Here is a 226,593-nt window from a genome sequence, read left to right on the forward strand (position 1 = left end):
ACTTTTATTTGATTCACTGATAATGAATGTATCCCAGTACCGCACAAACTGAGACTGAAACTGGACAACTCGCTTTTCGAGGTTCAAGTTCATTATCTTCAGATGTTATGGTATGATAAGCATTTAATGTTCAAAGAAAATGGTCAGCGTTAGCAGTGCTAGGCGGGTATTATGAGCTTTCAGTTATTTCAATATCATTTCAGGCTATTATTCTTGTGGTATCTCCTGTCAATTTCACGCGGAACATATAGTATTATCTTATACAATCGCGGTAACTACATATTTTCTGCCGGTTACTGTTATTATCATTGATTCGTAATATTTCGCTATGAGCGTGGCTCTATTCACATTGTTATTATATTGGCATTCAAGATTTAAGAATAAAAATCTGTTAATGCATTCCAATTCCATCAAAATGTCAATATGCAAAAAAAAAGTTCTAAAAATTGCAACAGTTTTGTGAATCAAAAATAGCTGTAAAATAGGCCTGTATAACTTCAACAACAGTGCGCCGAGAAACGTCTAAAAACGCGTAAACAAAAACTAAGATGTAAAAAAATAACTGCACCCGCAATTGGCTACCAAACGAGATGTCATCTGTTCAGGGCATAGCATAGGTTTACTTTCATAGACCACATGAAAGTAGCTCATGAAACTCATCACCAATCAGCGCGACGGATTTCAAGATTCGATTGCGGATGTTCATCCGCCGGCCGATTGCCAGAACAGACAACGAAAAATAACGCAACTGCTCGTGGTCTGCTCGCTAGTACAGGGATCCGTGCCTGATCAGTACTGCTGCAAGCTGATTGGTTAAAAACCAAAGCCTCGCCGCGGGTGGCTGTATTGTCGGATAAGAACGCATTCCTGGGATAAGAACGCATTCCTGGCATATTTTCTTTTAAAATTGCCGATAACTACGAATGGAGGCCGAAATCGGCCGTAAGGAGGTAGACAGACAGGTTTTCGGACACGGGCTACAAGATGGCTATCTCAGTTTCAATCCCCATGTTAAAGGTGGCCCTTTTCCTTTAAAGGAAACAGTTCACTTTCCTGAAATCAGTATTTTGCTATTGATTGATGATTTTTTATGCTCAAAATAATCATGAAATAAAATAAAACCTTTTTGTAAAAACAATTATTTTCTATATTTCAATATAGGACGAACTATATTCTATGTAAAATAATGTTTGACGCGGAAGCTTATTACGCATTGACCAATCATATTGCGTAGCTCAAACCTACGCATACTGCATTGGCTGTAAGCCGCACGCTGATTGGCTGACGATGACGTGGCTGCATTCCTGTGCAAGGCACGCATTCCTCTACAAGGCACTCTTTTCGGAACGAGAAATGGAATATCTTCGTCTAGGGTGATCGTTGAGCCGTAAAAGCTCCTGATTTGTGCTAGTCTCAGCTCAAGCTACAAAACTGCTATTCCAGCTCAAAACCCCATGTTAAAAGTGAACTATTTCCTCATGAGCGTGGTTTTGATGACAAATGCAAGCGAAGAGCGTCATGAGCGTGGTTTTTGCCTTCGGTATTTTGGGGGTACGATCGTTTTGGGGGAATTTCTTTTATGCAGGTCGCCCTATGTGCCTTATTTATAATTTTCATGCTAATTTTGATCATTTCTCGTGCCCATCCTACCAGGCCTTTTGCCACTTACACTCATTAAGAAAGGAAAAAAGTAGATTTATATTGGGACTAGGTGTTTTGAGAGTGAAACATTTCAGCGTTCCCATTTTTGGATACTTACTTGTGCTCGTCAACTATCGGTGATAAACAGACAGGTGCTTGACATGTCTCCACCCTCGGCGCGGACGTTGGATATAGGCATGGAAGACCTTGTTGAACATCGCTGAGCGTTGTGAATTACGTAATCCTGCAGAGGGGGGCGTGCCCGCTGCGAGATCGACGGGAATAAAAGCGCAGAAGACCGGGCGAAACATGCGACGGTCTTGCCGGAAAGGTCATCTGATGATTGTTGCGTTAACAATAATTTGCGGCGTTGGACGTGATGCTTGTTAATGAAAAGAGCCCCTGAAAGGCGTCGGTGAAATCGTTCCCAATTTTGGGTACGCCGTTCCCATAATAAGGAACGCTTGCAGCGCCAGTGTACGAGAGCGTTCCCAAATTTGGGCTCGCGGCCCGGATGATGGACTGCTTTAGAAATAGGCGAACGATTTGAAACTACGATGGGCCTTACAATATCAAACTCTTTCCCAACAATATTGAGACAAATATCAGGCGGTTCACGATCGTTTTATATTTTTTGGACGTCATTTAACGGTTCTTTTTCTTGTTTTAAATAATGCCTACATGGCGTTCCCATATTTGGGTTTATCGTTCCCAAATATGGGAACGAAAATGCGTTCCCGAAAATGGGTACGCTTGACCATAGTTCCGCCTACTGACATGACGGCTCAGTGGAGCAGCTATCTGACCCACAATCGGCAGTCAGATGATACTTACGATCTCCAGATCACCGGGAAAGGCCTGCTCCAGTTCCGCTTTGATCTTGCGGAACTTTGGAGCGTACCCTCATGCCCCGCTGAAAGACACCAAAACCGCAGTCAAATGGCTGATCTGTGCCGACAGGCTGCTGCTGGGGAGACGCGGGCACCCGTCCCATTTCGAAGCAGCGATCAGTGCGGCGATAAAGCGATCGTCAGGGTCGTCATCGTCGGGAGGGAAGCCAGATCGTCAGGGCTGGAGATCGCTCCATCGAATAATATCCATCGGAGTTCGTTGACGATATTTTCGCGATTTGGCATAGTTATCGGGAAGCGTTCGAGAATGAGAGCCGATATCTGGCAAACCTGACCTTTGCTGCAAGCCAGACCTTTTGACTTAGACCACATTTTCAGGTCCGGTCCGGTCCGGTCCGGTCCGGTCCGGTCCGGTCAGGCCAGGCCAGGCCAGGTCAGGTCAGGTCAGGTCAGGTCAGGTACGGTCCAAGTCTCAAACGTAGGTATGAATCGTAATACCATCCCCTTTATGCGAGACCAGTGTTTTTTTTTTTCATTTTCGACCTTACGTAACGTCATGTGTCGCTATTGCTAATGGTCAATCTGTAGGGGTTTCATGCATCGGAACCTGCAAACCTTTAAACGGTTCCCCCCATATAGACATTACGTTAATCAAAGCTACTCTACAATGCCCGCCTGCCACCCGGGTGTATTAAACTAAGCGGCCCGTATGATTGTTCGTTCACGTTCACCGTGGATCAGCCCGGCATCTGCCTTTTACTCCCAAGAAAGATTTCGCTCACATTCCGAACTCTATGTATTTTAGATTTGCGGGATAAAATGATCACTCCTCTACTTCCATCGCTCACGCACACAGCACACATCACACTTTCAACCGCTCACTCATTTACCCTACGCGCCGCGCCGATGAATATAATTTAGACGGGACGGCCCTGGATATGAACGGGAGAGCCCACCGCTATTTGCGGCGGGTCGGAAAGCCAAATAAAATCCAGGACATATGTCGGGGACTTCCGCAGCGCCTGGGCGCTGCGGCGTTAATTTAGGGGGGATGGAAAAGATCGCTTACCGAAAGATGTTGCCCCGACGAAACCGCACTGGCAAATGCCTCGAGAGACGGGCCCGCGAGTCCCAGGTGCCGGCCAGCCGCTGCCTTTCACCCGGCGGGCACGCCTTTCCCGCCGGAGGCAAACATACGGCGGACTGGCCTAACGCGCACTCTGGTTCTCCGGCCCGCCGCTCCACACACTCTCTGACGCGCTCAATTTTGCCCTTACATAATAATTCTCCCTCCCACGGACGGTGAAAAAGGGTCCCCTTACTCCCCCAGGTGAGAACCTTTCCACTATCTCATTCGCGCTTGACAATCATTATACCTACACAACACATGCGACATACATTCTACAGACATCCTACATACATTCTACAGACATCCCACATACATTCCACAGACTCCCGCCCCACGCCTTACATGCACAGTCGCCCTGCCCACGCTCCCGCTCATCGCCCCATTGTTCATTCCGCCTGCCACCCTCCTGCCAAGCCCTTCTCCTGCTGCTCGCATTTTTCGCAGCGCCGATCCGTCGCCAGCTCTTCCTTCCCACGCTCGCTCGTATCGCCTCGCTCTTCTGGCCCTCGACCCCCCGCCATGAACTGGTCCTTGGTTGGAGGTCGCCTGGATTGGTAGCACACGCGCGCGATGCTCAGCCGGTAGCGCACGCTACCGCCCATAGCCGGTGTTCGCGGACGGTGGACACCTTGGTGGGCGGCCGCCTCCCTGGGCGACCGCACTCTATCTCAGCGCCACCGCCGCAATCCGGGGCTTCTTGGGCGGCAGTCGGTGCCCCCGCTTGTAGGATGCGTGCTCGCGCGCCGCTAGGTGTCGTTGCGACCGTCTCCTTCTGCCAAGCCCGCCTCAGAGTTGGACGGCTCCCGCCAGGCGTCCCGGGGTCGCGCCACCAGGTGGCGGTGGCGGCGGCGGCGGCGGCGGTTCATGGGCGCGGGTGGTGCGCCGTGCCCGCCGCCTGTCACGCTGCCGCCAGCTTGGTGCGCCACCGGTAGAGGGCGTCGACCTTCAAATCCGGCATCCACCAGGTGGCGGTGGCGGCGGCGACGGCGGCGGCTCATGTGCGCGGGTGGTGCGCCGTGCCCGCCGCCTGTCACGCTGCCGCCAGCTTGGTGCGCCACCGGTGTAGGGCGTCGACCTACCACCAGGTGGCGGTGGCGGCGGCGACGGCGGCGGCTCATGTGCGCGGGTGGTGCGCCGTGCCCGCCGCCTGTCACGCTGCCGCCAGCTGGGTACGCCACCGGTGGAGGGCGTCGACCCCCGGGAGCTGTCATGTGGCGCCTCTGCACGGCCGGCATCTGAAGCTGCCGCCCGACCCTATGCTGCCGCGGATACCCGGGCCGCTGGTGCCGGATCGGGCGGCTGTCGACAGGTGGTTCAGCTGTATCCCAGCCCGTGCAGAACCGGCGGGGCCGTCAGGTCGGCCGGCCCGGCCGCCGTTACACACTATACCGCCGCGGCCATTGGCACCGCGGTTTCCAGTGGGGCGGCCGCAGGCTGCTGACCGGCGCGTGGTGAGACGGGCCGAGCTCCACCGTCTAACGCACTGCCGCGGGCTGGATGGGACTGCTAGCAGATGGCGCGACGGGGCAGCGACCGAGCGCAGCCGCCCGTACTGCCGCGGCTTTTGAACGCCGCGGGGTCCGGGCAGCTGGGAAGACGGCTGGAACGGCGGGGCGGCGACCGAGCGCAGCCGCCCGTACTGCCGCAGCTCTTGAACGCCGCGGGGTCCGGGCAGCTGGGCAGACTGCTGGAACCTGCTGGAACGGCGGGGTCGGCGACCGAGCACAGCCGCCCGTACTGCCGCAGCTCTTGAACGCCGCGGGGTCCGGGCAGCTGGGCAGGCGGCTGGAAAGGCGGGGCGGCGACCGAGCGCAGCCGCCCGTACTGCCGCAGCTCTTGAACGCCGCGGGGTCCGGGCAGCTGGGCAGACTGCTGGAACCTGCTGGAACGGCGGGGCGGCGACCGAGCGCAGCCGCCCGTACTGCCGCAGCTCTTGAACGCTGCGGGGTCCGGGCAGCTGGGCAGACGGCGGGAACCGCGAGGTCGGCGGCTGCGCGCGCCCGCCCGTACTGCCGCAGCTCTGGTTCGCTGCGGTGTCCGGGCAGGCGGGCGAGCGGCCGGAGCGGCTAGGTTGGTGGCCCAGAGCCGCCGCCCCCTACTTGTCGCGGCCTTCGTCGCCGCAGGGTGCGGCGGGGCGTCTGGTGGGCCGTACGGCTAGATGATCAGCGAAGCGCCGCCGCCCGGCCCGTACCGCCGAGGTCCTGGTTGCCGGTGGCTCCAGGCTGGCGGCTGGTCGCTGGCGGATTGGGTGACGTGCCTGTGGGAGGGCAGGGTCCTTCCCTCCCCTCATCATTCCGCCCTTACGATACACATACGTACACAATACACATACATCGCGGCATACACACACATACATCGCGGCACTCAGCAGCACACATGGTTACGATAATCGACAAATTTAACTCCCAGGTGCTCATGAAACATGATTATTTAACCTTTTTATACTCGTAACATCACGATACTGTGGGAAACTTTCATAACTTAATCACCGTCCGATAAATTTTGAATGGAATGTGGGTTTTTTATTAGTGATAGCGAAACCTCGAACCAGTCCGCCACCTTGTAGGAACTGATCTACCCATAGTCGAAAGAACAGGCATAACCCAAATCGGGCCCAATGCCCGACTATCCACCACTTAGGTATGTTAATTGGTGGTCTCTCTCTCTCTCTCTCTCTCTCTCTCTCTCTCTCTCTCTCTCTCTCTCTCTCTCTCTCTCTCTCTCTCTCTCTCTCTCTCTCTCTCTCTCTCCATCTCACTCATTCACTCATTCTGCTCCTCCATTTCCCGGCTCCTCCACCTTGCCTCTCCACTCTCATGCATATGTCCGTCCATGCGTCAAAGACATTGACCGAGGATACCTGAGGGTACGGGGCAAATGCGTTAATGTCTAGGTTGGGTGGTTGGAAAGTCCGCTCCTGACACGCCCTTGCTCGCTCAGGAATTCGAGGTCAATGTCTTCTTGTCCCTTCCCCTTTGTTGCATTTGTTTTCCCAACACATCTCTCTATTCTATTCCACTCAGGCAATTCGCTTCTGTCGTTCCCTCGGCCATGTCCCCCCATTCATTCACTCACTCACAATCCATTGCTCCTTCACCTCAATCATGTCTCCTCATCCCCATATGCTCATTCACCCCAGTCATGGTCTCGTCAGTCCATTCGCTCCCCTCACGTCCTCCTTCCCACGCGTCCGCCGCTCGTCGGTTCTCCCTAGTCATTTAAGTGTCCTCCCCCAGTCATTACCCGGCCCCATGCCCGCACAAACACATTCCCTCCCCAGCCCGAGACCCATCCCTCCCCAGTGCCCGGACAAACACAATCAGACACCTGCCTTGCCCTCCCAACGACCCACGGCGCGACAGGCGGTCCACCTCTCGCGTGCCGACCAGCGCTCTCGGGCGCTTCATCGCACGACTCTCTCTCTCTCTTTCTCGCGCGACTCTGTCTCGCGCGACTCCCTGTCTCGCACGACTCTCTCGTGCGACTCTCTCTCTCTCTCTCTTTCTCGCGCGACTCTGTCTCGCGCGACTCTCTCGTGCGACCCTCTCTCTCTCTCTCTCTCTTTCTCGCGCGACTCTCTGTCTCGCGCGACTCTCTCGCACGACTCTCTCGTGCGTCCCTCTCTCTCTCTCTTTCTCGCGCGACTCTTTCTCGCGCGACTCTCTGTCTCGCACGACTCTCTCGTGCGACTCTCTCTCTCTCTTTCTCGCGCGACTCTGTCTCGCGCGACTCTCTCGCACGACTCTCTCGTGCGACCCTCTCTCTCTCTCTTTCTCGCACGACTGCGCGACTCCTTCGCGCAATTTCCTCGCGGCGCACGCGGCGTATACTAATAACTACATGACATGTGCATATGAAGTTTGAACACATAACAAAAACACTACTTCAACACTCATTCATCCACACTCGGCTGATCAATCCAACATTCATTTCTCGGTGGTCAGGTACCATTGCGCCATCCTCCCCTCGGGGGAGGATAACCAAAGGCAGCACTCCCACGTTGCCTCAACGATCAGGGGCGAGGTGCCTCTCTCGCTCCCAGCGCCTCAGAGGCCGCCCCTCCGACGGGTGATTAGATCAGCCGACCGGCGGAGGGAAGGGCTGTTTGGCACTGGCAGGCTGAGTTAGGGACCCACCCGGATCCCAGACGGCCAAGCCGCGCGGAGGCTCCATTCACTCCCGTGTCCATGCGCGAAAAGATCGGAATAATTTAAATTAGCGGTTGAAATTAAAAAGGGGCGCCAAACACCCGCGGCGAAAGCTATCAATCTGAAGGAAGACGTCCCCTAATAGTTTTCTCCCAACAGTTAAATTGCCTTAGTCATCTCCATCCAATGTATACGGTTATATGATATATTTGCTCGCGTCGCAGAGCGCTCCTAAATAAACGTACGCAAATATAGGTCGAGCCGGCTGTGGCCCGCCCAGCCTTCAAATCTCCCCTCTACCGGCTGGCGCGGCCGGCCAAACGGCGGAGGGTCGACTTGTTTTGACGCTCTGGTCAGGAGGGTCAGTAACCTGGCCGAACTCCAACCAGGCCGGGGTGATGGCACCCTCAGCCCCTTGCTCAGGTGCGCAGTCTAGTCGGCCCATGTGACGGTCCGACCGACCCAGGTATCCGGTCCAATCGGCCCAGGGGCCGGTCCAGTCGGACCAGGTACCGGTGGCCGAAGGGTTCGGCGGTGATATCGCACAGTGCGGCGCCGCGCGGCACGCACTTCACTCGGCTAGTCACCGAGTGATTGGAACGGCGCAGCGACGACGCCCGAGGCGCGGCGCGCCGGCCCATCCTGCCGACCGACTCATGGGGACGGCGGCACCTGTGGTGCGGGTGATGGGGCTGTTGAACCCCTTCATGTCCGAGACACAACACCGAGGTAACTGGCGACTGTGCTCCGGCCTGGAGCTTCTCCGAAGGCTTTAAGACGAAATTCATGCTGAGTACATGAGAACATTAGTGACCGTTCTCCTGAAACATCACCAGAACCGCTGATGCTAAATTTTGATTGGCAGACGATAGGTACGCTAATTGTGCCGCACTGAGTTCTTTCGCCTCATCTCTGATGCTGCCGTTACAACAAATAAGTTCACTGATATAACCCGTTAAAACTATACATTACGACGTCCGAAACTTATTAAGACGGCATGCGCAGTACTGTTAAAGATATGCGAATCATTCTCGTATGGATGGATTTGTCTCGAAGTGAAACAGATAAATAAAAAAACATATACCTATACCGGACACGAATTTCCCAAAACTGCATGCCTATTTGGCGTGCCGCTCATTCTGCCTACCAATATGGTCAAGATATTGATTGAAAACCTAGAAGCGAACAATTTTGGATAATCAAGGTCCCTCTCTAATACGTTGATTTGTGCTGTATGAGGCGCCTTTTATCGCAATAATCTTTCCAGAAGGAATGATGGCGGCCATTGCGCCGTATATCGATTAATCAGAAGGTTTCGGTGCCGTACTGAGTGATTATGGGGTTAATTGTCTCATTTGGTCCGTTTCGGAACGATAACTCTATCTTCCAAAATTATAGATGTTATGGAGTAAAGACGCAAGATGATGCACTAGTCAAAATAAAAGAGCGTTCAGACATCAAAATGACCGCGTTGGTTTTGAATCACATCGGCAACACAAAGCCACCGTCGTCTGGGGTGTGCTCGGCAGCAGGCGGCCAGCGACGGGCGAGTCCAATGACTCCGGTGTTGTTATTGCGGACCGGCCCGGTTCGCCGCTGCTCCTTGGCGGCCCTCCGCTGCCCTGCGTTCTGCGGGTTCAGGTTGTCCCGCCCCGAGGCGTTTGGGATCGGCCGTGCATGTGGCGGCTCTCGCCTTCGGTCGGGTGGGTGGCCTACCCGTGGCGACCGGCTCGATCCCATGGCCGGCGGCGCGATCCCATCACGATGGGAATGCGTCCCTTCTCTGGGACGGTCGGGGAGGGCCCTGCCGCGGACCTGCCACCCCCTTGCGCGGGCGGCGCGGTGGCTTGACCATAATTGCTCGGTCCGGCGCCGGCCCGGGCGCTGACAGGTGCGCGTGGTGTGGGAGCACGGGGGTCGGATCCAACCCGTCTGCTTGAGCAGGTGGATATCGGCAATCTGGCGGATCCGATTTGCCCTCGGGCCAATGATAGTGAAGCCTAAACCGGGCACTCACACACCGCTCAGGAATACATATGATATGATATGAAATACAACACGTGCTTCACAGTAAATTAACCCGTACTGCACAACAACATGCATTGTACAACACGCGAGAACTGACAATGTGGCACATGCTATATTATACATCATATGAAATCACCCGTTACTGGTGTGGCAGCGCACGGCAGCGCCAAGCCCATAACCGTCCAGGAAAGTCACTGGATGGGCCCGTGCTGCTGAATTTGCTGGAGCGCAGTCACGAACGGAGTCGGCTCAGCAACTAGGGCTTTGTGTCACCTCCCGCCGCGTCAGCTTCGGTTGGAGGCTCGAATATGACGTGTGCGGTCGCGACGGATAGAATCCGCGCCACGTGGATTCAAATGTATTTGCCTCGAGTGTGCATTTTAAAGTCCAATAAACACATGTTTTGCTCTTCTATACAGAACAAATTAAATTTCCTACTTTACGAAATGATTTAGGCTCCATTTGACGGCAAGGTGACGATTAGTGCCTGGCAACACTTTAGAGAGGATTGAAAATCCTACAAGATTAATTCCGGATTATCTGTCAATTCGAAGCCGAAAATGGTCCAAGAGATACCGTCCTACTGAGTCACCATGAAATGGTTGAGGGGCGCTGGGTTCATCGATATTACTCAATGCATTTAATCATAAACTGTAATTCTATATAACGAAGATACGAACTTATGCAGCATGGAATTTAAATAAGGGCACATTTGACTGAGCACTCAGCGCTCCATTTGAAGAATTTCTGGTTAATAAATGTTGCCATTAAACCTGGAATCAAAGCTGTTTAGAACTTGTTTCTGGTTCGTGACTGAACTTAGTTGAGTATCGCTACCACATTTTGAGCAAAATTACAACGCAAAAACTGAACTTAGTTGAGTATCGCTACCACATTTTGAGCAAAATTACAACGCAAAAAATGCATGGAATGAACGAACTAATGAACTACTTTGAACATAACATTGAAGATTTGACAAGACATTTTACGTTTGCATCAGAAGAAATTGCAATGAACCGTAAGCGTTAATCCATTCCCTGGATTAAAAAAGAGGAGAATGTGCTCGGCGTGCACCGCCTTGCGCCAGACCTTGACATCGGGTTCCGGATATAAAAGGTGCAGCTGCCAGAATGTGCGGCTCATGTTGGTGTAACGTGGGGTAATAATTAATCAGGGCTTTGCTGCCGAGCTAAGCTTGCCCGCTTTAAACACGCACAACCTCGATGCCGTCCTAATGGCAACTCGTCAGCGCCACAAGGTGCACTGAGTGCACGGCTTTACGGGAGGGATCGTCATCCCCGCTTAAAAACTCCGCTTAAAAACACCCAACCATAATTTCCCCGATCCACTGCACCGATTATGCCTATATATCCCGTAAAACCATGGACATTCCAGTTAATATCTTAAGATGCAATTAATATGCACAGCAAAGATGCACTGCACTTAAGACTATAGATATAATGCCCTGTGGTCTAAACGATTGTTCAAGCAATCGCAGGAAATGTCTAAAGCCTCTATGGTCTCATTATGAGGCGTGAATGACAGGCGACACATGAAGCAATTTGCTACATAGTTAAATCAGGTGTATGAATGGAAGCAAATTGATTACTAATCATGAAAGCAAATTGATTACTAATCATGAAAGCAAATTGATGACAAATAAGTAAAATTCAATTTTCCGCATCTTTTCGTGACCACACATGACCTTGTTCGCACTAACTCAATCACACCAACCGTAACATACCTGTACACCAAACGATCCAATCATGCGCCCACACATGTAACACTGAAATACCGGGGTATTTCGCGGCCCTCGGTACTCACCGGTGACGACCTTCTCGTCGCCATCACTCCCAGCGGTGACGGCTCGTCACCGGACTCTATGATTCCGCCGACCGGGCGAACCTGCACGCTCGCGCGCGACCGACGACGGCGACGCGAGCACTCTTCTCGCGTACATGCGGACTCCATTCCGCCCGAGCGAACTCTTCCGCACCGCCGAACGCCGTCGATCTCATCCCCGATCTCCGACGGTCTCGCGCGAACCGACTGCCCTCATCTCTCATCTCTCATTATTGCGGTGGCAAATTGTCCCCCCATGCCCCCCTTTAATTGGACTGATTCACGCGTGTGAACGTGACGAAAAGTACGGAAGCAATAATTTACACAAGATATTGAAGCCAAAAGTAAGAACAGCACGACCGATAAAGCTTTCCAAGGGAGCGGAAATAGCCGCCCACCTCGTTGCCCTTTGACCCCGCGCCTCTGCAATACCGGGTATTGTCCAGACCTCCCATCGACCTACACTACGACAAAGGAGGAGGGATGCGGCGGGTTCCCCCGGGGAGCCAGGCCCTCCGTTGTGCTGAACACCGGCAATGGAAGCCCGGAGGCGGCAATTACCACCCGGGCGCCGATGTACACCAATGTCGGGAGCGGAATTATTACCATCGAGTATCACAGATTGCGGCGGGAGGTGCACTTCGGGCGTCCGGACCTCCGATGGGAAAGATTTCCCGGCCGATGCACCATTTTTATGTAGGGGTTTCATGCATCGGAACCTGCAAACCTTTAAACGGTTCCCCCCATATAGACATTACGTTAATCAAAGCTACTCTACAATGCCCGCCTGCCACCCGGGTGTATTAAACTAAGCGGCCCGTATGATTGTTCGTTCACGTTCACCGTGGATCAGCCCGGCATCTGCCTTTTACTCCCAAGAAAGATTTCGCTCACATTCCGAACTCTATGTATTTTAGATTTGCGGGATAAAATGATCACTCCTCTACTTCCATCGCTCACGCACACAGCACACATCACACTTTCAACCGCTCACTCATTTACCCTACGCGCCGCGCCGATGAATATAATTTAGACGGGACGGCCCTGGATATGAACGGGAGAGCCCACCGCTATTTGCGGCGGGTCGGAAAGCCAAATAAAATCCAGGACATATGTCGGGGACTTCCGCAGCGCCTGGGCGCTGCGGCGTTAATTTAGGGGGGATGGAAAAGATCGCTTACCGAAAGATGTTGCCCCGACGAAACCGCACTGGCAAATGCCTCGAGAGACGGGCCCGCGAGTCCCAGGTGCCGGCCAGCCGCTGCCTTTCACCCGGCGGGCACGCCTTTCCCGCCGGAGGCAAACATACGGCGGACTGGCCTAACGCGCACTCTGGTTCTCCGGCCCGCCGCTCCACACACTCTCTGACGCGCTCAATTTTGCCCTTACAAATCGAGGTCATCAGAGTTAAATCAATAACTCTCGCCCCAATTGAGCTAGCGAGTCGAGAAAGGCACCAGTGAACTTGAATGAGCAGCCTAATCGTATGCTATCAAACATGACCTCCCTCGATCAGCTTTCTGACCTGACTGGTTTTGACCTGCCCTTGACATACCTGACATTTGACCTGACCTTGGGTCAACACCCCAGCAGACCTTGAGCAGTTCGGCTTTCGCTTTCCTACCTAGCGCAGGGGCAAACATCTAAGCCGGCTGGCGGCTGCATTACTTCTTTCAAAATAGTACGGGAGTCAGCATTGTGAAAACAGAAACATAATAACGAAGGGTTATGTTCCCCGTTCGACTCTTTATGCACAAGGTCAAGGTCACATGTACCTACTCAATTGGCGGCTAAGGCCACTTAGGCGCTCTACTCCCCCTTCACCGTCTAAAAATCAAAATATAACTCACCAGTAAACGATGTGGATCTTCAGCTTTCCTCCCATATCTGGTTGAGCGCGGTTGAACGTAACCTTCGCCGCCCACGACACCAACGAGCACTGACTCGCCGACCGCGACTCCACGCCGACTATCGACTCTCGGGCGCCCTCCGTTAGCCAGGGGCGATGCCAGCGGTGAGCCACTCCCCATCCGCGGCCCACGGTCACCGTCGGCCGCCCCTCCCGCATCGCAGGTCCGCCGACCGAGGACAGCGGCGCAGTGGCGTACCCAGGGGGCGACCGGATCACCCTGCCAACTGCCAACGAGTGTTAACGTTCTGTCAGCCTCGCAAAACCGACACATTTGGATTGAAGTACTAAATTACATACAATGTACATGTACCTTTTCAAATGGGATAGATACTTACATTTCCTGGCTGCGGCCAGTGGCCCAGAAAATGCACCGCTTCTTACGTCCCTGCCAGAGGCCAGTGATGGCCAAGTCAATCCTTTCGTCCAATGAAGGGATCCCTTCATGGAAAAATCGAGTGCCAAATAGATGGCAGCAATAGCATGTGTGGTTTGTGGTGCGGCTTTGACGAAATTAGCGCAGGCGGCCGGACGTGCCTAATCACAAAAATCAACACAGCAGGCCGGTGCTAGCAGACGCCGGACGTGAGATTGCGGCCGACTGATTCAGACACCGGCAAATAACCGACTCGAGAGAGTGTCGGCTGAAACGGCTCCAATGGAATAATTGTGGGTCTACTGCAGAGGAAGGTGGCCAGTTTCGTCAACATCTCCATCAAGCAAGGTGGGTTGGTACTGGGTTGGTACAGGATCAAAATCACAGCCTAAAATCGCTACGATTCAATAATCAAAGAGGGTTCCCATTGTGCCAATATTTGTTATATTATATTTATTTAATCTGGATGTTTCATATTTTTCCCTTTTTGATTATCGGTACACAAACACCATGACCACAACCCAAACCAGTCACCATAACACCATTCATGCATCAGTATCAGTATGGAACCACAGGGCGCAGGAACGGGTGATTTTTTGTAACTCTAACATTAATGCTGTAGACTTGGTAAGTGCAGTCAATCAGGACTCGTGTCCACATAAATGTTTGATGAAGACTTGACAAGTCTTAGCCTACTGTATTTTTCATGAACAGTGGTCGCTGGTCAGCGTGACTCTTCCTTCTTGTTTAGTCCTACCTAACGTTATTTTATTCTACAAAATGCTTGCAATTTCAACCTCATTTGACCTGAAAACTGAAAATGCTAGAATGTTCTTTCCATGATAGATGATATACTGCTCTTTTCATGATAGAATGCTCTCTCAATTCAGGCCATCCAGGGATACTCTTTAAATACTCTTTAAAATACTCTTATATTAAAGTTGATACTCTTTCTTTTGAGGAGTATCAACTTTAAAGCCACTATTTACTACTTCATAGCCAGGAATGGTGGACAAAGCATGGTTTGATGTAGGTAGCCCTGTTGCTCTCCAACCTTTCAATTTCAATATTCATTTGGCATAGTGTCCTTATTACTTATTAGCTCCTGTTCCACAGTATATATTGCATACAGATAAATATGACCTATTTACATGTGTACCTGCATGTAAAAATGTGATGCTGCATTGATAATCTTCCTGATCTCTTTTGTGACCTATTGAAAAGTGGCATATTTTTCCATTCAGGAGGTATGCTTGTCACTAAGTTTACATCTTATGGAGATTTTAGGATGTGCCAACTGTCATGTGGTACATTAGTGTACGGCTACCGCCTTGCCGGCTACCGCCACGGGCACGGACCCGGCGCCGGCGAGTGCCGCCGCGGTCGGCGACGCCTGACGGTGGCGTGATGTGACGTCACAGCCGCCAGCGGCGCGGCGGTGGGGTCGGCCGGCCCGCATCGTGGCCTTGGTCGTGTCGCATCAGTATGGGAAGGGGTGGCCAGGGGCGCCGTGGGGGAACGCGACCCTCTTCCACCGGACAGCTCATGGCCAGAATAAAAACGTGACAAAAAGGCTCCAGTGATGACTGACGAGTGACCTCTCTGGACTTTTCATGAGTTTTCTTGTTTACCGGCTTTTGGAAACTTCTTGGTTGTGATAAATAGTTGTGATTTTAAATGTTGTAGCGTGCCATCATCATGAGTAGGTAACGAATAAAACCAGGTAGGGGAAGGTTAGGTCGGTTAGGTCCCCAGTTCCCGCACCTTCCGAAACCCTCCCTCTTCCTGCATGACTTGCCCGTTAGTGTTCCCTGCACGACGCACCGGTGTTACATACCGCTCGGATTCGAGCGGGCCGCTGCTCGATGTATACATGATACAGGTTGCGGCTCGTTTTCGGTGAGAACTTTGGAAATTGGTGAATCTGTCCAGTGGCCCAGCTTACATGTTATTGGTGCTGCTGTGGTGGATATTTTATGCGTGTCTCCGGACTGCCAATTCCCATTCATAATGTTCCAATCACATTGTTTACGATCGAGTCTGGAATGCAGTGCGTAGGTAGATGCATTTGACCGGATGGGTAGGTCAAATTATGTAGCGGAAACGGTGCGAACACCGGGCAACTGAAGGAGAAAGGCCGCCCAGACCCCGGCGCTGTTCGGTGTCGTTTTTTTATGTCAGTAATGCTGCCGACTTTTCCATATATGGACCCCTCCGGGCATGTTTTGACCTGTCATTGCTGAACCGCACAGACCACGTATATTCGACCCGAGCTGAGAAGCGCCAGAAAGCTGGCACCCTGGTGGTGAAAACAACGACCGCACGGCGCCCCGGTTGGGCTGTCGCCGGACGTTGTTTATTGCTGTCAGGGCCGAGTGGCGAGCGCCCGAGATATAGTTGCGGTTATGAAACTACATAATCGCATCTGAATTACCGATCAGTAGCCTTCTTTTCTATTCTAATGGGCTGTTCAATCACACGAAATTGTGTCATGACCAAATATGAGGATGAGCGTGGATCCGAGTGATAATTGAGATCTCGGTGGATCTTGAAGCAAACTGCGTGATAGGAACGATCCCATTGGATCTCACGTAGAAACCATAGGTATCCCGGATATGATCACATTGGATTTGACGATAAACCACTGGCAGGGGCCTATGACACGATCGTGATTTTGATGTGATCGACAAGGATACGAAATTTGGACTGCAGGCCTCTAGAGTCGAGATAAGTCCCTATGAATACACGTTGCATGGCTTTCCATGTGTCAGGGTCCTCCGAGGTCATCCAAGGTCACCTGGGGTCAACTCTGATCTTACCCTTTTCAATAAAACATTGCCTTCATGATGTGAAGCGTCAAGCGGCCGTACCGTACAAGTGTGTTATTTTTGTATCACTTTTTAGTTTTTAATATTTTTTGCGTCCATTTTTTTCTGAGCTGCGTGGTTGTTAGCTGAAACAAACTGTTTGCCGATTACTGTAATTGAATTACAGCTGAAACCTGTAACGAGCCGTGTCATTTTTCGTTTACAGATGACGGAGGACATTCTGGCCAGCCGCCGGTCAAAAGGCGACCTCTGCTGGGTCCTCAAGTCCTGGAACCAGGACGCCGGAGATTTCTCTCCAAAACTACTGCCAATGTCGCTCTTAGACTGCGTCAAAAGTGATGCCGGAGTCGTGACAGCACTCGCTCAGGTATGGTTTTCCATATTATGGACTATGGATACTATGTCTTGCCCACTCATTTCCTGTTTTTCATCCCTCAGTTTCCGCTTTACTGCTTGTTTACAGTTACCTATTCCGCCTTTCGACATCGGGCTGTTCCGACTGGAGCACCTCATGATCGAGTTGGGACTTGGGAGCACAAACCATTTTAGGCATGACTTCGATCCCCAGATCTCCAACACCCATGGCTCATAATGACCTCATGATTCATTGACCATATGAACCCTTGAATTGTCTTACCCTGACAACTCGGTCGTAGAGGTGGATCTGAATAAGTCGCATGTCAGGGTGGCTCATTTCCTGTTTCCGGTGTTAAGAACGAATAACTCGGAACATAACTCCCACCCTTAGTGATCCGCCGGGTCCATTCACTGAAACAATGTTGGATTGCTGGTGTAGCGGAAGCCGGAAACGCCCGCCGAGTGATTGTGATTCCTTGTGACTGACGTGTACCAGGTCCAGGTGCGGTGTGTTTACTATCACCGGTCTGACGTTTAACGAGGAGCCGATTGTAGTCACAGTATATCACGCATCGTTCAAAGTGAGAACGAGTTGATAGGCCGAATAGGTTTTACGATACCGCTGCTGACGAAGATATATAAATACATACGTATCGAAAGCTCCATTGAACTAACGAACTCTGTCGGGAAAATTTTCTTTATTTCGAACTCCACAATATAATATGTCTTTACTTTGAGCTTAGTCTGACCAGCTGACCCGTTCTGACCGCCGACCCCCACCCCCGTCAGCTGCCGGCGGCCGAGCAGTGCCAAGCGCGGGACCAGATCGACGCCATATTCACCGAGATGCACCACAACTTCAGCGTCGGGTCGGTGCGCCGAGTCGGCTACTCGCTGGCCAAGATATTCAAACAGCTCTACGACAGAATTTGTGTGGAGCGGGCTGGCATCGAACAGGTAGGCGAGCGTGTATTCGCACCGGTTGAGAGCGGGGGCCGGTGTTAATCGTTAGCTTCTCCCGTATTGTTTTACGTCTTCCTCCCCTGCTCGATCTATCATTACCCCCTCTCCGGCTTGTGTCTTTTAGTGTCTTTTAGTATTTCTAGTGTGCTCGCTCATATGCTTTGGCACAGATCATCAACGTATTTTCTGCACCCTAAAACATTTTTTCATGACCAGCCGCCGAAGCTACGTCCCAAGTAACCGCAACTGGCTTCGAGCTCTGCCGCTGAGCCACAGACGCCGTGTCCAAACTGGTGTATGTGTGCTGTTTCCCAACTAAATATGTAGTGTCGTTCAGCTACAGGCGCCATGTCCCGACTGCATGTCTAATTACTCTGCATCCCTTTCTGTCAAGGTTCGCGCCCTGCCGGCCGGCATTCCCACTCTCTACCTGCCCACCCACCGGAGTTACGTGGACTTTCTGCTGGTCTCCTACATCTGCTTCCACTACGGGCTCCCGCTGCCCGTCATAGCCGCCGGAATGGGTGAGTGTCCGTAATACTCTTTGGAATGGGTGAGTGTTAGGTATAGCGGCCGAAATGAGTGTGTGCTGGTAATATCCGATGGAGTGAGTCATAGCCGTCAGTCATAGCCACGTCACCTTGTAGCCTCCAGAATTGGCGAGTGCTCCTCTCCAGTCTCAAACTCGCTGCCACCAAATTTATAAACGGAAACCTTACCTACTCGGCCACACGGACTCAGCTTTATTATAGGCATGAAACAGCTGGCAAATGCAGCATAAATCAAGATAACCATTTCATTGAACAAGCACCATAAACACGCACAAGTTCGGTGATACCACATCGGCGCCGATGTACCGACTCGGTCTGTCTGCCGGCTGCGGCAGGCGTGCTGTACTGGGTCAGTCCTCAGCCAGGTCTAGGTAGTTTCTGAGTGGCTGGGGCAGCGGCAGGTGGCGCAGACCGCCTGGCAGCCGTCCCAGCTCCGCCAGCCGGCGACGAAGCACACAGCGCGTCATATGACGCAGCGGCGGCACGCCAGCGTACTGCGCCAGCCCGCCCTCCTGCGCCACGACTGTGTAGTGCAGCGCAGCGCCGCGCCACTCGGTGCCCTCCTCTCCGAGTCCGCTGATCAGCCGGAGCGCGGTGGGTGGCGCGGCGCGCAGTAGGAGGCGCAGACACAGCACCACCTCAGAGCTGTACGGCCGACCGGTGAGCACGTGCGACTCTACCTCTGAGTTCAATCGGTGACAGAGGTGCTCCATCGGCGAGTGGCGCGAGTCGCTCCACAGCGGGGCGCCGAGCGGCAGGAAGGAGAGCCGGGCGCCGAGCCGCAGCAGCGCCAGCACGGCGTCCGGCCGACACTGCGCCACGGCCGCGTGCAGCGGCGGCAGCGACTCGTACGAGAGCAGCGGCAGGTCGATGGCGCGGTAGGAGCGGTCCCAGCCGCGCCGGCCGCACGGCAGCGTGTTGACGGTGATACGGAGGTCGGCGGCGACCGCGTGCCTCAGCAGGTACTCGGCGAACCTCAGACACTCGGCGCGGTCACTGAGATCAGCCTTAGAGCCGCTCACCAGGTAGGTGACGCAGGGACCGAATATGGCGCCGGCCAGCAGCCGCTCCAGAGTGCTCTCACAGCCGGCCACAGCGGTCAGCAGTCGGCAGACCAGCGGCGTGTCGTCCAGCCGCCAGCGGAACGCCACCAGCGCGGCCACGGCCAGCAGCTGATGGAAACCGCCCAGCCGACACACGCCGCCGTTGGCGCAGCGCGCCTGCTCGTGCCGCTCCAGCAGGGCGGCGGTGACGTCGGCGGCCGCCCGCTGCCGGTCGCCGCTGAGCTCGATGATGCGGTCGGCGGCGGCGGCCGCGCGGCGCCGCTCGGCGCGGTCCTGCAGTTTGGCCGTGCCGATCAGACGCAGCAGAGCCTGGCCGGGCAACAGCTGCTCGGTAGGCGAGGCCATGTCGCTGCCGGTGGTGTTGTCAGTCACAGCACTCCAGCTGGTGTCCACAGAGTGTCTCCAGAAACCCGCCGATCACAGCACTCGTGGCACTCAAATAATTGTCACGAGAAGCCCATCGATTGTAACACTCCACCTTTCATGAGGGCTGTCAGGAACTGCCGATCACAGCGCTCCCGACACTCACGAGGCCTGTCGGTATCCCTCCAGTTTATGCACTCCTGACACTCGATGATGCCTTCAGAAACTGATAGCTTGCAAACCTAGCTGGAAACCAAGAGATGCTCGTCCAGCTCGACTCGTGAGAATAGTTCGACTGCAGAAAATCAGCTGACCACGAGCTGTATCGGTCAGTTCTTCGTAGGGGTTTCCTAATCCGGAAACCTTACCGTTCTGAGCTGGGTCGCTCATCGATTGCACGTATACAACTTCACCAGGAGCCAATGGGGAGCGCATCCTATCACCCAGCCTGCCCTTCTCTTGCTCTCCCCTCTCGCTTTTTCACTCTCCATTTTTCTTTCACTCTTTTTTTTTATCCATGTCCTATAATTTTCTTTGCATTTCCTTTCTTCTTCTTTTTCTCACACTCTGCTCCTCTCCCCAAGAATCATCCATTCATGCTGCTTTTCTCTTTGCTATGTTTACTAACAGACACGTTTGTTACCGATGCTTATATTGCAGCCTGTTTATTTGCAATGGTTCAGTGCCCTGTCAATCCGACTGTTCGAATAGTTATTTGACAGAACCGTTTTGTCATATTTCCGCGCTACGTTGAGCTCTCAGTCCAAAATCTTATCGTTGAACAGGACTGGCAAGTGGCTGCGCAACAAGCTCTTTTTGTGCTTTACTCCCCGGAAACTTCCCATTCAACCGTTTGTATCAAATTTCTGAAGGGCTGTTTTTTCAATAATTATTCTCTATTGCATTTTATGCGTTGTTTGCGATATTGGATCATCCACCAGCATTTCGCCCACACACTGACCCCACGAGCGGCTGTTTCCGTTGACCGTTTCTCCTTGTTGGCCCTCCCTGACTCCCTGATCACTAACTGTCCCGCAGACTTCAAGTCGATGCTGTGCGTGGGCGACATCCTGCGCAGCTGCGGCGCCTTCTTCATCCGCCGCCGGCTGAACGGAGACCGTCTGTACGCGGCCGTGCTGCGTGCCTACGTCCAGGCACTGGCACTCAACAGCCCGCAGCCCTCAGAGTTCTTCATCGAGGGCACACGCAGCCGCAGCGGCAAACCGCTGCCGCCGCGCACAGGTCAGTTGTAACTCGTAAGCTAACTTTAAAACCCAGCTGCAAACCCTGCCGCTGCACGTAGGTAAGTCGTACCTCGTAATGTAAATTAAAACATCACAGAGGTCAGTGATTACGTATGTCACAGCCGCAGTGACAAAACCCCTGCCACCGCGCACAGGTCTGTCGTGCCCCCCCCCCCCCTCTCCTCAACGTCTGGTCAGCTGCACACAAGTCAATCGTATCTCTTTCTACGCTGATTCCATCCTCAATGGACAGCTGCGCTTGCGCCAGAGAACGCAGGTCAATCACACTACGAGAAACAAAATAAACCATTGTTTTCGATAATCAAACTTAAACCGACAGGGAGCAATGCTAGCCTCGATCATCGTGGAAAGCTGTATAGGAATGTTTATGTTATAAGAATGTTTACTACCAGTAAAACGCCTTTTGGGCGACCAACGGAGCGAGCGAGAGGATGGGCCTTGCACGTGCGAAATTGCGAGGGGGTACCTCCAACTAACTTGTGCACTGCACCCTACTAACCGGTCTTAAGCGATGTGCCAAATTTCAGCGCAATCGGCCTAGCCGTTCTCGAGATCTGGAAGCGGCACACTGCACGTGCGCACGTGCAAGCGGGGTCCAAACTGACATTTGCACGGCACCCTACTAACTGGTCCCCAACCGTGTACCAAATTTGAGCGCAATCGGCCCAACCGTTCTCGAGATCTGGGAGCGCCCCCTGCACGTGCGCACGTGCTGTAGCACCCCAACCTTAACACATGCAGATGAATTATCTGATGGAGACCTAACTGTGTACCGAGTTTCAATTCAATCGGCCCAACCGTTGTGCCGTTATTGAGGTTGCAATTTTGGGGGTTCTTAAAAAATGTCCAACTTTACCACGCGCCACGTGCGGTGGTTGGCAAGAACGCATGGTGGCCATCACACCACAGAACTTTTACGTCCAAGTGACATTCAGTAAAGAAGACCGCTTGTCAATCGGATGTCCCGGTCCTAAGATATTAGCTTTTGAAGAGCGTCCCCACGGCCGGCCGGCCGGCCGGCCGGCCGGCCGGCCGCTCATACTCAGGATTTTCCCTTAATTCAGTATGAGACTCCGCTCGCTTCGCTCGCTCCGTAACAACACAACAGTGCCTACATTCTGCACAAGTGAGACCCTGATCAGACGTATCAATTCAGTGATGCTGCAACTTTGTCATGGGCTCTCATCCAAACACATTCTTGAGGTTTTAGACTTTATTTGATAAGATACCCCTAGAAATGGAAGACTGGTGGTTTGATCATAGTCTTTTCGCTCATCAAATTGAATATCAATGGTCACGCATTTTGTCGGAGAGTATTAAATAACACTGGATTCCACATTGCTGGCTAACAAATGGTGCTATCTTTCCGGTTACATGCACCGTTTCCGAACTGTCGACATGTCAGAAGCTCAACAGGAACTCTTTTGTGAGGTGCGCGGTGTCCCTGTTAGACGAACACATCTGAAGATCATTATATCAGTACTCAGTAGTAGCTCAGCTGCAGATACCCCTGTCCGAGCCGGGCGTTCTACCGGCTGGAGAGACAGGTCAGTATATCAGTAGTAGCTCAGCTGCAGATACCCCTGTCCGGGTCGGGCGTTCTCCCGGCTAGAGAGACAGGTCAGTTTATCAGTAGTAGCTGAGCTGCAGATACCCCTGTCCGGGCCGGGCGTTCTCCCGGCTGGAGAGACAGGTCAGTATATCAGTAGTAGCTCAGCAGATACCCCTGTCCGGGCCGGGCGTTCTCCCGGCTGGAGAGACGGGTCAGTTTATCAGTAGTAGCTCAGCAGGTACCCCTGCTCGGGCCTGGCGTTCTCGCTGGTGGTCGGACAGGTGACGTTGAAGCAGCCCAGCTGACTGATGCTGTTCTGGGTGACGGCGCCCGCCGGATCGTCCGTCTGCTGACCGTGCTCATCCACACAGTAGCAGTAGAGGCCGCGGCACTGGTAGGCCCGGAACGCGCCGTTCTCACAGCACTGCGGCAGGTCGGTGCGCTGGCCGGCCATCTGCATGTGGTACGAGGAGCGCGCGCAGTTGCACGTGGTGTCGGCGGCGTCACTGCGCCGCGGTACCCGGTACCCCAGGTCGGTACCGTCCGGCGCCACGCAGTACCGCTCCGTACGCGTTTCCTGGGGAATGGGAGACGGCGTTAGCCCCGATGCCTCAGGGGAAGGTGCATCGTACCGCAGGCTTCTCTATGGGAGGTATAGTGGATTTTGAACTTAATGACGTCTTTTCACTCAATAAAATCCCGTTGCACTTGCAACTCAACAAACTCTACTCAACAGACATTTCCAGTTGCATGGATATGGGTTTTGGCTTCGTGATTCCACGTGGGATCTATTATTTTACATAATCCGACTGGAAACCAAAGATGATGATTGAGAATATACGATCTCCTTGGATCTCACAGCATACAATCAATTTCACTGCCATGCTGTCGTCTCCAATTGACATCTGCCGTCTCTACTAACCTGGACCTTGTCGAAGTACCCTCCGATGTCACAGCGCGGCGGGTCCAGGCCCAGTGGTGTGAACCCCTGCGCGGCCCACTCGGCCGTCTCGTTGGCCAGTCGCTCGGCCGCCAGCTCACAGGGCTTGAGGTAGTCGGACCGGTGCAGACTCGAGTTAAAGCACGGCAGCAGATCCTGGGAAGACAGGGCACGCGTAGGAGGGACATGGCTATCAGAGGCTTTGGTGGTTGATGTTATCAGACAGCCCACCTAGAGTGTATCATAGTTACGACACTAATGGCTCGACGTCGGTCAAAAAGTTTATCGGCCAACTTGCAAAATTCAGAAAAGAATCCAGCGAACCTTATTTGCTGCTAAACACAACGACCACTAATATAGTGAAGGACAGACAATTGTAGGGAGTCCAAATTCACTGGATCAACACTACCCCGAGGTGGCGGGATTGTGTTTCAAAAGGGGGAGGGGGAGTGGGGTTGCTAGTGATGGCATTTAGGAAAGTCTGCGTGCCCGCTAACTGACCAGGAAGTGCCGGTCGGCGATCACCGATAAAATTGTTCCGTTCGTCTTGTCCACGCAGAAACACGTCCTGTTGCTGCACTGCAGCGGGTCGAAGTTGCCGTTAGTGAGACAGTGCGGTCGCGGCTGGAGGCCCTCCACCGACAGCTCGCCTTGGTGGAGTCGCGAGCACAGACAGCCCATATCGCCGGCCTGAGTGGTACCACTCTCGCCGTACAGCCGCTCGCCGGTCTTACTGTAGCAGCTGGTGGTCAGACCGGGCATCGCCTGCGCCGCCCGATACGCCCCCTCTGAGTCGCACGCGGGGTCCAGCTGTCCCGGGTTGAGGATGGTCTTTTCGGCCTCGGCGAACGCCTGTCGCGCCGCGGCACACTCGGTGTCGGCTATGGCCGCGCAGTAGGCACCAGTGTCGTTCCGGGTGCACCTCAGGCCGGGCCCGCAGATCTGCGAGGGCAGCTGACCGATGTGGTACACGTTACTAGTGGCGCAGGCGTCTCCGGCCGCCTGGGTGAGGGAGAGGGAGAGAGAGAGAGAGCGAAGACCATTGTCAGCGAGAGCAACCACAGTTAGTGAAACACTGACCGCTTGAGATAGGATAGAGACCAACGTTAGCGAGAGCGATCACGAACAGTAATACCATAGCCGGTGGTACGAGATGTTTGTGACGTTCGGAAGCTTAGAAATATGTATAATAAAAGACATATTGACTTCAACATAGCATGTTTGGAGGCACGAATTACGACAGCGTCATCTGTCTCTTGAGTGGACTTCGAGTTCGATCAGTTGATATTGACCGTCAGCTACGCTGAGTCTTTCTGCTATCATCGGAATGGTTATTGCTTCGACTGTCAGATATGCTCGATCTACCACTACTATCTATTGGTTTGGACGGTCGGATCGCTCGGTCTCGCTACTCACCAGGTAGTCGATGCAGCTGTGGCAGCAGCCACACTGTGAGTACGGACTAACCACGCGCAGCTGGGAGGCACTGCACTCGTCACCCGGACACCCGTTGTCAGGATCATCACAGCACGGGGTGATCACCGGGTCACACACGTTGCCCGAACAGTTGAAATTCTCCCCGGTGGCAGCGACGGGTGGGGTTCGGGCGGCTAGAGTCGCCACGAGAAACACTCCTAGAGCGAGTGGCGGCGCCATGTCGGCGACTGGAGCTCCCTCCGGATGGTCAGACGGGAGCAGACAGCACTGCGATCACAGGCACGCAGACAGCGGTCCGCTAATACCCAGCCGTCTCTGTTCGCCACCGCGGCTGAGACAGTATCGGGCGCTATCGCAGGACGATCAGCTATCAGCGGCGCGATACCGGGTCGTAGCAAGCGGCGTTAACGTCATACCTCGGCCGAGGGATCTGCAGGTGAACCCGGCGGGGCCGAATTATCGATAGCTCTAATCTCATCAGAGATTCATTCATCCTGTTAGCTGATGACGCTCCAATCAGACACTCCAGTGCACTTTTTTGCTGACCTACGACGCCTGTTGGTGTGTTTCAGGTCTGTTGTCGGCTTATCTGGAACTGTTCCACACTGGCCGAATACCGGATTTACACATCGTACCAATATCCATCAGTTACGAGCGTGTTCTCGAAGAAAACCTGTATGCCTATGAGATGTTGGGCATCCCCAAACCACCAGAATCTACTGGGGTAAGTGATGTCGCGTTGCTTGGGGCTGGGTCGTGTTTGTAACTATTTTTATTCAAATAGTTGGCAGTTTAACAAGTCGACAAAATGAAGAGGTAGCGGAATTGATCTAACCTCAGCTAATGCTACCGGAAATCTGAGTTACTGGTTGTTTGCATTCTAACATCCTCACAAGTCGTCACGCCGCGGGACAGGCAAGGCGTCTAATCGATCGCGTATGATCAAAGCTAATGATTTTAGCCCAGTAGCTGGCCTCCATCTAACGCCGGCTGTTCTGCGTCTGTCTCCGCTCCCCAGCGCCTGGTGGCCGCCGTCAGCGTGCTCGCCGAGAACTACGGCGCCGTCCACGTCCGCCTGCTGGGCGTGCACTCCCTCCGCTCCGCCAGCGGTCCGGACCTCCGCAGCTGCCGGCTGGCCACCGAGGTGCTGCGGCACCAGCTGGCCGGCGCGCGGCTGCCCGCCAGCTGCCTGCTCATGGCCGCCCTGCAGCTGGCCGGCGGCCGGCAGCAGCTGCCCGAGCTGCTACAGCTGGCGGGGTTCGTGGGAAAGCAGCTGGCGGCGGCGCTGCCCCAGCTCAGCGTGGAAGGTCAGTGGTTAAAAACGCGGTGGGCTAGGCAACCTGTCGATTGTAGGTGACTTCCCGTCTCCTACCTGGTTCTGTATATATGTTACAGGGAGTATGCGATTTCAGTTAGTTTGCAACGACCCTAGGGTGGTTGTAACCTCCCTGAACGATCAGTTTGTTTGCAACGACCCTAGGGACGTTACAAAATAACTGCTCGTTCCGGGACGTTGTAACGAAACTAGGGTCGTTGCAACCTCCCTAGTTAGTATGCAACGAACCTAGGGTTGTTACAAAATAACTAGGGAGTTTAAGAATTCATCGAGTCTCGTTTCACAGGAGGGCCGTCAACAATCTTGACCAATGAAAATCTTGTTCAATCTAATCTACATAGTTCAGTCTAAAAGAAAAAGAGAACAAAATTTAAACATTCAGCTTAGGAGTATTTCACGACGGCCATCTAGTGCACATTTTGTGCAGATTAGGTGCACAGTTGGTGCAGTTTTGTGCAAATTAGATGGACATTCGCCAGGAAGCCCTTCGTAAAAACGGCCATTATCCGCTCGTTTCCAGTCTTTTTGTGATTATAAACGTTCAAACATGTGAAATGATGGTGGTCCCATGCATTATGGTGGGTGTCAAGGTCACGTGAAGGTCAGGTCAATGTCATTGACCTTTGATGACCTTAGTTTACTTTTTCTGGGTTCATATATTTTTAGGCTAGTTTTTGGTGCTGATTTCGAATTTAGCACCCATTTGAACATTAAAGAAGTAATTTTGGCGCCTTCGTACCATGTCACGAAGCTGCCAGTGATGATTGACACCTACTATGGACAGCTAGCAAGACACCTACTGGTTGACCTGACCTGACCTGACCCGACCTGGCCTAAAAACATCAAGACATCATCGGTGATCAAAGCTAATATGAAATTCGTGATCAGCGCCCCGAAAAAAAAACTCGTAACAACCTAACTCTCCAAAGTTTTAACAGGTCCCGATTTTCCCGACTTTTGAGTCACTGACCTGACCTGGAAGGTCAACCCATAACCTATCCCCGCCCTGTGCGTTTGCGGCTAGCAAAACACCAATAAGGGCGAGAGTTAACACCGCAGGACCTGGTTTTCTACATACGCGCCGGCCGGGGGGAGGTTTGGTACGACCCTCTCGTCGTTTTTCACCCCTGATGGAGTTAGAGCGTCGCGGAAAAAACGAGCGTGTGTGCCGTTAGGAGACACAGCAACTAGTACCCGAGTTTAAGGTCTCAGGTCAACCGGTGACCGTCAGGTCAAGTGACCCAAGACACGGGTTCGGTTTTTGATTAATAACTTCTTAAAAAACAGTCGCTGAGCGCGATTTTAGCATCAACGTGCTCGCCTTGCTTACGCACATCGAATGGTATACTTTTTGTTCGGGTGAGGTCAACTTGAGGTGTTGACCTCGGGTCAAGGTCAGGTCAAAGACCCCTAGGTCGCGAAATTGGAAGTCCGGAAACGCAATTTTATGTGCGCTAACATATATGGCAAATAATTTCGGTCTGCCATGGTCTCAGAAATCAGATCAAAGATCAAATGCCATTGGTTTCAGGATCATGAACTGTATAGGGAATGTGTAACCAGTAACGTAGATAAGTTCGAGGACACTCAAAGTTTCGTCACGATTGGCCGCTTTTAGCGCGAGATAATCGCGAAATAAAACGAGGGGTTTTATCCGACCCGCACCCCTAAAAGTGTGAGGGATAACCCGCAAACGGATAGCGACGGATATCCATCACACCTACCCCAGTAACTATATTTTCTACATGTAAGCATATGCTGGCGATATAATGCAGCCAAAATTATCACAGTTACGTGCTTTGTCCCGGGCACCACATATACTCCTTGGCTGAATGTTCAAATTTTGTTCTCCTTTTCTTTTATACTGAACTATGTAGATTGAACAAGATTTTCATTGGTCAAGATTGTTGACGGCCCTCCTGTGAAACAAGACTCGATGAATTCTTAAACTCCCTAGTTATTTTGTAACAACCCTAGGTTCGTTGCATACTAACTAGGGAGGTTGCAACGACCCTAGTTTCGTTACAACGTCCCGGAACGAGCAGTTATTTTGTAACGTCCCTAGGGTCGTTGCAAACAAACTGATCGTTCATGGAGGTTACATCCACCCTAGGGTCGTTGCAAACTAACTGAAATCGCATACTCCCTGTAACATATATTTTATTTGTCCATTGCCTTAAAATATCGACCTTCAGACCTCAATCTGTGCCACATCTGTGTTTTCAGACGTGACGGTGGACGCTGCGAGGCGGCTGTTTCACGTGCACCACAGTCTGCTCAGAGTGAGCGCCGGCCGGGTGGTGGAGCTCCAGTCGCCGGCCCGACCAGCCGCCAGGGCTCGACGACCAGCTGACGGTTAGTAATGACGGCACATGGGGAGGGGGGGAGGGTAAGATTGACCGGAAGCTCGCACTTGTGTTAGTATGAGTGTGGAATAGTGGGATGGTGACGCCGGTGGAAGGAAAGTATACTAACTACTGAGAAATGATAGGTCTGGTGTAAACATGAGTGTGCCGTGGGATGGTGAGACCAGTGTGACAGGTGCGAGTCTCTCGATGTTGATCGCTCCCCTCTGCCCACTACAGGACCGCGTCTGAAGGAGTCGACTCTGGCGGCCGTGGTGTCGCGCATTCAGCTGCAGTTCTACGTGAACCCGCTGCTGCCGCATATAGCGGCGGAGGCGCTCCGGGGACTCGCCCGCCAGTCAGGTGAGATATTCATATTTGTTACGCTATAACACCTGGTCTGTATACCGGTATACAAAAGTCTACGGTTACGCGAATACAAAATCTTTTCTAGCGTTCACTTGGAGCCGCCATTACAACGACTATCAGGACACGTCATTTGGCCAGTGTTTTTGGGTGTTTCTTTGTGCTAGATTTATGTCCACGTCCAGCGTTTCAGCACTCGGCAGTGCGCTGCTCCAGCAGGACGCTGCTTTTTTTTGCAACGTATGTACCTTTTTTGCGGCCTTTTGGGTGGTCAGTGGCCAGTGCAGTCGTGGGGCACAACACAACATAATTTCGCAGCGTGTGAGTCATGTGTTTCGGTCTTAGTAACGCTCGCTCCGTCGACAAGTCTGTCCTAGGCCCGCTGTATATTTCGGCTGTCACAATTTGTAACTCTGTTGTTCCACCGACAGGTCGGCCCGAGGCCCGCCGCACCCTATTCGAGCTTATGTCCGTCGAATTCCCCACGCTGGAGCGGTGGGACGCCGAACCAGAGTCTCCGTCAACAGACGCTAGATGGCAGGACGTGCAGGCTCGGCTGCTCCGACCATTCCTGGAGGCCTACAGGGCGACCATCGGCGCCCTCCTGGTCAGTGTTTGTTACCATTGTCCTACTTATCGCCAACGCAGGCAATGCCATCACTATAACGGTAGTCAATTATTTGTTTGTTTGATTAGATGTCATTTCGTCGCTGTACTTGCCTATCTTATCGCGTTAAGTAGCAGTGCCGCAGTTAAGTAGCAGATAAGCGATATTCTCGATCACCTGACGTCATGCTAATGGTTTTTCTTATACCCTGTGTCATCTGCACAGTCACAACTCACTACAACGTCACGACTCATGCTGTGCGATGGCCGACAGAGCAACTTACGTTTGCTACGTCCCTGTAGTCTCATGACGCGCCGTTTATCCTCCCCCAGGCTTCCCTGCCGTCTTCGGCGTCCCCGGCGGAGGTCCAGCTGTGGGCAGAACAGCACGTGGACGAACGCCGGCCGGCCGCCCACCTCTGCCTCTGCCGAGACGTGATCTCCAACTGCTGCTCGGCACTGGTTCGGCTGGGCGCCGGCACACGCGCAAATCGGTAAGCTGCAGCACATCTGTTGGTCATCTGGCGTCCCGAACTATAAGTGTATGTGTGGTTATCTGTGATGGAAGTCAATGCTATAGAGTGACGTCAGACGTGGTTTGTACTTTGTGTATGCAACATAGCCTTTTGCGAGATTTCGGAGATAAATATGGTTGAGTAACATGAGTATATTCTGAGCGACGCTAAAAGCTATGATGAAAAATGTCACTGATAACTAAAAAAATGAGTACCGTCTGTCTGTTCGTGGATCGTTTTCTTTGGCGAATCGATCTCGGGCACTGTTGTGAAGTGCAATGTGCACTGTAGCGGCATCTACCTGATCGAGGGGCGGCGCCTATCTGGCCGGGGGCGGCCTACGTGATCTAGGGATGCTGTTGGTGTCTGTTGACCGCTGTGTCCTTCTTGCATTAATTTGTCGCTTTGTTTGTTTCTTGCCGTTATACTGTTCCACTGTTAATCACTGATTGCTCGCCGTTTCAGGTCAGGGAACGGAGGAAACGGAGGTAACGGAGGCAACGGGGGAAACGGGGGCAACGGCTCTTCTACGGTGCAGTGGCGGCGGGAGCGACTGGAGGCGGTGGCAGCCCTGCTGGACGAGGCATGTCGGACGACAACCGCTCGGCTCTGACGGCCCAGACCAGCAGCGGCTCATAACACTGCAGCTAAGCGGCCGTATAGCCCCAGCACTTCAGTCAGGGACACTGCCTAACGTGGCGCGCACATTCTTCATTTTGTGTTTGCGAGGGGTATATGATAGTTCTGCGTACAGGGACCCGCAGTTGCTTCTGTACACACTAGTATTTCAGCGTATTCTTTGCCTGTGACACCGTTGGAGGCGAATTGGGAAATGATTGTGTGCTTATTAAAACCACCATCTGAAGGGCTTTAAACTGATGTGCTGCTCTCCTAATTCAGTGAACTTTTTATGGCTATATCAGCAAAACATTGTTTTCAGCGCTTTTTCCTGCCCCATTCCTTCTGAAACCTGGAACCGCTTATTCCATTTACTCCTGCCATCTGACGATGGTCGTGCTGACTACTAGTTCCGGCGCTAGTTACTGCTCCAGTTTTGCACCCGGCACAAACTCAGGCGGCACCGGGCCGTGGCTCGACCATGGGGAGGGTCGGACCGAGCCGACTGCCTGGGGCGCGGTTAGATCGGACGCCCTGCTGGGGAAGGGGACGGGAGTGAGGGGGAGTGGAGGAGGTGGTCACGTGGTCCGTCCAAGCTCGCAGACGACCTGTCCTGCGCCCAGCCATGTTCCGTGATCCAAAATGGCACGAGAGCTGTGGAATGCCTGGAGGAGACGCTTCGAAAGCGAACTTCAGCAGCACTAATTTACCATATTCTGTGGAGATAAATTAATATTATCTTAATGCAGAAAAATTGTATGCCCAAGCTGTATAAGCTGTATCTTTTTAAAAATTGTAAATAGAATTATTTTAGGGACTTATAGGTTTCGTATACACAGTGAATTGTGTTACAATAAGCCGTTTCGCTGTTATGGTTACTAACTGAAGAGTTATCCTTTTTTCTCACAGGGAATGACAATACAATAACAATACGAATAAAACCAGACGTTTCGCACAAAAAAGTGCCTCCGTCAGTGGCAAGAAATAAGTAATTAGGCATACATGTTTTCTTTCGATAACATCGATGAAGTAGTTATCTTTTTTTAAGATATATTTTGAGCAGTTTTTTAAACACATCATGGAAGCTTATAAACATTTGTGTATTTTATCGGCAACCCGGCTGGCCAGACCGAGACGGTGCCGCATTTAGTTCTCATCGATGTTAAACCTATACACTCATTTTTCTCCACTGACGTTGTTGTCCGAAACGTTTGGTTTTATTCGTATTGTTTTTATATTGTCATTGTCCGTGAGAAAAACATGATCATATGGACTGGTCTCAGTTCATATAGAAATTGTTGCACATTCGTCAACACAGATAAAATGAATATTAGCCCTCACCACACATAGAAGTAGAGGTAAGTAGACCGCGCCCGCTGTTTTACACCAATAAATCGCGGCAAAGCGAAGGATTGCGACGATTCTTTGGTGCCCTGGAGTTAATCAATTTTACAACTTCCCGGAAAATTAACCCTCGCCCGCACATGGGGGGGGGGGGTGGTTGCCACCCCCCCCCCCCCCAGGCAGTCTTTCTGCTCTGCACTCAACATTTTTAGAGCTAGAAGGCTGATTTTTCGTATAGCTGCTCGTCTATCCTTTCTTGATGTCCACTGAAAATTTCAAGTTTCTGTGATTTTTGGTTTCGGAGATATGACCTTGTTTTTCAGGTCATGTCATGACCCAAATGGCCAATTCTCAACATCTTGCGTTTGCCATGGGCCTTGTGAGCTTTTGACACCCTGATTTCGGCCTTTTTTGCCAGTCTTACCTCCCACCTATCATGGAACATGTTGTTCGACGATGTACAGGGGTCAAGGTCAGGGTCAAGGTCAACCTAGGTCATCTAAGATAATTGCGTTTTAGGCAAGCTGAATTTACTTTTTGTGAAGTTTTTTGACTGCATTTTTGGTAAAAGCTTCTCAGATCATGATTTCATGTGATATGGACCCAAAAACAATCGGTGCACACATCAGTATACACACAGACACACACAGACATACAAACACATATAACTGACCTTGACCTAACTTGACCTGAAATGACCTCAGCAGCAAAATTCTGGTCGGATAGTGTGACAAAGAGGTTCTAGCTGGCTTGGCACCAGAAAACAGCATCGTCATCGGTATTTGATAAGCAGCGCACTTGATATCCAACGGTGACCCAAAACAGCAACATTTTTTAGTTTGACCTGACCTGGAAGGTCAATGACTGACCTGAGAAGGTAAAACTGGGTATCATTGGATTCGTCTCTTCCCAAAGAATCTTTTTGGTCTTTACTGCTAAGCTCTATCTCCAACAGGAACGAAATGGCGCGGGGGGGTGGCAACCACCCCCCCCCATGTGCGTTCTAGGATGGGAAAATGGCATGTGCGGGCGAGGGTTAAATAGCCCTTATCATTTTTGCATCTTGTCTGAGAATTTTAAATCCCTGAACCAAATTACCTTTAACCTGTGATTATTTTTCTCAAGATCATGTCAGGCCAGAATAACAATTGAAAGTCAGCGCACATCTTCTGTGTGTTTCCATAGTCGTTTCGTGATTAGCAACGTGACAACATGTGAAATATACTATCTAATGTTAGTCTCATTAATTGTTGTGGGTGCCAAGGTCACGTGAAACTCAGGTTAAGGGCATTTACTTGAAATGATCTCGGTTAACTTCCTTAAATTTACACCTTTTTACTGTGGTTTTTAGGAAGTGTTGGTTTGAAATTTAGCACCCATTTTAGCATTTGAAAACTAGGCATACTTAGGTATCAGTTATAGTGCCTATGCAATATGCTGCAAGGCTGTAAGTGCTGGTTAACATTCTATATAGCCGGCAGAACGCCTAATGGGTGATCTGGCGTGACCCGTCCTACCCCAAATGCTTTGATACATCATTTTTGATCAAAGCAAGTGCAAATTCGGAGTCAGAAGCAAGCCAAGTCCCAGCAAACTTCACTTGTAGAAATTCTAGCAGGACCCAAGTTTCCGTGCTTTTGGGTTATTAACCTGATCTGGGAGGTCAACCAGTGACCTAGGATCTCAGCATTGACCAGGACATAAAAATAATTGGCTTTTTCTCGTCAGCGATGACCAGGGCCCTCAAATCATCGGATTTCTCTCGTCACGAGCAGCACGCTCTTTTTTATTTTTCAGCGAAGCTCTGGCTCTTTTTATCAAGGGCCGAATGGCTGAGGGTTTCTACGCCCCTCCGCTACATGTAAGACGCTGAAAAGAAATGCCTAAATAGGTGAGGGTTAAATATCGATTGCTTTTTAAGTGCCGAAGCCCGAAACACTTTAATTTACTTCGATAGCAGTTTTTAAGACCAACGAGCTCGAATAATATAACTTCTTGAACAATGTAAGCACCACATAAAATGAATCGTGAGAGAAGCGGCTCAAGATTAAGGAACTATGAGACACTTAATAAAAACGGCATAGATTAGAAACTGCACCTAACTTGCACTGGTTTTTAAACCTTTTCGTTGCAGACTGGTAGATTAAATTTTAGGATTGATTTCAGCTGATGCTCAAATGAAGCTATTCATTCGTTCATTCATGCGACCATCCAATTCCATTCATAAAAGAAGCCAGTGACAAAATTGTTCATTTTAGATAAGTGTGAAATACAAACTGAATAAAAGTTTAATGATACGGCAAATTTGACAGCTTTTATAATGAACAGACAAATAGCTTTAACGAATCAAGGTTGCGAGCCCCAAATAGGGGAGAGTGAGGTATAGATGAGCCAAGGGGCAAGTTTAGCCACCCCATGTTTCTCAGCTCCTATGGCGCTGATTGACTTGAGCTTCCATGTGCCGTTCGCTTACGATGCTGCAGTCTTTCACGTGAGACGGCAACGTTCTCACGCTCAGCACCCGGTAACATGTGGTATCGCCCCTGATAACTAAGACATGTTTTGCCTTTAAAATGAGATGGTTGTTATCTGCGGTGCATGGTTATTTTCCTTAGCGGGTGTCATTAATCGAAAATGGCCACGGGTGGGGCAAGATGAGCCATTTTCACCTGGGGGAAGGTGAGCCGGATAAGCCATTGTTGTCTCCGCTGTCGAAAACCAAACTGAGCTGCGCTTGTTTCTGCTGAATAAAAATGGTAGGAAATTGTTTTCCTTTGTTGATTACACAAGTTGTAAGTGATTTGCAGATTATCTGAAGGATAAAATGATTTCTTCCGTGATAGAAAACTTGACGAGTTATTGGAAGGCTTAAAACAGTCACTTTTTGATGGAGGAAAAAAATTGCCATAAGTATGTATGCCATGGAGTAAATAAAAGAGCCCACTCTTCGCCGCGCCCGGGAAAAGAAGAGATTCGCTTTTTCCATCCATGCTAAACTTTCCCCACGACGTGTCTCAACTTACCCCGCCCATGGGGTAAGATGAGCAACGTGCAAGATGATTTTTGACGTAGCCTTTCAGTACAAAAATAAGCGGTATGAAACATTTCTGGCCACCATGACATGCGCAATGACCACTCTGTCCGTCCAACCCGTAAACGCAGAAAAATGATCAGTAAGTTAGCCTGTAGCTTACGAAAAACAAAAGCGGCTCAACTTACCTCATTCTTCCCTACGTTACACAATTGAGGGCATTTTTTAGGCCATCACAGTATTTGTCAACAATTTTTGTTTGGGAGGCTGGGGAGGGTGGTTACTGGCTCATAAACTGTCCCCCCCCCCCCCAAATAAAAGAAAACGAAACCGATCATCCGCGAAAACAACTATTGAGCTCGAACCAAGGTGACGAATCGATTTATAGGTATGCAGGATGACTAACGATGCCACTTTTTGACTTCTTGTGTCAAATAAATTCCATCATCTGGATAGCACGTCAACACTCTATTTGACATTTTACAACAAACGTATACTACACCTTTTTGCACTCAAAATAGGCATCTTTTCATTCAATTTCGGCGAATTGCATTCAATTTCAGCGATCTCTCTATTCGAAGCAAATGAGAGATCGCTAAAATTGAATGCAATTCGCCGAAATTGAATGAAAAGATGCCTATTTTGAGTGCAAAAAGGTGTATTTGGCGCGACTAGCCTCATAAATGCTCTGAAGCTAAAACCGTTTCTTCGCAATTAACTTGGACCACGTCATCCCAGCTTATGCACGACAAAAATAAAATAATGCTTCAGGATCACTGGCCTGAATTCGAATGCTTAAAGTTTACTCAAAACCGGTGTGGCTGAGGCACTCTTCGCTACATCTCGTGACGGCCACCATTGTGTTGCATTTTTCGGTAAGCTATAAGTTAATAAGGAAAGGATTGGTGAGTGGGTTGAAAATAGCCCCCCCCCTCCACCCCCCCCCCTCCTTCTTCTGGAAACATAAATAATCGAAAGATCTGGCGATGGTTTATCCACCTCCTCTGCCGCCGCGCTGCGAGGCCTCGATTCGTTCGGTATGTGGCTTCCTGAGCGGTCCTCCCCGGAGGCAAGGTGAAAGGTCATGGCCTGTATCAGAAATTTATACGTTGCTGAATATGTTTTGTAGTTCTTCCAAGGCCTTGGACACCGTTTTGTTATATCGGATAAACATTGCACTTTCTTGTCAATCAATACATTTAAAGAAAACTTGATCATAATCTTATACTGCGGCAATTGTAGTTCTGCTTACGGTTGCCTCTTTATGATACGGGCCACCACCACCTCCACTGCGCTGGAGCTCAGGCGTTCTACCCCTCCCCGCTACGGACCGGCCCTCGGGCAAGGTGTGTTAGTACTGAGCGCAAACCTGTAGTAGTCACGTGACTTTCATTCACGTAGCGGGAACGGAAGCTATAGGCGATACCAAGGACGGGCTCTGGGGAGGCAACCGGCGCGGAAAAATAGCACGATTGTAGTTTTGGAAGAATATCTGTTGCGGTAAGAGGAATTATACAAAACATACGTGCTAGGAGAAAACATGTGTTCTTCCTCCATACTTTGCGCTACATTTCCTTTCTCCAATGGCCAGCACTTAGCAAATAATAGCGCAATTCTAAATTGGTAATATATGTGTACAGTAGCAACTGCGGGTCCCTGTACCAGTATGCAGAGGCTTATGCGAGGGGCTTTAGGGAAGGGTTGTGACGCAAGTTTGTGAGGGATGAAAAAGGCATCAGCAGTCCAAAAGACTCTGGGAGATCGGCATGGGAGTTGTCTTAGTCAGTGTCGGCATGAGAAACTTGAGTGGCATTTACACTCAATAGTCAAAAGTCTTTTGGAGAGTTGCTGGGGAGTTGTGTTAGTCATTGTAAGTCTGCGAGAGACTATAGAAGCATCAACAGTCAAAAGACTCTGGGAGACTCATGGCTGAAGAGTTGTCTTAGTCAGTGTTAGTCTACGAGAGACTATAGAACCGTCAACTGTCAAAAGACTCGGGAGACTGGCTGAAAGTTCTCTTAGTGATAATCTGCGAGCGACTATAGATGCGTTAAAAGTCAAGAGGCTCGGGGAGGTTGCCCAGGACTGTTGTCCTGGGCGATTGTTAGTCAGTGTGTGACCTTACTAGTCTGTCTGCCATTGTGACGCTCCAGAGTAATTCCGGGCTAGTCAGCCATCTGTGATTTATCGCCCGAACAGAGTAAAACCCACTGTCTTACCCCATAGACACAGCCCTGCATGCGATTTGGAGTGCATACCGCCAACTTGACATGGGCAATGGGGAAGTTGTATCTGGATTACCGGGCGGTTTTAAATGTGAGGCACATGATTTCATGTGGGAATTCGCGCAGCAAACGAATCACAATTATTTAATATTTAAACTAGGGCATTTTCACTCTTACATTCAAGTGTGTGAAATATTGTTCAGATTTTCGTTTGTTAGATCTGCTTTTTCTACTTTTTTCGCTTGGTGTTTAGTTTTCTATCTTTTCTTTTCGACACATTTTTATGAACGGTTTATCCTTTATATGGGTTTTTCCCGCGTTTTTGATGGATCACTCGTGGCTATTTATTTGGATGCATTTTGTGTGTGCGATCATGGGCACCTACCTATTGCAAATACATTCTGTATTATATATTTAGTTTGTGAATTTTTACCTTACTCCCTCTTCTATCTTATTCTATGCCAGAACTACGCAAAGAATAGTGAGACAACGTCGAATCATCGTCAAAATAGTTGGATGTGTCTAATAGGTCAGCCAAGACAGAGGAACACCGAGCAATAATAGGTATCGCCATTTTGCTAAGTCACAGTCGTTGATCACTCGGCGGTCTGCACGGCTGTCGTTCACAAACTGTCCAAAGTCTGACGAGTTATATTCATAAAACAACGCACATACATGAATATATATGTAACAACAATGATAAGAGCGGAGATATGCGATCGATCGGCGGCCGCGCGCCGGTGGCGCCTCTGGCGGCTCACGGAGTAAACACCCGCAGCGTGCGCATCAGCGCCGTCAGAACGGCCGCCAGCTGAGTGGCCTGTTTCATGAGAGCGGCCATGCTGGGGTGGTGCAGCGGCCGGCCACCGGCCTCGGCCGCCGCCTGAACGGTCAGCAGGTAGGCGTCACAGACGGCCCGCACCTTCAGCACTAGGTTCTGGGTCTGGAGCGGCGCCGTGGTGTGGCTGGCCGCCAGCTGAGTGACGGCCGTGGCCCGCTCCATCAGACCCATACAGGCGTGCAGACAGTCCACCAGCCGGTCGGCGCTCTCCGTGGCACCCTTCACAAACAGCTTGCTGGCCGTGACAAACTGGCGCGCTTCATTAGTGAGTTCATCGCGCGCCAACTGAAATTTGGCCTCGTTCATGCCCTCAGGGCCTCCGGCCTGGTGCGCCAGCGCGCACGCGCTGGCGATCTCGTCCAGTCGGTGGGACATGACGCCCAGCCGGTCACACGCCTGAAAAAACACTGTTCGGTCCTCCTCGTCACCCTCGACACTGGTCTCTAGCGAGTCCTCCTCAAAGCTCGAGTCCGCCGGCCGGCCGCGAGGCGGCAGGCGCGGCGAGCTCGTCTCCAGCGGCGGCTCGGGCGGCGGCGGGGGCGGCTCGGCGGCGGCCGGCCGGGGCGGCGGCGGCAGCGGCAGCCGGCGCGGCGACCGGTCGGGCGGCGGCGGCGGCGGCGGTTTTCGGCCGCCCGGGGAATTGTGGGGCGGCGGCGGCGCGGCCGGCCGGCCGACAACCCGCTGCGGGGAGGTGGGACCGGTCTGCCGCCGCACGCGGGACGGCAGCGCCGGAGGGAACTCGGCCGCCGTCGGCCCGGTCGACTCCTGAAACACGAGTAACGTTTGTCACCTGAGTGTCACCAATCATCCACTGCAGCGAACAGTCTAAACATCACACTTGCCAAAAACCGATTAGGGCTGCCTCTGAGCACCAGTTTCCAACAAGAACACCAAATAATTTTGCTTTTGATCGCACATGTAAGTATTTAGCAACAGAAACTGAATCAACTCGTCAGGCCCACACATCGACTCTAAGGAATTGACGTGGTGACCTGACCGCGTTACCTAGCGATTGGGGCGACAGAGGTACTCTGTTAGCGATTGGGGCGACAGAGGTACTGACCTGTTGACCTGACCGGGTGACCACGGGCGGTTTGGGCGGCAGATATACTGACCTGTTGACCTGACCGGGTGACCACGGGCGGTTTGGGCGGCAGATGACTGGGCACTAGATACTAACCTGTTGACCTGACCGGGTGACCACGGGTGGTTTGGGCGGCAGATGACTGGGCACTAGATACTGACCTGTTGACCTGACCGGGTGACCACGGGTGGTTTGGGCGGCAGATGACTGGGCACTAGATACTGACCTGTTGACCTGACCGGGTGACCACGGGCGGTTTGGGCGGCAGCGGCGGCAGCTGACTGCCGGCCCCGTGTCGCAGCACGGGCCGCGGCGGCGGCTGGGGCGGCCCGCCGGCCCCGCCCGGCTTCTCTCGCCGCCTCTCGAGGGTGCGGAACACGCGGGCGTTCTCCTCCAGCGCCCGCTCCAGATTCTGGTCGGAGGCAAACGCCTCGGTCACCTGGCAACGAAAAACGGCGAGAATAGTCAGTATGTGAAGCGATCGGCATTAACCCGGTTTACATAGCATATTTGACGAGGCTCTAGCTCGTTAATTTGGCGATAATTTCGATGCAGTGGTCTACAAATATTTAGAGGGGATCATTTTGTAAATTGTTAAGCACCATTGGCATCTTTTGCAACATCACGGACGGAGATATAAGCTTGCAACAAACCCTATGTAAACCGGGTTATTGAAAACGCCACGGTTGACAGAATCGGACTGCAGCATAGAAACATCGAAAAAGCTGCAAACTGAACATTTAGTGCAAATACATTTTGTGTAGGTGATATGTACATTGGACATGCGGTGCAGTGACCAAACATACACAGAACAACGATAATGAATCGCGACTTTCCGTCTGGGGTAGGTCCTTGACTGACTTGTTTCATGTCGTATGGTCAGGGCACCGTGCTCACCATTGCATTACACCAGCCCTGGGAGGCATCTCTGTACTTTTTGTAGGTGGTATCCTGTTTATCTTTACCATCAGTCCTTTATCCTCTCCACGTTACCTGACTAGTTCCGTTGGCCTGCGCGGCTCTCAGCTGGTGCTGTAGGGAGGCGATCTTTGCACCGACCCGAGGCCGGCCGGCCACCGGCGGTCGCCGCGGCGGCGGCGGGCCGTTGGTCACCCGCAGCTCCTCGGAGCCGGCCACCGGGTTAGCGTCGTAGTGGCCCTCCTCCGACTGGCAGTGGCCGCGAGTCAGCTCAGGTCAGGGCGGGACCGGAGGAGCGGGCAGCCCGAACATAGAGGACAGCAACGACCAGTGCACAGCGGTACTTCCATAATTAGCTAACACATATACTCGAACAGAATCGGTGTAGGTGCGGTGCAGACGTGAATGGTGATACAGTAGGTATACGGCCAACACTATGTGCTCAACAAAAAGCGTGCTGCGCACTGATATTTAACACATGAGCAACGAAGACAATCATACCTATAAGCCAGCTACGTGCAGTGGTAAACAGGACACAAATGCGCATAAAGTTGTGCAACAGTGAACACTGAACAGTGAAGTCAATAAATACATAAACCAGGCGATGGCCAGGGGCACACACCTGGACGGCTCTCTCTCTCTCCCCCTCTCTCTCTCTCTCTCTCTCTCTCTCTCTCTCTCTCTCTCCCCCATCTCTCACCTGTGAAGTCTGCCCAGCGACCCCCGCCGGCGGCGGCGGGATGATGAACGACGCGATCTGGTCTCTGGTCAGCTCCACGACCGGTGACCCGTCCTGACGTACCCGTGGCGCCGCCTGAAACGCAGGTCACGGCAGGTCAGATCAGGTCACGATACGATTGGTTCACAGAGACGCTATAGACATCTACAAAACATACAATGAATAAGGGACGGTACCTTATGTTATGTCACTACCAAATCATCAGGCGTAAGCATCCTGGTCCATTCTGTCCCAATCCTTTCTGATTTAGTTAGAGTCCAGGGCACTGCCATCGTTTCCTATCTTCCCACCATGTGACCTAAGACGTGCAATGTAATTGCGACCTTTCCACCACTGTAATATAGATGACGATATATTTCCTGTGCTGTCACAGTCGCCAAAAAGATGGTCCAGTGGGAACCGCAGCCCAGCCAGAATGTCTCGAATGTCTGAACTCGATCATTTACACTGTTCTCGATATCACAAGGTCCCATGAGACCGGCCACAAGACACACGCCCTTCATCAGAAATATGACGGCACGACAATGAAAGAACGAAATAAATGAAGGCAGAAACTGCGCCGAGCAATATCGTCAATTCCCGCGGGGCACAGAAGCGGAAATGAAAGATGTTCATTGAATATGAGAAGCTGACGCTCCTGGCGAGCCGTAATTCAATACGACACCTAGTTATGTTGGACCGAGCGTGGTTGCTGCAATAAAAATACGGCAGTGGAATGAAGTTTGGAATATCCATGCATCATGTGCGTAAAAGTATCTTGTTGGTTTTCTTTGCTAGAGCGATCGCCGATCGTAGAATCAATTGTAAAAGCTCGGAATTGCTCATCGATCAAGCAAGTTCCCTGCGCAAATAGATAAGTGATGCACAATTCTGAGCAAACCAAATGAAAATTCTAAGAGCAGTCATTCACGCGGGCAGTCATTGTGGCAAGGCATTGTATGCTAATATAGCCTTCCCATTGTCTGCCTATGGCCGTCTGTTTTACTGTTCATGGTAAAATCGGTAGTTCGTCTGGGGCGTCAGATGCTTGTGATCCGTGGGCTTCCCGACGGGGTGCATGAACCCGTGACTCACCTGATGGGGATAAAGGACCCTTGGCTTACCTGACTGGAGTACGTTACCTGATGAGGATCTGTCATCATCAGGTACTGACCTGTATCTGTTACTGCCTGCTCTGTTACTGATCAGGTCATCTGTTACTGACCTGCTGTGAGTCGGAGGGCGGCGGCGGCAGCGTCAGGTTGGCGATCAGACTGTCGATGTCGGAGCCGGTCGGCTGCGAGCTGAACCCGCTGCTCGGGGAGTCCTCCGGAGAGTGGAGAGCTGCCGCTGGGGGCGCAGGGCAGAGACATTGAGTCAGGTGCGCGGTCAGAGGCAGAGCAGAGGAACTCGGGTACAGAGCCAGTCAGAGATAGTTAGTGTCAACAGGTCGTAACGTTTATGAAACGTTAAGCTATAAGCACATGTTTACCTATTGCTTACGCTAAGGACGAATTTAGGTCAAATTAATCCAAAACCTAAAAGTAGACTAATAATACGGATTATGTGACTCAAAAATAACAAAAGCAGTTAACTGATGGAATCATTCACACAACACGTTCATTCGTTGAAGCTTAGTTCATCTGTCATTCACAGTCACACCATCCCTTCATCATCCATCATTTCCGATAACTGACCAGCTTTGGTCAGCAATCTATTCCAGCGTTCATTCACTCCCGTCACCATTTCCCTCCCGTCTCCACCCCTGACTCGTTCACTGACTGACCTCTGACCATCTCGCCGACCCTGTCCAGGTCACCGAGGTCGCGCTCCAGCGCCTGAAGCTCGGCCTCCAGCGTCTCCCGGTCAGCGAACGGAGTCGGCGGAGTAGACAGCTCCGGCGGGATCCTCGGTGGACCGTCCTGGAGTGACACAGTCGTTTGTGGCGGTTAAAAGGAGGGTTGACATGGGTTCATACCTATCGAGTCGCAGGTGCTTTTGACCCGGTGACTTTATACGAGGTGGTGAGCGAGCGAGAGGCATACGGCAACAAAGCATGCACACGGGTGCAATATGAGATAGATCTAATTGCAAGCATCATCAGTTAATAGACAAAACATTTGAGGATTAAAAGTTCTACGATTGCCATTTCTATCGTTCGATTGTAGCGCGCTTCTACAATCGAACCATAACTTTGCTTCAATGAGCGTCACTATATGTCCGAACAGAACGAGCTATGCTTGTGCGAAGCACGGTTACCTCGTCCGGTGTCATGGGCGGCGGTATCATGGTCAGGTCGATGATGTCTGGGTCGGCGTATATCGCCCCCGTCTGCAGTCCCGCCTCGGTCGCGCCGTCCGTGCTCTGAAGGACCTCCTGGGACAGCCAACCAACAGAGATTTATAGTCGGTACCGCGCGCGGCACACCGGTACAACTTCAACTGAATCCGCCAACCAAGTTTGTAACTAGAGAACGAACATCCGGGCCAATTATATCAAACTTCAAACTTCAGTAAATGGGACACAACGAAGCTGGTCTTATGTAACATGGGCTCCGGAGAGCTTGATGTGAATATGAAAATGTAATGGAGGTAGAAACACGAGTATAACGTTCAATATGCAACGCCGCCGTCAGATAATCTAGCACTGGCGTTGCATGATGATTGGCTCCAAAGATCAGCGAACAGATGGTCAAAATTCCATTAATTTTGGGTGATGAAACAAACCTACAGGAATTATGAAAAACAACACAAATACCTATCAAACGGGCATATTTATAGGAGCAAGGTAACCTCACACAATGTGATTGTCAATTTGCATGCCGCAAACACTACCACGTTAAGCCTGCGTCATGGACGGTCTCGCTAACATGATAGTCACATAAACACATCCCCGCACCCCACAATCGGCGGCAATCACCGAGACAAACCTTTAGCTGGTCCTCCGAGGCATTATCCGGACTGAGCAGGCCGAAACTGGCGCCGCCGGCGGCCGGCTTCTGAGACGCAGCTTGCAGCGGTCGCCGGTAGGGGGACCCGGTCGGTGTGGAGAGGGAATCCGTGTCACTCTCTGAGTGGTCGACGTCGGGCAGTTTGATGCCCTTCACACCATCCAGACGGTCCTTAGACGTCTGTGAATAGAGGGACGATAGTTACATAACAATCAATGGATGGATGGTGGCATGCTATTGTGCAGACCATTTTACTTCACTGCCATCACACGACAGAACGTTTCATTTGAACGGTACAGCATTAAATCGACGCGTATGCATCTTCCTACTGCGAAGCAGAGAATTGAACACGGCCTCATCGATCAGACATACCAGAGCACTGACTAATACGTCTCGACCAAATCAGCGTGCGTCTCTGAACAGCTCTCACCCATCCACTCGTCTTCGTCGGCCGTTCGAACGGGATTGTTATTAGTGAGCGCTGCTTCATTAGCGACGTTAATCAACGATGTAATGATTTGAAAACCGAATATCAAACGGATTTTTAAAACACAAATAGGTATTCACTTTTGCCATAGCATAACGAGAATAGGTACTTCTGCTTATTATGTTTAACGTAATGATGCAAAATTGACAAGAAACATGTCAGAAGTCATACAAGCGCAGTCCCGCTAGCCATCATTGCACTTCCCGCGCCTCTTTCATTCCTGCCCATCCGCCGTCCATTCACCAACCTATCTCCTACAAACCTAACACCCGCCCAGCTCACCTGCGAAATCAGCAGCAGGCTGTCACTGTGTTTGAGCGGTCCGAACGCTGCCTCAGACTCTGATCGGGAGAGTGCCGAACGCAGGGACTCGGCGTCCTCCACGTCTTCGTCCGGGACGCGGGATGACGATGTGGTCAGGTAGTTCTCGGCGTCAGCTACTAGTTGGCGCATACCGGCCAGCCGCTCAATCACCTGTGGGTGTTGAACGCGGGGTCAGGCTGGGGTTGGTCGGGTAAGGTGGTCAGCGGAGAAGTAGGTGGTAGGGGAGGTTAGGCGGTGGAAAGGGGATCATTGTTTCCATTAGGTTTGATCATGTCAGATAGGGGCGTGGGTGACGATTAGGGATTCGGGGTTAGGGTTTTGGATGTGGTGTGGACACGAATTGCTAGCTACACGATTTGTCAGATTGGAGAGAAAAACAGTGCAACTTTAAGTCGATAAGTTCAGTAAGTTGAAAGTTGCCATAAAATCGACAAGAACAAGATCAATGCATTGACAACAAGATCGGCCAGAAAGTTGCCAAACCACTACGAGCTAGCGACCTTATTCAAACCCACCACGACTTTCACGCATCGAGTCATAAAACATTCAACAAGTTTAAATGTCACCGCGGAGAGTTACGGATGAGCTAGGCAGCTGCGACTGCAACACGCTTAGGGCTCAACAATCCCTCCTGGCTCTTACCTCGCTATTTTTCGCTTCGGCAAAACTTTCCTCCTCCTCCTCATCTCGGTCGGTGGCGGCCGGGATGAAGTCGGGCTTGCCATTGATCGCCGTGAATCTTGCCAAGTTGGCGTTTGTCTCCGTTCTGCCGGCCGAGGTTAAGTTTAGCGCGGAGAGGGGTCGCCATCCGTCACCCGAAGGCCCTAACGGAACCTCGTTCGAAGAGCGGCGGATCTCGAGCGTCACTGAGATGGAACTCTTCCTAACTGGCTCCGCTGGGCCGGGTAAGCCCTTCCAGCCTTTACCTAAATACCCTTCTCTATGTAAATGGGCCATGCAAAACGTCTGGTGTCTCGGCTGTCTGGAAATGAAATGAAGGAATGGGAGACAGAGCACAATAGCATTATGGCCGGCCGTCGTCTGGCGCCGGGCCGGAATAGGGTGGGCGGAGGCTATTAATATGAAAAGTTGTGCGCCGCCGCGCTGATGATGATAGATTTCTGCGGCGAGGCAGCTGCCATCGCCGCCGGTTAGGACTCAGAGGGGCGTGGCGAGAGGAAGAACGGAAGCGGGAGTAGAATTCGGATAAAAATATCCCCAGCGAGGACCGATGCTAATATAAACGAGATATGGCTACCAAGGTCCATCGGTGACATAAGCAGGACGCCAGCCACAGTGTAAGCATTTGAGAACATAACGTAACTTCAATGCTCTTAATTCATAAATCAGCCCAACCACAATCACCCACTGCAGTGTTCACCCACCCCTCACTCACGTTTTGTTCATGTTCTTATCGACGGCCGGCGCTCGGCGCTGCTCCTCGGGGCTGCTGCCGGCGCCGTCCCTCCTCTCGGCCGAGGAGAGTCCGTTCAGCCGCGGCGAGCCGTCCGCCGCCGGGCCGTTGGGGAGCTCCGACGGGGCGGCGCCGGCTGACCGGTCAGCGGCCGGCCGCGGTGACCGATCGGCGGTCGGCGGGTGACCGTTGGTCATGCCCGCGGCGGCGCCGGGCTCAGCGGACGCCCGGTACGGGGGAGGCAGGGAGAAGTCGGCCCGCATGGTGCTGGCCACCCCGGCGCCGCCCGTGTAACTCCAGCTGTCCGGTGTCACTACGTGGGTGGTGTGGTACGGAGGCGCTGTCGGGAGAGCGGGCCAGGTCAGCAGTGCAGGGAAAGAACGCCGAGATTGAGTAAAATAATGATATAATGCACATTACACAAGTTGGCTGCGGGCTTTGCGGCAACTAACTAGTGGCGGCGCAGTTTTGAAATGTTTACTACGTAGTTCAAAGCTAAGTTTGTTTCCACAAGTTCCTGATCGCATTTGGCTTTAGTTGGCAAGGTTACTTCGCAACTGGAATGTTATGTCCATAAGGTACTTGTATATTCAGTGAATATATTACCAATCGCTCACATAGACGTCATTCATCCTTTTTACATCAACATATTGCGACCTAGTATCGCTCAAAGTCGCCCGCATTATACAAAGATGACAGATTAATTCATCTTCTTGTATAGCAAGTTTCTCCATTCTACGCGAAACCACTGCCGATATTCATTCCGCCACCTCTCAGTTTGAAGTAATTCCGCGGCAGCAGACCCGTCGACTCCCCCGCTCCTCTCTTCCCGGCAACCCTCTCCACCACTTCACTAATGCACCTCCCCTCCTCCCACGAACCCCATCCACTCGACAGCGACTCCACATTGCTCTCCGCGGGCCGGCCCAAACCATTCCCGTATTGGTGTCCCTCTCCTGCGACAATACTGGCGCGTCAATACACCCCCGGGCGATACTCGGGGCTGTTAGACTAGCTGGCAACACCTGCATCCTCACTCAGCCGGTCTGGCAACACCTGAGCCATCCGCGGCCGCCAGCACGGCACCCAAGGCGGGCCGAGCGGGCGGGAGAGTCACTTACGGCGCTACCGATAGATGGCAGCACCAACAGCGCCTGAAGGTAGACTGTGCCGCACGACAGGGAACGGAAAATCGACGGCGCCGCGCGGCAGGGGGTGCAGTGCAAGGCGTGCCGTTTGCGAGTGTGCTTTTGTTGCCATTATTGTTGTTAGCTAGACTAATGGCTAAGCACAGATAAAGGTTCAGTGTCGAATGCGCTTTAGTTGAAGCCAATGTCAATATATTATGCTCGATAAATTGCGATAGAGCAAGGATTATAACGTGGTTAAAAGTCAGCGAACAGAAAATGCTTTAACTACCAAAGCAAAAAGAGACGTTTAAAACAATGCTGATTGATCTTTTTGCCTACAATACGAAACCGTCACCAAGGGAGACGGCCAGTGAGTACCTACCATTGCGTGACAAATAAGACCAATGTATAACCGTTCTTTGTTTGCCTGACAGTCTAATATTGGACCGGAAAACTAACCATAACCGGTCGGAGAGCGTCTCTCATACAGATGGCGTGCAGCATACCATGGTGGTCAGCGGCACACATTCGACACGCAATGTCACGTGGTAATGACTCGTGACTCGTGAGACCACCCGCTTGGGAGAGAATGCAGGTAATTTGATACGAAAGTCCACAATAAAGTAAGTCCATGTGGTCGAATGCGTGCTCGAAACTCTTACACAGAATTGCTGCTGCGTAACCGTCTCGATCACAAAGCCTAAAAAAGGTGTACTGATTCGAGGCGTTGTTTAGCGGTAAATAAAAAGCAAGCGGCACCTTAGTATAACCTGTAGTATTTTGCTGATGAAGCGACACATCGGTTTAGTGTCCTGCCGCTCCAGCCGCTGTCTCAGCAGGCACCGGAACCTACCAGCGTCGCCTGCTGTACGGACGCATCCTGTCGCAGTCTGGCCGGCACCGGAACCTACCAGCGTCGCCTGCTGTACGGACGCATCCTGTCGCAGTCTGGCCGGCACCGGAACCTACCTGCGTCGCCTGCTGAACGGACGCATCCTGTCGCAGTCTGGCCGGCACCAGAACTCACCTGCGTCATCCTGCTGTACGGACGCGTCCTGTCGCACCGGCAGGGTCCGGCCGGTGGCCAGTAGGTAATAACCTCCGATGGCCAGCACCAGTTCCGATGCGTCCCGTTCGTCCAGGTTCAGCACGATCGACTGTTCGGGTCAGAGGTCACAGGTCAGACGGCTCGCTGTCCCGGCGGGAAGACCCGGGCTTACACTTAAGTCGACAGGGTTATTGCCTATGATCTTTGCTTAAAGGTTAGGCCGTGTGTTTTGACCGACGTTTAGTTGGCGATATACGGAAGCAGGTCGAAGTTAAGGTTACATTACCGTACATCAGACGAAGCAAAAATAATCAATGCTATTCTTGCGCTGGTTTTCTACATCGAAGTTATCATGAACCAGAGACGGAAGTGAATTCGTTCTCAGACGCCAGCTAAGATAAATGCAAATGATGGGACGTTTCCGCAAACCTGGCAAGTACCTACTTAAGCATCGTTTGAATTTTCAGCTTGAATTACAAAACCACTGTCTCAGTTTGAAGCTAAAGCGGTTGAATGTTCCCTCTAAGACTCTTAGATATCAGTATGAATAGTATTTGGCATTGCATAATATACCTATAAGTTGGTTCATAAGGCGAGGTTTTATGTCATATGTCAACACACCTATCAAACTGAACAATTAAATAAAACACATAAATGTCGGGAAGTAACTGCATACAAAGAGCTACATAAGACAAACGTAGATTCCACAGAAGCGTCCCGGACAGCTTTGAACCGAGAGAATCTGCACTGGACGCGGTGATAGAAAACCGGCACGCGGCGCATGCAAAGTGCGGCCACAATGATTGAGATTCCAGCCAACAAAAGGTCCCGGAAAACCACTTTACCGGGGAAGCTGGGGCCAGATGTGTTTTGCATAAGGCAGATCGACGCTTCGACGCTGATAATAGCCACGGCCAGACAAAAGGACAGGATGCGCTGAGTACCATGAGGTGAAGCTTGTTAGGAATGACATGCTCCACACTACACATACCTACCTACATATGTGGTGAGAATACACTAAGAAAACGAATAAATTTACATGCAAAATATATGATCGTTATAATAGACAAACATCTAAACACATGAAACCATGCGTTAACCTTTTTCTGTCGGTTTACCAGCTAGCTCCCCAGCAGCTTGGTTCTGCCCTGTGCGCTCCACCCGAACCATGCTCCCCTGCTCTTTCCCCAGCGGTTCTTCCCATCACCCAAGCCCCCACCTCTATCCCCACTCGCCTGTTTATCCGGGTCCTTCAGCACCAGGTGTACGCGGTGCGAGAGCTCGTGCTCCCTGGTCACCTCCAGTTCGGCCAGCTCGCTCACTTCACACAGAGCCTCCGGCTGAAAATGGACCAGTCATGTCAGCAATGGCTAATGGTTCCTTGTGGTGGTACCGAAATAGCAAGCACGAGGCATGAAGCTACCAGGGTATCCAATATCAGATACGATTGAACGTGATATTCCATCGATCCACAGCACTACAATAGTGTCCGATGGGTAACTACCTACTATTATATAGGCACTAGCACAAACTTCTCTATCTCTAACTATCTCTATCTCTAACTTATTGATAACATAATAATATTTGTAAAATGACAATAGCTATCAGCTATGCATTACCCAATTCAATATCATTCTAACTGGACCTCAGCTGCCCCCGGCACCCCCTCCCCCGCCCCCTCTCCCCGAGTCCGGGCAACTCGCACCGTATCAGTCTATTTATGGCGGCCCACTCTGAGACTAGCGGACGCAATAACGGTCACATAAGCGGCTCGCAAAGTCGGCAATCATTTCCGATGGCCAGCGTACCGACGTCACTGCACACTGCACAGGTCACGTGTGAGGCTGAGCAGTGGCGTCAGCACTGGGTCATGGGCTGCGGTATCGGACATCGGGCTATGGACGCCAGCAACAGTCAACAGACGTCAGTATCAACACATCAGGTCAGTATCATATCATGGACGTCAGCATCGCATAATCATGGACATCAGTATCGGAAAGTGAATGTCTGTACGGGACCATTAACATCAGCGTCAGAAAACGAACACCAGTGTCGGGCCGTGGGCATGGAAATAAGAGTCTAACCATTGCCGAAAGCTTTCAAACAATAAACGTCAGTATCAGACTATTAATCATTAACGGTTAATGAGTGCCAATATTCCTGCAACAGCGGCATAACGCCACCATATCGTTAACTGAACTCTCTATAGCACGACCACTCGCGATAGCCTTTCCTTCCACTCCCACCTCCATCTCCTTCCTGTCCAGTATACGAGTACGCCGGTGTGTGCGCTGTTTACATCTGCGGCCTCCGCCGTATGTACTCATCTGACCGGCGCGGTCGGCCAGACGAGGGGCCGACTCCCCTGAGTCCGGCGGATAATACCCGTCGGAACAGCACACATGCATGCCGCGCGCCGCGCGATCAATCGACCGACGGAGGAGAGGGAGGATCGCGGATGATGCGGAGGTGGCGACCCAGGATCATATCATGGAGGTATTGTGTCTGTCTCCAACACGGTGCAGCATCTCTGACATGTGTTAGTGACCAAAATTTAAATACCTGAGCTACTCAGGGGAGCTAGCTTCTCAGCTGACGTTAGCTGAAAATAAAACAAACTGACATGACTCACTACACAAACACGCAATGTGGGCTTGTGAAGCAACTCTTCGGCACAATAGTGATCACTTCTTACTTCGTTCTTGATTTCATAGTTGTTGACTGGTTTCTGATTTCGAGATTCATGGCAACACTTCGAATGTCACTAGCCTGCACCACGACTAATCCATACCGATACGTCAGGTTGAACGCCTCAAGCCACTGAGATTTTGTCTAGCAGCCCACGGCACGAGGTAACCCATTTAAGCCGACGACAGGGGACACCTGGGACATCCAAGTAACCCATTTAACGACAGCTCACCCGTCCAGCACCGATATCACGTGCGGTGTGGTGGTAAAACGACGAGCCCGTCCGATCTTAGTGACCCAGGACGACGCTCGATTGGTTCGACGACGATAAGAACGAATTTCGTAGCACGCACTACGGGTTTATCGTCATTAATGAGTTAAAACAGATGAAGATTGCAACAGAAGTTCTGCGACCGACAGCCATGCGTCTACCAGTCGACTTCTTGATCGACATAAAGACAAAGACATAAAACACAAGCATGATACCAGACACACGCAAACGCGCACACAGTGGCCCAAACACACCGAACTTTCATGACACGAACACATCTCGAACATAACACGAACACACAAGTACATCACCTCAGACACAAAAACACACACCACACACTTACGTACGCACACTTCGTGTGCACGACAGGACATTGCAACAGGACGTTGCATCACCCCCCTCTGGTCTCCGGACGCCCTAATTGAAAAAGCGGATCCGGCTGTCTTGTGATACCGTTTTCTTCAGCTCTGCCGACTGCCGGCGGCGATGTAAACAGGTGTTCCGTATCCCTGTGGGCCGATGCTGACAGCCCGCGCGGCGGGGCCCGGCTGCCGACGGGGCTGACAGCCTACCTCCCCGCGTACCTCCCGTGTTGCAATATTAGCCGCTTGTGCAGAGAGCTACCATTAGTTGGACTGCGCCGCGTGCCCTGATGAATGCGACGCATTAAAACGGCGTGCCTGGAGGGCAGAAGATAGTGTAGCAACACAGAACGTTTGCGTGTAGTGTGCAGTGAACTCACCGAACTGCTTTTGAGGCTGTTGATCTGGCTGATACCGAACTTGGGACTGACTAGGATCACTGTCTCCAGATTGGACTCCTGTGGAAAGCAAAAGACACACAATCAGCGGACAATTTTGGAGTTTTGTAAGAGACTGTGGTAGCGAAACAGTTTTATTGGACCAAGAGAGACTCAAAATTGTCTTGTCGATGAAGTTTCGTCTCGTCATTTACCGGCCATGTATCCTTTTGTGCTCAGCTTCAAATAATTCAAACGACTAAACGTCAACCCCAAACGAAATGTTATCAGTTCCTCTCCCACCTATGAATCAGTAGCAACTGACGATAGATACCCATCATCTACTGATGACAGTAACCATCAGCAGCCAACTGTCATCTGTCCGCTGTCACCACCGACCGCCTGTGTCTCTGACAGCGATCGCCACTGCCGCCCGCCGGCCGTCTCTCTCGTCGCATTACACCGCAGCGCTCTTAGCAAACAGGCTCAGCGCACGTCCCCGGGGCGGTGGGACGATCCCCGTACGCTCGGTGCTCCCCCCGATGGGACCGCCGCGCGATCATGTGTATTCACGGGATCTCCGGGGATCTCGTGTTTTGGCGATTGCTCCAGGGACCGCGGACTGTTTTGGAGACCCAGTTCTGGGCGGTAATGATCTCGGCGTTTCGGTCGCGCTAGTGGTGTTCGGATCTTATTGAGGTCGGAATTGATTTCAATGATGGCCTTTGATCCTTGTTGATATAAGGATGGAAAGAAACGTTGCAAAATTGATCTGTTTCAGGGGACAGCAAGATCATTAGTGAGATGTTGTAAAGAAAAAAGTGATACTAAAAACTGTCATATTGTTGCGAAATACTTACATTTGAAACAAATAATATGAATAAATTTTCTACTAAAAATGTGAATATTATAGGCATAAAAATGGCGCAGCGACGATGAGACAGCATTCTGGTTTATCTATCTATATCATTCCCAGATATCTCCTCACATGCATCTATTGTGGCTTATTCTCGGGTACTGGGATATAGCGCCGTGGCCTTTATAACCTCTGGGAATATACCGCTGCCCTGCGGCCACCAATGGATAACGCCGCGGCAGCTGCTCCCATGGATACCGCGGCGCCCGAGGCCTCGGCGGTCCCCCCTCCAACCAGCCCCATCGATACATCCTCCATCGCGTGAGGCAATTTATGGATGGTCCGCCACTGGACTATCGCATGGCCACAGGTATTTTAATTTTCCTTTATCCCGCCTGTCGCGCTATATCAAACGGACACAATGTTATTGTGGAGAGCGTTATTTCGGGCCAGCTCGCTTGTTGCGGAACTGCTACCTTTTTATATAACCTGTCAAGGCTTTTAATGAGAACATCAATCTCGTCACGTCTGTTCGACAAGCATTTTTCAGAAACGTTACTGTTTACGATGTTGATCTTGCAGCTTGAAGACATGGGCAAAGCTAATCTAGGTAACATTCAATTATCAACGCAACTTATGAAAAACGACGATGATGCCAAAAGAAAAAGTCGAACATAAAGATAGATAACATAAAGATACACACATAATAACCTACGCACAATATGATAGCGTCTCCGAAAACCACCAAGCACTTGTCAAACAGATGTGGCCACTGGTGCCTCTTACCCCGATACTGGTGTTGAAGCACTTGGCGCCGTAGCTGGGCAGGTGGCTGATAATGTTGAGGTAGTGCAGCTTCGCCTGCAGCGCGGTCAGCTGCTTCTGACCAGCAGCGACCAGACTTTGGTTCTGCTTCAGGAAGTGCGCCAACAGCTTCCGCAGCTCCTTCCGCTTCATGGATTCCACCAGCGAGATGGGCAGGAAGCGCTCCAGGCCGAATTCCCGTCTGTAACGGAACCAAAGGTCAGATGGGCGGAATTGAGCAGTGGGTTCAGCTAACCACGAGTCGGACGGTAAACATGAGTGGGACTAGAAGACGACGGTGTGATCACTTGTGTCCAGCAAATAGTTAACAAGATGCAGACCCAGCAAAGAAATCACGCATTTCATTTTCCAATCATTAGTCACTTCTCTATCCCGTACGCGAATTCAGGTCAAGCAGTGAAGGGCTCAAGAGAATGAAAGGCTCAGTGAGATGAAATGTCTGCCAATGACCGATTCAGCTGCACTGATAAACGTGTCCATTCATAAGGATCAGCTAGCGCGCATCACTTCAATAAATCGGCGTCAGGGCGAGACGCTCTGCAGAACCGGATGAATATTTCAGGCCTCATAATTCCGTCAGAATGAATTCACTCCATTAATCATGCTCATGGCTCCGGATATGAAATCCATATGGGGTGGCGGGTTCGGGCTAAATCTGACACAGCCGGGCAGCTGCACCGACCCGACCACCTGATCCAATCACCTTCGGACGGCCGGCGTCCGACGGCAGCCGAATCCATCTTTTTCACGTCAAGTTCGTCTGTTTTTCTGTGGATCTCACTCTCTCTCCCTGCCTCCCTGCCTCCCTCCCTCCCTCCCTCCCTCTCTCTCTCTCTCTCTCTCTCTCTCTCTCTCTCTCTCTCTCTCTCTCTCTCTCTCTCTCTCTCTCTCTCTCTGTCCCTCCTCCCTTTACTTCCCTTTCTCTCGCTCTCTCTTCTATGCCCTCTATCTCTTGCCCACCCATTTTCGCAGCCTCATAAAACCGTCCGTTGTTCCCCTTTGGCAGGACACCGGCGGTCTGATGGGATCCCCCAGCTGATCGGACAATAAATATCCACCGCCGTCTCCACCGCGGCCGTCCGGCCATCCCTGCTATCCTCCCTCTCTCCTTCTCCCTTTCTCTGCCACCGCACCAGCTCAGGAGAGCCGCGACCGTGCGGACCCGCGAGAGCGCACCGAACTCTCCAATCGATCGACTCAGTGGCCGCCGACCCACCGCTCTAAACACACGGCCGGCGGGCGCGGCAGGCCGACCGAGCACGGCGGCACAGTCTAAACGACAGGCGGCAGTGTTCGGCGGGACAGTCTAGGCGCCAGGCGGTGGTGTGCGGCGGAACAGTCTACCTACACGCTAGGCGGCGGTGTTTGACGGAACAGCCTACGGGCCAGGCGGTGGTGTGCGGCGGGACAGTCTATACGCAAGGCGGCACACTGACTGACGCATTTTTTACTAAGGTAACTAGCTTCAAGTCCAGGGGTGTAACTTTTGCTTTTGAGATGGGGGTGCACTTGGTGATGGGGGCGACCTTCAGTGAGGATAGGGGCGCTTCCAAGGAGCATACATGGTGCATATCTCTCAACAGGCGCGCACACAGGATTTTTTAACAGGGGGGGGGGCACGACCTGCAAACTGGGGCCCTTCATGCCGAAGGACCACAGACCCCAGCCAAAAAAGTTCCCCAACGTGATTATATTTCGGTTGACTTGAAACTTAGCTTCTGTCGATACATGATAAAACAATTACTTCAGTTCCCGTTCAATTTTCAAAGCAATAAATGCTCCATTTTTGTTTACGCAGCATGTTTCATTCAAATACGATCCAGTGAGTCGTTATCACCATTTTAATGTCTCTCAATTTTGGTAAAATGCTTTGTTGGTATATTTCGAAATTCAGACTTAAGAGTGATCACCATTTTGTGTTGCTCCAATTTAGTTTGAACACAGTCTGATGCTGCAAATGGGATTGCAGTTCATTTATATTAACCCAAGGCCCTCTAACCGGCGCACCGATAAACGGGTGTCAAGGCTTCTACTTATAGGTACAAGAACTTTTCAAGTAAAATGAATATTTTTCATGTGCAGTTTTAATTGTAAGAGCACTAAACACCCCAATGTTAGAGTCCAATGGTACAAAATTGGGTATTACGAAATGACATTAAATTCGTTTACACGAATATCAATCAATCAAATTTATAACGAAATTGCATTTAGCTTTTTCATTCCGAAATTTTATAGAATCGGGGTGCCCTTTTTACGCTCGGCGACTGGTGACACCCACTTTTGCTGGAATCACCTTTTTATTGGGCGCCTTTCTTCTGCTGGGGTCGCCTCTCTCTCTTGCTGAGGTCACCCCTCTTCTGCTCGGCGGGACTTGCTTCTGATGGGCGCTCCTCCTCTGCTGGGGTCTCACACTTTTCTGCTGGAGACTGACACTTCCCTTCCCGGGTATGCCCTATTTTTGCTAGAGGCGTCCCTCTTCTGCCGGGCGAGCCCAACTTCTGCTTAAGTCGCTCGACCTTTCTACTGAGGGCGCCCTTCTTACTCGGCGAGCCCAACTGCCGCTTGAGGTGTCCCATTTTTATTGTATGCACCCCCTTCTGCGGGCAGCGCCCCTCTTTTGCGGGGCTGCCTCTCTTCTGCTGGAGGCGCCCTCGCCCATCTTCTGGTGGCGGCGCCCCTCTTCTGGTCACTGGCGGATCCAGGCTTGCGTTTTGGGGGGGGGGCCAACTCATGCAGGAGCCAAACCTAGGGTACCCCCAAATCCTGTTTTCTCATCGGATTTAGGCCACTTATTTTTCGTCACAGCCCTGACACTATGAATATTTTTTTTTTTAACTAAAAGTAAAAATATATAAATGGTAGCCCATCCGACCCATGCCTTTATATTACTTTGTAAACACTTACCATTGCTTTTGTCGACCAGTTAACCCGCTTCGAGTCAGTGCTTGGGTCCCTTTGCGGGCCGGGAGGTGGTAAAACACCCCCTGTCTAACTCGGTTCCTGGGCCAGGCACTGATTGAACTATGTTTCATTATCGCTTGGGGGAGGGGGCAAACGGGCCACTTTAGGCCTCTGGGAAGGGGGCATGGCCGTAAATGCCCCCTCCCTGGATCCGCCAGTATAAGAGACCATTGGAGCTGCAGTTGGGTACCTCAGACGTCAGGGTACGCCCTCAGATGTATAGGACTCGCATGGAGACCTCTTATGCTATAGTGGACTGAAAGGACCCAAAGGAGCCTGTCTAGGGCTCCCGGAGATAGACGTGGGCCCTCAGGAGCCCGCCAGAGCCCCCAATGAGGGATAAGTAAGGGATACCAAGTGCCTGCCATTGCATATTGCATAAGCCATAACGCCATTATTAATCAGTATGATATGTATCAGTGGCAGATCCAAGGGGGGCCACATGGGTCATGACCCCCCCCCCCTTGGTGCCCGGGGGCACCACAGGCCTGTCAGGGGCACCACCGGTCTAGCAGGGGCACCACCAGCCCGCCAGGGGCACCACAGGCCTAGCAAGGGCACCACGGGCCTGTGAGGGGCACCCCAGGTCTGTCAGGGACACCAGAGACCTGCCAGGGGCGCCGCCAGCCTCGCAGGGGCACCATGGGCCTGTCAGGGGCACCAGAGGCCTAGCAGGGGTACCAGTACCACAGGCCTTACAGGGGCACCACCGGCCTTGCAGGGGCACCTTGGGCCTGTCAGGGGCACCACAGTCCTGTCAGGGCCCAGGGGCACCAGCGGCCTAGCAGGGGCACCACAGGCCTGCCAGGGGCACCACCGGTCTAGCAGGGGCACCACCGGCCTCGCAGGGGCACCATCGGCCTCGCAGACAACACGGCATCACGCAGGGGCACCTTGGGCCTGTCGGGGGCATCACGGGTCTGTTAGGGGCACTTTAGGCTTGTTAGGGGCACCACAGTCCTGTCAGGTCCCAGGGGCATCAGCAGCCTAGCAGGGGCACCCTAGGCCCGCCAGAGGCACCACAGGCCTGCCAGGGTCCAGGGGCACCACAGACCTAGCAAGGGCACCACGGGCCTGTCAGGGACACCTCAGGCTCCCGTGCCCCCCCCCCGGATCCGCCAGTGATGCCTCACCACGCGAAACACCGCCAACTCCCAGCTACCGCTCCATAAACACGTGCCAACAACAGTCTTTTTTGAAGGTCGACTCCACTCGCGCAACTTTTGACTGACCCTCACTGCTACCATATTGCTTCCATATTATGCTGTGGAAAGCTTTACTTCACCAAGTGTGCTAAAAACCTCCATCAAGGTATATTTTCTTAGCAATTTTTCTGACGTTTTGGGGGGGCCAAACAGGCCACTTTAGGCCTTTGGGGGGGGGGGCCATGGCCCCCGTGCCCCCCCCTGGATCCGCCAGTGCTTCTGGTGAAACCGCCCCTCTTCTGCAGGTGCGTACTCTTCTGCTGAAGGTGCTCGGCAATATCTGTTGGGGGCATTGCTCTTTTGCTGGGGAGCCCCTGTTCTGCTGGGGATGCCCCACTTCCGCCGAGGCCGCTGGGTCCCCACTGCTGCTGGACGAACCCAACTTTTGCTCCAGGTGCCCCTTTTGTATTGGGGCGCCTCTATTCTTTAGGCATCCCTCTCCTGGTAGGGCGCCCCTTTCTGCTGGGGTGGCCCTATGCTGGGGGTACTCTTCCGCTGGGGGCGCCCCACTACTACTGGACGAGCCCAACTTTTGCTTGAGGTGCCCCATTTATATTTGAGTGCCTCTCTTCTTCTGGAAGCATCCCTCTTCTGGTGGGGCGCCCCTTTCTGCTGGGTAGCCATTCCTGTGTTGAGGGCGCTCCTTTTCTGCTGGAGGCATCTCTCTTCTGGTTGGGCGCCCCCTTTCTGCTGGGGTGCCCTTCTTCTGGTAGGGCGCCCTTCTGCTGGTGAGGCGCCCCTTTCTGCTGGGGTCGCCCGTGTTCTACTGAGGGCGCTCTTCTACTGGGCGAATTCAAGTTCTGCTTGAGGGGCCTCATTCCTACTGGGGGCGCCTCTCCTCCGCTGGGGCGCCAGTCTTATGCTTGACGATCCCAACCTACGTTAGAGGTGCCCCACTTCTGCCTCGGGCGCTCCACTTTTGCTGAGAAAGTCCCGTTCTTGCCAGGGTGCCCCTTTCACCCATTTTTGGGGAACGATACGACTGGACGCTTTCCAAGCCCGCAGGCAGCACGACGCCGGTCACGAGACGGAATGTAGCCGGGATATCACCCTCACCATCTGCTGTTCAAGAGCTTATCGGTGTCGGGCAGCGTGTGGGGCGCCGCTTAGCCTATGGGGGTGCACTTTGACGTGATGGGGGTGCACTTTCAGGGGATGGGGGTGCACCTGCACCCCCATACATATAGAAAGTTACACCGCTGTTCAAGTCCCAGAACTTTATTCCAGGCGGCAAAGTGAGGTTTTAAGTCCCATAATCAAGAAGCAGATATGCACAACATGAGCACAACCAATTGAGTAAGCCAGCAATGGAACAATAACTAAGTTTGTCTCGACGACTTCACGTGAATACAGGAGCTGGAGCAGAGCGGTAAAAATATGCGCTACTAACAATATGCACATCAACGATTCCAGAAGGTCGTCGTAGAAATATGCAGGCGGATTTTCGTCCAATAGACTATCGCAAATGAGCCATAATCAAATCATAATTCACTCAAGGGAGTGGTCAATATCTACGGAGACTGAATGATTGAAGGCAACTATTGAGCAAATCTATAGCCTGAAGAAATACGATCGCAGTTCAGCGTCGATCTTTTTCTTTGATAGCCAAGTTGAAGACTGAATACCCAACAGCAGCATGTCCTGCAAATAAGGATCTAGTTCGTGAAATCCTGCATTCGCGCAAAAAAAGACAAATGAAATGATTAAGATTCAATTCTATTCCTTTCCAAAGTTACCGATTATTGTGACTGAGGAGCGCTAGTTAAGATAAAGTTTTGCTAAGTAGCCTATTGTCTTCTTGTCTTTCAGACGAACACTATTTCCGTCGACGCCCCGCTTAACGTAACAGGAGTATGCTAATGGGATGATAAACAAACTGCACGCCGCATAACACAATAACCAAATTCCCAGCACAGCTCCGAAACTCGCCGCGCTAACTCTCCGTCAGGCTTTGGCCGGTGCAATCACAATCTTGACGGGTTTGGCGGCCACTTCACAACAGCGGCGCGTCAGCCGCTGCAGCCGCCGACCGACAGCTCATTTGTGACGCTAACGATCCGTGTCGCAGTGATAACAAACGCCAGATTACGGCCTCCCCATACACGCTGGCTGGGCGGGCCACGCTCGCTTATCGGTGGGCTCTGCTCAGTTTGCACCGCGAGACCCGGGGGTGATCCAAATTTGACGATTGCTCTCCTGTCAACCATCAGTCCCATTGACAAACTTTCATTCGTGAAAAGCTCTTTGATTTCGATGTGCATATGCAATTCGTTTGAGATAAATATCAAGGATATTCTGCGCCAAAAGGGCGACAGCAGACGAAAGATGCACATCAATCGCCATCAAACATTTCAATTCCATTGCATCTTTGTATTGTATTGGACCTCCGCGTTTACTTTGATGGATGAAAACTAAGGAAATGAAATATCTTTCAATCCTTTTACCCAAAATACCCTGACTCAGCCATCACTTTATAGCAATTTCCATAAACACACAGAAACAGAATTTTTGACTATTGACTATTTGAGCTTCGCCAATTCACAATTTCCCTTTTTCGGCTAGCTCCTCACACCCGGACTTCCCTCCGCCCGAGCCGGCCGGGGTCGCGGAGAGCGCCGATCGACGCTTCTGAGGCGCCGCGGCCGTCTATCCCCGAATGGATGGGACGCAGCGCTCACCCAAAGCCGACGCTGGCGGCTCGTCGCGACCCGGACCGACCGGCAAAGCCCTGTCTTATCTGCATGGCTGGCAGCCGCGGCCGGGCTCCGGACAGGGAGCTGCGGGGACCGGCGGGCGACGAGTGGTCGAGCGGACGGACGGATGGACAGATAGGTAGACGGACGAATAGGCGACTATGCGGACTGGCTGATGAGAAACTGTGCATATCAAGCAGAAGTCACCGTGCGTTTAATTGTAGTCATGCGTTTGATAGTGCTATGCATAATAATAGCTGAAGGTATGTAAATCAGACAATTTCCCAACAACGATTCATGGAATCCATAGCGCTTTTCGCATCGAGAATATCGTTGATAAGAATGACGTGTAATGTGTATGTGCCGACGTGATGTTAGCTATCGAAAGAAAAGAAAAGCAAAACCATCTGAAAGCTGTGACGCAACGCAATCCTCAGCGCCATAGCCTCATCGAACCTTCAACTACCACCAGAAATTCAACCCTTATCGCGTCCACGCGGCCAGCCGGCCAACACGACGGTGCATCCGACCAATCATCCGCTCCAGCCTCCGCCCACGCCGCCCCCGGGCACTCTTCCGGCCGCTCCCCCTCCCCCCGACACTCAGCTCGCCGCCCCGGGCACTCAGACCGCCGCCCCGGACACTCGCTCGACCGCGTTCACGCATCTGGAGCCCACCTACGGCTCGGAGCGCCAGGTGGGCCCGGCCGGCGGATTGATCTGTCTCAGAGTGCTGATTGATCTGTCTCAGAACGCTGATTGATCAGTCTCTCGGGGCGCTCTGCTTCTACGAACGGAGCATGGCGGACAGCCGGCGTCTGACGGATCCGACACGATATAGCCGTCATGATTGTGGCAACGCACCGCTAATCGCTGTCTGTCGCTGGCCGTTTGCTGTCCGTCGTCCGTAGCCACAGGCAATCGCAAACAGCCGGCAACGCCCACCGTTCATCACCTACATACAGGCTACAGCACATAACCCATGCCCCATAGCCTATCGCTTGCCACCCACCGTCCACCGCCCACAGCCTAAATTGTCGACTACTGACCGGCCGTCCACCGCCCGCAATCCACTATCTTTCATCCGGCGCCTGCACCGCACGCCTGCCTGTCCACGGGCCACCCTACGCCCACTGCCCAACGCTCAGCCGACGATCGTCTAAAGCCCGTCATCGTCCACCCTACACAGCCCAGTCCCACCGTCCTGCCGTCCAACCGTTCGCCGTCCCCTGTCCCATCGTCGACCTCCCACCGATCTCACCGTCCCACCGTTCCCCGTCCACTGTCCTCTGCCCACTCAACACCACCCACTGCCCTCCACCCCTCAACCGTCCGCCCTACATAGCCCACAGCCTATAGCCCACCGCCTGACCGCCCGACCGCCCATCGCCGCTAGCCCGCACGGCCGCCCGACCATCCGCCCGTCCTGCCGTCCGCCGTCCACCGCCCCCCAGTTCCGAGCGTCGGCTGGCAGCTAGCCGTCGAGGATCTGCCGTTTCTCTAATGAGCCGGATTAGGTCGAGATGGTCCGACACTAATTCTCAGCCGACTATCGAGCTGCGACGAGCCGGCAGGCTGTCGAGCCCGCCGGAATGGACAGCGGCGGGGGAGGGGAGGGGGGAGGGGGGAGTGGGGATGGGGCTGGGCTCAGGCCAGGGCTGAGCTGGGGCTGGCACTGGGACTGGGCTGGGGATGGGAATGGGGCTGGGCTGGGACAGAGGATGAGCTGAGGTGAAGCTTGGGCTGAACAGGGGCTGAGTTGGGCTGGGCCGAGGCTGGGGCTATAGAAATGGTTGAGGCCGGGGCTGGGCAAGGCTGGAGCTGGGGCTCGGGCCAGGGCTTGGGCTCAGCTAGGGTTGGGGATGAGGTAGGGCTGGGCAAGGCTGGACTTGGGCTGGGGCTGAATTTGATACTGAGACTGAGGAAATCATAGCAAGCAACAACAAAACACAGGGGTGAATGCACTTGCACAATCAGGAACAGCGCACACCTTGGAAGCATGGATTATCCTAAATCTGACTGTTGCAAATGTTGCACGGAACTGTTGCAAATGAAGCTTACTGCCTGTCATTTTTGGGATAATAAGTAAAAGTAAGTGTCTAGATAATATCAATGGGAAGTCGATAGCGTGCCCTGTGGTCGGCGGATTAGCGTTCTAAGCGTCAACAATGAGTCGGATTTTCCTATCCATTAGACGTGATGAAGGTTCATCATCGTCATGACATTTTCATGGTGAAATAGTGACGATTTTTTTAAAGTCCACCTTGAATGGTGACTTTTCTGTTTCTACGCAAGGCAATTTCTATGCCAAAAACATCATGAAACCCATTGAACTGTAAATAAAAACCCATTCATATTTTTAATATAGCAGAGAGCCAACACCAATCTAACCTACAAAAAACTGTAAATACGTCGCGATCGCCTAGCGCGTCGGGACCGCCCCCGCGCGCCGTAATCGTCGCTGCTCAGGTGGCGTGCCTGTGGAGCGATGTGGCGACGTGCGGCAGAAATATCGCCCCGGGGCGATAGATGAGGGCGATCAGCAGCCGCCCGGCGCCGCCGCACGCCACAGAGAGGACGAGTGGGCGGCGGCGGCGGGCAGTTGTGGGTGGCGTTCGGATAAATCGAGCGGCAGCCGACACGCTCAGAGGCCGCAGAGAAAGCCGCGAACCCCGTGCTCAGAAAACTTCCAAATTGGAGGAATGAGTTAGCATGCAGAGATAACGCACGAATAGCTAAAACTTCGGAACTGTACGCTCAAGTCCGCCCGGGTCGGTCAGCCTGATAACTCCGAGCCCCGACCTGGCACGCCTCCTGACCACGTGTCGTTGGAGGTAGTTTGTGGCTGCCGGGACAGCCCGGGGCCGGAGACATGGCCTCTAGCAGTACCGCTTGGGTTCCATCGTGTCCAGCGGTGTCGGCCGTTCCGCCGGCGGCCGGCCATAGCCACCAGCCACCGCCCTCCATCGCCAGCTATCGTCCACCATAGACGGCCATTGGCGGCCAGTCTGCCAGCCGCTGTGCCATTACTTCAGACAGGGTCTGCCACGTCCAGCCTCTCCACCAGGGGTTCCCGACAAAATCCTCCTCCAGTCATCCAGCCATGGTTTTTATCCAAGTGAACCGCGAGAATATTTCACATCTCAAGTGAATAATATTTTCATTATCGGGACAGCTCAGTTTTATGAAAATAATTGACGTTGACCGAAAAACTTAACTCATCGCTCCAAGAGAAAGGGTGTGATGCATCGCTTTCTGATCTATCATGTTCACTTACTCAATGTTTTTCACGGTGATCTTGCCCTGGAGGTTGTTAGAGAGCGCGTGCTGATGAACGTGAAGAGCCGCCAGCTGTAGCGCCACGTCGTACTTCAGTTCCGGAGCGAACCGCTCCTGTACCACGTCCGTGCAACACTGCAGGGCGAGAGGTCGAGGTCAGAAAAGGTCAGGCCGAATCGAGATGATACAGATCACAGTGAGCACTTAGTACCTACCTAAATAAAATGTCTGGTGCTGCACTGCAGTATGTTATATGGGATGGCCGATGACGGTAACTCTGCTGTTCAGTTCATATTTAACAGAGATCGCCGCAATTTTGTGCAAATAAACTGATGTAAGTGCTGCTAAAACAATGCACTAGTAACAAATATGATCGAATTCGCATCACATCGGGTCTATTTCGCTCCATGTTGTATGACCTAAGTTCGTGTACCTGCAAACGATGTAAACAAATATCCCAACTCCCCATATGTGAGACAAACGCAACAGCCGATACTTTTGTGACCTTCCATTGCAGTTCGAGTCAGACCATACGCAGTAAAGACCCCGGGTAAGGCACGACCTGGCTGGACAGTTGAGATAAAGAAATCGCCTGAGCCCGAAATAAAACTGAAATGAGAATGAAATCCCTATCGGATGAACGACCAATTCTCGGAAGTAAAGTCACAAGTTGAAGGCGAACTTGACCTTCAGACAGCTAGCTGCAGCCTTAGCCACAGTAGTTTGGGGGAGAGGGCAGTGGGCATCTTTGTTGGCAGCTGGAATTTCTTTAATAAAATATAAAAAACTTTATGGAGCAAAGCATACACAGTTTCAAGTAATGATGAGTACCAATATATTTAATAAGCTTTCCTTTTTCTGAGTAGTTTTCTTCATCTAAGAAGCATAGTTAATATTATCATAGAAGTCGTAAATTATTGTGCCTTATAATTTGTTTTGTTGATGAAAATGTCAAATATTTCCAGGAATCAAACTATTTCCGTTCCTAAGACAGTCATCTCCGAAAAACTAAGCGGGATAAAACAAATTGCAATTTGCATGATCATCTCATTACGAAGCACAGTGATAGTGCAGTGCAGAACAATGACAATAAAATAAAAATAGGTCTACTGGGCTAGCTAGCCACAACTGAAATATATTTAAGTCCTATGTGACATGTTATAAATCCTCCAAAGACAATCAGCAGTCGTAAAGTCACTCGGCATTGGCAGGGCGGCCAGAACTGGAATCGCACTTCAAACGACCCTTTGAAAATCGTAAATTGAGACGAACTCATTGTTCTTAAAACGGGGCGCAGTGTAGGCACAGCTTTGATGTGCCCATTGCTTTGTCTTTTGCAATCAAGCGTACTAGCGCAGCGCAAAAAGAAACGAACAGTTCAACATGACAGGTCGGACACATTGTTCCAGAGAGCTGTTGGATCAACACTCTCTTTCATCTCGTCAGGATGTTGTGTCCGTGAGCAAACACAGCTTGTGTTTAATCCCATCGGGGGTCAGGTGATGCGACCAGTCAGCGCGGGCCGAGACCGAGTATCAGGTCATTGCAATGAGCAAGGCAGAAGGCAGTGAGGTTGGGTGCAATAAAATTTCAAAATAACTTTTAAAATCTCGTTATGGCGGCCATCCCATTCCCTAGAAACACTAGCGCCCACAACGCGACGGTTCAACATAAGCACAGTAAACGGCCACATATAACCCACACATGCCATCCCGCTAGCCATCTGAGCAGTAGGCATCAACACAGTGAGTCGATAAGACGGTCCCAGCGAGGAGCCGCCGGGGACGAATACAGCGGGCGCCAAGTCACCGCCGCTAACGGCATGTGACGGATGACGTCACACGTTTGGTCGAAAGTCGAGGAAATTCCAAAGAATCCGCGGAATTATTGATCATGAGCCATTGGTTAGTCCAGACGGGACGACTTAGACCAGAAGTGTTTGAGTTCACGACGAGGTGAACGTCGTTCGTACTCGTAGTGTTAGGGGAAATGGAAAGAGGCTCCGGTTCTACACATGGCTCGTTTAAGCTGTACCGAATATAGTTTGTATCAATAAAAAATGACAAAAAGAGTGCTCATTTAAGAATGGACAGAGCTTGAACAACATAGATAAAGTTTCTAGAAAGGTCATTTCTACGTCACAGAATAAGACCAACACGATATCCAGGCACACCCTTGCTGATGTGTCGGACAGCTTTTGACAGTCATTTCGAACTGCTCACATTGCCGTTGCGCTGTTTGTATTGGGCACGAATGGTAAATATCCCCAAGATAATTTCAATTCATTATAGAGCTTAATGTCTAAAAATGCCTACATCCACTCACCTGAACGTAAAGGTACTCGAAGGCCACCGGGTCCTTCCTGAGCAGCTCGTATGCATCCCGGGGCACGAAGGTCACCCGAAACAGACAGCGGAGGTGGCGGGCGCCGGGCCGGGCGGCGATCTGTCGACGAAACAACCAACACACACGTCAGCGAGAGGGGAACTAGTGGCATTCGTGTAGCATACAACCAGTGAATACAGCTAGTCTGAGAAGTGGTTCGGGTCAGCTGTTCAGAGCAGCCAAAGCGAACAATCTCACATTTACTAACCAACCACATCTCGAGTCGGACAAATACCGACAAACGGCCGCCGAGTTATGTTTGCGGCGGGATAGAATCAGTTCACCGGCCCAAAGCGGCGCTCTGGCGCACACAACGGTCAAATAAACGCCCCCGGCTCGGCCGGCACACAATCACAACATCCCTTCGGTAGCTCAGAATCGAATGCAGCGTGGCCTCTCAAAGAATAACAGCAACACGGCCCGACCATTTCGCCGCCAACGAGGCGTGCCAACTGGGCCTGCCGGGCGCCGGCGTAAAAACGGCCGCAAATGTGGGACGGACAACTTGTCAGCATCACAATACGGACGTGAAAAACACCCCGAGCTGAAGAAATTCGGAAACCGGAGAGACTTCGACGGGTCGGGTTACACTCGCTCCACTAGCCCAAATTAGAGCTATGTATGTTCGAGCGACCCAGATAGCGGCGAGTGCTATTTGCTGACGTTTCTACTCTGAGACCCTCACTTTTGTCATGTCATGAATTGGCACGGATTGTTGACTGGTGTTTCTTCGGCAATGCCTACTTTTGATAAAATAATGTATTCTAACTTTTGACTGCTTGTAAGATTAACGTCTAGTAAAAAAAATCAAACAGAAAAATATTCTTTCTTACTCTCACTTGCAACATGGCTTAAGTCGCATGAGTTTTCAGTTTCGGGTTACCGATTTGAGCGATTAATCAGACATGCAGATGAAAATCGGCAACAATCATTTCTGACCCACACGTCTTTCAATCCATTTCAGCTGCACTAACTGGTACGCCAAGGCCTACAGCAACACTTTGTTCCTGTTTCCACGCTGCCTGCCCCCTGAGCTGCTTTATTGGCCCCGAATCCATAATCTGAATGTTTGGCCTGAATTGGCTGGCAGACTCGTTCGCTCGTTTTGGCACGGAAGCGATGGTTCGCGCCGCCGATTCAGCCTGTTTTCCTTAGGCAGAGCCATCAAAGAAAACAGACCGGCCGGCAGCAATCACTCAGCCTTTAGAGGCCGGCGGACCGGCGCCGGCGCGTGCTCTCAGGTAGCCGAGCGTAGACGGACTCGTGGCGAGCAACAGTTTAATTCGCCCACCGGCGCCGGCCCCGCCACCGGAGCCGCCTTTGAAAGGCCTTTCAATGCCGCGCCCGCCGCGGCCCAATACAATTCGGCCCCAATCCGGCCCGAGCGGATCAGACAGAGCGCTTTCCTGCAGCCCGGCGGTGGGAGAGGGACGTGGGACGTAAATATAGGACGGGAGGAGACGGGAGGTGGGGCACTCTGCACCTTGCGCGGTATAATTGACAGCTCTGTGTTCAATGATCGAGCCGAAGATGCAAGTGTGATGATTTACCGCCGTGTCACGTTCATATGGTAAGTGGCTGATTCGAGTAACAACTGGTGACAGGCCTATCAGTAATGAGTAAGCGATTAGGACAAATGCGCTGAGTGACGTCGTTCAACTGCTGATGGCCGGGGGGGTGAAAGATGATATATGGTAGATGACAGATAAGAACATACAGATGATAGCACAAGACAGAATGTCGACGGCTGTTGTCCGAACGGGTTGAGTTAGTTAGTTAGGGGTAGCATAATGGGCGGCCGCTTCAAGGGAGGATGTGACAAGGGAAGCTGAGTGAGCGACTGAATACCTTTGAAGGTACGCTACTTAAGATAAGCGATAAAATAATTCCAAGTTGAATTAATACCGCACTTGGATCATCCCTGACCCCACCGGCGTCACCTACGCTGGTGCCCAAAGGGCACTCACCCACCCGTCTACCACCACCATGGTACCCACCTAGGCAAATCACCAACATCAAGCGCTGGCTACACGCCTGCAGTACCTATTCTGCAACCAGCGTCTGTAGTACTCACCCTGGCGAGGGTCTCCTTATTGTCCAGCAGCGTGAGCCGGCTGCGGCGCACGCTGTTGACGTGCTCAGCCACGATGCTGAAGTGCTCCACGCAGCTGATGCCTAGCTTGGCCTGTAGTGACTCCAGCACATCCTCGACGGTGGTGGACGAGTCGTACTTGAACGACTTGGTCTGGCCGTTCTCCAGGAACACTTTGAGCACGTTCGGCATGAACGGGATGCACGACTCGTCCGAGGAGAAGGGCGACAGCTGACAAAGGCACGACAGAGATAGGGTCAGAACACTGAGGGAGGCGGTCACAATGGCGAGGAGACAGACAAAAGTCTGCCGAACAACTGACGTTATGTCGAAGTTACGTATACTCACAAATGAATAGCTACTATTTACACTTGTACGATAGAAGTCTGTGAATAAATTTAGTCACTTAATGCCTCACTAATTAAACATTTTGATAACTGCTTATCCATCTTCGTTCAATACGATATTGTTACGCTTGTTTTAGTATGGCGCTGATAGTGTGTTTCACCGATATTTGCGATCAAGAAATGGTTTTATTGGTGTTCGGGTTGAAAGACAAAGAGATGTTAAATGATCAGCACCGCTGTGATTTACATAAATAGGTATGTATCGTATGTGCAGACTGTCGTGCATTTTGAACTGTGCCCTGGTAAAAGCACCTTCGTATGGCTTATCGTAACTAAATGATGCCCACCAATCACCATCATTTCTATAGTTATCATTTTCTCACTTCATTCCAGTGGCTACAAAGTACTCAACAGACCAAGCGGTCGAATTTCAATTCTTGGCTTTATCTTTGAAAGAGGAAAAGGCATACAATTTCAACGAAAAAATGGTTTAACAAATGCAAATTAATGTTACGTACAATACACAACTCGTATTTATAGCTTGTCAGCTTGTCAGTTGCCACCTCCAGAGATTCGTCACTTAGGTTCAGAAGCACGTTATAGTTGGTGAGGACGAAGCACGTCCTTAGAAATGCAGAATGCAGATGCTACAAAATAGTGTTAAATTGAAATAAGTGGTGCTCAATGCTTATCGCGTTGCATGCTAAAATATCAGTAAAAATAACTCATTTCAATCAAATATTAGTTGAAGAATGCATATAAATTAAATTCTGGTAAATCCAGCGTTAAATATAATCAAGCACCAAAAACATTCACATATTTCTCAGACGCATATACGTTATCGTGCCAATAAAAGTGCTCGGTGCGGACTTGCGAATATTTACCGTCGCCATTGGCTTCCTGAAGCAGCCTACGACGCGGCGCTGCAAGAAGTTATAAAAGGAAGCCTATTAGGGACTAGAGCGTAATTGAGCGGAAAAGTTCCCAAGCCACATGTGGAGCTCAAACTTATCGCCAAATTACATGGCTGAGGAGCACAGTCAGCTTTATTGTAACTGCTTGACAGGAAAAGCCAAGCTGTTATTCGTTTAGGTATCGAATAACTGTTTAATTGATAAGGCAACAATGGGAAATAAAGCATTGATTTTACACGCAAATGCTGTTATAAAATGCAGTACTATAATCATTTTTTGATTTTTTTAAACCCAAATATCTAATCGACTACACAAATCAGCTTCAGTCAGAAAAAAAGGAACAACAGAACGCCACATTAAGGAGCAGAGCCCTTTTCTTTTATCATATTAGAGCCCATTTAATGAAATAATAACATTCAATGAAAAGCTTGTTCATCTGCTGTAAGTGGCACTTGAAATAGAAATGCAAATTAAAATCAGCGTGAAATTAAAACGCGCCTAATCAGTAATGGGAGAAAGAAATGGCGGATTCTGAACAAGTTTTGAAAAGCATATTTATTTATTGATTCAACTATTTCTATTAGCTGACAAACAAACTCTGCATCACATACCACCTACTTATAATAAACATTCAATTAAATACAAATTCATAATCGAGCCCAATATTCCCCAATACCACTAACTCAACCAATACTTACGTTGGACTGGCCGTTGACGACCACGCCCTCAGCGAACCGCACTCGCGAGGGGTTACTCTTCAGCCGGAGCTTCTTAGCAGCACTGAGCAGCGCCGACTTTCGCGCCGTCTGGGAACAGGGGTCACAGGTCAGGTCAAAAGCTATATGCTGAGGTCACAACAGTTTGAAGTGGGGCACACGTCATGCTGCGCAGTTACAACGGCATGGACTGGGTTGAGGGTCGAGCGATGGGGATGGATCACTGATCAGACATAGAAATTTGAGCTGTATCACATCCATAGTCATGTGAGATCGGTCAAAAATAACATCTTGCAGTAGCAATGATGATGGCTGTCCTCGGCACCAGGGCTGCGGAGTCGGAGTCGGAGTCGGAGTCGGAGTCGGTCGGAGTCGACAGTTGTGACCGGAGTCGGAGTCGGAGTCGGAGTCGATTTTAGAAACCCGCGCCGGAGTCGGAGTCGGAGTCACCGAAAATCTGTCGACTCCGCAGCCCTGCTAGGTCTGCGGAGTCGGAGTCGGGAGTTGGAGTCGGTCGGAGTCGACAATTCTGCCCGGAGTCGGAGTCGGAGTCGGAGCTGGTTTTTGAAAGCCGGAGTCGGAGTCGGAGTCGGAGTCGCCGAAAATCCATCGACTCCGCAGCCCTGCTCGGCACCACCTGACTTCCTTTTCACTTTCCTCCCCACCTTCTCCTAAGCACTCCTCACCCCCAACTCCGCCCCACCCGCCTCAGAACATCAAAGTCCCGCCGACAGGCATCTAACAGCTGTCGCGGTTCACCCTCAGTCACACGACGAGCCTCCGCCCCGCCATCGGAAGCAGGGCCGCCCAAAATAGACCCCCCCCCCCCCGCCTCCCCTGAGTCAGTGACGTGAATCACTGCGCGCTTGATCACGCGTGCAGCGTTTTTGACGAGCGCTTCGAGAGGTCGTGACCTGATTTCCGGCGTCCTTGAGCCGAGGCCAGCTCGGTCATTCAACAAGCCGAGTGTCACTAGTGGGAGCCGTGATTGAATGACCAACAACAGTCGAGCTGCTGCACGGGTGTAAAATATGCCGTGGTCTGATCGGTACCTACATAACATGCCAGTTCGGCAGTCGAGCGCAGACTGCGGGACACTCATCAGTGCCAGATGAGCCCGAGATGACGCACGTTTCCGGACCGGAACGCACGCTCCTTTTTGGAGGACGTGCGTCAAAACTGACCTCTCAATGGTTCAATGCATTTCAAGCAGGTACCACCTTAGTGAAAGATGGTCTGGGTGGCGATTACGAGGAGGTTATATCAATATATCATCAGGATCAGACCGCTAAGGACACGCCAAGGCAAATTCACGCAGCTTTCCATACTCTCACACAAACACGCAAGCATCTCAAACCATCGACTCAGATTCATCCCTTTCATCACATTTGTGGGGTGACAGCCGAGCGCCGACTCACATTGTCCAGCGGTGGCTGACAGACGACCAGTGTGACCTGCTGCTGACACGACCTGACCCTCTGGATGACCTGGTCCCGCGGCGACATCTTCACATCCTCGCCGTTGATCTGCCAGATCTGGTCACCCGGCTGCAGCTTGTCGACGCTGGGGCCGCCATCCGTCACAAACCTGTCAACGTAACCGGACAGTCTGTCACCCGTCTGTCACAGAGCTGTCATCAATTCGTCACGACAGTCTCATCCTGAAAACACAGGGAGGTATTTTAACAGCAACAACATTATTGTGGACAGCATCTACGGTTCAACTCTTCGAAGGACAGATAGCCGGTCGCCGCTCGCTACTCGCCACAATTCATTCGCCCATGACCCCGTCTCATTTCACACAACGGTTTGGAGACCATAATGATAATTGAATGATACCAAAATGGTTATTGTGGTTACCGTGGTCTGTGAACAGCGACCAAATGGTTATCAAATCACGCATTTGTAAATGACAAGTCATCGAACCAATCAATACCAAGAGCTCAGCAGAAACATCGACTTCTCTACTGAATTTCGTACAAAATACATACAAGTTTAAGGAAACAGCATATGACACATCGCTTGAAGTGAGCCTCTGATATAGTGTTCATTTAACCACAAATGAAGCATCGCACTCAAGGCTAAATAATCCTGAAAGCATCTAACACAGCCTACGAGGGTAAAAAGAACCCATCGCCTTTCCTGCTTCTCTCTCGCAATGAACTCTCCGCAGCCGCCCACCACTAACGCTCTCACTGCCTCAGAAGCACAAATGGCGACTGTTCTAAATGGGTGGGTGTGGAACATAAACATCCCAAACAGCGTCCAAGTTGTGCAGTGACAGCAGGTGCTGCCAGCTCCGCCCTGGGCTAAATGTCCGGATGTGCGCTAAAATTCACCACCCGAGGCCCGCTCCAGCTTGGCATGAAGTGCACTTCTTGGCAAGACTTGGCCACATAATGGTTGAATAACTATCCAGGTTTTCAGCTTGCATACTAATGTCTCTGTCTCTCCGGGCTGCTTTCAGCGAATGACAGTCAAAACTAAAAAGAAGGGTTCTTATTATACATGGACAATACAAATGTATAGGTACTCAAAGGCTTTATAAAAGTGAAATAGAATTTTCATAATAACTAAATAACTTATTGGATAACTTAAAAGTCAATGGTATTGAGTAGCAACTTTGACGAATATGGTTACCGTTCACCTCCAGATCGCCGTTCACCGAAATAAAAATAAATCTCTCTCTGTCCCTCTCCGTGTCGCTCTGCTGGCGTTTTTCCGAGGACAGTCGATCGGTTGCCCTTGAGGGCCGCCCGCCATCCCAGAGATGAAACGTTGGTAACCGCAGCGCTGCCACGCCGGCCGCCGCCTCAAATTCGCCGCGTCAAGCGTGGTCTGGTCGACAAGCGGAGTCTGACTCAGCGCTCACCGTTCGACGGCTGAGCTGCTCAACTCGCCGAGAGGGAGAGCTTCCCAATGCCGCGCCGGCCCCACCGCCGTCACTACCACCGCCGCCCCACCACCCACCAGCAGACGAGACGGGCCGAGATTGTCTTTTGATTATGACCGGATTTGACTAGGAAGCTGGAGACGGAAGCTAAGCGATATGAGACATTAGGCGTTATTACAAACTGAAACTGGGTGAAATGAAGCCTCGGAGGATGCTACAAAACACAAACGCATATGCAGGAAATATCAGAGTCCGATTTAGTGCATGTAAGCTTCCACCTACTCCACCACTCTACGGTTCAGCCTCCCTCAATCGGTCTAGGAAGGTCGCGAGGGAGGGAGGGAGGGAGGGGGATGGGTCGAGCCGTTTTTAATCACAGCCGACGTGTAACCGTCTGCCGGGGCCGAGATACGACGCCACCCCGGCCGCGGCGCTCCTCACAGGAGAAATAACTGGACGATTCGTTACCGGCCCGTCAGCGGCTTGTGATTGTTTGCCCACTCGTGCGGTATCTGCTCTGAGCTCGGCTGGCCGCCGTGGCCGCCGTGGCCGCCGCACCGTACCCGTCGTGTTAGAGCACGGCCGGGCGACGAGCACGACGGGGTATGGAAAACTTCGGTGGACTTGAAGTAAGGAATGGTCGATTGCCGCGAGTGCTGAATAGTTGTCGACATTTGACCACACGTGACAAGCACGCAAGTGTCCAGTTAAAGAGAACTTGTTTAATTTTATGCCTCATGAGTTGCAAAGTAGCTAGTCAAAATCGTTGCCTACGTCCATGAGGTATTTTCAAGAACAGGCATATGTGCCTATAGTTATATAGCACAGAGCCATGAACCAGCAAATAAACCGCTTGGATAGCTTCCATAATCGCGAGAAATATCGGGAAGACAATAGACTCCACCCTACAGATGCGACGGACTTCAACCAACAAACCGCCCGACACCCACTTCAACACAAAAATTCCCAGCTGACACGAAACTGTACCAGCCAGCACTGGCATACCTACCAGCTGACACCAAACTGCCACCTAACACGCTCGCAGAAATAAGCGCGTCGCAGCGGCCAATGTCCGGGGTGCGATCGGGAGCTTTGGTTGGACCAACGGACGGCTTAATATCGGGCAGGATAGAACATCCGATTACCTTTATATGGCTCTGGTCGAGTAAAGTGGCGCAGTTGGCTCCGCTGCGCCATCGTCACATCTGCGCCAAGATGGGCACCGGGTGGTACCCCGTGAACGGAAGGTCCGAAGTCACGTCACGCTTAGCAGCTCAACCAAACAGCCGTAACCCGAAGAGTTACATATTTAGCTGGCGCTAAAAATAGCCAAATGCGGCTCACAGACTTCGTCGCGGTTTACGGGCCACGCCAGCGTGTTTGAGGGTGGCTGCCGCAGCAGGAGCTTCTTGTCCAATGACGTGGCTTGCAGTGAGGAGAAGTAAATTCTTGTCTCTTGCAACAAGGCTGTGCAGAGGAACCTCGGATACGATAGGCACCAACGCAAAATGTTGGCTCTTTACGGAGATTTGTATTTTTTTTTCTCACAAAAGTTACTTCTCCTTACCCTACCGATCGTTTTCCAAGTTTAGACCAAGTACCTGAAAGATATAGGAATTATCTCGGGAATTTAGGGCAAAAAAGTATTAAATTTATGTCCACAAAACGTAATGCTAAAAGCTGGAATAATTCAAATGGACAATTTTAATCGTGATTACCGTATGTCACTCGTCTGCATTTTTTTGTCATTGTTTACCTACAGCAGCAGACATTATTTTTCTAATGTCTCCGACATACCTACCGTTGATCGTTTGTTTTCAACTTCAAGCGGATTGTACCGAATTCGAACTGAAATCATTCCGTACCTCATGCTCACTGCATATTCACTGCGGAGTGCAGAGGGACGCGAAACGACGAAACGGAGGGACTAGAAGGTCAAACGAATAGTTATAGGTCCTCGAAGAGAATCGTACAATGCATTTGAGAATCCAAATAACACTTCAACCTTTTGTCAGAATCGAACAAAAGACAATGAGTTGTGATCCGACCGAGCCAGCCAGATCAGTCTATGGAGACGAGTGTCTTGTTACCGTCTTTCAGTCCTAAGATCTGCGGCTTCTGCCTAAGCAGGGGCTCACTCATCACGCATTCTTTTCTGAAGGAGGAGCCTTTCCGTTGTGGAGCAGAGTCTTCGATATGAGCCGCGCTTCAGCGCTGCTCGGTGGCACAAATCCAGGCCCCTAATCCGGTGCCGTCCTATCAATAATGCACAGTTCAGCCGCCCAGAGTCGATGGCTGCCCGGAAGTGAAGCGTGGGGTTGGGGGGGGGGGGTGTTGACACGCGCTGGAACAGGGTGCCAGAGTCATTGAGGTCGTGCTCTGAAAACGAAAATGCACCTACCGAAACGGCGTGAGAAGCGAAACAGCGAACACTTAAATTCCCCTTGAATGAAAAATATAACAGTTCATTTAAGTGGGACTTTAAAGTCATTTTATCTTTTACTCAGGTTGATAAGTTAATGGTATTACTTTTCAGAGTCTCAAGAGTAAATTTACTCTTGAGACTCTGAAAAGTAATACCAATAACAGTTCATTCTACGCATCTAAGGATGATAAACCAAAGTGTTCAAGCTCAAAGTTCCTATCTATACTCTACAAAGTCGAGCAGAAAGGGACTCGATCTTTCGTTCTAAATTTCGGCCATAAATCCTCCAGCTAGGAGGCGGCTGGTGGCCGGCCGTCACACGTCACCACAGAGGCCGCATTACTCTCAATCGCAGAATCAACAGTGCCGAACAAACAATTAGCCGCCGGCCGGGCCGAGTCATTCCAAGGCAAACACCGAACGCTGCCAGGCCGCAGTCACCTAACGACAGCTCGTCATATGGCAGCACGCCGGGGCGGATTTGGCAGCGCCCGGAACGGCCCAGTCGCGGAAAAGTGCGTTTACAGGGCGGATGATGAACAGCCCACGAGCCCAAGGCCCTTTCTCGGAATAACACCACCAACTCCAAACAGTAGCCTGGGAGCTAAACAACGCAGCTTATAAGCGCCAGTAAACGCGTAAATTAGTGTTCAGGAGGCAAAGGCAGTCTCAGAGGGTGAGGTCGAGACTCGAGACCGAGTAGTAGTAGTAAAAGAGTCTTGGTCAAGACATTGATCAAGCTGTTACTTCCCGAGTACGCTTACCTGAAAAAATAGGACGTAATTTGGCAGGTCCCCGACCCAACAGCGGCACAGTTTGGTGCGTCGTAAACTCATCCTGTCGAGTGTTTGAAATCGTTTAAGGGTAAATTTGGTGTCGAAACGAGCGTTCGTTGGTCCATCAAAGCAACATTTTTTTTATTTTTTTTTTAAAGAAATACACCGCCACCCATGAACAGGTGACCAGGAGTGCCCCCGCCCTCGAACCCAGCGACAACAGAGCCCTTACGTTAACACCAGAAAAACTGAGGAGATAAATGTCGCGGCACTCCCTGCTAAGAGGTGGAAATAAACCAAATATAAGCACAAAAGAGGGGCCAGGGATGTTAGTATGGTGTAAGAAGAAGGCAGAAAGAAGTCAATGGACTAATGAGTCATTGACTGAACCTCCCACTACGATCCCGAAAAGAACACTCATACTTTTCATTCATACATTGGGTTAGAGGGGTCTCATTCATGCAGTTGAAAATAAGGCTGGTCATGCATTAGTGTGATATCACGGATCACATAACGGATCGGCAACTCCCCCCCGCGACCTGTCTCCCCTGCCACCTGGTGGGCATTTAGGTGAACTATCTTCACTAAGGAAGCGGCCGGCCTCGTGCGTGTTGAGGGCGTCGTGTCGGAGCTAATTAAGTGATTTTTCTGCGGAACATGGTTTCTCAGCTAGCTTAGAAGATACCTATGGTATAAATGAGAATGGCAAGAATCGTTAGAGACAGGTTAAGTATTTGAGATTGTATCCTTTGTCATGAAAATCGTTGTTTTCATACCCACGTGGGCGACCTAGCGTCCATCGTGAAATGGGTAATTTTCCGATCGCTGTCATCTCTTACATATATTTCATGAGTATATTTTTGATAAATATTCATCTGCCGATTAAATTAAACCTGTAACTTTCACAAATATACTTGCATAAAGTAAAAACCCACGCCGGGCCGGTACACGGTACCAACCGCGCCGGGCCGAGGGTGTATGAAACCCCCGCCCGTCCCCCCCCCCCTAACTCGGCTTCTGGGCCACGTAGCCACACGGGGTAAGCGGCATTCCAAAGAGCGTAAAAATAATGGCGGAAATACTTCAGTCATTTTTTAGGTCAGGTCAAAGGTCAGGTTACCAGAGGTCATTAAAGGCAAATTTTGTCTATTTCAACAGTTTTCGAAACACCCGACGCATAACTTGAGAACCAATAGAACTACAGCGCCGCGGAAAAGCGCATTCGATAGCTCTTTCACAGGTCTTTCTGAGTTTTATTCATAGATTTGACCTCAGGTCAACGGTGTAGCCTCCAGAGGGCAAAAACTCCAAAAATAGGCGTGTTTACGAAAAACGTTTTTTTTTTCGGTAATAACTTTTGACTTAAACGAGCCACGACCTTACTTTTGCCAGCATCGTGTTCCTCTCGTCGAGACGCGTCGAATGAACTATACTCGTAGGTTGACCTTGAAAGGCCATTTTGAAAATTTTACGGCAGGCCAAGGTCATGACCTGACCGGAAAGGGTCATGCTGCATATCAGTCGATCCGTATCGTCGAGCTGAACACATCTGACGTGTTTTCATCGCTCTAGCACGTCTATCAAAAGTTATAGTAAAAGAAACTGCTGTTGATCGTTTTCATGCCACTGTTAACATGTAACCCGATGTTTGAGGGTGTTAAGAATGACCCGCCCAGACCAAATGAGACGCCTTTCAATTTGCTCTTATTGACTTATCATTAGTATTATATATATTATTAGCGGCGGGGAGGGTCGTATCGTGAAACAGGGGCCAAGGTCCACCTATAGTCTCGTTAATGGCCAGCTCGTTGGATTTGCTCCGATGTTATCTACTCCAACTGGTAGCCGGTGACCGTCTAGATAGGAACAGGGGATGAACTCGTACTATGGGCAGACGGATGAGGAAAGGTCTTCGTGTACCTGCGGCCAAAAACGACGTTAAAGTTGCGAGGATGTGCTTCTTGCTCATACAACTCAAGCATAACTAGAAACATTTGGATCATTATGCATGCTCCAGCTGATTAGGGAATGAAGTATGTAACATTTCCATGTTATGGTATAACATTCCAGCTGTAAGAGAGACTCCGTAATTTAATCCATTCTTAACCTTTGTTTGTTTTTGTTTTGTTGGGTTAGGCCCTTTCGGTCCATTGAGACCATTGCAGAGCCGGAAGGATTATAGGAATTGGGGTAAACATTGGTATGGACAGGCACCCTATAGAGTCACCGGGGCTGAGCCCGTCCGAATGGACAGACCGACCAGCCCCCCAAGCACTCTCTGCACCCGGCTACGGGTGTGCTCCTGCATGGGAGCAGTGGTGCGCTTCAAGGGAGCAGCCCGCATGAGATAAAGTTGCCTGTCCAGCCCGGATCAAGAGTTGCTGCGTGGAGGAAAAGGATTTGAACTTGATCTGAACATCCTGAGGATGGAAACGACGGACGGGTGTTGCGTTCACACCCGTTTCCCCGTGCCTTTTAACACTGGTTGCGGCGGGCGGCCGGCTCCCTCCTTAGTGAAGATATCCGCGCCGCTAGATGGCAGCCCGCTCCGCGGGTACACCGATAACAAAGGGAATCGGGGAGAGTTGCCGATCCGTTAGGTGATCCGTGGTGATATTATGGTGTGACCTGGGAATCTCGGCCAGCTAAGCAGAGCTTGTTGCTGGTCGAGTCCCCAGGTCACAGCATATGGATGTGGCAAAAGGTGTATCATGGTATATTGTTCTAACTGTGTGTTGTTGTTAAAAGGGACTTATCAATGTTAAAATATGTAAGTTTTAATAGACTGACATGAAAGGGCCTTGTTCATCTGTGCACTGCTATGTATAATTGAGGATGAGTTGCGTTTTTGTATGTTTTTTAATAGTTTCTTTCGACAATTCAGGAATTTCTGACAACAAAAAGTGGGGTGCTACAATACTGTTCCAAAGTCGAGGACCTTGCCAGAAGGCAGTTTTTGTGCGATATAATTTTCGTGTGAATGTTTCTCGGAAGTGGTGCGTAGTTCTTGTTTGGATGTTTTGGTCAGCCTGCAAACAGAAAAGAGTTTCAAGAGATGGTGGTAAAGATCCATTTAACTTTCGATGCATAATTAGAAGAAGCTGTTGTTTAGCAATATCTTTTACTTTTAGCAGGTTTAGGGCTTTGAAAATGGGATCCGAATGAGCAAGTCTAGGCTGATTATCAATGATTCTGATAATACGTTTTTGAAGGATTTCAATTTTGTTTAGGTAAGTTGGAAAAGTGAAGCCCCATACGACAGTGCAGTAGTTTATGTAGGGCAATACTAATGAGTTGTAGAGCAAAAGAAGTGATTTCCTGTCCAATAAGTATTTAATTCTGTTTATGATTCCTATGTTGCGGCTTATGGCCAAAGCAAGATAATCGATATGGACTGACCACTTTAATTTTGGATCAATGTATACTCCCAAATACTTAACTGCGTCTGCCTTTTTGATACAGTCATTATTAACCCTCGCATGTGTAGGGGGGGGGTCGGATGGACCCCCCATGGTTTTTCGCGAATAACTCGCGTAAAAAGCGGCCGATCGCGACGAAACTTTCAGTACCCTCGCATTGATCAATTTTACACCTACCCTGAAAATTTCATGACCCTGACCCTAATGACCTTTGACCTGTGACCTCTTTTCCGAGACCATGTTTGGCCGGAATCGCGATTTCGCGTATGTCGGCTCGCACTAGCCGCGTGTTTGCAAGCTTTTCGTGGTTTCAAACGTTCAAACATGTGATTTGATGTTACTCCCGTGTGTGTCAAGGTCACCTGAAGGTCAGGTCAGGTCATTGACCTTTGGTGACCTCGGGTGACCTCGGGTCACTTTTTCGAGTTTTACATGTTTCTAGGCTAGTTTTTGGAGCTGAATTCGAATTTAGCAACCATTTGAACATTTACGAAGTAGTTTTGGTGACTTCGTAACATGTTACGAAGCTGTCAGAGGCGGTTGACACGTACTACGAATACCCGTCACGACGCCTACTGGTTGACCTGACCTGACCTGACCCGACCTGGTCTAAATGCTTCAAGACATCATCTGTGATCAAAACTAACACGATATTCGTGATCAGCACCCCGAAAAACCCCTTAGCAGCCACACTTTACGACTTTCTAACAGGTCCCGATTTTCCCGACTTTGGGTCATTGACCTGACCTGGAAGGTCAACCAATGACCTAGGACCTTAAAATTGGGTATCATCGGCTTCCTCTCGTCACGGGCAACACGCTCGTTTTTTCCGCGAAGCTCTAGCTCGATCAGGGGCCAAACGGCAAGGGGGGGGTCCAACCGACCCCCCCCCCCCTACACATTAGAAGCTGGCAAACGCCGCACACATGCGAGGGTTAAATTTTATGTCTAGTTCAAATTCTTGGTTGGCATTACTGTATACTTGATATACTGTCTTTAGAGTGTTGAGGGTAAGCTTATTCATTTGTAGCCAGGAACAGACAAATTTAGATTCATATCTAATGATATTTTCCAGACTTTTTAAGTTTGTGGCTTCGAAGAAGATTGCGGTATCATCGGCATAAAGGAGAAATTTTATATATGTCTTATTAGCTATGTTTGGTAAGTCATTTATATAGAGAAGAAATAATAGCGGGCCTAATATAGAGCCTTGAGGAACCCCAATACTTATTTCTTTTAGTTCTGATTTTATTTCACGGTACTCCACACATTGTAATCTTTTTGTCAGGTATGATTTAATGAGATGTAATGGTGGACCAGTAAACCCATAGATATGTAGTTTTTTTTTAGCAAGATGGAATGATCGACAGTATCGAAGGCTTTCTTTAAATCCAGATAAATACCACAGATGATTTTGCCTGCTTCCAGTGAGGTAGTGATGTAATCTTGGAGCAAAAGTAAGGGCATGTAGGTAGATTTTTTCTTTTGAAACCCGAATTGAGATGGATTAAGAATAAGAGCATCAAGTAGATATCTTGTCGTTCTTTCGTGAATAATCTTTTCAAGTATCTTAGATAGGTATGGTAGAATGCTTATAGGCCTATAGTTACTAAATGATGTTTTATCCCCAGCTTTATAAATTGGTTTTACCACTGCAATTTTCAGTGCGTCCGGGAATACTCCAGCACCCAAGCACAAATTTATGAAATGCACTAGTTCATGAATGATAGATGAAAAGGTACCTTTGAAAATGAATGCGTTTATTTTGTCTATCCCTGCTCCTGTGTTTTTGGTAGTCTTAACTATTTGTGTTAGTTCATCAGAATTTGTTTCCTCTAGGGTGTCAAACGACTGGTTTGGTGGTGGGTGAATATATTGGAGTGGGTCCATGCTGCTAGAAGGAATGTCCTGTTGTAATTTTTCACCTATACTGATGAAAAACTGGTTGAAGGACTTTGCAATGTCTTCTTTAGCATCAATTATTTCTCCATTTGGTTGAGTGAATTCAGGTGATATTTGCTGAATGCTTTTTTTGCCCTTTAGTGAGGTTGTTCAGAAGTTGCCACATTTTTTTAGAATTTGTTTTGTTAATTTCTAATTGGTTTTGAAAATAATTTCTTTTTGAAGTCCGAATAATGTCATTCAGTTTATTTCTATAAGTGGCATATTTTGTTTGATTTTCAAGTGTTGGGTTTTTATGTTTTTTAATGAAGAGCATGTGCTTTCTGTTTATAGAGGCCAGAATGGCAGGGGTTGTCCATGGCTTAATAGAGCTCTGTCTACGATTATGTACTACTTTTTTGCTATATTTCTCTATTCCTCTCTGATAGGCATTAATAATTGTAGCACAAGCTTCATTGGGATCTAATATGGTGTCGAAATTGCATAGCTCCTCAGAGACAAACTGTGCTAGGTCCTCCATTTTGCTTTTGTCAAAAACTAATTGGGGTTTGGCTGTTTTGTCATCGACAGGTGCGAGGGTTGTGCAGGATATAAATATGGGAAAATGATCTGAAATATCGTCATATATGATACCGGATTTACCTATAAAGTCCATTGTGTTACAAAAGATATTGTCTATCAAAGTGAGTTTATTTTCTGAAAAGCGAGTAGTTTTACTTATTGTTGGTAAGTAACCAAAAGCCAGCAGTTTGTTGAAAAAGGTGTGGCATTGGTTATCATTATGTACCAGAAATAAGTCCAGATTAAAGTCGCCACACAAAAAGGCAGTTTTGTTCAGTTCATCTACTTTTTCCAGGCAGATAGTGAGTTCCTTCATGAATTGCTCATAATCAGCCCCTGGTGGGTTGTAAAGCTGGCTCACAATAAATGTGAACTTAGAGGACGTCTGGCATTGGATCATCAGTATTTCCTGACTTATATCATTTATGTGAATTTCTGATGATTTTGTTATGTGCTCATCGTTTAAATATACTATGACACCTCCACCAGTTTTTGCATTTCGGTTTTTAAAGTATCCAGTGTATCCAGCTAGTTGGCGAAGAGGTATCATGTTATCTGACAGCCATGACTCTGACACACAAATTACATGCCAATTAATGGCTGAAGATTCCACAAAATGTTGAAATTCTCCAAATTTCGTGTCAGAAAGGATGGATCTGACATTAATGTGCAAAATATTTAGATGTTTCCTGTCTAGATCTGAAGATAACTTTGAATTTCTGTGATAATTACAATGTTGTCTGATGTGTTCAAACTTTTCATGTGTCAGTTCCAAATCACTTGATGTTACATGTACAAAAGGGTTAATAATTTTTTTGTTGAGCTTATCTGGAAGTTCTTTGCACGTTAAAAAGCTCATATAATGTGAGATTACTCACTATGGAGTGACCTCCAAGACCTTCAAGTCAAAGTTGTTTTTCAACCACCTTACTTCTGGAGGTCCAGGACACCGACAAATTACGCAGTGAGGTCTTCTGACCATAGAGCTCAAGGTTGTTCGTTGAGACCTTTAAAAGCAGCTCAGCGGATCACCAGTCGCGAAGCCGCCGCCGGCAGACCGACACCCCCCGGACCGGGTCACTACCACCGCACGACCACGGCCACAGCAGACATCCGCCAAGTGAGAAGCAGGCCCGCGCCTCATCCCGCGATCCGACTCCGGCGGACCCCCGCCCAACAAGCCACAGACCCAATCCTGGGGCCGTAGTAGACAGGCAGGCAAACGCCGAGAACCCGACGAGCACCCGCACGCCCGGGCCCGCAACCACACAACGCAGACACCCGCCGCACCCGCACACCCGCGGCAGTACGCCCAATACACAATTGGGATGCCCACCCACCAGCAGCAGACCCGCGACTTCGAGAGTGAAACATTGCCCAACGAGCGACATCCAACTCAAACAACTCATATATTCTGTTAAATTCGACTACCAAAAGTCCCTGAATAGCTACATGTCATCAGAGATAACAAATGAGGTAAGCTGCAGCGCTCAATTATCCCATAAGTTATAACATGGAAGATGCACTCTCCAACACAAATCACTAGAAAAGCAAACGCATCATAGACGTCTGGACAGCGGACACAATCAGCAAAGACAATCGCTCGGCCACATACGCTAGTTGACAGTGATTCCTAATTGATGTCCGCGGATAAAACCTTACTTCTGCCGCTTCAATCTTTCAATGTCTAGTTCACCGAGGAAAAAATAGCATAGAAGATAAACCATTTGACGTGTTTATCCCAAGGTCCTTTTTGACTGGGGCCCCAGCGAATGAGGAATCTATCAAGCCTACAAACATCCCGCAGGAATCTCACGATCAATGTTTCAGACGGGCACAAGAACGATCAGTCCTCTAGGTTCGTTTATTAATGGCACTTGCCCAAGTATCGCACACGCTGCAGCCGGACCAATCTGCGAATGACCAGGGTGACCGATGCATTAAATATGGAAAGTGACGCGCTCCATCTGTTAGATGGTTAAACGAAGTTAGTTCGAGATGAAGCGCAGTAAGGGACGGTCAGCTCGACCAGTGGTTGCTGAGACATCTGAATATTCCTAGACATCTCAGACAATGTCACCCAACTGAAACGCTCAGTCACGGCCAACTCGTCATACCGATGTCACTGAAGGTGTTGGTGCTGGTGTCATTGTCTCTTTGTGTCAGTGAAATGGTTGGTGTAAGGATCGATATCTGCGTCAGTGCCAGTGGCAGTTATCGCGAGCATTTCGTAATTGACAGTGGACCCACTCATTTGGGCGTAAATCTCGTGCTTCACTGTTGTAAATAACACAATGATTTTAGCTCGTTTAGCAAAGTGCATAGCCGCACGGTTGCAAGCGAATCAATTTGTGCATCGTTAGTCATAACGCTTTGAGAGGCATCGAGGCAGGTTTGTGCTGATGAAAGATTGCTAACATCATACCAGTCGTATGTGACTGAGGAAAGTAGAAGAGGAAATACAAAGAGACCGCTGGTTTTCACCGTCGGTTTCTTGATGAAACAAACTGTGAAATACAAATATGCTCAAAGTCATCAACGCATTAGCGTGCGACCACAAAACACACACGCACACAAGCACAACAAACATGAAACTTGATTCGTCCACCAAAAGCCCCACGGCCTAAGCCAGCTGGCCCAGCTCGCGTCCATCTGAGCCGAGGTGGTGGACTGGCGGAGCGCCGCGCCTGTTTACCCTGGGTCGACCGGAGCCGTCTCCGGCCACTGTGCCGCTGTAAAGGCGTCCCACGCGGTCCCCGGCACCGCTCCGCCGCTACCCACTGCACGGTTTATGGTGGCAACAGTAACAATAAACCACCCCCAGACGGGGTGAGGTCCCCCGAGGACGACAGATTTCAGACCGAATGACTGACAACCGAAAATGGTGTACGTTTTACGTACTCATTTGAGTTTACTGGTGAACGTAATTTTGTTTGCCTCGGGGTTTATCAGACTTTCACTAGCGCAAAGGAACATCTTATGTAACGTAAAGGAAATGAAAGGAAGTTAGTCCGGGTATCGGATTAAAGTGCTGCAAGGATGCCTTCCATACACAGACTAAATATGGCAGCTGTCTACTGAGGTGAAAGACCGATGATAAATGAAATAAACATACGTCATAGACAGACGCAGACCAGGCAGCGATGCAGTCTCTAACTAGCCCAGCCTGCCACTTCTTCGTCATCCCTCTATTCAAACAAAACTCGCTTGGCAGAACGGTGCGTATGGTGCGTCATCAAGCGAACTATTGCAACTAGATTCACGCTCACCAGTGTCTGGTAGAAAAGTGCATTGATTACGGTGGTGACGAAGTGTTAATGATGCAATCTATTATTGATATTGTACGCCGAAGGGATAACTGGCATTTCAGCGCCTGATTTACATGAAATACCAATCGCGGCACCGTTTCGACAATGTACTGGGTGTCTAGACAGACACGACCATCCCGCACTTTCCCTCTCATTGCGTGACTGAATACACCGCCGCCGTGAAAGTGCAGACATCGACCGACGGGAAACGCACCGACGACCCCGCGCGGCTTCACTCTGGATAACCACAGCCATAAGCCCTGACCACAAGCCTCACTGGTCGGCTCATCTTCACTCCAAACTTGCAACGAGATAACGGATCCTCCGCAACGGATCTTTCGCAACAGATCCTCCGCAACGGATCCACTCCCTGCTCTGAGCCTTCACGATTTCTTCCTCACGAAACGCTGGCTAGGACACCAATCATCTCTATATCAAAACATTAGATAGATCTGCCACTTGCAACCACCTTCCACCCGTTTTCGCTCTCTATCGTTCCAGCCAGGCTGCCCTGAACCGTTTTCGTTCTCCCAAACAGCGTTCGCAGCCCGTTCCTCCGCCGTTCGACCACCGTCCGCCAGTCGTCCGTCCGTCTCCGCCATCACCACCATGTTTACACACTCGCTGTCGGTCCGACAGATGTTGAACTAGCCCGGCCGCGGCGATACCGGCGCGGCCGCGTCGTTCGTGACGCGGCGGCGGCGGCTGCGGCGCAGACAGATGTCCGGCGGTTACCGGCGCCCGCAATTTCGGCCGTCTGAAAAAGCGCGCCGCCGACGAAAAACGCGCCTCGTGCCGCCGCCGGGATGGCTCCGACAGGGGCGGAACGGGACGGCGTCAGGATTGCTCCACCGCAGCCGCCCAGACGATGGCAATTGCATTACTGCGATCGTGACCCTGGGCGGGCAACTTTTTCGGCACCCGGACACCGCGCACTTTCATAGAAGCGATACTTCTGTATATTGTCGATAAAATCGGGTAAGGCAATCGAACCGAGGACAACTATGAATAGGGGTGAGAAGTTAACATAAGTACGGTGATGTAACATCTGTATTACCTATGTAACTAACATATGTTCTGCAGTGTGAAAACATTTAAATGGCCGTTGGATAAGAGTGTACTGAATTCTCTTCCGGTTGTAGATCGATCCATGATAATCCTGGCTCCTCATTTCGTATGAACCTAGTCAGTTCCCTGGACGTCAGGCGCTCTAAATTTGGAGCACGGTCAGTCTTCACCGGAACCTGATCACGCCCACCTGCTGCTCGCCTGTCCGAGCTCAGTGGCTCAGCCCGTTACCGACCTGCCCGGGCGCCACCACATCTGGTGGCCCGCTTCCGCTCCGCTCCGCGAGACGCGCCGTTCCGCGAGACGCGCCGTTCCGTGAGACGTTCCGCGAGCGACTACGGCACGTCAGCGCTACAGTAATTCATACCGGAAACCGAGCCAATATCGCAGCACTGGGAATCGATGGTATAGTGACCCGCGGGTGGGCTTAGTACGGAATCACTGACTGCCGAAGTTTCCGTGTAGACTGGTGAAAAAGTTGCGGTGAAAACCAGGCCAGCGTCCCGTTTGTATTCTTTCGGCGCATAATCATAGAGTGCGGGCTGTGTATTGAGGGTATCTTCTTTGAGGCAAGTGTGGATTTTCCTTATTTCACTTCCTGCAGTGCTGTGCTCTATGTGCACTGGACGTGCCCGCTTTCTGCGTACTTTAGCTTCAGATGCTTGAGCAACTGTATGCTACAAAGCTGACTGCGTGATAAATGTAATGAGCAAACGAACAGCTGGAAATACGACGGATCAAAAAGTTTTATCAAACGAAGCAGACGTACCGGAGTCTCATAAGCCACGCAAAAGGAAGCTATCTCACTGCTCAATGCCAACAACTTTACTTCAAACTTTGCTACGTACGAGAGCACCTACGTAGAGGTCAACTTGCAACTACGCATCCAGAGCAAAAAGCTTCGGCAATCGCCAACTAACTGCTGCGTTCATTGTGTCAGTCACGACCTACCAAACGCGCCACACGATCCGGCGGCATCGAAAACTTTACAGTTTCCAGTTGTGTTTTTCTTCGCGGCGTTCTGCGGCCGTCGATTTCAGTCTGTTTGCTGGCACATTTCCCGTTACCAACGCAGCCGTCCGACCAACTGGCCGGCGAGGTGTAGCCGGAACCGCCTTCAGGGCGCACAGAACCAAGGCCCCCGAGATTAAAGACCGATTCACATTAACCAATTAAAGCCAATATCAGCAGCTCACACTGATTCGCTACCCTAAATTCAGGACAAATTCCAGCAGTGTGTGTTCCTCAACTTCCTCAGGACTACTTCTATGGGGACACGACAGAAATCAGTCCCGCAGCGGGTCTAATCCCGCGCCGCTGCCACAGAAGACCGTCCTGCTTTGTGTCGCCTCTTTAGGCCGCCGGCTTCCGCCTAATATCCGCCGTGCATCATCAGCGTCCCGGCCGTCAGCTATTGTCCATCAGCCGCTGGCCGGGATTTGACACAAACAAGCTGGGAAGGGCGGCTTGAGGAGGGGGAGGGGGCGGCTCGTCAGATGCTCAGCGGGAGGCGGCGGAAGGGGAGGGGAGGGTGTCACGGGGCCAGACATGAGAGCGGCCGTGGAGGGGAGGGGTGCGAGGGAGGGGTGAGTCGGCACGAGCCACACGTCTCAGAACACACGTGGCCGGAAACCTATGTCACGTGAAGGAATGCTGGGCCGTTTCAAAGCTTGCCCAATGGCAACAGCTGGCGTAGACCGAGGAACACTGAGGAGGTAAATGGAGAGGCACGAAAAGAAGAAACGGAAAAGAAATAAAACCCACAGAGCTGCACGAGAGGCATATCGGAGCAAGCTAATAATATGCAAGATCTGAGGAAGAAGGTATACCATAATCAAATAACGCCACTGACACAGCGTCACTGCATGATCAGTGCACCATACAAAAACCAAAGAAGCCTAGTATAAACAGAGAGAGGATCGGAACCCGGCGGGCAGAGGAGGGTAAATGAGGAGGCGGAGCTGGCTGCAGAGATGAGCCGACAAAAAGCGCTGTGTCCGCCGTCGCTGGTCGGCCTGACAGGCTATTACAGCCTGCCGCCAACAGACGCGAGCCGCCGCGACTCGCAGCCGACAATGCGCCAACAATCCAGCCAGCCATGATAAAATGGCCGTCACAGCTACTGAGGAGACTGAGCGAATAATGTCGGTTATTAATCAGAAAACCTCAAAGTTCCCACGGAAAGACAGCGGCGTGGCCGAAAGCAAGAAAAAAGACGACGAGACCGACCGTGAATTTAAGATTTGCTCGTGGAAATGTATCTATTGAGAGAAACAAGCTCCCATTATTTGAGCTAATTTAGGCAAAGAACCCAAAGTTTTTCTTTTGAATCTTAAAAGAAAAGCGAGTTAAATAAAAAAGTGCATACAAAAATACTATAAAATGGGACACAACTCCCCTTGCACAAACCAGCACGCAGGGGGTTCCTACGGGAGGTGTTTCTCGCAGTGCCACACAAAACAGGGCGACTGCCGGCAGCCGGCGGCGCTGCAGCAGCGACGGCAAAATAACAAGCTTAACGCTCACGCACCGACAATTAATTACCTCAGAATAATGCCATCATTTAAGATGAAAACCATTTGCGACGGCCGCGCCCGTGGGCATTTCCATTAGGCTACAGTAAATTAATTTCTGATGCAGTCGACTGCGCGCACGTCAAGGGAGGAATCAAAGTTCAAAAGAAAAAGCCTGTTTTAAGTTAACCCGCGACCTGGTGGGGCGGGGGGGCTATTTTTTGCCCCCCCCCCTCCAGACTTTCAATATATCTCCAGAACCGCTGCGCCGATCGTCACCAAACTTTCAGTACCCTCCCGGACATCAATTTTACACATTGTGACCAAAAATTTTTCCCAAGGCTATGATAGGTTGGCCGGAAATGACGTCAGAGTGACGTCATGTTCTGCCGTTTTCGACCCAAAAAAGGGTTTCGCGGGAAGAGCTGTCAGGCCTATAGCTTTGCAAATACAGAAAAATGATAGAAACATAAAAGCTGTAGATTGGACAGGGCTACAAAACTGCTATCTCGGATTTTTGAATTTTTTGGATTTTGACCCCCAAAAATCAAAAAATAGATTTTTTGGATATAATAATCGAAAAATCCAAAAAGTTTTTGAATTTCGCAAAAACCGGAATATATGTGATAGTCCTTGCCGCCTTCCATCCACATACCAAATTTGAGATTGATACCTCTTTTTTTGGCGAAGTTGTAGCGAAAAAACTGTTCAAAATTGATGACGTCAAATTTTCAAACTCAATTTTTAGCAATTCTAGACCCCGTAGCGCAAAAAAAAGACCACCATTAGACTCCCCGTGACGAGCTGCATCGAATCAATACCCATTTTATGCAAAACTATCAACTTTAAAATTTGACCTTTTTTGGCCTGACCTTGACCTGACCTTGACCTGAACTTCACCAGAAAGTGACCTAAGCCGTACCTGATAGTCTTATAACCAACACCATTGAGTTGGAAATGAAAAATTGGCCATAAAACATGTATCACACAACCTTAGTAAGTTGGGCTCATGTGACCTGACCTGTGAGACCCTTGGTGACCTGACCTGTGACCTGACCTGGTATTGCAAATGACCTCTAATAGCAACATATCTACTAGGCAACTGACGCCCTACCGCTGATTCTCGACAAAATGCGTTTTCCTCGGTGTTATAGCGCATTCCCTAGAAGACCCGTGAACGGTGAAACATTTCATCTTTGACCTGACCTGTGACGTCATCGGTGACCCCGAGGTCAATGAAATTTGGTTTCCTTCGACAAATTTGATAGGCCTTTCGAACGCCGTTTGAATTTTGCGGATCCGTCCAGTAGTTTCGGAGATACGAGGGGGGGGGGCAAAAAATAGCCCCCCCCCCCACCAGGTCGCGGTATAAACAGACCCCACCAGGGCGCGGGTTAAGAAGAAAAAGCAGGTGATTATTACCTCACATTATCACTCAATATACCCTGATTATTACCTCACAATGTGTATAAGCAAAATGACATCTGCTGGTAAATAACGGCTGATGTTTGCAAAGTTTCTGGCAAAGTCACGTCAAAATACGTGTTTTTGTCCAGGTGATACAGCATATATGTAGAAGAAAGATGAAACGAAATATATTTTCATTTATAAGGTTAAATAAATAAGATATTTATCGGGGAACAGTTCGAGTACAAAAAACTCACTATCATCTAATGCGCAAACATTCATTTTTTTTTTTTGTAATATGATGCAACGAAAAGAGCTAAGCAATATGTTCAAACGCATTGGTATCCTTCAAACCGGCACCCCACGCCAAAACTTTCCACTTCCATCCTATTTTTAGCCACACGACACGATCATTACGGCCAGTGTTCCGGCCACGGTCGGCTGTCCAGAAATGATACGAGTCGTTTGCCGTCGGTCCCGGGGCTCACGCTCTCAGACCCGGTGACTGATGTGCCCAAGGGACCGCGACAGGCCGCCCACTGTGGCCAATTCCGGCGCATCAGAGGCAGAAGCGACACATCAGCGACAGACGCGACGCGCTCGGCGGCGATCCGAGCACCCTCGGCGCGCTGATTCCGGTCTTGTCTGGCCACTCGAACGCTCGTCGGACGTCGATGTCGTCGTTCAGCGCCGCACAGGTTTACGACGAGCCCATCCGGCCCGGGTCGCCGGCGACGGCAGAGGATCGGAGCCGCCCGGGAGAGAGGGCGGAGGTGTTCGGAAGGTGTGGGCTGCTGGGCAGAGCAAAGGAGAGAGAGAGAGAGAGAGAGAGAGAGAGAGAGAGAGAGAGAGAGAGAGAGAGAGAGAGAGAGGGAAAGAGAGAGAGACAGAGAGAGAGAGAGAGAGAGAGAGAGAGAGAGAGAGAGAGAGAGAGAGAGAGAGAGAGAGAGAGAGAGAGAGAGAGAGAGAGAGAGAGAGAGAGAGCAGTTTAGAGCAGAGGAAAAAAGAGGACAGGAGAGAGGGAGCTGAGAGGTGACTTGAGTCTAGATCACCCCTAGACCTGAAGCGGGTCAGCACCCTCGTTTGTCCCGTCTGACCTGTCTGATCTCGTCCGTTCTAGTCCGCTGGGTCGCCCTTCCCCTGTCTCTGCCTGACCTCGCCGAGAACTCTGTGACCCCGAGCGGTCCCGATCAACCCGATCGGGACCCTCAGGAGACGCTTCGCCAGACTTCCGGACAAGTACCCCATGCAGGGTCGCCGCTTGTACTCCCACCAGCATTCCAACAGATCCACTGCGAAACTCCGCCAGTGCCCGCGCCTAAGAATGCGAGACTCGAAGATTTAAGTGGAGAGACGGTGCGGGAACTCGCAATGGCACGTGTGAAGAGACCGGAAACGGAAATCGTCCTTCAACCCCTCGCTTCCGACACATGTCCTGGACTCAACCCTACCCACCTCCTCCCTGCTCTTGAGTCTGGTGTGTCGGGACGACGGCAACACCTCTGGGAAAATAATCACAGGCACCGTCTGCACCGGCGCGCTTCTCATCAGGGCAGTGTCCGGCCACTCAGTGTGTCGCCTCCCGGGGGTGCCAGGTCACCCGGTCACCGGGCAGTGCTGATTGCTGCAGGGCTCTCGGGGGAGGGCCGAGCCCGGCCGGTTGTCGGACACTTCAATCGACAGACAATGAGGGCAGGCACCGGGGCCTCGCGCAGGTCGGAGCTAGCAGACGGCTGTCCAGAATAGCCCCAGAAAGGTGCTTATAGATGGTAACTTCGGCGAAACAATCTATCAAATATTATATTTATTCATAAACATATCATGGCATCAAAATGAAGCAAATTTGCCTATAATGGCAACATCAGATCTCCTTACATTCATGTTTCCAGCCACCGATAATCACGACAAATAAATAAAGCGGAGTAAGCTCTAAATATATCCCATTTTTTACGGAGCGAGCGAAGCGAGCGGAGTCTCATACTGAATTAAGGGAAAATTCTGAGTATGAGCGGCCGGCCGGCCGGCCGGCCGTGGGGACGCTCTTCAAAAGCTAATATCTTAGGAACGGGACATCCGATTGACAAGCGGTCTTCTTTACTGAATGTCACTTGGACGTAAAAGTTCTGTGGTGTGATGGCCACCATGCGTTCTTGCCAAACACCGCACGTGGCGCGTGGTAAAGTTGGACATTTTTTAAGAACCCCCAAAATTGCAACCTCAATAACGGCACAACGGTTGGGCCGATTGAATTGAAACTCGGTACACAGTTAGGTCTCCATCAGATAATTCATCTGCATGTGTTAAGGTTGGGGTGCTACAGCACGTGCGCACGTGCAGGGGGCGCTCCCAGATCTCGAGAACGGCTGGGCCGATTGCGCTCAAATTTGGTACACGGTTGGGGACCAGTTAGTAGGGTGCCGTGCAAAAGTCAGTTTGGACCCCGCTTGCACGTGCGCACGTGCAGTGTGCCGCTTCCAGATCTCGAGAACGGCTAGGCCGATTGCGCTGAAATTTGGCACATCGCTAAAGACCGGTTAGTAGGGTGCAGTGCACAAGTTAGTTGGAGGTACCCCCTCGCAATTTCGCACGTGCAAGGCCCATCCTCTCGCTCGCTCCGTTGGTCGCCCAAAAGGCGTTTTACTGGTTATACAAGTCATTAGTCATTCACCATTCCTGCCTGCGGGAGCAGCTGTCGCCCTTGGCCCACCAATGTCGTCCGGCACGCCGCGCGCGGCACCTGCCCGACACGAGTTCCGTCGTGAGGTCGTGCCAGGTACGGGCGCCACCATCCGTCATACTAACGATAACAGGAATGTATTCCTGTCTGGAGACATAATGCAATCGATGACTGTATCGCTGCGCACCGAATCGAGTCGATAAATCGACAACAGAGATACGGGCAGGTAACACGAAATGACCTACTGGAGCTGAAAGAACCACACCGGCCGCGCATTTATCAGACCCGTCAGGGAAAATCAGATAAGGAAAAGGTCAGGGGTCGGAGCTTATGCCATGGATCAGGTCTGAATCTGAGGTCAGATCACAGGCCGGGGGTCAGGGGGATTGGACGCCGGCTGTGACTCATGGTAGGTCGAGCGGATCAGCAGCGGCATATATAACGAGAGCAGGACCAACCCGAATGGCTGCGCCGTATGTGAGCGCTTAGCAAAGTGCAACACAAGAGTGAAGCTAGAAGTGAAGACAGGTCCAGCATGCCTTAGTCCAGTTGGAAAAGACAGAAGCGCTATGCGCTCTTCTCGTATGCCAGTTTTGAACTCATGAAAGCGAGCCGCGCTCGTCTGTTTCACACGCCGTCGCAACGAGAGCGATCTGTTTGGAGACGACGGAACGGCGGCAGCAGCGGCGCAAAGAGGGGAGAGTCCTTGGTCTGTGGCCCATCAGGTGATTTATTGGCATCGGTAGCCAGGGGCGGATCCAGGAAAACTCCAAGGGGAGGGTCATGAATCGAAGTGGTGCCCCTACCTATACCCAAAATTAAAAACTCAACGGATTTCGTCCACTTCATTTTGGTGGTGCCCCCATTTTCAGTTTTTTTCTTTTTCTTTTTTCTTTTTAGTCAGTATCTTAACTCTTAGCCACAACCACATTTACCAATTGTAAGCAAGTATATATGAATGTGCTATGTGTATATATGTTGTGGACGCTGAGTAGTGAGTACTTACCAGGAACGTTATCAGGTAAGCAAATCGTTGTCAGTCCGACGAACTTGACCCTGGCGTCTAAAGGGTCTGTCCTTGACACTTCAGGCTTGTCAGGGGCACCAAAGTCCTTCCAGGGACACCACAAACCTGTCAGGGGCACCTACGGCCTTGTAGGGGCGCCACAGGCCCACCAGGGGCACCACAGGCCTGCCAGGAAGCAGGGGCACCACAGGTCTAGCAAGTATACACGACAGGCCTGTCAGGGGCACAACGGGCCTGTTGGGCCCATGAGCACCCCTAGGGGCAGGGGTCCTTCCAGGGGCACCGCAGGCCTGTGAGGGGCACCAGCGGCCTAGCAGGGGCACCAGTCAACACAGGCCTGTCAGGGGCACCACAGACCTGCCAGGGGCACCAGAGGCCTGCCAGGAGCACCACGGACCTGTCAGGGCCCAGGGGCACCACGGGCCTGTCGAGAGGCACTTCAGGCTTTTCAGGGGCACCATAGTCCTCTCCGGGCGCAGGGGTAGCAGGGGCACCAGAGGCCTGCCAGGGGCACTACAGGCCTAGCAAGGGCACCACTGATCTATCAGGGGCACCACGAGCCTGTCATAGCCAGGCATCTCAGGCTTGTCAAGGCCCAGAGGCACCACAGGTCTGTGAGGGGCACCAGCGACCTAGCAGGGGCACCAGTCAACACAGGTCTGCCAGGGGCGCCACAGACCTGCCAGGGGCACCACAGACCTGCCAGGGGCACCAGAGGTCTGCCAGGGGCACCTTGGGCCTGTCAGGGGCACCACGGGCCTGCCGAGGGGCAATTCAGACTTTTCAGGGGCACCAGTCCTCTCCGGGCGCAGGGGTACCAGCGGCCTAGCAAGGGCACCAGAGGCCTGCCAGGGGCACCATAGGCCTAACAAGGGCACCACGGGCCTGCCAGGGGCACCTCAGGCTTGTCAGGGCCCAGGGACACCACAGTCCTTCCAAGGGCACCGCAAGCCTGTCAGGGGCACCAGAGGCCTGCCAGGGGCACCACAGGCCTAGCAAGGGCACCACTGGCCTGTCAGGGGCACCTCAGGCTTGTCAGGGCCCAGGGGCACCACAGTCCTTCCAGGGGCATTACAAGCCTGTCAGGGGCACCAGAGGCCTAGCAAGGGCACCACAGGCCTGCCATGGACACCACAGGCCTGCCAGGGGCACCACCGGCCTTGCAGGGGCGCCTCAGGCCTGTCAGGGGCACCACGTGCCTGCCGGGGACACTTCAGGCTTGTCAGGGGCGTTACAGTCCTGTCAGGGCCCAGGGGCACCAGGCCCGTGGTGTCCCTGCTAGGCCTGTGGTGCCCCTGGCGGTCCTGTGGTGCCCCTGCCAGGCCCAGGACTGTGATACCCCTGATAGGCCGATGGTGCCCCTGGCAGGTCTTTGGGCCCCGGGCCTCAAGCGGGGGGCCATGACCCATGTGACCCCCCCCCCCTTGGATCCGCCCCTGTCGGTAGCGGAACGAGACAACTAGACACAACAGACTGCTCAGTGCTCCGTGGTGCGTCTGCTCCGTGGTTGACACATGGAGCTCACGACATCATAAAGCAGGGAGCCGAATATGAAGTGGCTGCAGAGAAAAATCTAAAACCGCAGACACATAGTGGAAAATGGCGTCAGTGATCACTTTCACTGAATATTGCCACTGCTGGCCATCATCACACTTCAGCACCATAGACTCTTGATACTCGGCAGTAAAACCGGCATTCTGAAGCAATTCTTCAGACTGCCTATCATCACATTCAATGTGTGCGGTTATCAGTTTTATGGTTTTATCAAACACCTTTATTAGGATTGTTTCATTTCCAGGAGTATAAAAAGCAAAAGATCAGCTAAAAAGCCCACATTAGCCTCAGAGTAGCGCACAACGTACACGTTAACGCTATGCACATGAAAAGCGTGTGTACATATTAGTACCTATCCTTGATGCTGCGGACGCCTGAGCCCTATCCAAAATATCTGTGTTGCCCTAATCTCGCCAATCGACAAGTCAGAAACCAACACAATCACAGGATCAGTGATCCGGATCCGAAGCAGGTCGATACGAACTCATCACTGGAAAGTCGGGAATCACATAATCTCCAACCCACGCACAACCACATCTCAGCGCCGATTTCGGCTCGATGATCTGACAGGCTGACATGCAACGTAAAAGCACAAGAGCAATGTCGTTCTTGGTATTTCCTAGAAACGAATCTTGAGACGCGCGCTGCTGAGCGACTCGGAAAATGCGTGCAGCAGGGTAAAGGAAGCGGTTGACGAAACGGTACTTTAAAAGCCAGCCGAGCTCGAATTCAATCACGCTGCATGATGGTCGAGAGATCTATTCAAATAAATGTGAGTTCTTTGGTGAAATCCCTCGCGAGTGAGAGAAGTGTTTGCGTCCGGCTCAACACAGACAAGTAGAAAACGGCGCGGACAATAAAACTGCGTGAATATTCTAAGGATGCTTCACAGCGATACAATGCCAAACAGGATTCGAGCTTTTCTCCGACCATTGTCTCTGAAGAGTCAACAACATTATGCTGCACCGAACAAACTCGCAGCTGCACTTAATGCACTGTATGCAGCCGAACGGCGGAGCGATGGGTTCGGTAAAAAGCATCGCTATGCCACTGCGGAAGATGACTCTCACCCCTCACTCGTCCTCTCACCGTTCCATATTTCTCATTTAACACAATCCTTCACTCACAAAAAAACCCTAACTGAGACATCACCAACCCCGCCGGAACAGCCCCATCCCCGGGTCATCTCCCCAGTCACACCCCTGTGTCACTCACCTGACTATGACCGGTTTCTCGCTGCCGGCCACAAAGCCGAAGCCCAGCTCGGGGTGCCGGTGGAGGGTGACCTGCCGGGGCTCCGGTGGAGGCTCCTCCTCCTGCCGCGGGTCCTCGTAGGTCGTGGTGCGGTTCAGGTGGCTGAAAGAACGATCACGGGTTAGCTAAGAGATAAAAGTTGGCGCTGGAGGGCATGGACGGTTCAGATCCATCAACAAGGAAGAAGTCCTAGAAGTGCAAAACTTCATGATCTCCAGCCGGCATGTCAGACAGCTCGCAAACATGCATACAAAAATTTACAATACATGGTGCAAATAATCCGGGAAAGGCAGGAGTTCGAACATTCTGCATATTTTTTTTTTGCCTGTGTCGTGCACCGTGTGACGGCTGGCGCGGGTGGTGAGCCGGTCTGTCTTGCGCGGAGACCGCACACAAAGCCAGCGCGCCGTCAATGGGATGTGACAATGGTGATTAGGAGCCACTCAAGCGGGCGCCGGGCGCCGGCAATGGCCATTTACTCAGCCATTAGGCAGTCTGCGGCGCCCTAACGGACGGCCGCCGGTGCTCGCTCGGTCGGAGGAACGCCGCCCGGTGGCTCCATGAGAGGGATTTAGCCGAGCCTGATTGTCACCGACCAAGGCTATAGAACTCCAGGTAAGGACACCAGCCGTTTGACCTTGAACGCCGCCGGCCGGCCGATGACGTCATTGGAGGCAAGCCGGCTCGGCGGACACACAAGGCGAATGCATAACGGAGGGGCGTTGGAACGTTGCGGGAGCCGGGGAGATATTTTAATGTGGTTGTATACCACCATTGTTATGTTTATTGATCTACAGACTGCATTCTTTTAAACCTCGATGCACTCTAGGCCTGGATGGTTCGTACAGTCTGTCTTAAAAGTACCGCGCAAAGTGACGGTGGATCCATCAAGCCTGACTGAGGAAGGGGCTGCTATAATTTGAAAGTCACTGAACCAATTGACCTAGGGAATGGACGAGGATGTGAATTGCTTCAGTGACTCAAATTTAGTAGGCCCTTCCTCGGTCAGGCATGATGGATCCACCGTCACTTTGCGCGGTACTTTTAAGACAGACTGTACATTCGTAGAACGATCACCCCGTCCGAAGTCCGTGGTCGAAGCTGTCATAGTATTAAAGACACTAAGACGGGTGCAATAACGGCGATCCGATCCCGTCTCTGGCGAATCTAGAGGGGTCGTAAGGACCCAGGCCGAATCTGACCGTCTATTTTTAGGGAAACGGGGTGGGTGAATTGACAACCGATGGCTTAAGAGATAATGAGAAGAGATCCCGTCGTCGATTGTTGTTTGACAGACAACACATGTTGTACTGGACGTATGACCATCAGAGGTAATGCCTGAACGTAGGCAAGCATAATTGTTCTGTCATACTGTTTAGGAATATAAAATGGTAATGGAGATTATTGAGGATATGATCTCTACATTACAGGAATTCGCTAATTACTACGGCCCATAGGGGCACCGCCGGAGCTGTTGTTTTGCCATCGGTCCCAGGCAACTCCAGGGAGCTGCAGTACCCGGCGGCCAAAGCGGCCCACCTCGTCGACTCGCAGGTCCTGTGGGATTCCGTGATGCTTTAGTGCTTCACCCACTGTCAGGAACTCAGCCCGACTGTTCGATTCCCCTCTCGCCTCTGGCCTTTGTCCAAATCAAATCTAACCAAAAGACTGTGGATTTGGCTCCTCACGTCTTATTGCCACGATAAGTCAATCAAACAGACAAACAAAACTGTGCAATGCAATGACTTGATATTACAACGTGACTCGAATGCGACATGAGCGCAGTCGCTACCCGTAAATTGCCTCCTTGAAACCACGGTGAGGCCATGGGAACGAGTTAAGTGCCGCAAACATGTAAATTAAATTCCGGTAGCCAAAAGAGGATCTTGTTAGAGGTAGGACTGCAGTCCCATCTCTTTAGATTTTGGCTGTTCGGCGCAATTTAGTTGGTGGGCTTCGAACAGGACAGTAGTCCCATTCTCAACAGCGTGCAACAAATTACGCCGAACACGTTGCCGCGGAGCGAGCTGACATAGCCGGCACATCAGTCCGACTCCGAGAGCCACACCACACGGACAACGTTCCGGTCCCGCCCGAATCTCCTGCGAGAGTGCGCCGCCGCCGCGGCACCGGCCCCACATCACCGCCAGTCACGTGATCCACGGGTCACCAATCAGCGAACGCGCCGCGCGGCGCGGCCGAGCGCCCGCCGGGTAGACTGCGCCGCAGCGCTGCTCGCTGCAGCAGCGGCGGCCAGCCGGTTGGCCCGGCGGCCGTAAAGATGTAACAAATACTAACATTTCTCCCCACCAAAATGTGGGAACTCTAAAGTTAACACATTTTCAACACGACGCGCTTACAAATTACAAGTAAACACACATCACACCACTGTCCGCACGCTTGGTTGCGGCAGTCGTTGCGGGCCTCGTCAGTCCTCCCGCAGCTGGCCATGGGTCCTTGGACCGGAGGCCAGCGTCATCGGCTGCGTCCTCTTTTTCCTCCTTTTCCACAGGCGTGGGAACGCTGGGAAGTGAGGCGGTGCTGCCGGTGGTGCAGGCGTCCTCCAGCTCAGGCTCCACCTCTGTCTTGGGCCGTGGCTCCTCCAGCGGCTCCGAAGACGTCGTCTTTTCGGAGATGGCTGCCGGCAGCCTCCCAGTTTCGGCGTTGACGGGCACCGCCGGGGCCGCCGGGGTGCTTCAGCACACCATTGGCTGCGGCCCACTGCAGCATTGGCAGATGACGGGGCGGTCTCCCCATGGAGAGACGAGGAGGGCTTTAGACTCCGGGCCACAGCCCAGAAGTCGCGTTTGCCCGGCGACAGCCCGGCTCCATCCTCGCCTTTGTGCTTTGGGTCATCATTTGTCCCCCTGGCGGAGAGAGTCATCTCCCCGTCTTTATTTGTCAATGTTTTATGCTGCTCACCGCTCAGGGGAGACTTTTCTGCATTGAGCAGATCTGGCATGGGCAAGGTTCGCGCCTTAACGGAACCATGATCGGATGGTGAGAGTTCATCCGACTTCAAGGTCATAATCGTCACCTTGGGACGGCCCTCTGGCTCGTTCCTGTGTGGTTCAGGCGGTACGTCACCTTCCACATCAATGGCCTCATTTTGGCCGACCTTCATTTCAGCCAGACTTCTCACCTGTCTCAGCTGACGACAGTGGGAATTCTGGTGACCGGGCTGATTCAGCGAATCATTGCCGTGGTACCCGTGAAGCGCGTAGCCAAAGACCGTGTCTATGGCCCGCAGACCCTCTCCGATCTCAATCTGCCTCCACAACACGACACGATACAAATAATCGATGCCGATTAGGAGATCCACCTCCCCACCGTCAAAATCGTCGGCCATCAAATCCGGCAGTCCGGAAGGCCAAGTGGGTGGTGAGGTGGCTGGGAGGGGTGAGCACAGCAACTCTGTGCTCCACATCTTCAGCGTCACGGGATCGCCACCGAACCGACTTCGGAGCGTCACTTGTACCTGATCATACGGTCTAGCTGCTTCCGTCCGTTCCTGGAAGCCGGAACAGGCAAACATGCCCGTACCTGTTACAGGGAGTCCCAGCTCCTTGGCCAGAGAATCTCTGACATAGGAGGTATCTGAACCTCCATCAATGAGGAGGCGTGCCTTTCGCTTGCCTTCCGGTCCCTCGACATCAACCAATGCCGTCAGGAAAAACGTTTCTTTTCCAGAGATGCCTGTGGCATTGTAACATCTGTGGCTCTGGGAACCTGAGTCACCAGCTTCGGCATCGGACTGACCACCCTCAGTTGTGGCCTCCACAGGGCAGAAAGGTGGAGCCTCGAGCGACAGCTCGGGCCTCTCTTCACCGATCTCCTCATGTGGGGCAGCCCTCGCAAAGTGAAGCAGCGAGTGGTGCCTGTTGCCACAGATGGCACACGAGTCGCCACGACAGACTCCGGCCACATGACCCGTCCCGAGGCACTGATAGCAGGCTTTGGAAGCCCTGGCGCTCTTCCATCGGGCCTCCACTGGGAGCTCCTGGAACTCCGCGCACTGATCCAGCCGGTGGGAGCCGCGCCCGCAGCACCCGCACACTGGCGCGCTGGGCTGTTTCCCTGGGCACGCTGTGCGTTGGGCGTGCAGACTGCTGATGGCAGACGGCGCCGAGATCGGAGTGTCGGATGAACCGGCACTAGCCTTGCCTCCCCTGGCCGACTCTCGGATTCGCATCTCATGTTGCAGGAATTCCAGAAACTCGGAGAAGTCGCTGCTCTCTCGTCTGGCCCACTCGAGACGCCAGCTTTCTGGGATTTTATCTCTCACGACCGGCAGCATCAGACTAGAGAAACTGTCAGAACTGACTCCCAGGGTACTCAGCGCGCGAGTATGCGCCATCAAATGATCTATGAGAGACCTCATCGCCTTCAGGTCATTTTGGGGGACCGACGGCATGCTCAACATGTCTCTCATTAAGGTCTCTCGGACCAGGTCATCACGCTTGAAGCGCTCTTTGAGAGCTGAGACAGCTTCAGCGTACCCGCCACCTGAGACGGGTATGCCCTCAACGCATCTCAGAGCCACTCCAGCCAAGTGCGATTTAAGCACCACAAATCTCTGGATATCCGCGAAGCCAGGATTGTTGTGGACCGAGATTTCAAATAGTTCCCAGAACTCAGACCATTTCATGATGTCCCCGTGAAAAGTAGGAATTTTCACGGAGATGGAAGACTTAAAATCAGCGTTTCCCGACACAGTCGGTGGCTCAGCCCTTTCCTTGGCTTCCTCAGCCCTTTCAAGGCGGGTGAGGAGGCGAGAGCCAAGAAACACCTCATCCTCCATGGTCTGCATGTGACCAGAATCATCTACCTGCCCTAGCTTGTCGAGCTCAGCCTGTGTGCTGTGCAGCTCGCTCTGCAACTTCTGAACATGGTGGAGCTTGAGGGCAAGTAGGTCTGGGTCCAAGTTTTTACGATCACCTTCTCGGTAAATTCGAAGCTCATTGCACAGTTTCGTGGCCTTTGAACGAAGTTTTGTTCTCGTACTCAAAAGTTCATCCATGATAAGACAGGCTTCAAAATTCAACTTAAATTCAAGTACCAAGTGGACTGTATGTTAAACAAATTATAGCAAAACCATCTAACCGGACATCAATCCGATCAAGCGGAAAAAAACTCAATTTCACGAGAGGAGAATTACAGCAAGGTAGGAATCGAAAGTCAGTCCAATCGCCAAGACGGTAGTCCCAACGAAGGCCAGCCCAATCGCCAGGACAGAAGTCCCAACAAAGCCAGTCCAATCGCCAAGACGGAAGTCCCAACGAAAGAAAAGACGATCCGGCCCCGGTGGACTTATGTCAGGAACTCAGCCCGACTGTTCGATTCCCCTCTCGCCTCTGGCCTTTGTCCAAATCAAATCTAACCAAAAGACTGTGGATTTGGCTCCTCACGTCTTATTGCCACGATAAGTCAATCAAACAGACAAACAAAACTGTGCAATGCAATGACTTGATATTACAACGTGACTCGAATGCGACATGAGCGCAGTCGCTACCCGTAAATTGCCTCCTTGAAACCACGGTGAGGCCATGGGAACGAGTTAAGTGCCGCAAACATGTAAATTAAATTCCGGTAGCCAAAAGAGGATCTTGTTAGAGGTAGGACTGCAGTCCCATCTCTTTAGATTTTGGCTGTTCGGCGCAATTTAGTTGGTGGGCTTCGAACAGGACAGTAGTCCCATTCTCAACAGCGTGCAACAAATTACGCCGAACACGTTGCCGCGGAGCGAGCTGACATAGCCGGCACATCAGTCCGACTCCGAGAGCCACACCACACGGACAACGTTCCGGTTCCGCCCGAATCTCCTGCGAGAGTGCGCCGCCGCCGCGGCACCGGCCCCACATCACCGCCAGTCACGTGATCCACGGGTCACCAATCAGCGAACGCGCCGCGCGGCGCGGCCGAGCGCCCGCCGGGTAGACTGCGCCGCAGCGCTGCTCGCTGCAGCAGCGGCGGCCAGCCGGTTGGCCCGGCGGCCGTAAAGATGTAACAAATACTAACACCCACAGAAGCACGGGCATAGCAGTAGGATGTGGGGCTAGGTGTCTGTCCACCTCTTCATTGAAAGAACAACGTATACAGCGCCTGGTCCCGCCGAAGCTCGGTATCGACCGTGACTTATTCACAACTGGCGGATCCAGGAAGCGGTCTTGGACACTGCGGGGGCTTACCCCAAAAAGGTTTCTCGGAATTAATTTAAAAAAAACTCTGATTTCGATTCCTTGCGCACTGCTGTGCAGTGTGATTAACCAACATTTCCTCAGAAAAGTTGTGAAGTTTTCTTTGATTCTCGAAAAGCGATTTCGGGCGCTGCCAATGTGGGGGAAGACATTTGCCCCAAATGCCTTTCCCTGGATCCGCCAGTGGGTTGCCCCACTCCGAGCTTGACTAAAACCATTTTCAAACCCCACCAGAAACCGATGGTAAGGTGAATTTAAATCCAATAACTCATCTCTGTCTGCCCGCCTAAATATGTATACAACACATGGTACGGCACCCGGCCCTGTCTGAGCTATGAGCCGATCGCGATATTTTCGGCTTTCCCCGACCCAAGCTCGATTAGGAACGTTCTCCTTCCCCACCCGATTGCTGATGTCAATTCAAATTCAATACCTCATCTCTGTCGGCCCGACCATAACCCATTCATTGCACACCGTTCAGCGCCCCGCCCCGCCAGAAGTATCCTAGCGCGCTGAGCAGTTGCCTCCAGCCGCGTCATCGCGAGGCCCCGCGCGGCCCATAAATTAATACATTGCGCGAATAGCCGTGTCGCCCCCCTGGTCACCGACAAGCGAAATTGGCTGACACATTTCGGGGCCAAGTTTATTCAAGCGGAATACATCAGGGCCTCCTCTAACATACCCACTGGGTGGGCGAATGCCCACCCAGTCACCACAATTGCCCACCCAGTGGCGTCGATTTGCCCACCCAGAAGCAAATGCAAAAATTCTGGTCCGGCCGGACGTCCGGTACTACCTTTCTGGTCTTAAGCAAACTGGATGCTGTTTGAAGGTCAAAAAAAGTTTTCTGGTTGCCCGATATTCAGGGGCGTAGCCAGGATTTCCTCAAGGAGGGGGCCAAACGCACAGGGGCCCAAGATAACCCCCTCAAAATCCAAAAAGCCATCTGGTTGCATCCAATATTTTTTGGAGGGGGCCCAAATAAATAGGAAAAAAATATTTATTAACAAAAATATTAGAACTTAGGGGGTAAGCAGTCCATGGGCCCTGTTAGATAGGCCCACGAATAGCTTCATAGAGTCGCCAGTCGGTTTTGAGGGCGGTCTGAGGGCCCGTAGGTCGGATGAGGGTTCTTCAGACCGTCAGAGGCCCCTACAGCGCATGAGAGCCTCGTAAGCCGTCTGAGGGTCATATAAGCCGCCTAAGGGCCACTAAGACCGACAAAAGCCCTCCTTGCACTTGCAGAGGCCCAGTCATGCCGACGGAGAGGCTCTCTTAGACAAACTAAGGACCCTGTGACCTTAGTTCAGGGCATTTGAGGGCTTCCTCAAACCGATAGGGCCCCCTCAAATCGACAGTGGATCCGATCCCAGCTCCCTCAAACCGATATAGGGTCAGACCATCAGTCGGAACGCATTGATTCTGTTTACACACCGTTGGACCCAAGTTGGACCCATCCCATCCAACTGGCCCCCTGGTTTCAATAGGGCCCCAAGGCTCTAAAATTGGGGCTCTCTTGGCCAAAGTATAACTACTCAGCTGTGTCAAAGGATCTGCCGCAGGGGCCTTTGCGTCGCCAAGGGCCCACTGTGTCAGCCAGGGGCCCCTATAGAATAAGGACCCCTGGCTTCCAGGGGGGGCATGGTCCCTTTGGCCCCCTCCTTGGCTATGCCACTGCAGGTGACAAACGTTCTTCCAGGCGACCAGGGGGCAGGGGCCAGGCGACCAGGCCCCCAGGCGACCAGGGGCCCCCAGGCGACTAGCCCTCAAGCGACCGGGGCCCCCTAGGCGACCAGGGGCCCCAGAAAACCGGGGGTCATCGGATGAGTGCAGGGGCCCATTGGGTCATCAGAAGGCCAGAGAAATGAAACTTCGATATCAATTTTCTTCCGAGTAAAAGACGTTTTATCCAGTGTTTGAAAAAATATCCCGGGGCCTGAGGGGCTCTCCCATGGCGCGTTTTGCGCTCAAGGGAGGGGGCCATTGCCCCCGTGGCCCCTCCCCCTTGGCTACGCCCCTGCCGATATTGTTATTCATGGACAAAGCCAGCTAAATCTCTAAATACGGCTGAGCTGAACAGTGAACAAATAAGCAAGAATCATTACCGGTTCGGGTAGCCTTTACTACAATGTATTATGTTAGTTAGCCCTCGCCCGATGAGGGGGGTTGATGCACCCCCCTAAGGTTTTTCACAAATAACGTAAAAACGGCGGCGCTCAAATTTCGCATACCCTCTGGGGCAACCTTTTGGCACTTGTCCTGAAAATTTCAGGTCTCTAGTCTTTTCAGGTCAGGTCACCAGGTCACAAACCCGGTACAAGGTCAGGGGAAAATTGGACTAACAGTTTAGCGGCAACCGAATGCCAGAGTTTTTCGTTGATAGCGTGAGTTCTATAGCACGTAGCGCTACCAAATTTAAGACACGACTTGGAGCATCTGTTTGTCACTTGGCCTTGGAGTTTTAGGTTCCAGTGACCCGAGGTCAGGTCACAAGGTCACAAAAACTGGTGCATTGTCAAAATAGCAAGAATACCGAATAAGAATACCTACCTACCACGCAGTTTGCAGAGGGCTGTACATGTAACTCTGGAACGAATCGCTCGAGCATTGCTAACCATAAAACATACGACAAACGTTAACTTTGCAAACTATCATCTTATTTCCAATAACGGCACTGCTTATTTCGCCTCACCCCCGCCCCCCCCCCCGGTAACAGGTTATGAAATTGGTTGAACCCCAAAACAGTGGCTGGATCCACCCTTGGGCAGGGGAGTAGCGAAAATTTTGCCCACCCAGTGAAAAATCCTTAGAGGAGGCCCTGGAATACATCCCGATCGAGCGGATACCATATTCAGGCACACTTCGTTAGGTATGAGTAAAATATGAGCGCTTTGCGCTGATAGTCACTGGAATGTAAAGTGCGACCAAGCTAAAAAATTCGGCAGTAACTCCCAGCGGACCAATAGTCTAAAAGTTGGCGCAATCGATAGCTTGTTTGCAAGTTCCACAGCGAGTTAAGCGATATAAGCATTCTCGGCCAGAGGGTGTGCCGACCTTCACCTGAGAGCAGGAATCAAGAAGGGACAGAATTCGGCAGATGACATCCTGCAAATGTCTGAGATCTTTTATTAAATATCGGACCATTTGAAGCTAGTAACACTTTGATCTACGTGTACTAACAGGATAAAACTGGACAAAACACGGAATGCAGGTCGCACTGTAAAAGCTATAGGTATTGTATGCACATATGATCCTTTAGGGTCCCAATGCGCCTTTGGATGATGGCGTCGGTATAGCTGTGATTTGTGAGGCACTAAGGTGGGACTGATCGCTCCATCAGGGCTGGCGGCACCGGGCGGCCACCATCGCCTTCCCCGCTGGCCATCCATTAGCCGGCCGGACCGCGCCACCGCACGTCCCACGAGCGCCACATACGTCTCGGACACGCCACGCGCACTACTCGATCTCCACATATGGTGCGAGACCGGTGTGCAAAATCATTGCTTGATTCTACGAGGACGACGAAAGTCGAGGAAAACCTGAAACGATGGGGCCTAGATGCTGACAGAGCGCATCGCGTCAGATGCAAATTGGCATTTCCTCTCCCGATTTTGATTTTCCATGCAACACACGAATAGCGGGAACTTCCATAATGCTTTCGTCAGCCTCAAACAGCGCGGTAGCATTCGAGAATATGCCTCGTTGATAAAATGACAGACTATAGGCAGGCTACTAGCAGAAGACCCATTTCTTACCAAAACATCGAGCGATCTCCGATGGCGAGTCGAAAACAGCCGGTCTCGGATGACCGCACTGCACTGTTCACTGTCATATTTTCCTCTACAAAGATACACCAGCCCTGCACATCACATCCCGCCCCAGGCCGCGCACTCGAAGGGTGTTATCAGCTCCGTCTCGAGTCACTGCACTCTCTGGTCGGAGTTCCCTACCGTCCACAGCCACCGAGATCGCTGAGCCCACACACAGTGTCTCACCGCGGGCCTACAAACACACCGTCAGTTGATACAGACCACCCGGCAGCTCGGGAACATCCGACCCGTCTCCCTCCCCCGTCTGCCCGCCCGCTCGCCTGCGCCGGCTGGCGGCAGCGAACCGAGCCCTGCGGCACAGTCTACCGAGCAGGCGCCCAGCCGTGCGCTGCGGCACAGCAAGCCGGCCGGACCGCAAGCGGCAGCGGCGGCGGTGGTAGCAAAAACGGCCCGGCCGCGGCGAAGTAGCACCAGGCTACGGCGCTTCTCATGGAGAGCTCGCCGCGGCCACTGCTACCGACATGTCCTGACCTTTTGCCGCGGGCAGTGGCCGGCCTGTTTAATTTTGTGTCGGCGTAGCTCACCGCTGGCGTTATCGTAAATTGGAGCCGGCGGCCGGCGGCTGCGTCGTCGGCCCGGATTAAAACAGGCGCATGAACGAAGGGCGGCCGTGGAGATGGTCGTGCCGGACGAAATAAGGCGGACCTAGACGAGCCACCGGGGAGAAATGACCAGGGAAGATGTGGGAAAACATGCGACGATACTGAGAGCATGGGCACAGCGACTGATAATCGTATTTCGCCGCGGAAGAGAAAGATAGTGGGGAGAGAAATGAAGATGCATAAAGAAAGAAAAAAGGAGAGAGAGAGAGAGAGAGAGAGAGAGAGAGAGAGAGAGAGAGAGAGAGAGAGAGAGAGAGAGAGAAAGAGAGAGAGAGAGAGAGAGAGAGAGAGAGAGAGAGAGAGAGAGAGAGAGAGAGAGAGAGAGAGAGAGAGAGAGAGAGAGAGAGAGAGAGAGAGAGAGAGAGAAGATGGGGAGGGAGGCAGAGAGGCAGGAAGGGAAAGCCTTCTGAATGTCTCACGACTTTCTCTTAACTTGTTGCATCAAAGAACCAACATTACACCAAGGGTCAAGTATATTTCGATGAAACTATGGCATAGCTGTGTAACCAATTCAGTCAGCCACGTCTTTTCATCCATCTGGACAGGAGCCTCGAATGCCTCTCAAACGGCGTCATTCTTCCCCCCCCCCCCCACCCTCAAGAAGTATCGCATGCGGCACCGTGTCGATCAGATACCAATGCGATGCGCACCTACAGATGCGTGATCGCTATGCAATTCTGGGAACTTCAGACAAAAAGTGAACTACACCAACCTACCGATCACAACGATCATACCGGCCTGATCAGCGAGCGGAACCATGTCGCCGGTTTAATAACAACCACGATTCAGAGGCACTCACGTGTCCAAACCAATCCCAGCCAACATAAACTCCATAGCAACGAGAGTAAACACTCAACGGCCCCAGTATTAAACATTCCAAACCTCCAATAGCCTCAGTACTAAATCCAAAGACCGGGAATGGAAAGTCACGAAATGTCACAGGATATGCGATACGACCATTATCCTTTCGCAAGCAGCTGCTCCTGCCCAGCGCTTAAACTTTTCCCATCTTGTTCGTCGAATTCAGAACCCGATGTAAACATCACTGAATACGTAAAATAACTCAGTACCTAATTATAATTTTGTACCAATGTAAGTCAACTGCTTGTGCTTACGTGTTTTGTTCGTATAGTCAAAATATATGCCCATGTCTATCAGGCTGTGCGCTGTTCTGCCACGACCCAAGCCGTCCCACGCCACTGTGCGCCGCAGTACGTCACTGTGCGCCGCAGCACGCCGCGCTCATCACCTGGCGGCGGCGAATGCGGCGCGTTATTTTAGTGAGCGGCGCAGCAGCTGCGTACAGCTGTTGACGACATCCGGCGCACCGGCGGCGAGCAGCGGTGGCGGTGGTGGTCAGAGACAAGCGCGGAATCGGAAATCGAGCGTTACGATGCATCGGTACAGCTATCACTACAACAAGACCTCAACGAAATCCACAAATATGGTCGAGAATGGGCAATTACATTCAACGCTACGAAGACCATCCAACAAACATTTTCACACAGACATCAGTACACACCACCAAAGCTCACTTTCGAGGGCGCAAACGTACCCATTCATAAAACTCATACTCACCTTGGCTTGACACTTTCTAAGGACCTACGCTTCCACCAACACGTCAATGCAATATGCAACAAGGTACACAAATCACTCAGTCCACTCTACTCCATTGCACGTTACATACCAAGGCCCATTCTCGACCAAATTTACAAGACGTATATAAGACCTTACTTTGACTACTGTGACACAATATATGACGGACACATAACAATACAAGACGCTGCCCGACTTGACACGCTACAAAACAGAGCAGGGAGACTTGTGACGGGGGCTATGTTCAGGACGTCAACCGAAAAACTTCTACAAGACTTGGGCTGGGACAAACTGACTGTAAGACGACAAATACACAAACTCACTTTATATCATACATTCACTAATCCAAGACACCAAACGCCAAATTATATCACGATGATCATGCCAGAAACACGTGCAGAAAACACCGGCAGAACACTACGCAACTCCAACACACACACCATGCCTCCCAACCGAACCACATCCTTCCAGAAGTCCTTTTTCCCCTCAACAGGCAAATCCTGGAACCAGCTTCCCGAATCCATCCGATCCCTTCCTCCTCGTTCCTTTCAACGAGAGATCTCGAGGCGACTGGGGGTGCCTGGGCCTTCTCCCTTTTACAAAATTGGCACTAAAATGGGCAATATTTTCCATTCTAGGCTACGAATGCAAATGTCACAACTAAATTCACATTTATTTCAAATACAAAGGCACGATACACCTGAATGTGCTTGTGGCTTTGAAACAGAAAATATTCATCATTTCATTCTCGCGTGTCCCAACTACAATTTGCAGAGACAGGAACTTTACCGGGACATGTTGCAAATTTTTGGCGAAAATTTTGGTCAAATGTCAACTACACGGTTATTACGTGTTCTTTTGCATGGCGACGATCTTGGCGGCGGGGACTGTCGTGCGGTGGCTATGCATTTCCAAAATTTCTTGCTTCGTTCGCACAGATTTACCTATTAATTTACCTACCTCATTCAGTTTTGTGGGCGGCGTCCCCGGTGGGCTGAGTGACGTCAGCGCGGGTTGGGTCGGTGGCCTGTCGTGGCGGCGGCAGTGGTAGTTTTGTTTCAATACGCTACGTTACCTTCATTACGTTGTATGTTTATGTTATATTCGACGTTGATCTGAAGGCTATGTTCATGTTGTTTTATGTTTATGATGTCTATCTGATTATGTTACAAGAGGTGGTGCCTAGAGTCAAGCACAATGTGCTTTTGCACCACTCTTATATTATTTTGCTTTATCTCTGTTATTCATGTTCATTTTCCGATCGTTTTACTTATAGGTTGTCGATGCGCAACAAACATTCTGGAATGGAATGGAATGGAATCGGTCATCATGAACGCGTTGCAGACCTACCAGCTAAGTAACTTTTGAAGAAGAAAAAAAAAGATTAATAAACTGAGTTGTTATGCATTATCCTAGAACTCTTGCTTGAGTTTGGACGAACGGATTGTCACATACAAGTGATCCGTGGGTCACGTCAAAGAAAGATTTACCAACTTTTCTTAACGTTTCCTTTATTTACTAGATAAGTCTTCAGGGCTTTAGCAATAACAAAAAGCGGCGACACGCTGTTACACATTCTTTAGAATATGCAATGAAATATGAATAAATGTATCTAACTAAAATGCATCATTTAGAACATCCTGGTCTGTACCTGAAGTGAAGCACAACCCGTCGCAGTACGAGCATGATTTAACGGCGCTTCAAGGAGCTTCCTCGTGGAACATTCGCCCGATTTGTCAATCTCGGCAGCACAGTATGCTGACGCCATTCCCATCAGACCTGACCTGACCCCTGGCTGCAGCAGCTCAGCCAGCATTCCGCCGGTTCAGCCGGGTCAGCTCAGCTCTCTGATGAGCGCCAGATACCTTCGTCCGAGCGACGGACAACGCTACGTGGCTGTCGCAGAATTTACGTCCCAATTTGCCCAGGCAAATTAGACACTCTGTCTGTGTGACCGCCGCATGTATGAATGCTTATGCATGTGCACCGGCTGTGGCTCGTCGCCGGCTAGGTAGACCGCCGGGACCGGCCGGCCGTGAGGGCGCCGGCCGCCCGGGCCCGGCCTGACCGGGCCAGGCCGCCTGACCCTTCCGCCGCCGCGCAGCCTGGGAGGGCCGAGACCGGCCCCCCTGTTTTTGACGCCGGCGTCTGGAATGTGTATTGTCCACGCCGGCGTCCCCGTCCCAGGTGGGCGCGCGGACCGGCCAGGTGCGGCTATTTTTGGGACCACCGCGGTCATGTTTTTCTTCTCCCTTCGTTTCCGGATCTATTCAGCCTCCCCATCTGCGCTATTCGTCGTGACCCCATTTTCGTCATATTTAAGCTGATGTAAACATGTTTCTCGCGCTGTTCTGTTCTGGCCTCCGCAGCGTGCGGACGTGCCTCTGTCCTGTCGTAGCCGTCGCACCGTTCGTTGGACACCGCAATATAGAAATACCTCTTCAGTGCTGTGTCGGGAAGTGCAGAAGCAACGAGACACAGCTTGAGCAGCAGTGAGCGGGCGGAGTTAGAATCGGGCGTGTGCGGCGCGTGCGCAACTCTTCATTCTACACAAGTTACCTTACCTTCACTCCTCTACCCTTCCTGGTCTGCTGAATTGTGGGCCTCCTTGTCGCTTGAATTGTGACTTCTATCTCTACTCACTTAACCTTCCCATTTTACCCTTCCTGGTCTGCTGAATTGTGGGCCTCCTTGTCGCTTGAATTGTGACTTCTATCTCTCACCTGTGTCACGCTGAATTGCCGTGGCTCCTGGCTGCTGAATTGTGGCCATCCTTCATATCCGATCGATCTGCCTAAAGCCCTTCACCTACTTGTGTTGAATAGGGTGTGCACGAGTTTCATTTCACCCAAATGCCGTGGACCCGCCGGTCTGATTAGCCCCAGAAAGGAGTGTTTACAGTCCGCTCCGCCAGAGGAGAGTCGGGCGCCGCGCGGCGCGGCGTCCCGTCGAGCACAGGCCGGCGCGTGGCCGCGACATTTACTGGTCCTCCGGGCCGGATCCATCCGGCAACATGTCAGCAACAGGAGAAACAGAACAGCCTCCCTCAGCAGACCTGGAAGAGAGCGTCCCAAGAGAGAAGCGTCGTGAAGCGGTGAGCGAGGAGTTGAAGGTGCTGCGCCGGAAAAGGGGACAGAAGTTGGCAGCCTTTTCCCGCGCGTGCCACAGAGCAGAATTACTCATCGCCGTTCGTGGGAGTCGCTCAACCTTAGAAGGATTGTTCGAGACAGCCGATGTGGCATTGGAAGGCGTCATCACAGCGAATGATGCACTGGAAGCCTGCCTGTCGTCTGAAGCAGATAAGGCTGATGCAGAGGAGTACTGTGCCAAGGCAGAACGTGATAGAGAAGATATCGTCGAAAGAATCACCCAGCATCTAGCAGAGCGCAGAGATGAGCCGCCATCAGACGCCGGCTCTGTCGTTTCTGTCGCTCAGAAGAGCCAGACGAGTGCCGTCTCAAGAGCATCTCAAGTCGAAGCAGAGGTTGCGTCTAAGATTAAAGCACTACGCCTACAGCAGCTTAAGCGTAGGCAAGAAGAACAGCGACTGCAAGAAAGTCAAGAAGAGGAGAAACAGCGCCGCAGGGAAGAAGAACAGCGCCGTAGGCAACAAGAGGAAGAGCGCCGCAGGCAAGAAGAGCAGCACCAAGAGAGGGAAGCCGAGAGACGAAGACAGCTTCAAGATGCTGAAGATGAAGCTGAAGCAGCCCAGCTCGAAGCTAATCTACGTAAGGAGCTCAACGGTGACCTTCAAGACGAAAGGAGGAACGATTTCGAAGATGAGCTGTTTGCAACAGAAGAAGCCGGAGACAGAAGTCATCAGCGAGAAGTACAGCCATCGTTTGAAAGGACAACCACCGCACCAAGCAATGAAATGGAGGCATGTCGTGAAAAGCTGGTCAAAGGTCCAGGATCTCACCAGAAGAGGCACAACATGTCATGGATAGGAGAGCTGCGCAGTTCGCGTCAGACCCAGCGCACAGAGAGCGCAGCTCCGTTTTCAGCCTTCGCGAAGAGTATCCCAAAACTGACCCTTCCGACCTTCAGTGGTAAGGCTTCAGAATGGCCGAGATGGAGCGGATTGTTCAAAGCGCTGGTGCACGATCAGCCGTCCCTCTCGGACACAGAAAAGATCGCCCACCTTCAGTCATCGGTGAGTGGACTGGCACAGCAGACTATTTCTGGCATGTTATACGATGGAAGTCTGTACCACCAAGCGTTGAAAGCCCTCGAGGAGCGGTTTGGTCAAGATGACGATATCATCAAACACAACCTCAACAGCATCTTCAACGCCCCAGACCCGATGGAAGATGATGCAGAAGCGCTGGAAAGATTCCAAGCGACGGTACACTGCGCCGTGACTATCCTCCAGAGCATGGGGGCAGATGCTGACCTTCACAGCAGTGACAGCTTGCATCGGACGGTGGAAAAACTCCCTCGGGAGCTGAGACGAGAGTGGGGAAAGTTCTCACTGGAACTGAAGCCGACCAGACCATCACTTCTAGACGTGGACTCGTGGCTGAAGACCCAAGTGAAGATCAGCAGAAGCTGTCCAAAGGGAAAAGGGGACGGCGAAGAAGTCGGCGCCAGGCAAAGAAAGGAACACGCCCATGAGACCTTCCAAAGACAAACCTTCTTCACAGCCGCGAATCCAAAGCAGAAGTGCTCGGCATGTGAAGGCCAGCACGATCTGCAGCAGTGTCGGATTTTCATCGGGAAGTCTCCTGATGACAGGCTTGAGCACGCATTCAGCCAGCGGTTGTGCCTCTACTGCCTCAGGAAGGGCCATCGCGTGGCAGACTGCGGAAAGGCAAGGCGCTGTGAAAGGGATGGCTGCAAGTACCGACATCACGCCCTTCTCCACGGCAGTCGGCCAGTCAGGTCGCGACAACCTGATGACCCAGTGACAAAGCCTGATGCAGGCAACGAGGGAGCAGACGCAGCAACACCGGGGGCGGCGCATGTCCTCGACCCAGATCCGGCGCTACAGGTGATGTTTGTCCAGAGCAGAGTCAGTGCTGGAGAGCTCCTGTCCGAACAGAAAGGGGAATCGCGATCTACAGGAGCTTCCAAGACCAAACACAACCAGCCAGTGCCAAAGTCTCAAGAAGAAACACGCTCTCTGGCAGCCCTGGAACGCAAGACGAAGAAGCTGCCAGACAGGTGTGAGACGGGCACAGTGTGGAAAGAAGAGCAAGTGAAGGATCCTGACAAAAGAGGGATCGCTCTGGATATACATCAGGCATCAGAAAAGCATCCGGAGTGTGTTCGCGGGAGATCTGGAGCTCCTCGCCGCCTCCAACACGCCGCGGGCCATACAGTCGCTCGCCCGCGTGACCCAGGTGTTCCCGGGACCAGATGGAAGGGTCCGTTCTGTCCAGCTCAAGACGGCAGGAGGATGCGTGGATAGCTGGCCCGTCGTCAAGATCGCCGTGCTCGAAAAGAAGTGAGCAAAATGCTATGATCGGTCTTGTAAATTTGTGTATCATGTTCCGTTTGCGCCAGCCGGTTAGTGCGAGCCGACGATTGTTTCCTGTCCGGACCCCGCCAAGTCGAGACCTACCAGCCGATACTTCAGCGGCGGTACTGTGTGTAGTGTTCTCGTAGAGTCGAACACGGGGGGGCGGGATGTGACCGCCGCATGTATGAATGCTTATGCATGTGCACCGGCTGTGGCTCGTCGCCGGCTAGGTAGACCGCCGGGACCGGCCGGCCGTGAGGGCGCCGGCCGCCCGGGCCCGGCCTGACCGGGCCAGGCCGCCTGACCCTTCCGCCGCCGCGCAGCCTGGGAGGGCCGAGACCGGCCCCCCTGTTTTTGACGCCGGCGTCTGGAATGTGTATTGTCCACGCCGGCGTCCCCGTCCCAGGTGGGCGCGCGGACCGGCCAGGTGCGGCTATTTTTGGGACCACCGCGGTCATGTTTTTCTTCTCCCTTCGTTTCCGGATCTATTCAGCCTCCCCATCTGCGCTATTCGTCGTGACCCCATTTTCGTCATATTTAAGCTGATGTAAACATGTTTCTCGCGCTGTTCTGTTCTGGCCTCCGCAGCGTGCGGACGTGCCTCTGTCCTGTCGTAGCCGTCGCACCGTTCGTTGGACACCGCAATATAGAAATACCTCTTCAGTGCTGTGTCGGGAAGTGCAGAAGCAACGAGACACAGCTTGAGCAGCAGTGAGCGGGCGGAGTTAGAATCGGGCGTGTGCGGCGCGTGCGCAACTCTTCATTCTACACAAGTTACCTTACCTTCACTCCTCTACCCTTCCTGGTCTGCTGAATTGTGGGCCTCCTTGTCGCTTGAATTGTGACTTCTATCTCTACTCACTTAACCTTCCCATTTTACCCTTCCTGGTCTGCTGAATTGTGGGCCTCCTTGTCGCTTGAATTGTGACTTCTATCTCTACTCACTTGACTCTTAACCTTCCCATTTTACCCTTCCTGGTCTGCTGAATTGTGGGCCTCCTTGTCGCTTGAATTGTGACTTCTATCTCTCACCTGTGTCACGCTGAATTGCCGTGGCTCCTGGCTGCTGAATTGTGGCCATCCTTCATATCCGATCGATCTGCCTAAAGCCCTTCACCTACTTGTGTTGAATAGGGTGTGCACGAGTTTCATTTCACCCAAATGCCGTGGACCCGCCGGTCTGATTAGCCCCAGAAAGGAGTGTTTACAGTCCGCTCCGCCAGAGGAGAGTCGGGCGCCGCGCGGCGCGGCGTCCCGTCGAGCACAGGCCGGCGCGTGGCCGCGACAGTCTGATTTTATGGCGGCTGGACAGTCCCGCGAGGGTTGACTCCGCACTGACCGACACGGAAAGTGCCGACTTTCACAATGGTAAGTGGCTGATTGGTCCCAGGTCAAACATTCGTACCAGACGAAGGCTACTTAGTAAAATTGAAAAGCCACACAGTGATTTATTGTATATAGTTAGTCATGGGAATGAAAATAAATGCAGCTGCAAGGAAATACAGCATGTTAAAGAATCAAAATAACTATGGCGTAAGCCGTAAAGGCTATTCAACACAAACTAAATAAATCAGAGAAAAGGTCCACGCAGTGTCATACAGTTCCCGATCGTCCTTACTTGATGAAGTATGTTTTGCCCTCGTGGTCGACAGCCATCTCCCAGCCGTAGGGCAGGCCGCTGTCGCCCGGTCGCCAGCTCTCCAGAGGCGGCAGCCATGACGACGTCCTCTTCACGTGACTGAAACACAACAGAGAGGGCAAATAGTTAGTTGGCCGCTCACTCATCTCTGAGAAGGGTAGGAAGAGAGTTCCCTGAAATTGACTGAGGTATGGGTTAGCTAGCTGCACGGCGCACTGTTCATGATGAAAATGGTGCACTCATGGAATGATCAGAGCAACTTTCGATTGACCAGGGCTCTTGCAGCCCTAAGCCTTGCAATGAACACTGAGCAGTGAGCACTGCTATCTACACACTAGCGATCAAATAACTATACGAGTACAGCAAATAACAGCTCTTAAAGCTCTGACAGCTCTTTTCCGAGAACTTCTTAGTTTTTTTTTAAAGACTACAAACATATTTGAAGCCACCATATCAGTAAACACTTTCCCCCATCCACAAGCACAGCGGCTGCGTTCTTTCCGCCCGCCCGTTTCTGCTCGATCTGCGGCGCATGCCACGGCGCCGTGGCCGCTTGTCGTACCGTCACGGCTGAGGGGTCAGTCAACGGGCGACACCGGGGCGTAATGGACCGGTGACGGGCCTGGGAGTCGCCGGTGTCACCGGCTGGTGACGCCAGGTGGTGTAGGTGACGCCCGGTGTCAGTGGTGCTGGTGACAGCAGTGTCGGTGGTGCTGGTGACAGTGCAGATGGTGTCTTGACAGCCTCAAAGGCCATAAGTAAGGGAATAATTATTGGCATCATCGTGAGGAGCAATGAAAAGGTGATGTGAAAAGAGAGATAATCTTCGCGGATTTTTACTTATTGTTGAAGTCAGTGTGGATTGATCAGACTGATAAGTAGAAAAAACAGTGGCTTTTAACAGATTAATGCGTTATAAAAGTTGCCACTGGAAGTGCCTGATACAATTACAGTACTCCGGAGCGTCGATTAAAGTGAGCTGGCAAAGACAAAACTTTTATATCAAATCTGAAGCGGCAGCTCATTAGGTCTTAATTGTTCAAATAACCTGGCAAACTTATACGCACGGCCATCACAAACCATAGTGACACGGAAAATATCCTGCTCTTGCGACATCCATAGCTAGGATTCAAAATGAGCTTCAACCAAAGAGAAACAAAAGCGCCCCAACCCGGCACACACCATAGAACGCTGCCGAAGACCGGACCGCGCGCAGAGCTAGCGGCCGGATCAGATGAACTTAACAGCTAATTCACTAGTTACGCTGCCGGTATTAACCAAGAAACATGGCTCCCCGAAGAACCGTGAACGCTGCCGATGGAGTCTGTCCGTCTCCCCAGACTCCCAAGTTACAGTTTATTGCCGCGGAACTAACTAACCAACTAGTCCAGTTAGCGACCCTCGACACACCGCAGTGGATGTCCATTTGGCTGATTTACAGCATGAGTAACGCAATTTTCTCTTCGACAGTTCAACTAACTGGAGTGAAATACCGTTATCCGATTGCTGAATGCATCCTTTTCCCTCGCACCTCGCATCATCCCAAGCTCCCAGCTCCGATGAAATTATTCGCTTCCTCTTCTAACTAATTACCGAACTCTAAACAAACGCTACTTGTCATTTATCTTCCTTTCCCTCGGTCCCGTCATCTTGCCACGTCTAAGCCCTGCCCTGCTCTAACCAATGCCGACACCGCTCAACCGAACAGGAGCGAGTTGAGCGTGTAACGCCGTTCCATTAAACCGCCGAACGAGGCCGATTACATGGGCAAACTTTGAGCGGCTCACGGGGCTCGGAAACTGTGAACGGCGCCAATCTGCTATCAGCTCGTTACCTTCACATCACGAGCAGCGCCGCCCTGAGCGACGCCAGGTTCGCGGAGGCGGGCTTCGCACGGATCCAAACTAGGAAAGTCGCAGTACGCGGTGCTCCGAAATGCGCAGTGGCGGGGTGAGCGGGGACGGCGCCGCATAAATGCAGTCCGAAATGAGCTAGAAATAGACGGGTCGCATTTCTATGCGGTGACTTGAATGTTTGGTTTGAGAGCTTCTGTTTAACGTGAAAATGCCTGAATGGGGTCGTCTAACGGCTCAGAAGCCAACCAGTCGAATGAAATAACAGGCTGGTGACAAAAAGATCCGCTTTTAAGGCAGGACTCTGACGTATGGGCCACAAGTAGATAGACACTAACTGACAGAGCGAAGTGAACCATCGAAAATGCGCCAGCATGTAACCTTCCAGTTCTACGGACTACTACGCAAACAGCTTGACTTAGAACGCAATAAAGGCAAGGTTACTTGGAAGTAATCGATCCTTTTGCACCATGTAACCAGCAGTAGCCAAATACTAACCTTGGTTTCTTTTTGTTCCGCCACGTCAGATTCCAACACGCCTGCACGTTCTGTCTGATAATCTTCTTCGCTTGCTGCTCCATGGTAGATGTGTTACGCCACAGATGAACGATTTCCTTTTCCACAATGCCTTGTTCTTGCCTGTTCGTCTCAGCAGTCCGACTGGGGCAGCAGCTGCCTCGGTTCGAGCCCAGTCGCCGCCGACATCCCTCAATTAATTATCCTCCGGTCGAGTTCCAAACTATTCTCCCGGCGTCCCAGCGTCGTCCTTTCTTCGACAAAACTAATTTCTCACGACGAATGCTAATAAAGACTCGGCCAGTTTCCGTTGTGCTCGACAGCGGTGCGCCGGCTGCGCTGTGGAGTCTCCCTCTCTCCGCAGCCGAGCCGAGCCACAGCGCGGCGGCGAATAACTTTTATTGGCAGCCACTTCTGGCGGTCGCTTTGAGTCAGCGGAATAGTGGCGTCAAAAAGACGGCACAATGCCGCCGGAGGCAGCGGCAAAACGGAGCGCTGATGAGGTCCTTATCGCGTCGCTGCGCGGCCGCTGCCGCCGCCACAGGCGCGCTGCAGACGAAATGGTGTGCCCGGTTCTATAGGAGAGCCAGACCGGAGAGCGCTGCAGTCGGTAATGGAGGGAGAGATGGTGGAGTGCGCCTGTGGGACTGATACCTGACCAGCCCAGTCAGAGCTCTGGCCACGTGGTAGGCAATATTGGAAACAGTGAGCCCTTTTCACTGCACTTTCCACCGTAGCCGGCTTATCAGCTCGGAACCACATCCACTGTGCTCCATCGCGAGCCGTTCGCGCATGGCTCGGTCGCCTCACGTCCACGTCTTCACTTCTCCACACTAACGACCGCCACCTAACGTCACATGCACACACGGGACCTCACATCACGTCACCGTCCTCACTCTGCGGAGCGTCCCGTCTCGACGGCGCGCTCCTCACCACTGGCACCGCCACCGCCGCCGCCCTCACCGCCGCGGCGGCTCCGTGTTGATTCTAACTAATTCCGTCACCGGGCGCCTATGGCCTGGCAGCGGCCCAAAGCGCGTCCGCCGTCGGCCGGCGTCGTCCGAGACGCGACAGTACCTGCCGCCGCCGCGCCGCCGCCACTTGGGCCGGCCGCGGCGTGTCAACAAACGGTGCCGACGGCGCGCCGACACGCAAAGGGTCTGTTCACACGACAGAAGAGAGACGACGCCGTGCCGAGTGTGCCCAGGGCGCCCCTGGGCAAACTGGGCCACTCGCCGGCGCCGAAAAGGGTGGCACCGCTCCAGATATGGGGCGGGTTACGCCGGGGACGCCGCCGCTGTCTTGGGGAGAGGGGAGAGGGTTGGAGGGGGAGGACAGGGGGAGCGGAGCGGAGACGGGGGATGGGATAGAGTTGAAATGGGCCGACAAGAAGTTGTAGCGCAAGGAGTGGGAGACGTGGAACAGGAAGAGTGGCAATGATTCAGGTGTGAGGTGAAATAGCCTGGAGGAGGGGGAGGGGGGAGGGTCGCTAAAGAGAGCACTAGCACTCTCATTATTGTGGGCTAGGCAGAGCTTGATAACGACCATTTCGGCAAAAGCCGTCTGGCATGCGCACTCACATATGGTACACACTACACAGATGGGGTTGTTTTTATTAGGTTACAGTAGCGATAAGCACTCGACCGCAATGCAGAAAACCCACCGCTGGCAAAGAGAATGCCGCCAACCGTCGACCATCTAACAGCCCTGCGCCGGGTCTCCAGTGAGCGTCAGTGCACGCCTCACGTGTGTGTGCCAGCCGGTGGGTGCACGAGACGTCAGCCACATGGCGTCTGCGGTGGGACGACGGTGGTCGGCGGCGACGACGGCAACAACGGCGGACGGCGGCGGGGCGGCGGTGGTAGACGGCGTCGGCGGGGCGGCGGTGGTAGACGGCGTCGGCGGTAGAGTGGCCAGTTTTTCGGTCAGCTGGGGCCACCAGCCCGGTGTGATAAACGTTACAGGCTGCAGGTGGTGTCAGCACGAACGAACACGGCACCTGAGCAGTTCCGCTGTCTCTGTTACGGGCACTCGCCGTCGAGGGGTAATGTTTTTAGTTTGTGTTGATCAAAGGTTCACATTGCCGCGCTGAACTAAATACCTGAAGGGTGACAGGGCCATCGTCTAACTGGTGTTCAGACGCGACAAAAGATAAGTACAACAGAGCCTGCAGTGGCTTATTATCGCACGCACCACACAAGCTTAGGACCGTAGTGAACATACAACTGAGCGTTGCTATCAGACAGTTTGATCCTCCCCACGACGGTCTCAAGCATGGCTGCTGATACCAGTCACACACATCAAATGTACGACAGACGTTGTGACAATCTTGCATAATGCATGCAAATGAAGCGGACTTCGAGCAATGTTCAGTGGCACGATATTACGTACCCATACAAAAATAAGGTTTGTGACTCCAGAAATGAAACTGGCTGAGTGTGAGTGATGACTGAGCAAACCGCATATAACGTTCCGCCTTTACGACAATACATATAAGTGAGCCGACATGAATGCCGGGTTTATGCAAGTGCAGAGTTATTGCAAACATCACTTTCAAGACGCTGAGTTCATCGGAGCTCGAGTAAACGGCTTCACATATTGCGCTATCTTCGTTCATAGAATTAATCAAGAGTGATAACCGAGCAAGCGAGGCAAGAATAGCCTGCTCCCTGTAGTTGGAGCTTAGACGTTATTTACCGCCTCGTTTAATGCAGATTAACGTCGACTTGTTCAGAATTTCACCATAAAGTGCAGCTCGTATGTCAGGTTGAGGGGCTGCCATGAAACACCACTAGAGGTAAAGTGACGGAGACCGAAATAGAAACCTCGCAAAGCTCTACGACTGTTCAACGAGATTTGAATATATCCTGAAAATAAGAAACGTATTTATAATACGAGGGTATTCTTACTTTTCATTTCTATTTTTGGGAAAGAGATGAAAGCTATCAGACCTCTCAGCCAAGATTCCTTTACTACTCAGGTTGGTTCACAGGCGCCGTGGTGACGTCATCAGGGGAAATCCTTCACGTTCAAATCAAGGGGTCAGTTGAATTGCTGATTTTGGCTCGATATAGTCCTAGTTATTTAGTTGCAGCCCCATTTATCGTAATGAGGCGAACTAATTGTTACATTGGTACAACTTTTGATGACACATAATCCTTGTTTTTTTTTTCTCCAGCTCGCTCGAAAAATGATGAAATATGCATGCATGCCTATGGGTGAAGGAAGATTCTACCGCCGTGGTGACGTCACGTTAAAAGTATTCTGGAGCTCGTGAACGGGGGCTGCTCTCAGCCAATGCCTGATCAGTGCATGCGTTATCATTTTTATTTAGCATGTGTTTTGAAGCAAATGTGGATGTCTAAGGACTAAGTTTTGGGGCTAAATCAGACTGAATGACGGTCGATAGCAGACGGAGGACAATAGAAAACGGAAAAGGGGGAGTGTGGTTACCTGGTAGCTTTAGCTGCTGGATAAGTCACTGGATAACAACACAGGTCACATAAGTTCAGAGTAAACAGCAGCTGATTGTAACCGTGTGAAAGCCGCCGACCTCTCCGAAGAGAGCAATGTATACCGATAATATATAAAACAACGGGCAAACATCAGTGCACAAAGGTCAGATGCTTGTTCAGATGACACGCCAAGCACCTCGGAAACTTGCTCCACGTGACCGAAAGGCAGATACGCATAACCCAGTCATGAACTCAGCAATGGGGAGTGTCCTACATTGGGTGCGGAAGATAACATGAAATAACTTTTACACATGTAAGGTTTCGACTTTCGTTCCCTCGGCACCTGAGGGTATTCTTACCCTACGGCCTCCCGGGATAAGGGTCATGGAGCGTGACCATCATTCCTCCTTCCGGGGACTGAATGTCAATACAAATCGTCGCAGGACAGGTAAAAGGACCCATTTTAAGCGAATTCCAGAAGCATACATAATTGTAGAATGTAGGTACGTACATAAATTAACAGCGTTCTAAAAAATTCAAGCCAGTTCGTTCAACACTTCGTTCACTTGCTAAGGGCGTTGATACAAGGGCGTTACTATGGCACCTTTTCAGTCTGGTTTCAGCACTACCGTTCAATTAATACTCGCCAGGGTGTTAGCTGCGCTCTGTGCGCATCGATTTTCATCTCCCCATCGGGCGCTAACAGATTCAGCGCCAGAGTGCCAGCCATTCATACACATTACTGTCGTCAACAGAAAAAAAAACACAGCTGGGTGCAGGCACAAATAGATGCCAGCGTTATCTTTTAGCCTTTTTCGCCTTCACCAACTGACAGCCCAGTACACTCAATTGTCGTGATATCGCGTTCTTCAGTTCTTTTTTGTTGCGTTTCAAGCAATCCTCACTTCCCTTCCTCCAAATACCTTCAATCCTTCGTCCATCGCATTTTCAATCGTCCTCTGCTCACATGCCCCATTACTCTCCAACCTAGCTCAATGCCAGCTGAAGCTTGTCGTCTCCAACCGCTCACTATTCACCCTTCCACACAAATCTGACGAGAAAGGTTCACATGGAGCGGTTACCAGCTGGAACGCCGCGCACACTGTGCACGTGCATCCTGCACCAGGTGACACACTGCTTGCACAGTACAATGCACACATTTTCGCACGGTGTACCGTGCCGGCTGCGACCACTGCACGGAGCCGAGCGACTCACAAAGAATGTCATGTTGGCAATGCAAACTGCAGAAACCGGGTGCGATTTACGTCAGTAAAATCTGTCAAGCATGCAGCCAACATGATGTCAAGCAGGGAGCTACAAAGTAGCAGTGAACTTTCCGACCAGCTGGTCAAGTGGAGAGGTGCAACCATCGATGAGCTGAAATTCAATTTACGACAGTGATCAAATTCCAGCCTCAATGTTAGCCTAGATCCGTTTAACATAACTGATACCTAGCTATTTTGATCATCGAATTTATGATATTGAGTAAGAAGTTTAAACCTTAGCTAATGAACTGTCACCGGTAGGTATGTAATGTAAACGATCTGTTTTAGCTTGTTCTTTGGCATATATCCAGACAAAAGACAAGACTATTTTCCGCGTAGTCATCGCAGGGGCCTGCAAGCCTGCGAGTTGGATTTCTGTTGCCACCATTCCACAACACCATTCCACAACACAGAAATGGCCCCCCAGTAATGACTTATCCTTTCAGACTTGTCTCATTCCAAGCGACATAAATTCCCGGCCACTCACGGTAAATTGTTCTGGTCGGCGTTGGCTGTCGATGGCAATCTTTTACCACGACTTTTACCATTCTCAACGAAGACACTAGCTCCCCAAAGAAATGGAAAGCTAGTTGGTCGATTGAAGGTTGAACAAAGTCAGAAATGGAAAAGCTCATTATTTTCTTCACGGTCCAAAATGGTTTCTAGTTAATACCAGCCCCGAGTATGAATAATGGTATCGCATATCTATTCATGCAAATTATACATAAAGCTCTCATATCTGTTGTAACACAAATAGGGGCCAGCAAAATACATTACCACATTGCTCTTAAACTTCTACCCTTCTTGCAGCGTCTTCCGCATTCAGAACCGTTAACACTAAGCGACTATTCTACATCCACGGCCCTGACAACAATGGCATACAGGTCCCGAGCCTGAGGCGAGCCGAAGACGTGACGTCGAGCGGACAATTTCCGGCGCGGCTGATAGGGCGTCCACCAGTCACATCGAGAGACGCCCAAAGTCGGAAATGCTCAATATCGACGGTCCATTCCGGAACTGTCACCAAGCGTGTGAGAACTGTCATCCCCGTGTGAGACCTGTCATCCCGTGTGAGACCTGTCAGTGTCGCAGAGGGCTATCTGCCTGTCGCAGGCTGGTAATAATATTGCGCTGCCGAGGCGGTGAACAAGGACAGAGACAGGATATTGTGAGGGACGGGTTGGTGGATATGAAGGCGACATGCCGTAAGCTCCGAGCATGTCAAAGACAAGAACACACAAAATGATGTGATAGTATGACTTTAACGAGGTCTCGATGACAAAGGCCATTCGGCGTCCATAACTTCGTCCAACATTGGAATTAGTAAAAAATAGTCGACAATAAGAAAACCAGCAAAATCCATGCAGGGGAGTAAAAATTCGATAAAGTCCCGGGGAAAAAGAGCTCAAAGCCACGTGAGCCGCTGCAGCGACGAGAGTACCAACGCACATGGAAAATAATAGGCCATAAGAGTGGCTTCAGCTTGAAACAACACCGGCAGTTCTGATAGCATCTACATTCTACATGTATTACATGTATTCTTGGTATTATTCCAATATTATTCGCGGAAGCTAATAGTTTGCCAGACTACTAACTTTGACGGTTGTCTGGCATGGAAACATGACGCAATCTGCGAAGCTTCATCATCTGAATTCATGGTAGAACTATTGCTCGCAGGGCATATTTTAAGGATTTTTCACTGCGTCCCAAAGGTGGCATAGGGCACACGCTTTGATCGAAAAGGGCACATTGCAAGCGAAATAGTATATAATGCAAGTGAGATAATGTACAGATACATTGTGTAGTGTGTTGGTGGAGGGGCACTGCAAGCGGGATGTTGGGAGCGGGCTGTGATTGCTTTTGGCCAGTCTCGAAATTCGCCAAGTCGTAGTGCGTTCTTTATCCGAATTCAAAGGGCGGACCGGCGATTTAATGACATTTACATTGTTGTTAGTCACTCGTTTTCCTGAACGGCGTTGGGCGTGTTTGACCTCCCTTGACGCACTAAATTGTACCTATGCTTATAGAATAAAAATGAATATGCACATGATTAAAATGTGATACATACGTCTCTTCATGCGTTTTCACCCTTATCAATCGATTCAAAATAGAGGTTGACGTGTGAAACATGGCCAATTTGCATTGAAGATACTATGTATTTGAAATAATTAGATGACGTAAGGTCAAACAGTACCCACCTAAGTTGTGACAAAAAATCATCGGATTTTAAAGCTACATAAAAAATCCATCAAAGATTAATGCTTTGGATGAACGGATGCTTTGGATGCTTCGGATTTCGCTTCCTTACTGCCTATCATGTAATACCAGTATAACGCCTTTTGGGGCGACTAACGGAGCGAGCGAGAGGGTGGGCCTTGCACGTGCGAAATTGCGAGGGGGTACCTCCAACTGACTTGTGCACGGCACCCTACTAACTGGTCTCTAGCGATGTGCCAAATTTGGGCACAATCGGCCCAGCCGTTCTTGAGATCTGGAAGCGGCACCCTGCACGTGCGCACGTGCAAAATGGGTCCCAACTGACTTGTGCACGGCACCCTACTAACCGGTCCCTAACCGTGTACCAAATTTGAGCGCAATCGGCCCAGCCGTTCCCGAGATCTGGAAACGACCCCTGCACGTGCGCACGTGCAGCAGCACCCCAACTCTGGCACATGTATATGCAGTGCCTAGTGGGTGCCTACCTACATGCCAACTTTCAGCGCAATCGGCCAAGTAGTTACCGAGATATTGCAACAATTACAAAAGTGACACCTCTTCGTTTTGCACGTGGCACGTGCATAAGGGGTCACCCCCATGCATCGGGAATAGTCCAATACTTGGTAGAAGGAATGAAGCTACCCTACAAAAATTACCGCGTGTAAATCGGTCAAGTGGTTGCTGAGATATAAGCCTCGCAAAAGCGTGACCACGGCCGGCCGGCCGGCCGGCCGCTCATACTCAGAAATTTCCGTTAATCTAAGGAAAGACTACGCTCGCTTCGCTCGCTCCGTAATAACCCAAACTTTTCCCAATGGAAGTTCCTTTGCTTAATTATTATGCCCAGAAATGTGTCGATTTTGTGCCATTTCCGGGCGCTTTGGGGGGGGGGGGAGCATGGACCCGTGGCCCCCTCTATATCCTCCTATGGCCAGACGGCAATGACGGCCCGGATCTGACCGTATGCCATCAAATGTCAAACTTCGCAATGATGCGATATTTTTTTTTCGGAAAACGTGCCGGTATCTAAAAAACTATGATGGCTAGGAGGGCGCAATCGACTGAAAACTTTTTTACCATTTCCTGAAGGGTAAATCCGCCATAGCATGGTAGCTTGACACACAGACGCTTTTTACCACCTTCCAGATGGTAAATTTTACTCTTTCATGAAGAGTAAACTCGCCAGGGAGGGGTAACATGACACACAGACGTTTTTTACCATCTTCTGAATGGTAAACTCGTTTGATTTACTCTTGTCTAGAGTGTAACATTTTTTGGGTTACACTCTTTGAAAGGGTAAATCTTAAACGGAACCCTTTTCTAGGGAGTAACGCATCATCTACTCTGTGCTTTACCCTCCTACAGAGAGCATATTCTTCTGGCCTACCCTTTGTCACATGGTAATGTTTACTCTTTTCTTTAGTGTAAACCCCCCAGAGGATGGTAACAGACTCACAGACGCTTGCTTCAGAAGCTTCACGAAGCTTCTGTTAACCGGAGCTCACCAACTAAAAAAACATGCTTCAAGAGCAACAATGTATATTTGGCTTCCGTACAAACAATACGAGGGGCACACCAGCCATGAACATTGTGAGACTCTTCACTTATGCATACGAATTTATACGAAACGTTCAGCAATGCACAAGCGGTAAATAAACACCACGATACAACTTGAATGCACTTTGAATGTGAATACAAGACATTCAGCGCCCTCATATTGGATAAGGCACAGCGCACAATATTTGAAGAGAGCGACGGCGTTCCTGGGTGGTAGCCCGTCTGCGTGAGATAATGAGACTGGATCACTATAGTGCAAGGCTTTTTCAAAGTCACCAACAAAATGCATAAACTTGTAGCATCACAACAAAATTAATGTACGTACTCACAACCTAGGCCACGTGGCCGTGCACGGGGTCCTGTTAACCAGGTCAAATTAGCACCACTCAACGGCATGCAATGCTCTAGCACATCGGTACTTACAATAAAATGTCCACAGAGGCTCTATAGGCGATGAACAACACGCAAGCACAATCACCAACGGCCACGCCGCGCGGCACCGACACTGCTCACATCCGCTCTCGGAGACCAACGGCCGAAAACTGACAGATGCGCGCGGCCTTCAAACCGCAAACGGCCGATCTCGTTTCTGATTGGCTGAGTGATTCCATTTCAAATATCATCTTCACGAGGGTAAACAAGATCCACGCATGAAACGACTATCTGTACACGAGTCACGATACCCAGAAGGAAAGAGTTTTCGTGATGTTCTGGATCGCGAGAGTAATATTGATATTTGCATGGTAATAATACTCTTCGCTGGCGAATAAGTTCATATTAACCACGTACCGTTACCATGCACATAATGGTAGCAAAGAGTTACCCTTTCAATATACTCTTATCTTGCTGGTTTGATGAAAATGAACCCTCCAGGAGGTAGTAAAAAAGTTTTGAGTGCAGGAGAAAAGCAATCAATATATCTTGAACAGCTCTTTCGTCAATATTTCGTCAGGATTGAGTTCAGATCAACGGTTAAGGCTCCATAACCAAAAACGGGTAAAATTACAATTTTTGTCAATATAGGTTTCATGAAAAGCTTTTGAACTAAAAAAGGTAGAGAATTTTCGTTTGCACAATCAATCTTCTCTCATTTTTACCTCGAAATGTCAAGGTCAGAAGAACTTGACCTCACATTAAGGTCATTTCGTGACCAAGATAGATCATGTCGCATATCAGTCGATGCGTTTCGATGAGGTACCTCAAAACAATGATACAATCCACTGTGCATGCAAAAGCCCTGTAGGGCCGGATTTTAGGCCAGGCTCCGCCCTGCGGGCTCCAACTTGACATCTCTAAACAGGACTTTAGGGAAGGCAGGACACAGAGTCTGAGCCCTAAGGACAGGGCAGGCACAGGCCATGAAGCTAAGCTAAGACGGATACTTGAGGGCTGGGTAGGTTGCAGGGTCCGAGGGCAGGGCAAGGCGCGGGTCTGAGGCTATTATTACACAAGGCTGGAGAGTAGTGCAAGACACAGGGCCTTAGAACACCTGATGATCAACACACCTGATGGCAGGGCAACACGCAGGATCTTAGAGCAGGGCAAGAAATAGTACCTAAAGGTAGAGCAAGACATAAGACACAGGTATGGCACAAGGCCCGAAACACCGCCCACGTCTTGTCATACCTCCGGGCCCCGAAGGTATGACAAGACGTGGGCGGTGCTTCACGGACGCTGCTATCAAATTCCGCGAGCTGACGTCATACTTGTGGTAGTGTTTGAGCAATGGGCCTGTTGATGTCTCCATGGAAACCCAATTTGACACGTGTAATTGCAGCGTGCTGCTATCACCGGTGAAACAGGGCCAGGGTATGGGGCCTGAGGGCAGGGCAAGGCTCAGGGCATGGAGGCAGAACAAAGCACGGGTTCTGAGGACAGGTAGGGGCACGGGGCATGAGGACGGGAAACGGCACGGGACCTGAGGGCGGGAGACACCACAGGGCCTGATGACAGGGCAGGGCACAGCGCCTGAGAGCGGGCATGGGACACGAGACCTTAGGGCAATGCAGAATACAGGGCTTGAGGGCAGAGTAGGACACAGGGTCTGATGGCATGGGACGGCACAAGGCCTGACGACAGGGCAGAGCACAGCAACTTAGGGCGAGGCAGGGCACGGGCCTGAGGGCGATACCACGCATAAGGCTTAATGGCAGAATAGGACACAGGGTCATGGCAGGGCAATGCACATGAGGCCTGGAAGCAGAACAGGACAGGACAGGGCCTGAGGCAGGGCAAGGCATTAGGCTCGAGGATGGGCGCGGGGCCGGGGCATGAGGACATGGGAAGGCACAAGGCCTGATGGCAGGGCAGGGCACATTACCTGAAGACAAGGCAGCGGCACGGGGTCTGATGGCAGGACGTGTCACAAGGCTTGAGGGCAGCGAAGGGCACGGGGCCTCAAACTAGGGTAGGGTAGGGCACGGGGCCAAAAGACGGGAAGGCAGCGCATCAAATTTCCAGGCAGAATATATAAAGTATCGTGTTTGAGGGCAGGGCAGAGCGGGGCACAGGGCCTGAAGAAAGGGCAGGGCAAGGTACAAGACCTAAGGACAGGGCACTGGGCAGGGCACATATCCTAGGGGTATAGTAGGGAAGAACATAATAAGGTGTATGACCAAGGGTAGGGCAGGGCACAAGGACTGGAGAGGGCATGTATGTGCTTAGGTACATAGTAAATCAGGGCACAAAGCAATCGGAAAGCCAACATCTTTTACACAGTAAAAGACCGAGGCATGTTACTTATTTTTGCTCGCACTTTTCGGCTGAAACCGTGGCATTTCAGTGTGGGACGCAGTGGTCCAAATTTCGCGAGGGCTACGTCCCAAAGGCAGGGGGCTGCGTCCCAAAATGGGACGCAGTCAGTATGTTAAAATATGCCCTAATTGCTCGCATGCTGTTTTAAACTGTGAACAACTTCTAACCACGCCAGAATCTATTTAGGAGAGCCCAGTTGGCAACGTGCCTTCATTAGAAACGTTGTTTGCATTATTTCAGTCAGTTCATAGGCACAGCTCCAGGAGAAAAGCAAGCACAGGTGACGGATGTGACCTAATCAGCCATTAGGCGTTTATTAACATTACATATATTATAAAAATATATTACTATTAATTAACCTGAGTGTTAAGTTAATTATCAGCACCTATCCATGTCGTATTTTCTAGAGTTTTTTTTTTAAGAGATATGGTACGCTCAGAATGTTCTTTCACTGATGAAAAACGCCGGAGCCCATGTTTGCATTTTGTAAAAGCCGAAACAGTTACTCCTTTTCCCGAGACGTTCCTCCGATCGAAGTCAGGAGGTAAAATAAGAGGATGGAACGGCTTCAATATTGCTGCGCAAGTGCCGTTCCGGAACCAAATTAACCGTGCCTTTAAAGGCACAGGCGTGTAACATGCAAATTAACTTCAATTTATGCTTAATAGAGCTCAGACCCCATTACCCGCGGAAACCGTTTCAGATAGCTCCGAAGAGGCCTTGGAAATCACTGTACCCAGCTGAGCTAAACGCACGTAGCCTGAAGAATATTGTTCAACATAGGATGGTCCTTACGTTTGGCTTCATATAGCATTGGTGTTTTAACTTCAACAATTTAAGAAAATATAAATGTTAACCTGTCAACTGTGCCTGATAATATGCGCTAAATTCCGCTATGCAAAAAAAATCGCTCAGCAAATGTATTATTGATACTAATTGGCCACCCAGCCATCTCACATCACACAAACACACTATCCAACTGTGTCCCATGACCCAGTTAACCGAATTATTTATGAAACATCACTTGCCCCATCATCTAAGCACCCACACTATCCTACCCCACCAGCCGCCGGCCGGCAGCAGCGTATACCCGCCCGTGTCCCTGCCGCTACCCCGGGGCGTCACAAGAGTTATACGGCTATTTCACGGGCCGCGTCGCCTCAAACAGGCTCAGAAAGTGATTGGACAGGGCGGTGGCACTCTACAGCCGGTCATAGTTCGTACGGAGGCTGCTGCCACGCGTCCCGGGTATTGACGCGGGCGACCGATTGGCACTCTTGGCGTATAGGAAGTGAAAAATCGTCGGTGGATGAGCAATGCATTGAGAAATGGGGTCGCTCAGTGTACTTATTCTATCTGAAGAGCCTTGAAAAGATTTTGTATGATTTCGCAGTTTCTATCTGGTTTCTCTTGGTTTGGTTAAAATATCACGACGACAAAGAAACGTATTCAAAAACCTTAATGTGTGCCGAAACGGAAGACATTTTCAAAAACAATGTAGTGGGTAATTCCACACCAAAACGTAGTAAAAATTAACATCGCATTTAAAGTGAAACTAGTCGTTTTTTATCCTACGTGCCCCCTCAAAAATATTGCATAGAAGCCCAAAAAGTCCAGCATTTGTGGTATTGCACCATACGCAACGCGCATCAGTTGCGCATCACCATACGCAACTCTGCAACATTTCCTTTCAGTTCAAATTAATCAGCCTAAAAGCGTCACCGACCACTCGCCATCCCGTCTCTATCGCGCCGCCTCCAGGGTCCGGTGGGTGTCGGGTTCGGTCGGACCCCCCTGTCCCCCTGGAGAGCCCCCCCCCCCCCTACACGCGGTGATAGCGGACGGCGTTCGTCATACCGCCGGCGATAGCCTGGGGCTATCGCGCCCCTGAGGCGCGTTGTTGCAGCGTGATGGAGATACGAGTCCCCGAACGACCCTCGCCGCCACCGGCCGCCGAAGGAAGCTCGTATGGCTGGCTCTCTGCCACGTGCGCCGGCCAGATCACATGCAGTTGAACGTAGATTGTCCGGCTCCGACAGATAGGGTGCATGGGTAGGCTATGGCACGGAGTCGACTGCTCCAATCAGCTGAAGTGGTAGTTATAACCGTAGCGCGTATGATCACCAAGCTGGGGTCGACAAGAGCGACAAGAGTACAATGTTCTGGCATAGTCGTTTCGCCTATCCCAGAGTGTACCTATTGACTGATGAGATGATATAGGATGTGCTCTACGCAGCAGGTGGCGTTGCAGTACCAACACGGATGTATGAAATAAGAGTCCCCGCACTAGCTCGTCGACACGTTAATATGATATGTCGCTATAATATGTTCGTTTATTTCTTAGAAATCGTAAATGAAAAGTGCACAGTAACATCAGTCGTTAAAGTGACAGAAACATCATCTACAGCGACCAACTGATGTCGAGCATCAGTACGAAGTAACTGGACGGGCAGGCTCGCCTGCCCGTCCAGTTACTTCGTACTAACGTTTCAGCAAACCCAGTAAAAACTTAGGACTTGATGTCGAGCATCGTTGCTGGCTGTCATTTAGTTTTAGAGCCAGCCGCTACTAGGCCAGTGTCAGGCGGCACAGCCTAACTTCAGGCGTTCACTACTAGCGCCATCTAGGAGCAGGGCTAGCAAGTTTGGCTTAGTGCCGTCATGTGCCGTCTTCGCGTCTTAGGCGTTGAGCGGCGGTGAACAGGGCGTACAACCAGCAGTGGTTTAACAATCCAGACGCGTTGACATTTTCTTCGGTTTAGTGGTTGAGTGTTTAAACACATTAATAAAAGGCGAAGCCAGCAACCCCGCTTGTCCATGCTCAGAAACGTAGGTAACATTCAAGAAAATAACAATGCATCACATAGCGGACCATTTCTTGGCAGGAAGGGGGCACACTGACATATATTGTTTTATTAATTGTGTTTAGATTGTACCACTTTCTTTCAAGGTGGCTGCTGTTTGGTTATAAATTTTCCGTCAAATTTCTAACAATCCACAAGTCTTCATCCCGTAGGGGAAGTTGGGGGAACGCCGAAGACTTTTTTCTGACGCCCGTAGCACGCAAGGTAGACAACATACGCTATTCGTGTTGGCGTCATTCGAGAGGCCAGTCTTTTGCCTTTCAAACATACCAGGCGCATTTGATGAATTCGCATACCGTTAAGCGCACAAACTAAAAATATCAAAGAAGTGACTTTTTCGGCGTTGCCCCGGACTGCGGGGAAAGCCGAAAATGGGAGAAATGATCTACGGGGAATCCCGACATTGATGTTTTGCCATTTTATCTCAAACTTTATCCAGAATTCATCAAAGCTGACACACGTTTCAAGAGCTTGAGGACGCGGTGCACACTGGAAGTTATAATTGTGTGATATAATAAGAAAATGCCAGGTAAATCATTCCTTATAGGTAACAGGCCGTTGTGTCGGTTGAAAGTGTAATTTGTGTGACTAAAAATACGCGTTGCTATGCTACAGCAGTAAAGTCCACGTAGCGTGCTTTTAACACGTGCGTAATCGCACGTTTTCGGCATTACCCCAGCCAGCCATACTTTCATTTGCAGGCCCATAACTTTTCAACGTGCTGTATAAATTTCAAATAGGCAGCACACTTATGCAAAGACATGCTAAAGATTACTTGACCGAATTGGCCAGACAAACGGTAGCATAATGAGCAAAAAATGCAGCTTCAAAGGCGCATGTAGTACAAGGGAAACGTACCTTGAAAACGCTCTTGGCGCCCTCACAGTCGAAGTATTCCGAATGACGACTCGTAACAAACATGCGATAATTGTAGTCACTTAAGCTTCAGAGCATCACTGACAGGTGGCATCCATGTCTTACGGTTTTCGAAATATCTCGAATTTCGGCTTTGCCCCAACTCCGGCATTGCCCCAACTTCCCCTACCTCTTGACCCCATCCCATATCAGCGTTCACGGTCTCACCCGTCATGACCACACCATTTCACGGGGCGTGTACGGCCGGTATAACATGTCAGCGGTCATATGTAATTACCGCTGCCTGCTCCGAGAGGCCCTCCAAGAGCCGCGATACGGCCCAGAAAACGGCGGGTGCTAATTGGACGACGCCGAGTGACGTCACTGGCTCCCAGAACCGTATCCCCACACTCTGAACGCTTCTCCGGTCGGAGCAGCAAAGGCTGGATGGAATGGAGCTGGATAGGGGACAACGGCTCCTAGAACAGAATCCCCACGCCCTGACCACTTTTTCGGTCGGGGTGGAGGTGGGATGAAATGGAACTGGACAGGGGCGGCTGGTCGTGACATCCTGTGTGTGTAAGAAATGGTATGCCTGCCGGGAGTGGCGTACGCAAAATAACAATTGATATCTATCAAGACATTAAAAAATCTGATTTACAAAAGTTACGTCAAAAGAATTACCATGTTCACTCTTTCAGCTGACCGTCAAGCAAAATCCATCGATAAGGCATAACGTCTTGATAGATACCTACAATAAAATGACACAACGGAATGATCAGTACCACGATTTAAACCATGCAAATGAGCAGTATCTCCCTGATATAATAAGCTTTGCGGACGTCCGATTGAAACCCTAAGCACACGCCCGCCTCGCAGCTCGATCATTGCCAGCTTCCGGACGCTGTTCACAATCACCTCATAAATCTCTCGGAGAAGCGGCGGGGCCGTGCCGACTTCCCCAGCAGACGGGCTGAATATATTCCCCAGAGCGGCTGCTCCACACTCCCATGAGCCGGCTGGATGGCCACTTCTACAGCCCTCAGACTATCGCCTGAAGCACTCCAGCCCCAGCGGACAGAGGTCCGATAGCCGGCCGACGAGTGGCGCTTCACCGCACGTGGCCCGAATATTGATACACCTCGCAGATACTTTATTCAATTTCTCCGGGGATATGAGCACCCCTTCTCATTCGTCGGGTCGATGACCTGTCGATGCGCCTAGCCACAATTGCATCACTTCCGCCAGCTTTTCACCTGTCTCATCGGCTCAACGCATCTCACCGCTTCCGTTCGCTGCGCTCAATAACGGTCGCACCGTCTCAACGAATGGTCCTTACAGGTCACCGTCCCGTGCCGAGAGTCTGCACTGGAGATAGGTGTCAAAGATACCCCCTACCCCTCCCGCTCGGAACCCCCGTCGGTACCGACAGCTGAGAAACGGCCGGCGGCGTCGGCGTCGGCGACACCCAGTAACGATTCGCGGCTAATCAAAGCGTCTCGGCGCTGATGAAGCTTCGGTCGCGCTCGGCTGACCCCGCCGGGCGAGGTGAGTCCGAGTCCGAGAGAGCGAGTCTGATCTCTGAGACCGAGACCCGGCGAGGTCCGAGTGAGCTCCGAGTGAGCACCAAGAGAGCACTGAGAGAGCACCGTGCTCAGGCGACCAAGCGGATCGGCCAAGTATCAGAAAGGGCTGGGTCAGACCCATCGAGACCAGCCTGGCCGAGTCACGGAGGGAGGGGACAGCAACAAAAATATTTGTTTGTTTTCAGTTGATGAATACTTGTTAATGTCTAATTCACGACATCTATTTTTAATTTTAAATGAATAGCGCAATGTTTTCCCATGTTTTACGAATGACGTGCATTTACCAGGCTGGTATTAGCATTCGCATGGGCCTATATCAATTCACAATTTTTGTGACAATTGACATGCATCAGCAAAAGACAAATTTGTTATCAATCATATTGGAAATCTTCTTTTGAATAATACATCGCCAGCTAAAGAAAAAAGAAGCATTCAGCCAAAACTTAGAATAACAGCTTCCTGTCCACTGACTATACCGACCGGCGGACAAGGCGTCCTGCCAGCCGAAATAGGCTTCAGCGAACGGACAGCGAGCCTCATTTGCACGGTCACGCCACGGACAGGGTAGGGTGACACTGGCGGAATATTGGACCACCGGAGGTGTCAGAGGGGTCGGACTCATTGACCCAGTGACGTCACTTGTCATATGCCAGCCCGACAGTTATCACACGTGCATTACACCACAACACACAGGCTGGTATGTGCTCGACGGCAAATTGTCGGCGGCTGAATGGCGTATGCATGGAGGTGATCTGGTTGACAGGGGGTGAGTATTCTCACTGACCAATGGCTAACGAGGTGTAACAAATGAAAACATCGCGTGTAGCACGGCCTCTGCCACAGCACGAATGCCTCTCACACATATTGTACTTACGGGAAGAGTGATGTGATTGCTTCAAAATGCAAATAATTTTGCAACTTAAGTAAATTAAATAGGTAGCCCTTTTTAATCCAATCATTTCTTAAAATCAAATATTCCAATTCAAGAGATGAAGAAATTAGAATAAAACGTTTTAAAAAGCCTCTCGACTCGATCTGGAGCTCTTCATCTTGGGGCCTAATCTGAAATCTACATAATGTTGGAATATTTAAGAACGTCACGCAGATCAGGATAATTCCTACATGTATCTATCTTTATTCCGAGCTGCTGGGCCATGGCGCCTTCCTTTCCGTGTTGCGCATTTCCTCAGCTGGCGCCGCCACATCCAAAAGATGTCGGATAACAAAATAAGCATAAATTAGCGCGGCCTGCCGAGCGGCGCCCGGCAAATGAGGAGAAATCACACTCATTACGGAGTGCGGGTGGCGGGGAACGCTGCGTCCACGCAACGGTGGATGAAAGACGCGCCTAGACGGAGTAGCTACACTCGTCAGAACCAAACATGTCACTATTTATGAAACCAAAACCAACAAACCATGTGGAATCATCAGACCCTTTACACTTTGCTCGAGTTGGTTCAGAGTAAATTTTGACTTTCAATCGGGAGGCCATTTATTTGTAAAATAAAAAAAAAACGCCTTGATTTAGGAACTTTCTTAGACAAAAGTCTCAATTATTTTCAGAGATATCATATACAAGTGTCAGTCCATCTGCCAGCATGTAACGGAGAAACTGCCCCATCATCGGCTGTCCCCGGTCGGCTGTCACACTGTCAAACCAGGCCAATCGCAGCCGCTGATCATCCAGCCCATCACGATTGGAACGATCACCACTCGAATCCCTCAACGAGCCATACGGCACGTGACTCACTGTCGGCCGGCGTCCGCCAGCTACAGATGCACTTGGACAACTTGCCGGCCCTCGGAGGAGTTGTCGATCGGTCACAATTTCCAAACTTTGACAAGGACGAACACTGGTGTGTCGAGCGCCGATACAATCGCTGCACGTCTCGGGCGACGCGGACACTGTCGTGCAGGGTATTTATAGCGCCGGCATGCGCTTCTGATGGCCCGAGCAGCAGTTTGGAGCCACTCCTCCCCATGGCCGCACAGCAGAGGGACGTTATGATGGTCACGAGGCAGTTGCGCGTGGTGGTTGGTCGTTTGAGGCGCCGTTACCAGACCATAAAGAGCTTCGGTCTGGCCATCGGAGCCGGCCATCGGGAGATAGTCGGGTGAGAACGGATTCAGAGGACGATGGCAGCGGATTCCGGGGACGATGGGAGCGGATTCAGAGGACGACGGTAGAGGATTTGGAGGACGATGGAAGCGGATTCGGAGGACGATGGGAGCAGATTCAAAGTATGGTGGAATCGGGAATACAGCTGAATGTATTCTGGATTTGTAGTTATTGACCAATGAGACGCAGTCGTAGACGGCTTCTTGAACGCATTCTTCCCTCAGCTCACTTTGTTCGCAAATAAGCGTTCGCCGTGTTCAGTCAGGCGTCTTCCCATCGTCTGATAACTAGAAAAGCAACACCCAGCAAACTTCTAGCAAACCAACAAAAGCCCGCAGCTTCCACTGTCATTCCGATTCATTTCAGAGCATCTGACGACTGACAAATATTATGTGTTATCAGCTTTTAGACTTGTCTCCGACGGAGTCACCGTCCGTGGAGCTTCGTGTCTGAAAGAGCGCGCCCGCGGAAAGCGAACTCTCACCGAATTATCTGATTTTTGCCGGCTGCTTTGTTGATGGAAGTGTACGAGGCCTGATCAAAAAGTATCCGACCCCATTGGATTGCTCGAAGGCCATTAGGCTCAGGTGTATGATACCCTGTGTGGATGCTGCCTTAATCGTTGTGCACGTACACACGTGTTCTCAGCGTCCACGTCCAGCTCAGTCACTTTCCAGCGTTGCTTGTATGCACGTGCCTACTGCTCGGTCGTCGCATTTCCTCCCAGCGTCAAGATGACCGAAAGAAATGAGCAAAGATATTGCTTCAAATTTTGTCAGAAACTTGGGGAAACGCAGTCCGACACTATCAGAAAAGTTTAGCTGACATTCGGCGATGAAGCGATGGGCGTTACCTTAATCAAGTTCTGGTACAACCGCTTCAAGAACGGTCGAGGTTCAGTAGAGAGCGACATGCGGCCTGGCAGGCCCTCGACGAGCAGAATTCCTGAAATTGGTGTTGACGACGGTGACGATCAGGGTGTTGTTCATCATGAGTATGCTCCAGAAGGTCAGACGATCAACAAACAATACTATCTCGAAGTTCTGCGTCGTCTGCGGGACGCGGTGCGGCGTAAGAGACCGGCGTTGTGGGCGACGCAGGACTGGCAGCTTCACCATGACAAAGCGCCAGCCCACTCAGCCCATCTCGTACAGGAGTTTCTGGCCAAGCATGGCATCACGCAGGTGCGGCCGGCCCCACACTCACCTGATATGGCCCCATGTGACTTCTGGCTGTTCCCCCACTTGAAAATGCCGCTGAAAGGCACCAGATTTCAGGACACAGAGGGGACCAAGACGAATGCGACAATGGCCCTGTTGGCGATCGCGAAAAGTGACTTCTCACAGTGCTTCCAGCAATGGAAGGGCAACTGGGCTAAGTGTGTAGAGTCGCAAGGGGCGTACTTTGAGTGGGAATACAGTTCGAACTCTGTAAGCATTCGCGTTTATTGTCTGGGGACAAAGGTCGGATACTTTTTGATCAGGCCTCGTATATATTTTAGACAGAAAAATTTCCCTTAATTATGCACTTCTTTTAAAATGTCTACCATGTTTGAAGTCTATTTAAAAGAAGATCAGAAAGGAAGTAGATGAGTCAGAATTCCTGATAAATTACGAATGATTACAACACCCGAAACTCGCACTAAAAACACGCTTACTTTGGCTAAAAGCCTACAAATATACAGTGTAGCCGAAGCTCATTATTCCTAAGCATTAGGCAACTCTCCACTCAACTGCCCTTAACGTCAAAGCCTACACCACTCCCACCTCTACGCGTCCCCACTCTTTGAAGCGGCAGTTCGCTGTTCAGACCGATCACAATCGTCTCCTGCCGGCGCCAGAGCGATCGATAGACAGGTCGGAGAGTCCAGCAGTCGAGGATCGTAGCGACAGGGCAGATCGAGCCACTGCTGAGACAGCGCTGGCACGTATAGGGAATCCCACGGTGGGGATGTTTGTACAGAGAGAGTGGTAATGATCGACAAGAGCTGCTCACGTGCCGCAGGTAGGGAGGCATGGAATGATAGGTCAGTGGTGGAGTGAGTTTGTAAGACGTCGTGTAGTAGGTACTGTGCCTGTGATGAGCTGGGAAATGCAATGATTAGTGGGTGCGGCGCATTGACGTATGGTTCTGTAGATGTAATTACCTACTGTTCGCGATATGACAGAAGGCTGCGGGCCATAGTGCCATCATAACAATCATAACAATGCACTGTCACAGGTGTCCCCTGCCCAAAGGTCAGCGCGTGTCAGCGCGGTCACAAACACAGCCGGCGGCCCATCTGTTGCCGTCCGTGACGCTGCGGTGCCAATCGCGGCGCGCCGTCATGACCGCGGCATGCATGACGCAGCAGCTGTACACAGCCGAGCGCCGCTGCCGCGCCAATGCCGCCGCACGGCCCGCACGGCACCGGGCCTTTGTGCAGGCCAGGTGCGGCACCGGGTGTTTGAGGGAGGGAGCCGCGCGGTCACGTCGGGTCAGCCGGCGCCCTTGACAGCGGCGGCAGCGCGGATGGAAGCTGGTCGGACCGAGCGGGCCATATGCCGCCGGTGAGCCGGTGAGCCGGAAAAGGCCTGGTAGCGTGACAGCCACTTTTGGTGAGGTGCCGAGATACCCGGCGCAACAGTGAAACGTCCACAGGTATAGTCTGCAAAGGAGTAGAGGAATGGCTTTTATTGAATTCAAGCTCCAACCATCCTCGTTCGCATTACGCCTGCCACTCTTTGCGGCTATCTCAGCGCTTACATCATTTAGGAAAGTGTTAAACCATAGCAACAGAATCGCACGATTAGCAGCCAGTACCTATTTGGCCAGAGGTCAGAGCGGTTTTAACTTTTACCGCTTTCCAGCTCGAAATATCGATTTAAAAGTTGTGATAGACTTCCTCCCCGTAAGGTTACTACATTCACTAACAAATCACATGACCTCAAGGGTAAACCCTGCAATGACGCCCAGCGATGCGTAGTTGTCGGTACATGCCGGTAAAAACGCTGAAGGAAATATGTGAGCATGTGAGCAATCATCCGGAACCAAGGGAGCTTCACATAAGACCAGCTGTGCAGCGTGCGTGCGCTCGGACACTGGCCACATCCTCCCCCTCCCTTCCCCTCCCGACTCACTTGCAGTAGAAGATCCTGCCGTCGTCGGCTGTGTGCACGGTCCAGCCGGGCCGCAGGCGGAGGCCGGGCCGCGGCGAGGGAGGTGCCGCCGGCGGTCGTCGCTCCAGACGGGGCGAACCGAGCGCGGCGCGACGCTCGCTGCGCGGTGAGTCCGTCTCTGAGGTGCTCGGAGAGGCGGACGGCACGGCCGGCTCGCCGCCCGACGGCCCCAGGTTGGCGTACCACGGGTTCAGGAACATGGTGTGCCCGACTGGCTGCGCCGCTGGGCGTCACATGGCACACACCTGGGGAAGAGAGGTCGAGGTTAGAGATGGAGCCGAGAGGCGGGGACTCACAGTCACAGGCGGCAGACGGAGCTGCAGAATACGCTGGAGCTCAGAAATGCTGCATCATCATGAAAAGCAGCTTCTGATGTCGATATGAGACGGCAACTTCTGAATTTATTTATTAGAAGCACCGAGACATCAATCAGTCCTACCGGTAATTTCCGTCAGCATTCGGAGAACGTCTATTGGCCAATTCATTGCAATCAGAAAAATATTGTGATAAACGGCGTCAGAAACGACTCATTTCAGTACAGAGCTCACCCGTTCAAAGGAAATTTGGCATCAACGAGTTAAATGCCGCTCTGCGAGGCTGTCATCCGCCTGTAATTCACCTCATTAGACGGAAATTTTCCGGTCATACGTCTCTGTCTAAGCCCGGAAACTAATAACCGGCTCAGCCAAGCTTAGCGTGTCGGCCTGATGGAAACATTCAAGATGGATTAACTGAACATGACCGCCAATCAACACTCCACTCACGGGATTAGTGCTTACAGTGCTTCTTGGTAATTTGGGTGAAGAGATTTGCCAAATTTGGTCCGACGCTTGCGCATTGCATGTAATCGGAAGACCCTTGAGATGTTCAATACCATTGAACATTGATGAGTTTGTTTTGCTTTGTTTTTATCAGATGCGACTGCCAGATAAAAAAAATGCACCAACTCTCATTTCAACATTCAAGTCTCAGTAGCATTTACGAGAAAGAAACTAATTCATCGATCTCTCACAGCGGAGAACGCACCAGCACACATTTCTCCGCTTTGCCGGAGAGTCGCGGATGGAAGCGTGACGCTCAGACCACCGAGAGCTGTTTACAGCCTCCATCCGGCAAGCCGTGCGGCCGTCATTAGCTACCTGCATTAACGTGCTACCCGGAACAGGTCCCACCGGCGTGCTTGTGAGCATAAACCGCCAGCAGCCCGGGCAACGGTCGCGTGTGCTGCGGGTTAGAGCCTGCTCACACCGCGGAAAAGTTGCATGTAACGCGAGCGAGAGATGCTGGAAAGGCTTGGCGGTTGCGATGGGGTGTTCAGCAATCACAAACTCTTAGGTAAGCTTCGGAAGTGGCTTCTGAAATTCAATCTTAATGGAGTCGTCTGAAATGCTGGCAAAATACGGAAGAAAAACTCTGTTGCCTGGTTTTGTTTCTGTACATTTCTAAGGCAAAAATGACGCACTTCTTTGGGGAAAAGGCTGCGATGCTGCTCGGATTCGTACTCTTGCACCGTCACCGCCGCTGTTTCACCAGTTGCTGCAGTTGCCACCAGTTGAAAACAGCCCCCCCCCCCCCTACCCAGCCCATCTCATCTAATCACCAAAGCCACTTGCTGCGAACGTGAGCACCTGCACCTCCCGCCTCGGCGCCATCCCACCTCCACCGCCGACTGTTTGCCAATCCGGCGGCCCCACCAACCCGCAATTAATTTAGCCGAAGCGCTCTCCAGCTCTCGGGCACTACTTCCCTCGGGCAAAACAGGCGAGCCGAGACGACCGTCGCGGCGCCCCGACGACGGTCTTGGAGACAGCTCGCGGCAAGCCCCAGTTCGCGGGCGGCGCAATAGCGACGGTTGCGGCGCAGGTACGGCCAACTTTGGTGCTGTTTTCCGCGCACTGAACGCCCTCCGGATCTACCACAGACAGCGTCGCGCAGTCAACAATGCACGCAGGCATGCGATGACGAGCGCGGTGACTGGGCCGGCGTCGGACGGTCGCCGGCGGCAGCGGCGGCGGCGGCGGCGGGTGGGCGGCGCGTGCTCGTGTTCCCGTTCCCAGCGCTCTGCGGTCACAGCCACTGTCGCTCTCGCCGTTTGGCCCGGTCAGTCGGCGGCCGGCGAGTGCCGACGGTACGCCCGGAGCCACCACTGACCTATTAGCAACAGGCGTGGCCGGCGCCCGTGGTATCGCCAACTCCGGGCACGAGGTAAACTGTCGTAATGCCCTAAAATGCCTTGAAAATGGAAACAGTGGGTTATAATCGACTAGAGATAATTACCAAATATTTGTACTTTCCTAACACACAGTTATAAATGTGCTGAGAGAGAAAAGTCGCAAAAGAGCACCCAGTGTTACTAAGTTGTCATCTATAAGAAAACGCAAATACGACATCTTAATTGCCTCTACATTAACAAACCACGACCCATACCACTCTAAAATCTCTACAAACATTCAGTAATATTGGGTCAAACCAAAGTCCTCGGGCACTACGCAGTTCCTTCCTACACAGCAGTCTCAGACTCCCATCACCTAGCACAACTCGAACCAACACTCGGAGATCCCATTCGCCCGTAGCCACTACCTAGCACAACTCCAGTCCACCCACTCCGGTCTCTGACGGCCACTCAAAGCCATCACCGGCGGTGCCGATACACCATCAGTGCTCGGGGCGAGCACAGCCGGTCACTGTCCTAATGGCCACCTCTATCGACCTGGATCTGGTGTCAGCGGCGGCGGCGAGGGGCGGGCCGGCGGCGGCATCCTCCCCGCCGGCTTCTAGGGCACCACTTTCAGCGGATGGGAGGAAGGCGTGGTCGTTGACTTCCTCCGTCACTCCGGAAAGCGACGGTCTACGACCCCGGTCGGTGACCCTGCCGGTGACCCCGGTCTGTGACCCTGCGCGTGATTTCGACTCAGTCTAGGCCACGCACTGGGTCAGAGGAAATGATGACCTCGGAAAGTATCCTCGATGGCGGCGGTGAGATGCCGCTGCTGAAGGCAGGAAGACCAGTGAGGATGGAGAGAGTTCACCACGAGGGAACTGCGGCGAAACGAGGTCGGGCGATGTGACTGTTTCGACTGGCACAGAAAGAACATGAAAGGATTACGCAGACAGGGACATAAAACACTGTCTGCAGAGCCCTAAGTCAAAAGCTTTGGTGCAGATAACACTCTTTATGCCTGCTTGCCATGGTTTATTTATAATGGAGAGCAGAGTCGGGAACTCTGTGTATTGTGTGTGATGCGAGGCGTTAGATACATTTAACTCCATTTTCCTCTCGTTGCAAACAAACATCATATCATTCTAAAAGCAGCTAAGTGAAATTCTAAGCGCTGCCTCGGTGACATTACTATCGCAGCGTTCGCTGTTTAGACCCGCCCCGGGCGCAGGTCGGGAGGGTCGCCCCGTGGTTTGTGGACCGTCGTCGGGCCAAATTCCATCAACGAGACTCCAGGGAGTGCTCAGCAGTGAAAGCGGACCCCGCGTCGCAAGTCGAGACGGCGCTCGCAGCGCGCACAGAAAAGAGCAGCAAAAATAAGGTGACTTTAAAAACTGATGAAATTGAAGAATAAAAAGAGATTCCATTTCCCAAACGTGACACACACTAACACGTTGTCTCATAACAAGATTCATGACGTCACAAATTTCATGACCGCAGACCGTAGCCTCAGTCACTGTAGCTCAGTCGCCACACGCAAGCCCCGGTTGTCCCACATGTGTGGCTTCTAAGCACCCCGGCCGCCGGAAGTATTCGTCCTTTCCCAGGCCGGCCGATGGACCGCCTGTTTTGTCGGTCGCGCGTGACGGCGCTCCTGGGTTCGGAGGGAAGGCATCGGACATCGGGCGGCTTCCGGGCGGCGGTCGAACGCCACGAGCGCACACTGAGCGAACGCTGGGTCTGTCAGATTTGATAACGTGCTCAAGTCTGCAGAGGCGAATTGAATTGCCGATACAGTAGGTACAACACAAAAACTTTAAAAGAAATTGCAATTATTTGCGCATAGCTCGTTTTACATCGTAGAAAAAAAGAAATATGTTAGTGATTGTTAGCGAGCAAATAGGCATTTTGATATCTTCGCAAAGACGGCCGGCGCTCGGAGCGCGGCGGTCGGTCCGCCGCGCCACGCCGCTCACATATGTGTCATCTGGCCCCTGTCCTGGTTCTCATGCCCACGTGTTGTGCGTACCACGAGGGCTGAGACGGGACGGGGGCCTGACAGTCTTCGACGGGACTCCACCGGTGCGCGACGGCCCGGTGCACGACGTGGCCGACGTGGCCTTACGTACGACGCGGCCGACGTGGCCCTACGAGAACGATTCAGTGAACCGCATTTGTGACCGCCGTATTTTGTGCATTTTAACCGTTTCCGTTTCATTCAAGAATAGACTTTTCATATATGAACAATAACTTTATGGTCCTCCGGGTGACGAGAGAGAACGAGTACGAAAACGAGTGAACGATCACGAGTGACGCACGAGCATTTCCGTATCGAACGGGTAAACTGTACGATTCCCACGAACATTCTGGTCCTCCGGGCCGGATATCAGTGAACTAGTGTGATGGATTTACAGTGACGACGCGGTGTTGTGAACTGTGAGTACAATGTCTGACAAGCGGTCACGACATGCCAGTGATGCGAAATCACATCAAAGCCGCCGAAGCTCGTATCACACGAGGAGCGAGGCGAGCTTCAGCACGGCGTCCTCCGGTCTCAGTGAAGCCCGCCGCCGGGCTGCACTTAGCCAGCTCCAGGCGGAACAGGCCCAGCGCGCCGCCGCCGCCAAGGCTGAGCTGGCCCGGCGTCTGGCGGAGGCGGACGCGGAGCAGGCCCGACGACAGGCGGAGCAGGCCCGGCGTCAGGCGGAGGCGCAGGCGGAGCAGGCCCGGCGGCAGGCGGAGCAGGCGGAGGCGCAGGCAGCGCTGGAAGCTCAGGCGGCGAAGGATGAAGCAGAATGTCGCCAGCTGGAGTTGGAGCTGCTGGAGCAGGAGGAGCGGGGTTCGCAGCTCGCTCGTTCTTACGCTGCACCATCCGTCGCCGGCCTCCCGGTGGTTGCAACAGAGCCACCGGTGCAGGTATGCGTGTCTCGACAGACGGACGAGTCGGTCACGCGCACCCGACAGTGGCTGACTCAGTCTCAGCTACACGTGCCACCAGTGGATACGGCTCCCGTCAGCGCTGTGCCTCCACCTGCAATGCGTCTGCAGCGCCCGTCCAGTGACGACAACCGAGCGGTCCCGCATCTGCCGCGCATTACGCTGGAGAAGTTCGGCGGCTCTGCCATCGAGTGGCCGCGGTGGATAGCCCTCTTCAAAGCGCTGGTGCACGACCGCGCTGATCTCACCGACGTGGAACGGCTAACCTACCTGCAGACTCACCTGACGGGGCCGGCAAAGGAGTCTGTGCGCGGCATGCTCTGCGACGCCAGTCTCTACAGCACCGCCCTGGGTGAGCTGGAACGAGAGTTTGGTGACCCGTCCCGTGTGATACACGCCACGATGAAAAGACTCCTCACAGCGCGGCCGGTGAAAGATGGCGATCTGTCAGCGCTGACAGAGCTGTCTCGTGAGCTCCACACCGCGGTGAGCGTCCTACAGTGTTTGCACTACGAGCACGACCTTGCCGCCGCCACGAACGTCACCACTGTGACTGGGAAGCTACCAGCCTCCCTCGCCTGGAGGTGGGGCGAGCACATGGTGGAAAACGGCATCACTCGTCCGACGCTCGTCGATCTCGACGAATGGCTTCGCCGTCATGTGACAGCTGGTCGGTTGGCCTTGAACGTGACCAACAAGCAGCTGCCGAAGGTCGAGGCTAATGACGCTGATTGCCGCCCGAGACGCGTGTTTACCACCGCGTCGGCGCGGCCCACGCCGGCGGCTGTAAAGCGGGAGAGGACAGCTGCCATAAAGTCATCAGCGGACGGACACAGTGACTGGTGTACCATGTGTCAGCAAACACACGAGCTCCAGCACTGTGATGAATTTCTCGCGCTGACTGTGAGTGAGAAGGCAGAGTTCGTCGGCAGAAACGGACTGTGCTTTAACTGCCTGGGTCGCGATCACATCAGCGCCACGTGTCCCAGTGATGCACGATGTGACGCGGAGCACTGCGGCAGACGTCATCACACGCTGTTACACAATGGAGGACGAGTGTTTCCGCTGCGCGATTCCGATGATAGTACGCCGTCATCTGCCAAACATGTCGGCACCGCATCGGCCGAGCCTCGCAGTGATATTCTCCTGCAGGTGGTGCCCATCACCGTAAATGGGCCGGCAGGTAGCCGCACCACGAACGCGCTCCTGGATCTCGGGAGTCAGATCACACTGATCACCGACGACCTGTGTGACCGACTCGGCATCTCGGGGCCCACCGACAAATTGGTGCTGAGTACGCTGAGTGGGACCCAAACGACGACGTCACGACGCGTATCCTTCGCCGTCGAGGCTGTGGGCGGCGACGGCAGGGCACATCGTATACGAAACGCCCAAACGACGCCGACGTTAAACGTGTCAGCCAAGGCCATGGACTGCACAGTAGCAAAGGAGAAATGGCCGCACCTTGCCGACCTGGATCTCCCCAGCGCCACCCACGGCCCAGTGGAGGTGCTCCTGGGAACCGACGTCATCGAACTTATTGTGCCGCGGGAAGTGATCGAGGGACCGACGGGAACGCCGTGCGCCGTAAGGACGCTGTTGGGATGGACGGTGACCGGGCGGGCGTCGGAACGCTCGGTGCTCGATGGTGAACACGTTGTCAATCACGTTCGTGTCAGTGATAAAACGAGTGCAGTCGCTGACCTTCACACCCAGGAATCATCAGAGACGACCCAGTGGTGTCACGCAGCCGAGCCGCCGGGCCCGGCCGACATCTTCAGCAGAGGCGGCCCGGGGACGGACCTCGCCCCCGGCGGACCGTGGATACGAGGTCCAGCTGCGCGGTCCGGCCCGGCCGCCCTCTCCGACGACGAGACGAGGGTGACAGCGTGCGTCACCGAGCGAGCGGAGCCGGTCGTAAACGGCAGTGACTTCTCGTCCTGCCTCATGGACTCCGGCGGCCTGCTCAGAGTCGGTGGCCGTCGCTGGAAGCGGAAGAACACGCAGCCGCAGGATCGCCCCTGGCGACGCCGGCGGCGAGAGTGTCTCCCCGCGCACGCCGACCGCACACTGCATGTCGATCATGGACACGACCGAGGTCAAGGTTGGCGAACTAGTGCGACTGACCGACGTAAACGTACCGTGTGGACACCGGCCGATGGGACGAGCGGAGTGTATGACCCCGGTGTAGGCGGTCGTATCCGCGCCGTGGATGCGACGACTGCCACTGGTCGTTACAGGCGGCCAGTCTCTCGTCTCTGCCGTCTCGAGTGCGACGGCGACGAACAGTAAACGGACTCGGAAAGATAATGTGCGGCACGGGGGACGGCTAAAGTGAGTCGTCTACGACCGCACTGTGCCGCCGGCGAGCAGTGTGGAGATCGGAGCGTTTATTAATGCTTCCTGCGCCCGCCATTCGCGGTGTTAACGTGTGTGTGTGCGTGAGAGAGTGAGCCGCTCATTCTGTCCGCTGCGAATGGTCATTTGTGTTGAGTGTTCAGCCATTAGCTATCAGCTGTGAGCCGTGTGACAGTTCTTGGACGCGCTAGTAGTCTACGACCTTAGAGTGTAACATAGCAGTGTTAGATTAGTTTATGATACGCACCGTGTTAGCGCTATTGTACGTCCGCGTTTGTTCGCTTCGCCGCTTCGGTAACGTAATGTGTGTCATGTTGTACATTGTGTGATGGGTGTTTGTTGTGTGTCGGCCATGTGACGGCAATGTCACTGCCGCCAGGCGCCAATGCCTCTCGGCCCAGCGTGTGTAGTTTACGACATGCGTCAGTGTGTGTCGGCACCCGGCTGCCGAGACCGTGCCGTCACCAGTTTTATGTCTGGGTGATTGTTGGCGGGGATAATGCCTGCCTCAGTCAGACATTGTGTAGTGCGTAATGTGCATCGTATGTGAGTGTATGTATATCGCGCATGTTGAACGGATCGTTACGAGTGTGTGCGTGCGTACGGGACGCTTGAACGATTGCTCGCTAGTTGTTGGATTTTCCGCGGATGATCGCGAAAAACCGGGCCGGCTATGTTAGCGAGCAAATAGGCATTTTGATATCTTCGCAAAGACGGCCGGCGCTCGGAGCGCGGCGGTCGGTCCGCCGCGCCACGCCGCTCACATATGTGTCATCTGGCCCCTGTCCTGGTTCTCATGCCCACGTGTTGTGCGTACCACGAGGGCTGAGACGGGACGGGGGCCTGACAGTCTTCGACGGGACTCCACCGGTGCGCGACGGCCCGGTGCACGACGTGGCCGACGTGGCCTTACGTACGACGCGGCCGACGTGGCCCTACGAGAACGATTCAGTGAACCGCATTTGTGACCGCCGTATTTTGTGCATTTTAACCGTTTCCGTTTCATTCAAGAATAGACTTTTCATATATGAACAATAACTTTATGGTCCTCCGGGTGACGAGAGAGAACGAGTACGAAAACGAGTGAACGATCACGAGTGACGCACGAGCATTTCCGTATCGAACGGGTAAACTGTACGATTCCCACGAACAGTGATATAATAACAAGTTCCGTTTAAAGTCAGACCCCCGCCAAGCTACGAGGTGGGACCTCGTTCTCATTCCTCATCCACTGTCCACTGTCGTCCATCCTCGAGGTTATTCTCACAATAGACACACACCGCATCCCATATCACAAAAAAAAACACACCATCCAGCCTGCGAGTGACTCGGACAGGAAATGGTTCCTTTGATGTAGCGATGAAGGCGCCCCAAGGATGCTGGCGTGCTGATCAAAAGACTGATGAGGCACGCAGCTCGGCACACACGCAACTGCTGCCACACACGCAGCGCGAGCACTTCGCCACCCTTCGTATGATGTATGATGTGAGAAACTACAGTCACGCATGCTGGGCGGACCATGGAAAGTCCAGAGGAACCATCATCCCAGTGCGCCGCAAGGAAAGGAGTTAGGCGTCGTGGCCAGCCAAGCAGCGCCTGGCTCATTTCTCTCGGATTTCTAAATATCGCTACAGAGCACAATCGTTCACACCTTTTCACCTCCATGTGGAATGTGTGTCATTCAAGACCATTGTTACTGCTGCGTCGGTACCGCATCAGCAACCCACTTCACAATGCTCACTAACTCAAAACAGCGCGTGCTGACAGCAGTGCTCGTGTTGATACTTCAGCAAGTGAACACTGACCGAGATTCGCAAGCTGAACCACCGAACAGCACAACAGGCTCAGTTCTAGCCAGCACAGCGACGGGCAAACTGACCACGACGGGAGGAGGCGGGGCGGGGGCGACGGGCGACGGGCGACGGACGACGGACGGCGGGCGGCGGCGGCGGCGGCGGCGGACGGCGGGCGGCGGGCGGCGGGCGGCGGGCGGCGGGCGACGGACGGAGGGCGGGGGCGGCGGTGTGTGAGAACGTTCTCAGCGTGTTTCCGAACAGCTGATGGAGTGGCAATGGTCCGCCAGAACGGACAACGGTGGTCGCGGCGCCGGGCCGTCAGCGGACGGGAGTGCGGCATGTATGGTGGTTAGTTCCTTTCTTTAGTTCCTTCGTTCGGTAGTTCCACAAAACGCTAGAGACGACTTCTAAGGGACGACCAAACAAAATAAGCTTTTTCTCCCGGCAGTACCTAACAAACCGGATATCTCTCTCGCGTGTGCCATAACAATCCAGATATCTCCACACGTGCGGATCCAACGAAGAAGATCAGTGGAGCGCGAGAGGCACTGATCCAACTTCCGTGCCGGTCTGCCCAGCATCCAGCCATCTGTTGATACAATAAACACCTCACGTGTATCACGCATCCGGACGAAGGTCAGGCTTGAATGAGCGTGTTTATTCTCATCACATATTTAATGACGATGACGGAGAGGTAGGATTTCGACTGCTGAGATGAAGGATTCAGCTAGTGTTGAGCTTCAGAAGCCACATTAATGTGAATGTCTAGCTGATTGTTCTTTTGAGTGTGTTGGCAAGGAGAAGGTGCGGTAATTAAATGTCATTGACTCCACTTTCTAGTGGCTATGCTTGAGGGACATGATCATCAGCAGTTCTATAGGCCTCCCTGTTTCTTCAATAGAGTCCGACCCAGCCTTCCCACATCAAGCAGCAGCGCTTAGCGAGCACGTTACCAATCCTCCCAATCGAAGGCACAGCCGTCACAGAAAAACGAACGGCTCTCCACAGCCGATTGCCGGTCCTCTCAGTTTGTTTAACCCCTCCGGTCAACCACCCCGGCCACTGACCGCCCTCAGCCACTGACACTCCGGCCGTTCTCAGGGGCACGGTTCAGTGGTGAGGAGAGGATGCCTCCTGATGGAACGCATCACTCGAGTGGACCGTTTAGAGGACTCTGTCCAGCGGAACAGTCCGACGCCGCCGAGCTGATCCATCGCCGGAGTGGCAGAAGACTAAGGGAAAACCGACGGATTTGGCGGTGCGGTTAACTGCGATGATTGAAACTGGCATGAAAATTAGCTATCTCAACATAAACTATAACGGGTATGCGTAAGATTTTACTCCAGCACGGTCTGTCGCCCTGAAGCCTGTGCGGTCCGGTCCGGTGCGTGCCACCCATCTGGGCCGCGCGGCGTCCCAGCGGCGACCATCCATCACCCAGGCCGCTCGCCAGTGGGTTATTTGCTCGTCTGTCCAAGTGGCGAGGCCACTCGGCTCCCACCGCCGCCACTGCCGTCCGCTGTGACATATCGTATCCTCGGTCCTCCTCGCTCAGCGGTTCAGGCGGCCGGAGCAGAGCCGGAATCACGGCCATCTCCGGTGGTTTTCCGGAGATTTACAGCGGTCCGCCGTGTCCTCTCGGTCCTCTGATGACCCCTGGTGATTGTTTCGGTCGACAGCCTTGTTGTTTCGGTCGCGTCCCCGACGTCACAGACCTCAGAGCCAGAGGACATCAGGTCCCGCTAGACGGTCGGCCGAGACGCTAGAATCACCGGTGGGTCGTAAAACCGGCCGGGGGCGACGATCCAGCCAATTGGACGGTTTTCTGTCCGACTCTAACTGTTCTTGTCCGCTGGATTTCCATTATAATGGTAAATTGGACACCAGTAAATGAGATGAATGAATTATTAGCTTGCGTTTCGACGTAACATCTTGTAAATCATGTTGTAGTGATATTTACGAGCCGGATGTAATCAATAGTCACAGAACTATGGTGTGATCGTATCGTATCGTATCGTAAATACGACGCGGATCCTAGCAGGGTTGTGCTTGACTCATGAGTCGAGTCAGAAATTTGACTCAACTCTGACTGAAATGAGTCAGATTTGAGTCGAGTCGGATAAAATGTTGAGCTGTTGAGTTGAGTCAGAGTTGAGTCGGACAAAAATATTAAGGCGTTGAATTGAGTCAGAGTTGAGTCAGTAAAATAACTTTTGACATTGAGTTGAGTCAAACATCTAGGATCATGAGTCAGCTAACTCAACTTTCTAGAAACAAGCTTTTCACCCCCCCCCCCCCGCTTAACAACTTAGCCCTGGCCCTGCTACCGGATTTCCCCCCCCCCCCCCCGCTGAACAACTTTTTTATCTGAGTCAATTTGAGTCAACTCACATGACTCATCAAAAAAATTTGAGTCAAGTTTGAGTCGACTCATATTTTCATTAAGCCGCTTGAGTCATGAGTCGAGTCAAGGGGAAAAATCAGCTCCTTATTTGAGTCAGAGTTGAGTCAGGGCTTTCTGAAGTTGAATGATGAGTCGAGTCGGCAATTTCTTTTTTAGTCGAGCACAACCCTGGATCCTAGTCATGCACTGCGATCCACAATCACATCGTACTGCAATGTATGTATGTATGTATGAACTAGAGGCAACATTCAGTTAAACGCAGAGCAATTAACCTTGGATTACCTTTAACTGTAGACACAGTAATAGACGTCAACTCCTAACGGATCAGAACTCATCTCGTTAAGGTTTCCAAGAACAATGACACTATGGAACGCAATAACACGCTCCCCAAAGGGTAGCTTCATGGGAAATCATGGTTTGCCGCTGGTGGATAATGCGCAGGAACAACGGGGCTGGTCGACGGATATGTCGAAATAGCGACTGAATATAAGCCGATATCTGAGAAATGGTCTTCAATTTTGGCTTCAAGAGCATCATAATAAGCCTCATTACGCCCAACAAAAAGTTCTCTCAGAATTCAGTGACGCTAACTGCATTCCTAGGCAGGTAATTTGGGACCATGCCCAGTGGCCCACTCCATAATTTCAGGCCAACACCGCATGTATTCACATTATGTAAAAAAGCAGCCATAACTGAATCCACTTCACTAAAATAGCCGCTAAACCCACTAAGCATTGTGATAACGTCTTGATGACCGTCAACAACCGTAGAGAAATTCGCCTGTTCAGTTATGCCTGGTAACGGAGAACACGGTTGCCTGCTTCCTCGTCACTGATCACAGGTCATCAGCTGGGAGAGATTCGAGAAACGTCCCAGCGAAACATGGGAGATGCGGGCTGACAAGCAGGGATGCTGACGGGGCTGCGCGGCAGGCAGAGCACACAGGTGAAGGTGACAGACAGAGCCAGAGGTGACAGAGATGACAGACGGAGCAAAAAGAGATGACAGTCGTGGCTGGCAGGGAGAGCCGGCAGGTAGAAATCGCTGTAGGGATCGCATGGATGCAAGTGACACGAATATTTGACAGAACTGACGGAATTTTACCAGCAAAGGTGGCAGACTGAATTCAACCGGACAGATGACAAGCTAAAATGAAAAAGACAGGGCACATAAATGGCTGACAGGCAGACCTGACAGACAAGTTTGACAGCACGACTGAGCACCGTAGCTGATAGGCATGGCGACTGATGATGCGACAAGCCTCTACATCAGAGCATACAACGTTTCACATCAGGCCTGAGATAAAAAGCAGTGATGACAGGCAAGGCTGCCTGTAGCTCAGCCGATGTGATGGTAATAACAGCATCGCTGACATGCTGCCGCTGACAGGCAGACCTGCCGATATCTCCGTGTCGTGGGCGGGTCGAGACGCCGTTTTCAGGCCGCCGTTTTCGCCACGCGACCCACCACGCGTCGATCGACGCTCCCGACGGACCAATTTCCGGGCGTCTCCGACGCGCCGCGCGCCACGACGCGTCGTGCAATCGGCGGCGCCGCGCCGCCTGCGCTATCTCTCCGGGCTGACGGCGGCCGACGTGTCGCCGCCGACGCGTCCCAGGCCCGGTGTCGGCGCGGACGGGAGACGGGGGAGACACGGGCCAGGTGGGAGGGAGTGGTGTGCTTCAGCCTCGGCAGCAGCTTAGGAAGGGAGGGATCGTGTTGGCAAGAGGTTACTCGGGGTCGAGTGCAGAAGGTGCATAAAGCGGGCTGAAACCAAAGTATCCTTGACATTGACTAAAAAATAAAGACACTGACTGCATCGCCAAGCTCAATCACTCTTCAAAACAGTTTCATCCGATCACTGCTCAAGAAAATCACGCTTTTCAGTAACCGTTGTCACAATGTTTTGACTCTGAAACCTACAGCACTGGCACTCCCACCACGCGAGATGATTTCCAGTAGCAGCATAATCCCTCCGTTCTCTCGGAAATTCCTTAACGTTTCCTATCCACACCTCCAGCGGCGCCGCGCTCCGCTGTCAATCACCGGTGTCGTGCCCACTGCCCTGTCTAATGACACCCAGCGGTCCGGCCGGCCGGTCGACACGCTCGCTCAAACCGGTTTGGCCGTGGCTGGCGGTGCGTTCGGCCGGGAGGCCGCGGTCGGCAGCGCGAGGGGTCGCCGCTGGTCACCGGCCCCCGAACCGGTCTACAGAGGGGCAGAGAGGAAGGCGTGGAGGAGGGTGTGGCCGGGTAGGGGATATGTGCTGTCCACACAAACAAAACGCGCACGGGGGGGGGGGGGGGGAGGGAGAGATAACAAACATAGTACTCCGTGCATAAATCGTATGGCTCGGATTAGAATAGGGTTTTTATACGCGAAATGGTCTTTTTGATGACTTTTATGACCATATCCCTCGCCCGCACGGGGGGGGGGTTGATGCAACCCCCCATAAGGTTTTTCGCGAATAACTCGCGTAAAAAGCGGCCGATCGCGACGAAACTTTCAGTACCCTCGCATTGATCAATTTTACACCTACCCTGAAAATTTCATGACCCTGACCCCAATGACCTTTGACCTCTTTTCTGTGACCATGTTTGGCCGAAATCGCGGTTCGGCGCATGTCCGCTCGCATTAGTCGCGCGTTTGCAAGCTTTTCGTGGTTTCAAACGTTCAAACATGTGATTTGATGTTGCTCCCATGCATTAGGGTGGGTGTCAAGGTCACCTGAAGGTCAGGTCAGGTCATTGACCTTTGGTGACCTCGGGTGACCTCGGTTCACTTTTTCGAATTTTACATGTTTCTAGGCTAGTTTTTGGAGCTGAATTCGAATTTAGCAACCATTTGAACATTTACGAAGTAGTTTTGGTGCCTTCGTAACATGTTACGAAGCTGTCCGAGGCGGTTGACACGTATTACGAATACCCGTCACAACCCCTACCGGTTGACCTGACCTGACCTGACCCGACCTGGTCTAAATGCTTAAAGACATCATCTATGATCAAAACTAACACGATATTCGTGATCAGCACCCCGGAAAACCACATAGCAGCCACACTTTACGACTTTCTAACAGGTCCCGATTTTCCCGGTTTTCGAGTCATTGACCTGACCTGGAAGGTCACCCGATGACCTAGGACCTTAAAATTGGGTATCATCGGCTTCCTCTCGTGACGGGCAACACGCTCGTTTTTTCTGCGAAGCTCTAGCTCGATCAGGGGCCAAACGCGAGGGGGGGGGGGTCGTACCACCCCCCTTGTGCCCCTCCCCCCCTTGTGCCGTCGAAGGACTCAAAATGGGCTGTGCCGGCGAGGGATATAAAATGAAAAAATAGCTAATAGCATGACATATGATGTTAATTATTATTCTGACCACGTGTCACCTTTATATTGACATGAATATAGGCATGCTGTAAATGCAATGGCACATTCCATATTTGGCCCACTTTAGATAAAATATGAATTACATTGCAACCATAAAAAGAATCGCTCACGTCAAACAAAAAAGCGCCACCGAGGGAAATATAGCCCGGCCGTGATCGAGCTGGGCCGTCGGTCGTGCTCGCGCGGGAAACAGCCTGTCTGTCATTCGACCCGGGCCGGTCACAAATCTGATAATGCAGCGATTTAAATTCCACGAACATGTTACGACGGTCATTGCTCACAGCAGCGAGGAAAACGTTTTGGAAAACGCCCTACCCGCCTATGTTCAGAACAAATTGGCAATTCATTTTGTTGTGAAGCGCGGAGCTTTGTTGAGCGGAAGCGCTTTGTGCTACGGCCCCTCTGCGCTGATGGGCTTCACAGCGAACTCAGATGAAGTTGAGGCGGTAGTCTTACGAAAAGAGTAGCATACTTAAGGCGCAATGCACTACGCTGCTACTTCCCTAAAAACTGCTGGTGGAATAAATATAATAGTATGCAACCGAGATATAAGATCATACTGTAGTATCATCATCACGTATACGTGATGATTAATTCAGTTCATATTCTCTACATTTTTGGTTACGATTTGTTGGATGAATCTTTGAACTACGCGCAGAACGGAAAAGACTTACGTCACTCCCACACATCCAATTTAATTTTATCTGCCAAGCATCTACACATCTACACATCTACATTTAATTCTATCTGCCAAGCATTACATTACAGAAACTCCAGACAGAGCAGGACACAATGCGCCGTCTCCCACCCCTCCGTCCCCGTCACTGAGCGCTCCCCAGAGTCCACTGCATCATCGCAGAGCCAGGCAGCGCGTGCGTCGGCGGCCCCTCGCATCCGGCACAGGGCGCCACTTGGCCTTCATAAGCGATCTCGTGTTACGCCCATTCCGGGCAACTCGGGCCGACAATTCCGCCGACTGGCCGGCTAAGAGCACTGCAGACCCCCGGGGGCTTCCAGCAGCGGGCTACCTGAGCTCCGGAAACTCGCTGAGAGGATGATACTCGCTAGGTATTTGATAGGTATTGATAGGTAGCTGATATTTGATTTATATCGAGAGGCAATTAAATGTCTGGACAAACACAAACAGGTAAGCATCATCAGTCGCTTTGCGCTTCGAGAGTGACCATATATTGCATGTCGACATGCCGAATGCTTACGTATCGATGAAAATGCGCTTACAGTTTCCAAAATGGTTATTCCAACACATCGGCCTGGAAAATGTTGGTATGCATTCTTGCATCGCACATGTTTAATGGTCATTTATGTAGGTAACAAATACGAGAGCATATGCAACACTTCTCGTCCACAGTTCATGCAAGAATAATTCACAACTCGCTCAAATAGCTGGTCCCATACACACAGCAACAAAAAGGCATGCCAATTGGACAGTGCACATCCAAATAGCAGTGCGCATCACTAGCTCGAAGCTCCGTCCAAATTCCAATGCTCTAGAAAAACGTCAGCCTCCGACAGGCGCAATGTACCGGTCGTCGTCTCGAGCCGTACGTACGGGTCGATACGAGGCTGGGCTCTGTGCCCCAGGGGCTTATTCTCGGATTCAATTACTGCAGTCGGGTGCGCAACGCGCAACGCACTCGGCTCAACACCAATACCTAGGCGCACGCGTCAGACGTTGAGACGACGTCCTCATGTGCTTTGGTGTGAGCCTTAGTGCGAATTGGTGCATAAATTCTTGGAGTTTGTCATGTGATACATTTCCAAGGAATGACGCGCCAGTTTCGCTACGCGCAGCACAACATAAGTATCTAAAGCATGCTTCAAAGACTTTCAGACACCGCACGTTCGCGACACTACCTAGGGTTTCTAAGGCGCATAACAGAGAAGGATGCCAAAGACACCGTCTGGCCAGCGATGCAGCGTCACAGACCGCAGGAGACAGACGAAGAGACACGGAGTCAACGTCTGACAAACGAGACATTCGACAGGGAAATTGGACACCGGGATAGACCGCGCTGTACTGAGTGTACACTGTGCAACATGAGACTCGCTAATGTGACGCTAATGAGACCGATCGTGTCAAATTTCGGATAGCGGTTGGCGCTGGCGCCGCTTTCTAGTTACGATAAGAAATAGTATCCTTAACCTCCATGCGTCTCTCTCTCTCTCTCCTCTCTCTCTCTCTCTCTCTCTCTCTCTCTCTCTCTCTCTCTCTCTCTCTCTCTCTCTCTCTCTCTCTCTCTCTCTCCATCTCCTCTCTCTTTCCTCTTCCCCCATTCTTCTCTTATGTCTCTTTGTTTGAATGTCCTTCCTTCACTCCTCTTTTCACTCGCTCCTTACGCTCCTACGCTTCCCTCGCTCTCTTCTCTTACCCTCCACATCAGATTCCCCTCTCACCTCTCTCCTTCACCTCCCTCTCCGCACCTCCCACTCCTCTCTCCCGGTCCGCCGACTTCGTTCTGTGGGCGACGGAGCGCCCGGTTCGCCCGTAACAGGCTAACGGGCCGGCAGTAATGTACTTTCGCTATTCGGCACATTGGCGGAGGCCGCCGCAATAGCCACAGCCACGGTAGAGGGTGGTCTTCATAGGGTAGCGGCGATGGCAGTGTCGAAACTAGGGGCTCGGCTCCATTGCCGCCGCAGCCAAGAAAGGAAGTGAATGGGTTTGACTCGATGAATGGACGAACATGCTGCAACCCTACCCTTGGACGCCACTTATATGGAGGTGTCGGTGGTTTAGTATGCAGCGACGACAGCTCGCTTCAATTCGCGGACGAGAGGACACCCGAGAAGCATTCAATGAGGTGCGTGAGCACACTGCTGCAAACGACACTCCAGACACCTTGCAACAGGGCCAAGGACGAAACCGACTGCCTGACAACCTTTTCATCATATACTACCGCTTCTAATTCACCGACCTATTTTCGCTTTCCCCGAGTCCCCCAACTGGAATCTCTGCCACTGGGATCATCCCCGCTGCGGCCGATAGCGAACAAACGACCATCGACCGGCGCAATCGGCGGCGGCCGGCGCTGATTAGCGCGTTAGCGCTAGCGTCAGCAGTGTCAGCCGACACCGAACACCGCGCTGTGTGAGCGGGGACAGCGCGGGTTAGCGGCGGACGCGCGGCAAAATAAACACCGCCGGTTAGAGGACTGAATTGGTGATGGAATTAGGGGACTGAATAGCGAATGCGTGATGGTTGGATAACTGAATGCGAGTGATAAGAGGACTGAAGTACCGTTTCATAAAGAGGTGGCATCGGAAGGGAGAACAAGTACCTATGGCACTGTCCTTACGTGGGCCTTCAGTGAACACCACTCAGAGTTCGCAGTGATTCAGTAAACGAGAAGTGGGCGGCGGCTCAGGGAGAACAGCCCCTTCGTCCTCGGCTGCAGGGAGGAGCGGCGTCCCGCAGATATGGTCATAATCTTCAGGCACCGCCCCTCGTAGGTGAGGCTGAAGGTGGGAGATGAGCGTTTACTTAAGTGACCTATAAAAGTTAGGTCAGAGTAGTTAAATGAGTGAATACGGATAAACGCCAGCTGCTGAGCAGAGCGGTTCTGCGACACCTGAGCGAGCGTCATTTCAGCGAACGACCTTTGAGCGAAACCTTTCCAGCGATTATCAATTTAAGCGATTGACTCTTTCAGCGATTGTCAAGTCGGCGAATTCAATCACAGCGATTATCAACTTAAGCGAGGACCAGAATCAGCGAAACCAGATTGAGCGAATATATGGAGGTCAATGGGGGACCAATTGAGCGAACACAGTTACAGCGAAACCGAACGCGACGGAAGTCAATCATTTGCTACTTTTCGGAAATTCTTGCCCTTGGAATACCCGCTTGGTATGTGTCATGCTTCAAGCTGCGCGCGGCAAATTAAAAATTTGCTTTTAAGAATGGAAACCACAAAAATATCTGGCCTCATTCTGCAACCTTGATCTGGAAATGTGGAACGTGATAGGACGATGGGAGGAATGCCAAGGACCAATAATAAACTCGAGGGACGGCACAGGGGGATCTAGTCTATGTTTCAGGGACCTCACCCAAATATCTGGAAATTCGTACGTTGCTTGGGGCAAGAACAAATTGTACAACATGGGGAACTGATCCAAATTCAAGCTGGGGAATTTCGCGAAAAACAGCACAAGCAATATTAATCTCTGAACATACGTTTGGTCATCATTTTTGGCAAACAGCAGGGGGGGGGGGGTGAAATCGAACCGCTGGAATTCTTGAGAAATGTGGCATTAAATTTGGAGCTTAATGTCTGAACTTTGAACGTGGCATCCGCCATCCAGTTCCGGATAACCATGAAAGTTCCGGAAACATTCGTTGTACGTACGTTCGCAAAATAAAAAAATAAAAAATACACCGTTACGGGACGATGAAGTGTTTCGCTGAAATGACAGTCGCTCAAACTGTAGTCGACGAAAAAGATGTCGCTGAAACATAGCTTTCGCTTAAATTGGTAATCGCTATATTTGATAATCGCTCAATTTGATATTCGCTAAGCTGCCAGTCGCTGAAAATGGTTCGCTCAAATGACGTTCGCTCAAATGACACTCGCTAAAGTCGCTCGCACCGGAGCAGAGCTCGTTGCGTTAGCAACAACCATCTCCCAATCTGCATCCTTCGGAAGACAAATATTAGACGTACTGCAAGAGGATGTGGCACGGTCGTGCTGGGTGTGTAATCCTGAGATCCTCCCTCGTATGTACGAAGCCAGCTGGCTCATTAGAACATGGGATGTGTGTGTCCTCATAGCCCTAAGACCTTGAACAACAGATCAAGAGACTGACCTGTCCAACTGCGCCATATCGTGCAATACGCAAACCAATGCATTACAATGGCATACAATCATCTCAGGGACACTAAAATGAAAATACTCCACCTGAGGGCGACCTTTTCAACCTAGACGAATGACATAAGCACTTGTTTATCATGTCATTTACCACGATCACAAGGGCATGGGGTCACTAGGAAAATCCTGTCAGTGGCTTCATTGATTGTCGGAATAACAATCACCCATCATTTTTAGGGAGAAGCATGGAAACCATGTCCTGTTCGGTTATTTTACTACCTGTAGTATAGTGCTTTTCTGGTTAGAGAGCGGGAAAGGGCAAGGATGAATGGGGAATGGCAGCAGTCAACGGAAGTCACGACTGGACAGTGACGGCCTACTACGACCTGCACGATCGACACGGCAGACAGCAGCCGCATGTAAGTCAACAACGGTGGTAGAGCCTGTCGGACATGGTGACAGTAACCATCCGCCGGTAAGAGCAGTCAGAGCAGGACTGACCGGACAGTGGCAGCATCCTGTCAGGGCTCACTGGACACTGGACAGTGACAGTGACCTGCACGGCTCATCGGACAGTACACAGTGACCGGCACGACCGGTCGAACGGTGGCAGCAGGACAGTGACAGTAGCCCAAGGCGGGCATGATCTGACAGTGACTCCCCTGCAGGACGGGCCGGACATTGGCAGCAGGACAGTGACCTGTCAGGGCCGGCCGGTCAGCGTCCTACAGAGCCGGCCGGACAGACGCAGTGTCCTGCAGGACCGTCCATCCACCGTCGGCCGCCGGACCCCGTTCATCACGATTGGCATTGCGGCGCGCCCAGAATACTAACGTCGAGCTGCGGGCCTGAGGAGCATCCCCCTCGCCAGCAGCTATCGCCGGCTGACGTCACTCGCAGGCAGTCGCACCGTGACGGAGAGAAGCGTTCTCGTTCTGTGTTCCGCGCGCTGCACTAACATGGGGAAACGCAGCGATGCAACTTACAAATTATCAATTACAATGTTACATTGCAGAACATACGTTAGTGCAGGCATATGATCGAGAATCCCGCATTAGATCAAGGAAAAATAATTTTAAATTGTCAATGATATATTATCCTCGAGCCATTACATAAAATACATGCACTGCTAATGTTGCAATCTGTTTCAATGACGATGAGTCACAGGTAACGGTCCCAAAACGTCCCTGTTCTAGGCCAGCAGTAGCGCTGTTTCCATATACTACATATGCATACTCCACTAGAGGTACACGCGGACCTTTCCCCGCAGGTTACCGGGATCCCGGCCTGCTGAAACCAGGTCACGACCGGCCCCCATTCCGCGAACCCTCGACTTTCCTCTTGAGGTCATGTCTGTACTTTATTGGTAATTTTTACCTCGTAATACCCAATACTCTGTCGAGCTTCGGGAACGCCCCAAGGTCCGCATAGTGCTGACATTTTACGCTGGCCCGGCGCGGACAGGCAATCACGACCGAGGTGGTCGCTTTACGACGCCGACAGAAAAGGTCATCTGGGGTCCCTGCAACAATGGGATCAACACGGACGCCGGACTCAAACACGCCATGATATGATATCCGCACTGGTCACCAGGGACCACCGCTGTCTCTACGGAGACCGGAGACCGATGACCTGGACCTTGGGGAAGACTGGTGGCCGCTGGCGAGGCGTCGAGGGGCCCGCTCGCCCTGCACGCCCATCAATGTAGATTGGATGGCCGGCCGGACCGGACCCCAGTTGCACCTCCGGACGCGGTGCCGACAGAAACTCTCATCGCGCCGGGATGACCGGCACAAATAATAGATCTCCGTCCAGGTGCTCCGGTTCCGCGTTTCTGGAGTACGGGCCCGGACATTGCTCACGACAGTCATACATCTAGGAAAAAAGCACTGAGCAATAAACAAATGTAACACTAAGCAAATCCAGCCTATGACCGCGGACGGATGTAAATCTTGTTGCTGTCGGGAACCCCCGTGACTCACCCAGACAACATATGCGATGGATGACGACAGCTATTGTGCCATCGTGCACGGCAAAGACTCGGTGCACAGGGTGCAATGTCACGGTCAGTTGTTTACGTCCGTGTAGGTAATCCGAGGTACAAATCTGCGGACAAATCTGCCGGCGATCGGAAGGTAGTGAGGTGGAATCTAAGAGCGGTGCTAAAATCGTGTTTTGATTGCGAAGCAAATATTACTAACTTTTCTGCTCGTTACATAATATGTCATTATAAATACATCATATATTTCGTAGTTGTGCTCTTATGGTTGAAGAATCGTAAGCAATAAAGTTGCCACATATAGTTATCTACGAGGATAGAATGCAAAAGAATGAAAAATATTTACGCGATAAACTTTACGTCCATACACTGGCTAACATTCTTTCCATTACATCACCCTCATAACTCACTATTCGTAGTACCCCACGCCCACATGCAAACGCAAGACCGCTGAAAAAAAGGAATGCTTCACCAGCGTGTCCAAAACCGACGCGGCACGCTCGCCTCATTGAGCGACCTTACCCGGTCACCCCTGACCCTCCATTACGCGACCTTTCATCTCCTAGCACTCTCCACCGATTGACCTCTCATCCCGTGACCCCTGTTTACCTCGGCAGGGTGCCGGACCGGTCGCGGTGGGCGAGAGCACCTCAACCTATGTGGTCCGGATGTCCGTAGAGGTTGACGCACGGCGAGCGTCGGACGGCGGGCGGGCGGACGTAGCGCGGGCTCCATTGTACGGCTCCAGACACACGGCCGGGGCCAAGCCGGGGCTGGCACGCAGCTTCGCTCACCTGTGGCTGGCCAACGGTACTTGCCCTGCTCATTAGCGGCGGGAGGCAGGCGACGCCAGACACGCGCTGGTTGGCCGGCCGGCGCACCGCCGCGGCCGGACCGGAGAGGAGGAGACGGGCGGACGGTATAGAGCGAGAGCTGACGGACGCGCGGACGGACGGACGGACGCACGGACGGACGGACCGACGGGACCGACGGAAGGGAGGGAGAGGGGGGAAGACGGTTGGACGGCTAGACAATTCGATGGATAAAAAAGGGCAGGTAGCCGGCAAGAGAACAACCAGACTGGTAGACGGACGGACGAATGGGAGAACAGAAGAACAGACGGAATGAAGAAGGAACTCACACCCGTAGCTGCTATGTCTACGCCCAGTTGTGTAGAGTAGCGAGTTCTACCACTCCGCCTGCCCGGTTACACAGACAGTGGTCGTGCAGCCCAGCCACGGAAACCATAACCAGAGAACGGAAACATTACTCACTCAAGTGCAGCGACAGACTCGGTCGTATCCTGGCTGAAGCCCGCCACTGCCGCCGACCCTCTCAGTCTCCGGGCCATTTCTATCGGGCTCAGGAAGACATGAATTTCAGCGGAATGTCATTTCACGGACGGAACAGCCATGGAAACTGTCCTCGGTTTGGCTCGTGTCGTCACGAACTTGAGACAAGCACGCGTTTGAAGATGCCTGAGATGGAGCTGGCGGAGCCGCCGCGGAACTCTCATTTACCTCGCGGTCGTCTGACTGGTGATGGGAACACCGCAGACCCTCAAATTCTCAGCGCCGACCGCGACAAAAACCGGCCATTGTCCCACGCAGTGAAAAGCCCGTATCAACCGCGCTTTCCGTTATCTGCCGGTGCCAGAAGATGGTAAATCCGCTCCGATCCCGCCTGCCGGAGCGGGTCGACCGCCACTGGAGCGGTGTCAAAAACCGGCGCGAGGTGAAAGTACATTTTTGACGCGGAACACCGCCATCCATTCGGTCCGGCACCGATGTGACACACCGGCCTGGCTCCACGGGACGCATTGCGCCAGTGCGCGTAACAGCGAACCACCCAACCGTGACTTATCCCGCAGGTGTTCAACGTGTTCTACGCGACATAGCAAACGTACTCAAGGTTAACACACCATGTGCAGGTGCGGTTACATCAGACGCTCCCCAGAAACGTCAAACGATGCACGGCTTAGCGCGGGCATGCGGGTGTAACACGTCAAACACCGTGCGGCAGAACACTCCGTGGACTCACCGTGATGCTGTGGGGTGCTTCAGGAGCGCCACGATATCCTGGTCCTTTCAAACGCCGCCCACCAGCGCGCTCGTGCGTATCGCACGTTTGATATACAGTGGCGACTGGCGGCGGCACAACAGGCATGGCGGCGGGGGTGGCGGCGGTGGGCAGGGGGAGGGCCGCAGTGAATGGTGGCCGCAGCGGCAGCAGCAGAAAAAGAGCAAAGTAGCCGCCGCTGTATGGTTGTCATAGCGAAACCGTAACACAGCCGGTGACGTGAAGCATGCCGTTCATTCTGACAATGTGCACGAGCACGACCACGAGCGCGAGGGATGCAACAGATGTCTGTTGCTGCCTTCTCAGTGCAGGACTATACACTACGAGGTCCCGTAACGCCTGCTCATCTGTGCAATATCGGAAATTCGGAAGTCTAGCACGCGGTTCTCTCGTGCCCGGTCCCAGCACGTGGCTGGCCGTGCCCGGTCGGCGCCGGGCGGTCCTCTCAGGCAGAACTGGCTGTGAGATTGTGAGACTGAGAGACTGTGAGAGCCAACAGCAGAGGCGCGGTCTCCACCGCCCAACGGACCGACACGCTTCAATGAGCCGCATCGGCGGCGGAGGAGGGGAGGGGAGGAGATGGCAGGAGCTCGCCGTGGCGGTGGCGGCACAAAGAACCGCGTTACCGGCTAACAGGTGGAACAGCATGAAACACACTCGTAACTAAACGTGGAGTGCACACACAAAAAGAACTTATAATAATGTTGCGTATACATTTAGAGAAGCTTTAGAAGTGAGCTCATCTTTAAAACAGAAACTTACATTAATACATATTCCGGATGTAACACGTAATCCTTTCAAATATTCGTCTGAGATGAGCTTTACTAATTCTACGCCACGCACAAATCCTGAAATGTTCTGAGCTTTTGAATTTCCTGAAGGATTAATTCATCACTTCCCACGACTGGGAGCGCTAATGTACTTCTCAGCGTGCTAAGACGAGGATCTGCGTAATTAATCACTACATCCGTTTCTGGCCTACTCTGTGTGAAGTCCGCATCACACCACTACCTCGTCACATGGTCCTTAAAATCGCTACCCCTCCCCTCCTCCCTCCGCCTACCGTGCCCCTCCCTCCCTTGTGAGTCCGCCTGGGCCATAGTGGCGGGTTCAGTGACCTTCCGAAGGTCACGCGGTTTGCACAGTTGCAGCAGCAGCGCACAGTGCACCTGCTGGGTCCCTGGTCGACGGGCCGCTCCTCTGGTCCGACCACCAGGTGGTCGAGGGTGAGGGAGGACGGTAAGGTTACTGGTCAGACTCAGCGGTCACACTCTGTGTTAAGATACACAGAGCATTGCTCAATGGATACTCAGGAGCCGGGGTAGTGGGTACTGTGCTGTTGAACAATGAACATGGAACACCATTTAGAAAATACATCCCACTTCAACAGTCTTCCCGCCAGTCCACGGAGCCGTGGTCAGTGGTGAGTGATAAGCGATCAGCGGTTACCCTTCAGCGATCAGCACTCAGCAGTCAGCGGTCTGCGATCAGCAGCCAGCAGCAGCCGTCAACTCAGTGGTCGGTGTGCGGCGTTCGGTGGTCTGTTGGCCGGCGTTCGGTGGTCTGTTGGCCGGCGTTCGGTGGTCTGTTGGCCGTCCCCGTCAGCCGAACAACATAACAGCGATGATGAATGAGCGCGAGATAACAGGGAGTGTTCGGCGTGCAGTCCGCAGACGAATATTCATCACCGGCTGCCGTGCGAGTGTGCACGAGCACGAGCTGTCGGGCAGGAGTCGGCGTGGTACCAGGATGCAGCGTGTTGCACCCGTGTGGTGAGGCGGATGCACAGTGGCAGCGGCTGTCTTCTGATCGCGCGACGGTGAAATTGAATGTGAATTGTAAAAGTGGCTACCGATTACAGTTCATATATGACACGATGAGAGTCGAGTTGACATTAAAGATTTCCCGAGATGAGCAATATCTCGAGAAAATGTCACAGATAAGTGGCACATTGATTTTCCTCACATCTACTTCATTCTGCATCAATAGAACTATCTGGCAGACTTATTCCCAACAAAACCACGCCCATAATATGCACCAAGCATCGTCCTTTCAGCGTCATCTGACCGCCCACATTCCCCGCACCGTCCACCACAAGACGTGATGCTCCTACATCGTCCAATGAGTACTCAGAAGACGTAACGTCTCCGCCGTCCATTCAACATCCAGAGGACGTGACGTCTCCGCCGTTCTAACGTCCACGGACGTGACGTCCACGCTCCGAGTGGCGTTCAGTATCACCACAGACGCCGTCATTGGACACTGGCTAACGAATGACGCGGACGTGCGCCTCCGAATTATAGCTGCCGCACGAGCTAGGGGCGGTCGTTGGGCCGCGGAAAGCCGCCGCCGCCGTCTCTGGCATTGCCGTTGTGTGTCGCCGTCGCCTCTGAGGGGCCTGTTGCTCAGGTCTAACGCACTTCCGCACACAGGGAGACTGGTGATGAAACGGGGAGATATGGGGAATGAAGGAAAAAAGTGAAATGAAATGGAAAAGGTTTGGCGTCAGCCATTAGCGGATGCTGAGTTAGTATAGCTTCCTGCTTTTCTCAGCACGCAACCATGATGGCATTGCATATTGCATTTCCCGGCCTCTAAGTATCTCTTTTCCCCGCCCTCTTTCTTTACCTTCTAAATCCTCGAGTCCCCTTCTCTCTCTCTCTCCTTCTCTCCCTTTTCTCACTCCTCTCTACGTATATACGACCGCGGCCTGAGAGCGTTGTAATTTGCAGTCGACGCGTCGGCATTTGGCCCAGCTCAGTAAACACCAGCCACGGCCCGAGACGACCAGGAATGTCACCTGCTGCGCTCCGCCCCTCTTCTTCCGCAACTGCCCCTCTTTCTGCAGCTCTGCTCTGCCTTTTGAGCCAGCTCGCCGAGCGCGAAACTCATCTCACTCGGATCGCGGCATTGAGCTCGTATCGTCTGGCTTGCACGGCGCAGCAAAACGCACGATGCAACACGACGTAACGATGCAACACGATGTAACGACGCAACACGTTGCTCTGAGTTGAACGACCGTTTGGCAGGTGGCACGTCGAATTGATTGTGCGCCTCGCGCGAGTAGCGCTCGCAGGCAGCTGTCGTCATCTCGTCTGGAGCTATCACCCCCCTCGCCTCCAGAGGGGGTCGGGGTGGGCCAGCCCCCCTCACCTCGAGTGGACTCATCTTTTCCATGCCCATGTCTCGTCTGCCGCCCGGAGCAGCGGCTGTGCCGCCGCCAGCATTGTATTGGGCTGGTCGGCATTTCCATAACAAAAGGTCATAGGGCCGACTTTCGCCGCCGAGAATATGACCAGCATATTGCGCCGACGACGGACGCTGCGGTCGCTCAACAATGCCCACTACAAGGCACCGTTGGCCAACATAGTGTGGGCACGACCTCGCCGCAGCCGCGGCCACCAGACGTGAGCGGCGATAAATTAGAAACCGGAACAAAAGGCGCGTAGAACGGCGAACAAACGCCACTGTGCGTCGCTTGCCGATACATAACATATCAATCAATGATATCAGTCAATCGCTCTATAATCCCAATCTAGTCTTTTTCCAACCACATCACACTTTCACAACCTGTTACAGTGACCACTTCACACCGTGCTGTCTATGTACAGGGTGTCTCAAAAGTTCGTTGACAGGTACCAGCCATGCTTTTTTGTCAATAATTCTGAATCAACAAGAAATTAACAGTCGAAATTTTGCATGGGCATTGGTGACAACCTTCCTCAAGCAGTCTCATTGTTTTCAAGTGCATTCGACCCTTCATGAGCTCACAAAAAGGGTTCACCTCTGACCATGAGTCAGGCACGAAAATGTAGGCTGCAAAGTCGGGTATGTTGTGAAACTCTCTGTTTCAGGAGTAATGGGAATGGTTAAGTCGGAAATGACACATGGCTAAGTGTCGGCGAGGATGAGTGCAACATGATGATCATCTCATAAAAACGGTGGCTAAAATTTTTGAAGGACGAAACCATGCGAGACTAACGGCGTTTTGAACGACCCTCGCACGACAGCAGACTCGTGTTCCGGAAAGCAGCTGAAAATGCGGTCATAACTATTGAAAACTGGCAAGAAGCTCACAGACAGAGGTTACCCATTTTCAAAAAGTGCAGGTCATCGTAAAATAAAGACAAATTATGATTTAAAATTGTTTATAATATCTATAACGCTAATTTTTGGGGACAATAACACAAAAATCGTCAATGCCAAGGACACCTGACCCTCCAAAAGTGTCAGTTATTGTCAAATTTTATCTAACGAAGCTTCAAGAGGCAGATCTGCAGCGAATAATTTTCTTTTAAACACAAAATCCCGATAAAACCACACGATGGACAGGTTTGGGCCGTTTACAAAGCAGAACATCTCCCGAGGAAACACTCCGCAACCGAGCGAAGGTCTTGGCATGGGGAATGACGAGCGCTTGGAATTTGCAAAATTTGCACAATGTGTCTGAGAAGCAGACGTCCGACACATTCTGCTACCATATGATGCGAAAAATTTACTCCTGGCACTTCCCGTTTGTTCAGGACTGGGGTCGTTTTGAAAAGGAAAATGACGCATGGGATGTCGGCGCCAGTCATTCATGAAGGAGTTAGCGCCAGAGAATGCCTACAAAATACTCATGAATGGTGTCGATGCAAGCTGTCGGCTTTCAGGGAAAAGCAGATGTTGCCGGGGAGCTAGTCAAAACTAAATCCGACGCAGAAACTGCAGGGAATTCCCCTGCAAGAGCTTTAAAGCTGGTAACCTTTTATCAGCCTCCGGCAGCTGACGGAACAACAAAAATCGGTATGGGCAAATATTTTTGGAGATGCAGCAAAGGGGTTGGTTTCCAACCTTCTTAATCAGTTGTCAAAGCATGCATATTTGTCTAGTGTACACACAGACACCAAAACCTTATACTTTTGGCCGGTTCTTATATGCTTTATTGGCATGGGAAATGTGTAAACGAACTTTTGAGACACCCTGTATATGTAGTCTCACCGTGCATTAACCCCCCCCCCCCCCTGCTGCGCGGTGCGGACACCACTCGGGCCCGGAGTCCGCACACAGCCCGCCGTTCGGACACAGCCCGGTGTTCGGAGTTCGACCACGGACCGGCCGTCGACCACGCTGTGCTGACGAGTATGTCCACTCGTACCGCCGCTGACGGGCCGGCCGAGCTGACTTCATACATAAATCAGAAGCGCCTCCCGGCCGGCTGCGTCCGCGCGCGTCCGCAGCCCGGTCGCGGTCGGCCGGTCCCGGCCCGCTCCGCCGAGCGCCGCTCACAGCGCTACGCGCGGACGAGTTCGATTATTTATTTACCCGAGGTGACTTTCCGTGAAAGGTGCGAATAATTCACGCAGTTTTGACGGAAGGAGTTGCATTCGTGGAAAAGATAAAAAAGAAAATAGGATGATGATCGACGGGGAAAGACGGTAGTAAGCTGGGAGCATCATATTTGTAGTAATTACGGAGCTTACCCAGCGGATTCATTAGTGTTGATAAATTAACCACGGCTGCTATAGCCGCTGGTAAGCAATAAGCAAACAAACCGACCCTCATTAGTAGACATAATTCTGGCTACAAGCTAACCAAAGCCGTGGCAAGACTGCAGCGAGTTGCTAGGTAGCAGTGCATCATCTCCAACAGAGCAGGCCGAAACCTCGGTGAAGATCTGCTCTCAGCTGAATGAAACCAATAGACTACAGCCAACCATCCCGTAGACAGGTCGTTCAATGCGCTCGCACTCCATAGTTTGCCCACATCGTCCATAGTTTGCCCACATCGTCCACTTCATAGACCGTTGTCCACCGGTCTGTCCACCGGTCGTCCAGCGGAAGTGGCGCGTTCCCACGGCGCACGGTTCAGTCCTGTTACGCTCGGCGAGCCCTTCCTCCATCGCCATTAAACGCACCCCTCGCGAGCCTGGAGGTCGCCATGGCTGTTCATGAGTCAGAGCCGGTCTGAATAATGCACGACGCTGTCGCGGCGGCGGCGGCGGCGGCGCCTGCACGGTGCACGGGTTTTGTACCGCTCCATACATCACAGGGCGCACGCGGTGGCGCGCACTGTGGCCCGACCGTGAGTCGACCGTGAGGCGCCCCTGCCGTGCGCCCGGACCAACCAACCGCAGCGGCGCGCCCGCCATTGTGCATTGTCCGCGCACCGCGGCCGAGAGACATACGTGCTCGCTGCGTTTCCAGCGCGTGACCGGCCACTGGAAAAAGCGGCAGGTAGGAGGAAAAAAGTCCGTTTCGGTCGGTGTTCTGCTGTCAAATAAGCAGCTGACTTACAGCCACAGTCACAGCTGCAGTTACAAGCCTCAAGCTGCGGTAGTGGTCAGCCAATGTCACACCGTCAAAGTGACGCGTAAAGAAGATCGCTTTGCGGTATTTCATTGGCTGAAACTTGTCAGCATTAGCGCTGTAGCCCATTGTATGTTGGAGGTTTGAACAGAGTGCTGACAACATGTGTCGACGCGCCGACCTACCGTGCTTTCAAACTGGCAGTAAGGGAATGCATCACCTAGTCATGTGCTCAGGCTTAGCTCATCCCACTTATCATGTTTTTATCGCAGTATATGTTTTATCGTGTGTAATGTGGCATTATGTGTATGTACAACTTGTCGATATTTTAGCGTCACTGCTTTTACAACATGTATGACGGGAGACTCGAATAGCCACGGTGTGGATGGTCTCAACAATACACGAAACGAAACGAAAAAAATCCCAGTCACTCTTGGCAGACAGCGCCGTACGGATCTGACGTCCGAACGCCCGTTGTACTCATTTTCTTCATAGAAATATGCATTGAATGTCATCAAACATAAGGAAGATAGTTAAATGAATTGCCTCAAGTGCACGCCAGGATAAATACGCTCAAGCATAGCTATCATTAACAGCTCAAATTCGGACATCTACAAATAAGTGACGGCAGGGAAATCACGGACACTGCAGATAACCAAGGATAAATACATTAAACTGCACTCCACAAAAAGCAGCGGCCAAACGAACAGGTCCGGTCCAGATGAACCCGGACTTTCCATCGGATGGCACTGACCTTGTGGCTGGAACTTTTCCATGTTGCATAGTTAGATGCATTATCTTCACAGAATGGTCATTAACTCCCAAAGGTAATTCGGATGGGAGCTCGTCCTATCTCTGCAAGACGCTGCTACGGTGTAGAAACGGTGTCTATTGTAGTGTGTTTCTCGCCTGCAAACACCATCATGATGCCGTACACAGGAGCCGAAAACAGCTCTCATCAGCAAAGAAAGCTGTTATGCCAACGGAAAATAAGGCTACTCAGGACAAACTTCGCCGATTGGACAAATATATATCGAAAACAAGGCTCGCGCTTAACGATGAAACCTAAATAAGACGAAGCTCTTAATTACGAGATAAGGTGATAATATGAGGTGATCATGCCCTGGCAATGGTTCTTGCGCAGCCTGATCTGCCACCAATGCACATTCCAAGTCCGTTTACTTCCTAGGAAGCATTTCATTTGCATACTGATAGACTGAGTCCTCTGCTCAGCACCATGAGGGTATTCAAGGATAATGCCCAGGCTCATTATAAACCACTAATGGCCGGCAGTTTACACCTAGCTTTATATACCGCGCTCCGGCAAAATGTGCTGAAAAATTACACATCAAATGACTGCGCAAATATGTGCACACTGCACAGCATTGTGCTTATCTTACTCACGTTGCACAGCTACGAATTTCAAAACATTGCAGTCTAAAACACTCCTGATTGACCTTAAACCGCTGCACGATCGCATTTAGAGCGATTCGCAAGCTCATCTGTCAGCACCCACAGAAAAACTCTCGTCCATCTGAGCGAGTCAGACAGGATCATCAGCCATCTCAGGAGCGGAATCCACTCTGCAATGCGGATCCGGCGATTATGCTACCCTCCCGGAGCCGGCAGTGATCCTTCAGCAGAGCAGTCTGTTGCTCTGCTGACAGACACGCTAACAGTAGACACGTGACTGCAAACCAGCTCTGAGGTGAATGCAAATCACAACGCCGCTCGAAGGACTGCCAGCGTTGCTCTATTCCTCCCTTTCCGTCTCCCAACAGGCTAGATAAATTTGGGTTCGGATGACACACCTCTTTATTCATGCTCGTAAATCACGCTATCGATGAAGGTTTATTTACAATCGTTTTGCTCCAACTGTTGGCAGCTCCATCCCACCATCGGCTGTTGGCACAACCGGCAGCATAGCTGATATCTTTCTGTTGTCGCGTTGGAGTCCTTAGTGAGTGCAGGCTACGTTTAACTGCTCGCGTTAAGCTCACCGGAATCGATTTCGGCCAACACTTCCTTCAGCTTACAACAGCAGCATAAAATGCAGCGAAAGCCCAAAACTGGGCCATACGCTTTCTGTTCTATCTGAAAACTTCCCCGGCTTATCACTATCGCCAATACCCTAACCAAACGCCACAAAATCCCAGCAAACCACCGCGTCCAGTTCGCCAGTGAAAGTGAGGGATCGAGCGCGAAATTCCACCGTCACATGACTGATGCGCACTTTGACCTCCGAGACTCCGGCGCGGCGGTCTCCGACCGGCGGCGACCTCAACTCTCTACAGACACCGGTCCGGCTGCATTTCAAAACATCACGCCAGCCGGGCGGCGACCGGTCACGAGCCTACCAACACCGTGACGTCACGATCAGTGAAACTGGCTCACGATTCAGCGCCGTGTGCACGCCCTGCGTTCTTACAGAGCTCCACGTCAGCCATACAAACACAACACGGTAGTGAGGTTTAATCGTAAGATCGCTGTGTTCTACTCACTGCGCATCGTGAGCTTTCAATCACGAGCTGAAGGTCGGGATAACCGCTCACGGAAGCAGGAAATCAGATCACGGTGAGGCAAAACAAAGGCTAAAGTCGGACACTATCAATGATCTACTTAGTACTTCCCGGGACAAAGGCAGGCTATCGTGGCGAAACGGCTTAGCAGAATGCAAGAAGACTGCATTGTGTACAATAAGATTGTGCAGCGCGAAATCCAAGGCTACCCGTTCAATTTCAAGGTCTCAAAGCTACTAACAACACACAATTTTTCAAGATTATTTTGCGATTCAGGAGCTCACATATACCGTCTGTTCGTTATGGCTTTCGATCTCAGTGCCATAGATCTTACCCAGTCACTGTGGCTTGACCTTGTGCGCCAGTGAACCATCATGGCCGACAGAGCGAGGATCCAGGGTCGGCCGGGTCACGCGGTCAGCGGGACGGCGTGGTCAGCCGGGGTCGGCAGAGATCACCGGGGTCAGCGCGAGGTCAGATTGACGTCACCGCGCGGTGCAGCTGATGGGTCGGAGGGCGACCCGCCGCGTCCGCCACCGCCCACTCTCGCCACGGGGCAAATCAGCGTGAACAAGACAAACGACGACACGCCTCGGGCGGAGACCGTTCAGGGGCGCGCTCAGGCACGGGGGAGGGGAGGTGAGGGGCAGTGGCGTGTTCAGGCGCGGGGGAGGGGAGGTGACGGGTAGGGGCGGACGCAGCACGGGAGGAGGAACGGTAGCAATGAGCCGTCTACAGGTAGCACAATAAATTTAGGCACAAGCGACTTACATCAAAATCTGATTCAGCGGAAGATAAATTCGAGCGTCTTCACGTCTGACGTTCATCAGTTGGCAAACATTTTCAGCAGCAGAAGCATGCATACTCATTGTCTTTCTCCTTCCCAGTCCATCCCTCCCCGTCCCACCGTGTCTCGTCCCATTCTGTACTGTACCGTTCATTCCCACCGTGTCTAATCGCATCCCATCCCATCCCATCCCACCGTGTCCCATCCCATCCTGTCCCATCTCATCCCATCCCGCACCATTCCCTCGCCCCATGTCCCGTGACCTGACAAGTGGTGGCTGCGGCCCCGGCGCCGTCAATGACGGCAGTGGATCGATCAGCGGACGGGGAGCGGCGGCGCCTATATTGACAGAGGACGCGGTGCGGTGACACGGCGGCACACAGACCGCTGCGGGTGGCTGACCTCTGTGACCCCGGCGACCCCGGACCGTGACCCGGCGTAAAGCTAAACAGACGCCGGTCTATTGAAAATGCTGCCAACACGAGATGAGATTTGTGGCGTGCGGTGGCAAACGCAGGCATATGTTCGGTTTTGGAATAAACTGAACTGAATAACATGTTCGCACAAATAGAGAAAAAAATGTTGCATATCCGAAGGAAATAACATAAGTCAAAACACGCCTTCTTTTATGCATAAGCACTTACATAATATCTTGGCCCACATGCGCAGTAAACGAAAGGCAAGCATACAAACAAATGAAAAATGACAATAACTAGTAAGCGAACGGAGGTAGGCACCGGCGTTACACCGACGCCAGGTTTCTGATTGATCGAATCGCACGCAATGGTGATTGCAGCACACGGAGGCTGATGACGTCACTGGCTTTAAAATAGACACAGCTCGCGCGGTCCGTAAGCGGATAGCGCCGCACGTAGGTCATGTCCTGTCACGCTATCAAATCATCAGGATTTTCAGGGAAGCTTGAACAAAACGCAATATTTCGGATTAGTTATTCTATGAAGGCTATGGAGTGCATAACCGCAGTCACGTGCTATCATAAACAGTCTCAAGCCTACTACCTATCTGGAAGTATAATTAATGCACTTGTTCACTTTTGAATAAAATCTATTGATATGTCACCGAAAATAAATGAACTATTTAAATAAACGCTCCCAAAGATGTTATCCAGCCTCACTTAACAGTGAGATATCAATAATTATTCAAGAAAATAAAAGGAAAATTCGACACATCTTTTTTCCAAAGAGGCTGGCAAGAGAGGCAGAACCAGTGAACGGTGGCCCTCATACCTAAGACACATTGGATCCCCCTACTGACCATCATGGGGCCCAGCGGGACGCAACTCGCTCCCATCAATGCCATAAATCGACACGGTCACAGAACCGGTGACACGGTAGGAAAAACACCTTCACACTCTCTGAGAGCGGCGGGTTCGGACGACCGCGATTGTGATCCTCTAAAAACCAGCGGAGGTCGATCTGGCGGGCTGCAGGGAAGGAGAAGAGACACAGCTAGAGGTCGCCACAGCTAAACGTGTATAAGGAATGGAAGGAAAGGGACAATGTTTGGATGTATGCAAATGCATGCACCTGCAGAGTTTGCAAAGATGTGTATGTACAAGTACAGGAAACCAAGAGACAATGCGAGAAGGAGTGGCGAATCGGAACGATTATACGTAAGCGAAGAATGTCATGGAAAGTGAAGGGTCAACGACGGCGACGGTAACGGCTGACCTCAGCACAGTCTAGTGGGGCGATGAAAACGCCAGCGATGTCACAACCGACCTGGACTGGCCGTATAGCGTCAGACCGATACTAATGATAACGAGTGGTAAATTGTCAAACAAGTGGAAGATGAGCACAGTCGTGCAATGTCTCATTATTCAACTATTCACATTATGGACAAGCCTTTACAATATTTTAAATCTATTGTACGATTTATTTCCACGGCCTTGTTCACGATGCATGACAAACATCACGAACTGTGTCACGAAAGCGTCTACATATGTCCAAATGGATGACGTCCTTCATGTCCGTCCGCTTCTAACATACATGGCGCCGTCAGTCACGAGCATCTAAAACGGACCACCAGCCTTCCTCACGGAACCTTGCGGATCAGTCACGGCATCGCTAAAGGCATGCTTAACATAGTCCAACTTTCAGACTTATCCAACACCCGACAGCATTGTCCCGTACTTAACAAGTCACGAGCTGGGACCAGAGAGACAGAGGAGCATCGCTCCGCGAATGCCCACATGACTAAATGTCACCGGTGTTCGCCGGCCAGCATGGTCGGGTCCGGGACCATTTCGAAATCGTCCGTCAGTTCAAGTTAATTTCATTTTCACGCGCGCGTTAGCCAAGCGCGGCTGAACTCGAGAGCTACGGGTGCAGATTTCACAAATTGAATGCATAATAGAGTGGTGCGATGGGCCAGACTCGGGCCGTATTTCGACGCCGCAGAGAGGCTATAGTCGACGCACAGTCCATTTAGGCTCCATAGGGAGGAGGAACACTTCGAGGGCATAAACAAACGTTAAGCCTTACCAAATATAAAATTATGTTGAAAAAATATGTTGAATTACATATGAATTTCATAGCAACTATATTGGTGTGGGTTTAAACAATGCTCAGCCTCTAAAGGATATGACTTATACTATTTGGGGCATGCACATTTCTGCATTATTTATCGCCTTCGTTTCACAGTTTCAGCGATAGCCTTGTTGTATTATGCACACAAAGCAGCAAAATATGACCTACCTTCATTGAGCCTCTACATCAGCTCATCTAAGACGGCCTCATGCATTATAGACAAAATGGAGTGTGTGACCAGTAGAACAGAATCAATGCTTTCCCGATTAAGTACGTAATAGTCCCCAAAACATCGTTTAAAGGTAGTGTGCCAGCTTTCCTGGACCGTATGGAGTTAATGGCCCAGATAAGGAGAACCGGATTTTTAGAACTTATCCATACCTTCAAAACTCATGGAAACGTCTTAAATTCTTCAAATTTTGAGTACCCCAGTGCGAAATTCGCCCCGACGGGTTGTCGGTCGTACCCCAACCACATTTCACACCACTATGAACAATAAATGCACACACTGAAATCGCTATTACCGATATGCTCATCCAATCAAGTTTCGATAAACCCGTTCACCATCATCTCCTGCGGTTTCGAACACGCCTGTTAGGTGGTGCGGTAGACCGCGCCCAAAGCCAGGGCCCCGGTAACGTGAGGTAGCCGAGTCGGGGCAGCGTGCGCTGACCCAAGCCGGGGCCGCGCGTCCTCCCAGTGTCATGTGATAGCCCGGGGCTGCCCGCGGGGATGCGGTAGACCGCGCCCAAAGCTGCGGCCCCGGCTTGGGTCAGCGCACGCTGCCCCGACTCGGCTACCTCACGTTACCGGGGCCCTGGCTTTGGGCGCGGCTTCTGCTCATACTTTGTGGTGCGGTGGTGGTGCGTCGGGCCGCGCGCTCTGACTTCGGCCAAGAAAAATGCGTCAGCTGATCATTGTCATTTCTGCCACTTGCGTGTGGTGAAATGGGGTCATAACTTAAGAGACGGCTTTTTCATATCAATTATTTTACATAAAATCATATTTCAAACCATAAATAATGTTCGACAGCCAAATAAAAGAAACAATACCAATACAGGCTTACAGTTTAAGGCTCGACATTGTGTTGTCTACGATTAGACAGCTGATAACTCATTCCCGTACGTCGTAACTCTATAATGACCTTTGCTAGTATTGTCACATGTGCGCCGCATTCGCGATTGTTGCCGACGCCTGTTTACAGGTCAGCCCACTACAGTTGTTATACATATCGAAAAACCGATAAATTTTTAGGCGAAAAAGGCACTATTTCAGGGCCATTTTTGATTTTTTTGCGATATTAGGTAAAAACAGAAGCTTCTTATCCTATAGGAAAAATAAAATGGGAAATCTTTCAAAGGTGGCACACTACCTTTAACGATGTTATTCAAACAACATGCGGCGACCTAACAGAACTAAGCAAGGACTACAAAGCAGGGCTGCGGAGTCGGAGTCGGAGTCGGAGTTGGAGTCGGTCGGAGTCGACAGTTCTGCCCGGAGTCGGAGTCGGAGTCGGAGTCGCCCAAATCTTACCGACTCCGACTCCGGAGTCAGAGTTAACGCTGCATGGCTCACCGTCATGCACTGCACCTGTTTGATTGACGATACTGCACTCGAAATTAGATTTTGTCGGTAATAGGTCATTTTTCTGTTTTGGACGAACGTTTTCAGCGAAAGAAACAGAAGGCGGTGAATGCCCCAGAACCTGCTTTTTAAATCTGCATGTTATTTTTAATGCATATTTGCAACGCAAGGCCTTTGGAATGCACATGGGATCGTTTCAGGCAAGATAAAATATCTCCATTCTGAACTTCAATATCATGATATGGGTATTCATAGAACCGTCCGGAGTCGGAGTTGGAGTCGGAGTCGGAGTCGGAGTCGATTTTTGAATCCGGAGTCGGAGTCGGAGTCGGAGTCACCCTAAAATCCATCGACTCCGCAGCCCTGCTACAAAGGCATCGATTCGAGACTGGACGATCAGAATCGGCCCTGCGGGAGCAATGACCAATCACGGCAGCGACATGTATGTAATCCACCTAATCCGACTGTGGTCAGTGATACGCCCACGTAGCTCGTTATTGGCCACAACAACGCTGCCTGTCGTTTGTTGCATGACAGACCAGCCCAAATCAATCCACCACCAATCCTATTCGAGCTTTAGCAGTGGTCACCTTCAGTAGTCGGTAATCCGTTCAGCTAAATCCTCACTCCACGCTGTATAAATCAAAACAATCTGCTGTGGAAGGATCTCCCCCACTTCCCTCCGCTCGATCTGCTTCCAATCGACGGACTCTGACGGACCTCCACCTCACTCCCAGCACTCGCGGCACTCACAGCACTCATGGCACTCGCGCTGGCACTCCCACGGGACCAATCGTAGGCCATCAGAGTCAGACATGGAGTGCCCAGAGTCGGAGATGGAGTGCCATTAGCACGGGCCGAGAGGCAGGTCCGGAGGCCGGGAGGGATTGGATCGACATGTTACCGCGGGCATGGACCGAGTTTTTAGTCTGTGGCAGCTGGGCAGAAATCGCCACGCCATGTGTGGATCGCCCATGATCTTAAATACAATATAATACAATACAGCTGATTAAGGTGCGCGTCATGTGTATGAATCGGATGGATTTAACACGGTCAAATGTTTTCTTTTCAAATGCATTCGTGAAAAAGCAAATAAGCTCGTATTTGTTGCTTTGTCGCAGGCTTCGGGACAAAAATAACACAAGCATTTCCGCGCCTTTTTCTTCCAGCTCCACGGCTGTATATAGCTACCTAAGTATTTGAACGACTCTGAGCTTCCAGAAGGGAATAAGAACAGCAAATACAATATAAGCTCTTGCAAACCACGGTAGCCATTAGCCAATATCAGCTAATTAAGTAATTACTATACATATAGCTACCGTGCCGCTTGAACACTCAGTCCAATGTCAGTCTCCTCGGCTCACTGCAACTGGTTTTCTTGCGAACTGGATTACGGTTCGGTGACCGGTGCGGTTACTTTTTTAACCGTAGGTATTATGTCAACATACCCGAGGTCAAATCGTAGAGGAAGGTTAACTTCACCACATTTCGACTTCTTTAAAATAAAAAAGGCATATAAAGAAAACACCTAAAAACTTCTTTCATAAGAGAATCGACTGGCGTGAACGCATCAGACATAGGTAGGTGTGCCTTGTCACTGAAAATTCGGTCCCTGATTCGGGTGCACCAACTGACTATATAGACGGCTGGTTGGCGAGACCAAGACGGCTGGTACCACAATTGGAGCGATCATTACCGGTCTCTCACACAGTGCCTGGGGAGACAGACGGTCGTCCACCAGACCACCGCAAAAACTCGGTCCGCTCCGGCGGTGAACGTCAGGGGAGCGTCCGGCCGCTGTCAGCTGTGCTGGAGGCATAGCGGTCCGCCCTTATCCCGAGACGTCATCTGCGCGACGCCGTCACCCCCGCATTTAATCTCACCACCTGTTGTAGAGACCGACAGGCCACTCGACCGCGGACTCACCTTGACTGGATGCAAATACGCTCCTCCTCCTCCCACACCGAGAGGATGATCAACTGCGCCGCTAGCTCTTCCACTGTAGACACATCGCTGTAACACACCTCGTCTGACCAGTTCGACGCTCACTGTCACACGCTCGCGTGATCACTACAGTCGACAAACCCCTCTTCACCAAACAGCACCACTACCATCACTAGCACCAGTCCGAATCGCCGCTGCGGATCGCGCCGCTCCGCCCCCGCCGGCCGTCTCGATACACCTGTTGGAGCGAGCGGCCGCGCGGCGCGCCTGTGCCCCGAGGGCATGCCCCAGGCGCAGCCGCCGCCGTCAGCAGCAGCGACGACCGGCTGGTGCTGCCATCTGAGGCTTGCTAGGAGAACCTCAGCTTTCCTGGTCACACGGCGCTAGGAATAGTGGCGCCCTGTGCCTTGTGATCTCGGGTGGAAAAGGGCCTTAGGTAGGCCTACCGATTACCGTGGCCTAAAGCCTGTATGGGTGCACGCATTCACCTTCAGAGCATACTAAGTATCTGTAAAAATACATGTATGAAAGATGCTTCTGCTGGACCTGTGCCATGCAGGAGGCGGCGTTATTAATTGTTCCGTCTTTTAGGTGCAATTGCGAATGTTTGCTAGCTATAGTCGCACCAGGGCCCTGGTGCCGCCGCCCGCCAGGGCCCTAATGCTGTTCTTATCCCCCCCCCCCCCTCCGGCATCGTAACACACCGGGGAAGGAAGGGGAAAGCCATCCGATTCCTCTATCCCTCTGATCTATCCTCCACACGCAATATCCCTTCTCCTCGACACGTCAAGTTCCTTGCTCCGGGCTGGAGGGTCACTTTCATTTGACGTGAGTATAAGCTTCTCAGGGACAAACCCTCTTCCGGTGGGGTGACCGTTTACGAGGCTGGATGGCCACGGGCTCAGCCTCACAAGCCACTGTCAGAGTGACCGCCTAGGCAATGTCTCTCCCAATTCCTACCATTCTTCCGGATCTAAGGTAAACGGTCTTGCGGCGCCAGTCTGAAAGGGCATATCTTATAAAACAGCCAGCCAACCAACCAACCAATTAACCAACTGAACCAAACAACCAACCAACTGAACCAACCAAGTACCAACCAAGCAAACAGACGAGGGAAAAACGCCCCCTTTCGTTATCAATGTAGCGACTATGGAGAGTATTGGAAAGTTTTAAAACCCGCGCCCCGCTGGGGGTCCTGGATTTCCACGCCCTGCAGGGGGGGGGGGGTGTTCGAACACCCCCCCCCTTCTAACTCGGCTCCTGGGCCATGTAGCAATACGGGAAAGGCGACGTTCGAAAAAGCGTCAAACATAAAGAAGAAATCACTTCGGTCACTTCTTTGGTCAGGTCAAAGGTCAGGTCACCAGAGTTCATTGAAGGTCAAAATTCAGTATTCACCGATTTGTAGGTCAGATGTCGACAATTTTCAACAAATCGACGCACAACTCGGAAACTGATAAAGCTACAGCGCAGTGGAAAAGCGCATTTGATAGCTCTATTAACGTTCTTTCCGAGTACCTGGATTGGAGCTACCGTCGAGGTTTTGGCTTGCAGGGGAAAAACTGCCAAAGTAGCCGTTTTTTTCGGAAACCGTTTTTCTGCAATAACTTTTGACTCAAACCTTGCACGAGCTTTCTTTTACCAGCATCGTGTTCCTCTTGTCAAGACGCGTCGAATGACCTATCACTTGCCCTTGAAAGATCGACTTGAAAACTTGACCTCAGGTCAAGGTCATGACCTGACCGATAAGGGCTAAGTTCCATATCAGTCAAATCCGTATCGTCGAGCCAAACACATCTAAGGTGTTTTCATCGCTCTAGCATGCCTCTATCAAAAGTTATTCGCGAAAAACAGTCAGATACCATTAGTGACCTGAGATGACCTCAGGGGCATAAAAAGATGTCACGGGTGCCATTTCCATGTTTTTTTTGTTGTGTGTCAATGCTAATAATTCAGTGTTTTAGAGTGTTTATAACAACTTCCGTCTAAAAATGGTGACTTTCAATTTTCTCCCATTGACTTAGGTACCTATACCTGTTTGACTAGATAAGTGAAACTTTTTTAAATATAAAGGTACTGTATTATAGAAAGCCTTCGCAAACGCGTTTCGAATAGATCATCTTCAGTGCTAGCTTCCCATAATACAAAAAGAAAATGGTGAATTCTTTTTGTATTATGGGAAGCTAGCACTGAAGATGATCTATTCGAAACGCGTTTGCGAAGGCTTTCTATAATACAGTACCTTTATATTTAAAAAAGTTTCACTTATCTAGTCATATATGTCACAATGAACGTTCAACAGTACCTATACCTAATGGGGAGGTCGCAAAACTGACCAGACCTTAGGTCACCGATATCAAAATTTCCAGATACACATTTTGTACATAATGTTGCTCTCATCAATTGCTGAAAGTTTCAAAGCGATCAGTCACTCGGTGTAGCTTTGGCAAGTGGGGTCACTTGACCTGACCTGGTGACCTGACCTTAAATGACCTGGGTCTGAAATTTTCACAACGTATGTAGAAAAGATGCATGATAAGGTGTGCCAAAAACGCGGCGCTTCGCGCCGTCATTTTTGAGATATTCGCGAAAAAACCGCAAGGGGGTATTCAAACACCCCTTTGCGGACGTGAGACACCCCCTTGCGGGCGTCAAACAGCAGGACGCGGGTTAAAGGGACACTCCCACCTTAACATTAGATTTGAGTTGAGGTAGCCAAAATGGGGTCCCTGGCTCACAATTACCGGTTTCGGCACTCACAACATCGAGAAATGCCTTAAATCGGAAATGTTGAATTTCAAAATTGCAGCATTTTGATTCAGAGGGGCTAATGCATAGGAATACCCCTCTGAATGTGTGACATCAGCGCAGATATCTAACGATTTTTAAATGTTTGACTAAAACGTTTTTGTAGCACGCGGTGGTATATGCTGCTTTGCGCGCAACAAGTGCCGCACTTTCAGCTGCCAAACTATTGCTTCCAATTAAAGTCGCTAGGAACAGCGGAGATCCCAAAAAGTAAACAAAAGTAAAAGTCTAATATCTTGAAAACCGGTGAATACTTTTTGGTGAAATTTGGTAGATATTCGTTTTCGCTCTTTCTGAACCGAGCGACATCACTTTCATGCCAATTCATAAACTTTTTGAAGGTGGGAGGGTCCCTTTAATACTACAGGGTGTCCGGAAAGCCCTGGCGCTTTTCAACATTTCTAAAATAAATGCCTTTAGTCCATAGATACTAAACAATACAACAAAACAATGAACAGGAACACCAAGCCACATGCTTCTGCTAAGTGCCCATTCATTGTAACCGGTAACCACCGTCTGTGCCGGCGACGGCCTCGACGCAAGGGCGGAAACGCCTGCGGGTTTTGACGATGCCGGACATTTCCTGCAGGGTAAACGCCTGCAGGGTAAACGGCAGCTCTAACTGGTTCAAAACTTGCAGGTCATAAGAAGGATAGGCATTGAGTCATGACATTCCGGCGAGATAATATAATGGAACAAAATGAAATAAAATAAAATACAGTAAATTAAAATAAAATTAAGTAATAAAATAAAATTAAATAAAATAGCATAAAACAAGATAAGATAAAATAAGATAAAGACGTTAGCAGGGAGAGCCTCTGCTCAGGCCAACTGTGTAAATAGATGCTCACTGAGTAATACCTGTAACATCTGTAAACCGCAATCAGATGTGAAACACGGTCATTCAGCAGAGCTCTAGCTGTTAACACCGAGTGGCACATGCATTATATTCAAAGTTGATGTGTCTCCGCGCCGGCGTTTAGCGCTGGCGGCATTCTACCTGTCAACAAAAAATATCAGGACAAAGAGCACGTACCAAAGGACAAAGAGTTGCCGTTGCCGACCGCCCCCCCCCCCCCCTTGCCGTTTCTGTCCAGCCAATCCCGGTGTCCAGATGCGGCGTACAAATCAAAACATTTTCGACCTCCCACAGAACCCCAAGCAGAACCGCAGTAGCTCGACGCGGTTTTGAACTTCGCTAAATTCGCCGCGCGTTATGGTAATCCGTAGTAAAATAATTGGTACCAAGTCGAAGAAAAACTTGCCAAACATGAAAACTAACGCATTTTGAAGTACGAAGCCACTGAAAGCAAGAATCTCAAACGTTTCATCGATATATGTACATAGGTATTGCTGAAGTGCAAAGCTCTACATCAAAAACATTGGGGGCCGAGCTAAGCAGGTCGAAACTCAAAAATGTCAAAAATCTGAGATAGTAGTGGTGTAGCCCCGTCAATTTTAGGGGAAGGAGGGTGAATTGCGCCACCTTAACGAAAAACGCTATTTGTAAGAAAACCGCTGGTAATATAAGCATGCACTGGTAACCACTTCAAAGAGGAACTCATTGGCTACGATTTAAGAGTCTTCCGATCAATTGAAAATGTTTCGTTTGCTCCTGACAGCTGTTTTTTTCAGAAACATGCAAAAGGGCGCATTTGCCAACAACTGCTGTAAATTGCGCCAGGGGGATGGCGCAATTAGAACCCAATTGCGCCCTATACTTTAACATGGCTAAGTAAATGAGACGGAATGCATATGTTGCAGGCACTTTAGAAAATCAGTCATTTTGTAAAATGCCTAGGCATTTTGCAAAATGCCTGATTTTCCAGGCTTTTTGCAAAAAGCCTAGGCATTTTACGACTGAGTCTCCAGTCATTTTGCAAAATGCCTAGGCATTTTACAAAATACCTAGCCATTTTACAAAATGACTGAGCAGCGTGTTGTAGATACGAGTACCTAATTATATACGTTTTGGTAGCGTGTAGGTGGACCGAGGAGTCCAGCATTATGACCAGAGGAGTCCAGCAGTGGGAAGTCCATACCTACCTCTATTTTGAGAAGTGCAGGCCCGCGACATTTCCAACCCCCACGTCAGCGACGCTGCTGGATTTAAAATGATCGATCTGGAGCGTCAACAAACGACTGGCCCTATGCCGGCCTGTATCTGTAAAACTATCAGAGGTCGCGAGGATTCGATCCCACACACTTAGGCGTTAGTGTCTTCTGAAACCAACGCTCTCGTCCTACACCAAGCGACCTGATGATTCTCCCGATGTGGAGCTTGATACTCGTATTTTTAACTGGGACCATGCAAGTAGGTACTCAAAGCTGTTGCCACAGAACAAAATAAATCGTGTTTTGTTAATTATTGCTTTAATATTCATTGTGATCAGAGAGCTTTTTTATTCCAAAGAAAAGTTAGGAAGAAAACCTAAATAATAATACTGTAAACAATTGCGTGGACTAGGCCTAGGGTAGACTTGTTGAAGTTCCTTAGAGCCAATGAGCGCTGTCCAGTCAACTGAGGAGGGGAGGGGTGGTCCACACTGGGCTTAAGCCACACAATGCTTTATGCTACAGCCGAGTCTGCAACTCAACCTGGTCGTTACTCAGCATTGTCGTCATCACAGAGCTTCAAATCGATCAGCTACTGGCTTAACACGTAGGGTAAGGTGCCTAATTAGCGACCCCCTTAATTTGAACCGTCATTGCTCACGCTCTGTGGGTGCCACTGTATTACTGGCTTGATTTTCGGAGAGGTCGTTCATTTTTCTATTAAAATATAGTCATTCTCTGTCCCAATATTCACTAACTTATTTGTAGTGAGGATTTTGGCAAACCATTGCAAAAAACGCTAATAGGGAACTCTTCCCGATTAGCGACCGGGGAGGGTCGCTAATAAGTCTATGGGTTTCCCCATATTAAAAATTGCAAAAAATGCGACGCCTGAAAAGATGAAATATGATCTAAACCAAAGGTAACCTATACGCAAAGCACTCAATCACTCGAACAGGAACGTTTATCCAACACATTTACGTAAGTAAAAACTGATCACGTGATGCACCGAAGGCGAAAAGAAGGCGGAAACCCAAATTTTGCGGGCTACCTCGTATGATATTCGAGGTCCGCGCTGAATTCGGCACCCCTGCAGTCGGTGACGACATTTGACATCCCCTGCCACACATTGCAAGCTTCAGCAACACCTCATTTTAATTTCTCTCTATTCCCCTTTCTCTCCCTTCTTGAGCTATTTGCGACCATGCCAGGCGCAAATAGGAAATATGAGTTGCGACACATTTTTAACCGCCATGCTGTGCATAGTTAAGCGATTCACTATGGGAAAACGGCAATCAATTGAAAAAGGAATGTCGATTCAGAATAAAAAAAGGTGCATCATCCTAATGTGCATCGCTTTTCATCAGAGAGGGCCCAAACACACACGTTTTGGATAAGAAACTCGTCATTTTTATTTAAACTCACTTGAAACGTCCCACCAGAAACATCGACAACCGTAAAATAATTTACTTTGATAACCAAAGTATGGCTGACCTTTTGACGATGTTTTTACCCCGTTTTCTCCCGCCAGTTTTTCTGTAGGGAGGTAGGTCGCAAATCGGAAAGGGTCGCTAATTAGGCACCTTACCCTACCTATAGGGTATAGGAAGACGTCCAAAAACTGTTGGCCATAGTATCTGTAGTGGGATCTACGTTCCATGCTGGTCAGGCATTTTGCAAAATGCCTAGTCATTTTGTAAAATGGCTAGCCATTTTGAAAAAAGCCTGGTTGCGTTCAGTCATTTTTCAAACAGCCGTCTTTTTGTAAAATGCCTAGGCATTTTACAAAATGACTGATTTTCTAAAGTGCCTGCAACACATACACCCCGGCAGTCTAATGTCATTGCGGCTTACTTAAACATTTATAATGTTATTCAGGCTTGATGAATAATAGATGTAGATATAAATGATTTTTGCCCAGGTAGACAACTCTATATGTGTCCGTACGCTTGTAAAAGTGCAACGAAAACATTTACTGTAACCGACTTGATATATGTGAACGTTTGCGCCTATACAGTTAAATTTTCAATCGTTTCTCGCAAAATTAACAATTTTTATCGTTTTGAAAACTTAATAACATCAGTTTTTAGTATTTTTATCATAGCTGTCACTTCTCACGCCTGAGTCCATGTTAAAAATATCGTATTTTGTCCATTACACCACAAGCCGTAGCCTAAATGGCAGCTGGCAGCTGCATTATAAGTTTGACGAGAGAAATAATTTGCGGACTGACGACAGCGGGCTGCTCCCTTACCTGACATTAAACTCCTGCTTTATTGCAATCAGTTAATGATGCATTCATACTGTCGTGATACAATGACTACAGCATTATTCTATTTGCGCCCCTGGCGCAATTGCCATGGGCGCAATTAAAATTGAGGTACTTTTTAATAAAAGCGTAGAAGTTATCATAAAGATGTTGAAGGATATTTACTGTTTCAGTGAAATACAATGAAAAAAAGGGGCTTTCTTTCTAAATATCACTCTGAAAATCACACAAATATCGCAAATTTGTATAGCCAACGGTTCAAAATACTGCAAAAAAGTTAAGAAAACGCCATAACATCTTTGATGGCGTAATGAGCCTTGCTAATTGGCCTCATCAGAGAGTTTGGGCCATAAAATGATCTATCCAGTGGTGAAAATAATGTTTTCGAACACAAAAATCTAAACATGCCATTGAATCCGTGGGAATGTTGGTGGGCGCAATTGGTTAGGAGGGCGCAATACACCCACTTTCCCCTACATTTTTTATGTCTGGATCATGTTTCTGTATCTTCAAAACTGTAGGCCTGACAGCTCTTCTCGCGAAGGTCTTTTTTCGGTCGAAAATCGCAGAACATGACGTCATTCTGACGTCGTTTGTGGCCAACCTATCATAGCCTCTGGAAAAAAATTTAGTAACAATGTGTAAAATTAATGCCCGGAGGGATGTTGAAAGTTTGGTGGCGATATCTCCAGCCGTTTAGGAGATATCGACGGAAAAGGACAGGGAGAGCCGTTTCGACCCCTTCCCCTACGGGGCGCGGGTTAACAGAAGAAATCCTCTGCATACTCAGCATTCATTACTCTATAGCCACGATACCTAATGGCTATTGCAGTATATCATTTCATCGAAACGCGGACAGATTGTCGTGGTTACTTGTAAGGTTCTTCGGAGTGTTCGGACTAACTATGCTCCAAAATTATATTTCCAGACAAGTGCAGCTACCATGCAAGTACAATACTTCCGGAATATGAATCTTGCTAATCTACATATGCTATGCATTTTCATTCATAATAGGTGGGTAGGAGGTACACTTCAGACGATGCCTCATTAGTCATTTGCATAGTCGCCTTCCTAAGCCGTAAACAGTGTGGAAGTGGCGTATAACGCAGGGTATATAGAACAACGGGTACACCAACGACGCGGAAAGCGCCCATTTTACTTGGATAAGTTACATGGTAGGTGATATATTTTTTGAATATGGAAAAAATAGAGTATTCTATTCTGACGAGTAAAGCCAAATTCATAAAGCAGTTATTTTTAAATTATATGTACCAGAAATAACATACTGACCATAGTTTAAAACTTAGTCTAAAGTTAGTTGAAAAGCGTATAGTTGATACTAAGATGGCAGGAATCACTGGAAGGCGGAAATGGCGCAGCTATTTCATTCTTTAATTGTGTTCGCGAGCAGGATTTACGTGATGCTAGCGACATCTATTAATGTAATCGGGGACGCTGATTGGCTGACCGAGTCCGTGAGCAGTATCACTAATGTACGCCAGTACAGGGTTGAGGCAATGTGCGCATGCGCAGGAACTTGTGCTCTCACGGAGGGGCTTTGGTACCTCGGGCAGCGCCCAATGCTTTTTGGACCTGTTATGGCCTCCGCATCGAAAAAACGCTAGATAAAAAGGTTGTAGAGGAAGCTTGAGGCTACCTTTCCCCACAATAATATTGGCACTTTATCTTTTAGCTTACGTGTGAGGCTCGCTTGAAAAAGGTCGATTTAACATGGAAACCCTATGGGGTAGTAGTTTTTGAGCGCCCATTTGGCCTAATGCTACCAACTGTTACTGGCTACCCCTGGTATAACGTTCCGTCCACTTTCCTGCCAAGAACTATTGCTAGGGAATTGCCAAACAGGACTTCCATGAAAAAAGTCGCGTACCAATTAAAGCGCTCGGGGCTTTCATCTCTGTTTCTGGCATCGGTATAGGTATAGTATGGCTGTAGTACTAGTGTGAGGCTATATACAGTACAGCTGTCAAATGGATCGCTTGAGCGTGCGGCGTCCAGCTGAAAATTGCGTGTGCCCGATCTCTTGTGTGGAAAATGCCCGCGTATATATAGTACACAGGAATAAGCTGTCACGCCGGTCACGTTTTCAGACATGCGCTTCATGCACGCATTCTAGCATGTTTTCAGACACTTAGATACGGGACGGTCGCACCAAAGTAGTGACCAGCGACGCTGACCGCCCCGCCCGGCAACATTGACCTCAGTGCCAGGGAGACCATTTACTGCAGACCTCTAGACAGCTCCACCCAAAACACACGTACGCTACTAAGGCCAATGACATCCAGTATGCTGTAAAGTGTAAAGCATTTGTATTCAATTGTAATCACAATAATAGCGATGTACTGAGGCCATATAACACTTGGTAAACGCGGTGATATGACAATGCTCATTTTATGGCGATACAGCGATCGCTCGTAAAGATACGCCGAACAAAAACGCTGCGTGTTCTTCTTCCCTACTTTGTCATAAAAGACAGTTCGGAATCGGATTGCACTAGTCACCTCCAGAATCATCAATAAATTTACAGGGCCGTAAGTAGGTACAGTGGCGGCGGAAGGTATTCTAGGATAGGGGTGCAAACGATATTGAAGCGCCCCTTCCCGCTGGGCGCCCCTTACCATGCCGATGGCCGTCCCTGCACTGGAAAATCAGTTTCGCCCCTATACAGGCGCCCATAGAAGTTTGCAGAGTGCTATTCCTGGTCATAATCATCTCCCCAGTAAAAAAAAAATGCAAAATACGCCCTAGCACTAGGGGTGTAACCGCCCATACGGACAGTGCAATTTTACAGGCCCCAATCTCGGACCTCCCTTAACATTGTAATGTAATGTAATGTATTTAATGAGACAATCCTCGATGTACTCGGGGCTATTACAGTCTCAGTTATGTAGTACAAAGCATGCAACATATGTACACAGCATTTCCTGCCCTATCATAAACCACGCCTAGGTTGCTGTAAAAAATAGCACATCTTATACACACACGAGACGAATCATCCACATTTAACAACAATCGCTCGATAGTCATTGCTCTAATAGTTCGGACATCGGACCACGTCACTCTTGCCCAGTCACGGTGCGACTGTCACATAGGTGGCTTACTAAGTGACTCCGGAAAGCTGGCGTCGAGCGTAACGTCAGATCATGTGGCAGCGCATTATACTGGCGAGGTGCACGACAGCAGAAACGCCTTCGTCCCATCTCTGTATGTGACATTGGTACGTACAATGTGTTGTTTTGTCTAGTATTGCGGTCACGGGTCTCTGAGCTTTTAATGAGATTTTCAGCCAGTGCTTCAGGTTCGCCTGCGCGACGTACTCTATGAACCATGCACATAGTGTGGTACTGGACGAGCTCATTAGCTTTCAACCAGCCCAAACGTTGAAGCAGATCGGACACATGGTCAAATTTCTTGCGACGGAAAATGACTTTGGCGGCATAATTGATCACTTTCTGAATCCGAAGAAGATTTTTGTTTGTGGTATTACCATAAACGGATAAACAGTAGCGGATATGAGATAAAACTAAGGCATCCACTAGAATAGAAATGGTAGATGGCGGTAAATGGCCCCTCAGTTGCGACAATCCGGTAAGAATTCCGAAACAACGGTGCACAACAACAGATACATGAGTGTCCCAGCTAAGGGCACAGTCAAAATGAACTCCAAGATTCCTCGCTTCGGAAACAGGAGTCAAATTACAATTATTAAATTTTACAACATAGCTGGAAATGTTTCGCAAATTCTGTGGGCTACCTAACAACATTAATTGAGTTTTCTCAGAATTAAGTTTGAGCCCGTTAGCTCGGAACCATGACCCCAGAGATTCCAACACTTGTTCCAGCCTGCTAACAACAAGATTGAATTCCGCCTTTTTACCACTGACTAAAATTTGTGTGTCATCTGCATACTGCACGATCATCGCATCATCAGCAAATAGACTGAGATCGTTTGCAAAAATGCAGTAAAGCAATGGACCTAGCGCTGAGCCCTGAAATACACCGATATTATTAGGGAGCGGCTTGGAGCATCGGAGGTTTCCCAAGCTGTCAGAAAATGTGACACTTTGCATATGGCCCATAAGGTAGCTTGAAAACCATGAGACATCAATCCCATGTAGCTGTAATTTTGTTAGGAGTTTGGAGTGGTCAATTACGTCAAAGCATTTACTTAGATCAAGCATGCACAGGAATGAAAGCTCTCCTCGATCATTAGCGGAGAGGATATAATCAGAGACGGTCAGCAGAGCTGTTTCGGTTGAATGGCGTGGACGAAAACCATGTTGAGTAGAGGAAAGAAGATGATTACTAGAAACATAACTGTAAACTTGCTGGTGAACGGCCCGTTCTACGATTTTGGCGATCACGGGAACTACCGAAATCGGTCTATAACTGGATGGTTTAGAGGATTCTCCTGACTTATAAATTGGAGAAACAAGTGAGTGCTTCCAAGAAGAAGGTACTTCAGATAGAGAAATACTAGAATTGACAATGTGCAGGAGCACATTGCCAATTGCAGCAAAAGATATACGGATCATGTGGATATTGATGCCATCCTGGCCACTGGCAGATGATCCGCTCATCTGAAATATCACATCACGCAGCTCTGGGAGAGTCAGTGGGGTGAGCTTAAATGCACAGGCACCCACCCGCGGTAGGCGACATGGGAGGTCAGGGGTCGGCCCTGAGTTCCTTGCCTCGCTCGCCGCTCGTGGGCCAACGCTAACAAAATATTCATTCAGCTGATCAGCCGTTGCTGTAGGTAAATTTCTATCAGCCTGTTTTGTGCCCACAACAGACCTTATTGCTCGCCATGTGGAATTTGGACCTCCATCATTGATCCGCCGCTGAATGTCTAGCCGGATGTCGCGTCTGATGGCCGATCGTACAGCGCGATTCAGATTTTTGTACTCAGATGAGGTATGACCGCCGGTGGCGAGTGCTGCACGGCGGCAACGCATGAGCTCTCTCGTTTCCACACTTACTGGCGGGGCTGCAACATTTCGGATACGGAATGTTCTCAATGGAGCATGTACATCGAGAATAGATAAAAATAACTGGAGAAAGTACTCCCATTTCAGACTGACTGTTGGTGCAGCAAATACCTGATCCCAATCAGCTAGAGTGAGGTCAAGCTTAAATGCATCTAAGTCGATGCGACGAAGACAGCGAGATCTAGTGATACGACGAGGCTGGCGGACACGAGGGATAGGCATACAGGCGAAAACAATCTTATGAGGGCTAAAATGACAAAAACTAGTGTAACAATGCTGAATCATCTGGCTGCAGTTTGTCATCAAAACATCAAGCAATGATCCTGTAGAATACGTCGCATCAGTCACACATTGCACTAGGCAGTAGTCTGTGATAAAATCGTGAAGACTTCTTTTACAGTGGTCAGAGCGTGGTTTTAGCAAATCACAGTTCAAATCACCACAAAGCACAATTTTAGTGAGTGGATAAGCACTTAGTATGCTTTGATACTGGTTGTCAAGATCCATAAAATCGGCCTCGACATCCCCCACAAGCTTCCTTGGAGGCCGGTATAATATGGCAATGATTAGCTGCCGTTTGCTCTTGGCCTTTACAATTGTCCATAGTGTCTCCAGTTTACTATTTGGAACCGATTCGGTGGAAATTTTTACCAACTTAACATTCAACCCTTCCCTGGCGACCAGTGCCACCCCTCCATACCCACTGTTATCAGGACGGTCGGCGCGGTACAGATTGTAGCCCGGCAGGACCAGCAGGCGATTCGGAGTGGCCGGTCGTAGCCATGTCTCACAAAGACACAGCAGGTCGATTTGATTGCAGTCGAGGACGTCAGATAGCTCTAGCAGCTTGGGCTTGATTGACTGGATATTAAGTATCCCGAGAAGAAGTCCATTTGCCGTCAAAGTGGTAGGGATCTGTGCGCTGTGCTCCTCGTCGTTGTGGTTCTCACGACGTCTGTCCTCGATTCTCTGTCCTTGTTGCAGGGCCTCAAAGTGCTGGTGGGCCGGTGTATTGGCCGAACTGGATGTCCCGATTTCAAACTTTTCGCTTTCATTTCCCCCGTCTAATCTAAAAAACCGTTCACCTCGCTGATGATCACCTGAGACACGTTTCTTGCCCCTTCCCAAGTGTACAAACAGCCGGTTCTGTTTATTCCTCTGTGAGCACACTCGCTGAGGCGTGCCCGCATATCCAGATACCGCGCTCCATATGTTTGACACAGAGATGGTAGTTCATCGTTTGCGAGACGGAGTCTTTCGCTCGCAGCTAGACCCAAGTCGCGTCTTTCCAGCAGCGAGCAAACAATAACATCGCGAACGTTGTGTCGCTCTTTTGCCGTTGTTATCGTATGAGCGAGTCCTTCTAGTATGCAGTCTACCTCAGAATTGACAACGTCGCTCCCTTCTAGGTGGATGACTACATCCACGGCTTCAGCGTTGGTTTTTCTTACGGCGGAGATAAGTTGCCGGCTCATCTCTGCGCTGCTAGTGTCAGGCGAAGACGAGAAAACAACGTTCTTTTCGAAGTTGAATTCTTCTCTAGCTGCTGCACTTATACGGCGTACATTCTCGCCTCCAATGAGAATGGCTCCGCTTGGAAAGGCCTTCCGACTCCGTGCACGCCCTTTCACTACAGTCCAGTCGGAGTCGTCATCTCCGTTGTTGCCCGGTAGAGCCTTTTTACCGGTGGCGGCGTCTTTGGTGGCCCTTGTCATCATTTGCGAATTCTTTGCAGTTTCTCGTTCTTCGGTGGTCATAGCTGTTTGAGGCTTCACTGCAGAATCGTTTCTCCCTGCAGATGTGTTTTTTGGCACAGGCATATCCGGCCGCTCAGCTGCGTTGGAATCAGCTGCGCTCTGTTGCTCGGTTATCGTCTGATGTAGTTTTGTCCCAGCTGCTACCATAGCAGCCGCGCAGAGTGCCCCAAGTTCATCAACTGTTTTGGTGAGGTTCTTACAGTTGACATGTCGGTCTTTCAGCTCGTTCACGTCCCGATCAATCCTCTTAACGATGCTGTACAGTTGATGTGTGTCCAGCTGCTCTGAAGCAAGATCAGCGGACAGGAGCTTGTCTTCCTTCAGTGCTTTTAACTCGCACACCAGCTCCACCATTTGGACATTCATTGCTGCGATCATATCACCTTGACTGGTTAGCTGATCTTGGAGTATTTTCATTTTCTTCTGTAGCTCCAAATTTGTTGATGTTTTCTTCTTCATCGCAATACCGTTAATTTCCTTGCGTTTCTTGGTGGAGGAATGCATAGTTTATTCAGGTTTCGTAAATTAGGGAACGTTAGCTCACAACGTCACGTTTTGAAAAAAAAAATACTTTCAGGATTCTCAGTCAGTCGAATATCTGAGGCGGGGCAAATATGACGCATTCAGCCTTATCTTGCTGATCTTACCGTATAAAAGATGAAGCAGTTTATGTGCCATACAATCGAAATCTTGTGATAAATTTAATATCAGCAATCAGAACGCACTTTAATCAACAAAATTAGTCAGGTTCTGACCACAAATAAACGATTATTTGCTATATATAAGCGATCAAACGCGGAGCTCACGTCAGACCTGCCGCTCAGCTCTGCGCCTGCGCAGAGACTCAAATGTTCCTTTTTTTTTAAATGTTCCTTTTTCGTCCCACACACAGGCGCCGCTCTTTCGCATGCAGGCGCCCCTCTTCCGCATGGCGCGCTTCTCGAGTAGCTGCGCCCTCCTAGCCTTTATCGCCTGGCAATATTATATTCGACAGGGTCGGCAGCATCTGCCTTTGTTTCAGATAAGGATGCCCTCCACTCTTCAGCATATCAAAAGATACTTTTCCCACGTCATTGCCACCCTCTTCGTGTCACAAGTGCCTTTATCAGTTGCGGTGTCGCCTCGCACTGCTCAGCTTTATGGCTGCCGCACCTCTTAACTTCCTGCCTCCTCTACAGATTTTCGAGGCGCCCCTTTCCATAGCTTTAGGGTGCAGCTGCCCCCCTTGCCCCCCTGCTTCCACCGCCACTGAGTAGGTACTCATTGCTTTGTGGAAAAGGCCTCATCCTCGCGAAATGAAACCTACCAAGGGTAATACGTGCATTTTCAATTAGACATTATTGTTCAACGGCGCGTACACACGTATACTGAAAGTAGTTTGATTTCTTTTACTACTTACCAAACATAAGCACGATAGTGAAGGTGTCTGGGCCACTGGTGTCAATTTGTATACCTACTTTTGGGGGCCCTCGGGCCCCAATGCTGAGCTAGCCCAGAACCACCCCCCCCCCCCTACGGGTGGTAGGGTCGGTAGGTAGGGTCCTCCGATAGCCTTCCGGTGCGCGGGTTAAAATGGAGGTTGCTAAGTAATGCATGTAAACTGATACGATTTAACGTAGTTTATGAACCCGCGCCCCGTAGGGCTACCGGCGGACCCTACCACCCGTAGGGGGGGAGGGGGGGGGGGGCGTTTCGGCCCCCCCCCTAAGATCTCGGAAATTTACCGGCCGATTTCCAAAATTCAAACGGCGTTCGATAACCTCAACGGGGAACTACCTTGTGACCAAATTTCATTAACCTAGGTCAAACCGATGACGTTACAGGCCAGGTCAAATGTCGGATTTTCACCGTTCACAGGCATTTCAAGAAATGTGTTGTGAAATCGAGTAAATTGGTAAGTTATTGAAAACCACCGATGGTACATTGTTCGTAAAACACATACTTTGCTATCTGAGGTCACTGATACCAGGTCAGGTCACAGAGGTCAGGTCACTGGGGGTCACAATATGAAGGTATCGTGTGATACATGTTTTATGGTCCGTTTTACATGACAAATGCGATTATGTGGGTCAAGCAGCCTTTGGGGCCAGCTTAGGTCACGTTTTGGTGAAGGCCAGGTCAAGGTCAGGTCAAATTAGGTCAAATTTCAAAGTTGATATTTTTGCATAAAATGGGTAGGTATCGAGTCGATGCAACTTGTCACGGGGAGTCTAATGGTGGTCTTTGTTTTACCCTACGTGGTCTAGAATTGCCAAGAATTGAGTTTGAAAGTTTGGCGTCATCATTTTTGAAGTTTTTTTTTCGCTATAACTTGGCCAAAAAACGAGATATCAATCTGAAATTTGGTATGTAGGTAGAAGAAGGTAGGTACTATCACATATATTCCGGTATTTTCGAAACTAAAAAAAAAGGATTTTTTTTGCTAATATATATAAAAAAGGCATTTTTGATTTTTGGGGGTCAAAACTCAAAAACGTTAAAAATCCGTGATGGCAGTTTTGTAGCCCTGTCAATTCTACACCTTTTACATTTGATCATTTTTCTGTATCTTCAACGCTGTAGGCCTGACAGCTCTTCTCGCGAAGGTCTTTTTCGGTCGAAAATCGCAGAACATGACGTCATTCTGACGTCGTTTGTGGCCAACCTATCATTGCCTCTGAAAATTTTGGTCACAATGTGTAAAATTGATTCTCGGAAGGGTCCTGAAAGTTTAGTGGCGATATCTCAGCCGTTTAGGAGATATTGACGAAAACGGACAGGGGGGCCGTTTCGGCCCCCCCCCCCCCTACGGGGCGCGGGTTAAGGTGTACACCGTTTTCAAAAATGAACTCCAATAATTTAACATTATCCAAGCGTGTTCACATTTGCTCTCATTCGGATCGCTTTTGTCAGACGTTATCTTTCTATAGCTTTTGTCGCCGTTATGGGCGGGACGTGGGAACTGAGGGGCCCGACGCCAGGTGGTGCGGGGCACTGACCGATAGCGCTCCCTGTGGAGGACCGGGCCACGTCCCTGCCAGTTCGCTTCACTCCTCGAGGCGCAGTGGTTCTGGCTAACGGCGAGCTCGACGAACATCTAGCAAGATTAACACCACCAAGAATCAATAGTTTCGCGTTATGACTCACCATTACCTGCTATTTACTGGTGAGGTTAAGTGGTCCATTGCATGCCTAATGAAATGGACCACTTTGACACATGCCTTCCATTTTTTCATTCAATTTAGCAAACATGAAAGTCTTTTAAATTCTATTAGAACAAGTGGCACGAACACATTTAAAACAGTGGCGAGATTTCTCCACCAACCCTAAGCACACAATTTTCCCTTTCAGTTCTGGCCACGTGGTGCCTATCTCACGCCAACTGCGGCTTCCCAAACGTAAACCCAACGCTGGGCGAGCCATGGCCGAAGCCGCAGCAGCAGGTTTGGGACCCAGCCCTTTTCCGCGTGGACATCGATGTCGTGCCCTTCAACATCACCGGCGAGACCTGCGCTGACCTGGAGGACGCCGTGTCCCGCTACACGAACATCATCGCCAGCTTCATCGCCGAGTTCCGCGGCGTGACAGCAAGCAGACTCTACGCGTCTGGAGCCTCACACGTAGGGGACGACCCGCCCCTCCTACTGGAGCAGATCGAGGTGGAGCTGCGGACGGCCTGCAGCGAGGACCAGTACCCCGAGTACGGCATGGACGAGTCCTACTCGCTTACTGTCAACACCGGCGACGCCCTGGGACGAGCTGTGATCGCAGCAGACACCATCTGGGGAGCGTACCGTGGCCTCGAGACCATGTCGCAGCTGTTCTACTACGATCCCTCCGGAGCTGTGTTCGTCCGGAGTGGCAGCATCGTGGACTTCCCGCGCTACAGCTATCGCGGCTTCCTGCTCGATACCGGTCGCCACTTCCTGAGCCTGGATGTCATCAAGCAGAACCTTGATCTCATGGCCTTCCACAAATACAACGTCTTCCACTGGCATCTTGTCGACGACCCGTCGTTCCCCTTCTACAGCGTCAGATTTCCTCTCTTCGTTCTCGGTGCGTTCCGCGAAGACAAGATATACAGTCCCGACCAGGTAGCTGATGTCATTGAGTACGCACGTAAGCGCGGCATTCGCGTCATCCCCGAGATGGACACCCCCGGCCACACACGCTCCTGGAACAGCTATGACATCCTCACGCGCTGCTATACCGACGGAGAGCCGGACGGCACGTTCGGCCCGCTCGACCCGACCAACAGCAGCATCTACTCGCTGATCACCGACCTCCTGGACGAGGTGACTCAGCGCTTCCCGGACCGGAGCGTGCACATTGGCGGCGACGAGGTGAGCTTCGGCTACGACTGCTGGCTCTCGAACCCGGGCGTTCAGGCGTGGATGGCGGAGCGCAACTACACCACGCCGCAAGAGGTGGAGGCCGAGTACATCACCAACCTGCTGGAAGTCGTCGCCGGACTACCAGAGAAGCCCCAGTACATGGTCTGGCAGGATGTCGTCGACCAGGGGATCACCATCAAAGAGGACGCCATCGTGCACGTCTGGAAGGAGCCCGAGTGGCAGGCCGAGATGGACAAGGTGACGTCGCTCGGCCACCGGACGGTGCTCTCTTCCTGCTGGTACCTGAACAAAATCAGCTACGGCATCGACTGGTACAAGTACTACGACTGCGAGCCGGAGAGTTTCGGCGGCAGCGCGCAGCAGAACGAGCTCATCATTGGCGGTGAGGCGTGTATGTGGGGAGAGTACGTGGACGACACAAACGTGGTGGCGCGCTCGTGGCCCCGCGCCGCCGCACCCGCCGAGCGCCTCTGGTCGGCAAAGGGCGCCAACTCGCACAGCGAGGCAGCAGCTCGTCTGGAAGAACAGAGGTGAGCGATGAAAGAGAGGGAGATAACCGAGAGGGGGACTTATCGAACAAATTTGCCCCGCCCAGCCATCTAACTTTTATTTGCCTACTTTGCTAATTGTCGGGGCTACGCTGTTATCGTACTGGACATTAACTCACGCCGTTTGCTAGGCCTTTTCGCTCTGTCGATATCAATCAGCAATACATGTCTCGTGGTGTTTTTTTTCAGATGCCGACTCATCTACCGTGGCTTCGCGGCCGAGCCATCTAACGGCCCTGGCTTCTGCTAGCGGTTGAATCAAGTGGACCGAAGCAGCATCTCACCACCGACTTCGAGATTCAGCAAATATCTTATCGAAATTCAAATTAAGAATTGTAAGAGGTGTCATCTTTACTTATATGCTCTTTACTCTTTACTTTTACTTTACTTATATACCTACTTATTGCTCGAATTGTCGGCCGTGATTTGTAATTTGTATACATACATATTCCCCCTACAAAAGGATCTGGGACTGTCAGCTGTTATATCAGTGACGTGTCACCCTTGCTCATGTATGAGCCAACCATGTTATTGGACTTCGAGTCTGCTAATACAATGGTCTTTACTCTCTTCTTTGTGTACTCTAGAACTAAATGAACTATCAATAGATCCAATCTGATGGCACATGTCGCATTGCATTCTAAGCAAACGCATGGGAGTTCTAAGTGCTGCAACTCATTGCAGACACACGATGCAATCATAATCATAAAAGGAATATAACACAAATACAAGTCAGATCAACAACTCCCCGAATAATGATGGAATGACTGTCAGCCAGGCAGCCCATTGACAAACGTCGGCAATAACTATAATAATTTCGCGTACACACTTTCAACGTTCTTGATGTGATGGTGTCAACCAAGCAAAAAGGCTGGGATCGAGCTAAATATATATGATATCACCTTCAGAAGCCTGCTCAGTACTCAGTACTCTGTACGCGGTGTAATTCACTAATCAAAGCGTCGTGTGCCTAACACTTTTGTAGTAACGAGAACACCTGTTATCGGCAACGGGCGAACACACTTTCTTGTCCCATTGACTGGTAGGGAAATAACATTTAGCCGGCAAATCTATTGCGATCTTATTACTATCGCACTGACGAGGCAATGCAAATCAACTATAACCCTCGCCGGCACAGGCCATTTCACGTCCTTCGACGGCACAAGGGGTTGGTACGACCCCCCCCCCCTCGCGTTTGGCCCCTGATCGAAACGAGCGTGTTGCCCGTCACGAGAGGAAGCCGATGCTACCTAATTTTAAGGTCCTAGGTCATCGGTTGACCTTTCAGGTCAGGTCAATGACCCCAAAATCGGTAAAATCGGGACCTGTTAGAGTGTCGGTGTAGCTGCTATGGGGATTTTCGGGGTGCTGATCACGAATATCATGTTAGTTTTGATCACAGATGATGTCTTTGTGCATTTAGGCCAGGTCGGGTCAGGTCAGGTCAGGTCAACCAGTGGGGTCCTGCCGGGTATTTGTTGTACGTGTCAACCTCTGACAGCTTTGTAACATGTTACGAAGGTCGAAGGCACCAATACTACGTACTTCGTAAATGTTCAAATGGTTGCTAAATTCGAATTCAGCTAAAAAACTAGCCTAAAACATGTAAAACTCGAAAAAGTGGACCGAGGTCATCAAAGGTCGATGACCTGATCTGACCTTCAGGTGACCTTGACACCCACCCTAATGCATGGGAGCAACATCATATCACATGTTTGAACGCTTGAAACTACGAAAAGACTGCAAACGCGCGGCTAATGCGTGCCGATATAAGCCGAATCGCGATTCCGGCCAAACATGGTCTCGAAAAGTAGGTCACAGGTCAAAAGTCATTTGGGTCAGGGTCATGAACTTTTCAGAGTAGGTGTCAAATTAATCTACGCGAGGGTACTGAAAGTTTCGTCGCGATCGGCCGCTTTTTACGCGAGTTATACGCCAAAACCTTAGGGGGTGCATCAACCCCCCGTGCCGGCGAAGGCTAACGTTCCTGGCAAACAGACTGCAGGAAAATACCAGGAACAACTGCTGTGACATAGTGTAGACCGCACGTCTTAGCTGAACTCTGCGAAATACATCTAGAGCCAGCATTGAGTTGCTCTGACTAGAAGAGGCTGTATGGTAGGTACCCGAAGGTTGTTTCTTCATTAGACAAACACTATTCTTTAGAATGGTGTTTTCCTATTGAAAAACAAACTGAGGGTGGTTCTTTTTCGGGAAAGGATTTATGACATGTCTCTTCACGATACCAGCAGGGACGGAAACATTGTGCATGGAATGGCGAAAACATAGTCACTCCCATAGCAAGCGTGTACACTGGCGGATCCAGGCTTGCGTTTTGGGGGGGGGCCAACTCATGCTGGAGCCAAACCTAGGGTACCCCCAAATCCTGTTTTCTCATCGGATTTAGGCCACTTATTTTTCGTCACAGCCCCGACACTATGATTTTTTTTTTTAACTAGAAAGAAAAATATATAAATGGTAGCCCACCCGACCCATGCCTTTGTATTACTTTGTAAGCACTTACCATTGCTTTTGTCGACCAGTTAACCCGCTTCGAGTCAGTGCTTGGGTCCCTTTGCGGGCCGGGAGGTGGTAAAACACCCCCTGTCTAACTCGGCTCCTAGGCCACGCACTGATTGAACTATGTTTCATTAGGTACCGTTTGTGGGAGGGGGCAAACGGGCCACTTTAGACCTCTGGGAAGGTGGCATGGCCCTAAATGCCCCCTCCCTGGATCCGCCAGTGTAAGAGACCATTGGAGCTGCAGTTGGGTACCTCAGACGTCAGGGTACGCCCTCAGATGTATAGGACTCGCATGGAGACCTCTTATGCTATAGTGGACTGAAAGGACCCAAAGGAGCCTGTCAAGGGCTCCCGGAGATAGACGTGGGCCCTCAGGAGCCCGCCAGAGCCCCCAATAAGGGATAAGTGAGGCATACCAAGTGCCTGCAATTGCATATTGCATAAGCCATAACGCCTTTACAAATCAATATATTATGTATCAGTGGCAGATCCAAGGGGGGCCACATGGGTCATGACCCCCCTTGGTGCCCGGAGGCACCACAGGCGTGTCAGGGGCACCACCGGCCTAGCAGGGGCACCACCAGCCCGCCAGGGGCACCACAGGCCTAGCAAGTAGCAAGGGCACCACGGGCCTGTGAGGGGCCCCACAGGCTTGTCAGGGGCACCCCAGGTCTGTCAGGGACACCAGAGACCTGCCAGGGGCGCCGCCGGCCTCGCAGGGGCACCATGGGCCTGTCAAAGGGGCACCAGAGACCTAGTAGGGATACCACAGGCCTTACAGGGGCACCACCGGCCTTACAGGGGCACCTTGGGCCTGTCAGGGGCATCACAGTCCTGTCAGGGCCCAGGGGCACCAGCGGCCTAGCAGGGGCACCACAGGCCTGCCAGGGGTACCACCGGTCTAGCAGGGGCACCACCGGCCTCGCAGGGGCACCATGGGCTTGTCAGGGGCCCCACCGGCCTCGCAGTGGCACCACCGGCCTCGCAGGGGCACCACCGGCCTCGCAGGCATCACGGCATCACGCAGGCCGCAGGGGCACCTTGGGCCTGTCGGGGGCATCACGGGCCTGTTGGGGGCACTTAAGGCTTGTCAGGGGCACCACAGTCCTGTCAGGTCCCAGGGGCATCAGCAGCCTAGCAGGGGCACCCTAGGCCCGCCAGAGGCTCCACAGGCCTGCCAGGGTCCAGGGGCACCACAGGCCTAGCAAGGGCACCACGGGCCTGTCAGGGGCACCTCAGGCTCCCGTGCTACCCCCCCCCCCCCCCCCGGATCCGCCAGTGATGCCACACCACGCGAAACACCGCCAACTACCAGCTGCCGCGCCATAAACACGTGCCAACAACAGTCTTTTTGAAGGTCGACTCCGCTCGCGCAACTTTTGACTGACCCTCACTGCTACCATATTGCTTCCATATTATGCTGTGGAAACTTTACTTCACCAAGTGGCTAAAAACCTCCATCAAGGTATATTTTCTTAGAAATTTTCTGACGTTTTGGGGGGGGCCAAACAGGCCACTTTAGGCCTTTGGGGGGGGCCATGGCCCCCGTGGCCCCCCCCTGGATCCGCCAGTGAGCGTGTATTTGAGAAAAAAAGCTTCGGTATTTACCGATAGCTGTAAACACTTACATTGAATGCGATTACAGATGCAAAATGGCCGGGAAAAAGGGACAGTGAAATTACAAGGATACAAGAAACGTCTGTCTCTTTAGTTATTGCTTGTTTTACTGTTGTTTATTTTAAAGCAACACGTCTGTTTTTTACATGTCTGTTTACGTATAGGTATTATTTCTCGACTACAGGTAAAAGAAGTAAGGAGTCACATCCTTTTTCCAGCATATTAGCCGTCCCTCAAAGACTATTTTCATAACACAGATAACGTCTATAACGTCTATAACGCATAACGTTTATAACGTCTATAACGCACACATATGAATGTCTAAACGATGTAGGTCACACCCTGTTGGAATGGGAAATTCTTAAGAAATTTGGTTTGCAGATTGATTATCAAGTATCAACCATCATTCGAACGTAGTTAGAACGAAGGGTCAAAGCCAAGGCTAGTCATAGATTCTATGAATCTTCTAGTAAGAGACTCTATGAATCCATGACTAGTTAAACGCCAATTGTCGTCAGGCGATTTCCGAAGACGGCCAGCTCGCCAAACTGGAAAATGCGTCTCCTGTGTCGAGCTACTCGAACATAGCGCCCCGTTACGGGCGTTTCGCAGCGGAACATGCGAGCATAAGCCTGGAGCATGAAGTGCTTATGCAGCGACACACAGCGTACTGAGTTCTGTTCGTCAAACAAGGTCGGATGACTACCAACGCGAATTTCTAAAAACCGGTTTCGCATGGGGCAGCAATCGGTGCGGGAGGCGTACAGCACGCTGGTGACCTGAACAGGAGCGCCAAGGTCCACCGTCCAGGTCAACGGACGCACCGCCAGGTCATGTTTGTTGTCGACGAAGGTCTCCACGTCGCCATCAGCGCCGTTGGCAGGAGACTGCGGGGTAGAGGGTGTGTTCATCCAGGCGTGTCTTCCCACCGCCAGGTTTTCGCCAACATACTGACAAAGAGGGCTGTATTGGGCCGTGGTGCAGGGGGCATCGTGCAGAAGGCCAGCCTGCGTGATGACAGTGCAGTTCTCCCCGCCTCCGCCATTGGGCTCTCCGGCGGCCCAGGCGAGGTCAGTCACCTCTCTGCCATCGCTGGTGACGAAGACGCCCTCTCTGACCATGTCCTCCATGCCGACCAGCACAAGGTCGCTGCTGGCGGGATGGTCGGCGAAGAACGTTCTGAGGTTGGCCAGCTTTTCGGGCGCCATGTTCGGGTAGAGGATGGCGCCGTCGTTGAAGCAGGCGCCGGCCGCCTGCAGACCTGTGGTGGCGGGCAACACGTTCAGGAACCCGCCGTCCCACGGCGCGTACGACTGTGGCGGCTTACCGTCCGGCTGTCGGAAACTCCACACGAACGACTGGACGTCGCGGCCGGAGCCGGCGCCGGAGGTGATACCCTCCGAGTAGAAGGTACAGGTGCCGTCAGACGACAGGTCAAAGGCCAGGCACGTACTGTTGGCGGCGCAGACGGCGGAGCACTCGTCGACAGAGGCCCCCGACTGCTCCCAGAGAGGCTGACCGGTCAGACGTCCTGTGCCGACGGCGATGAAGCGGCCCGCCTTCCGACAGCCGCCGGAGCCGTCCTCCTCCACCGGTCCGTGGCAGCCACAGGTGCTGTTGAAGCAGGTAGCTCCCGTCACCAGCAGCGAGCAGTCTCTGTCCGCCGCACACGGCTCTCCCAGTAGACGGACTCCGCTGCGGGCGTACCAGCGCCAGTCTGCCGCGCTGGTGTTCAGCCTCCCCGGCGTGGGCAGCAGCTCCGTCAGCAGGCAGGTGGACGTGCTGACGCTGTGTCCGTACCCGCGGCAGGTGGACTGTGAGAGACAGCGCGCGCGACACTGGCAGTCTCCGAGACCGGCCAGCTGGGTGACGGGAACTGAGGTCGGCAGGGAGCCGCTGTCGGCCGGCAGCGCGTCAAAGCTGTACACATTGGTGGACTGGAGTACGCGCTCCGCCGGGACGGCCGAGACAACTGAAGCCTGCTGGCCACAGAGCAATAGCAGAAGCCACAGGAGTGGCATGGTGCTACGTCCGCGGTCGGCCGACGACCGTCGGCGAGTGACCCCGGCAGCCGAATCCTCGAGTGACCGGTTTTTGGCCTGGTTGGTTCCCGTCGTTATGGCAACGACGCGGTTGGGCGGTTCCCCGAACATAACACGGCTCACGCCAGTTGGCGGTGTCAAATTATGAAAATGATTTAACAATGGAGGAAAAACAGTAATTGCAATTCTGGTGCAGAGTTTATAGGCTGAAATATTGCCTTCGGTAAAAAAATCAATTTTGTTGACCCCGCCCGGAGGTATGAACACCCCATGTGTTTATGGGTGGATTTCCCAAAGACCGGAGTCTACGACTTACGGCACACCTTATTCTAATTCTGTCTACATATGCGGACTCGAGCTTCAGGTCACCAGGCCACGTCAAGTGACCTTACCTCAGTGAAAGCTCCAATACTCGCCATTATAGCAGCACCGACTGACCGATCGCTTTAAAACTGTCGATGAATGAAAAAGACAGCATTAAGTGTAAAACGTAGATATGGGGATTCCAATATCGCTGATCTATCGGTATTGTATTGTATTGTATTTACGATCGTGGGCGATCCACACATGGCGTGGCGATTACTGGTATTGTTTTGGAAAGACGGGTGTTCAAACACACATATAGTGAGGAGTAATCGCTCACGAATGGTATCTTAGAATTTTCGCTAGTAGCTTTTGATAGAGGTACACTAGAGCGATGAAAACAACTTAGATATCTTCGGCTCCACACTATGGATCGACTGATATGCAACATGACCTTTTTCGTACAGGTAATGACCCTGACCTGCGGTCAAATTTTCAAGTGGTCACTTCGTGGTCAACTTATAGGTCATTCGATACGTCTTGGCGAGAGGAATACGATGCTGCTAAAAATAATCTCGCGCATGTTTTTGTAACGTTTCTTCTGTATTTTCACTTTCACACAATACTATGTACACACACATCGGCAGCCCCGCGTCCCCGTCCTCTCGGCTCGCGGCCCGCCAGCCGACTGCCTGCCGCGCCGGCCGCGCCGGCGCGCGCCGACAACTTCCGGGCCGTGCCGCTAGGTGGCAGCAGCTGCCGGCCGCTACAAACCTCTACACCCTTCCCCCCTTGACAGGGAAAGTACCTACATCTGTACGTAACGGCAACCCGGATGACACCACTCAACCGTTCCCCTGCGGCACACTATCACATGAATGACGAACAGATCTACGCCACGGTAAGCACTCGACAAACCAACCTCATACCCTGCTCACCCGCCCCGGCCTCAGCCTCACGCGCAGACCTACAATCGCGCACACATCTACGAATAAATCATAGCGAAAATGGCAGCACGGGTGCCTGGCGCCACGCCCGGCTGAGCGTCACGATGATACGCAAACCAAGTCCGCACTCCGGTGTCCCTCGGGTCAGCGGCGAGCAATCACGATACACAACACAATACAATACAATTTGTGTTCGTCGAACACAAATTCACACCGCGCCGGGGCGAATCTCCAGCGAATTCGCCACAGACCGGGACAGCCAGAGCCTAATATATACACAGTGCCGCCCTTGGGCGTCCGCCCGCTCAGGTAATTAGTCGCATATCACCACGCAGCCGCGCGACACGCCCTCAGGTCCGTGTTACCAAGTGTGCTCGTTGCAGCGGTGGAGCAGCGCCACCACTCCGCTATCCAGCACACATATCCCTCCCGCTCACTGCCGCGGGGCCATCCACGGCGGCAGCCGTGCGGCTATCTTCCGATATCCGGCCGCGGTCAGGTGGATGCCGTCGGACTGGAAGTAGTTCGCGGCCGCGGCCGCTGTCAGGAGGTACTCTGACTCTCTCCCGCGGCGACGACGCTCGGTCAGGCATCGCCCAACACACGTCACCGACACGTTGCCGTTCAACTCCCGGGTCCAGCGTACCATTTTTCTCTCCAGGTCGAACGCAGCCGTGGTTTCCCACTTGGCCGCCCCGCACTCGGCAGTCAACCCATCCCGCGAGGGCCGCGGCGTCGGACCCACCAGAATGACGGGTGCAATGGTGGCCACTTCTGACACCTGGGCGGTCACTGCCGACCACAGCTCCTGGCTCATTTCTCTGGGTGGTCCATTGCGGGGGTAAACATCGTTACCCCCGAGCCACAGTGCTATGGCTGCCGGGTACACTTCATTGGTATTAGCCCATGCACGAACCACGTCGATCAATGCCCCGCTGCTCAGGCATCTTGCCCAATGCTTGCCGATGTTAGCGGGCGGCACCCATACTGCCACTCGCCAGTTACGGGCATTAGTGGCAAATTCGGCATGCCGCACAATAGAATCGCCGATTATGAGACCGGAGGGCCGCCCCGTATCATCCAACGGTCTCATTGGGTGTTCCAGCGGAGAGGGAATCGGCGACCCGCCATTCCCCCTCGGCGGACCATCGCGGGCCGCGGTCCCGTCGGCGACCTTCCGCCTTGGAGGGCTCTCCGACCCTTCCTGTTCCACCGGAGAGGGGATTGGCGACCCGCCATTCCCCCTCGGCGGACCATCGCGGACCGCGGTCCCGTCGGCAACCTTCCGCCTTGGAGAGTTCTCCGACCCTTCTATTGCCTTCCTCTTGTGCGGCGGCGACGCCGGAGCATCGCCCTGATCTCCTGGGGCCATGTTGAAGGAAAAAAGGATGGTCTCCCACTCGTCCTCTCCCAAGATCTGCTGCAGGATGTCGTCCCCCTCGGCCATGGGATCAGGTTACGAGTAAGGATGTTTCCCGCAGGTCTGAAATCAAACGACGCGTTATTGGCGAATATATACAAAATACACCGCGGACATTTAGGCGATACTGCACACCCCTTAGAAAGCGGAACCCGCCTGATATGGTACGACCGGCCGCGACATACGGCCAGCCCGCGTGAAACGCGGAGTGGGTGGGCCGTAGATAGGAGGCTCGTCTGCTCTCCCCTCCCCCACTCCCCCAGGAGCTCCTGCCGCCGGAGGACGACACTGGAAGAGCAGCAGATGCTGAGGAATTCCACTCCGCTCGTCGTCCGCGAACCGACCTCCGCCCTGCTCATCTGCTGGTCGGGGCGTAGGGGCGGCCTGGCGGACTCTTGTCGCCTCTCTGTCTTGCCCGGTCCTCTCGCCGCCGGTCCGCTGCCGTTTCTCTTTAAACGGCTTCAGGTGGTTGTGGTGAAGCACCCGGGTCTTCCCATCGCTCCCCACAACCCTGTAGACCACCCCGCTGTTCCGCTCGTCGATGTGACCAACAACCGTCCACGGTCCCTTGTAAGGCAGGCCCAGCTTTGGCTTCCCGCCTGCTGAAGCTGTGAAGTCGCGCACCAGGACCTTGTCTCCCACCTGATAGGCATGTGCTCGCCCTTTCTGGTTGTACCTCTTGCAGGCTTCTTGTGACGCGCGTGCAGAGTTGCTCCGTACTCGCTCATACGCGGCGCGAATGACCCGCAGCCGATCTTCCAAGTAGCTCCGCACTGGCACCGCTTCAGGAGGTGGACCGTATGCTGCATCCAGGGGCATCCGGGGTTCAAACCCGTGCACTAGGAAGTACGGTGTGTAGCCCGTGGTGCTGTGCACCGAGGAGTTGTACGCCATCGCATACGCCTTTACTTCCTCGTCCCAGTGCAGCCCCTCTTTGTCGATGTACTTGCTGATCATATCCTTGAGTGTGCGGTTGAACCTCTCAACCATGCCGTCACTCTCGGGGTGGTACGGAGTAGTGCGTGTCTTTTTGATGCCCAGTCTCTCGCACATCGCTTGGAAAAGTCGGGACTCGAATTGGCTGCCTTGGTCGGAGTGGAGCCTTTCCGGGACCCCGAAGTCGTGGACCCAGTCAAGGAGGCCCTCCAAGACGGTCTCTGTTTTTTGGTTGGCCATTGGGTAAATCCGAACGTACTTGGAAAAATAATCCATTATGACTAGGGCACACTTATTTCCTCTGAGTGACGTCGGCATCTCAGTGATATCCGCTGCGATTCTTTCGAATGGTTTGGAGGTCAACTCTGTCACCATCGGGGCCCGTTTGGCCGGGGCTGGCCGCTGCCTCCTCTGGCAGAGGGTACAGCCCTCACAGAACGCACGGATCTCTCCGTACATGCCGGGCCAGATAAACCGGCGTCTGACACGGAACGAGGTGCGTTGACGCCCCAAGTGCCCGCTCGTGACGTGGTCGTGTGCCATTGCCATGACATCATGCCGCAGCTTCTTTGGCACAGCCGCCCGAAACGTGTCCCCAGACGTGATTCCGACCACCCCATCGACGACCTTTACTTCGGCCCATCGGGAGTTGAGCACCTGCTTCCACTCTCCCATCTCGGCCGGCTTTGGTTGCTCGCCGCGACTCAACCAACCGCGTATCTTTTGCAGCACGCCGTCGTTTTCCTGTGCGCGACGAATGTCCTGTCCCGTGTCCATTCTGTCTCCGATGGGATCTGCTCCACCCTCGATCGTCTGCTCAACAGCATTGACCGCCCCTGTGCGTGACGCATCCCCGGTGCCACCGTCGGGACTGGGCGGCCCGCCCTCGACCCGACTGATGCCCGAGGAGCCGTCATCACGCGCGGTTCGCCGCATGACTGCTGCAGATCCGTCATCTTGCCTGTCCTCGGCCGGGGTGAGAGCGGCTTTCGCGATCACCATGGTGATGGCCATAACGAGGGCACAGAGCCACGACGCGACGGCCGTGTCAGCGGCTCGGGTGCTGTCCACGCCAGCATCTTCGCTTGAGATGAGGGCAGTTACCGCTGTTGCTGTGTCTGGAAGCGCCTCCTTGAGCCCCGTTGGGCGTCTCGACAGCGCGTCCGCGTTCCCGTGGTCGACTCCCGGTTTCAGGGCCACTTCGAAGTCGAATGTGCTCAATTCCACTGCCCATCTCCCCCGTCTGCCGGTCCCGTCCCTTTCCACTGCGATGGACTGTGGGATGTTTGCGAGGGGTTTGTGGTCTGTCACGATCAGGAATTTAGCACCCACGGTGTACTGTCGGAATCTCCGAATCGCGTGCACTATGGCCCACAGCTCCTTATCATAGGTCGGCCATTTCATTTGGGACTTCGTCAGCGCCTTGCTGTCGTACGCAACGACCCGTTCGGTCTCACCGACCCGCTCTGCCAGTACTGATCCCACAGAGCCATTGCAGGCATCGGTATACAGCACGAATGTCCCTTTGAACGACGGCAGCGACAATACCGGAGGTGACGCCAGCACACTTTTGAGTTGGTTGAAGGCGTGAGTCATCTCGGCTGTCCAGTCCAATCGCCCCGGAGACAGTGCAGCGCTCCTCAGAGGCCGGCTGACCTCGGCGTAGTTTTCGATAAATTTTGCGTAATAACCGCACAAGCCGAGGAAACTTTTCATTTCATCATCGGTTACTGGGGCCGGCCATGTGAGCACTTTCTCGACGTTCCTTAGGTCGGGACGGATGCCCTCCTCCGACACCTGATGGCCGAGGAATGTCACCTCCTTCTTGGCTAGGTGACACTTGCTTGGCTTCAGCTTGAGGCCTGCACGCCGGATCCGCCCGAAGACCTCCTCCAGTGTATCCAGGTGTTCGCTCTCAGTTCTGTTGAATAGAACGACATCATCCAGGTAAACTAGACACGTTTTCGTATCTAGCCCTGCCAGCACCAGCTCCATTAGGCGCTGAAACGTCGCACTGGCGTTTTTTAGGCCGAACGGCATCACGCGGAACTGTTGCAGACCCCGTCCCGTCGTGAAGGCCGTCTTCTCTCTGTCTTCCGGGCTCATGCCAACCTGCCAATAACCAGCGGCCATATCCAGGGTGGTGAACCATTGCGCACCGGCCATTGAGTCCAACGCGTCATCAACTCGAGGGAGAGGGTATGCCACTCCTTTCGTGACTCCATTCACCGCCCTCATGTCTACACAGAAGCGAAAAGAGCCGTCCTTCTTCCGCACCAGGACGACGGGGGAACACCATGGACTGGTGCTCTCCTCTATCACCCCGTCCCTCAGCATCTGCTCCTTCTGCAGCTCCACTTGGTCTCGTATTGACGTCGGTATCCTGCGGGCCGGCTGCCGGATCGGAGTGGCATCGCCTGTGTCAATCCGATGCTGCACCAAGTGGGTGCGTCCAATGTCTCCTGGGTGCTGACTGAATATGTCCCGGTACTCCGACACCAGGCTTCTTAGCCGGGACTTGCCATCCTCAGACATGTCGGAGCCGTCCACGTCGACTGCTGTGACTGGTGCCGGAACATCATCATCATCGCCTTGGTCGCCGTCGCTGCCCCGCGGCGACCCGCCACCGGTGACAGCGCCGGCGTGAAGACCATCATCCTCACTCAGATCGAATTCGTTGTCACCTCCCGGCAGAATCGTGTACAGCGTCCCGATATCGCTGCCCTTAAGAAATCTGGCCTCGTGGGAACCGACATTAGTCAGCTGTATCGGAACAGTGCCATTACCATCCACAGTCACCACCTCCCTCGGAATCAGGAGGTCCTCCCTCAGCGCCGTGTGACTGGGCTCGATCACTCCCTGCAGCGCACACGGGTTACTCACCTTCCCGTTGACTGGTACCACATAAGCTCTGACGACGATGACTGACCGCGCCGGCACCACCGTCGTGGCGGCCAACAGAACTCTCGCCCGACTGGGTCGAATGGCGCTGTACGGAGGCAGACGAATTGACATCCCGGCCAGTCTGATCACTCCCGCCTCGTCATCGATAACAGTGCCATGACGGCAGCAAAAATCACGCCCCAGGACCAGCTCGTACATCAGTCCCTTGACCACTGCCGCGCTGGGAGTAGCGAATGTCTTTCCCTGGATTTCGATTGTCAGGTCTTGAACAACCCCCGTGATGTGAAGCGGCTCACCGCCCGCCCCTCGTGCCGTCTGGGATGGCGTCGTTAGCCGACACCCCAGCTCCCGCTGGACATGCTCCTGCAGACCATCGCGAATCATCGTGAAGTCCGCCCCGGAATCCACCAGGGCCCAGACTTGCCGTGTTCCCAACTGCACCTCGACCACCGACGCCGTGATCTGGGACCCTGATGGACGCCGGGCCGATGCTTGTCCCTCAGCACCGGCCGCCATCAGTTTTCCTGACCGGTGTACTGGGGCTCGTGGCGGCTGCTTTGCACTGGTCCGGTATGCGACCGCTGGTCCATCGGGACTGGGAGCATGCGGCAGTCCGCCAGCCAATGCCCGTCCCTACCGCAGCCGAGACAGAACGGAAGTCTCTGTGGTGTAGCAGACTGCCGAGCCGAGCGCGGGCAGTTACGCACCATGTGCCCAGCCTCACCGCATCCAAAGCAACGGCCTACGTTTTCGGTGGACTGGCGGCCTCTACCTGCGGTTCCCTGCACCGTACACGCGCGCCGCGTGTGACCGATCTGGCCGCAGTTATAACAGCGCAGGTTGACCGGGGTCGCGGCTGTCGTTAGAGCCACCGCTGACTGATCATAGGCGAGCTGACTAGACTGTCTGCCCCCCAGCTGCCCGCCGTGGTGGCCAGACGTGTCGAGCTCGTGCAGCATTTGCTGCATTTCCATCATGCGGCGCTCCAGCGCCCGCACCCGATCCGTCTCCGTCTCATCGCCGCCTCGTCCCGCGGCAGGTAAGTCACCGGCGACTGATACCACTTCCCGACCGCGCGGCAGCGCCGTCACGGGACCCGCGACTGCGCCCTCCTGTGAGTTAGCAGCAGGAGCCGCCACTGCAACGGCGCCAGCCGCCGCCGCAGCCGATTGCCGGACTGCCAGCATCGCATCGTGACGTGTCTGCAGCTCTCGGGCTGCAGAAATTGCAGCTGACAGCGTTTTCAGATTTTTGCTGCACAGCTGACTCTGAAGCTGCTCGTTGCGCAGTCCGCACAGAAAACGGCTCGTCAAATGGAACTCGACCGGGGCGTCTCCCACGCCCTCGTCTGGATACGCGGCGCGTCCCAGATGACGGATACGATCGGCAAAATCGGCTACTGTCTCCCCAGGTGTCTGCATCGCGCGTGCCAGTTCCGCCTGTGCCTGCAGTGGACCAACCTCAGAGCCGTAACGCACACTCAGCGCCTCGACAACCTGTGCATAATCGGCCTGGGCAGCCGCCGACAACGACGCATATAGGTCCAGAGCCCCATCTTCCAGCAGGGCCGGCAAACACTGTAGACGTTCCGCGGCAGACCAGGTAACAGTTTGTGCCTCGAAACGGGTCAGCCAGCGGCGCCATTCCTGCCCATTTGCACCGGTAAAGGGTTTAGCCTTTGACATAAAAATCAACCTGGGATCCATTTCTCCCTCAAACTGACAAAAACCGACCGTAATATTTACACTACACGATATCCTATTCCGCCGAAAACATCGATCAAAATGCCGGTCGCAGCTACCTTACCGTGATTCTGGCTCACCAGCTCCGGTTTTTCGGTCGTGGCGTCCTACCGACCGCGCCAATTTGTAACGTTTCTTCTGTATTTTCACTTTCACACAATACTATGTACACACACATCGGCAGCCCCGCGTCCCCGTCCTCTCGGCTCGCGGCCCGCCAGCCGACTGCCTGCCGCGCCGGCCGCGCCGGCGCGCGCCGACAACTTCCGGGCCGTGCCGCTAGGTGGCAGCAGCTGCCGGCCGCTACAAACCTCTACATTTTGAGGCAACAGCTTCGACAGAAAAACTGTTGCCGTAAAAAACGTCTATTTTAGCAGGTTTGTCCCTTGCAGGTTAAACTGTTGACCTTATGTTAGATATGAGAGAAATATTTGGTAAACCCGTTAAAAGAGCTATCAAATACGCTTTTCCGCAACGCTGTATCCTTATCCGTTCCCGAGCTAAGCCCTGGTTTGTCGAAAGCTTTCGAAGACCGACCTGAAATGTGGTGAAATTCTAACTTCGGTGACCTCGTTGACTCGACCTTTGACCTAACCTAAAAAGTGACAAAGTAGCTTCTTCATTTCTTACGCTCTTTCGGACGCCGCCTTTACGGCGTTATACCTTTCACTACGTGGCCCAGGAGACGAGATAGAAGAGGGATGTTGGAAACACCAGCCAGGACTAAAGGAAAACCAAGCGGGGTGTGGGTTATTTGTCAATCTAAAATAATCAAATGGACATTATTTGACCTCTCGGTATATATAGGTATTTGTAGCGCTGCTTCTACTGTTGAATATTAAATGTTGAGAGTTGAAGCTCGACGAAGACATGCTCCCGAAAAACCGCACCATGGAGACGTCGCTGCGCAAGATATATCAGTTGATAGAAACTCATTTTCGACAAAGCTCCATCCCGTTTTTTAGATGTTCGCGAAAAACCGGATGGGGTGTTCAAACACCCCGCCCCAGCACCGCGCGGGATAAAGTTACTTTTTCCAGAAACTTAATTTTATTGTGTTGATTTTATACCAATAAGTTGTGTAGAGAAACCCCTAGAAAACTCCCATGTTTTCCATCCAAGACTGTATCATAAAGCGAATATCAGTCTTCATGTAGATATATTGGACAGGTATGTAGTAAAGAGCAAGTAGTATACGAAGCAAGTAGCATACGAGCAAGTAGCAGTTTTCTTGTTATACGTTTTTGAAAAAGCGCTGAAGAAGTCTTTCGTAGACGAAACCGGTCCGCGTATTTATATGTAATTGCTACTTGAATATATTCGTATGCTACTTGCTCTTTACTATATATCAGTCTTCATCCTCGGATTGCAGTTGACGTCCCCTCGCCCCTCGGGCAATAGTTTTTCCTATGCCCGCTACCCCACACAGTATCCAACTGACCATGCATAAATAGCATGCGCCACTGACCGCGCCACTCAGACCTTTCGGTTGAATGTTCAGGTGCTATACCTAAGCGTCTTTGTGCTATGTCTCACTGAAGCCGAACTCAGTTGATAACCAGAAATTCACTTTGCTTGACAAGGCTATTAAATGAATAAATTAGTAGACTGTGAGTGATTGCAAACATTCACTTGCATGATAAATGCAGCGATGATGTCATGAACTGCACCAGACTGCATTTTCATTACAGATTTAAATTCAAAAGAAATTAAACGGATTCTATGTGCACTTTAAATGCAAAATCATTTCTAGAAAAGGTGTAGCGTGAGTCGTGACCACTATAGTCTGGTCTTTTAGAACTATTACTTTTTACTTCCTCTACAAAATTCATGTGTTTTGTTGATTTGCATCAAATGCAATACATGGCTTACGTTTCTTAACCCTCGCCGGCACAGGCCATTTTGCGTCCTTCGACGGCACAAGGTTGGTAAGTACGTACGATCCCCCCTCGCGTTTGGCCCCTGAGCGGGTTAGAGCTTCGCGGAAAAAAACGAGTGTGCTGCCAGTGACGAGGGGAAGCCGATGATATACAATTTCAAGGTCCTAGGTCATCGGTTGACCTCCTAGGTCAGGTCAATGACTCAAAAGTCGGGTAAATCGGGACCTGTAAGAAGTAAGAACGTCGTAAAGTGCGGCTGCTATGGTTTTTTCGGGGTGCTGATCACGAATATAATGTTTTTTATCACAGATGATGTATTTATGCATTTAGGCCAGGTCGGGTCAGGTCAGGTCAGGTCAACCAGTAGGGGCCCTGCCGAGTGCCGGGTATTCGTAATACGTGTCAACCGCCTCTGACAGCTTCGGAACATGTTACGAAGGCACCAAAAGTACTTCGTAAATGTTCAAATGGTTGCTAAATTCTACTGTAGCTCCAAAAACTAGCCTAAAAACACGTAAAACTCGAAAAAGTGAAACAAGTGCATCAAAGGTCATGACCTGACCTAACCTTCAGGTGACCTTGACATCCAGCCTAATGCATGGGAGCAACATCAAATCACTCATGTCTGAGCGCTTCAAACCACGAAAAGACTGCAAACGCGCGGCTAATGCGAGCCGACATACGCCGAATCGCGATTCCGGCCAAACATGGTCTAAAAAGTAGGTCACAGGTCAAAGGTCATTTGGGTTAGGGTCATGAAATTTCAGGGTAGGTGTAAAATTGATCAAGAGGATACTACATAAAAGTTTCATCGCGATCGGCCGCTTTTTACGCGAGTTGTTTGCAAAAAAAGCCGTAGGGGGCATCAACCTCCCCCCCCCCTGTGCCGGCGACGTCTTTGTATCAGTAAATATGTCCTTTGATTAAACAAAATAATTATTCAAAAGTTATAGAGACGATGAAAGCCTAAAATGTTTGGTAACTGCTCAGCAGTTCAGTATTTCGGAGTTATTTGTTTTTGCTTTATGTAGGGGTTAGTTATTTGAATATTCCGTATTTTAGCCCTATAAATGCATAAAACAACATATTTCTTTTTTGTATAGGATCATGAAACACTTTTCCTAGAAATTTATAAATGTAAGGTAAGCAACCATTCTGCCCCACAAACGATCATCTGTTTAGGTGCACGACGTGCATTTCATAGCGACCATTGTTATATCGGCTGAATAACACCCATATTTTGTGTGGGCAGCAGCGATAAACTAGCGGCGACATTGTCCAAAAACAAACTGCGCCAAACCGCCAGCCCCGTGCCTACATATAACGCCTATTCATTTGTGAACAGCACACAGGCACGAGGGCTTGTGAACTAGCATTGGTTGTGCCGTAGGCCATATTTTTTTTTGACTGCTGTCCGTTCGCGATACGTACCACTGAATGCATGCAATCTTGTAAACATATGAGCGTGATTGGTGGCCACTGGCTTCTATAGTTGTATGGTGCTATAGAGCGAAGGCATAATAAAAGGGTCAGCAGTATTGTTGGCCGATCAGGTGGAGCCAGTGGGTGTTCTATATGTAGATTGTCGTGCACCTACAGTGTCCAATCCTTCACATATGTAGGTACTTACGTTATCGATTGCTATCCCAATTCATCAACTTGACTGTATCCTGACTCTGGTGGATCCGAGGGGCATTTGCCCCTCCCGAACTTTTCGACATTGACGTAATTTATTTATTTCCGCCTAAAAAATAATCATCTTTTCATGCATCCTGTTTTCTATTGTTAAATAACGTGATTGGCGATCTTCAGGTAAAAAAACTTGGAATGATTATCATTGATTTTAGTACCATGAGAATAAAAGCGTCTGGCAATAGGTAATTGCAAAAGAAGGTATTGCTTTTTTAAAGAGAAAACATATTCTTACTGATGGTTGACCTGCGCTTGGCTGAGGGGAGGCATTAAAGTACCTATAGCTACTCATGTAAGCTGCGTAGCGTTAAAGCAGCGCTTCCAATAACAAGTCAATAGCTTACTGTGTGATCGATTCCATGCACCATTGGTCTCTAGACAGGTAGCTTACATAAATGCCACCTGGGATTCGACTTCAATACCCCCAGCAATCAAAGCGACAGCTGTCACTTGTCAGATGTCGGAACGACCCAACTGTCAGGTGAGGACCAGGCGCACCCAACCCTACTCGAGTGCAGGCGATGTTATGCGGGGCATAAATCGCATCCAAGCTCGCCATTATCATAAAATAAAATCTAGCCATCTCAGCCATCAGCTGCAAACGAAAACCGAGCCAAATAAAACAGCTTCTCCTTATCATAAAGTTCACGCGTGCTTAATGGAAGCGCATTCGGCCAAGTTTTGGGTGAATACTGAATATTTTGCCCAAAAGTGCATGAGGAAGGCGCTGTCCTCGGACGGGCAGCGCCACGGAGCTCCGCTGTTTGCGGCGCCATCTGTCGACCAGTGACCTGAGATGGCACTAGCCCCCCGCGGCTCCTCTTTTGGCTCAGAATTAGGAATAAAATTCGCAGCCGGCTAGGATTTTATGTTATTAGCATGGCCTCAGACTGCTGGTCGCTGGTACTCTAGAGAAATATGCCTGCTTCTTCATTAATTTAACATTGCCCCAAAAATTGTGTCTGGTTTTCTCGAGACATTTTCACCCATGACAGACCGTTGAAGTTTTGGGTGAATACTGAATATTTTGCCCAAAAGTGCATGAGGAAGGCGCTGTCCTCGGACGGGCAGCGCCACGGAGCTCCGCTGTTTGCGGCGCCATCTGTCGACCAGTGACCTGAGATGGCACTCGCGTCGGTTCACCTCAGTCGAAACGGCCGAAACGCCGCCAACCAACAGTGGGGTATCACGATCACCGGACCTTACTGACTAGTCCGAGCAGGACTGCTAAAAAAATCACCCCTTACCCCTGCACTCTGCAGGAATCTTCTGCAAGAATGCAATAGACCTTAACAGATGGTAACAACACGGATTCAACATAGTCCTCGCACTGACTTACGGATACCTAATGGACTGATCGAAAATAACATGACCACATTCATCCAATGAATTTGAGAAAAGGCACATTACCCAATTTTTACCACCTTAATTATCGAAAGCAACGCTATGTTCGTGCTCACCTCACTCTACATTCCTTTCGGGAAGCATGAAATTAGTCACTACTTAAAAACAATTCCAGTAACTTAAGATTCGCCACTCAAGTGTTTACCAGCTCCCACAGAGACAGGTGTGGGACGGCTCGCCTCTCCCAAATGCCGGAATGGCGTTTCTCTCGGCCGATTTCGGCCTCGTCGGTCCGGCAGTATCCGCTCTTCCACTCTCGTCTGCCGGCTGCCGGCTGCCAAACTCATCGATGGCACTTCAAAACCGGTCGGTTCCAGCTGCCCTACAGGAAACGGCCCAACAATAAAACCGGTACACATCGCTGATATTTTTCAGATGCTACATCAATGGATTGATACGGGAGAAGTTGAAACAGGACTCTACGCGTAGTTTTATAGTAAAGTAAGTACAGGGTGGGGCAGCATAATCGGGAATAAATATCAAACGGGATTATTTGGTCATGAATTTAAAAATATAGCTCCAAGCACTATTTTAACAACATCCCATCAATCGGTCACCTTTTACCTATCTCTCATCCTATTTGACCGCCCTTCGCGTCGATGACCTTCTCAAGGCGGGTCCAAAAGCACGCGCATGCACGTGCAGCCTCCTGCTTGTCCATGATCGCCCATCAGCTTCGTACCTTGCACTGAAGACCGTTTTTACTGATGATAAGTTGTTCATTAAACTTCTACCAAAAAACGCTCCATATAAAGAATTTGGTCGGATTTAAATCGGCGGAGTTGAAGGACCAGAAGTTTTTGGTTCATCTCAGGTGGAGGTGCCCTACACAATAACATGTCGTCCTCACTGCAGTACCAGCACGGACAGAGTCCTCGTAAGACGTGATCTGGACCGTCAGTGATCCTCTCTTCCGACGACTCCACGTGAGTCTGCCAGAGTGTGGATGTATTTACCAGAGGTGCTCGTTTTATCCGGGCTCGATGAAGTAGGGTGCACCACGTGCACCTCCCTTGAAGACCACCCATAGGTCCATCACCTCAACAGGATGTTTACTTTGCATGACCGCTGCAATATTCTCGATACAATCCCCTATATGGCATGCCATTCTTTTTTATCGTATTCCAGTCGGTGATAAGATTTTTGGTCGCTGAAGTTTTGAACATTGTTTCTTTTTAATATGCTCAAGAGCTTCTTCCTTATATTCAAGTGAGTCATCTTGTATGTCCTCTGCTAAGAGTTATTTTACGACGATTACGTTAACTTTTTGTCCTAAGTACCTATCCCCACACAATCCTTATCGTCCGTGATAACACGTTGACCTGTCCAGCAACCTTTACGTGGAATGGCATTGTTTTAAACAAAATGTTCTTGTTTTACTCGTTTAACATTAGTGTCTATGGGCGCGCGCAAAGCACTTGGAGCACCGTCGAACTATTTTGCTGCTCTTTTCCAGGAAATTGCATGCTCATGGATGTAGTCATGTCAGATGATGCACAACTTTTGGGCGTTTCATTGCCATGATATAATTTATCAAAATAATGCCATGCCTACTCATGACCAGAGCCCAAAAAGCATTCCCGATTATGCTGCCCCACCCTGTATATAATGTCACCAACGAGATTTTGGAAAGAAGAACAAATGGTGAATGGTGGTGTCGCATATGGTGTCACAAACATTTGTTAGGCGCCCTCGCTCTTGAAGAAGTGATTGGAATGCCGATAAAACCCCGCTGTTTTCTTCCCCGTTAGAAAAAAAAACTCGTAAAATGCCTGATTAGAACGGCAGTGTAAAAAAAATTTCATCGCCATATTTTCGATAAATTGATGTTTGCTTTGATGAAGCAATCGTTTTCCTTTTATATGTTTTTTTGTTGCTAGATTTCCTATCATTAATCTATCATGTTATTTAGATTTTTTATATTCACAGAACTCTCGCAAACAAACAAAAAAGGAAAATACAGATCTCAACATGCTGTTCAATGACACGGTAAGTTCCTTAAAGGAAAAGGGCCACCTTTAACATGGGGATTGAAACTGAGATAGCCATCTTGTAGCCCGTGTCCGAAAACCTGTCTGTTTACCTCCTTACGGCCGATTTCGGCCTCCATTCGTAGTTATCGGCAATTTTAAAAGAAAATACGCCAGGAATGCGTCCTTATCCCAGGAATGCGTTCTTATCCGACAATACAGCCACCCGCGGCGAGGCTTTGGTTTTTTACCAATCAGCTCCAACCAGCTCAGCTTTAAAGGGAGATTATGACCTTTTTTCCACAAAATCTGAGTTAGGACCATTTTCTGACAAAACACAACAAGTTATAATGTAAATTAAAACCATTTTGCTCAATTCGGTACCTTGCCGCAAATATCTCAACTTGAAGTCACGTTAGCGGGGAGCGCTGAAAATGACCGTTGAATAAGTACTTACATCACTTTTTGGTACTTGCATGTAATTTTGTAAAATGAGCGTATTCCTCACATTTGATCTTCATCACATCTAGTTAGTTAATGGTCGTCTATAGTGCCTTCAAAAGATATTAATGGTTTGGGGGTGGTTTATGTCTAAATTTACGCAACTATTTTTCCTGTTCATCATCTGTCGCCATATGCTGCTATTTTAGTAGCAACGACTCAATTTTGAATCGGTCCCGCCGACTGCACAATAAAAGAAGATAGATACAACACTTTTGCGGCATCACTGAAAAACTTATGCAGTACTGTTATCAAAATTCTCATAACACCGTTCGACAAACCTGAAGTCTTTTTGAAATAAATATGCTTGTATTTTTCGCTTCAGGCTCTGAGGCCAAAATAATGAATTTCGTAGTCGCAATCGCAAGATTTGGCTGCGTTTCTGGCGCATGCCGTTCATTTGTGGCGCAAAATAATACTTGGAAACAAAGAAGAGTAGGCACTATGTACCCCCGAATTAGAATCTAATTAATTCTAAACCGAATTAACTCTAATTCAAATTAGAATCCTTACAACCAAGCAACGACAAGGCGATAACATAAACAAAACCCAAGCGTCGCTGTTTGAAACAAAAGCGCCATATACTGCGACTTTTTTATAGAGAAGGACAACGCATTTCGGTGGGTGTTACAAGTACTGCAAGTACTGCTTCTTTTTTGCAAAAATAAAAACCTTTTTCACATACGAAAATGTGCTAGGAAATTTTCATATTTTATAGAAACTACAGTAGAAATAGTATAGATGTCGAGTAATTTTTATTTAAGAAAAAAGAAAGCTCATTATCTCCCTTTAACCAATCAGCTTATCTGACACAATCCGACGAGTCTGTCTTCTGAACGCTGATTGGCTTGAGTGTGACGTCATCGCTATGCCATCATACAGTAGGTGCCGTAGAGAGTATCAACAAAGTACCAATATGTTAAATAGTTTTAAATACTTTTTCGCGAATTGTGCACTTCTGGCACCAGTTTTAAAAAGAAAATGAAAAATAATAATGTCAAAATGAAAAACAACGATATCTTCATATTTCACGAAGGTGGCCCTTTTCCTTTAAAATTGATTCGAATATTACCTTGCCGTTAAATGTTTGCCGAACTACCTCTAACTATAGGTACTGGGAGAAGTTATTAACAGCTGCTGTCAAAACATGAGGGGCATCACATCTGCACTTGACGCCAGACCCGATACCACATAAAAGACTGATTAATGAACGAACTGCTCGAGTTTGACAGCGTTTGGCGAAGCATACGAAATCGAATGCATTTATCAGCAATAATGGTGGGGGGGGGGGGCATTGGAGAGGAAGGCGCAGAAGAAAAAAAAAACAGCTTTTGCTATCTCCTTTTTATGTGAATAAAACGGCATTACGATGTATTTAGAAACCAAAGGAAAACGCAAACCATTATCATAGAGACACGAATTATGTTATATGCATATTAACAACAGTGAACAACATAATGAACAATCGTTCACTATGTGCAAAATATGGTCATAATTTATGGCCTTTCGCGTCATAATGCGATCGGTTAGTCCAAAAAAAAACTTCAAAGAAATTTTAAGTCACAAATCAAGTGCCCAAAGGCATTTTGGGAGCAAAGAAATCTGGTGTCCCACTGTCTAGCCCCACGACGGAACACTTCTTTGCTATCCAGGTGGCTTTTAGCGCTGGCAAGCGAGTGCTCCATTCCCCAACTGACTCGTAATCTCAGCCACTCTCCTCAAACCGACGGCTGCGTGGGTCACACACGCGCGCACACGCACGCGGACAGGACCGGCGCGGGCTCGCACAGCACGAGAAAATCCGGCTTCCCTGCTTGCTATGCATTGTCTGATCGATTGCTGCTGCTTCCCGCCGGGGGCGAGAGAGAAGGGCAGAAAGACCGTGAGACCGTGGACCACTCCGGAAGCGACGTGGTGACGCCCGGCATTCACTGCGCTTTGGTGTTTGTAGTAACTGAAAATGGACTTAACATTGGACTGACTAAAAAATCGTATGTTTAGACCATCGAGATGTCCTGGAAACAAACGATCTTCGCTTTGTCCAAGGAAAATGTTGTTTACCGAACATTGTATTTATCTTTAAAACGTATTTGGCGGCAAGGATCTTGCTGTCCTTGGCTTCTTTCCTGTCTTCGACTTTAATCGCTTACGCTAACGTAACACAAACCAATTAATTTTTCGCTCTATTACTTTCATTTTACGATCATTTTGATTTTCCAGTTTAGCCCTGGTCTATTAATTTCACACCGCTCACTACCACTTCTTTCTGGCAGACGAGCATCATCACCCTTCATAAGCGTATATCAGTAACAACCTGCATCCTTTCTCTCTCCGCTATCACGCCCCCCAGACGCCAATAAAGCCGTGGTGCCCCAAAGTCGTCAGAGCGGGCGCATCGCCTCACCACGCGGCACCCTCCGGAACATCAGCGACGCCCAGCGACGCAGCCGCCACACTAACAAAAGGATTGCCACAAAGGGATCAGGTGCACTTCGAGCGGCGACCAGCCGTGAAATAAGGCTCCTCGGCGCGCCGACTGGGCCTGACGGGGCCGATGGAGGGGAGGAGAGGGGCCACGGAACGGCGGCGGTCGCTGACTGACAGACCGACCGGCCGGCCGACGCTGCCGGCCCGTCGGCTGTACCGCACCCCTGCCGCTGCCGGCGGCTGGGGCGGGGGCGGGGGCGGGGGCGGCTGAGGCGGGCCGGAACGACTGGTGATTAGCCATAATCAGGCGCTGGCTGCGGACGGATTAGCTCGCCGCCTTGCGCTGCATTGCATTATCGCGGCCCCAGTCAGAGAAGAAAATTGGCACGCCCGGCCTTGTTAGTGACCAGCGCACCGCATTGGGGAATAGGAGAATGCGAATGTGCTGAAGGGGTGCTATCGGGTGCTGTATACAAAGCAGAAATGCTGAAAATATCCGAACTAGCGCAAAGCAAACCAAAGACAGCAAAAGAGAGTAAAGGAGAGCAAGAGAGAGAGAGAGAGAGAGAGAGAGAGAGAGAGAGAGAGAGAGAGAGAGAGAGAGAGAGAGAGAGAGAGAGAGAGAGAGAGAGAGAGAGAGAGAGAGAGAGAGAGTGAGAGTGAGAGAGAGAGAGTGAGAGAGAGAGAGAAAGAGAGAGAGAGAGAGTTTCATGAGTTCTCTGCAATATACATTAGTTCTTTCTTTTGACCCATCTTAAAAGCCTCCAATCGCATACCTGCGAAGTGATGACCTACCAGATACCACGCATTTCAGCATCAGCCCAGAGAAACGAGTCCGAAGCCCCAAATCTGAACCATTTGACTGCATATTTTCCGTCGAATCTCCGCTCGTAAACAAGCGGACGTGGCGTCGGCCATATTTTCGTCATACGTTCTCGGCAGATGTTCGCACCCCATAAACTTCTCTGAGATATTGTGACCGGGTGCTGCCACAGAGGCCGAGCCCCGCAGAAATCGCAGTCGGACGCTCCACTGCTTCGTTCGCTATCGTCCATCGCTGGCAGTAAACGTTCTCTGCGGGGAAAGTGGGCAGCCCTGAGGCACTCTCCGTCGGTCAAACCGCTCGCGGCGACTGCCTGCGGGCACGGAGGTTCTCGGCGCACATGCCCGCGTGGCTTTGATGTCTGAAAACCGGTGGAGCGAGCGGCAGCGGCCGAGGCGACAGTGAATGTTTAATGACCGGCAGCGCTGCACGGCGTCCGCGGAAGTAGCGGCAAAACAAATCCCGCCAGATGTCAGCACTAATTTCCTGAAGAGTTGCTGTTTACTTATTCAGGCGTCATCGCGACGGCGGCGTATTTCGATGAGTGTTGAGATGCCCCGGGGAAATGGAGAGACCAGTGCTGAATAAGGAGTCTCTCGTAACGCGCGAGACGGCCAAACATGCTGTTCTTATTCACAGTGTTGCGTGTGAATGCCGGCATATAGATATTGCAAAGCTGTGAGGAAGTCATCTTGCGTGATACAACATCATCTTAGATGCCACAATGGCAAATGGCATCCCAGCTCACGTGTGAAGCACTGACTTGTTTCAGCAGCAGATGAGACCTGAAGCTACAATTGATGTAACATGATTTAAAGGATATAATTGTTGTAACTCAAACTGAAACTTTCATTCACACTCACCTCGATGCGCTAAAGATATGACAGCAACAGCATCACGACCTGTCTCGAAATTCGATCACGTCTGCGCGTATTCGCATCGCTGTAGCTCCTCGCCACCACCGGCGCAGCGTGACAGCGGGGTTGACAGAGGTCCGCGGACGCAGCACAAAGCTGGCGGTAGGACACTGACCGATGACCGCGGCAACGCTGACCGATGACCGCAGGTCGGCGTGGGAACGCCGGCAGTCAGCGGTCGGCCGATCGGTGCCGGTCATTTGGGGAGACGCGCAGACAGCGACCGGGAAGGGTTAGCGGGCGGGAGCTCTTACAGTATAGGACTAAGCGCCGCTTATCTTCAGGAATATATTCGCGGTGCGGGAAGGACCACTCGTAACGAGATGACAAATGTCAACCATGGCCGCAGGACAATCGAGTATTATCGAGTGTAATCGAGGCTTTCGAGTGTTATCGGAAATCGTGAACAAATCCTTAGGATTAATGTGAAATATAATAATCGGAACACTTAGCGCTTTCAATGCATAACAAAGATTATAGGGTTAACTACTAGGTAGAGCAATTGTGTTCCACTTTAAGTCTAAAAATGTGTAACATAACATGAAAGAAATGGACATTGCTTATAACTCTCCGCCGAAAGACACTCTTTTAAGACATTCTTTTTTCTTTTTGCCTGTCCCATCTCATGGAAATCCCTTATAATGCAATTATAATTCAATGATTCACTTGAAGTGATAGTTTCTACTTTCAATGAGAAAGAAATACTAGGTATGCTTTCTAGAATACAGAAATCAGCATTGCCAATAGTAATAGCGTGTTTCAATTTCGTCTTTCCAGTGCCGTTTGCTGGCGAAATAAATACTGCGTTCCGTTATGAAAACCGCTGACATATTGCCAATAAGACGCCCGTTTCACCACGGATATGAGCAACGGCGCCGGGTTTAATGCGAGTTTAAGTATAAATGAAGCACGCTGCTGGCGCAAACGGCTGCCTTTATAGACGGGAGTTGTATGACTTTGTCCTTCCTCAATCCCGGACGGAAATTTCGGCCATCGCATGGAACGTCGGCCTATGCTCAGAGTAAATGCATCATGTTTGACACTTAAAAAAAAAAAAAACGAGAACACGTTATTTTAGCGAGGAGAATGGCAGGCTTCAAAGCTCTGAGCAAAATAACTGGATACACTGCGATTAATAGCTAGCTTGTGTGTTATGAAAACATGATTCATGGGTTGTGATTGGTCCACTAAATGACAGAAGTTCTGTATCAACCGCTCATTGCAACACATTTGTGCTACTGATTTAATCAGCATATTTATTAGGTTATGAAGATAAACTAGTCTTTAGCTAGGAGGAAAACGTAACAAAATAACCACTTATCTTCTACTTAAAAC

The 226,593-nt window shown here is 51.3% G+C and overlaps 5 protein-coding genes across 6 annotated transcripts; 2 read left to right on the plus strand and 3 right to left on the minus strand.

Moving 5' to 3' along the window:
• Positions 1–14,066: 14,066 nt before the first annotated feature.
• LOC122388813 (glycerol-3-phosphate acyltransferase-like) lies at positions 14,067–31,277 on the plus strand. Its single transcript, XM_043380211.1, has 12 exons — positions 14,067–14,272; positions 16,958–17,119; positions 17,899–18,066; positions 18,467–18,596; positions 21,089–21,292; positions 25,817–25,968; positions 26,263–26,551; positions 28,807–28,935; positions 29,166–29,288; positions 29,723–29,898; positions 30,231–30,391; positions 30,878–31,277. The coding sequence occupies exons 2-12, from the start codon at positions 16,958–16,960 to the stop codon at positions 31,023–31,025; spliced, it is 1,842 nt and encodes a 613-aa protein (XP_043236146.1). The 5' UTR covers positions 14,067–14,272; the 3' UTR covers positions 31,026–31,277.
• On the minus strand, positions 18,880–21,094 carry LOC122388815. The gene has a single exon (XM_043380213.1). The coding sequence runs from the start codon at positions 20,030–20,032 to the stop codon at positions 18,974–18,976; it is 1,059 nt and encodes a 352-aa protein (XP_043236148.1). The 5' UTR covers positions 20,033–21,094; the 3' UTR covers positions 18,880–18,973.
• LOC122388814 lies at positions 22,511–25,635 on the minus strand. The gene is made up of 4 exons (XM_043380212.1): positions 25,224–25,635; positions 24,309–24,809; positions 23,790–23,963; positions 22,511–23,444 (listed from the first exon to the last, which is right to left on the minus strand). The coding sequence occupies exons 1-4, from the start codon at positions 25,461–25,463 to the stop codon at positions 23,088–23,090; spliced, it is 1,272 nt and encodes a 423-aa protein (XP_043236147.1). The 5' UTR covers positions 25,464–25,635; the 3' UTR covers positions 22,511–23,087.
• Positions 31,278–38,300: 7,023 nt separating the features above from the next.
• Positions 38,301–180,660, minus strand: LOC122388816. The gene is made up of 25 exons (XM_043380214.1): positions 180,413–180,660; positions 140,782–141,065; positions 116,602–116,721; positions 97,259–97,399; positions 71,933–72,101; positions 70,497–70,604; positions 69,769–69,807; positions 68,520–68,768; positions 66,386–66,505; positions 64,059–64,195; positions 53,885–54,104; positions 52,246–52,323; positions 49,780–49,884; positions 48,524–48,653; positions 46,349–46,706; positions 45,595–45,718; positions 44,911–45,102; positions 44,121–44,321; positions 43,451–43,567; positions 42,978–43,113; positions 42,417–42,541; positions 41,174–41,287; positions 40,549–40,722; positions 39,782–39,994; positions 38,301–39,236 (listed from the first exon to the last, which is right to left on the minus strand). Exons 2-25 carry the CDS (start codon positions 141,018–141,020, stop codon positions 38,388–38,390), a joined length of 4,458 nt encoding a protein of 1,485 aa, XP_043236149.1. The 5' UTR covers positions 141,021–141,065; positions 180,413–180,660; the 3' UTR covers positions 38,301–38,387.
• Positions 180,661–197,314: 16,654 nt separating this feature from the next.
• LOC122388817 (beta-hexosaminidase subunit beta-like) lies at positions 197,315–199,780 on the plus strand. 2 transcript variants are annotated; one of them, XM_043380215.1, is made up of 3 exons: positions 197,315–197,473; positions 197,659–199,166; positions 199,483–199,780. In XM_043380215.1, the coding sequence occupies exons 1-3, from the start codon at positions 197,446–197,448 to the stop codon at positions 199,633–199,635; spliced, it is 1,689 nt and encodes a 562-aa protein (XP_043236150.1). In that variant the 5' UTR covers positions 197,315–197,445; the 3' UTR covers positions 199,636–199,780. The 2 variants fall into 2 exon arrangements, with proteins under 2 accessions (XP_043236150.1, XP_043236151.1); XM_043380216.1 differs by having other exon boundaries at positions 197,316–197,473; positions 197,659–199,192; positions 199,400–199,780.
• Positions 199,781–226,593: the final 26,813 nt, after the last annotated feature.

Source organism: Amphibalanus amphitrite, unplaced genomic scaffold (genome assembly GCF_019059575.1).
Source record: "Amphibalanus amphitrite isolate SeventyFive unplaced genomic scaffold, NRLGWU_Aamphi_draft 000336F_arrow, whole genome shotgun sequence".
NCBI classification, from domain to species: Eukaryota; Metazoa; Arthropoda; class Thecostraca; order Balanomorpha; family Balanidae; genus Amphibalanus; species Amphibalanus amphitrite.

What these genes read in the sequence shown, in the direction of transcription:
- LOC122388813 (XM_043380211.1), top strand. Translation starts at nt 16,958, where the DNA reads ATGACGGAGGACATTCTGGCCAGCCGCCGGTCAAAAGGCGACCTCTGC. An exon ending in GCCCCAGCTCAGCGTGGAAG is followed by an intron (nt 26,552 to 28,806) that starts GTCAGTGGTTAA and finishes CTGTGTTTTCAG; the next exon opens with ACGTGACGGTGGACGCTGCG. An exon ending in CGACCATCGGCGCCCTCCTG is followed by an intron (nt 29,899 to 30,230) that starts GTCAGTGTTTGT and finishes ATCCTCCCCCAG; the next exon opens with GCTTCCCTGCCGTCTTCGGC.
- LOC122388815 (XM_043380213.1), bottom strand. Translation starts at nt 20,032, where the DNA reads ATGGCCTCGCCTACCGAGCAGCTGTTGCCCGGCCAGGCTCTGCTGCGT.
- LOC122388814 (XM_043380212.1), bottom strand. Translation starts at nt 25,463, where the DNA reads ATGGCGCCGCCACTCGCTCTAGGAGTGTTTCTCGTGGCGACTCTAGCC. An exon ending in ACAGCTGCATCGACTACCTG is followed by an intron (nt 24,810 to 25,223) that starts GTGAGTAGCGAG and finishes TCCCTCACCCAG; the next exon opens with GCGGCCGGAGACGCCTGCGC. An exon ending in GGTACTTCGACAAGGTCCAG is followed by an intron (nt 23,445 to 23,789) that starts GTTAGTAGAGAC and finishes CCCATTCCCCAG; the next exon opens with GAAACGCGTACGGAGCGGTA.
- LOC122388816 (XM_043380214.1), bottom strand. Translation starts at nt 141,020, where the DNA reads ATGTTCCTGAACCCGTGGTACGCCAACCTGGGGCCGTCGGGCGGCGAG. An exon ending in ATAAGGAGACCCTCGCCAGG is followed by an intron (nt 66,506 to 68,519) that starts GTGAGTACTACA and finishes TTTCGTCGACAG; the next exon opens with ATCGCCGCCCGGCCCGGCGC. An exon ending in GCCTGCTGCTGATTTCGCAG is followed by an intron (nt 44,322 to 44,910) that starts GTGAGCTGGGCG and finishes CTCTATTCACAG; the next exon opens with ACGTCTAAGGACCGTCTGGA.
- LOC122388817 (XM_043380215.1), top strand. Translation starts at nt 197,446, where the DNA reads ATGACTCACCATTACCTGCTATTTACTG. An exon ending in CCATTACCTGCTATTTACTG is followed by an intron (nt 197,474 to 197,658) that starts GTGAGGTTAAGT and finishes TTTCCCTTTCAG; the next exon opens with TTCTGGCCACGTGGTGCCTA. An exon ending in GCGCCAACTCGCACAGCGAG is followed by an intron (nt 199,167 to 199,482) that starts GCAGCAGCTCGT and finishes AAGTGGACCGAA; the next exon opens with GCAGCATCTCACCACCGACT.